This window comes from Corythoichthys intestinalis, chromosome 2, assembly GCF_030265065.1.
Source record: "Corythoichthys intestinalis isolate RoL2023-P3 chromosome 2, ASM3026506v1, whole genome shotgun sequence".
NCBI classification, from domain to species: Eukaryota; Metazoa; Chordata; class Actinopteri; order Syngnathiformes; family Syngnathidae; genus Corythoichthys; species Corythoichthys intestinalis.
The window spans coordinates 73,850,568-74,062,542 of record NC_080396.1 but is presented as its reverse complement, the minus strand read 5'-3'; the positions used below and the strand labels follow the sequence as shown (position 1 = coordinate 74,062,542).

At 40.7% G+C, this 211,975-nt stretch overlaps 6 protein-coding genes across 13 annotated transcripts; 3 read left to right on the top strand and 3 right to left on the bottom strand.

Moving 5' to 3' along the window:
- Nucleotides 1–4,407: 4,407 nt before the first annotated feature.
- On the bottom strand, nucleotides 4,408–32,335 carry traf3ip3 (TRAF3 interacting protein 3). 3 transcript variants are annotated; one of them, XM_057828230.1, is made up of 14 exons: nucleotides 32,188–32,335; nucleotides 25,932–26,267; nucleotides 18,677–18,767; nucleotides 18,537–18,585; nucleotides 17,891–17,918; nucleotides 17,786–17,815; nucleotides 13,683–13,820; nucleotides 10,250–10,321; nucleotides 10,003–10,149; nucleotides 9,152–9,289; nucleotides 8,828–8,963; nucleotides 7,740–7,873; nucleotides 4,813–4,914; nucleotides 4,408–4,727 (listed from the first exon to the last, which is right to left on the bottom strand). In XM_057828230.1, exons 2-14 carry the CDS (start codon nucleotides 26,241–26,243, stop codon nucleotides 4,524–4,526), a joined length of 1,581 nt encoding a protein of 526 aa, XP_057684213.1. In that variant the 5' UTR covers nucleotides 26,244–26,267; nucleotides 32,188–32,335; the 3' UTR covers nucleotides 4,408–4,523. The 3 variants fall into 3 exon arrangements, with proteins under 3 accessions (XP_057684213.1, XP_057684222.1, XP_057684229.1); XM_057828239.1 differs by having other exon boundaries at nucleotides 13,683–13,778; XM_057828246.1 differs by lacking the exon at nucleotides 25,932–26,267 and having other exon boundaries at nucleotides 32,188–32,334.
- A 2,408-nt stretch (nucleotides 32,336–34,743) lies between these two features.
- LOC130910926 (solute carrier family 17 member 9-like) lies at nucleotides 34,744–84,932 on the bottom strand. The gene is made up of 13 exons (XM_057828582.1): nucleotides 84,543–84,932; nucleotides 57,998–58,270; nucleotides 52,499–52,696; nucleotides 50,001–50,140; nucleotides 45,715–45,814; nucleotides 45,525–45,649; nucleotides 45,370–45,460; nucleotides 44,924–45,020; nucleotides 44,734–44,856; nucleotides 39,394–39,509; nucleotides 39,259–39,314; nucleotides 35,690–35,719; nucleotides 34,744–35,577 (listed from the first exon to the last, which is right to left on the bottom strand). Exons 2-13 carry the CDS (start codon nucleotides 58,084–58,086, stop codon nucleotides 35,381–35,383), a joined length of 1,362 nt encoding a protein of 453 aa, XP_057684565.1. The 5' UTR covers nucleotides 58,087–58,270; nucleotides 84,543–84,932; the 3' UTR covers nucleotides 34,744–35,380.
- On the top strand, nucleotides 39,702–75,430 carry LOC130910933 (dnaJ homolog subfamily C member 5-like). 2 transcript variants are annotated; one of them, XM_057828595.1, is made up of 5 exons: nucleotides 39,702–39,834; nucleotides 67,825–67,950; nucleotides 70,121–70,334; nucleotides 70,412–70,583; nucleotides 73,177–75,430. In XM_057828595.1, exons 2-5 carry the CDS (start codon nucleotides 67,841–67,843, stop codon nucleotides 73,284–73,286), a joined length of 606 nt encoding a protein of 201 aa, XP_057684578.1. In that variant the 5' UTR covers nucleotides 39,702–39,834; nucleotides 67,825–67,840; the 3' UTR covers nucleotides 73,287–75,430. The 2 variants fall into 2 exon arrangements, with proteins under 2 accessions (XP_057684578.1, XP_057684570.1); XM_057828587.1 differs by lacking the exon at nucleotides 39,702–39,834 and adding an exon at nucleotides 62,251–62,416.
- A 2,305-nt stretch (nucleotides 84,933–87,237) lies between the features above and the next one.
- LOC130912566 (tumor protein D54-like) lies at nucleotides 87,238–105,238 on the top strand. 5 transcript variants are annotated; one of them, XM_057830736.1, is made up of 11 exons: nucleotides 87,238–87,437; nucleotides 89,220–89,296; nucleotides 89,370–89,518; nucleotides 94,294–94,341; nucleotides 96,800–96,825; nucleotides 97,210–97,252; nucleotides 98,703–98,804; nucleotides 104,302–104,328; nucleotides 104,516–104,542; nucleotides 104,618–104,666; nucleotides 104,723–105,231. In XM_057830736.1, the coding sequence occupies exons 1-11, from the start codon at nucleotides 87,419–87,421 to the stop codon at nucleotides 104,729–104,731; spliced, it is 576 nt and encodes a 191-aa protein (XP_057686719.1). In that variant the 5' UTR covers nucleotides 87,238–87,418; the 3' UTR covers nucleotides 104,732–105,231. The 5 variants fall into 5 exon arrangements, with proteins under 5 accessions (XP_057686719.1, XP_057686716.1, XP_057686715.1 ...); XM_057830732.1 differs by lacking the exon at nucleotides 87,238–87,437 and having other exon boundaries at nucleotides 88,817–89,296; nucleotides 104,723–105,238; XM_057830733.1 differs by lacking the exons at nucleotides 87,238–87,437; nucleotides 104,516–104,542; nucleotides 104,618–104,666 and having other exon boundaries at nucleotides 88,815–89,296; nucleotides 104,723–105,236.
- A 31,765-nt stretch (nucleotides 105,239–137,003) lies between these two features.
- LOC130912495 (pancreatic progenitor cell differentiation and proliferation factor A-like) lies at nucleotides 137,004–144,077 on the bottom strand. The gene is made up of 5 exons (XM_057830620.1): nucleotides 143,886–144,077; nucleotides 141,713–141,819; nucleotides 140,535–140,612; nucleotides 140,392–140,464; nucleotides 137,004–137,355 (listed from the first exon to the last, which is right to left on the bottom strand). Exons 2-5 carry the CDS (start codon nucleotides 141,765–141,767, stop codon nucleotides 137,214–137,216), a joined length of 348 nt encoding a protein of 115 aa, XP_057686603.1. The 5' UTR covers nucleotides 141,768–141,819; nucleotides 143,886–144,077; the 3' UTR covers nucleotides 137,004–137,213.
- A 2,149-nt stretch (nucleotides 144,078–146,226) lies between these two features.
- Nucleotides 146,227–209,904, top strand: LOC130906057 (voltage-dependent L-type calcium channel subunit alpha-1D-like). The gene is made up of 46 exons (XM_057819972.1): nucleotides 146,227–146,624; nucleotides 147,804–147,993; nucleotides 148,063–148,168; nucleotides 150,656–150,795; nucleotides 150,944–151,089; nucleotides 154,719–154,871; nucleotides 156,770–156,966; nucleotides 160,606–160,709; nucleotides 160,786–160,928; nucleotides 161,249–161,378; nucleotides 161,459–161,485; nucleotides 161,553–161,713; nucleotides 163,503–163,728; nucleotides 166,350–166,557; nucleotides 167,432–167,552; nucleotides 167,622–167,694; nucleotides 167,826–167,889; nucleotides 167,949–168,006; nucleotides 168,069–168,165; nucleotides 172,912–173,041; nucleotides 173,102–173,161; nucleotides 173,996–174,102; nucleotides 174,195–174,282; nucleotides 176,265–176,372; nucleotides 176,438–176,490; nucleotides 176,577–176,723; nucleotides 176,794–176,995; nucleotides 179,127–179,285; nucleotides 179,351–179,461; nucleotides 179,538–179,621; nucleotides 183,748–183,768; nucleotides 183,841–183,969; nucleotides 184,044–184,109; nucleotides 184,178–184,269; nucleotides 187,335–187,494; nucleotides 190,576–190,703; nucleotides 190,778–190,874; nucleotides 191,009–191,111; nucleotides 196,946–197,047; nucleotides 197,115–197,239; nucleotides 199,993–200,270; nucleotides 200,936–201,070; nucleotides 203,781–204,052; nucleotides 207,576–207,688; nucleotides 207,908–208,237; nucleotides 209,629–209,904. Exons 1-46 carry the CDS (start codon nucleotides 146,606–146,608, stop codon nucleotides 209,818–209,820), a joined length of 5,955 nt encoding a protein of 1,984 aa, XP_057675955.1. The 5' UTR covers nucleotides 146,227–146,605; the 3' UTR covers nucleotides 209,821–209,904.
- The last annotated feature ends 2,071 nt before the right edge of the window (nucleotides 209,905–211,975 follow it).

Genomic DNA, 211,975 nt, shown 5'->3' with positions numbered 1-211,975 from the left:
TCCCTCCAAACATTTTCTATTGGATTGAGATCTGGAGACTGAAGCCACTCCTTTGTTGCCCTGGCTGTGTGTTTGGGATGATTGTCATGCTGAAAGACCCAGCCACGTCTCATCTTCAATGCCCTTGCTGAAGGAAGGAGATTTTCACTCAAAATCTCTCCATACATGGCCCCATTCATTCTTTCCTTTACGCAGATCAGTCGTCCTGGTCCCTTTGCAGAAAAATATCCCCAAAGCATGATGTTTCCACCCCCATGCTTAAAGGTGGGTATGGTGTTCTTCGGATGCAATTCAGTATTCTTTCTCCTCCAAACACAAGAACCTGTGTTTCTACCGAAAAGTTCGATTTTGGTTTTATCTGACCATAACACATTCTTCCAGTCCTCTTCTGGATCATCCAAATGCTCTCTAGCGAACCGCAGTCGGGCCTGGATGTGTACTGGCTTCAGCAGGGGGACACGTCTGGCAGTGCAGGATTTGAGTCCCTGGCGGCGCATTGTGTTACTGATAGCAGCCTTTGTTACTGTGGTCCCAGCTCTCTGTAGGTCATTCATTAGGTCCCCCCGTGTGGTTCTGGGATTTTTGCTCACTGTTCTTGTTATTATTTTGACACCACGGGGTGAGATCTTGCATGGAGCCTCAGATAGAGGGAGATTATCAGTGGTCTTGTATGTCTTCCATTTTCAAATAATTGCTACCACAGTTGATTTCTTTACACCAAGCGTTTTACCTATTGCAGATTCAGTCTTCCCAGCCTGGTGCAAGTCTACAATTTTGTCTCTGGTGTCCTTCGACAGCTCTTTGGTCTTGGCCATAGTGAAGTTTGGAGTGTGACTGACTGAGGTTGTGGACAGGTGTTTATACGGATAATGAGTTAAAACAGGTGCCATTAATACAGGTAACGAGTGGAGCCTCATTAGACCCCGTTAGAAGAAGTTAGACCTCTTTGACAGCCATAAATCATGCTTGTTTTTATGTGACCAAATACTTATTTTCCACTATAATTTGGAAAAAAATTCTTTAAAAATCAAACAATGTGATTTTCTGTTTTTTTTCCACATTCTGTCTCTCATGGTTGAGGTTTACCCATGTTGACAATTACAGGCCTCGCTAATCTTTTCAAGTAGGAGAACTTGCACAATTGGTGGTTGACTAAATACTTATTTGCCCCACTGTATGTTTTTGATATTAGAAATGAATGAAATAGGACAAATGGATTACTATTGTTCTCAAATTGTTATTCATGCTAGCTTCGCATGTAGCGCCCAAACCATTTGACTCAACAACTTCGTTCATACACAAAGATGACTTGAACTCTCACGCCATACGGGCTCTTTTGTTTGACACCTCAAAAATGATTGTTATTTGGACAAAAAAAAAAAAGACATTTCAAAACGCGACTTTTAGATTTTTAGACCATGACGTCACCATCGTAACGCAGAAGTGGATCATTGTAGACAATCCATGTTATTTCTGCTTGTTTTCTCCTGTAAACTTTCAAAAAAGAACATGCCAATCAAACACTGCTGCTATGGAACTTGTAGAAACAACTCTAGACATTATGACATATTGTCTCTTGGTCCAACAGAGGACGAAGAGGTAAGCCATTCTGATATTTTTACTTAGCGTGCCGTTTTGCCGTGCTGCTTCTTTCTGACAATGAATGACCTGAAAAAAGTAAAATGTTATCTGACTGCCACTGTTACCTTTTCTGTTGTAAAAAAAAACAACTTTCATAAGGGGGAAGTGTAAATAAATTATAGAATTAAGATTTATTATTCATGAAAAAAATAAAAAGTGTTCATTGTTTGTCACCAGTGTTGTTAATCTTACTGTTAAAAAAGTAATTAAATACAGTTACAAATTACTTCTCCCAAAAAGTAACTGCGTTAGTAACTCAGTTACCTGCATGTAAGAGTACTTGGCAAAGTAACTGGTGTTACCTTTCATGTTTTTCTTTTGTTTTTTGTTTTTTATTCCAAAACAAAAAAAAAACATAGTAACCTTTGCTATGGTTGGAAGTTATTTATTGTTTTGAATCAACCGTTAAAGCTGTTAAAATTGCTCCCGCTATTGCATTAGTTCCCTTCAGTCTACTTTCGACATGTGAAAGTTTTAAAATGATTTCATCATTTAAAGATAGATTCAAGTCAAGATTTTGCCGACGGCCTCCCCACTCCTGCTCTGCGCTCTCGTCTCCGTGAGTCTGTGTCTCTCAGACTTTCCTCGCGTCATTCAACCAACATAGTAACGCATAGTAATGCAAGCCTTTACATCCTCAGTAACGGTAACGGCGTTGCCAAGATGAGAAAAGTATACTCACAACTGAAAAAATTAACACCGTTATACTCTAACGCTGTTATTAACAACACTGGCTGTCACTGAGTAGAATTTGGGAGCGCTACACAAAAGTAGTAATGTAAATTGCCCCCAAGAACGGTAGAAGACGTAAGAGAGCTAGAGGATATAATATATAAGAAAAATGGTGGTAAAGGATAGATTGTTGAAACAGGAGAATGTCATTGTCAGTGACATAAGGCAATGCACACAAGAAAAAGGTGTCGATAAAAAATCTAACTCTGGATCAGGTCGGCTCGTCTTTTTCAGCCCTCGGCACTCAAGCCATCTCTTTAACTGAACATTTGTATGTTCTTCCACATCTTTACCAGTGAATTTGGTACCAGGGACATCATTTTCGGAGAGAATTGGTAGGTTTAGATCAGTAAACATCTCGTTCGTACACTATTTCCATGCATTCACTATTAGGGATAAACGGGAAGTAGACCCGCCAAGCAACAATTGCTAACGTCATGAATATTAATGAGCAAAAGTGACGTGTTGCTTGTGGTACGCCATTGCCAAATGATTCCATTCATTTCAGTGGCACAAAAACTTTCATTCCACCAATCATTCCTATTGATTTTCAGCTCAGGTGACCCGATAACAGGAAGGGACCCTTGAATGCCTCAAAATCAAGAGGAAGTGACCCGATATGAACAGGGAGTGACCCAGAAATGCTCTCAAATCAACAGGAAGTGACCCAATATCTACAGGAAGTGACAATGGAATGCCTAAAAATAAACATGGACGTGACTCTTAAATGCCTCAAAATCAACAGAAAGTGACCCAACATGGGAAGTGAACCCAAAAAGCCCCTAAATCAACAGGGAGTTACCCAACATGAACTAGAAGTGACCCTGAAGTGCCTCAAAATCAACAGGAAGTGGCCCTTAAATCTCTCAAAATCAATAAGAAGTGACATTGGAATGCTCTGAAATCAACAGGAAGTGACCAGATATGAACAGGAAGTGACCCTGAAATGGCCCCAAATCAACAGGAAAGAAGATGACCCAATACGCACGGGAAGATAACCCACAATACCCCCAAAACAACAGGAAGAGACCCTGAAAGTCTCCCAAATAAACAGGAAGTGATCCGATATGAATAGGAAGTGACCCCGAAAGGCCTAATGAAGGAATCTGACCTTTTAGCCAGACTGCCGGAATCGCGCCGGCCGAACCGCCGGGCCAGCGACCCGGGCCGGCGGGACCCCGACTTCCCGTCAAAAAGGCCAACTCCGCATGTTCACCGTAGTCTTAACCCTTTGTACTGACTCTATTTTGAAAGCTGGAAAGAGGCTTCGAAGCAGGAGTTGACAATTTATTCAGGTCGACAGCGATCGGCAGGGCGAAACAGACTCAGGCGGGGAGGCAAGGTCACCCTATCACATGTCAACAAAAGGTTCCCGAGAAAAAATGACAACGCTTACTTAAACATTCAGTCTTTTGAAGACTCTAGCTGAGTGGGCCCTGGGCAGGAAGAAGGGTGTATTTGGGCGTTGTTTAAGATGATTGTCTGTTTGTGGATTGGACAGGAGGATTCGGGAGTTACTGTTGTCAGGACAAAGAGGGTTGTGGATTTTGCCACCTCAGTGTCAAAGGGGCTCTTGGAGTCTTGTCAGTCGTGTTATCAGTTGGATATCGGGCGTTCTCCGGTGTTCCTTGTGTTGGGACAGGGCATCCCGCCATTTATTCTGGGCTGTCCGGGAGAACTGAGAGTTGGTGGTGGAGACGTGGGCTTGTCACCGTCAATCATACGCATACGTTGGGCTTCCGTGATAAGAAGGCGTTGTTTATCTATTATGCCCTATATTCTGCTTGTTTTCCTTAAACTATGGTATAAGTGCTATTTATTTTATATTGGGTGTGTTAGAATCGAGTTAACATTAAAGTCTATCGGTAAATACGAGAAAAGATACTATTCCCTGATTGATGATATTGTGTTAGAATAATGCAAACACTTAGATGGTGCCCACAAGAAAGGTACTCTCTCCTTCAATTCTTAACTGCCATTTATAGTTTTAAATTTTTTTAAATTGTTATATAGTGATATAAAATAAACAATTAATGAAACAAAAAATGGAATTTATTAAATGATAAACATTTTTGACAGACTTTGTATTAAAAAAATATACCAATAATGAACACTAAAAATCAAAACATTTGAAAACGATACATGACACATCAAATTGGCCTAAAACAGCCCGAGTTTTGCATTTGCATAAAATAATTCTCCATCCGTCTTTCCATGTCAAGGTAGAAGTCTTCCACTTTCTCTCCAAAAAGGGGAAGCCAAGGCCTCAACGCGGCAATGGCGGCAACAGCCAGGAGCGTCAGAAAAAGAAGAACGAGGAACACGCGCAAACTCCGTCGGGTGACATTCCGCGTCTGAAAACGAGGAAGAAATCATTCTCAGGTCTCTTCTACACATGGACGCCGATTGATGCTGTCGATGAGTTGAAAAAACGCTTACCGGTTTGCTGTGGAGGAGTTCTTCCCTGCATTGTGATAGTCGAGTCTGGCTGGACTGCAAGGTTTCTTCCATGGTGTGCAACGCAGTCTTGAGAGACTCGCACTGTGAAATAAATCACAATCATTGGAAATACAGCGGGAGAACGGACTTGGTTTCGCACAATTTGTACTCTTTCATGAATAGTTTCCTATCAATAGCTTCAGTAGTTACAGGGAAGCTAAAAATCTGTTTTTATTTTCCATTTGATATGTATTTATGTATACATATACATATCTATATATATATACATATATTTATACTGTATATGTGTTCACATGTATACAGTATGTATACAGACTGTATGTATACACTGAATATATGTGTGCCTGCAACACCTCTCCAGGGAGGCGTCCAGGAGGCATCCAAACCAGATGCCCGAGCCACCTCAGCTGGCTCCTCTCAACACGGAACAGTAGCGGCTCGACCCTCAGTCCCTCCAGAAAGACCAAGCTTCTCACCCTATCTCTAAGGGAGAGTCTGGACACCCTGCAGAGAAAACTCATTTCGGCCGGCGGTATCTGGGATCTTGTTCTTTCGGTCACGAATCACAGCTCGTGACCAAAGGTGAAGGTAGGAACGTAGATCGACTGGTAAATCGAGAGCTTCGCCTTTTGGCTCAGTACCTACTTTACCACAACGGACCGGTGCAGAGTTCACATCAATGCAGATGCCGCACCGATCCGCCAGTCGATCTCCCGCTCTCTCTTACCCTCACTTGTGAACAGGACCCATCCATTTGAAGCAGGATCTCATCCCGGACCCGGAGAGGGCATGCCACCCTTTTCCGACTGAGGACCATGGTCTCAGATTTGGAGGTGCTCATCTTCATCATAGCCGCTTCACACTCGGCTGCGAACCGCTCCAGTGAGAGTTGGAGATCACAGCTCGATGAAGCCAACAGCACCACATCATCTGCAAAAAGCAGAGGTGCAATGCTGAGGCCACCAAACCTCAATGTTGGGCTGCGCCTAGAAATTCTGGCCATAAAGGTTATGAACAGAATCTGTGATAAAAGGGCAACCCTGGCAGAGTTCAACCCTCACTGGGAATGAATCCAATATACTACTGCCAGCAACGCGGACCAAACTCTGGTACCTGTCGTACAGGGACCGAACAGCCCTTACCAGACGGCTCGATATCCCATACTCCCGAAGGTCCCCCCAAAGGACTCCCCAAGGAACACGGTCAAACACCTTTTCAAAATCAACAAAACACATGTAGAACGGTTAGACGAACTCCTACGCACACTCAAGGACCCTGCAGAGGGTATAGAACTGGAGCCTTTAAGAACTCCGGGCGGATCTCATCGACCCACGGGGCCTTGCCACCAAGGTGCTTTCCAACCACCTCAGTGACTTCGACCCCACTGATAGGAGAGCCCACCTTGAGGGACACAGACTCTGCTTCCTCAAAGGAAGGCGTGTCAGTGGAATTGAGGAGCTCGTCGAAGTATTCTCTCCACCACCTCACGACGTCCCAAGTCGAGGACAGCAGTACCCCAGCTCCACTATACACAGTGTTAATGGTGCATTGCTTTCCTCTCCTGCTGCATCGCTGGATGGTGAACCAGAATTTCCTCAAAGCCGTCCGGAAGTAGTTTTCCATGGTGTCGAACTCCTCCCATGTCCGAGTTTTTTCCTCGCATCTTCGCCCGCCATCAGAGCCAACACACCACCAGGTGGTAATCAGTTGACAGCTCCGCCCCTGCCTTCACTCGAGGGTCCAAAACATGCGGCCGCAAATCCGATGACTCAAATACAAAATCGATCATCAAACAGCGGCCTAGGGTGTCCTTATGGCAAGTGCACATATAGACACCTCTATTGTTTTAACATGGTGTTCATTATGGACAAACCGTAACAAGCACAGAATTCCAATAACAGAACACCGCTTGTGTTCTGATCGGGGGGTTCCTCCCAATCTTGGCCCTCCAGGTGTCACTGTCATTGCCCACGTGAGCGTTGAGGTCTCCCAGCAGATCGAGGGAGCCCCCAGAAGGAGCACTCTCTAGCACCAAGGACTCCAAAAAGAGAGGGTACTCTGAGCTGCTGTTCGGTGCAAAAGCACAAACAACAGTCAGGAGCCATCCCCTCACCCGAAGGCGGAGGGAAGCTATCCACTCGTCAACCGGGGTAAACCACAACGTAAAGGCGCCAAGCCGGGAGGCAATAAGTATGCCCACACCTGCTAGGCGCCTATCACCGTGGGCAACTCCAGGGTGGAAAAGAGTCTAACCTCTTACGAGAGGATTGGTACCAGAACCTGAACTGTTTATGGAGGCGAGTCCGACTATATCTGTCGGAAATTCTCTGCCTTACACACCAGCTCGGTTCCTTCCCTAGCAGAGAGGTTACATTCCATGTCCCAAGAGTTAGCTTCTCCAGCTGGGGGTTGGACCGCCAAAGCCCCCGCCTTTGGCTGCCGCCGAAGTCCCTATGCACCCGACCCCATTGGCCCCTCCCAAAAGTGGTGAGCCCATGGGAAGAGGGACCCATGTTCCCTTTTCAGGCTGTGCCGACCACGCCACATGGATACAGGCCCGGCCACCAGATGCTCACCTTCGAGCCCCACCTCCAGGCCTGGCTCCAGAGGGGAGCTCTGGTAATCCACGTCCGGGCAAGGGATACCTAAGTCCATTTGTATTTCTCATCATAAGGGGTCTTTTGAGCCATAGTTTGTCTGATCCCTCACCTAGGACCTGTTTGCCATGGGCAAGCCTACTAGGGGCATAAAGCAGACAACATAGCTCCTAGGATCATTCGGACATACAAACCCCTCCACCACGATAAGGTGATGGCTCACAGAGGAGAGATTTGGAATCGACAGATCATAAAGCTTCTCGATACGTGGCGCGACATGAAAAGAGACAGTGTTCTTATCCTAGTGACCTCTATTTCCTTAAAGCGAAGCTGGTCCCGAACGTGAAGAAACTTCTCCCCTACGATGCAGTCCCCCTTTGCGAATGCGTTTTCCTCCTCAGGTGTACTCTGAACGCTCACGTCCCGTCTCACAATGTCGCCGTCTGGTAGAAATTGGAAGCATTTTCAGGAACAAAGTACAAATAGTCACCATGTGGGAAACCCATTACCGGAAACTATTTGGCAAACATTAGCATTATACAGCATTTAAGCTACGCAAGTTAGCCAATTGCAACAATGCAACATGTGGCTAATTAGCCAACTGTTGCAATTGCTATATAATTCTAATGTTTACAACAATTTGCTAACTTGCATAGCAAAGGTCCGCTTGCTTAAATGTTACATAATGCTAATGTTTACAACAATTGGCTAACTTGCATAGCTAATGTCCACTAACAAAAATGCTCTATAATGCCACAAGAAATTAACTGGTGCGGACCAGATTGCTATGCAAGTTAGCCAATTGCATCAATGCAACAGTTGGCTAACTTGCAAAGCAAAAGTCCGCTAGCTTAAATGCTATATAATGCTAATGTTTACAAAAATTGGCTGACTTGCATGGCCAAAGTCTGCTCGCTTAATTGCTATATAATGTTAATGTTTATAACAATTGGCTAACTTGCGTAGCAAAACTCCGCTCACTTAAATGCTATATAATGCTAATGTTTACAGAAATTTGGCTAACTGGCATAGTAAAAGTCCGTTAGCTTAAATGCTATATATAATGCTAATGTTTACAACAATTAGCTAACTTGCATAGCCAAAGTCTGCTCGCTTAATTGCTATATAATGCTCATGTTTACAACAATTGCCCAACTTGCATAGCAAAACTCCGCTTGCTTAAATGCTTGGCTATATAATACTAATGTTAACCAACTTGCTCAAATGCTAGGCTATATAATACTAATTTTTACCAACTTGCATAGCAAAGGTCCGCTAGCTTAAATGCTATACAATGTTATGTTTACTTGATAGTTTCTGATAGTTGCTTGAATTAATTTTATTTCTGTCAATGTCCCTTTAGGGGCTCAGCACCTAAGCGTATATTAAACTCTTACCGCTACAATTTTGCATTTGATCCCTTTCACGTTGCTGGTATTCCTCGAGCAGGCTCATTTTCAACCGCAGCTCATTCTTCTCTCGCCGCAACGACACCAGCTCCTCGGTCAGCGTTGCTTCTCTCGTCCTGGAAAACTGCGCACCGTTTCGCACCGGCTCAGTACTTGGACTATAGTTCTGGTGATAAACTATCGCAAATCGTATCGTGAGGTACCCACCGCTAATGTACAGTATGAATAAGCTATAAGATGCCTGACAGTGTGAACAAGCACGTACATTTGACTCCCCTGCTCTAGTTCATGTGTCACTGTGTGCGTACTAACCTCAATTTGTACTTCATGCTCTCGCGCTCGTCTGTAGCTAACGTCCAGCTCCTGCCGAAGTTTTCGACTGGTGAGCTTCAGCTCCTCATAAAGGCTCTGCATTCTCAGGACGTCCGTTTTTGCACTAATCAGTGCTTCCTGAAGATTTAGAAAAGCTATTACAACCCTAAAATGCTCACTAGTAGTTTTGTCTGACTCATTAAAAATAGGGTGACAAAACGTCTTCTTTTGCCCGGACATGTCTACATTTTGCATCGTGTCCGGGGCATCTGGCAGGGTAAAACATACCTTAAGTTGGTCTTAACAGGGAATAGATGGATTCAGCCACCTTAGATGAGTTATGTCATATTCACTGTTGCCACTAGAGGGCAGTGTATTCCACCCAAATCAATAAGACGAAATGCAAACACTTTCACAACAAACCATGACAAAGACACTAACTAAACGAATCCGCGAAGCAGCAAAATTTGATTTGAAGCTTTTATCTAATCAAATTACTCGAGTTAATTGATTAATCTTTGCAGCACTAATTTATAGTCGAACGTAGTTGTGGTGTTAGGCATTATAACGCCATTACCCAGCATGCAATGGGCCACTGTACATTAAATACAAGGAAGTGTACTCTACACTGCGCGAAAACGAAACTGTTTTTTAAACATTTGATTTTCACGCCTCGTCTATTTACTAGAATAATACGATACACATTTTTGCATCGTTTCTGCAAGCGGGAATGATCTATTACAGTACATAATATTTTTCGTACAAGGAAGCGGAAGAGCTTCGAAAAACCTTTTGTAATATGATTTTTTTTGTACCGCTGTACAAAGTACTTTGACTAGCGGACGTCCGACCTTCAACGCAACAGTTTTGTTGAGTTCTTCGTTTTTCTCTTGGGTGATCATCTGACTCTTCTCTTCAAATGTCATTTTCTGCTTCTTCGTTTGTTTTCTCGATACATCCTTTGGAAGCCTCTGTGAGGAAACGGACGATTTGTCAACCTTTACGAGACACACAAAAAACAGAGTGGTACATTTGGGATGTTTTGTTTTCAAAGTTGACCACAAACATTGCTTCAACTGCAGTTTTTTTCCCCCTTACCTGTAGACAAGCTTGCAGCTGCGTCTCCAGAACCTTGATCTTGTTTCTCAGCGCATCTTCACTGCAGCGAGTCTGCGGGTTTGAAAGGAAATGACTTGCTGTCATGCTGCAATGTGCGTTGAAATGAATTATTTGTGAACTGAGGATCCATGTTTTTTGGGATGGGAAATTAGGGATTCATTTGGGGATGTTATGAGTTCTAGGCTTAGTTGGGGCTTTTAGAAACTTTTTCTTTGGTGTTTGTTTATTTTGGTGTTGGTGTGCTCTGTGTCCCATGCCAAAAGTTTTGTTGTTTTAAAAAAATAATAATAATAAAAAAACTTCTGACGAGACGAGGTTCAATGTTTTTTTAGGCTAGAGAGAATATGCAATGTTGCTCTAGCCTTTAAAGGTCTGAGCTGAGTGATCATCACACGCTAAATGTAACTCATGGTGTTAGCATAGCATTCGCATTAACATTAGGCTAATGCTAACAGCGAGTTTCCTCTAAACTCTCAGACTTTTTTTTTTTTTTTTTTTACATACAGTTAGTGCCAACCAGGTGGCAATAATTAATTGAAAATAATGTAGTTTTCCTGCTGCTTTTTCCTGCTAATCACCAAGTTGCCGTTGTCCTTGTAGACGCTACAATTTGTGCTTCGAAAAATTCAAAAAAATTGCAAACCTTTATTTATTTTTGCAGTAATTGTTTTTTCAATTTTACAAATGAAAACATTTTGAGTAAACGTCAACTAAAACTAGACGAAATTAGTCTTGAGTTTTCGTCAATAAAAATACATCTTGAGATTATAAAATATGTCGTCCAAAAGACTAAGACGAAAATTAAAAGGGCTGCCAAAAACAACACTGGTGGTGGCAGAGGACGTGGCAGGATACAAGATGAACTTGATGACTTTTTATACACAGAGTGACAGGTGGATACAATCAGCAAGCAAGATTGGAAAACATAAGGGCAGGAAATAAAGGTGAAACAAGGAGGAACATAGCTACTCGAGCTGTCCCGACTAGTCAATGTTGTCAACAACGTAAATGTGTCGACAAGGACAACATCCTGTCGATGGTTAAAGGCGAGTTGAAAAAAAGTATATACCCATGGACTTCATAATGATATTGACAGGTCACATCTGTCATACACTGCACAACGCCTTGACGTAGGGGGCAGTCCTACAGTCCGCTTCAGATATTCGCAGTCGGTCGCAGTTAGTCAGCACATGCAGGGATCTAAAGCTGGATTTAGGTTGAAAAAGTACGAAAGCTATACCGCATACATACAGGAAAGATTGTCTCAGTAGTGGTTTGTTCAAGGATACAGGGCAATTATTATATTTTTCGTACCATGCGTGCATTTTGAAACATTGTGAAATAAAACAACGGGAGAAATTAGCCGCCACAGCGTCGGCATTACATTTCGCCATATTTACGTAAAATAAATGCTGTACTGCCCATTTTTTTGCTCTTTTAACAAAGAATTGAGACTGTTTTACATCCATATCTATAAAGAATTCAGGGATTTAAGCATTTATTCTCAAGAATTTTCAACGGAAAAAAATTGTTTGTTTACATATGGCGGCCACTAATTTCCTTACTGACTAGCCTCATAGTTCGCAATATTTAGGTGAAATAAATGCTACCCGCACCTTTTTTTTTTGTCTTTAACCAAGAATCGAGACTGGTTTACGTCCATATCTTAGGGGTTTAAGCATTTATTCACAAGAATTTGCACCGGAAAAGCTCTGTTTACATATGGCGGCCGCCACAATGACTGACAGACTAGCATCGTACTTCGACATATTTACGTAAAATAAATGCTAACTGTAGTTTTTTTTTTTTTCTTTTAACCAAGAATCGAGACTATTTCACATCCATATCTCAGGGATTTAAGCATTTATTCACAAGAATTTTCACTGGAAAAGCTCTGTTTACATATGGCGGCCGCCAAATTGACTGACAGACTAGCATCGTACTTGGACTTGGACATAGTTACATAAAATAAATGCTAATTGCACGTTTTTTTTTGCTTTTAACCAAGATTCGAGACTGTTTTACGTCCATATCTATAAAGAATTCAGGGATTTAAGCATTTATTCACAAGAATTTTCACCGCACAAGCTCTGTTTACATATGGCGGCCGCCACATTGACTGACAGACAAGCATCGTACTTGGACATATTTACGTAAAATAAATGCTAACTGTACGTTTTTTTTTTTTGTTTTTTTTGCGTTTAACCAAAAATCGAGACTGTTTTACGTCCATTGCTATAATGAATTCAGGGATTTAATCATTTATTCACAAGAATTTTCAACAGAAAAAGCTCTTTGTCTGTGTTTCCACTCGGTCAGCTTTGACGGAGATAGGTCCCCTATGAATCGGCACTGCGCCCCGTGTCCCGTCAATACATTATGAAGTCTGTTATATTAGTATACTGTAATTTTCATACAATAAGGCACACCTGAGCCACCACCACCCACCAAATTTGACACAAAATCAGCATTTTTTTAATAGTATTATGTATTATGTGATATTTACACCAAAAGATATTAAGCGGTATCACTTTATTTGACAGCGGCATCATAAAACCAAATGAACCACCATGAAGCTTAAAACCAATTAACTGCAAAGCTTCATTGCTTTAATAAGCTTCATTTGGCCATCACTGCTCCACCTGCTGTCAACACTGTTATTGTCCAACAAGCCTCCTAGCATGCATTGCAGCGCTACAGATGTAAATAACAATGAAAATTCGGGTTCTGTGCTAATACTTTCTTCAGTTACTGTTCCAGTCGTTTCAATAATTGCTAGTTATGGTATTTGGTGACACTTTGACAGTGGTCCCATTAGACCATCATAATTATGACATGACACTGCCATGAGCATTAATGAATGCTTATGGCAGATGTCATTTTGTGTCATCTGCCAAATGATCTCACTTTTAAAGAGATGTAATAGATCCGAGCTGGACATAAATGGAGTTTGTGACATTAATTGTCCAGGTGACACTTAATGACATGTCTTATGGCAGTCTTATGATGCCACTGTCAAATAAAGTATTACCTATTAACCCAAATAAATCAACAAATAAGCCGCACTGGACTATAAACCGCAGGATTCAAAATGAAAATTATGGTATCTTTTCCATATGGGTAAAGATGAAAATTAGCTTGCAACATTTGTCTGGTCAATTGCGCAATATCCATAGTAAATAAATAATTGAAATTAAAAATAAAGTGCAAATGGAATCAACTAAAAGCACCTTTTAGTACATAACTCACTATTTGTTCCCATAAAAAAGCTACCCGTAAGACTGACAACTGCTGCTCATGGGTGGAGACGAGCAGAGGCAGGAAACCGCAGAGCTGATTGGCCTTCCTGAGCTAGCAACTGCCATTTTTCCTGCCACTTACACGACTGTGACGACAAAGAATACGCACTTACTTTCCACAATGAACTTAAGGCCTTCTGCAGCTGTAGAAAACACTCCTGCAGCGCTGCTACTTTCTTGGTGATGGCCTCCTCCCGCCACAAGCTCTCCTTGATAGAGGAAGGGTGTCTGACTGGGTTAGAGTTGTGATTCTAGTCCAAAAGAGGTTATGAAATAAAAAGTGGAGGTAAAAAGTCGACATACCCCTGTTCAAATTTTTTGGACCAATCCATTTTTCTGGGAGCCTTCCAGTCAAAATTGATCTATTGTAACATGATTATTTACTGCCAGTTCAAATGGACTGGACAGCTATCATCAACAATCAGTTAATGGTAACAAGGTTTTATCAAAATTTTTTTTTTTTATACAGGTAGTCCCCGGTTAAGAGCGAGTTATGTTCGTACGCTGGCGACGTAACCTGAATTTCCGCGTAAGTCGGAATTAACCCTTTAAAAATGCAAAATAACTGTAAAAAAGTCGAAAGGTATTGTATTTTTTGTTTAACTCATTTGCTCCCATAAATGTATAAATACATTCTATTTTTAATTGTTTCAGTGTCCCAAAGGCGTATTTATGTCTTTTTCGTTTTTTTTTTTTTTTTTTTTTTCTCAAAAAAGACATTCAAATTAGCTCCAAAGCACAAAGCTGAAAATCCATTTTAAAGCAATAAAGCTGGCCACTGGAGGACAGTAGCGCATTTGGTAAGATGCGCAACCCGATTCAACTGCAACGAACGGCCAAGCTGCACGGCCAGGTGCCGGCGGAAGAAGACCGAGCAGAACAACCGAGCAGAACAACCGGTAGGACGCCCGGGATGCCAGGCCCTGGACTACCGAGCAGAACGTCCAGGACCACTACTGCAGCGGACGATGTCTTTGAGTCTGTGCTGCCCGCAGAAACTCAAAAAAATTCATCTTTATGAGACAGACGGCGATGAGGGAACAGTTTAACCGGCTGTCGCGGCCAGAACAGCGTCATCATTCAGTTAGTTATGTGTAAATAAATTGTTACTTTGCTATCAATAGCTCTATTTGTCTTGTTGTTTATCTTATTTTGTAAAAGGAAAACCTTATTCAGATGTTTGTGATGTAACTAAAGCCAAAAAATAGCTGTGTAAAAGTCATAGTTATGTTTGAAATGTATGCTTTCACAAAAAGCTCAATTTCTTCGTTTTTTCATCAGAAATTGGAAAATTGTTCAAACTAAGCTATTTTATAATGCTGATTTCTAAAGAATGGAAAATGATATTAACTAGGATTACTTTTTTTCCTGCTGAAAGAAGAGAGTCTAATGTTTCTTGGTGAGTCGGTGGGTTCCATGTTTATATAGCAATAGAACAGAATTTTCTGTGGGCCTTACAAAATCAGCCAAAATCCAGTAAAACGGCCGGGAACGACGGGCCTTGCTACGGTGAAAATGGCTGGGAGTGAATGAGTTAATGGTGGAGTATACACTGCCCTCTGGTGGCAGCATTGGGTCTGGCTGGACTGTCGCCTCGTATGACTAAGGTGCAGACTCGGACGTCTGACATGGATAAAGGATAGCTGCGCATTGGTTTGGCCCACATAAGGCTGAAAGTTTTTTCAGCTAATATATGGTTATGTATGCATTTGTAATTAATTTTACAGCTACAGTTTGTGGAGTTACTGTACGTGTCAGCGATTTGCTGTGAAAATTTTAAATACTGTATGTTCGTAGCATTTAAGCTAGCGGAATTTTGCAAGGCAAATTAAATCTACTAAATCTACATATTGATCAGACTAGATGGACATTTGAACACCAATCGTTTTGTGTCGAATGTTTTATTGTTGAAATGCGTGTCGTTTTGAACATAAGCTTACATGTGTGTTACAGCTTTACAAATTGTCAAAGGTGAGGGAAGTCAGAAGCTTCAAAAAGTACAATTACTTTGTTTCCTGTCTGTCAAGCTGAACAAATTCACGTTTAGTGAGGACAGAGTAGGTCATGCTAATAAAGTGAAGTAGAAAATAAGATACTGTAAGGTACAATTAGGTACTGTTTGTGCGACTAGGAAAAAAAAAAGATGGCGGTAGAGACTCCGGTGTCTTCAAACCGAAATCAGGTAAGTCAAGTACGTTGTAACCCTCGGACTACCTGTATCACAAAAACCTTGAATTTGAAAAGGGGTGTGTAGACTTTTTCTTCGTGTTGCACCATTACGGCATTAAAATGTAGGCATCGTTATTGGCTAAGAAATGGCAATTTTGTATGGTTTTTTTGGTTTTTTTTTTTTTTTTTAAATGTGGTATCGGACCCCAAAAAAAAGATATCAGTGCAACACTACTTTTTCATTTTTTTTATCCACACTAAGTCAATTGTATTTATTGTATTTATTTTTTTGCACCTTCGGAAAAAAATACAAAACTACTGGTAATAACTAATAATTAATACTATCCAGTGAACCCTTTCATATTTTAATGATCAATAAAGATTTTGTGCAAGCAATGGGGACTGCTGATTAGGGTTGGGCATCGTTCGAATTTGAACGATTCCAGTTCTGATTCGATTCCAGTTTCAAACGATTCTCGATTCCGATTCTTTTAATAGACAGGGTAAAACTAAATTGCATACCGTACAGTCCCTGACAAAAGTCTTGTCGCTTATCCATTTTCTAGAAACAACTGCTAATAACTTGACTTTTAATTATTCAATTGGTTTCAGAAATGGCTCATATGAAAGCTAAGACCCTCCTAAATGATATTGAATGTACAAAAATATATTTGTTTCACTGAAAAAAGATTTAATGAATTTAATGAAGACATAAAGGTCAAATTTTGGCAAGACAAAAGTTTTGTCGCCTACAGAAATTAGTGTGAAAATTGAACAAAATATGGACTTTAAATACAAAAATATGTTACATAACATAAGCGAATTAAGTAGTGGTGCTGTGAGATCCAAATTTAATATTTTGTATGACTTCCATGGGCTTGAAGAACTGCATCTATGCGGTTCGGCAAGGATTCATACAATTTATTGATGAAGTCATCAGGAACATCAAAGAAAGCAGTCTTGCATGGACTGTAGTTTATATTAATTTCTTAACTTCTCGATTATTTTTTTAATTATATGAACTTTCAATTAAGCTATTTTTAACTTGTATATAAAAGTCTTTGAATTTGAATATGATGAAGTTTCTTTCCACAGGAGTGCACTTTCACAAAGACGTTTGTTTTTCAAGAGCTCACGGAGAAAACATTTACATATATTCTTTTGCCTATGTTTTAGAGTGTCTTATGCTGCAGGCGTTTATTGTATTGCATCGTTTGTTTTAGGTGGTATTTCTACAAGTTAGTTAAGCTGGAAATGTTCTGTCCCTTGATCTTAAGTTGACTACTACTTTTTAAATTTGATTTCTTTCTAAACTGATGTATTGTTCATAAGTCCACCAGATGTCACTATTGTAACTACGGACTCTACACTTTTTCTTTGGTTTCGCTATGTGCCCTTGGCTTCCCCTAATGGTGAACCACTGGAAGCAACAGGCAAAAACAACATCACATTAGTTGGAAAAAATCCTTGCGCTACACATACAGTGGGGAGAATAAGTATTTGATACGCTGCCAATGGGAAAACCCATTGGCAGCGTATCAAATACTTGCTCTCCCCACTGTAGTTGGGAACCCTTGATAAAGCAAAATCTGTAAGTTTGCACATTTTAACGGAGGGTCTGATATCAATTTGGTGTGGTTATTCTGTTACTTTGTTGTTATTTATGTGAAGCAAAGCAACACGTTTTTGTGCTATGCTAAATTAGCCACTTCATATGATTTGCTCATAACGGAGCTAGTCTTCAGGTGGCTTCTTCTTCGTGGTGTTCGGTAGCCATTTTATCCAGTCGGCGGTCAGGGCATCGAAACTTGGAATCGAAATAAAAAATTTTCAACAGTTCCGGGAGAACCGGAGTGTTAGTCCCGGTTCCCAGGATGCTCGTGCCCAACCCTAATGCTGATCTACACCACAACAACACTGGAATCTATTTAGGCCAAAAGTGTCAAACTCGAGGCTAGTAAGCATAATAAACATGATAGAAATAGCAACTTATGTAAAAGTACTATCTGTTAACAACAAAATATAATGGAGGAAGAACGTCATTCACCTGCATGTAGTCCTGTAACTGCAGAATATCCTGGGAAATACAAAGTGAGATAATGATTGTACTTGTCACGTTTGTATGAAAAATAAGAAAACATTGTTAACTCACGGATTCTTCGACTGTCAAAAGGCCTGACCTGCAAAAGTCAAACAACAAATAAATTTCAATTCATAATAAATTAACGTTCTAGACCAGTGATTGTCAAAGTTACTGATGGAAGTCAACTTTTATATCGACAAACAATGCATGATTTTAAAATGGCAAGGACAGTTGTCAAGAAGAGAATGAGAGACAACAAACTCTGGATATTCCAATTTTAACTAACTCCGTTTATGTCCAGCTTGGATCTTTTACTTTCGTTTAAAAGTGAGATCATTTGCCGGATGACACAAAATGACATCTGTCATAAGCATTTATTAATCTTCATGGCAGTGTCATGTCTTAATTATGATGGTCTTGTGACAGTCTTATGGCGCCACTCTCAAATAAAGTCTTAACACATAGCATAACTAGCAATAAATGAAACAACTAGAACAGTAACTGAAGAAATAATTAGCAAAGAACATGAATTTTGAGTGTTATTTACATCGGTAGCGCTGCAGATGATGGAAACGATGTCGCATTTTTGTCCCGGTATATTTTTATTGCTATTTAGAGGTAAGCATGTTTGTATTTTAAAGTGTGAAAAATATGCAATAAAGAAAATCAGGAAAGGGGGAAAAAATCAATTAGCTCAGGTTGTATAGACACTCACTCTGTCTGGACACTGACTTCTCTCATCTTTTGTTGGGGTGCGTGGGCATCTTTGTAAAAAAAGAAAACAAAAATATGATTTAGTACTTTACAAATAGTTGTATTCGAATACAAATATTTTAATTTCACTCAACCACTAACCATGGTCGACACTGTCCATTTGGTGTGTGCTGTTTTCAATCTTCATCTCTTCCATCCAGGTGTCCTCCTTTGCCATCATCTTCATCATCACCTGGGGACACATGGATCACGTGACAGTTAAGTCAGAAAGCTGTGATAAAATATTATTTTTAAAAGGAAATAATCATCCATTTTGTCTTCATTGTTAATACTAACAACATGCCTAAAACAACTTCAAGGTAAATTGTGATGGACATCGAAAAACATGACATTTATCCAATTATAAGTATAACACCATTTACCATTTAATCGTTTAATTAATCAAACAATTACGTGATTATAAAAATAATTGTTAGTCGCAGCCCTATCGCTAACATACTAAAACAAACCTCCAAAAATGCCACCCAAACAAAAAAAAGTGTCTGTATGTGTCTACTGGGTTTGGGCTGGTTGGGACATGGGGGAGTGGGGGCGCCGTTTTCATTTCGCATACCCAAACAAGAATGGGTATTTGCCCCCAGCCTGTTATTGCTCTATGTAAGCTATTGGTCAACTTCTGCACAATAAAAAAAAATTTTGTGGGTAGTAATTATGATCCATAGAAGTTGTATACATTTAACTAAAAGTATTTAGGTAAGCAAGTGAACTGTATTAAAGTGGTTAAAATTAACTCTTTTTACCCAGTTTTAATCAGTATAAACTTGAACAATATAATATCGACCCAAAAATATTAGGTGTGTGCTAAAGGCTGTGCATGCGCAAACGACTTATATGAAACTGAAAGGAGGACCAGCGGCACGGTGGCTGAGTGGTGAGCACGTCTGCCTCACAGTTCTGAGATCAAGAGTTCAATCCCGGGCTTCGGCCTTCCTGTGTGCAGTTTGCATGTTCTCCCCGTGCCTGCGTGGGTTTCCTCCAGGAACTCTGGTTTCCTCCCACATCCCAAAAACATGCATGGTAGGCTGATTGAACACTCTAAATTGTCCGTAGGTAAGCGTGTGTGCGTGAATGGTTGTATGTCTCCTTGTGCCCTGCGATTGGCTGGCAACCAGTTCAGGGTGTCCCCTGCCTACTGCCCGTAGTTAGCTGGGATAGGCTCCAGCACCTCCGCGACCTTCGTGAGGAAAAGCGGTATGGAAAATGAATGAATAAAAGGAGGACCATTTAATTTGGCGGGACACACCAACTTGGATGGCATCGTACAGTAGCAGGTATGTTTTAACTTACTCTTTCATGTTAAATTGACAATGCGAAAACATTAACAAGCCTTGTATGCTGCGTGTTAAATTAAGAAGCCCCTATAGTCCAAATATTTGGATATTTTATTCCTAGCTTTCGACAACCATTCATGATAGCTAGCTAACAATGTTCTTGAGAGCATAGCAACATGAGTTGTTGGTAATAATGTGGCTTAAATTGAACCATTAACCGTATTTTGTAATGGACTTTTCAGGTACGGCTTACAGTATTGTCAAATGTTTCACCGTTCGGAATAATTGAGTGGTACGTCACCTCCAGTCCCAGACTGGAAGTACCCCGTGTGCCATTTGCTGAGGTGTGCCGCCTGCAGCACAACTCATGTTGTTCGCATATTACCTATTTTGGACTGATGCCTTCGTTATACGCGGAGTTTAAGGGGGGGGCACCAGTGGCCGAAAAGTGTCATTGCATGTAATTGACTTTTCTATATTTTGATTTTAAAATTACCGTATTGGCCCGGATATAAGACGGTGTTTTTTGCATTGAAATACCACTGAAAAAGAGGGGGTCGTCTTATGTTCGCGGTCTAGACATTATACCCATTCACGACGCTAGATGGCGCCAGATATCATTGAAGTGATGTTCTGTCATGACAGATCTCAGCTACTCTTTTTAGTTTAACCAGTTTGCATTATTTTATTGCAATTTTCCTTATTCAGATTGGTTTCAAGACTACAGTTACGGTTAGACTTCCCTTTGATGGTTAATGCGGTTATTGCAATTTTGTTGTTTTATCACAATAGATTGGTTTATTTACATTTCAAAAACTAGAAGCCATTCAATTACGAATGTGAATGCACTTTAGTTTTCATATTTAAATGTTCAGATATTAGGGTTTGAATGAGGCAAAATAAAATGCTTTTTCTCTCAAATATATTGTTATAATCATTTGTTTCGGATGTACTGTAATTATTTTCTGTATAAAACGTAATTTGGTGTTTAAAAAGTCCAAACTTGAGTCTGGAAAAAGAGGGGGGTCGTCTTATAATCAGGGCCGTCTTATATTCGGGCCAATACGGTAGTTTTCAGGTAAAATATTGTCTATAAAAGTTGTAAAGCAATAAAACAAACAACAAAAATGGATGAAAGGAACAAAAAAAGATAATTTTATAATGGGTCAAAATTATTTTTCGAACATATCATGTGACTAGCACCTCAGAGGGTAATTTGATTTGCTTAGCCAAAACCACCTGAGGAGCAAAGAGGCAAGATGGATATGCGTAATTTTTTCAAACCTAAGCTTTTAAAAGCGACAACTACTGAGCAAGAACCAAAGATTGAAATTGGGGACCATGAAACGCCAGAGACCACCGTTAAAATGGTGAGCGGAGTTTCAATTTGCCCCAGTAAAGACGCTAATTGTACAGCAGCGCCACCACCGGTGTTTGCCAATGTAGTTACTACCCCCGTCAAAAATTGTATCCCCTGGCCGCAGGAACGCACACACACAAATTAGTTATGAGTCATGTCGACCTAAACAATTAATTGAAGCCAGAAAAGAGCCACAGTTATATATTTTGGACATCGACGTACAGTAATAGCAGTTATAGGTCATCCTACGTGTAAAACAGTAAAACATTGCCTTTCTTTACATTCTTTACGTATGTTACATGAAACAATAGCAAAAAAATATTATTTTTTTTTTATGGTTGGGCCATGTTTTAAAATCTGGTAGATAACTACATCACCAAAACACGGAAATCAAGCAAATTAGTGCAGCGCAGTGGCTCCGCCCAGGGGATTCAATTTTTGACGGGGGAAACCACATTGGCAGGCAGGCATACCATATTCAATGGACGACGATCTCGGCGAAAAGTATAGCTCTCCTAAGCAGCCTGATTTAGAATTCCCCTGAAGAATGATGGGAAACAAACAATGCTCATTTTCAACTTAGTACTATAAATATTCTTGTAAGTTAATTTTATTGTTGGCACTGCGTTTTGGGGTCATCAATATGTTGTTTCCCCCCTGCTCCAAAAGTCAAACTCCGCCTATGGCCTTCATGTTCTTTATTCATTAGTTAATATAGTACTGTACTTGAACTCATACTATGAGGAAAAATGTTTGCATGCAATTTATACTGGGCAGACAATTTGTTAAAAATTTTAAAAGCAAATTGGCAATAAAAAACAGTTGTCGAGCATATGTTTCTTTTGGGTGCAATGACTTTAGGCTTAGGGCCAAACAAACCTGATCCACAATAGTAATAATTAAATTGATATTTAAATTAATATTGTTAAAAAATATTCAATAAAATATAAAATACAAATAGGCTACAATCATGAGTAAATACCTCAATTTTAATGGCTACTAAGTGATATAATCTGTTTCAAAAGGTTCAATAAACCAAGGGCGTAGGTTTGCATAGGGAGGTAGGGACATGACACTACCAACTTTTCAGGACGCTCAAATTGTCCCCACCAACCTTTAAGCGAACCTATTTGCATTATATAATGACTTCAGTTATATAGATAACTTAAATTGTCATCCCATGTTGTAAGGATAGAATTAACCCTACCATTATTAAGTGAATTACTTTCATTATGTTGATTTACATTGACCTCTTTTCACTTGCTGAATGTGCCAGTCCATTTTTCTCCTCAAACGCACGTTTAATTTACTGATGACTTCAATCCCCCCCTTTTAAAAACACAAACAGACGCGCAATCACAGCCCCGACACAAATACAACATGCCTCCGCTCCCTTCGAGGACGAGGAGTATAAGTTTTTTCCCGCCAACAGCAGCCACTGTAAGTAATGTAAAAAGACATCAATGTTGGTGGAAGTGGGGAACACACCACTGATTTTGCTACTGAAAGTCGAACCTGCATCAGAGTCAGCATTACATTAATCTGTGTGAATTTCCCGAACTCGAGTAGGAAGCTGCTTTAATAGAAATATCCTCCTGGATGTGTTTTCCACTGTTAACGTTAATTAAACTGTGAGAAATGTAGTGAATTAAGGTTTACCCCCTTCACCACAATTTTCCTTTTCATTTTATTTAAGTGGTTTTAAAGCAGCCCAGAGGAGCTTTCATTTTTTTGTTGAGTTCGTCTGTGCTTGTGGACAAAAGCAATACTATAAAGGAAGGCTCCATTTTTATTTATTTTTGTTATTCCCTGACTAAGAGGTTTTTTCAGTTATATTTAATTTCTTTATTTGAAGAATGTTGTGTGGTCCTAAGACAAATGTTTATTTTTTGCATTCCTGGATAGTTAAGAGATTATTAACAAGTTTGTATTTATTGTGTATGTCAATATTAATTTGAGTTATGTTCAAATATTGCAATTTAAATTTGCTAATAAAATCCAGACATATATATTGGAAATTTTCAAAATGGTTCTTTAGCAGTTTTTGAAAACAAAGGTTTGAATCAAACATTGTACTGTATCACCTGAACTAGTACTTATGAAAGTTAGTATAAGTCAATACAAATGTATTTAGAATTGATCATTTAGCCTATCAATTAATTAGGTTCATATTTGTGAGAAATGTAGCCCTGAACCCCGTTCATCAAATCTGTTTGGTCTTATTAATGTCCCGTCCCCAGCAAAAAGTGTAAATGCAGCAAGGGCGTAGGTTTGCATAGGGACGGTAGGGACATATCACCACCAACTTTTCAGGATGCTTAAATTGTCCGCACCAACTTTTACGCAACCTTATTTGCATTATATCATGACTTCAATTATATAGATAATTTAAATTGTCATCCCATGTTGTAAGGATAGAATTAACCCTATTATTATTAAGTGAATTAACGTATTTTCAATATGTTGAGACTTGCATTTACCCCTCTTCACTTGCTGAATGTGCTAGTCCATTTTTCCCCCTCAAACGCAAGTTTGATTGGCTGATGACTTGACATTTACGCACGTTCACAGCCGGTGTTCTGTCAAATTTTTCACCCTGATACTATTTTGCTCCTGAAGCTTTTGTGGTGGTGAATAAACACTCTTTTACATTCAGTTGGACTCTCAAAGTTATCCAAAGGTGCTAAATAAACAAGAGAATACTGGATTATTTTTTTTGCAAGAAAGTAGCTCTACCGATTTCACCAATGAGGTGTCGCAAAAATAATCACGTGACTCCATTATACCAATCAGACGCAAGCTTGCCGTTAATACTTCACGCCAGCCTGCTGAATCATGTGGTGGCTTTAGCACCGTAAAAAATGAAGTATTTGATATTGAGCGCTGCTCTCAACATGACTCGAAAGTGCGGATTTCAACCTCTCTCCCAGTTTTTATTTGGCATGACTGACCAAGGAAAACCGGATATATGCTCATTTTAATTTAATTATCAAAGAACTCTTCACTATTCAAACTAGGAATTATTTTCTCCACCAGAGGGCGTCAATGCTCTTTGGGCGAATAATGCCTCATTTATGTTTGTTTTTTTCTCTATGGAATTCAATGTATTTTTTATTTTATTTCTTTGGCTTAATGTGGTTATGTAATGTGTTATTGTCCAGTATCATTATAACAACGGTTCATATACCATTGTTTAAAAAAAATCAAACAAAAAAAAGCAGTTACTCAAAATAATACTCTTACTTGAGTATTCTTTTCACTGTATATTTTTTTTACTTGTACTTGAGTACATTTTGTGTATGACTACTTTTACTCTTACTTGAGTAATATTATTTTGAAGTAACGCTACTCTTACTTGAGTAAAATTTTTGGCTAAATTTAAATTTGCTTATAAAATCCAGACACCTATTCTGGAAGTTTTCAAAATGTTTCTTTAGTAGTTTTTTTAAAACAAAGGTTTGAATCGAACTGGTTATCTCCTGAACAAACCAATACATATGCACTGCAAAACTTCACCTTCTTAAAACGGAGGGGAAAAAAGCTTAACTTCCTTTGTTTTCAGTGTAAATCTACTAGAAATAAGTGAAATTATCTGCTAGTGCTTCAAGTAAATTTTACTCAGATTTCTTGAAATAAGAAAAATACGCAGCTGAAAATAAGCTTATCAGACTTATTTTAAGCAAAACGTTTGTATATTTAATTTAAAAAAAAAAAAAAACTTGTTTGTCAGAAATGTTCTTGATTCAAGAATAGATATTGTTCAAAACATTATATGAAAGCATTTTTTTCTTGATTTAGGTGAAAAATGAACAACTTGTAGTTGTATGGCCTTAATAAGAACAAATACTGTAGTAATATTTACTTAAAGTAAGTGGAAGAATCTGACGCATTAATCTGTTAACCAGCCTTTAACACTCAGAACAAGATGGAGAAAATTATTCGACTAGATTTTAAAAATATATATCAGATTAAGACGTTATAAATTTGCAGTGCGGATGTTAAATAAATTTGTATTGATTTCTGTGCATTGATAATTTCACCTATCAATTAATTTGGTTTACATTTGTGAGAAGTGTAGCCGTGACCGCCGTTCATCTGCTTGGTCTTATTAATGTCCCGTCTCAAGCAAAAAGTCTACATGGACCAAACCTATACGCCCTTGCAATAAACCTTACGCAAATTATTTATTGTTGACACATTTAGGTCATATTTGCTAAGTAAGATTGGTTAAATTTTACACTATCAAACTGAGAGTAAATTGCTACCTCAATTTCATTGAGTAAATTCTATAGGCTTTTACAGTGTGTGCTAACAGGTGCATTTAAACGTTCAAATAGGGAATCATTTTTGCATTTAAAAAAAAATGAAAACAATATATGTACTGTGGCACTAACTATGGACTGATTCATCTTTTAATCGCTTGACGGCACTCGTATTAAAATTTGATAAAATAATGGGGCAGGGGGAAAAATCAAGGAATTTCAACCACAAATTAACTATGAAAAAATGCTATTAAAATTTGGGATCGCTTGGCAGCACTAATTCTAATCATAAATAAGGGAATGATTTGTGTGAAAGTGCAAATGACGGCAAAAGACGTCCAATCCATTTCGCCCGGTAGGAACTGTACGTCAGTCACTGACAACCAATGAGTGAACTACTTTTTTTCCCACCTGCGAAGTGATGAAAGGAGCACGACACTCACGTTTTCCCGTCCGCCAACGTCACCGAAGCCGCCGTGTAGGCTAAAAAAGGACGCCGAGTCGCAGGTGGAGAAACGAGAGCTTCCGCGGTCCTCCTCGGGCGTGCGAGGCAGCGACCTCCTCTTCCTGAACTCTTCTTGTCTTTTGTTGCTGAGTGTGTGTTTTAGCAGCGCCGTGTCGTAATCTTTAGCGGGGCTCCGGCATGACGTCACGTTCGTGCGTCGTCGTAGCTGCTCATGTTTCTCTGCTCGGAGCTCCGATATGCGATCAAAGTCTCTCACGGGGGACGCTTGGAGACCGCGGCGCAAGTCCATCGCCCGGGCTAACAAACCCACCGCCTATCCATACACACACAAACATAAAAAATACATATTTTTAAAATTGATTTATATGTTTATTTATGTTTGTTTGTTATTGTTATTGTTGTTTATTTGTATTTTATGTCATGTTTACTCAGGGCAAATGAAAATGGCCAATTTGGAGGCCATAAAGCAACACTAGGTAACTTTTCAGGTTTGGTCGATTTTAGCAACGCCAGTGGACAAAAGTTGTTGTTTTGCCCACGAGGACCAGCACACACGCACACAGTGTCATAAAATCACGATCTCCCTGTCGCCTGCAGATGGAATAAACAACATTTCTGTTTCCAGTGGGTGTATGAAGGATGAATGGTAATAAGGTAATGAATTTAGTTGTGTTTAAACAATAGCATACACTAGTGGCCGAAAGTATTGGCACCCCTGCAATTCTGTCAGATAATGCTGAATTTCTCCCAGAAAATGATTGCAATTACAAATGTTTGGGAGCAATAACTTCATTTATTTTGCTTGCAATGAAGAAACACAAAAGAGAATGGGGGGGGGGGGATTAAATCATTATCATTTTACACAAAACTCCAAAAATGGGCCGGATAAAAGTATTGGCACCCTTTGAAAAATCATGTGATGCTTCTCTAATTTGTGTAATTAACAGCACCGGTTACTTACCTGTGGCACATAACAGGTGGTGGCAATAACGAAATCACACTTGCAGCCAGTTAAAATGGATTAAAGTTGACCCAACATCTGTCTTGTGTCCTTGTGTGTACCACACTGAGCATGGAGAAATGAAAGAAGACCAAAAACATGCCTGAAGACTTGAGAAGCAAAATTGTGAGGAAGCATGGGCAATCTCAAGGCTACAAGTCCATCTTCAAAGACCTGAATGTTCCTGTGTCTACCGTGCGCAGTGTCATCAATAAGTGTAAAGCCCACGGCACTGTGACTAACCTCCCTAGATGTTATGACGTTAAAGAAGAATTGACGAGAGATTTCAACGAAAGAGCGTGCTGATAGTGGATAAAGAACCTTGACTGACATCCAAACAAGTTCAAGCAGTCCCGTGGTCCGAGGGTACAACAGTGTCAACCCGTACTATCCGTTGGCGTCTGAATGAAAAGAGACTCTAGACCCAGGAAGACCCCACTTCTGACCCAGAGACATAAAAAAGCTAGGTTGGAGTTCGCCAAAACTTACCTGAGAAAGCCAAAAACATTTTGGCTCTGGTCAGATGAGACAAAAGTAGAGCTTTTTGGGAAAAGGCATCAACATAGAGTTTACAGGGGAAAAAATGAGGCTTTCAAAGAAAAGAACACGGTCTCCACAGTTAAACATGGCGGAGGTTCTCCATATGTTTTGGGGTTGCTTTTCTGGCACTGGACTGCTTGACCGTGTGCAATTCATTATGAAGTCTGAAGACGACCAACACGTTTTGCGGCATAATGTAAGGCCCAGTGTGAGAAAGCTGGGTCTCCCTCAGAGGTTGAGGGTCTTCCAGCAGGACAATGGGCTGACTTGTCCTGGCTCGCAGGGTTTCGTTGGAGATTTGCTGGGGCCACCTGATGTTCCCGATGGTTCTGAGAGCCCTGCTGTCAAAGCCATCTATTCTTGAGGCCAGTGTCTTCTTTAAGGACCATGTTTCAGAGCCATAGAGTAGAATAGAGAGTACGGCGGTGTTGTAAATTCGGAGCTTCATCTTTCGTGAGATGGTTTGGTGCCGCCAGAGTGGTTTCTAGAGCGACTGCAGGGCAGAGGATGCCAGGGCTCTCCGGCGGAGAACCTTTGATTTAAGATCCGTTATCGTTCACCATGGACCCCAGATAAACAAAGCTTTTTACAGGCTCTATGGTGTCATCACCAAGCAAGATGAGGGATGGATCAGGTCCTGACATGCATGAATTTGGTCTTGGTCCAGCTCACGTGGAGACCAAGCTTTTCTGCCTCTTCACTCTATATACGTACTCAGAGCGTCCCTCAGCTGGTTGTAGGAGGAGCTGAGCAAGATGGTGTTGTCAGCGCACTCCAGGTCAGTCAGTTGGTAGTTTCCAAGGGACGCTCAGGGTACTGGCTTACAGACCCTGCACATCAGGTGGTCGATGACAAAATTAAACAGGTCTGGAGCAGCTACGCAGCCTTGGCGGACACCACTGGAGATGGGAAACTAGTCAGTGTCACGGCCTTTGACACGGACACAACTCTGCGTTTCAATAAAGTAGTCTAAAGAGGGTGGTGATTTTCGGGGGTGCGCCAAGGGCTTGTAGGATACTCCACAGTGATAAGTGGTGGACTGTATCAAATGCGGCCTTGAGGTCTAGGAATCCAATGTAAAGATGCTGGTCTTTCCGGAATTCATAGACTTTCTGAATGAGCAGATGGACGGCGGAGATAGGATCTGATGTGGAGCGGTTTTGCATGAAGCCACCTTACTGGGGCGGCGGCTACTTCTAATCACTGGGAGAGCACGGGTCAGCAAGATCGCTGTGAAGAGCTTACCAGGAATGGAATGTAGAGTGATGCCTCTGTGGTTCAGCGCAAGTAAAGTGAACTGTGTTGTACAGTGTTGTTTTCATCAACGATGACTATAATGGAAACATTTCGTTGACAAAAACATTTTTCATGACGATGACGAGACGATAAAAAGCTAAAAACGTATCTTGGGAGACAAAAACTTAACGACAGGAATGCAAGTTTTTGTCTGACGAGACGAGAACAAGACGAAAATGCGCCATAGTTTTCGTCACATGTTCACAACGTGTGACATTTTATGTGTAGTTAGCTTGCCTGGTTGTGTCACTCATGTGACGTGCTGCAACCCCCCAACTAGTCTAGTGTCCTCTCCAGTCTTCCCATTGCTTTTTTTTTTAGACACACACGGTAAGATTTGTCTTTTTATCCCGGCAAGAGAGAATATGTAATGTTGTTTAGCCTTTACAGGTCTGTGCTGTGTGCTAAATGTAACTCACAGCATTAGCATAGCATTCACGTTCACATTAGCATTTGGCTATTGCTAACGGTAAGCGTCCTCCTAAACTGTCGGACAATTCAATTTTTTTTTTTTTTTTACATACAATTCATGGCGTCCGGGTATAACTAATTGAAAATAATTTAGCCTACTGTTTTCTTGCTAATTTTTTAATTTTACAGACAAAAATATTGAGTTAACGTTAACGAAAACTAGACGAAGACAAACACATTTTGAAATGACTAAAATATGACTAAGACTAATACGTTTTATCGTCCAAAAGATGAAAACTAAGACGAAAATTAAAATGGCTGCCAAAAACAACACTGGTGTTGTATTATTGGCTAGACACCTGTTGCGCATTGAATTACGTTGCAAAATAGTGCAGAAAACAATTTTGTTGGTCTAATTAACAACATTATATCAGTTCTAAAATTAGATATTAATTAATAATGTAGCGCTTGCAAAGATTGGCAACGGAATGTTGCTTCACTAAATCAGCACAGGAGTCAAACTCACTTTTCACCACCAATGGGAGCGTTGCGTTGCCGTATTGAACGCACCAATAGGAGTGTCTCATTGCTGTATCAAACGCACCAATAGGAGTGTCGCGCTGACACATCACTGCGGCGCTAACAGACAGAAGTCCTATTGACACTACAATATGTTTCTGTTGAATTTTATTTTGTGCACTGCACAGACCCGGCTGCAGAGAGAATTTAAATTAAACAAATTTTAGATTTGTTTAAAAACAACAACAACAAAAAAAACATAGTAACCTTTGCTATGTTTGGAAATCGTTTAATGTTGTGAATCAACTGTTAAAGTTGTTAAAATTGCTCCCGTTTTTGCATTAGTTCCCTTCTGTCTACTTTTGACATGTTAAAGTTTTAAAACTGTTTCATCATTTAAAGATAAAGCCAAGATATTGCCGATTTAGGAGTATTTAGGATAAAAAGTTACTTAAATTTGCTAGGAAGGTTCACTACAACAGAGCCTTTCTGAGAAGTCTACTGCTTCAAAATGGCGACTGTTTATTAACGCCGCCGTCTGTCATTTCACATGTAGTTCTATAAGCGTTTGATATCTAGGCGTAGATTGTAGGCTGTCGGCTACAGTCAGGAAATATTGGAGACACCTAGCCTAGCATCGCGTTTGCAACAGCGTCACAACTCTTCTCTCTCGTTGTCTCTGACTTTTCTCGCGTCATTCAACCAATGTAGTAACGCACATTGTCTCGTAGCCGAAACAGTGACAAAATCCAAACGGAGAAAAAAAAACGTAATGCACGAAAAACGTACAGATGTTGAACATACGGCGTACACATTTTAAAAATCAATGCTCACTTGTACAAATTACACCGAAACCGTACAACTTGACAGCTATGGAAAAACAATGGTGCAGTTCTGTGCGCATTTATTCAACTAAAGTGCTTCAGCGTAAACATAACATATGCACTGATAAACTACTCGGCCCGCCCTCCTTATCTGTGATTGGCTAGAAATTGCCTTCATTCGCTGCTCAGATTGGTTGAATTGAATGACGACAGATCAATATAATAGAGCGTTCGTCCTCTATGTGTGTGTTTTTGTGGAATATTTAAAAAAAAAAAAATTACACAATACAGTCTAATAGAGCTAGGGCGGGCACACCAGTCTCTCAGGGCGGGCCCGGCCCCCTAAAGCTCACCCATGCCGCCGGGTCTGGTGCTGCATAGGTTTTCTTGTGCGCTGAGTATGTGCGAACATTGGTCATTGCGAGGGAACAATGGTCACAATACAGTCACGAGACCACAAACAAGCTTGCAGTTGGAAGTCCTGCGATCACGCCGGCATGTTTGATCACTGCGGCGTGTTCAATCACGCGTCGTCTTTAAAGCACAGTAAAAATTCAACTGTTTAAATTTCACGGTAGGAAATGTTTTCTCCACTAGAGGGCAGCTATGCTCTTTAGACAGGGGATGTTTCATTTTTCTAGTCTGAATTCAATAGTTTTTGTGAATTTTTTTTGGCCTAATATAGTCATGTAATGGGTTATAGTACCGTATGATAAAAATAATTATCACTGCCCTGTACTGTAAGACGTTACTCACAATGTTACTCATGACTTGAGAATTCTTTTCACAGGATACTTTTTTACTTGTACTTAAGTTAATTTTTAGGTGAGAAATATTATTTTGAAGTGCCGATAAGACTGTGTTTTTTGCATTGAAATAAGACTGAAAAATTGAGGGTCGTCCTATATTCGGGCGCTAGATGGCGGCAGATATCATTGAAGCGATGTTCTGTCATGACAAATCCCAGCTACTCTCACGTTTACCCAGTTTGCATTATTTTATTGCAATGTTTTTCCTTATTCAGATTTGTTTCAGGACTACAGTTAGCTAGACTTCACTTTGATGATTAATGCAGTTATAGCAATTTTGTTGTTTTATCACAATAGATTGGTTTGTTTACATTTCAAAAACCAGAAGCCATTCATTTACGAATGTGATTGCACTTTAGTTTACATATTTAAATGTTCAGATATTAAGATTTGAATGACGCAAAATAACATGCTTTTTCTCTCAAATATATTGTTATAATCATTTGTTTCGTGTGTACTGTATTTATTTTCTGTATAAAAATTAATTTGGTGTTCAAAAAGTCTTTTTTCAAACTTGAGTTTTGGAAAAGAGGGGGTCGTCTTATAACCAGGGCCGTCCTATATTCGGGCCAATACGGTAATGCTACTCGTGTCATACTGTATTTTTTGACAACCCTAACCACCTCAGATACACAAATGCAGTGTTGCAAAATTATTTGAGTCTGTAAATATGACCGCGCCACCAGCGGGTTGCATGTTAAACACAACCAAGTGTCTAATCTTGTCACTTGATGATGTACGTGGAATGGTGAACTGTGCAAAAAAAGTCAAATGAAAAGCTTTCTTAGTAAAAAAAAAAAAAAAAAAATGAAATGAAATGAAAAGACGACCTACCCCACCATTTTATCCAGAATGGGAGACTCTGCATGCGACTATTCAGAAGTCATCAACATCTAAAAGGAAGTCATTTGTTTCTCGTCTTACGCGTTCTGCTGCGCATGATTTTTCAGGAAGTGAAGAGGACGACGTCATTTGTTCCCCTATCTCAACAACCACTCGTGCCAAACTGATATTTTACCAAGGTGGGTACAAAGATTACAGATTACGGGTCAACCCCCTCGTATGCGTGCCACAGCATTTGTATATTTTCTTGAGTAAAGATCTTTACATTTACTTCCGTCATTTTTTTTGTTTGTTTTCTTACTTCTGTTTTTTGATGGTAGCTTTTGCATGTAATGCAAAACCTCCCGTCTATAACATTCTTTTTTTTGTTTTTCAGTGGCCAAGTTCCCAGCCAAAACTGTTTAACCCACTGACAAAGTTCATAGACCAAAACGTCCAAAATTATCATGCTCTTCTGTTTGACACAAAAGACCATTTTTGGAAAGAAAGTGAGATTTCAAAATGTTACTTGTAATACAGTTTTTTGTCCAAAACACATAGTTTATCCATTTAAAACAATACGGTGCACAAAAGTCTTTGCTAAAAATGTACGGTTCGGCCAAAATTTGCCCAAAACATATCCATTCATTTCTAGTTAGCAAAATTTTCTATTGATTTCCAATGGCCCTATTCGCTGTTTAGTTCAATGGCACCAAAACTTCCATTCACTCCTATTGATTTGCAATCCAAGTGACTCAATATCAACAGGAAGTTTCAGCTAAATGCCCCAAAATCAACAGGAAGTGACCAAAAAATGACCCCAGATCAATAAGAAGTGACCCGATAACAACAGTAAGTGAGCCCAAAATTCCCCCAAATAAACAGGAAGTGACCCGATATTACCCCAAATCAATAGGAAGTGACCACATATCAACAAGAAGTGACCGAGATATGACCCCAGACAAGTGATCCGATAACAAAAGGAAGTGACCCCAAAATGCCCCTAAATCAACAGGCAGTGACCACAAAATGACCCCAGATCAGCAGGAAGTGACCAGATATAAACAGGAAGTGACTCCAAAATTCCCCCAAATCAATCAAGTGACTAGATAACTACAGGAAGTGACCTCAAAATGACCACAAATCAACAGGAAATGACCGAGATATGGCCCCGGACAAGTGACACTATATAAACAGGAAGTGACCTCGAAATTTCCCGAAATCAAGAGGAAGTGACCCCGACATTTCCCTAAATGAACGGGAAGTGACCATATATCAAAAGGAAGTGAATGAGATATGACCCCAGATCAAAAAGTGACCAGATAACAACTGGGTATGGAAGTGACCCAAAATTCCCCCAAATCAACAGGAAGTGACCACAAAATGACCACAAATCAACAGGAAGTGACCAGATATCAACAGGAGGGGAACAAAATATGACCCCAGATCAGTAAAAGTGACCCGATAACAAAAAGAAGTGACCCCAAAATGCCCCCAAATCAACAGGAAGTGACCTCAAAATGACTCTAAAGCAATAGGAAGTGACCAGATATCAACAGGGAGTGACCGAAATATGACCCAAGATCAATAAGTGACCTGATAACAGCAGGAAGTGACACCCGAAATGCCTCATAATCAACAGGAAGTGATGACCCAATATAAACAGGGAGTCACCCTGAAATGCCACCAAATCAGCAGGAAGTGACCCCAAAATGCCCCCAAATCAAGAGGAAGTAATGAATGAACAGGAGGTGACCCAGAAATGCCCTCAAATTGACAGGAAGTGACCTAATGACAACAGGAAGTGATCACAAAATGACCACAAATCAACAGAAAGTGACCCGATATAAATAAGATGCGACCAAGAAATTCCCCAAAATCAACAGGAAGTGACCTCAAAATGAACACAAATCAACAGAAAGTGACCCGATATAGATAAGATGCGACCAAAAAATTCCCCGAAATCAACAGGAAGTGACCTCAAAATGACCACAAATCAACAGGAAGTGACCAGATATCAACAGGAGGGGAACAAAATATGACCCCAGATCAGTAAAAAGTGACCAGAAAACAAAAAGAAGTGACCCAAAAATGCCCCCAAATCAACAGGAAGTGACCTCAAAATGACTATAAACCAATAGGAAGTGACCAGATAGCAACAGGAAGTCACCGAAATATGACCCAAGATCAATAAGTGACCTGATAACAGCAGGAAGTGACACCCGAAATGCCTCATAATCAACAGGAAGTGATGACCCAATATAAACAGGGAGTCACCCTGAAATGCCACCAAATTAACAGGAAGTGACCCCAAAATGCCCCCAAATCAACAGGAAGTGACCTGATAATAACAGGAAGTGACCCCAAAATGCCCCCAAATCAACAGGCAGTGACCAGATATAAACAGCAAGTCATTCTCCCAAATCAATAAGTGACCAGATAACTACAGGAAGTGACCTCAAAATGACCACAAATCAACAGGAAATGACCGAGATATGATAGGTGACACAATATAAACAGGAAGTGACCTCGAAATTTCCTGAAATCAACAGGAAGTGACCCCGACATTTCCTCAAATAAACAGGAAGTGACCATATATCAAAAGGAAGTGAATGAGATATGACCCCAGATCCAAAAGGGACCAGATAACAACAGGAATGACCCAAAATTCCCCAAAAGCAACAGGAAGTGACCGCAAAATGACCACAAATAAACAGGAAGTGACCTGATATAAACAAGATGTGACCAAGAAATTCCCAAAAATCAACCGGAAGTGACCTCAAAATGACCACAAATCAACAGGAAGTGACCAGATATCAACAGGAGAACAAAATATGAACCCAGATCAGTAAAAGTGACGCGATGACAAATCAACAGGAAGTGACCCTAAAATGCCCCATAATCAACGGGAAGTGACCAATGAACAGGAAGTGACCCTGAAATCAAATGCCTCATAATCAACAGGAAGTGACCCGATAACAGGAGGTGACCCCAAAATAACCCCCCAAATTAACAGGACGTGACCAGTTATAAACAGGAAATGAGCTCAAAATGCCCCATAATCAACATGAACAAAAACAACCAATTATATGGCAAGATTTATTATTATTACATATACATACAGTACTTAATTTCTGACCCAACCAAGTACATTAAAGAGTTGTCCATCCCTTTTAGGGAACAGTAAGTCGAAAATGTCCAAATTTTAGTGTCCTTGCACTTTTTCAAATGACAGGAGAGGTGAGGAGTCCGACTCCTGGACCACGTCCACGGGTCGAGCATCTCCAAAGTAGACGAAGACGGCCAGTCCCGCCGTGTGGACCGAGACCACCAGGGTGAAGACAGACGCCCACGACCGGGTCACCTCGACGGCGTAGCCGGACAGCGACACCATTAGCAGACCTGCGGCAACGCACAAGTCATTGGCTGCCATTGATGTCCATTCCCTTTTGAGTGGGAGGGGCCAAACGAAAGACGTCCTCCCAGTTTGATGGAGAAAATGAAGGATACGTACCAGTGAAAGCGCCTAGCGTATTCATCACACCTGAAGCGGGTAAAGCAAAGGAATGATTATTCATACATATTTGTTTCTTTGAATCTTTATTATTGTCGACATGCGACTGGACTGTTAGAATAAATGAAAAAATGCTGGTGAAATGGTGATGGCCGCTTTGTTGTGGTAGGGATTCACTTCCTGTGGATTTAAGGACATTCTGAGTCATTTCCTGTTGATAGCAGTTTACTTCCTATTGATTTTGGGGCATTTTAAGGTCACTTCCTGTTTATACGGTTCACTTCCTGTTGATTTGGGGGCAATGTGGGTCACTTCCTGTTGAGACCAGGTCACTTCCTGTTGATATCCAGTCACTTCCTGTCGATTTCGGGGCATTTTAAAGTCACTTCCTATTCATATAGTTAATTTCCTATTGAGGGCATTGTGGGCCACTTCCTGTTAATATCAGTTCACTTCCTGTTGAATTTGGGGCATTTTGAGGTCACTTCCTGTTGATACGGTTAACCCTTTAACACCTAAGCCTATTTAGGCCGAATTTGCATGCATTTGATGTTGCCTTTATATTTCAAAGAAAAAATTGTTTACAATGGCCACGTTGGGTCCCTTTTTTCAGGACACCTTGAACTTCATGTCCAAACTGTTGTTTTCTTCACTGACCAATTATAGTCCACATTTTGGACCCAAAAAGACAAAAAAATTCCAAAATCTTTTTTCAAAATTTGTAATGTTGATGTCCCATTGACAACCAAACATGCTCGACCAACCGTTTTGAAGCTTGATAATATTTATTCAACTTGTTAAGATGAACATTCAATAGAAAAAAATAAGATTGAATTGTTTTATGTTTGACAATTCAACACAAACAGCAGGTATGCTCATAGGCCTTTACACATACTATGGTCAAACAGATTATATACAGTGCAAAATAGTGAGATTAACAAAAAAAAAAAATATATATATATATATATCACCTAACACAAAAAGGGTTTGGAGGATATCTCTTTGTGAAGTTAGGTGTTGTACCCATCACCTTATCAAAAGTATATACGTACATGCAATCAAGCTTCTCGAGCACACATCTACATAAAAATTGAAAAGATTATAGAGAAGAAAAAATATATATAACATTGAAAAAAAGTATTTTAAAAAATATTGACAAGTAGTTCAGTTCAATTCCAATTTTTCAGGCATGCGACCCAATAAAGATTTTTTTTTTTTTTTTTGCGCACTCAATAAAGCTTATTCTTGAACAGGTCACGGAGCTGTGTCACACACAACGTCACACAGCCTACTCTTTCGCCGTTCGCGCTACTGTCACTTCTACTCGCCGAGACGCCGACCGATCCAAAGAAAACAACGTCATATACGGCTCATCTTTTTCCTTGAGTTAATGAAATAATGCATTAGCTTGCGCTAAATGTAGTTTTAGATTCATTCTGCACGTTTCAAAGTCGATCGCTCAAACCAACCGGCCGTTGCTTGCTTCGAATGCCTCCCTTTCATTAGTTGGCGCCTCGCTCGAAAATTTATTAAAAATGATCGCATTCGGTACGTACTTCTTGACATCAGAACGGCTCTTGGGATATGTATTCTTTTGTGCTGCTTTTGGTTTCGAAAAACGACAAGAAATGATGGATATATGAAGATAGATACATGGTCCGTGCAGCGTTTTAATGCATATTTATGAGTGCAAGAAAACTATAAAACTCAAATGACATTATCTCCCGTTTTTCTTGGTCGATTGACTTCAAATAAAAAATGGTGTGGACATCAACTTCTGCACTTTCAAATGAGACCAACCACAGGCACATGAGTGACGTAATTACAGCATGACGAAGCTTCAAAGACGATATGCGTAAACGCGTCGCTGCCGACACGTTCGGTGTTAAAGGGTTCATTTCCTTTTGATTTGAGGGCATTCTGGGCCATTTCCTACTGATATCAGGTCACTTCCTGTTGGTTTGATGTATTCTGGGTCACTTCCTGTTGATATTAGTTTACTGTTGATTTTGGGGCATTTTAAGGTCACTTCCTGTTAATACAGTTAACTTCCTGTTGATTTGAGGGCATTCTGGGTCACTTCCTGTTGGTATCAGTTCACTTCCTATTGATTTGAGGGCATTATGGGTCACTTTCTGTTGATATCAGTTTACTTCCTGTTGATTTTGGGACCTTTCAAGGTCACTTCCTGTTGATATCAGTTCACTTCCTGTTGATTTGAGGGCATTATGGATCACCTCCTATTGATATCAGTTCACTTCATATTGAATTTGGGGCATTTCAGGTCACTTCCTGTTCATCCTTTTGATTTCAGGGCATTCTGGGTCACTTCCTGTTGATATTGGGTCACTTCCTATTGGTTTGAGGGCATTCTGGGTCACTGCCTGTTGATGTCAGTTAACTTCATGTTGATTTTGGGGCATTTTGAGGTCACTTCCTGTTGATACGGTTGACTTCCTGTTGATTTGGGGCCATTTTGAGGTCACTTCCTATTGATAACTGTTCACGTCCTGTGGATTTGGTGACATTTTGGTGGCACTTTCTTTTCGTATTAGGTCACTTCCCGTTAATTTTTGAGCAGGTCACTTCCTGTTGATCTGGGAGCATTTCAGGGTTACTTCATGTTGATTTTGGGGCATTTTAATGTCACTTCTTGTAAATATCAGTTCATATCCTGTTGATTTTGGGGTGTTTTGGAGGCACTTCCTGTTGGTTTGGGGGCATTCCGGGTCACTTTCATTTGTATGGGATCACTTCCTATTGATTTGAGGTCATTCTGGGTCACTTCCTGTTGATATCAGGTCACTTCCAACTGATTTGTGGGCATTTTTAGGTCACTTCCTGTTGATATCAGTTCACATCCTGTTGATTTTGGGCTGTTTTGGAGTCCCTTCCCGTTGACTTGGGGGCATTGCAGGGTCACTTTCCATTGTTTGGGGTCACTTCCTGTTGATTTGGGGTCATTCTGGGTCACTACTCGTTGACATCAGGTCACTTCCTACTGATTTTGGAGCATTTTGAGGTCACCTCCTGTTTATTATGGGGTGTTTTGGAGTCACTCCATGTTGATTTGGGGGCATTTCGGGGTCACTTCCCGTAAATATTAAGTCATTTCCTGTATATTTTGGGCGCATTTTGAGGTCACGCCCTGTTTTGCTAGGGTTGGGAATCAATGGGAGTGAATGGAAATGTTTTTGTGCTACTGAAAATGAATGGGAAGTTGTTGCCATTAAAAATGAATGGGTATATTTTGAATACATTTTGGCGGAAATATATGTTTTTGGAAAAAACTATGAAACTATTTTTTTTGTATACAGCTTGGTGACCTGGATTTTTGGATCTGTGAATGATCTGATTTGGGGGGAAAAAAGTACAGTTTAGAGAAAAAGAGAGAAAAATATTATACATGATAGCTTTTGCATAACATGCAAAGTTACCATTTTTATCAATCTTAATTCATTTTATTATATTTATTTTAATTAAGGTTTGCTTTTATTATAATTTATTCCAGTTTCATGCTTTGCTAACTTGATTTGCGTTCAATTTATCTTTCTTTTGATCTAACTCACCATAGAGGGCTCCGGCACTTGTAGGCGCGAGATCCTGCACATTGACGGAGACGCCGCTAGAGGGAAGCAGAGGGACACGTAGGAAAGACATGAAAGTTGCACGAGAGTAAAGCGAGCGAGCTGTTCGTCACTCACCAGGTGGTGAAGGAGAGCGCGACCATGGCGGCGGAAATACAGGCGACGGCCATAGGAAAAGACACCTCGGTGGACAGCGGCAGGACAAAAGCGCTGGACACGCCCATTGCGATGAACTTAAACAAGACAAACAAACAAAAACCTGTTTTTGTTCTGTAACAAGGTGGAAAGTCAGGGTGCCTAATTTTCCCATTGTGATGAACGCCTCTCACTGCCATCAATTAGCTCATGCACAACACCTGTGCAGCTGCCTTTTGTCGCCAGTGAATATACTAGAGACCTGTAAAGGGAAAGTGGCCCCAGCGACAGGCTTTTAAGCGTTTTTTAAAAATATTTTTAATCGCAAAGTATATTATTTCATTCACAGTAGTAGAGATAGACGGATTATCTCGCTTTTATGAGGAAAACAGATTAAAATCGTCCCCAGTTTTGCCTGCTTTGGTAAGTGGAGTTATAGTTGTATAGCACCTTTCCACCTTCAAGCAGGCCCGGATCTAGGTTTACCCACCAGAGTGGGCACTAAGAAATCTTGAGGGGGCACCCCCAATGCAGGCTTTTTTTTACCCTCTGCATTTCTTTAATTTTTCTTCAATCTAGTCGAATAATTTTCTCCATCTTGTTCTGAATGTTAACGGCTGGTTAACAGATTAATGCATCAGATTCTTCCACTTACTTTAAGTAAATATTACTATTGCTACAGTATTTGTTCTTATTAAGGCCATACAACTACAAGTTGGTCATTTTTCACCTAAGTCAAGAGAAAAATGCTTTTAAATAATGTTTTGAACAATATCTATTCTTGAATTTAAGAACATTTCTGACAGATTTTTAAGCTTATTTTCAGCTAGGTATTTTTCTTATTTCAAGAAATCTAAGTGAGTAAATTTAATTGAAGCTCTCGCAGATAATTTCACTTATTTCTAGTATATTTACACTGAAAACAAGGGAAGCTTTTCTTTTTTTTTTGGTTTGGGTTTTGCAGTGCATATGTAATGGTTTCATTGGTACACCGTTTGATTAAACCTTTGTTTTTAAAAACTACTTAAGAAACATTCTGAAAACTTCCAGAATAAGTGTCTGGATTTTATAATATATATTATATAATATTTAAACGCAGAGGTGGGTAGAGCAGCCAACATTTTTACTCAACTAAGAGTAGTGTTACTTCAAACTAATATTACTCAAGTAAGAGTAAAAGTAGTCATCCAAAAAATGTACTCAAGTACAAATAAAAAAGTATGCAGTGAAAAGAATACTCAATTAAGAGTGACATTTTGAGTAACTGCTTATTTTTGTTTAATTTTTTTTTTTTTTTTTTTTTTTTTACAATGGTATATGAACCGTTGTTATAATGATACTGGACAATAACACATTACATAACCGCATAAAGCCAAAGAAATACCAAAAAAAAATGTATTCAATGAGAGAAAAAAAAACATAAACGAGGCATTCTTCGTCCAAAGAGCATGAGTGCCCTCTGGTGGAAAAAATAGTTCCTAGTTTGAACAGTGAAGAGTTTCTTCATTATTACTATTTAGAAATTAAAAGGAGCATATATCCGGTTTTCCTTGGTCAATCAATGCCAAATAAAAACTGGTAGAGGTTGAAATCCGCACTTTTGAGTCCTGTTGAGAGCAGCGCTCAATATAAAATACTTCATTTTTTTACGGTACTAAACACCACATAATTGAGCAGGCTGGCGTGAAGCTCGGACGGCAAGCTTGCGTCTGATTTGTATAATGGAGTCATGTGATTATTTTTGCGACGTCTCATTGGTGAAATCCTGCTATAAAAAAGTAGGTGAGACCAACTCTCCGTGCGTTCTCTATATCCAGTGCGACGCTACAATAGATATTCCCGACATTTTGATTGGGTGGGCACGACTCACGTCTGGGTGGGCCGTGCCCACCCCGGCCCACCCATACATCCGGCCCCGCCTTCAAGGCCCTCAAAGTGCTTCACACTTCAGTGGTATAAAAAAGAATCTGTACAGTTTGGAATTTCCCACATTTCTGAATAAAATAACCATCAAATGTGATCTGATCTTTGTAAAAATCACAGAGATGTAAATACAGTGTCTGCTTTAACTAAAACCACCCAAACATTTATAGGTTTTGATATTTTAATGAGGATAGCATGCAACAATGACCAAAGGGGGAAAAATAAGTAAGTGAACCCTCTGCCTACGGAGACTTAAAGAGCAATTGAAACCATTTTTTTACCAAACAATTTAAGTCAGATGTGTTCCCAATCACTGATGAGTGGTTTAGAAGCTGCCTTACCCACTATAAAACACACACCCGGTAAGAATTGTCTTGATGCGAAGCATTGTCTGATGTGCATCAGGGCTCAAAGACTGAAGAGCTGACTGAAGACCTGGGATCAAGGATTGTTGATTTGTATAAAGCAGGGAAAAGATACAAAACCATCCCTAAAAGTCTGGATATTCATCAATCGACAGTCAGAGGAGTTGCCTATGAATGGAGACTGTTGCTTCTCTCCCAAGGAGTGGCCGTCCACCAAAGATGACGCCAAGAGTTGAGCGCAGAATACTCCGAGTGGTAAAAAGAACCCTAGAGCGTCTGCTAAAGACTTGCAGAAATCACTGGCACAGTCCAATATCTCTGTGCACACATCAACTATATGTAAAACTATGGCCAAGAATGGTGTTCATGGGAGGACTCCACAGAGGAAGCCATTGCTGTCTAAAAAACATTGTTGCTCGTTTAATGTTCGCAAAAAGGCACATGGACACTCCACAGAAGTTTTGGCAAAATATTTTGTGGACTGATGAAACAAATAGTTGAATTATTTGAGCGTAACATACAACGTCATGTGTGGAGGAAAAATGGAACACCTCATCCCCACCGTGAAGCATGGTGGAAGGAGCATCATTATTTGGGGCTGTTTTGCTGCTTCAGGGCCTGGACAACTTGCAATCATTATTGGAAGAATGAATTCAAAAGGCAGGAAAACCTGAGGCCGTCTGTCAGACAGTTGAAGCTAAAAGAGGATGGATGCTGCAACAAGATAATGATGCAAAACACAAAAGTAAATCAACTTCAGAATGGGTTTTAGAAGAACAAAATACACGTTTTGGAGTAGCCAAGTCAAAGTCTAGACTTGAACCCCATTGAGATGCTGTGGCATGACCTAAAGTCAGCAATTCATGCCAGACATCCCAGGAATCTGACTGAACGGCAGCAGTTTTGTCGAAAATACTCGTGGGGTTGGTAGTGCTCCCCCTCTTCCAGATCAATTGATGGGGGCACGGGTGGCCCCTGGATCCTGGGGGGGTGACGATGGCCCCTTTGCTGGGCTGCGGAATGACGGATGGGGTGCGCTGGCTCCCCCTGACCGCCCTCCCTCCCCGGGCTGGCCTGGTGGAGGCCATGGCCCTGGGGTGGCGCCCACGCAGCGTCTCCGCTCGTCTGCGTGGCTGTCGCGTGTTTGGTAGGGCTCGCGCGCGGCTGGATGTGATTGGGCGCGCTCGGGTGTGGGGACCCAGTGCCGGGATTGGCGATGGGGCGGCGTAGGGTCTGTTGCCGACGGGCTTACACTCACAAGGGGTTCACATGATTACTGGTTTCTAGATCACAGAGCTGATTTATGTACACTCGACTCCTCCCAATCACTTATCTTCTAGACCCCCCTCCTTCTTTCCCTGGTGAACAGGCCCGCCACATGGTGTCAACCGGAAATACATCTAGCTGACGATAGCACCAACATATTCATAGTTAGTGTAGGTGTTCAATGTATTTCTTGTTGTTTGTTTGTGTTTATTTTCTTTCTTCTGTTGTGTTTCTTTTGTCCTTTTGTCTTTTGTCCATAACCCCTTCCTGTTTGCTACTTTGTCATAATAAACGAGGTATGTTGAATGATCTCAATGGGAGTATGTCATACTCTCAGTGTGAAACATTAAAACTGTTCAGACCAAATGGACACTTAGACTTCCATTCTCCATGTCAAACAGCTGAACAGGACAAGTTAAAAAAAATAAAAATAAGAAAGAAAAAAATAAAGTCACTGTTTATTTTGTGTCATTTCTGGGTGAGTTACTATTTATCCGGTCACTTCCTGTTAATTTTGCGACACTTTTGGTTAATTATGCGGCACTTCCTGTTGATATTAGGTCCCTTCCTGTTGAATTGGTGGCGTTTCAGAATTACTTTGTATTGAAATTGGGCCACTTCTTGTTGAGATCAGGTCACTTCCATTGGTTTTTGGACATTTCAGGGTCACTTCCTGTTAAAGGGAATGGTATCTTTTCTCGTATTTACTGTTTGTTTTGTGTTACTCTAACACACCTAAAATAAAATAAATAGCATTTATATCGTTTATGAAAAAACATGCAGAATATATTTATATTATAAACAGTTGGTCTTGAAATGATTAGAATTTGCAGCGCCAAGACAACGGGCAGATAAGGATAGAACAGATACAGGATGCCTTCTGACCACGGAAGCCCAACGCGCGTGTTATGCAACTGACTGAGCAAGATTGACGCTAAGCAGGTGATAGGTAAGACATCTACAAACCCACGTCAATCAGCTCTTCTGGACAGTCCAGAACAAATGGACATCTTCTCTTGCCACAAGCAACATCTGATAACGAGGAACCCGCGACTGAGAAGTTGACACTCAGCACTCACGTGACGCTGAGGTGGCAAAATCCTTAACTCTTGTTGCCCTCATAACGAAACAACGCCCAAACATACCTTTCTTCTGGACAACAGCCCGCCTCACCAGAGCCTTTAACGAATCGTTGTCATTGACATGCTATATGGTGGCCCTGGATCCGGTTTGCCTCCTCACCTGGGTCTCTCTGTGCTGTATGATTGCTGCAGACTTGGAATAAATTGTAACCTTGTGTTCCGAAGCCTTTTTCCAGCTTTTAAAAGGGAGTCAGTACAAGTGGTTAAGACTAAGGTGAACGCCTTTTGGCCAGTTTGTCCGGCTTCCGCCGGCCCGGGTCGTTGGAATTGCGCTAGCGCAGTTCCGGTGGTTCGGCTGGCGTGATTCTGGCAATCTGGCTAAAAGGTCAGAGTCCTTCACTGTTTCTTAGTGGGCATTTCTAGGTCACGTCCTGTTGATATCAGGTCACTTCCTGTAGATATTAGATGACTTCCTGTTGAATTGGGGACATTTCGGAGTTACTTCGTAACGCTATCAGGTCACTTTCTGTTGCTTTGGAGGCGTTTCGGAGTCACTACCTATTGATATCGATATCTTTTATAAGTAAGGAGGGCTGGCAGCGAATGAATGAACGTCAAGAAGCGGATTTTGAGGTCCAACAATGTCTCTTTCGACGATCAAAATGGAAAGTTGATGACGGACTCACCTGCATGGACTTTCTGACAAAGGCCACGCCGAAGCCTCGGCCGATGAGCCAATCGGAAAGACGTCCGCTGCAGAGAGCGACCGGAATGGCGGCCGCCCAAGGGAAGACGTTGTACTGCCACGTCTGCCGGTGGAGAGAAGACAGCGTCAAAAGGCACCGGACGGAGACGAAGGGGCAAGAAGATGGCTACCGTGGCATGGGGGTATTCTTGGCTGAAGTAGGTGGGCATCCACGACAGTAGTGTGAAGGAGGTGCCGCACGTGCACATGTGAGCAAACACCGCAGCACTGGGAAATCAAAGACCACAAGCCTTTTTATTGACACTCTCGGGGGATTTGACGTTCCTGAGGCAAAAATCTGCCAAAGGTTTAAAATCACGCAAGTGTTTTTATTGATTTTCATTACCAATCATCCCATCGAAGACAACACAAATAAGAAAATAAAGTGACACCAACGTCAAACTTCCCAAATTCAACAGGAAGTGACCAGTGAAAAGGAAATTCCCTGAAAGTCAACAAGAGGTGACCCATAAGTACCCTGAAACGAACAAGGAAGTGACCCAAAAGGACCTCATCGATTATGGTAGACATCCAATTCCTTTGAATGCTAATGCTAGACATTTTTTGATTGGCCTACCAGACACAGGGTTTCCTTAGGAGGTTCAACAGACGCGTGCAGGAGAAACTCTCGGACCTGGAGTCCTGTCTTCTTTCGCAAAGAAGCCTGCCTAAAAAGATCGCAGCGTTTAACTCATCGGAAGATGAGTTGGAGCGTTAAGACCTCAATGTCACCTTTGAGGAAACGGCGCCAGACGAGCAGCGCCCAGAGCGCGGACAGCGAGGCCACGGCATAGAAGACGCTTTCCCAACCGTAGCGCTCCAACATGATGGAGCCCAGCACGCCCGCAAGCAAGATTCTGGAAGTGCAGAGCAAAGGCCGACTTGAGCCACGGACGTGATGGCGGCAATGGCGGCGGCTTACCCCAAAGAGCTCCCGCTTTGTGAGATGCTAGTCAAGAAGCTCTTTTGCCCTTCCGGTGAACGTCGGGCTACCAGACTAACCAAGGATGGGAAGAAGACGCCTAGAAAATATTGGTGTACCATCCCACCACCCAAACATGAGCAACTTCATGAAAAAATATATATTAGAAAATGCAATTTCTGGAGAAATGTCCATGGTAGCTTTAATGTGACAGATAACAGGTCACTTCCTGTTGATATGGGGTCACTTCCCGTTGATATCAGGTCATGTCCAATTCATACTGAGTCACTTCCTGTTGACATTGGGTCACTTCTTTTTGATATTGGGTGACTTCCTGTTGATATTTGTCACTTCCTGTTGATATGGGGTCACTTCCTGTTGATATCGAGTCATTTCCTGTTGACATTGGGTTACTTCTGTGTGATATTGGGTGACTCCCTTTTAATATGGGGTCACTTCCTGTCGATATTTGTCACTTCCTGTTAATATGGGTTCACTTCCGGTTGATATCAGGTCACATCCTGTTGATATCGAGTCTTTTTCTGTTGATATCGAGTCATTTCTTGTTGACATTGCGTCACTTCTGTTTGATTTCGGGTGATTTCCTGTTAATATGGAGTCACTTCCTGTTGATATTTGTCATCTCCTGTTAATATGGGTCACTTCCTGTCTATATTGTGTCACTTCCTGTTGATACTGAGTCACTTCCGGTTGATATTGGGCCATTTTGGGTTCACTTTCTTTTGATATAGGGTCATTTCCTGTTGATATTGGGTCACTTCTTGTTGATATTGGTTCACTTCCTGTTAATGTGGGGTCACTTCCTGTTGATATGGGGTAATTTCCTGTTGTTATCGGGTCACTTCCTGTTGTTATCGGGTCACTTCCTGTTAATATTGAGTCACTACTGGTTGATATCGGGTCACTTCATGTTGATATCGGGTCACTTCATGTTGATATCGGGTCACTTTCTGTTGATATCGACGTACTACCGGTTGATAACGGTTCACGTCCTGTTGATGTCCAGTCACTTCCTATTTCTATCGGGCCATTTTGGGTTCACTTTCTGTTGATTTGACAGCATTTCGAGATCACTTCCTGTTGATATCACGTCACTTCTTTTTGATATCGAGTCAGTTCCTGTTGATGTCGGGTCACTTCTTGTTGATATTGTGTCACATCCTATTGATATTTGTCACATACTGTGGATATCGGGTCACTTCTTTTTGTATATTGGGTGACTTCCTGTTAATATGGGTTCACTTCCTGTTGATATTTGTCACTTCCTGTTAATATGGGGTCACTTACTGTTGATATCGGGTCACTTATTGTTGATACTTAGTCCCCTTCTGTTGATATGGAGTCACTTCCTGTTGATATCGGGTCACTTATTGTTGACACTTAGTCACTTTCTGTTGATATGGAGTCACTTCCTGTTGATATCGGGTCACATCCTGTTGCTGTTAGGTCACTTCCTATTGATATTGGGCCATTTTGGGTTCACTTCCTGTTGATATCAGGTCACTTTCTGTTGATATCGATTTACTTTATGTTGATATCGAGTCACTTTCTGTTGATATCGAGTCACTTCTTGTTGATGTCGAGTCATTTCCTATTGACATTGGGTCACTTCTTGTTGATGTCGAGTCATTTCCTATTGACATTGGGTCACTTCTTTTTGATATTGGGTGACTTCTTGTTGATATGGGGTCACTTTCTGTTGATATTGGGCCATTTTGGGTTTACTTTCTGTTGATATTGGGTCACTTCTTGTTGATATTGGCTCACTTCCTGTTAATGTGGGGTCACTTCCTGTTGATATGGGGTAATTTCCTGTTGATATCAAGTCACTACCGGTTGATATCTGGTCACGTCCTGTTGATGTCAGGTCACTTTCTATTTATATCGGGCCATTTTGGGTTCACTTTCTGTTGATTTGACAGCATTTCAAGATCACTTCCTGTCAATATGTGGTCACTACCTGTTGATATTTGTCACTTTCTGCATATATGGGGTCACTTCCTGTTGATATCAGGTCACATCCTATTCATACTGAGTGACTTCCTGTTGATATCAAGTCATTTCCTGTTGACATTGGGTCACTTCTTTTTGATATTGGGTGACTTCCTGTTAATATGGGGTCACTTCCTGTTGATATCGAGTCACTTTTTGTTGATATGGGGTCACTTCTTGTCGATATTTGTCACTTCCTGTTTATATGGGGTCACTTCCTGTTGATATCGAGTCACTTCCTGTTGATATCAAGTCACTTCCTGTTGATGTGGTGTCATTTCGGGGTCATTTTCTGTTGATATCAGTTTACTCCCTGTTGATTTGACGGCATTTCAGGAACACTTTTTGTTGATATTGGGTCACTTCTTGTTGATATCGGGTCACTTCCTGTTGATATTTGTCTCTTACTGTTTATATCGGATCACTTTTTATTGATACTGAGTCACTTCCGTTTGATATCGAGTCACTACCAGTTGATATCGGGTTACGTCCTGTTGATGTCAGGTCACTTTCTATTGATACCGGGCCATTTTGGGTTCACTTTCTGTTGATTTGACAACATTTCAGGATCACTTCCTGTTGATATCGGGTCACTTCTTTATGATATAGGGTCACTTCTTGTTGATATGGGGTCGCTTCCTGTTGATATTGTGTCACTTCCCGTTGATACCGAGTCACTTCCTGTTGATATTGTGTCACTTTATTGTGTCACTACCGGTCGATATTTGGCCACGTCCTGTTGATGTCAAGTCACCTCCTATTGATATCGGGCCCTTTTGGGTTTACTTTCTGTTGATTTGACAGCATTTCAGGATCAATTCCTGTTAATATCGGGTCACCTCTTTCGATATGTGTCACTTCCATAATATATCGGGTCACTTCCTGTTGATATTTGTCACTTTCTGTGGATATTGGGTTACTTCCTATTGCTATTGTGTCACATCCTGTTGATAACGTGTCACTTCCTGTTGATATCGTGTCATTTCGGGCTCCCTTTCTGTTTGTATCGGGTCACTTCCTGTATATTTGATGGCATTTCAGGATCACTTTCTGTTGATATCGGGTCACTTCCTATTGATATTGAGGCACATCCTATTGATAACGGGTCACTTCCTGTTGATGGCGTGTCATTTCGGGGTCACTTCCTGTTGATTTGATGACATTTCAGGATCACTTTCTGTTGATATGGGGTCACCTCCTGTTGATATGGGGTCACTTCCCATTGATATCGGGTCACTTCATTTCGATATCAGGTCACTTCCTGTTGATATTTGTCACTTTCTGTGGATATTGGGTCACCTTCTTTTGATAATGTGTCACATTCTGTTGATAACGGGTAATTTCCTCTTGATGTCGTGTCATTTCAGGGTCACTTTCTGTTGATATCAGGTCACTTGTTATTTGGCGGCATTTCAGAATCACTTTCTGTTGATATCGGGTCATTTCTTGTTGATATCAGGTCACTTCCTGTTGATAAGTCACCTTCTGTTGATATTGTGTCACATCCTGTTGATTTCGGGTCCTTTCCTGTTTATATCGAGTCATTTCTTGTTAATATCGGGTCATTTCTTGTTGCTCACGTTTCACTTCGTGTCATTTCGGGGTCACTTCCTGTTGATTTGATGACATTTTAGGATCACTTTCTGTTGATATGGGGTCACCTCCTGTTGATATGGGGTCACTTCCAATTGATATCGGGTCACTTCCTGTTGATATTTGTCACTTTCTGTGGATATTGGGTCACCTTCTATTAATATTGTCACATCCTGTTGGTAACGGGTAATTTCCTGTTCACGTCGTGTCATTTCAGGGTCGCTTTCTGTTGGTATCAGGTCACTTCTTGTTGATATCGGGTCACTTCCTGTTGATATCAGGTCACTTCCTGTTTATCGGTTTTCGGGGTCTTTTTTTTGTTGATATCGGGTCACTTCCTGTTGTTTTGGGTGAATTTCTGGATGACTTACTGCTTATTTTGGTCACTTCCTGTTGATATTTGTTATGTCCTGTTAATATCGGGTCACTTCCTGTTGATTTGGGGGCATCTCAGGGTCACTTCCTGTTTATTTTGGTCTCTTCCTGTTGATTATAGGTCTCTTCCTGTTTATTTTGGGGCGTTTTGGGGTCACTTATTGTTGATTTTGGGTCATTCATAGGTGACTTACTCTTCTAAAATCCATTTTCAGGTTTGTTCCTGTTAATTTAGGTGCATTTACAGGTTACCCTGTTGGTTTTGGGGCATTTACGGTTACGATCAATTACTAAAAAAAAGTCACCTTGCAGCATTCCCATGAGGACTCTGGCCATGGTCATGAGAGCCAAGGTGTGCGAGCCAAGGCGGGCCAGAAGGGGCGTGGCCGCCGTCACTAACGCCCACGACGCGGCTGACAGGAATATCATTCGTTCGCCTCCAATTCTACAAAATAAAACACAGTTCGTCAATCTGACCCCAAACTGCTTGCATTTCTTCCCGTTAACTCATTGGCTGCCACTGAGGGCGCTAGTCGTCCAATTCATTTGAAGTGGGAAGGGCGGCAACAGGCTAAACTAAATTAGCTAAACTAAAGTTAGCATGTTGCGACTTCCTGTTGATTGAATCTTGTGGCATTTACAAGCCACTTCCTGTTAATTTGGGGGTGTTTACAGGTTACTTCCAGTTGAATTTGTGTCATTTTGGGACTTCATTTTTATTTAGGTTGAATTCTACATCACTTCCTGTTGTCTTTGGATCACTTCCTGCCATTTCCTGTGGAATTCGGGTCATTTTTGGGTGACTAATTTTAGATTCAATCACAAGTCACATCCTGCTGCTTTTGAAAAATTCCGGGTCATTTCCTGGTAATTTTGGGTAATTTCCGGGTCACTCCCTGTTGATTTTGGATCACTTCCTGTTAATTTCAAAGGACACTTTGTGTTAAATTCGTGTCATTTTGGGGTGCCATAATTTAGGTTCAATTCCAAATCACTTCCTGCTAATTTTGACACACTGCCGTGTCATTTCCTGTTAATTATGGGTAATTTACAAGTCAGTTCCTGTTGATTTTGGATCACTTCCTGATAATTTTAGGGGACACTTTGTGTTGAATTTGGGTGATTTAGGGTCAACTTCATTCAGTTTAAATTCAAAGTCACTTCCTGCTGATTTAGAGAAATTCCCGGGCCATTTCCTGTTTATTTTGGGCCATTTCTGGGTCACTTCCTGTTGATTTTGGATCACTTCCTGTTAATTTTTATGGGACACTTTGTGTTATATTTGGGTCATTTTGGGTCGACTTCATATAGTTTTAATTCCAAGTCACTTCCTGCTGATTTTGAGAAATTCCCGGGTAATTTCCTGTTAATTTTGGGTCACTTCCTGTTGATTTAGGATCACTTCCTGTTAATTTCACAGGACACTTTGTGTTGAATTCGTATCATTTTGGGGTGCCATCATTTAGGTTCAATTCCAAGTCACTTCCTGCAAATTTTTGGACATTCCCGGGTCATTTCCTGTTAGTTTTGGGTCACTTCCTGTTGTTTTTGGGGCATTTATGGGTCACTATCTGTTGACTTTGGATCACTTCCTATTAATTTCACAGGACACTTTGTGTTGAATTCAGGTCATTTTGTGGTAACTTTATTTAGGTTCAATTTCAAGTCGCTTCCTCGTTACTTTTGGACATTTCCGGGACATTTCCTGCTAATTTGGGGTCATTTCCAGGTCTCTACCTATTGATTTTGGATCTCTTTCTGTTTATTTCACAGCACACTCAGTGTTGAATTCAGGTCATTTTGAGCGGACTTTATTTGGGGTCAATTCCAAGTCACATCCTACGAATTTTGAGACATTCCCCTGTAAATTCCTGTTAATATTGAGATTATTTCCAGGTCACTTCCTGTTGGTTTTGGATCACTTCCTGTTAATTTTACAGGACACATTGTGTTGAATTTGGGTCATTTCAGGTCGACTTGATTTAGTTTCAATTCCAAGTCACGTCCTGCTGATTTTGAGAAATTCCCGGGTCATTTCCTGTTAATTTTGGGTCACCTCCTGTTTATTTTGGGGCATTTATGGGTCACTATCTGCTAATTTTACAGGACACTTTGTGTTGAATTCAGGGCACTTTGGGGTAACTTCATGTAAGGTTCAATTCCAAGTCACTTCCTGCTGATTCTGGGACATTCCCGGGTCATTTCCTGTTCATTTAGGATCTCTTCCTTTTAATTTCACAGCGGACTCGGTGTTGAATTCGGGTTATTTTGAGGTGACTTTATTTGGGTTCAATTCCAAGTCACTTCCTTCTGATTTTGAGACATTATCAGGGCACTTCCTGTTGATTTTGGATCACTTCCTGTTAATTTTAAAGGACACTTTGTGTTGAATTAGGTCATTTTGGGTGACTTCATTCAGGTTCAATTCCAAGTCACTTCCTGTTTATTTTGAGACACTCCCGGCTCATTTCCTGTTAATTTTAGCACATTTATGGATCAATTCCTGATAATTTTATAAGTCACTTTGTGTTAAATTCTGGTCTTTTCTGGGTGACTTCATTTAAGTTCAAGTCACTTGCTGAGTTTGAGTCATTTCCAGGTCACTTCCTGTTGATTTTTGATCACTTCCTGGACATTTTGTGTTGACTTCGAGTAGTTTTGGACCGACTTCATTTAGGTTCAGTTCCAAGTCACTTCCTAATGATTTTGAGACATTCCCAAGTCATTTACGGGTCACCTCCTCTGTCTTCCAACCGTCAACGGCAGGCAATGAGTTACGCACATGTAGGTAGCGGTGGCTTACATGTCACTGGCGTGACCTCCCAAGATCTGCGTGCAGGAGTATCCCCAAAAGAAGGCGCCCAGCGCTACGCCCGTGTGGATCTTGTTCCAGCCGAAGTCGGCCGCCATGGCCACCGCGCACACAGGCATGGTCATGCGGGCGCAGTACACCAGGCACGAGCCCGCAAACAACACTGGCATCCATCGGCGGGCTGCGTCTCTGTTCAGGAATGGGTAGAGTAGTCAAACATTTGACTCAAGTATGAGTAGCGTTACATCAAAATTATGTCTTAAAGTGCGTACGACAGGAGGAAAAAAAGTCTTAAATAGGATTACTATGTGAATTAGAATAATATTTTGAGACGATTCCACAGTATACAACAATTTAGCAAAGCGCAGATGACGAGAAAGTCTTTTAATCTGCCCGTGTTGTGCCGAAAAATGTCACCCCTACGTGAAATGTCCCCCCTGACGGTAGCGCTTATTTATGAGGCTTTATTGAGGTGAAAACGTCAAATGTTTTCATGGACACCTTACAGTAATGGATTTACGACTGCAAAATCAGTTTTAAATAAATAAATTACACAAAATACTAGTAATGTATTTTGGTAACAAATCGTGGACTGGGCCACATAACCATCTTTGAACAGAAATGTATTAGTCTACAGGTTTTCACGACCATATCCCGATGACAATCATACAGGTATGACATTTATTAGTTCAAGCAGAGCAAAATAATACATATTCACAGTACAAGATTCATTAGTTCAAGCAGAGTAAAATAATACATATTCACGGTAAAAGAGTCGTTTCCGTGTCCATCGATTGGTAAGAAAAAGCTGTTTGTACGAGTGACGTGTGGGCGCGTCCGTCAGGGGGACACTTCACGCGGGGCGGCTATTTTTCGGCACAACAGGTTAGCCATGCCTACCATTATAGGGCTCTAGCGCCCCCAAAAGGTGGATGATGTCAGCGGAGTCACGATGTCATCTGATTTAGTATGCAGCCCATTGAGGGAGAATTATTCAGAACGAGGAAAACGCAACGAAGAGAGCTGCAAAATGTCATTGTTTCAGTCACTCTCCTCCAATATTTTTTACAGGATATTCTTTTTATCCAAGTATTTTTTCCTCAATGGCTAAATAAATGGCTTGAGAAGGACCAGTCAGCCCGTTGAGGGGAATTATTCAGAACGAGGAAAACGTGACGAAGAGAGCCGCAAAATGTCATTGTTTCAGTCTCTCTACGCCAATATTTTTACAGAATATTATTTTCATCCAAGTATTTTTCCCCAATAGCTAAATAAATGGCATGGCCATGACAAATAAGTCTTGTGCTAAATGGAATATGAAATGATAAAAATGCATTTATTTAGGACGACATTGCAAAATTATTCCATAGTGGTCAAAACTGTCGACTTCACCTTTACTGTCGCACCTCCCGAACGATATTTTATGCCACCTAAATCGGGCTTATGTCATTTCCCTTCCCTGGCTTCGGAGAATGTAAACAAACCAAGAGGCATGACAGCTAGCTGATACGCTAACCCGAACCGCGTGATGTTTCAAAGTCTTCGAAGCGGAAAATCACACATAACTAGCCCGGATCATTTCACATGACGACTGGGTTGTTGATTGTCTTCGCCAATCAGCAAACCGCCCGGCGGAGAGCAATTTACAGCTCGTTCCCCTGCTACTACGGACAGGAGAGCTCGCCGGGGAAGCAGCTGGACAATGACCGCCGAACAAACCGGCCGACGTCGGAGGAGCGTGTAGCTGCCAAATGGTCAACACGAATATGGCAAAATAATGCTTTACTACGCGGCGAAGACGTAAACAGCGAGAGTCATATGAGAGCGGCTGCAGTTGTTGTGCAGCTAACATGTGCAGCTAATGTGTATGAGGAGAGCTTTTTACATGCCCATCCATGATCAAATGTAAGTAGTCCATTATTTAAAGAAAGTTTGTAGTGTTTACTTTGTAACCGCTGTATCCGCGGCTATTTTAAACACAAAGTTAAAAGAAAATTTGACAGAAAACCGGGCACATGAAGAGGGCAAGTATAGAGCTCTCCCGGCGGGGGGATGTGCAACAAGCCGCCGGTCGTCGGCCAAGGGGACAAGGAGCATGTCAGCCACAAAATGCAAGCCACCTACATATTAAAATGATCCCAGTATTTGACATAATACAAAACACGATGTTTACTCACTTCCTCGTAAGTCCCATGGTCCCACAGTAGTAGGCCTTGTTTTGGCCAATATGCACCGGTGAATGGGAACCTTTTGAAACCCCAAAAAGGCGCACACGCCTCTCCCTAGTACAGCAAGATTTTTCTGCAGCCGTTTGGCTGGCGTGATGCGAGAAATAAACATATTAATCCGCAAAATCAGCTGAATCCATAGTCCTTCTCATACAACAGTACGGCTGTATAGTGAAGACGACTCCTTCCTCCGTACACGTCACAGCGCCCTCTTTCTCAACTCGAGACTGTTGCCGGAAGTCACTCATTTTCATGGCGTGGGATTAAAAAAACTAAATGAATATAGCGATCGCTTCCACACACATCCAAGCGGTCCATTTCATTCATGAGCATAAAATACCGCGTGTTTATGAAATAAACATGCTTTTTGGTGTCACAGGCACTTTATGTCACCAAACACCCCAAAAAATATTCACAAAAAACCAATTTCTCCAATTTATTGACGTCAAGATTCATGACCAACCGCTTGTGATTTATGTATGGTAGGCCAAGAACTGACTCCGCCTACCAGCAACTAATGCGCAGCAACGAATAAGCCAACGGCGACCCGACTAGCGTGCGCCGACCATGCCCATGAGTTCTTTCTTCCACAAGGGGTTGTCCCAGGCCTGGAACTGTCATTGCCCTGTCCGATGATGCTGATGGAGATGCCCAGGCAACCAGAAGGGTCCGACTTTAAATATTCCTCCGCTCTGGATTTCTCCATCTGGTTGACGTCTTCCCTGATCCAAACGTAGATAGAGAGGCAAGTGTCCAGAATCATAGCATCATTAGTCGCCAGGGCCAGCTGATCAGATTCTCCAGGGACTTCCTCTCCGATCAAGCGCCCACTGTGCAAAAAAAAGACCCAAATCACACCGGTCTCTGGTGCAAAAAAGGTTGGGGACCCCTGTTCTATAGGATTCAGGTCTGGACTCATTGCTGGCCACTTTAGAAGTCTCCAAGCTTTCTCTCAAACCATTTTCTAGTGCTTTTTGAAGTGTCTTTTGAAGTGTAAAAAAGAACTCTAGAGTGTCTGCTAAAGACTTACAGAAATCACTGGCACAGTGCAATATCTCTGTGCACATATCAACTATATGTAAAACTATGGCCAAGAATGGTGTTCGTGGGAGGACTCCTCGGAGGAAGCCATTGATGTCCAAAAAACATTGTTGCTCATTTAATGTTTGCAAAAAGGCACTTGGACACTCCACAGAGGTTTTTTGCAAAATATTTTGTGGACTGATGAAACCAGAGCTGAATTGTTTGGGAGTAACACACAACGTCATGTGTGGAGGAAAAATGGAACCCCTCACCAACATCAACACCCACCCTCAACCCCACCGTGAAGCATGGTGGAGGGGGCATCATGATTTGGGGCTGTTTTGCTGCCTCAGGGCCTGGACAACTTGCAATCATTAATGGAAGAATGAATTCAAACATTTATCTGGATGTTTTGCAGGAAAACCTGAGGCCGGCTGTCAGACATTCGAAGCTAAAAAGAGGATGGATGCTACAACAAGACAATAATCCAAAACACAGAAGTAAATCAACTTCAGAATGGTTTCAGAAGAACAAAATTCCGGCTTGGCCAAGTCAAAGTCCAGACTTGAACCCCATTGAGATGCTGTGGCATGACCTAAAGACAGCGATTCATGTCCGACATCCCAGGAATCTGACTGAAGTACAGCAGTTTTGTCAAGAAGAATGTGCCAAGATTAGTCCTGTTTGATGTGCCAGACTGATCTGCAGCTAAAGGAAGCGTCTGGTTGAAGTTATTGCTGCCAAAGAGGAGGAGGGCACAAAATACTGTGACCCCCCCTTGTGCATGGCACTATGAAGTCTGAAGGCTACCAAGCCCCGAGCACCCAAGCACCAAGACCCAGCTTTCTCACACTGGGCCCTACATTATGTTGCAAAATTTGTTGGTAGTTTTCAGACTTCACAAGGTCAAGTAGTCCAGTGCCAGAGGTAGCAAAGCAACCCCAAAACATCAGGGAACCTCCGCCATGTTTGACTATGGGGACAGTGTTCTATTCTTTGAAGGCCTTGTTTTTTTCCCATGTAAACTCTATGTTGATGCCTTTTCCCAAAAAGCTCTACTTTTGTCTCACCTGACCAGAGAACATTCTTCCAAAATGTTTATGACTTTCTTAGGTAAGTTTTGGCAAACTCCAGCCTGGCTTTTTTATGTCTTTGAGTCGAAAGTGGGGTCTTCCTGGGTATCCTACCATAGAGTCCCTTTTCATTCAGACGTCGACAGGTCGTAAGGGTTGACACTGTTGTACCCTCAGACTGCAGGACAGCTTGAACTCGTTTGGATGTTAGTCGAGGTTCTTTGTCCATCATCCGCACAATCTTTCGTTGAAATCTTTCGGTATTTTTTCTTTTCTGTCCACATCTAGGGAGGTTAGCCACAGTGCCATGGGCTTTACACTTATTGATGACACTGCGCATGGTAGACACAGGACATTACAGGTCTTTGGAGATGGACTTGTAGCCTGGAGATTGCCCATGCTTCCTCACAATTTTGCTTCTCAAGTCCTCAGACATTTATTTAGTCTTCACTGTTTTCTCCATCCTCAATGTGGTACACCCAAGGACAAGGACAGAGGTTGAGTCAACTTTAATCCATTTTAACTGGCTGCACGTGCGATTTAGTTATTCCCACCACCTGTTATGTGGCACAGGTAAGTAACAGGTGCTGATAATCACACAAATTAGAGAAGCATCACATGATTTTTCAAAGGGTGCCAAGACTTTTGGCCAGCAGTGTATTATCATTCCGATTTTTAGTCATGATTTATTTGTTTTGCTATGTGTAATTGCTATTTGCAATAGTACCAGCAGTATTTATTAAGGATTTAGTGTAGGTTTTCGGGCTGTGGAACAAATTCATGGAATTATAATGTATTCTTATGGGAAAATCCTGCTCGACATATGACCATTTCGACTTACAAACAAGGTCCTGGAACGAATTAACTGCGTATGTAGAGTACTACTGCACTGTATCAGGAAACACTTTGTTGTCAATAGCGGAAAACTTTTAGTTTTATTCTTTATAGGGAACTTATTGACGTGATCTCAATGTTATCCAACGAGTTATCAAGGAATTGAGCTAAAAAATGTCTGGGAGTATGAACAAAAATCTACAGGAAGTGACTCATGTCACTCAAAGAGCACCCAGCAAAGGAACACGACACTATTCTCAGCTCACCTTGGCTCAGAATGGGAATTAGCTGAATTAGTCGTTCGATACGACATTAGCAAACATTTATCTCACCTGTGCCAGACGCGTCGGTCCAGCAGCTGGCTCGAGGCCTGGCAATCTTCCGGTTGAGGCGCGGGAAGGTCCTTCCCGCCGTCGGCCATTCAGGGAGCGTCGTGTTGCGCGGCTCGCCGCCGCCTACCCAACGGGATCAACGGGTAAAACGTGTCCAAACAATCTCCAGAAAGTTGCCACGGGGCGTCAATCCAGTGTGAAATTGGATTCTCTTCACTGAGAGACGTCATTCGCAGGGCGTGTTTGGAAAACTTGTTGTGCAAAGCGTTTCTCCTGTGGGGAAGAAAAAAAAAGCATAACTGAAATACTTTTTTTGTAGTTGATGGTCGCGTTTCATGGCATGCAAAAGCTGCCAAAGATATACTTGATGGACACTGGGTCACTGATGGTAGTTTTGCATGATAGGACATGCGATTATATCAACAGGAGGTGAACCCAAAATGTCCCCAAATAAGCAGGAAGTGAACTTGTATTCATCGGATGTGACCCCGAAATGTCGCCAAGTCAAAAGGGAGTGACCCAAAATTAACAGGAAATGAAAAGTGTCCTGAAATCATCAGGAAGTGACCCCAAATCAACAAAAAATGACCTAAAATGAACCCAAAGTCTACAGGAAGTGTCGGAGAGTCCCCCAAATTGATAGGAAGTGAGATAAAAAGCCTTAATGCCCTTAAAACTGACAGTAAGTGTACCAAATTGCCTTTGAATCTACAGTAAGTGCCCCAAAATGAACAGGAAATGATCTTAAAAAAAAAAAGCCTCAAAGGCTAAAGGAAGTGACCCAAAATACCTTAAATTTGACAGTAAGGGTCTCAAAATGCCTTAAAATCAACAGAAAGTGTCCCCAAATGATTAGGAAGTGTCCCAAAATGCCCTACAGTGACAGCAAGTGACCCAAAATCAACAGGAAGTGACCACAAAAAGCCTAAAAGTGTAGATGAAGTGACCTGAAATACCCTAAAATCGACAGGAAGTCTCCGGAAATGCCGTACAAATCAATGGAAAAGGTCCCAAAATGAACAGGGAGTGTCTTAAAGTGCCTTACACTCAACACGTATTGTCCCAGAATCAACAGGAAGTAACCCAAAATTAACAGGATGTGACCTAAAAAAGCCTCATTGTTTAAAGGAAGTGACCCATAACACCCGAAAATTGACAGGAAGTGTCCCAAAATGCCCTAAAATAAAGAGAGTGTCCCAAAATCAACAGAAAGTGACCCAACATCAACAGGAAGTGACCCAAAGCCTACAGGAAGTGGCCTGAAATACCTTAAAATTGACAGGAAGTGTCCTAATATCAATAGGAATTGACTCCGATATCAATAGGAAGTGACCCAAAATCAACAGGAAGTAACCTAAAAAGCCTCGAAATCTACAGGTGTCCCAAAATCAACAGGAAGTGTCCCAAAATGTCTAAAATCAAAGGAAAGTGTCCCAAAATGAACTACAAGTGCCTTGAAATGCCCCACATTCAACAGGAAGTGTTCCAAACTCAACAGGAAGTGACCCAAAATTAACAGGAAGTGACCTTAAAAGCCTCAGTGCCCATAGGAAGTTACCCGAAATACCGTAAAATCAACAGGAAGTGTCCCAAAATGCCTTAAAATCAACAAAAAGTGTCCCCAAATTAACAAGAAGTGTCTGGAAATGCCCTATATTCAACAGAAAGTGTTCCAAAACCAACAGAAAGTGACTCAAAATCAACAGGAAATGACCTTTAAAAAAGCCTCAAGACTGTAAAGGAAATGACCTAGAGATCCCTAAAATCAACACAAAGTGTCACAAAATGCCCTACATTCAACAGGAAATGTCCCAAAATCAACAATAAGCAACCCAAAATCAACAGGAGGTGAACTAAAGAAGCCTCAACGTTGATAGGAAGTGACCAGAAATACCCTAAAACTGACAGGAAGTATTCGGATATTGATAGAAATTGAGTCCACTTTCAACAGGAAATGACCAAAAAAGCCTCAAAATTTACAGGACGTGTCCCAAAATACACCGCAAGTGACCCAAAATAAACAGGAAGTGACATAAAAAGCCTCAAAATCTATATGAAGTGACCTGAAATACCCTAAACTCGACAGGAAGTGTCTCAAAATGCCTTAAGATCAAAGGAAAGTGTCCCAAAATGAACAGGAAGTGACCCAAAATCACCAGGAAGTGACCCGCAATGCCCTAAATCGACAGGAAGTTTCCTAAAATGCCTTAAAATTAATGGAAAGTGTCCCTCAACAAATAGGAAGTGTCTTAAAATGCCCTAAAACCGACAGGAAGTGTCCCAAAATGCCTTAAAATAAATGGAAATTGTTCCAAAATGAACAGGAAGTGTCCTGAAATGCCCTACATCATGGGTGCCCAAGTCTGGACCTTGAGAGCCCCTATCCAGTTTGTTTTCCATGTCTCCCTCCTTTAACACACCTGAATCAAATTATCAGCTCATCGGCAAGCACTGCAGGAGCCTGATAATGATCCTGATTATTTGATTCAGGTGTGTTGGCGGAGGAAGACATGTAAAACAAGCTGGATCGGGTTTCTCGAGCACCAGATTTGGGCACCCCTGCCCTACATTCAACAGGAAGTGTCCCCAAATCAACTGGAAGTGAACTAAAAAAGCCTCAAAGTCTACAGGAAGTGACCCAAAATCAACTAGAAGTAAACCAAAAAGCCTCCAAATCTATAGGAAAGGACCCAAAATAACCTAAAAGCGTCCCAAAATACCTTAAAAATGTGTCCCAGGAAATGACTTTAAAAAAAAACTCAGTCCACAGGAAGTGACCCAAAATACCCTAAAATCAACAAGAGGTGTCCCAAAATATCCAGGAAGTGACTTAAAATAAACACTAAAAATAAAAGGCCCAAACTCTAAATGAAATGACCCAGAGATGCCCTAAAATCAATAGAAAGGGACCCAAAATCAACAGGAAGTGTCCCAAAATCAAATGGAAGTGACCTAAAGAAGCCTCCAAGTCTACAGGAAATTAACCAAAATCAAATGGAAGTAAACAAAAAAAACCTCAACGTCTACAGGAACTGATCCAAAATACCCTAAAATCAACAGAAAGTGTCCCAAAATGCCTTGAAATCAACAGAAAGTGTCCGAAAATCAACAGCAAGTGACCCAAAATACCTTACTTTGAACAGGAAGTGTCTGAAATCCAACAGAAAATAACCCAAAAAAACAAAGTCTACAGGAAGTGTCCCGAAATTTCCAAAAATGAATAGGAAGTGCCCCCGAAATAAACAGGAATTGACTTAAAATCAACAGGAAGTGACCAAAGAAAACCAGTCTACAGGAAGTGACCCAAAATCAACTGGAAGTGAACCAAAAAAGCCTCGTAGTCCGCAGGAAGTGACCTGAAGTACCCTAAAATCAACAGGAAGTGTCCCAAAATTCCTTAAAAACAACAGAAATGTCCCCAAATGAACCGGAAGTCTTTTGAAATGCCCTACATTCAACAGGAAGTGTCCCAAAACCAACAGGAAGTGATTTAAAATCAACAGAAAGTGACCTATAAAAGCACCAAAATCAACAGGAAGTGTCCAGAAATCAACAGGAAGTGTCCCGAAATGCCCTAAAATCAATAGGAAGTTACCCAAAATCAACAGGAAGTGTCCCAAAATGCCCTAAAATCAACAGGAAGTGACCCTAAATCAACAGTAAGTGACCCAAGAAAATCAGTCTACAGGAAGTGACCCCCTCATAAAAAATAAATAAATAAAATTGACAGGAATTGTCCCAAAATGCCCTACACTCAACAGAAAGCGTCACAAAACCAACAGGAAGTAACCTATAAAAGCCCTAAAATCAACAGGAAGTGTCCCAAAATGCCCTAAAATCAACAGGAAGTGTCCCAAAACCGACAGGAAGTGACTTAAAATCAACAGGAAGTGACCTATAAAAGCCCCAAAATCAACAGGAAGTGTCCCGAAATCAACAGGAAGTGTCCCAAAATGCCCCAAAATCAATAGGAAATCTCCCATAATTACCCTAAAATGAATAGAGAAGTGACCCAAAATGAACTCGTTGCCCGCCATGGACGTCCAATTCATTAACTGGGAAGCATGGCTATGATTGCCATTGATCATTTATGTGTTCTTATATGCATCTTGCACGTCTACCACCGTCAATGGCATCAAAACAGCGCCGCATCCATTCTAATGTATCTTGGCGATTGAGTCACGTTTCTCTGCGCGGGCGCGCTCTCGCCCTCCCTCGCGAGCGCGCACGCCGGCTGGTGTGGGCGGGGCCTCCGTCTTGCTGCAGCCGTCCACGGTTGGTCGGCGCGCACTGAGGCTTCGCGCTCGCAGCGATGCAGCAGCCATAGTCAGGCGACGTCTTCCGCTCGTCCGTCCGTCCCTCGTCGCTTCCCGCCCGGCCTCCGCTCGTCTTTCGCGCCGCTCTTCGCTTCCTTCCAAGGTGGGTCTCGTCCGCTTCCACGTCTCTTCCTTCCTTTTCTCTTCCTTCGTGCCCTTCGTGCGAGCATCCTCAGCAGGCAGGCAGGCAGGCAGGCCGTGCAACATGGATGCTGCAGCGGAGGATGAGGATGATGATGATGACGATGATGGTGATGATGATGATGATGACGACGCGCGGAGATTATTGCTCCTTGCCGTTGTTTTCTCTAATCCACGAGGATGGAAATCTGGCGAGGTCGTTTTGTCGTCGGTCTTGAACGCGGCCTTTTACGTTTAAACCCACTGCTAGGCCCGTCGCTAGACGTTAGTTGGAACTCATTGGCTGCCATTGACGGCAATACACGTCCAATCTATTTGAAGTGGGAGACTGGCAGCGAATGAGCGAACCATTCTCAGCCAGGATTGAACGTGTACACGTGATAAACTAATTACAATTGATGGCAGAAGCATGAAAAGAGCTTTCGTTGCCCCTACCAAGATGGCCTCAGGCTGGCAGCCATGTTGGTAGGGGCAAGGTGTCCCATCCAAGTCAACGCGCTGACTTCAAAATTAAAAGTCATAACTATTTTATTTATTTCAAATATTATTTGATCAATGTCAAAGCGTCTGTTATTTATGCATTGCCAGCCAGTGACGGCGATAAACGTCCAATTCATTTTAAGTGGGTGGCCGGCAGCGAGTGAACGTTAAGTTGCCCCCAAATCAGCAGGAAATGACTTGACATCAACAGGAAGTCACCCCGAAATTCCCTCAAATCAACAGGAAGTGGCCCGAAATCAACGGGGAGTCACCCATAAAAGCCCGGAAATTAACAGGAGGTGACATGGAAATGTCCCAAAATTAATTGGAAGTGAGCCAGTGTCAATAGGAAGTGACCCATGAATGCCTCCAAATAAACAGGAAGTGACCCAAAATTGATTGGGAGTGACCCATGAATGCTTCCAAATAATCATGAAGTAACCCAAAATATATACAAAGTGACCCATAAATGCCTGCAAATACACAGGAAGTGAGCCAAAATCAATATAAACTGGGAATGACCAATAAATGCCTCCAAATGAGCAGGGAGTGACCCAAAATCAACTGGCAGTCACCCCCAAATTAACAGGGAGTGACCCAAAATAAATAGGAAGTGACCCATAAATGCCCCAAAAATTAACAGGAAGTGACCAAAAATCAAATGGGAGTGACCCATAAATCCCTCCAAATTATCAGGAAGTCACCCAAAATAATTAGGAAGTGACCCATAAATGCCTCAAAATTAACAGGAAGTGAACCAAAATCAAATGGGAGTGACCAATAAATGCCTCCAAATGATCAGGAAGTGAACCAAAATAAACAGGAAGTGACCCATAAATGCCCCAAAATCAACAGGAAGTGACCCAAAATAAATAGGAAGTGACCCAAAATCAACTGGTAGTGACCCATGAATGCCTCCAAATGACCAGGAAGTGACCCAAAATAAATAGAACGTAACCCAAAAATGCCCCAAAATTTAACAGGGAATGGCATGGAAATGTCACAAAATTAATAGGAAACGAGCCAGTGTTAATAGGAAGTGACCCAAAATCAACTGGGAGTGACCCATAAATGTACAAAAATTACAGGAAAAAGCCTTTAAATGTCCCAAAATTAACAGGAAGTGAGCCAGTGTGAATAGGAAGTAACCCAAAATAAGCAGGAAGAGACATGCCTACAAATTATCAGGAAGTGACCCAAAATAAATAGGACGTGACCCATAAATGCACAAAAATTAACAGGAACTGTCCCAAAATCAAGAGGAAGTAACCCATAAATAATGAAAATTAACAGGAAATGACCCAAAATCAACTGGGAGTGACCCATTAATGGCTCCAAATTATCAGGAAATGACCCATAAATGCCTCAAAATTAATAAGCAGTTACTCAAACTCTACTGGTAGTGCACCATAAATGCCCCTAAATGAACTGGAAGCCACTCAAAATCAACAGGAAGTGATCCAAAATCAAATTGGAGTGACCCATAAATGCTTCCAAATTATGGGGAAGTGACCCAAAATATATAGGAAGTGACCTATAAATACCAAAAATGAACTGGAAATGACCTGGAAATGTCCCAAAACCAACAGGAAGTGATCCTGTATCAACAGGAAATGACCAAAAATAAACATGCAGGGACACATAAATGCAACAGGAAATCAACAGGAAGTCAAATCAACGGGAAGTGACCCAAAATAAATAGGAAGCGACCCATAAATTCCCCAAAATAAACAGAAAGTGACACAAAATCAGCAGAAAGTGGCCCGTAAATGCGCAAAAATTAACATGGAGTGACCCATAAAGGCTTCTAAATTATCAGGACGTGACCCAAAATAAATAGGAAGTAACCCCGTAAATGCCCAAACCAAATACCAGGAAATTACCAAGAAATGTCACAAAACTAACAGGAAGTGATCCAGTATCAACAGGAAATGACCCAAAATCAACACGCAGTGAACCATAAATGCTTGAAAGTTAACAGGAAGTGACTTAGATTATGTCCCAGAATCAACAGGAAGTGAACTAGTATCTACAGGAAGTGACTTATAAATGCCTCCAAATCAACAGGACGTTACCCATAAATGCCTGGAAATTAACAGGAAGTGACACTAACGCTGGCCAGTGTGTTTTGTTTTCTTTCTTGAATGCATCTGACCAGGCCAATACCCAGACATGAGTCTAAACACATTGGCTGCCATTGACGGCAATAGATGTCCAATCCATTTAAAGTAGAATGGTTCATCGCGGATGAACTACAGTGACAGGGCCGCCCCCTCCAGCCATATTCATCAATCAGGATTCCGTTGGAATAAATCAAGTGTGTTCCGAGTGGGTCGTAAATCCACAGCCCAGCTTTGCCCTGCGGTCCATTCAATTCCATCCTCTTTGGCTGCCATTGAACGAATTTTCATTCGGTCCAAATGGATTCGGATGTCTAGCGTCAGAGCCAGTAATGCCCTAAAGTAACAGGAAATGATCCAAAATGTACTGGAAGTGACCCCGAAATACCTCAAAATGTTCAAGGATGAACCAAAAATCAACAAGAAGTCACCTGATACCAACAGGAAGTGACCTTAAATGGCCCAAAAAACTACAGGAAGTGAGCCCGGAATGCCTTAAATCAACAGGAAATGATGCAAATTGCACAAGAAGTGAACCCGGAATGTCCCAAAATGTAGAAGAAGTGACCCAAAATCAACAGGAAATCATGCTAATTGTACAGGAAGTGACCCAGAATGCGCTGAATCAACAGGATATAATGCAAAATGCATAGGAAGTGACTAGAAGTGACCCAAAATCAACAGGAAATGATGGAAAATGCATAGGAAGTTACCCAGGAATGCCCCAAAATGTGGAAGAAGTGCCGCGGAGTCAACAGGAAATGATGCAAATTGCACAGGAAGTGAACAGAAATGCCCTGATATTAACAGGAAATGATGCAAAATGCACAGGAAGTGACCCTGGAATGCAGCAAAATGTGTTAGAAGTAAGCCAAAATCAGCAGGAAATGAACCAAAATTCACGGGAAGTTACCGGAAATGCCTTATAATCAACAGGAAATGATGCTAAATGGACAGGAAGTGGCCCCGGAATACATTCAATCAACAGGAAGTGATGCAAATTGCACAGGAAGTGAACAGAAATGCCCTAAAACCAACAGGAAATGATGTAAAATGCACAGGAAGTGACACTGGAATGCCCCAAAATGTGTAAGAAGTGAGCCAAAATCAGCAGGAAATGAACCAAAATTCACAGGAAGTTACCGGAAAGGCCTTATAATCAACAGAAATGATGCTAAATGGACAGGAAGTGGCCCCGGAATGCCTTATAATCAACAGGAAATGGTTACAAATGCACAGGAAGTGATTAGAAATGCCCTAAAAACAACAGGAAATGGTAAAAAATGCATAGGAAGTAACCTCAGAATGCCCCAAAATGTGAAAAAAGTGACCCAAAATCAACAGGAAATGATGCAAATGCACAGGAAGTGATTCCGGGATGCCTTAAATCAACATGATATGATGCAAATTGCACAGGAGGTGACCAGAAATGCCCTGAAATCAACAGCAAATGATGCTAAATGCGCAGGAAGTGACTGCGGAATGTGTTCAATCAACAGGAAATAATGCAAAATGCACAGGAAGTGACCAGAAATGCCCTGAAATCAACAGAAAATGATGCTAAATGCATAGGAAGTGACCCTGAAACGCCTTAAATCAACAAGAAATGATGCAAAATGCACAGGAAGTGACCCAGGAATGCATTCAATCAACAGAAAATGATGCAAAATGTACAGGAAGTGACTCTGGAATTTCTTAAATCAACAGGAAATTGTCCAAAATGCACAGGAATCGACCAGAAATGCCCCAAAATCAACAGGAAATAATGTAAAATGAACAGGTAGTGACTAAAATGCCCTAAAAGCAAGAGGAAATTGTGCAAAATGCCCAGGAAGTGACCTCAGAATGCCCCGAAATGTGTAAGAAGGACCTAGAGGAATCTGACCTTTTAGCCAGACCGCCGGAATCGCGGCAGCCGAACCGCCGGACCCGCGAGGGCGCAGCTCCAACGACCCTTGCCGGCGAGAGTCCGACATCCCGGCCAAAAGGCCAAACTTCGCGCGGTCACCTTAGTCTTAACCCTTTGTATTGACTCCATTTTGAAAATTGTTCAACTTGTTTTCACTGAAAACAAGTTGACAATTTATTCAGGTCGATAGCGATCAAACAGCAAGGCGAAACAGAAGCAGACTCAGGCGGGGAGGCAAGGTCACCCTATCACACGCCAACAAAAGGTTCCCGAGAAAAATGACCACGATTAGTTAAACATTCAGTCTTTTGAAGGCTCCCGCGGGGTGGGCAGTGGGCAGGAAGAAGGCTGTGTTTAGGATTATTGTCTGTTTGTGGATTGGACAGGAGAATTCCGGAGTTACTGTTGTCAGGGCAACGAGGGTTTTGGATTTTGCCAACCCAGCGTCAAAGGGGCTCTTGGAGTCTTATCGGTCGTTTTATCAGTTGGATATCGGGTGTTCTCCAGTGTTTCTTGTGTTGGGACAGGGCGTCCCGCCATTTGTTCTGGACTGTCAGAGAGAACTGATTGCCAGAGTTGGTGGTGAAAACTCTCAGGAAGTTACCAGAAATGCCTTATAATCAACAGGAAATAATGCTAAATGACCCCGGAAGGCATTCAATCAACAGGAAATGTTGCTAAATGCACAGGAAGTGACCCTTGAATGCCCCGAAATGTGCAAGAAGTGACCCAAAAGCAGCAGGAAATGCTGCAAATGCACAAGAAGTGACCCCGGACTGCCTTAAACCTCCTAAAAAATGTCCAGGAAGTGACCCGCTAGGCATTTCCTGGTTGTAAATGGTGACGTGTGCTCGTGCGCAGCCAGCGGACGTCCGTCATGGCCGAGCATCAGAGACAGCGCTCCCTGTCCACCGCCGGCGAGTCTCTCTACCACGTGCTGGGAGTGGAAAAGCTGGCCACCAACGATGACATCAAGCGCTCCTACAGGTTAGCGTCGCTTTCAAAGGACAAATCACTTTTGGCGTTAAGTCAAGCCAGCCAAAATAAATCACGATTTTCTATTTCACTAAAATAAATTGATGTCAAATTTCCGTTGAACAGAAATTGGAGAATATTAACTGTCCCTTAACCTAAACTAAGCAAAAATAACGAGTTAAGTTTTTTATCCCTCTTATTTATTTTTAATTACTGTATTCCGCACTACAGGGGGAACCTCAAAACCTTCCATTTTCTCAATGCACCTTATACATGGATTAATATTGGTTCATTAACATTGTCTTTAGCGCAGCTCCATCTAGCGGATGCTTAATGCAACCCCAACAACTAGGACTGCATCTCAGTGTGAAAATTATGGTAAATCCAAAAATGAAATTGTAAAATATTTACAGTTTTCTCCCTCCTTTTAACTAAGTGAATAAGATCTAAACCTTTAAAAAATGAAAAGAATATTTATCTGTTTTTTCAGTTTATTTTTAGATTATATTTTAAACTAAATAAATTTAAAAATTTAAATAAAGAAAATAATTACTTTTTTTATTGAATCCAAAATTAAAATAGAATATTTACTGTTTCCCACATTTTCCATATTAATAAATTGTTGAACAAAAACTTAAATAAAGCGTATTTTCTGCTAATTTTATGTTAATTTTATTTTGTAAATTAAAAAAAAAAAGAATTTTTCATTTAAAATGATTTTTTTTAATTGTATTTATTTTTAAATTATTATTTATTTTCATTTTATCATTTCTTAGCATTCTTATTTATTTCATTTAATATTCTTCATTTAAATTTTATTTTATTTGTTTTAGAATTATTTAATTTTTTAATTGTATTTTTTGTTATTTATTTTCTAATTTATTTGTATTTTTAAAATTATTATTATTGTTTTATCAATTATTTTATTGACTTAATAGTAATAATTTAAAAAATATTTTTTTTAAATTTTCTATTTTCTATTCATTTTCTAATTTATTTTTAAATTTTAATTTTAATTTACCTATTTTTAAAATTATTACCATTACAAGACTGATATATATACATTCAACATACTGTACATGAGTACTGTATTTGTTTAAATCAACAAGATGGCATTAATATTCTGTTAAAGCGATCCATGGAAAGAAAGACTTTTAGTTCTTAAAAGATAAATGTTAGTCCAAGTTATAGAAATTTTATATTCAAACCCCTCTTAATGTTTTCGTTTTAATAAAATTTGTAAAACTTTTCAATCAAAAAAATAAACTAGTAGCCCGCCATTGTTGATGTCAATAATTACACAATGCTCATGGGTGCCGAAGCCCATAAAATCAGTCGCACCCAAGCACCAGCAGAGGGTGACAAAACTCCAAAAAACACAAGTAACAAGTGGACATTGCACTGTGCTGTCATTTTAATCTGTTTGAGCGGGGCATGTGCGTTAATTGCGTCAAATATTTTAACGTGATTAATTTAAAAAATTAATTACCGCCCGCTGACGCGATAAATTTTGACAGCCCTAATATTAATGTTTTTTTTTTTCAAATTTTAACTTTTTACAATTAACTATACATTTATAATTATATATTATATTTATTATATAAGTTTTTTTAATTTTAAATTAAATTCATTTTTTAATTTTTTAATTTTTTAAATTTTATTTTTTTGATTATTTAGTTTCTACTTTATTTTTATTTGTTATCATTATGATTATTTAACTGATAATTGTGTTTTTTAGATTTTTAAAAATTAATTTGAATTATTGTTATTATTTAAATTTAATTCATCTATTTTTATTATTTCGTTTTTTTCTCAATTAAATCCACACATGAAAAAAAAAAACCAGTATGGTCCCGCCCATTTTTTTTTTTTTTTAATTTAAAAAAAAATAAAGATAAAAATGAAAAATAAAGCAATTCATCCTTTTTTATATAACTGAACCAAACATTTTTTTTTTTTTTTTTTTTTTGGGAGAAAAAAGGAAAAATGCAAATGAAAAAAGAACAAAAATCTTATTTAAAGCAGTGGTGTCAAAGCGGCGGTCCGTTTTCCATATCCGGACCGCTGCGTCATTTTGTGCGGCCCGAAAGTGAATCATGTCGCTTAAATAAAATGAACAATTGGCAAATAATTTTTCAACTAATTAAATGAATAACCGTTGTTGTGTGTTGGCACAAATCAGGAAACTAGCTCTGAAGTTCCACCCGGACAAGAATCCGGACAATCCGGAAGCGGCGGACAAGTTCAAGGAGATCAACAATGCCCACGCCATCCTCAACGACCCCACCAAGCGCAACATTTACGACAAATACGGCTCGTTGGGGCTCTACGTGGCCGAGCAGTTCGGAGAGGAGAACGTCAACACTTACTTTGTGCTCTCCAGCTGGTGGGCAAAGGTCAGCTTTTTTGTTTTTTTATTTTGATCTTTCTGGTCTTGGTTCCGGTTCGAGCGCGTCGGTCTTTTTTTACGCAGGCGCTTTTCGTCTTCTGCGGCTTGGCCACCGGCTGCTACTTCTGTTGCTGCCTGTGCTGCTGCTGCAACTGCTGCTGCGGGAGGTGTAAACCCAGACCTCGCGAGGGCCAGGAGCAGGACTTTTACGTCTCCCCGGAGGACCTGGAAGCTCAGCTGCAATCCGACGAGAGGGGTACGTCGCGTCGCCGCTTTTTCTTGATTTTTGGGGCACTTGCTGTTGATTTCAGGGCGATTTCAATGCCCCCAAAATCAACAGGAAGTGACCCACAATCTAGTCAGTTTCTGTTGATTTGGGCAATTCGGGGTTGCTTGCAACAGACCCGGCGGCAAGGGCGGGCATTAAGGGGCCGGGCCCGCCCTGAGAGACTGCTGTGCCTGCCCTAGCTTGATTAGATTGTACTGTGTATTTTTTTTTTTTTTTAATCTTCCACAAAAACACACACACACACGGAGTGGACAAACCTTCTATTCCTCCTATCTTGATCTGTCGTCATTCTTTGCAATTTCTTGCCAATCACAGATAAGGGGGGAGGGCCGAGTAGACGGCCATTGGGTGCTCATGTTTATCAGTGCATATATTATGTTTACGCTGAAGCACTTTAGTTAAATAAATGCACACAGAACTGCACCATTGTTTTTCGCATACCTGTCAAGTTGTACGGTTTCAACGTAATTTGTACAAGTGAGCACTGATTTTTAAATGTATATGCCGTACATTCAAAATCTGTACGTTTTTTGCATTACGTTTTTTTTTCTCCGTTCGGTTTTGTCACCGTTTCGGCAATGAGAAAATGTGCGTTACGACGTTGGTTGAATGACGCGAGAAAAGACAGAGACACTGAGAGAGAAGAGTGTTGTGACGCTGTAGCAAACGCGATGCTAGGCTAGGTGGCTCCAATATTTCCCGACTGTAGCCGACAGCTTCTATAGCCGGGGGTCGGACCGCCAAGGCCCCAGCCTTTGGCTGCCGCCCAAATTGCTCCGCACCCGACCCCTTTGGCCCTTCCCACAGGTGGTGAGCCCATGGGAAGGCGGATCCACGTTGCCTTTTCGGGCTGTGCCCGGCCGGACCCCATGGGAAAAGGGCCGGCCACCAGACGCTTGCCTTCGAGCCCCACCCCCAGGCCTGGCTCCAGAGGGGGGCCCCGGTAACCCGCGTCTGGGCAAGGGAAACTTGGATCCGGGCCAGTTGAGGTGGCTCGGGCATCTGGTTCGGATACCTCCTGGACGCCTCCCTGGAGAGGTGTTCCGGGCATGTCCCACCGGTGGGAGGCCCCGGGGTCGACCCAGGACACGCTGGAGAGACTATGTCGCTCGGCTAGCCTGGGAACGCCTTGGAATCCCGCCGGAGGAGCTGGCTGAAGTGGCTGGGGAGAGGGAAGTCTGGGCTTCCCTGCTAAAGCTGCTGCCCCCGCGACCCGGCCCGGAATAAGCGGAAGATAATAGATGGATGTAGCCGACAGCCTAAAATCTACGCCTAGATATCAAATGCTTATAGAACTAGATGCGAAACGACAGACTCGGCGGTGTTAATAAACAGACGCCATTTTGAAGCAGTAGACTTCTCAGAAAGGCTCTGTTGTAGTGAACCTTCCTAGCGAACTTAAGTAACTTTTGATCTAAAATACTCCTAAATCGGCAAAATCTTGACTTGAATCTATCTTTAAATGATGAAACAGTTTTAAAACTTGTCAAAAGTAGACAGAAGGGAACTAAAGCAAAAACGGTAGAAATTTTAAAAACTTTAACGGTTGATTCACAACATTAAACGATTTCCAAACATAGCAAAGGTTACTATGTTTTTTTGTTTTTATGGGGAAAAAAAAAAAAAACATGAAAGGTAACACCAGTTACTTTGCCAAATAACTAATTACTCTTACCTTCAGGTGACTGAGTTACTAACTTTTTGGGAGAAGTAATTTGTAACTAATTAATTACTTTTTTAAAGTAAGATTAACAACATTGGTCATAAAGATGAAGTCTGCAGAATGAAAAGTGACAAAAGCGGAGATTTCATTCTGCCAATTTGTTGCCGAACACAATTTGCCCGCGACTATTGCTGATCACTTCTCAGAATTAGCCAAAGAAATGTTCCCTGACTCAAAGATTGCATCATTAAGTTCATTTTATCAATTGACCTTTTTAATTTATAATTGGACACACTAACGAACTACCTTCAAGTCTAACTGAATCGCGAGCTGAAGTGCAGCAATCAAAAGACTTGATAGAAATTGCCAAAATTGCTACATACAATTATAGTCACTGTTAAATTTTAGTAATCCTGATGTAGCTGAAGATATTGATTGTTCTTTGATTGCACTAGGTTACATGTGACAATATTACCAATAAATTCATATTATTTTAAAAATTGAGTTTTATTTTGGTTTCATATTGCACGCTATATACAACGTTTTAAGATCAGTCACCAATTTGTAAGGGCATACGTCACTATTTGTAAGATTGCCAACGGCCTCGGCAGGTATGTTTTCGTTTGTCTTATAGATTTTACGATGAACTACCACTTGTGACTTCAGTGACAGAAAATATTTCAGTGCACTGATGTAGTAATGTACAGGTAATAACGCCACTGTTGTGTGCCCCTCCCCCCCAAAAAAATGTAATGCCCCCCCTGTAATTTCTTTCTGCAGCCGGATCTGGCTTGCCAATGAAGCGTTAATTTGATACCTGATATAAGCCCAAATCCCTCACACTGAAAAATTGACGACCATGACTGTCAATGAGTTACCAACATGTTTTCCTCGCAGAGGCGGCGGGTGAGCCAATCATGCTTCAGCCCACGGCGGGGGCCACAGAGACCACCCAGCTGACATCGGACGGCCACTACTCCTACCGCACCGACACCGCTTTCAACTAAAGCGTCTGTCCGTTTCGTCTTTCAACAGCAGGAGGGACCGAGCGGCCGGGAACTTGTCCTTATTTTTTTCTTTCCCACGCAGACAAGAAAAGAAAATCCTTAACTTTTTTTTTTCTATTGGCCCCTCGTGGTGTCGCATGCGCCCCCTATCTTTCCTCTCTCTCGCCGCGTCCATTTCGACGTCGCTCGGCTCGGCGGGCAGGCGCTTGGGATTCTCGTCATATCGGCGGGCGCGTCTCTCGTCGTTTTTGTTTTGTTTGTTTATTGAACGTGACACTCTTCACGCGGAGCGTTGTTTTCGGGACGGACACCGCACGGTTTGCATGTCTTGCCACGCATCTTCAAATCTCAAAACGCGGCGCGGCGTGCACGCCCGTGCGTCCACCGTACGACTTTGGCCGCCGTCGACGGCGATAGACGAACTAATTACTGATACTAATTACTGATACATTTATGAATATATTCCTCCTTTTTATTTATTTTTCATATTTTCCCCCAAATATTTTCTCGTTTTAATTTATTTTGTTTTAATTTTATGGTAATTTTGTTTATTAATATTTTTGCATTGGTCCCTCTTTTTTTTTAATTTTTCCATGATAATTTAAATAATTAACAATATAATATGTCTTTTTTTTTTTTATTATTTATTTATTTTTTTTCATGTTTTCCCCAAAATATTTTCTCTCATTTTAATTTATTCATTTATTTATTTTTCTATATTCTATATATTCTTTATAAATTTATAAAGTATCATTTTCTTCTTTTTTTTAAATCCTTTTTTGTATTTTTCCCATTTTTGTTGATTTTTTCAATATTTATTTTTTAAATGTAATAATATATAATTTATATAAAATACATGAGAAATATAGAATATAGAAAACTTATTTTTTATTTTTTGTATGGAATTTTCCAATTTGTTTTATTTTCCATGTAATTTATTCATTTTAATTAATTTTATATATTCTATATTTTCTTTTTATTTTTTTGTATAATGTGTATATATATATATATATATATATATATATATATATATCGTTAATTATATATATTACATTTATTAATTTTATTTATTTTAATGTATTTTCCAGTCTATTTTTTATTTTTATTTTTTTTTTATTTTGCGTTTTTCCAATTTTTGTTGAATTTTTCAATATCAATTTAAATAATTTTGAGTATAATAATGTGTAATTTATATAAAAACTAAGTTAGAAAATATAGAATATATAAAATTATTTTTTATCACAAATTGTATTATTACACTGTTAACGTTATATATACCATATATAAACATGTACATGTGAATTTAAACATTCAACAAAAATTGGAAAAATACAAAATATTTCCTCATATTTTACCTGTTTAGAATTATTTTGTATTTTTCCATTTTGTTGTTGAATTTTTTTCTAATATATATAATTACATTATAACATTGTAATAATATATAATTTTCTTCCATTTTTTAAAAAATCTTTTTTGTTTGTTTAGAATGCTCCCATTTTTTGTTGTATGTTTCCCCAATCAAATAAAAAATATATAAAATGTATTATTTATTTTAAATGTTTAATGTTAAATGTAAATTCAGTCGTCAAGAGGTTAACGTTATATCATAAATTAATATGTCACTGGCTGCCATTGAAGGCCATCGTACGATCGCCGCCAGCCCTCCCTATTCTGAACGGATTGGACGTCTTTCGCCGTCAATGGCGGCTCAAGTAGTGCCCGTCGCTGACATGTAGCTCCCTTTTTAAAAAAAAAAAAATTTGATCTCAGTCCAAACAGATCAAACGTCTATCTCTGTCAATGGCAGCGAAGGAATTAAGCGCTCGGACGTTTCCTCGGATATACGTCGTCAACCCCCCCGCTGTGTGTCCCGTGGCTTTTTCATGGAGAAGACGCGACCGAGAAAAAAAATGGTTTACTTAGGTCATATGTTGTGGTGGGAATCATTTCAAGTGGTCAAGTGTTGTATATCGTAACCATTGACTTGTGCTAGCCTACAGAGGCTAGCGCAGTACAGGCAGAGTATCAGAAAACATGATGTTGTAGCATGGTTATTTGTGTGGGTGTGGGTGTGCGTGTGCGTGCGTGTCTGGAAGAAAACTTGGATCTCAATTTACTGTTGGTGAATAAATGTTCCGAAACAGTCCCGTGAATGGTGTGCCTTTTATTGACCAAAAATATTGCACATGAGTCCCGAAAATTAACAGGGTGTCAAATTGAACCGATTGTGTCTGGGTCTGGCCATCTTACGCTATCTAAATTGCGCTATTTTAGGCTTATGCTATCTAACACTTGTTAATGCTATCTGACACTAGCTAATGCTATCTTGTGCTAGTTTACACTACGCTGTTTTACAGTATTTTACGCAACGTTACGCTATGTTACTCTGGTTAATGCTATCTTACTCTAGTTAATGCTTTCTTTCATTAACTTGCACAATTTTATGATACTAGTTAACGTCATCTTTCGCTAGTTTAAACTACCTTACACTTGTTTACACTACTTTAACTCACGCTAGTTTACACAACGTTACTCTGGTTAATGCTATCTTATGCTAGTTTATGCTATCTTACACTATCTAACGCTATCTTGCGCTATTTTAAGATAGCTTACACTAGCTTAGGCTATCTTATGCTAGTTTACGCTACCTTACGCTAGTTTACGCTTCCTCATCCTATATCACTCTGGTGAATGCTATCTTATAGCTAATGCTATCTTACTCTGGTTAACACTATCTCATACTAGTTTATGCTATCTTACACTAGCTAATAGGCTTGCCACCAGTCCCTTGAAATACGGAATTGTTCCGTAATTGGGAATTAAAAGTTGTGCTCCGTATTGAACCAATACGGAACGCAGTTTATTCCGTATTTCACAATTGTCCCATGGGGAGGCGATCCCGCGCGACCCGCGGCTCTGGCGGCACGCCCAGCCCATGCACGTCTGGCACAGACAAACACACACCTGCACTCACGAGTGAACACTGAGCCAACAATAAAGAACAAAAACGGCAGGAGATATTAAAGACAGCAAGATAGTTATCTGTCTGCCCTGCACTGCGCTCCACTTCCGGGTTCGTTGCCTAGTTACATCGCTCACTCTGCTCAGTGCACCGCCCCGCGCGTTTTCAAAACAAAGATGTCTTCAACACCAGACGCTAAGGACACCCCACCTCATCCTCAAAAGAGGAAACGTCTGCAAAAAATAGACTGGGGTGGGAAGACTCGGGTAACCCGTGGCTCGATAGAGTCACTGATGATGATTATAAAGCGAACTGCAAGGAAGGTAGGAAAGTTTTTGCACAGTCTCACGGAGGTGTAAAACAGCATGCTGCAGGGGACCTCCACAAACGGAATTTAAGATCCCAGAAGAGCCTTCGTCACAATTCTTTGTACCTGAAACATCCCCTGAGCTTGATTTGGTATGTTATTATGCTCTTGTATATAGATAACATATAGGCTATATTTATATTTACCTTCATATATTTTGCATTGATGGGAGCATAGCTAGGCTATTTCAGTTGCTACTATGGTTGATTATTTTCAGGAAGGATTTTTTTTTTTTTGAAACATGCATTTCTTATCAATCAATATGGAATGAATTTATGTACTCATAAAGAACATCTTATTTTGTTATGCTAACTAATGATCCTCATTTGGAATTATTCCTAATAGATTAACAGCAAATAAACACTAAATAAATAGTCCTTCTGCGAATATATACTATCTATTGATTGATTAATAGTGAGACCAAAATTAAAGCAATAATTTGGCATCATCCCACTCCTACCCTCTAAATTACTGCAGCTGAGGTGACATAGGTATAGCACACAGTAAAACGTGGCCAGAGCTACAATAGTGCTGACTGTGGACACAGGCTCAATCAGATGATTTTATGTGATTCCAAAATGGTGAAGAAAATGACTTTGGGTAGAACAAAGCAAGAGGCACTGTTGAAGCAAGTCCTGGGTCCAAAGGCAGTGGGTGGTGTGCTCAAGATCTTAACATCACCCATCCCCTTCTCCATACAGACTAATGCCTCGAATAGATTGAGCAGGAAGATGTTTCCCCTTGCTCTCCAGTACTTCAGTCCAGAGTCTGGGGTCATCAACAAAATGCTGGACTTCATAGAGAATGCAGACGAGTCAGCTGCTGGAAGTTAGCTTTCCTGGAAAAATTTGGCTTGTCAATGGGTCACGTGACCGGATTCAGTGGCGACAACACAAATGTGAATTACGATATTCTTAACTTCGTTTTCACTAAGCTGCAGAAAGAAAGAAAAAAAAACAGTCTGCTGCAAGGAAACTGCCATGCCCACATAGTGCACAATACAGTTTTCTTATCTAAAAATAGATACATTTCTATGCATTTTAGGAGTTTTGGGGAGGCCTCTTTCTTTTTCGCCCGTAAGGCTTTGGGCACATGGGGGTCGTCCCTTATTTCTATTTCTAAAAGGTGGCAACCCTACTAGCTAACGCTATCTTGCGCTATTTTACAATAGCTTACACTAGTTTACGCTAACTTGTTTACGTTAAATTTACATCATCATTCGCTTGTTTACACTACCTTACACTTGTTTATACTACTTTATCTCACGCTAGTTTACACTACCTTACACTATATTACACTGGTAAATGCTATCTTACACTAGCTAACGCTATCTTGCACCATTTAATGATAGTTTATGCTAGTTTACCCTATTTCACACTAGTTTACCTTATGCTAGCAGCCTATAGACCACGCTAGTTTACGCTCCTTACACTATGTTACCTTGGTTAATGCTATCCTATGATAGTTTATGCTATCTTACACTAGCTAACGCTATCTTGCGCTATTTTACGATAGCTTACACTAGTTTACGTTATCTTATGCTAGTTTACGCTACCTTATCCTATATTACTCCGGTTTATATACTCCGGCATTTTTTGCTGCTTCGCTACTGTGCAGACGTCTCTCTGCTTTGCTCCTGCTTCTCAAGCTTCAATCATCTTTTTAATCATTTTTAATTACCTCGAAATTACTCAGTAAGTCTTGGAATTATCTTTTAATCATGTTTATATTCAAACAAAGGCTTTTTGAGCATTTTTGAGCCTTTTAAAGTGCTTTTTTGTCATTACTTGGACACAAGTCTGCCTTATCGGAGCTGAGGAATTCGGCTAACGAAAGCTAAGTAGCAGCAACATGCCTCCCCTGTCAATGGATGATTACCACAAACTGCTCCAGAAGATAGCAGTACTGGAAACAAAAATCTACTGGCTTGAAGTGAATATGGAGGTAAACGGACAGCTCGGGAATGAAACCACTCTGCCGATCTCCCAAAACAGCGGGTGGGAGCGGACCCACAGAATGCAAACAAACACCATCGAGACTCAACGGGACCCTGGCAGAACCCAGCACTGGCAGATTTACGATGAAAAGGAATGGCCACCTCTGCAGAAGAATGCGTCATCTACTCCGGCACCAGAAAGAAAATTATCACAGATCAAGGCAACAACAAAGGCTCAAAGCAAAGTGCCTCAAGCTGCTGGAATTCTACTGGAAAATAGATTTACGCCACTCTCCGAGACTCCTGACCCAGGGAAAGTTGGAACACCCAGCTCGAAAGAGAGGTACGATGCTAATGCATGTGCTAGCAGGCTACAGAGAAAGCGACCCAATGGGCCCCGCACTCTGATAGTGGGCGACTTTGCTGTGAATGGGATGAAACACTTTTGTAGCAACAATACCAGAGTATGTTGTTTTAACAAAGCTACGGTTTCTGTTATCTCAGAGAATATCCTGAGCATTGCTGCTCAGCATCCAACAGCCACTACTCTGATAATACACACAGGAGCCCTCGATATTGCGAAGCAAAAATCTGAGCTTTTAAAGCAAGACTTCACTGAACTGATAAACAAAGTCGGAACTTTAAATACTGAGGTGTTTTTCAGTGGACCCATACCCGCGCCCAGGCTGGGGGATGAAAGTTTCAGCAGAGTGATGATGCTTAACAAATGGCTCAAAGCAACATGCGCTGGACAATCGATGTACTTCATTGACAATTTCAACATATTTTCAGGGCGCAGGCATCTCTTTAAGAACGATGGCCTTCACCTAAATAAGTCAGGAGTGCGGTTACTAAGCAGCAGCATGTTTTATCTCTTGAGGCACAGACAGTCTGCTTATCTCGAGGAAAGGAGGCAAGCTGTCCCAAAACATCGGATAAACATGGTGGCTGGGATGAGTGCTGAATCAGACAGTGTGCACGCAGGATCAATCTCTCCTCCAAAAATGGAGCCGATAGTCGCTGAAGGGGAAGTGACTAAGCCAGCCCTGCCAGGCTGTGACCAACCCTCCTCTGCTGAGGCTCCACTGCCTCAACGGGAGGAGACCCTGGTAGCAGGTGATCGACCCCCTTCAGACGAGACTCAAGAAGTGGCTCCATCAGCTCAACAGGAGGAGAACGACCCGACCGTGCAATCCTCTGCTGTCGAGGCCCCATCCAGCCCCAAATCCTCGCACTCCAAGACGCCACCACGCCGCCGACTCCAGGCTAAGGCCCCATCCAGCCCCAAATCCTCACACTCCAAGACGCCACCACGCCGCCGACTCCAGGATAAGGCCCCATCTAGCACCAAATCCTCACACTCCAAGACGCCACCACTCCGCCGACTCAGTCAGGCTAAGGCCTCATCAAGGCCTAAATCCCCACAGTCCCGGAAGCCACCCCGCCGACGACTTAGTTTGGATGGAATAATGAGTCAACCTGATTGGGACTCCATGGATCTAGATAGCAAGGTTAACCAGTCTCTTGATCTCCTCAAGTTCATGTCTTCGCTTCCACCCTGTACCTGCCACACCCGACAGGTGCCAGGGGAAGATGGCAACAAACCAACCAGCTTCCCCTGGAATTCTCTCGGGGCAAAGCCAAAGCACTACAACTCTGGAACTACACGGTATTATCCTTCTATGGAGGAAGCCATGTTTGCGACACCAATATGATGTGCACCGGGTCCAGGCTGTGACAACATTACAAAGACTGTTCTGTCCCAGCAAAAGCCGGGGCCTTATGGAGTACAGTATGTATGCTCAACAATCCCAGTGGTGATAAACAACAAAAAAAGGGCTAGACTGGTGAGAAATAAAAAACGTTCAATCAACTCTGCCAACCTGTTAAGCATAGTATGTCATTCCCAAAACTCACCAGTGAATCCAGTCTGGCATCTCCAATTGGCTCTGCTAAATATTAGATCTTTAGCTGGCAAATCTTTCTTAATTAATGATTTTATCAGCAAACATAACCTTGACATGTTGTTCCTAACAGAAACTTGGTTAGATCAAGATAAGAGTTCGACAGTTCTGATTGAGGCAACCCCCACAAACTTCCATTTCTTTAGTGCGCTAAGAACCCATAAGAAAGGAGGTGGGGTTGCCAGTCTGATCAGGGACAGTTTTCAATGCACGAATATTTCATGTGGTCAGTTTGATTCCTTTGAGTATATTGTCATTCAGCTAAAAAGCCCTTGCAGAGCTGCCTTGGTAACAATTTACAGACCACCGAAGTATAACACAATGTTTTTTGATGAGTTTACCAAAATACTGTCTTCCGTCTGCATGGACTTTGATTGTGTTGTTTTAGTGGGTGACTTTAACATTCATGTTGATAATCCTGAAGAAGGATGTGCTAGAGAGCTTTTAAATATTTTGGATACATTTGTTTTATCTCAGCATGTCACAGTTCCAACACATAACAGAGGGCACATACTGGACTTAATAATATCCAAAGGTCTTAACATCTCTGAGGTCACAGTGAATGATGTTGCTCTGTCTGATCACTACTGCATTATGTTTAAAATGACCACCCCGTCCATCCTCTGAAAAGGGAAACAGAGGTGATTAGGAAGCGTTACATAAGTGATAACACATGTGCATTATTCACATAGGCCTATGCCTCATCATTAACCCCTACAATAGCTCCAGTGGAAGAACTTGTAAATAGTTTCAGTTCCAGTGTGATGACTGTAATGGACACTATTGCCCCGATTAAGACAAAAACTTTGTCAAGAAAGAAGTCACCCTGGAGAAATGCCATACTAGCTATAAAACAAAAGCAAGTTTGTAGACGAGCAGAACGCAGATGGCAAAAATACAAACTCCTAGTTTTTTATGATATCTACAAAGACAGTCTTCGCAAATACAACCAGGAACTGAAAAATGCTAGACAATCATATTTTTCAGAGATCCTTAGTAGAAACACCAACAATACTCGCACACTATTTTCTGTTGTTGACAAACTGACAAACCCACAAGCATCAATACCTCAGGAATTGGCATCTGAGGTGTCCTGTAATAATTTAGCAGCATTCTTTACACACAAAGTACTAAAGATTAGACAGACTGTGTGCAACTCCGGATTAACAAATGTTACACTAAATGCCTCCCAAAATGTCCCCCACGTCAATCTTAGACAGTTTAGCCTCTTGGACTATGCCACTTTAACAGAAATTGTGTCGAAATTAAAGCCCACAGCATGCTGCCTTGACATCCTTCCTTCAAACTTTTTCAAAACTGTTTTTCATTGCATAGCCCCAGACATACTTCAGATTATAAATACTTCCCTCCAAACAGGAGAGTTTCCTCAGACTTTAAAAACTGCAGTAATAAAACCTCTCCTAAAAAAACCTAATCTGGATGCCTCAACCATTAGTAATTACAGGCCAATATCAAATCTGACATTCCTGGGGAAAATTATCGAAAGGGTTGTGTTTGAACAGATCCAGACTTTTATGATCCAAAACAATCTTTTTAACTCATTTCAGTCTGGATTTCGGCCACAACACAGCACCGAGACCGTGCTTATCAAAGTCCTAAATTATATTCGTCGGAATACCGATGCAGGCAAATCATCTGTTCTGCTACTATTGGATCTCAGCGCCGCATTTGACACGGTTTATCACAGCATACTACTCAGCAGATTGGAACAGTGGGTAGGGCTTACTGACACTATTCTTCAGTGGTTCACATCCTATTTACATGATAGGGATTTCTTTGTGTCAATTGGAAACTATCAGTCAGAACGAACCAAATTCACGTGTGGAGTCCCTCAAGGGTCAATTCTTGGACCACTCTTATTTAACATCTTTATGGTTCCGTTAGCTCAGATAATGGAACAGTATGACATCTCCTATCACGCCTATGCAGATGACACACAACTGTACATTTCTGTGTCCCCACATGATTATAGTCCCTTAGTCTCCCTGAGTAAATGCATTCATCAAATCAATGAATGGATGTGCCAGAATTTTCTCCAGTTAAATGTGGAGAAGACAGAGGTGATCATTTTTGGGCCAAAAAAGGAAAGGTCAAAGATAAGCAGCCAACTTAGCACAATGTCACTTACAGCTACAAATCAAGTCAGAAACCTTGGCGTAATTATTGACTCAGACCTAAAATTTGATAGCCATCTAAAGTCCGTCACTAAATCCGCTTATTACCACCTAAAAAATATAACCAGAATTAAGGGGCTTCTGACTCAACAAGACATGGAAAAACTTATGCATGCATTCATTTTCAGCAGATTGGACTACTGCAATGGTATATTTACAGGTCTTGATAAAAAATCAGTCAGGAAGCTGCAGCTAGTACAGAATGCTGCAGCCAGAGTCCTCACAAATACAAGGAAGCTGGACCACATTACACCGGTTTTGAAATCGCTACACTGGCTTCCAGTGAGTCAAAGGATAGACTATAAAATACTACTGCTCGTCTACAAAACACTTAATGGCCTTGGACCAAAATACATGCTTGATTTGTTAGATTCCTATGAGACATCTAGACCCCTAAGGTCGTCTGGAACGGGTCTTCTGCATGTTCCAAGAACAAGAACCAAGCAGGGTGAGGCAGCATTTAGTTATTATGCTCCTCACCTCTGGAACAAGTTACCCGAACGTCTGAAGTATGCTCAAACTGTTAGCTCCTTTAAATCAGGGCTAAAAACGCTTTTGTATAGCACTGCATATCCATAACTGTCTATATATTTCAATCTACCTGCCTTCTATTCCTCTTGTGCTTATCTCTATTGCTGATTTCAATGATTATTAGTAGTAGTAGTTTTTGCTTTATTTTTATTTTTGTTTTATTTTTATTTATTTACTTTTAATCTGTGATTAAATGCAATCTTTTGTCTTGGTTTTTACGTTGTGTTGATTTAAATGTGATTTTTATGGTCTTCATGTGATGTAAAGCACTTTGAATTGCCTTGTGTTGAATTGTGCTATATAAATAAATTTGCCTTGCCTTGCCTTGCCTAATGCTATCTTATAGCAAATGCTATCTTTCTCTGGTCTACACTATCTTATACTAGTTTATGCTATCTTACACTAGCTAACTGTTGAGGTGGTTGCAGCTAAGCGTTGCATTCGTAGGAGTAATTGACAGAGAATACGTTGTCTTTTAGCCAAAACTCGGTGTGTTTAATTTAGGGTGACCATATTTTGATTTCCAAAAAAGAGGACACTCGGCCTGAACTCGAGATACTTGAATTTTACTCGAAGATCATTCAAAGATGCCTATATCACCCACTTTTTTTTTTTTTACTCAACAGGCTTTATTCTTCCCTAAAAAAAAATACTCAAACAATTAAAAAAAAACGAATAATGATTAAAAAATATATGTATAATGCAGACCCATGGAAATGTAGTCCAGTCAATACACACACACAGTAGGCTATGTGCCAACTCAACAATTTTTTAAATTACTATCACGACAATTGTCGTTGACAAATTGTTATTCCCACTCAATTTTTATTCTCATTCAATGTTCTAGATTGTACGCAAACAATAACCGAAATAAACTGACAAGCTATTCAACCAGCATGTTTCCAAACGCAGCAGTTCAAAACTACATTGCCCATAATGCCTAGCGCGGCTGAGTTCACTGATTGCTACCCTGTTTGCGAGTACGGGAGTCGAGGCAAAAACAGACTTTGCTACAAAAGTTTGCAATCATCGGCAGCGCAAAGATGCGACACCAAACGGGATTTTACAGATTACACCAGTATAAATCTCCAACAGAAGTCAACAGTTGCCATTATATACGTATTTATCGTAAAAAAACTCATAAGAAACACTGCTATTTAGAATGTAATACTAGCATTCAACCAAATAAACTAACGCAGAACAATTACGAGACTCATAGAATATACTGCATCTCTGTGTACACATATAACCCTATATACAACAGAAGGCACGTGATCGACATTAACAGTAGATAAACTCACAGAAAGGTGTATGGCGCCACGTCTTTTAGAACTCCTTATTGAACTCCGTACTGTAGTCTGATCTCTCGCCAAACCGTCAGTAGATGGTGGTAATTCCCCATCAAACAAAGGGTAAACTGCCAACAAAAAAGAAGAAGAAGATCTACTCCTTCTCCCGCCCCTTCTAGTAAGAGCCTTGTCAACGCAGGGAGGCGCTGCCCCCTAGCGGCCGGAGGGATTCTCTTCAAATTGGTCCCGTGAAAAATCATAAAAAACGAACATTTTCATGAATTTATGAAACACGGCCGGACCCTCCGGAGGGCACGTAATAAGAGGACATGTCCGGGCAAAAGAGGACGTTTGGTCACCCTAGTTTAATTTCCACTGACATGCGGATGCGGATACATCCTCTCTCATTGCTGTCTTCACAGGCAATCCCACAAATCAAAGTATCAAAGTCAAACAAAAAATGAAGTAATAAAAGTAGCACTTTAGACAATTAAGTCCCATCCTGCCATCTTGTGGCGAAAAGATAATATGTCAATAATAACAAGCAATAGGAACATTATTTCAACATCAACTGAGGACACATTTATGAATACAAAATATTTTTCACAACATTTCTCTCAACACCAGGGGTGAAAGTGGCTAGAATTTCTTGCCGGAACTCCCAGACGTGAAGGTCGCCACAGAGCCAGAAATGTTATTTATTTATTTCTCTTTTTGGGGGGTGACTGTGGGGTTTTGGGCAAACCTCCTAAAACTACTGAAATGCAAAGAAAACTGTTTTGGCACAGTTATTTCTATAACACATACAGAAACAGATTTTCATTCAAAATTGTATTTTTTCGATGATTTGTAAAATAGTAAAATTTAATAAAAACAGCAATAACCCCAACCTCTATCTCCTAATTTTTATTTTACTTCATTTCTTCACATACTAAATGACAAATCTCAATTTTAACTACTTAAGAACATAGGATGTATATTAAAATTGAAGTTAATGTAAACATTTACTTTTTTAAAAAAAATGAGATATAAGTAACATACATTCAGAAAAATAAATACAAATGACTTATATAATGCAGAGTGAAATGGAATATATTTTGAAGATCGCGCAAGCATTGACTTTTTTTAAATCATAAGGAAATTAATAAGTAGCCTAACATAAATGAACAAACATAAGTCCAAAGTGTACATTGACAGCTAAGATGTTCTGAACCTCCCCATCAGAGCAAATAAAACTAAATATGATGAATAAGCCTCCTCAACTATTTCCTTGCTTTTAAAGATTTGATCCATCTTATGTTGCATTGCCCTTTTTTTGTTGCATAAATTCAACAACAATTTTTTTTTTTTTTTTTTTTTTTGCTGTTCCGGAAAACATGCACATTTGAACAAATCAGAGCTAACTATCTCTGCTGATCACATGTCAGTATGTGAGCCAATTGAATGGATAAATGAGTCCAGCCGTTTTGCTTTGCTGCGTGCATTCGCACATAGACGTGACTCATTATCGTCAGACTCAGATAACTGCAGCAGCTGGGGAAACCTCCATGCCATCCGTGGAATAAAATAAATGATAAATATTGGTGGAAACGGATTACGCTACACAAGCACTTTATTATGCTTGTTGTTAACACTTGTGTATGTAAACCTGATGTTGGTAGATTAAATGCATGTGTGGCAGCTTCACATTTTTTTTTTTAAAATAGCGTTTTGACAGTTGCCGTCATATTTTCGGAATCAAAGCACCGTGTACCGGAACACCATTCCGGCCCTGAATCTTATACGGGAACTGAGTTCCTGACCGTTCTGGCCCACTTTCACCCCTGCTCAACACTAACGCTACCTTGCGCGATTTTACCATAGTTCATGCTATCTTATGCTAGTTTACACAACCTTACACTAGTTTACGCAAATTTATCTGATATTACACTGGTTAATGCTATCTTATATTAGCTAACGCTATCTTGCACTATTTAACGATAGTTTACGCTACCTTATCCTATATTACTCTGGTTAATGCCACTAGATAATGCTATCTTGCACTATGTAACAATATCTTACGCTAGTTTACGGTATTTTACACTACACCACTTTATACTACCTGAAGCAAACTTACGTTGGTTACCGTAATTCTATCTTACACTAGCGAACGCGAACACTACCTTGCGCTATTTTATGATAGCTTACGCTAGTTTAAGCTGCCTTACACCACTTTACACTACATTATGCTGTCATGCGCTATTTTACAATAGCTTACGCTCGTTTATGCTATTTTATGCTAGTATAAACCACCTTAGCTTGGCTTACGCTACCTTGTGCTATCTTGGTTAATGCTAGCTCACACTAGCTAATAATATGTTGCGTCATTTCACGATAGTTCAAGCTAGTTTACACTACCTTACACTATTTTACACTACCTTTCAATGGTTTATGTTCTAGTTTACACTAATTTACAACAGCTTACACTATTCTCTGTCAACAGCAATCAAATTAGTTAAAAAGGTAGCTAAAAATTATTTCGATGGTTTGTCCAAAATAATGTCTCTTTGAATGAAACCTAAAATTCCCCTGCTACAAAGGGTTAAATCCAGAAAATGATGGCGTCCCTTTTTTCTACACTCTGTGTCATAAGTGTTGAGACTTGTCACCATTCAGTTAAGTGAGAAAGAGTCCTACAAGTTTTGACCGAGGATGAAAAATCGACGGCTCCATCTGCCGCATGTTTGATCGCGTGTGTGGGAGATCTATTGCCATGAATAGCCTGCGTGAGTGAATGCGTGCGTGCGTGCGTGCCCCTTAGCTCCGCCCCCTGCTGCTAAGATAATCGGACGTAAACAAGCGTTATTTAGACCTTCTCACTCCGTCCCAAGCACAAACAAGAAGCCGTCATGAGCCGAGCGGGACCGGGTAAGAAATAGAACTTTTTTTTCTCTCTTTATTGGACCTGCAAAAAGCACGGCATCAAATGAAAAATCGACATTAATGTACAATGGTGGTACATTTGGCGGCGTGATGCTGGTTTGTGTGTGCGCAACAGGTAGCTTGAGCCACATGTAGCTCCCGCTTTTTTTTTTTTTTATTTTTTTTTATCCGACGTCGCTAAAATACAATTCATGTCACATTCCAAAGTCCAGAAATCAGACATATTAATTTTTTATTTCATTATCATTTATATATTGATATACATATTTTTATTAAATACATTTATTTTCCGTTTTGAATTAAATAAATAGAAATTCAAAAACACATTAAAAATATTTTTTCTTTGTCTTCTTTTTTCCTTTTATTTAAATAAAGAGAATGCTTACAGTTGCCCTCATTTTTAAAATCAAAATATTTCTAAATATATACTAACAGATGAGAAAATAGAAAAATAAACGTTGTTTTTTCACTAAAAGGAACCCAAAAATTTAATAAAATAATCGAATCAAATAATTATGCTTGGATGAATGAATAAATTAAATAATAAAATATTTTTATATAACATAAATAAACAATAAAATACTAAAAATACATAATAATTTAATCAGAAAATAGTGTTTTAAGAAAAAAGTAACAAATATAACAAATAATAGTATACAAGTAATAATAAGGGTCATTAAAAAAATTAACTTTTTGAAAAAATATCAAGATATTTAATGTATGTTCATGTTGTTGTTTTTTAAAATCAAATTAAAATTTGGAAAAAATATTATTTACCAATTCCCCCCACTTTTTTGTTTATTAAATAGTGCAAATAAATATAAGATGAAAAGAAAAAAATGAATATATAAAAAGATATTTATTATATATATTTTTTATTTCATTTTTCATTATCATTTATAAAATTATTTATTTTTAGATGTCTTTTTCCCCACAGTATTTTTTCCTTAGATATTGCAACAACCCAAAAAAAAAAAAGATAGAAAATAAATACTGTATATCTCATTTACATTTTCCTTTTAAAAAAAAAAAAAAAATTGAAAATATTTTAAATAAACCAAAAAAAAAAAAAAAAAAAACGAGAATTCTTACTCTTGGCCACTTTTTAAATGAATTTAAAATTTTTTTTTTTTTAATGAAAACACAGAAATACAACTTTTAAATAAAAGAATATTCTACGGTTGTACTGTTATTGTTTATATATATATATATATATGTGTGTGTGTGTGAAATTCCAAATTAAAATAAGATTAGAATAATATTAAGATAAGATGTTATCCCCCAAAAACTGAAAAATACATGTATGACAACATTTAAATATTTTCCAGTTTTTTTTTTTTTTTTTTTTTAAAAACTACATTGTTATTACTATTTTAACTCCTGTCCACTTTTTATTTTTCTAAGGGGGAAAAAAATTGTTAAGAGCCCACGCCACCCCCTCCACACCCCCATGAAAAAAAAATTTGGAAACACATTAAAAATAGATGACTATTATTCACTTAATTAATATTTACTCATAATCAATGAGTTATCACAGCTGCCCCAGTTTACCTGCCATTGACGATGCGAGACGTCCAATCCGTTTGGATGAAGAGGGACGGATGAGCCCACTTGGTCCAAATGAACTCGACGTCTTGAGCCGCCAATGGCAGGCTGAGTTTACAAGGAAATTTATCACACGAGTTAAATTGACTACATTCTTCGTTGGACGTATATTAACAGTCAATGAGCAATTGATTGAAAATGCGCTTCGATTGACGCGGCAAGGTTTTGCGGGGACGCCGTCTGATGGATTCTCACCCGGCGACGACGACACGGACCACCTGAGGTTCCGGCTGGCTAAGGTGAGAGCTAGCAAACGAGCTTGCGCCGCCGGACGGACGGAGCTGACGGCGCGTCCATTCCGCTGACTTCCAGACGGAGGAGGAGATCGAGACTCTCAGGCAGGCGCTGCTGAGCAAAGAGAAGTCGGCCGCCGATCTCCGCCGGCAGCTGGGTTTGGGCCCGTTGGAGAATCTTAAGCACAACCTGTCCAAAGGCTGGCAAGACGTACGGACGTCGTCCCCGTAAGTGCTCGCTCAATGATGAAACTTCCAGGAAGTTGCCAGAAATGTAAGATTTAAAGGAAGCAGAACTTAAATGTTCAGGGTTTCCATACTTATTTTGAGTTAACAACTAGAAAGAGAAGTGTTTACAGGTCACTTCCTGTTGATTTTAAGGAGTTTACAGGTCACTTCCTGTTCCTTAATATTGGTTTTGGTTACCTTCCTGTTAGTTTTGGTGCACTTCCTGTTATTTTGGGTCACTTCCTGTTGAAATTAGGGTATTTGGAGATCACTTTCTAATGCTTTTGGGTCATTTCCTATTGATTTGGGGGAATTTACAATTCACTTCCTGTTGATTTTGGGTCACTTCGTGATGATATTGGGTCACTTTCTGTTGGTTTTAGGGCCTATACAGGTCACTTCCTGTTCATTGGTTACTTCCTGTTAGTTTTGGGGCATTTACAGGTCACTTCCTGTTGAGTTTGGGTCACTTCCTGTTGAGTTTAGGTCACTTGCTATTCATTTTGGTTCACTCCCTGTTGATTTTGGTTCCGTTTAGTTGGTTTTAGGGCATTTATAGGTCACTTCCTGTTCATTGGTTACTTCCTTTTAGTTTGGGGGCATCTACAGTTCACTTCCTGTTTATTTTGGTTCACTTGCTTTTGATTTTGGGTCACTTCCTGTTGATTATGTGTCACTTTAGTTGGTTTTAGGGCATATATAGGTCACTTCCAGATAAGTTTAAATCACTTACTATTCATTTTGGGTCACTTCCTGTTGGTTTTAGGGCATTTATAGGTCACTTCCTGTTCATTGGTAACATTCTGTTAGTTTTGGGGCATCTACAGTTCACTTCCTGTTGATGTAGGCTCACTTCCTGTTGATTTTGGGGAATGTACATGTCACTTCCTGTTTATTTTGGTTCACTTGCTTTTGATTTTGGGTCACTTCCTGTTGATTTTGGGTCACTTTAGTTGGTTTTAGGGCATATATAGGTCACTTCCAGATGAGTTTAGGTCACTTGCTATTCATTTTGGGTCACTTCCTGTTGGTTTAGGGCATTTATAGGTCATTTCCTGTTCATTGGTAACATTCTGTTAGTTTTGGGGCATTTACAGGTCACTTCCTGTTAATGTTGGGTCACTTCCTATTGATTTTGGGGAATTTCCTGCAGATTTTGGGGAATTTACCGGTCACTTCCTATTGATTTGGGGTTACTTCTTGTCATTTTGGGTCACTTCCTGTTGAATTTAGAGCATTCCTAGGTCGCTTCCTGTTCATTGGTTACTTCCTGTTAGTTTTGGGGCATTTACAGGTCACTTCCTATTGGTTTTGGTTAACTCCCTGTTGATTTTGGGTTACTTCCTATTATTTTGGGGCACTTCCAGTTGAAATTTGGGAATTTACAGGTCACTTCCTGTTGCTGTTGGGTCACTTCCTGTTGATTTTGGGGAATTCACAGGTCACTTCCTGTCAGGGGCGGACTGGTAATCTGTGGGTTCTGGAGGATCACAGAACGGCCGGTGCCCTGGACGGCCGGCGGCCGCCATTAATTATGCATCACTGTTTTTATCCCCCCTATCCTCTGATTATCTACAGTTCGCATCCAATCCGACAGGTGGCAGCAATGCGCCTGGCTTTTCACCGCCAATCTGATAGACTACGAACGACGAAAGCACAGAGAAGCCTTCATTGGCTCCTTGTGGAAGCAAAATAGCGACGAGTGTTAATGCACAATATGGATGGTGGTGGCAAAAAAACTGAAAAGAGCAGGGTGGCGCGGAGAAGGTTAGAGAGAAAAAATTAAAGAAACTGAAGAGTGACGCATTAAAATGTCATAAGTCGACAAATATTTTTGCAAGCAGCAGTCTGGCTGCAACGGCCACGTCGGGTAACAACAGCTCAGCTCCCGGCGATGGTGAGAGGGAGCTGCAGCCGCTCTGACGTGCAGACGGTGCAGGGAGAGAGAAAAGAAGAGGGAGGGGGCAACGATAAGCTGTTGGAAGTTCCCCAGACAAGCGCAGGGCAAGTAAATTGAGATGAAGAGGGTTACTTGCTATGTAAACTGGCAATTGTTATCCACCAGGTAGCTACATTTTAAATGAAATAAATGACAATTTAAGGGTTAGTGCCAGCTAGTCGATGTACCCTTTTGCAATCGTGTCAAGTTACAGTATGCTAGTCCAACTATCCCTCTCCTAAGAAAAAATATTTTAGCCGTAAAACAATGTATGCACACGCAGCATAGCAATATTAATTCAGAAAAAATATAACAAAATATTAATAAATTGAATGGTTTTACTTTAAAGTTTAGGTAGTTAAATTGATGTTATATACATTATTAATCATTTATATATCGTTTTGTTTTCTGGTTAATACTTTCCAATGAAGGTTATGTATACCGGATTTGTCTTGAAATGTGTATTGTATTTTCATCGAAATTTATTATTTGTATGGCAAGATTAATTATGGCAGGGGTCTCCAAACCGGTCCGCAAGGGCCGCTGTGGGGCCTGGTTTTTGTTTTAACCGATCGAGTACCGACAGTTTAACCAATGAAGTTTCTGCTAAAACAAGCAGCACCTGACTGCAATCAACTGATTACACTTGTAAGACACCAGATTGGCGCAGAGGTTTTGTCTTGTTTTGTTGAAATGAAATCCTGCGCCCGCCACAGCCCTATGTGGAATAGTTTGGAGACCACTGAATTATGGCATAAACAATGAAGTCATTTTATACACAGAGATATATAGAGATATATTATAATCAATTGGATAGGTAAAACTTGCTTTGAAAAATAAATTCTTTCATTTGTTTATTCAGGTTGATCATAGAGCTAGTACAGAAAATGAATCCAACTCCAGTTCAGCCTTGCAGTACTTTGAGCGCCCCAAGTCAGACAGTCACAGTCTAGACACATTTTCTTCATTTTTCTCTCAAAGTGCACGAAATTGGTGCATTTTACAATAAAATGTAAAAAAAAAAAAAAAAAATTCTCCCCGGAGGGGCATGCTCCCGGACCCCCCTATGGGGTCTGTGTTTCCCTTCGTATAGTGATTCTTGTGGGCTGGGCTGAGTCAAAGTCCAGGGCTGCTTTTTAGTCCCAGTCCGCCCCTGCTTCCTGTTGATTTGGGGGTATTTACTGGTCCAGTCAAGTCACATTGAGTCAGTTAGTCAGAGTTAGGCAAGGCAAGGCAAGGCAAATTTATTTATATAGCACAATTCAACACAAGGCAATTCAAAGTGCTTTACATCACATGAAAACCATAAAAATCACATTTAAATCAACACAACGTAAAAACCAAGACAAAAGATCGCATTTAATCACAGAATAAAAATAAATAAATAAAAATAAAACAAAAATAGAAATAAAGCAAAAACTACTACTAATAATCATTGAAATCAGCAATGGAGATAAGCACAAGAGGAATAGAAGGCAGGTAGATTGAAATATATAGACAGTTATGGATATGCAGTGCTAAACAAAAGCGTTTTTAGCCCTGATTTAAAGGAGCTAACGGTTTGAGCATACTTCAGACGTTCAGGTAACTTGTTCCAGAGGTGAGGAGCATAATAACTAAATGCTGCCTCACCCTGCTTGGTTCTTGTTCTTGGAACATGCAGAAGACCCGTTCCAGACGACCTTAGGGGTCTAGATGTCTCATAGGAATCTAACAAGTCAAGCATGTATTTTGGTCCAAGGCCATTAAGTGTTTTGTAGACGAGCAGTAGTATTTTATAGTCTATCCTTTGACTCACTGGAAGCCAGTGTAGCGATTTCAAAACCGGTGTAATGTGGTCCAGCTTCCTTGTATTTGTGAGGACTCTGGCTGCAGCATTCTGTACTAGCTGCAGCTTCCTGACTGATTTTTTATCAAGACCTGTAAATATACCGTTGCAGTAGTCCAATCTGCTGAAAACGAATGCATGCATAAGTTTTTCCATGTCTTGTTGAGTCAGAAGCCCCTTAATTCTGGTTATATTTTTTAGGTGGTAATAAGCGGATTTAGTGACGGACTTTAGATGGCTATCAAATTTTAGGTCTGAGTCAATAATTACGCCAAGGTATGCCAAGTTAGTTAGTTCGTGGCCCGTATGTTGATTTTTGGGTCACTTCCTGTTGATTTTAGGGCACTTATAGGTCACTTCGTATTCATTGGTTACTTCCTGTTAGTTTGGCGGCATTTACAGGTCATTTCCTATTGGATTTGGGTCCCTTCCTGTTATTTTGGGTTACTTACTATAGTTTTGGGGCACTTCCTGTTGATTTTAGGGCATTCCTTGGGCAATTCTTGTTCATTGTTTACTTCCTGTTAGTTCTAGGGCATTTACAGGTTACTTCCTTTTGGTTTCGGTTCATTTTCTGTTATTTTGGTGACTTCATGTTGATTTCTGGTCACTTTCTCTTGATAATGGGTCACCTTATGTTGGGTCATCACCTATTGGTTTGTGCCATTTACAGGTCCCTTTCTGTTGTTTTTGGTTGACTTCCTGTTATTTTGGGCCTTTTGATTTTCAGGTATTTCCAGATTACTTCCTGCACATTTTGGATCAGTTCCTGTTGATTATGGGGCACTCATTTGTGACGCCTGTTGATTTAATGACATTTCCTGTCAGTTTTGGGGCATTTACAGGTCACTTCCTGTTGATTTTGGGTCTCTTGACTTGTTAAGTTGTGCTTACTTAATATATGTTCGGCTTCCTTCAAATTTTTTCTTTTGGGCTCTCGCTTGCATTTACCATTTTTCCATCAACTTGACTGTTCAAGTTGTGCTTGACGTTTCTTTGTTTTTGCAGATATCTGACGGCCTCAGCGGTCCTGGAAGACATCGGCAACACGGAAGCGTGAGTCTGCTTTCCTTCTCCTCCCGTCCTCAGAAAACCGGAAGTTTTACGGAGCGGGTCACACCATTGGGCCGGTCCAATAGGATTGCGGCGCTCTTAATAGCCTTACGGCCTGAATTAGCACGCGGTATTAACGGTGAGCGTCGCTAACGCCGCACACTTTGATTGAGGGTGCCGTGTCGCTCGGACGTCATACACATGAAGAACAGAATACACACACACATGACTATAAACAAAAGAATTAGACATTTAGCACCGTCATTGGCACTTCCTCACTAACCCTCCCTGTTTAAATGAATTGGGCGTCTATTGTTGTCGCTGGCAGGGAATGAGTTCATTTTGGGTCACTTCTTGTTAGCTTCAAGGTACTTACTGGTCACTTCCTGTTGATTTTGGGTCATTGTCTGTTGATATTGGAGCATTTCCGGGTAACTTCCTGTTGATTTTGGGTAACTTCCTGTTGATTTGAAGGCATTTCTGGGTCACTTCCTGTTAATTTTGGGGCATTTCCGGGTAATTTCCTGTTGATTTTGAGTAACTTTCTGTAGATTTGAGGGCATTTCTGGGTCACTTCCTGTTGATTTTGGGCAACTTCCTGTTGATTTGAGGGCATTTCTGGGTCACTTTTTGTTAATTTTGGGGCATTTCCGGGTAATTTCCTGTTGATTTTGGGTAACTTTCTGTTGATTTGAGGGCATTTCTGGGTCACTTCCTGTTGATTTTGGGGCATTTCCCGCATCACTTCCTGTTGTTTTTGGGGCATTTGTTGGACGCTTCCGAATGATTTTGGGTCATTTCCTGTTGATTTTGGGGCATTTCCGGGTCAATTCCTGTTGATTTTTAGTCGTTTTCTATTTAATTTGGTGCATTTCTGGTTTACTTCCTGTAGATTTTGGAGTATTCACAGGTCACTTCCAGTTGATTTTGGGGAATTTCCAGGTCACTTCCTGTTTATTTAGAGCATTTCCTGTTGCTCATAGGGCATTTCAGGGTCACTTCCTGTTGATTTTGAGGCATTTCTGGGTCACTTCCTGTTAATTTTGGGGCATTTCCGGGTAATTTCCTGTTGATTTTGGGTAACTTTCTGTTGATTTGAGGGCATTTCTGGGTCACTTCCTGTTGATTTTGGGTAACTTCCTGTTGATTTGAGGGCATTTCTGGGTCACTTTCTGTTAATTTTGGGGCATTTCCGGGTAATTTCCTGTTGATTTTGGGTAACTTTCTGTTGATTTGAGGGCATTTCTGGGTCACTTCCTGTTGATTTTGGAGCATTTCCCGCATCACTTCCTGTTGTTTTTGGGGCATTTTTTTGGACGCTTCCAAATGATTTTGGGGCATTTCCGGGTCAATTCTTGTTGATTTTTAGTCGTTTTCTATTTAATTTGGTGCATTTCTGGGTTACTTCCTGTAGATTTTGGAGTATTCACAGGTCACTTCCAGTTGATTTTGGGGAATTTCCAGGTCACTTCCTGTTTATTTAGAGCATTTCCTGTTGCTCATAGGGCATTTCAGGGTCACTTCCTGTTGCTCATAGGGCATTTCCGGGTCACTTCCTGTTGATTTGTAAGCATTTCTGGGTTGCTTCCTAATGACTACGGGTCATTTCCTGTTGATTTGGGGGGATTTCCGGGTCACTTCCTGTTTATTTTGTGGCATTTCCTGGTCACCTCCTGTTTATTTAGGGCATTTCCAATTGCTCATAGGGCATTTCCGGGTCACTTCCTGTTGTTTTTGGGGCATTATCTGGTTGCTTCCTAATGACTTTGGGCCATTTCCTGCGGATTTTGGGGGATGTTTGGGTCACTTCCTGTTGATTTTGGGGCATTTCTGGGTCACTTCCTGTTGATTATAAGGCATTTTTAGGTCACTTCCTGCTGATTTTGAGGGCATTTCTGGGTCATTTCCTGTTGATTTTGGAGCATTTGCAGGTGACTTCCTGTAAATTCTGGAGTATTCAAGGGTCACTTCCTGTTGATTATAGGGTGTCCTTGGTCACTTTCTGGTCATTTCCTGTTGATTTTGGGGTGTTTCCGGGTCACTTTCTGTTGATTTTTGGTTGTTATCTGTTGATTTGGGAGCATTTCTAGGTCATTTCCTGTCAATTTTTTGCACATGTAAGTATGCAAGGGTCACTTCCTGTTGATTTTGGTTCATTTGCTGTTGATTTTTGGGGCATTTCCGGGTCATTTCCTATAATTTTGGGTCATTTCCTGTTGATATATGGCATGTCTTCTCCATTTTCTCTTGATTTTGGGGTATTTCCTGGGTCACTTTCTGTAAATTTCGGAGTATTCGCGGGTCACTTCCTACTGATTTGGAGTCATTTCCTGTTGATTATAGGGCTTTTCTGCGTCACTTCCTGTTTAATTTTGGGCACTTCCTGGTCATTTCCTGTTGATTTTGGTGTGTTTCTGGTTCGCTTTTTGTTGATTTTTGGTCATTTTCTGTTGATTTATAGGTCACTTCCTGTCAATTTTGGCACAGGTAAGGGTCATTTCCTGTTGATTTTGGGGCATTTCCATTTATTTATTTATATAGCACAATTCAACACAAGGCAATTCCATGTCACTTCCTGTAAATTTGGGGGTATTTAGGGGTTGCTTCCTGTTTATTTGGGGCTAGTTTCTGTTGATTATGGGTCATTTTCTATTAATTATATTCTAGATGAATGATTATAGGGCATTTCCGCGTCAGTTCCTCTTGATTTTGGGCCACTTCCTGGTCACTTCCTTTTGATTTTGGGACATTTCCTGTTTTTATAGGGCAATTCTGTATCAGGTCCTGTTGATTTTGGGTCACTTCCTATTGATTTTGGGTCATTTCCTGTTGATTTTGTGGCATGTTTGGGTAACTTTCTGTTGATTTTAGGGCAATTCCAGGTCATTTCCTGTAAATTTTGGGACATTCAAAGGTATGTTTATATGGGGTAATTCTCTGTGTGGCATTTCCGCATCACTTCCTGTTGATTTTGGGGCACTTCCTGGTTACTTCCTTTTGATTTTGGGACATTTCCTGTTTTCTTACTGCAATTCTGGATCAGGTCCTGTTGTTTTTGGGTCACTTCCTGTTGATTTTGGGGCATGTTTGGGTCACTTCCTGCTGATTTGGAGTCATTTCCTGTTGGATTATTGGGCATTTTCGTGTCACTTCCTGTTGAATTTGGGGCACTTCCTGGTCACATCCTTTTGCATTTCCTGTTTGTTAAAGGGCAATTCTGGACCAATTCCTGTTGATTTTGGGGCATTTCCAGGTGATTTCTTGTGAATTTTGGGGTATTCATGGTTCACTCCCGGTTAATTTGGAGTCATATCCTGTTTATTTTAAAGCATTTCTGAGTTACTTCCTGTTTATTCTGGGTCATTTTCTGTTGATTATAGGGCAATCCTGGGTCACCTCCTGTTGATTTTGGGGCATTTCTGGTGTTCTGCCAAAAGATCCTCCACCGGTGAATTGTGAAAAGTGGCGAATTTGTCACCCATAGTACTACCGTAGCATAGTACTCTTTCAGCTCTTTTTATTTAGATTTAGGTCACTTCCTGTTGATTTTGGGTCATTTCAGGGTCACTTCCTATTGATTTCGGGTAATTTCCTGTTGATTTAAGGGCATTTCCGGGTCACTTCCTCTTGATTTTGAGTCATTTCTTATTGATTTTGGGGCATTTCCGGGTCACTTCCTCTTGATTTTGGATACTTTTCTAGTCGCTTCCTGATGATTTGAGGTCATTTCCCGTGTATTATAGGGCATTTACGGGTTGATTCCTATTGATTTTTGGGCATTTACGGGTCACTTCCTGTAAATTTTTTGGTATCATTGGTCACTTCCGGTTGATTTAAGGGCATTTCCAGGTCACTTCCTGTTGATTTTAGGTCATTTCCCGGTCAAATCCTGCTGATTATGGATAATTTCCTTGTCACTTCCTGATGATTTGAGGTAATTTCTTGTTGATTCTAGGGTATTTCCGGGTCACGTCCTGTTGATTTTGGGTCATTTCCTATTGATTATAGGACATTTGGTTGTCATTTCCTGTTCATTTTTGGGCATTTACGGGTCACTTTCTGTAAATTTTGTTGTATCGTGGGTCACTTCCTGTTGATTATCAGACAATTCTGGGTCACTTCGTGTTGATTTGAGGTCATTTCCTTTGGTTTTGTGACACTTCTCGTACATTTTGGGCAATTCAGGAGTCACTTCCTGCTGATTGGTCACGCCCTGTTGATTTTGAGTCACAATCTATATATTTTTGGGTCAGTTCCTGTTCATTTTAGGACAATCCATGGACTTTTTTGTTTGCCACTGCAAGTTTTTTTTTTTTTTCTCGCAGTGAAAATACTGGGGGGGGGGGGTTTTGTCTTTCTGGCAGGTGCGTGAGGACCAAGGAAGGTTTGGCTCATGCAGGCCGTGTCACATCTTCTGCATTGTCCAACGTGGGCGTTGCTATCACCAGAAGGTTGGCGGAGATGAGGTATAGTGCTAACCCTCATTTATGGGCTCTATTAATACCTGTGTTAATGAGTGAATCCAGTCACGTGACCTGTACTCGACCCATACCGGCGTGAAATGAATGCTACGCTATTGTATTAATGGGTCAAGCCTAATACAGTCACATGATCTTGACTTTATAGCTATGGAGGACCAGGAGTGCAAAAATGACATAAATAAATACGCAATTAAATAAGTTATTAAATGTGTCACTGAGATCCTTCTATTTCAATATTTATTTATTTCAACCTTTATTTATTTATTTCTCTTTTTTTTTTCACTTTTCATTCATTTATTTCAATTTATATTTCAATATTTATTTTTGGGGACCTTTATTTATTTGAATTTTTATTTAATTATTTTAACATTTATTTCCATTTTTATTATTTATTTCAACATTTATTTATTATTCCTATATTATTACGAATAAATCAATTAATAAAACAATTTATATGTATTCATTTATTATTATAAATACAAATTGAAAAAATGTGAATGTGACTATTTTAAATAATGTTGATTTTTTTTCACTTTTTATTTTTTTCCAATTTATGTTTATTTCAATTTTTTACTTATTTATTTCAATTTTTATTTATGTATTTCAACATTTATTTCCATATTTATTTATTTTTTTATTTATTCCAATATATATTTATTATTATGAAGAAATAAAAAATGAATATATATATATTTATTTATTTATACATATAAATAAAAATTGAAAAAATATATAAATGTTGAAATAATAATGTTGTATAAATAATGTTTCCATATATATTATTATTATTATTATAAATAAAAATTGTATATATATATATATATATATATATTTATTTATTTATTTATTATGAATAAATAAAAGTTGAATATATATATATTAGGGGTGTCAAACGGTTAAAATTTTCAATCAAGTTAATTACAGCTTAAAAATTAATTAATCGTAATTAATCGCAATTCAAACCATCTCTAAAGTATGCCATATTTTTCTGGAAATTATTGTTGGAATGGAAAGATAAGACACAAGACGGATATGTTCATACAACATACTGTACATAAGTGCTGTATTTGTTTATTATAACAATAAATCCACAAATGGCATTATTAACATTCTTTCTGTTTAAGTGATCCATGGATAGTAAGACTTGTAGTTCATAAAAGATTAATGTTATAGTTACAAGTTATAGTAATTTTATATTAAAACCCCTCTTCATATTTTTGTTTTAATAAAATGTGTACAATTTTCAGTCAAAAGTAGAGTTAATATAATATTAAGAAGAATAAAAATAACAATAATAAGAACTGAGTGACCAAACTCTGAGTAATGCCAGTTCACTTTGCATTGTTGTTTAGCTGTGTGAGAATAGGGCCTCATTACTACAGACTGAAGTGCTTTTCTTTTTGTGAACATTGTTTTTTTTGAGAGATAGCAATATTATTTTTGTTGTGCTTTCACTAAATGATACTTCTATTTGTTGTGAAGGAGTTGCAGAAGCGTATGCCAATAAATGGCACAGCCCAAAGAACGCCTGTGTCCATTCGCCTTTATAACAGATATATTTCTGAGCATATCTTACCCAAAATACAACAAGAGACACATAATTGCCACTAAAAGAAAGCAAACTTACCGAAATATGTGTGGAGCACAAAGCAACAGCATAAACGTCTCACAACTACTAATTCTCCCACTAATAGAAGGAATAACATTAGTATGGAACGGCGCTGCGCTGCCCCCAAGCGGCCGGTGGCATTCTCTTCACTCTTAATGTCCATAAATGGCGTCATTGAAATCTGTTTGAGGCAATGCGAGAGCGGCTCATTCAGTGCATGCGTTAATTGCGTCAAATATTTTAACGTGATTAATTTTAAAAATTAATTAACGCCCGTTAACGCAATCATTTTGACAGCCCTAATATATATTTATTCATTCTTATAAATAAAAATAGAAAAAATATATAAATGTTGAAATAATAATATTGAAAATGTTTTTCAGTTATTTATTTCAATTTATATTTATTTCAATATATTTTTAACTTTTTATTTATTTAAATTTTTATTTTATTATTTCAACATTTACAGTGCCTTGCAAAAGTATTCGGCCCCCTTGAACCTTGCAACCTTTCGCTAGTGGTGGGTCCAGTGATATTAATGCGTCGGCGCGCGCGCCGAGCTCATGGAGCAACCCCTGCGTCGGTGCGCGTATCGCTACAAGAAAATCACGTGACCGATGCATGAACTCATTGAACTGTGTCGACACAGTCATGACGCAGCAAACTGCTTCAAAAGGAAGCGCGTCTGTCAACGCGATGGAGCTGCTGAAACAATCCACATCTCACGGTTACTTCCTCGTTGTCTACATGCTGTGGAAATGGACGTAAGACAGGGAAAATGCCCTTGTCATCTTCCATTCAAAATACAATTAATTTTAATGTAAATCTTAGTTTATTAGTGTGACAGGTACGCGCGGGTCCGTCGTTTGTGGAGCCTTGCCTTCATGTCTGCCTACATTTGACCTGCTAGCTTAGTGGTCTGAGCAAACGTCACTCAGTCCCCAACGCGTAGTGGGCGCGGGTTCGAGTCCTGGTCAGAACGTATTGCGGCGCAAGACCAAAATTTTCGGTTTTACTGTTAAAGTTATTTTTTTTTGCAGGTGAAATGTCGCATGTGTACTTTGTATATGACTAACCTGCCATATACAAACAGTTGCCACCTCCTCAATGCTGAAGCATTACTGGCCCAAGCATGAGAATGAAGTTTCTGATAATCCCAAAATAAACACAGGTATAGAGCCATTCCTTTACTTTCCCACAGTCACTTTTTTGGTAATTTATTAGAAATCTGTAATTAAGCTAAAATTATTTTTTTTGTCCACTTCAATTTCTTTCTGGTGGGCTATGGTAGCACTTAGATGACGAAGTGGGGAGTCAAGAAGGCAATGCAACTGTAGATGAAATTGCAAAAGTGCAACGATGCATGGCTGAGCCGAACATGAACCAAAGCCGAACTGAGCCAATGGACATCTTATCCAAACCTCTTTCAACTGGAAATTCTTGTGCATGCTGGCATCATTGGTTCCATGCGCGTGTGTTGTCCACAGCAGGCTTGTTTAATTAAAAAAAAAAAAAAAAAAAAAAAAGGTAACCAACTAAATTTTAAACAAAAAAAAAACAACTATGTTTTTGAATAAAATTTTATCAGAACAAAAAGTCCACAGGCATTCCTCATTCACACATTCATTATTACTTACATTTTCACATTATAATATATGTTCACATAATTTAAAGATATGGAATAATGCAATATGAATGCAAAGACTTAAATTATTTGATTTTACATGCTATGTCATCAATTCAGTGTCAGTCTGTCAAGTGGGTTGCCTGTAGGGATTTTTTATGTCCAGCAGGTGTCAGTATTCAATGACACAGTATCCACACTGTGTCAACACAGTGTGTCACTGTGTCGACACGCTTCATGAGGTCTCACGGACCCATCACTACCTTTCGCCACATTTCAGGCTTTAAACATAAAGATATAAAATTTTAATTTTTTGTCAAGAATCAACAACAAGTGGGACACAATCGTGAAGTGGAACAAAATGTATTGGATAATTTAAACTTTTTTAACAAAAAACTGAAAAGTGGGGCGTGCAATATTATTCGGCCCCCTTGCGTTAATACTTTGTAGCGCCACCTTTTGCTCCAATTACAGCTGCAAGTCGCTTGGGGTATGTTTCTATCAGTTTTGCACATCGAGAGACTGACATTCTTGCCCATTCTTCCTTGCAAAACAGCTCGAGCTCAGTGAGGTTGGATGGAGAGTGTTTGTGAACAGCAGTCTTCAGCTCTTTCCACAGATTCTCGATTGGATTCAGGTCTGGACTTTGACTTGGCCATTCCAACACCTGGATACGTTTATTTTTGAACCATTCCATTGTAGATTTGACTTGATGTTTTGGATCATTGTCCTGTTGGAAGATAAATCTCCGTCCCAGTCTCAGGTCTTGTGCAGATACCAACAGGTTTTCTTCCAGAATGTTCCTGTATTTGGCTGCATCCATCTTCCCGTCAATTTTAACCATCTTCCCTGTCCCTGCTGAAGAAAAGCAGGCCCAAACCATGATGCTGCCACCACCATGTTTGACAGTGGGGATGGTGTGTTCAGGGTGATGAGCTGTGTTGCTTTCACGCCACACATATCGTTTTGCATTGTGGCCAAAAAGTTCAATTTTGGTTTCATCTGACCAGAGCACCTTCTTCCACATGTTTGGTGTGTCTCCCAGGTGGCTTGTGGCAAACTTTAAACGAGACTTTTTATGGATATCTTTGAGAAATGGCTTTCTTCTTGCCACTCTTCCATAAAGGCCAGATTTGTGCAGTGTACGACTGATTGTTGTCCTATGGACAGACTCTCCCACCTCAGCTGTAGATCTCTGCAGTTCATCCAGAGTGATCATGGGCCTCTTGGCTGCATCTCTGATCAGTTTTCTCCTTGTTTGAGAATTAAGTTTGGAAGGACGGCCGGGTCTTGGTAGATTTGCAGTGGTCTGATGCTCCTTCCATTTCAATATGATGGCTTGCACAGTGCTCCTTGAGATGTTTAAAGCTTGGGAAATCTTTTTGTATCCAAATCCGGCTTTAAACTTCTCCACAACAGTATCTCGGACCTGCCTGGTGTGTTCCTTGGTTTTCATGATGCTCTCTGCACTTTAAACAGAACCCTGAGACTATCACAGAGCAGGTGCATTTATACGGAGACTTGATTACACACAGGTGGATTCTATTTATCATCATCGGTCATTTAGGACAACATTGGATCATTCAGAGATCCTCACTGAACTTCTGGAGTGAGTTTGTTGCACTGAAAGTAAAGGGGCCGAATAATATTGCACGCCCCACTTTTCAGTTTTTTATTTGTTAAAACAGTTTAAATTATCCAATAAATGTTGTTCCACTTCACGATTGTGAAGTGGAACAACTTCACTTGTTGTTGATTCTTGACAAAAAAATTAAATTTCATATCTTTATGTTTGAAGCCTGAAATGTGGCGAAAGGTTGCAAGATTCAAGGGGGCCGAATACTTTTGCAAGGCACTGTATATGTGTGTGTGTGTTATTATTATTATTATTATTATTATTATTATTATAAATAAAAATGGAATATATTTAGACATTTTAAAAATTTTATTTAATATCTATTTTTATAAATAAATACAAAATAAATAATATTTATATACATATGTTGAAATTAATAAATATATATATTGGAATAAATAAATTAATGTTAAAATATGTTGAAATAAATAAATATTGAAATAGAAGCATTTATTGACACATTTAATAATTTATTGTGTATTTATTTATTTTTTTGCACCCCTGTTCCTCCATACATGGTTAGTTCCTCTGTCAGTTATGGTGTTTTTTTTTGTGTGTGTGTGTGTGTGTTTGTGTGTGTGCGCGTTTTTATGCTGTCGACTTGCCTCGCCAGAGCTCTACCGCTTCCAGGTCCGCCGCGGTAAGCTAACACACATCAATTTTTTGCAGGTCTGTGTTGAAAATCATTAGGTGTGAATGAAATGTTTTTGTGGGAGTTGAATTTGCAATTGGAAGTGAATGGATAGCATACGTTTTAGTCAACAACAACAAAAATGTCGATATAATGAGACAGAAAATATAAATGCAGCACTCTTTTTTCATGCAAGCCACCACGTGAGCGTACCATCCATGAGGTATGCACGTTTTTGCTAATCTTGCTAACGCTAGCTACTGTAATTACCACCACAAACTTTTTTTCTTCTTCTTAGACACTCTTCCACATTCAAGTCTTTTGAAGAAATGCTTGGCAACGTCAAGGTAATTTGCGCTTTCAGTGCCATTGACTCTTATAAATTTTAATCTTTGCTTTCCAGAGGAGATGACGGCCAAAGAAGAGGAGAAACGAGCACTGGTGATGACGAATCTACGTTTGAATAGCTTTCAGGAAAAAGGGAAATGTTTTGTTCAAAACTGTCCACAAGAGGGCGGCAGAATGACAGAAATTCAAGGACGCTTCGCTGCCGTATTTTGGACTCAAATTGGGTGAAGGAAATAAATCTCCAGTTAAATATTTGGAGACATGCTAAATGATTCCTGGGTCCTCGGAAGGGTGTTACTCTTTGGCTGCCGTTGACGGAAGTAGACGTCTAACCTGTTTTGATTGGGAGGGGACTGAAAGCAGAGGTGGCTTGTAATATTGACTCTGTTACTTTTACTTGTGTTAACTTTTTGAGAATAATGTACTTATAAGAGTAGTTTTACCACACCATACTTTTGACTATACTTGAATAAATGTGTGAAGAAGAAACTCGACTCTTACTTTCTTAGCTGTCTTTGCCAAAACGATGTAGTACTTCATAAAATAAGGAATTATATCATGAAAACAACCATTGACGACAGAAGACGTCCAATCCAATTATTTATCTAGATTTTTTTTTTTTTTTTTTTTTTTTTTTTTTTTGAACAGCAGTATTTAACTTTAGGGATTGAATGTATATGTTGAAAAAGTTTTTTTTTTTTGTTCATAATTTGGTAACCACCTGACACCTTTTTTGCTACCAGGTCACGTTCAATAATGTGCTAAAACTAATAATAATAAAAATAGCGCCTTATTGATCGTGACCTAGTAACAAAAAAGGTGTCAGGTGGTGATTTATGGGGGAAAAAAATATATATATATATATATATATATATATTTATATATCAAACTTTTTTTTGTCCCCAACACTGGGGGGTGCTACAACACCCCACTTCCTGCGCCAGTGATAACTGTTGACAGAGGTGGCGTTAAACCGGGGGTCAGCAACCCGTTGCTCTGCCTAAGTGGCTCACATTTCTGCATAAAATCACCATCAAATGTGATATGATCTTTGTCAAAATCACACAGATGAAAAAACAGTGTTTGCGTTTACTAAAACCACCCAAACATTTATAGGTTTTCATATTTAAAGGAGGATAGTATGCACACAATGAAAGAAGGGGGAAAAATAAATAAGTGAACCATCACATTTGATATTTTGTGCCCCCCCCCCCCCCCCCCCCCCCCCCCACACACGCCCCTTTGTCAGCAATAACTTCAACCAGACGCTTCCTGTAGTTGCAGATCAGTCTGGTACATCGATCAGGACTAATCTTGGCCCATTCCTCTCTACAAAACTGCTGTAGTGCAGTCAGATTCCTGGGAAGTCTGGCATGAATGGCTGTCTTTAGGTCATGCCACAGCATCTCGATGGGGTTCAAGCCTCTTTTTAGCTTCAGCTGTTTGACAGACGGCCTCAGGTTTTCCTGTAAAACATCCTGATAAACTTTTGAATTTATTCTTCCATTAATGATTGCAATTTGTCCAGGCCCTGAGGTAGCAAAACAGCCCCAAATCATGATGTTCCCTCCACCATGCTTCACGGTGGGGATGAGGTGTTGATGTTGGTAAGCGGTTCCATTTTTCCTGCACACATGACATTGTGTGTTACTTCCAAACAATTCAACTTTAGTTTCATCAGTCCACAATATATTTTGCCAAAACTTCTGTGGAGTGTCCAACTGCCTTTTTGCGAACATTCAACGAGAATTTTTTTTTAAAGCAGCGTTTTTTTAGGCAGCAGTGACTTCCTCCGTGGAGTCCTCCCATGAACGCCGTAGTTCACGGCCATAGTTTTACATATAGATGATGTGTGCACAGAGATATTGGACTGTTCCAGTGATTTTATTCTATTGTATTCTGCGCTGAAGTCTTGGCGTCTTCTTTGGTGGACGGCCACACCTTGGGAGAGAAGCTACAGTTGCCAAACTCTCTCCATTTGTAGACAACTTCTCTGCCGGTCGATTGATGGACATTCAGACTTTTAGAGATGGTTTTGTATCGTTTCCCAACTTGATACAAATCAACAATCCTTGATCGCAGGTCTTTAGACAGCTCTTTTAACCGAGCCATGATGCACATTGGACAATGCTTGTCATCAACACATTTCTTACCAGGTGTGTTCTATAGTGGGCAGGGCGGCTTTAAACAACTCATCAGTGATTGGGCACACACCTGACTTAAATTGTTTGGTAAAATTGGTTTCAATTGCTCTTTAGGTCTCCTTAGGCAGAGAGTTCACTTATTTATTCATCCCCTTTGTCATTGTTTGCATACTATCCTCATTAAAAAATGAAAACCTATAAATGTTTGGGTGGTTTCAGTAAAGGCAAAGACTGCTTTTTCATCTGTGTGATTTTGACAAAGATCAGATCACATTTGATAGTGATTTTATGCGTGAGAAATTCCAAAAGGTTCACATAACTTTTTCATACCACTGTATATTTTGTTTTATTATGGTTTTGTTGGACAAATATGACACAAACATTCTTCTAATTCATTAATATTGTAATGAAGTTAAACTTGAGGCAGCATCGTACAACAGAGTAGTCACATGGTGTGTCATTCTCTATTGGATGCACTGCAGAGAAAATAAACATTTACTGTATTTTCTGCTGTGCCGTGATCAGGAAAAGCAGAGGACCCAGTTGCAGAGGCGGTTTAGTTTTTATTAACAAAAGTTGCATAGAAAAATTTCCCATAAGGGCAGAAAAACACACTAAAAATGGAATACTCAAGGAGCTTGGCCTTCTCAGGAGTGAGGCTACTCGGTGGTAGTGTTGGAATCTTCTGGCAACTCGTTTGTGTTTGGCCTGCGCTTAAAAAGGCTCAGTCAATAAGCCACAGGTGTTGCCTGTTAGCCTCGCCACTGAGGAGACCGGTCCCTCTCGCACCCGTGCAGCCTGCAGACAAGAAGGAAGGCATAAATGCTGAACATGGCACAGGATCATAACTTTTTCCGCACTATAAGGCACATCAGAGTATAATGCACATCCAGAGGCGTTGCGTCCCATTAGGCATACGCAGGCAATTGCCTAGGGCCCCCAGCCAGCAGGGGCCCCCAGAGGGCCAACAGATTTGGCACACACAGATTTAGCACACTCAGCTTCACCGCACTGTCGTAGTTATAAGTATTCAATACCATGGGATCATTTGCATATTATCTAACAATTCTGTTATCAGTTCCAATTAGCATACTAGTTTAAGCACATCCAATCAGTTTTAAGACAGCATGTATGTGCAAAGAGTGATTCACCAAGAACTTTATGAAAATTCCTTGCAGTAATAAATTTTGTTGTTTTTTTACAGGGCACCTCATTATTCATGTGACTACTTAAAGAAGTGGTGATTGCCTGGGGCTCCCGGAGACCCTTGCTACGCCTCTGTGCACATCTTCAATGAATGGCCCATTTTAAAGCAGTTTTCATGTACAGTCCCAGACAAAAGTCTTATCGCTTATCCATTTTGTAGAAACAATTGCTAATAACCTGACTTTTAATGATTCAATTGGTTTCAGAATTGGCTCATATGAAAGCTAAGAACCTTCCAAATGATGTTGAATGTACAAAACTATATTTGTTTCACTGAAAAAAGATTGATTTAATGAAGACATAAAGGTCAAATTTTGGCAAGACAAAAGTTTTGTCACCAACAGAAAGTAGTGAGAAAATTGAACAGAAAATTTACTACAAATACAAAAATATGTTACATAACATAAGGGAATTAAGTAATGGTGCTGTGAGATCCAAATTTAATATTTTGTATGACTTCCATGCAGTTCGGCAAGGATTCATACAATTTATTGATGAAGTCATCAGGAACATCAAAGAAAGCAGTCTTGCGTGCCTCCCAGAGTTCATCACTATTCTTGGGTTTCGTCTTCCATGCTTCCTTTTTCATCCTGTTCATGTCTGATGACTGGACTGACTGTTTTATGAGTGAATCTCGGATCCATGCGAGCTCCAGTAGGTCTCCTGCAATATTTGTGGTGACTGTGGTGTAATTCAATGGAAGATCCATCTGAAAAATACACCTTTTGCCACAAAACTGTGAAGTTTGGTGGTGGCAAAATCATGGTCTGGGGTTACATCCAGTATGGGGGTGTGCAAGAGATCTGCAGGGTTGAAGGCAACATAAATAGTCTGACATATCAAGTAATCTTAGCTGCTTCTTACATTCCTAACCATAAAAAGGGACCAATTCTGCAGCAGAATGGTGCTCCATCGCATACTTCAATCTCTACCTCAAAGTTCCTCAAGGCAAAGATCAAGATCCTCCAGGACTGCCCAGCCCAGTCAGCAGAAATGAACAGGATGAAAGAGGAAGCATGGAAGACGAAACCCAAGAATGTTGATGAACTCTGGGAGGCATGCAAGACTGCTTTCTTTGAAGTTCCAGATGACTTCATCAATAAATTGTATGCATCCTTGCCGAACTGTATGGATGCAGTCCTTCAAGCCCATGGAAGTCATACAAAATATTACATTTGGATCTCACAGCTCCACTACTTAATTCGCTTATGTTATGTAACATAATTTTGTATTTGAAGTGCATTTTTTGTACAATTTTCACACTACTTTCTGTAGGCGACAAAACTTTTGTCTTGCCAAAATTTGAGCTTAATGTCTTCATTAAATGATAAATCTTTTTTCAGTTAAACAAATATATTTTTGTTTTGTTTTGACATCCTGGCCAAAAGGCCAAACTCCGCGTGTTCACCTTAGTCTTAACCTCTTGTACTGACTCCATTTTGAAAGGTAGAAATAGGCTTCGAAACACAAGTTGACAATATATTCTGAGTCCACAGCAATCATACAGCACAGAGGGACCCAGGCGAGGATTCGGGGTCACCATATCAAAGGTCAACAAAAGGTTCCTGAGGAAAAACGACAATGCTAAGTTAAACATTCAGTCTTTATTAAGGCTCTCGCGGGGAGGGGAGGGGTGGACCGTGGGCAGGAAGAAGGATGTGTTTAGGATAACCTTCTATCGCAGTTTGGGCTCTTTAGTTCGTGTGTCACCGTTTCTGGGTTATGGTTAATGAGGCAATTGAGGTGGAGGTTGGGCCTACCTTGAGGTATCAAAGTTAGTTCATCTTGTTCATGGGTGTTGCTTTAGTAGGTCGGGGTGTCTTGGCTCCACCGAAGAGATGATGGCGTCTTTTCCTTTGCTTATCAGGCGAGGGCTGATAAACCAGTCCGCTTCACTGTGTCAAACGGCATGGAGTATTGTCTGCTTGTCCTTAAACTATGGCTAAATGCTTTATTATAACAAATGTATTGGAATAATGCAAACAGTTATACGGTGCCTACGAGAAAAGGTACTATCTCCTTCAGTAATGAAACCATTTGTGGCTAAACTATAGCATATGATGGTTAGCAACTATGTGTCTTAGTGTGACCAGGGCCATATAAAGAGGGTTGCGACACTCCCATAGGGATCCATTATACGATTTTACTTCCGGGTTTTCCGGGAAGTGGAGTCACGGGTAGTTCCAAACATGGCTTCTGTGAGAGAATTTTATTCATGCTTAATGCACAACCATTATACATTATATTTTGTATGCTTTTGATGACTTGCATGAGAACATTGAGCATCATTGTTACATTAATCTGTTGAGTGTAGCCTTGACTGTATCACACTATGCCCAAATATGGACTGTTATTTTCCTGTTGTTTTCCAATATGCCCTGAATGAATACAATGTGGCAACTGTGGCTTATCAAACTTCATCCTGGCCATAGCTGGTGATTCAAGGTTATAGCTTAAGGTGGTTTTCCCCTATGAGAGATGTTTTTCTGTAACTTGAGATGTTTTTACTTTTTAAGTTTTTTTAAGTTTTCGGTTTCGTTTCTATGGTGTCAACCCATAAATAGAGGCATGCCCTGTATTTCTCTTTTGTCCACATGCGGAGAGGCGCTTTGTGCGTTACTCCGCGTCTGTACCCGAGAGCTCTTACACATAAAGAAAATCAATCCATGGCTGGGGTCGTATTTATTTCTCTAATCTAGCTATCGAGCTAACACTTGTCTTGGAGTTCAAACTTGAGCTTCCCTGACAGCTTCGATGAGGGCGGACCGCATTCATACGAATGGCTGGCTGTCAAGTATATTAGGAGGTAAGTTGATGATAAAAACGGTCCCTTTTGAATTTCAACAGTCTGTATTCTATCAGAGGCGCTTTATGATACATATGTTGACCTTTATTTGTATGTGCGTGGCGTAATTATACATATATTTTATCTTGGTGACAAGCGATTTTCTCCTGCTTTTTAAGCTGAGTCTGCTAACTAATAATGTATCACCAGGAATAAATTCATTAGGTCGCTACCTCTTTTAAATTGTCAACTCTTTCAGAGGCCCTTTGTGACGTTCACACTCATCTGTATTTGTGAGTATCGGTTGACGACTGGCTTTCACGTGCTTATTAGCTCGATTTTGTAAGCTTTGAACTAAGGTATCACCCTCATGGAAAAGTACCAAGTCAATGCATGACAACCTGTATTCTTTACACCAAAATGTTTGACACTATTATATTTTAGAGATGCGTATAGATTGAAAAGTGATGTCAACAAATAATAAACACAAATCTATAATAGAAAACTAATTTAATGGGGTTTTTTTAGGTCACATTTTCATGATGCGCTTCTGCTGGGGACTGCTGCTGGTGCCTGCTGGCTGTGGGCACAAAGCCCATTTTTCAAATAGCAATAAACATATTAAAAAAGCCTTTTATTTCATGTTTTGACGGCTGTTGTTCTTTGGGGAAACCCTGCTGCACAACCAACCATCACAGGCTATAAAATGTTAGGTGTAAACAATGAACCATGACACCACTTTCACCAATTGCAATTGTTCAATAAAAAATATGATTTTCTTTATCAAAGGGTAATAAGTTGTTAATGTTATACATTACACCATGTTACAGAAAATAATACAATTTTGTTCCTGTCTTGTGATCATTTTATTTGTGTTGCTTGGGTCCAAACTAAATGAAAAATGCGAAAATGCCTCTAAAAAGGTACAGGTTGGTTTTGCTAAAATTAGAGGCTATATTCAAAATTTGAGTTAAGCGAGAATTATTTGTTAAATGTAATTTCTTTGTGTTTCAGGTCAAACAGTCTATAAGATAAGAAGGCATATGTACACACACACACACACACACACATATATATATATATACATATATATATATATACAGTGGGGCAAATAAGTATTTAGTCAACCACTAATTGTGCAAGTTCTCCCACTTGAAAATATTAGAGAGGCCTGTAATTGTCAACATGGGTAAACCTCAACCTTGAGAGACAGAATGAGGAAAAAAAAAACAAAAAATCACATTGTTTAATTTTTTAAAAAGAATTTATTGTCAAATCATGGTGGAAAACAAGTCTTTGGTCAATACCAAAAGTTCATCTCAATACTTTGTTATGTACCCTTTGGTGGCAATAACGGAGGCCAAACGTTTTCTGTAACTCTTCACAAGCTTTTCACACACTGTTGCTGGTATTTTGGCCCATTCCTCCATGTAGATCTCCTGTAGAGCAGTGATGTTTTGGGGCTGTCGTTGGGCAACACGGACTTTCAACTCCCACCACAGATTTTCTATGGGGTTGAGATGTGGAGACTGGCTAGGCCACTCCAGGACCTTGAAATGCTTCTTACGAAGCCACTCCTTTGTTGCCCTGGCTGTGTGTTTGGGATCATTGTCATGCTGAAAGACCCAGCTACGTCTCATCTTCAATGCCCTTGCTGATGGAAGGAGATTTTCACTCAAAATCTCTCGATACACGGCCCCATTCATTCTTTCCTTTATACAGATCAGTCGTCCTGGTCACTTTGCAGAAAAACAGCCCCAAAGCATGATGTTTCCACCCCCATACTTCACAGTGGGTATGGTGTTCTACGGATGCAATTCAGTATTCTTTCTCCTCCAAACACGAGAACCTGTGTGTCTACCAAAAAGTTCTATTTTGGTTTCGTCTGACCATAACACATTCTCCCAGTCCTCTTCTGGATCATCCAAATGCTGTCTGGCGAACCGCAGACGGGCCTGGACGTGTACTGGCTTCAGCAGGGGGACACGTCTCGCAGTGCAGGATTTGAGTCCCTGGTGGCGCATTGTGTTACTGATAGTAGCCTTTGTTACTGTGGTCCCAGCTCTCTGTAGGTCATGTCTAGGTCCCCCCGTGTGGTTGTGGGATTTTTGCTCACCGTTCTTGTTACCATATTGATGCCACAGGGTGAGATCTTGCATGGAGCCCTTGATCGAGGGAGATTATCAGTGGTCTTGGATGTCTTCCTTTTTCTAATAATTGCTCCCACAGTTGATTTCTTTACACCAAGCGTTTTACCTATTGCAGATTCAGTCTTCCCAGCCTGGTGCAGGTCTATAATTTTGTCTCTGGTGTCCTTCGACAGCTCTTTGGTCTTGGCAATAGTGGAGTTTGGAGTGTGACCAACTGAGGTTGTGGACAGGTGTCTTTTATACCGATAATGAGTTAAAACAGGTGCCATTAATACAGGTAACGAGTGGAGCCTCGTTAGACCTCGTTAGAAAAAGTTAGACCTCTTTGACAGCCAGAAATCTTGCTTGTTTGTAGGTGACCAAATACTTATTTTCCACTCTAATTTGGAAATAAATTCTTTAAAAATCAAACAATGTGATTTTCTTTTTTTTTTTTTTCACATTCTGTCTCACATGGTTGAGGTTTACCCATGTTGACAATTACAGGCTTCTCTAATCTTTTCAAGTAGGAGAACTTGCACAATTGGTAGTTGACTAAATATTTATTTGCCCCACTGTATATCAGCATTAGAAATTAAAACGAAAAAGAAAAGTGGAAAATAGAATTTATAAGTCGTGACCTCAAACTTTTTGGGAAACAAAAGTGTCTTTATATGTCATTGCGACGAAACAAACTAGGATGTGCCATTTAGAACTTGGGAACAAAATATGTTACACATGGTGTTATCTTTAATATATTACCACAGGTAGGTGAATCAAGGAAATCTAGACATTCTCTGGAAAAACAGTATTCTTGTTGTGAAAAAAGAAAAACCTAAATCATCTTGCATTTCAATGTAAAAGTCGACTTCCCGTGCTAATGCTAACACAAACATGAAACTTTCACTCAACATGGGAAAGTTCCCTTCTGCGTAGCAGTTTACATTGTTTTTAATGGTCGCCTTACCACTCCAAATGTAAAACTAGAATTTAAATATATGTTATAATGCAATGACATAATCAAACTAGTACTTAGATACGTGATTTTATCAATTTTCCCGTAAATGTCGCAATTACCGCTGTCAGTTCCATTAAAAACCACTACAGCGCTGCTTGTGCTTGGAACAACCCACACCCTACAGGAACCACGTGACCACCTGCGGCGACATCAAAGAGTGTCGCAACTCTCTTTATATGGCTCTGAGTGTTACTAACTCCCCCACCCCACCTGATCTCGTCAGCGCTAACGAGTTCGGTTGTGTTGGGGCGTGTCATGCCAGCGAGTGAAAGCCGGGCCAATATTTATTATGTATATCCTGGTAGCCTTCCTTTTTTCCTCCTCAGGCAAAAACTTTTTGCCTCTTTTGTTGCTCTGCCATCTTTACAGAATTTGCACGGAAGCGTTCGCATCGACTTCCATCTATATAATGAATGGGGAAAGGAGGGATTTAAGAATGCCATAATGCAGTCAGCACATTTGTAGTTTTTTTTTTTTGTTTGTTCCTGCCACCCTCCTCAAAGTGAAAGCGATACAGACCACCTCAAGATAAGTGTTGGACGTCTAGCGCTGTCATTGGCAGCTAAAGTATGACAGTCTCTTTTGCTAACACGTTATAAAAGCCGTGGTCTCTTACCACTCATCTTTATACTAACTATGATTAGCAAGCGAGCTAGCAGATTTATTGATGGCCCACCTGTTAGCTAAAAAGTAGAGCATCGGTTATTGGTCGCAACGGGTCAGGGTCGAGCTAATTTTGACCGAGGTGTTCAACGGGTTCAACCTGTACGAGACACGCGTGAGTGAGCCGTGGACACGCATGAGGCGGACGGCTAAAAAAAGGATAACCCTGAGTGGACAAACATAGCTCAGTCACTCAATAACTTGGCGATAAGCACGTCCTGGGAATGTGTTTTCCCAGATGCGTGCCGTCTCGGCCTTTGGCCCATATTGTTTAGAGGCCCCGTGCTGTACATTTTGGGACATCGTAAAGTGCCTGCGACACAAAAAAAACATTTTTATTTCATGTTACACTGTTATACTCCTGAATGAAAAAGACTGCTTGGATGTGTGTGGAAGTGATCGATATATTTATTATAGGGCTGTCAAACGATTAAAATTTTTAATCGAGTTAATCACAGCTTAAAAATTAATTAATCGTAGTTAATTGCAATTCAGACGTCTCTAAAATATGCCTTATTTTTCTGTAAATTATTGTTGGAATGGAAAGATAAGACACAAGACGGATATATACATTCAACATACTGTACATGAGTACTGTATTTGTTTATATATATATATATATATATATATATATATATATATATATATATAACAATAAATCAACAAGATGGCATTAAAATTAACATTCTATTAAAGCAATCCATGGATAGAAAGACTTGTAGTTCGTAAAAGATAAATTTTAGTACAAGTTATAGAAATTTTATATTAAAACCCCTGTTAATGTTTTGGTTTTAATCAAATTTGTAAAATTTTCAATAAAAAAAATAAACTAGGAGCTCGCCATTGTTGATGTCAATAATTACACAATGCTCATGGTGCATAAAATCAGTCGCACCCAAGCGCCAGCAGAGGGAGACAAAAAACACAAGTAACAAGTGGACATGACACTCTGCTGTTATTTTAATCTGTTTGAGCGGGGCATGTGCGTTAATTGCGTCAAATATTTTAACGTGATTAATGAAAAAAATTAATTACCACCCGTTAACACGATAACTTTGACAGCCCTAAATATAATATAATATAATATAATATAATATAATATAATATACAGTGCCTTGCAAAAGTATTCGGCCCCCTTGAACCTTGCAACCTTTCGCCACATTTCAGGCTTCAAACATAAAGATATAAAATTTTAATTTTTTGTCAAGAATCAACAACAAGTGGGACACAATCGTGAAGTGGAACAAAAGTTATTGGATAATTTAAACTTTTTTAACAAATAAAAAACTGAAAAGTGGGGCATGCAATATTATTCGGCCCCCTTGCGTTAATACTTTGTAGCGCCACCTTTTGCTCCAGTTACAGCTGCAAGTCGCTTGGGGTATGTTTCTATCAGTTTTGCACATCGACAGACTGACATTCTTGCCCATTCTTCCTTGCAAAACAGCTCGAGCTCAGTGAGGTTGGATGGAGAGTGTTTGTGAACAGCAGTCTTCGGCTCTTTCCACAGATTCTCGATTGGATTCAGGTCTGGACTTTGACTTGGCCGTTCTAGCACCTGGATACATTTATTTTTGAACCATTCTATTGTATATTTAGCTTTATGTTTTGGATCATTGTCCTGTTGGAAGATAAATCTCCGTCCCAGTCTCAGGTCTTGTGCAGATACCAACAGGTTTTCTTCCAGAATGTTCCTGTATTTGGCTGCATCCATGTTCCCGTCAATTTTAACCATCTTCCCTGTCCCTGCTGAAGAAAAGCAGGCCCAAACCATGATGCTGCCACCACCATGTTTGACAGTGGGGATGGTGTGTTCAGGGTGATGAGCTGTGTTGCTTTTACGCCAAACATATCGTTTTGCATTGTGGGCAAAAAGTTCAATTTTGGTTTCATCTGACCAGAGCACCTTCTTCCACATGTTTGGTGTGTCTCCCAGGTGGCTTGTGGCAAACTTTAAACGAGACTTTTTATGGATATCTTTGAGAAATGGCTTTCTTCTTGCCACTCTTCCATAAAGGCCAGATTTGTGCAGTGTACGACTGATTGTTGTCCTATGGACAGACTCTCCCACCTCAGCTGTAGATCTCTGCAGTTCATCCAGAGTGATCATGGGCCTCTTGGCTGCATCTCTGATCAGTTTTCTCCTTGTTTGAGAAGAAAGTTTGGAAGGACGGCCGGGTCTTGGTAGATTTGCAGTGGTCTGATGCTCCTTCCATTTCAATATGATGGCTTGCACAGTGCTCCTTGAGATGTTTAAAGCTTGGGAAATCTTTAAACCCCGGCTTTAAACTTCTCCACAACAGTATCTTGGACCTGCCTGGTGTGTTCCTTGGTTTTCATAATGCTCTCTGCACTTTAAACAGAACCCTGAGACTATCACAGAGCAGGTGCATTTATACGGAGACTTGATTACACACAGGTGGATTCTATTTATCATCATCGGTCATTTAGGACAACATTGGATCATTCAGAGATCCTCACTGACCTTCTGGAGTGAGTTTGCTGCACTGAAAGTAAAGGAGCCGAATAATATTGCACGCCCCACTTTTCAGTTTTTTATTTGTTAAAAAAGTTTAAATTATCCAACAAATGTTGTTCCACTTCACGATTGTGTCCCACTTGTTGTTGATTCTTGACAAAAAAATTAAATTTCATATCTGTATGTTTGAAGCCTGAAATGTGGCGAAAGGTTGCAAGATTCAAGGGGGCCGAATACTTTTGCAAGGCACTGTAATTAACTTTTTGAATCCCGCGCCATGAAATTGTGATTTGCGGAGGAAGAAGGCGGATGTGACATCAGAGAATGAGATCATCTACACTACACAGCCATACTATTCTATGCAGAAGAAGTGCAGATTCAGAGCTGATTTTGCGGTATAATTCTCTTATTTTCGCGTCACGCCAGGCCAGTGTGCTGCAGGTTCTTGTTGCCACACCAGGGAAAGTGCTGTGAGCCTTTTTGGTTTTCTAAAAGATCCTGTTCACCTGAAGAACTGGCAAAACAAGTCCGACAATCGAAGGACGAGGAAGTGAGTTAGCTACGTGTTTTATATTATGTCAAATAATGGGATCATGTTTGCTTGTTTTTCAGTTTATTAATTGTTTTGTAGAATGATTTCCTGACCCGTGTATCGATAATTGTTGTTTCACCATATCGTGAGATCGATCCAATGTTCCCTCTAATTTTTCATGTGTCTGAGCAGACACAAAAGCTCCCTGAGCACACTGTGGACCATGGTGAGCAACATCAGATGTGTACACGGTGGCCACATACCAGTATCACGCCTGTTCAAAACCTTGGATCATAGCAAGTTACATGGCTTATTTTCATTAGTTTACTTTCAATATAATTGATTTGGCTCACTTAAAATGAAAAAGACCAAAATCTCATTGTTCATGAGCTGTGTACTATGTTATATGTGAAAGTCCTGCTTTAACCATAGGAAGAGTCCTGCTTTAGCCTTGGTAAGGTCCAGTTGAGGCATGGGTGAGTTAATAAATAAAACATAATGAACAACAACAATGTGTGAGACTGCATCACTCCCACATTAAAACTGTTCAGACAATAAGGACACTCAAAACTCATATTCTCTGTGTCTGAGCAGCTACACTGCAAAAACACACCTCCTTAAAAGTAGTTAAATTCCCTTGTTTATATTGTAAATCTACTAGAAATTAGTGAAATTATCTGCCAGTGCTTCAGGTAAATTTCACTTAGATTTCTTGAAATAAGAAAAATAGTTAGCTGAACATAAATTTAAAAGACAACAATAAATTGTATATGTAATCTGAAGTATGCTCAAACTGTTAGCTCCTTTAAATCAGGGCTAAAAACACTTTTGTTTAGAACAGCATATCCATACCTGTCTATATATTTCAAGCTATTTGCTTTCTATTCCTCTTGTGCTTTATCTCTATTGCCGATTTTAATTATTTCTAAATTATTATTATTTAATTACTATTATTAGTAGTAGTATTTTTATTTTTTATTTCATTTTTTAATTCTATTCGTGATTGAATGCAATTTGTATGTATAATTTTATTTCCTGTTTCGATTTTCTTTGTTTTTACGTTCTATTGATTTAGTGTGATTTTTATGATATTCATGTGATGTAAAGCACTTTGAATTGCCTTGTGTTGAATTGTGCTATATCAATAAATTTGCCTTGCCTTGCCTTCAGTAAATCGGCACAGTCAAGCTCACTTTTCTCCACCATTGGGAGCGTTGCGTTGCCGTTCAGGGGTCCTTAAATACAAATCTTGAAGGTCCACAATTATTTTTTTCATACAAGCATGAGTCCACTTATTCATGTCGGTCAAGTACAAGGCAGGTTGAAGGTGGTAAAGATGGTTTTCTCTTGACCAAACAAAAATACAATGTACATTCTGATTGCATAAAAATTTAATAAAACATTTTTTTGAATTAAAGTGCGTATGACAGGTGAGAGAGAAAAAAAAGTCTTAAAAAGCATTATTATGTGATTTAGAATCATATTTTGAGACGATTCGACTATATACAACAATTTAGCAAAGTGCAAATGATAGAAATTAGTCTTTTAATCTGCCGGTTAGCCACCCCTACCATTATAAGGCTCTAGTGTCAGAGTGTCAACAGGCGGATGACGTCAGCGGAGTCACGATTTCATCTGATTTAGTATGCAGCCCATTGAGGGAGAATTATTCACAACGATTGTTGTTTCAATCTCTCTACTCCAATATTTTATTTATTTATTTATTTATTTTATTTTAAGATATTCTTTTTATCCAAGTATTTTTCCCCAATAGTTAATTAAATGGCATAGTCATGACAAATAACTGTTTTGTGCTAAATGGAATATGAAATAGTAAAAATGCATTTATTCAGGACGACGTGGCAAAATTACTTCATAATGGTTAAAACTGTCGACTTCACCTTTACTGTCGCACCTCCCGAACGATATTTTATGCCACCTAAGTCGGGCTTATGTCATTTCCCTTCCCCAGCTTTGGAGAATGTAAACAAACCAAGAGGCGTGACAGCTAGCCGACACGGTAACCCGAACCGAGTGATGTTTCAAAGTCTTCGAAGCGGAAAATCACACATAACTAGCCCGGAACATTTCACATGACGACTGGGTTGTCGATTGTCTTCGCCGATCGGCGACCCGCCCGGCGGCAAACAAGTTAGAGCTCGTCGTTCCCCTGCTGAAGGCAGAGGGCTCGTTTGCGGGGAAGCAGCTAGACAATGACCACCGGAACGCCGACGTTGTAAGTATTCCTTTATTTAAAGAAAGTTTGTAGTGTTTACTTTGTAATCGCGTCTATTTTTAACACAAAGTTGCAATTTCTAATCGGTTGGAAAATTTGACAGAACACCGAGCACATGAAGAGGGCAATAAGCCAAGTATAGTGCTCTCCCAGCGGGCTGATGTGCGACAAGCCGCCGGTCGTCGGCCAAGGGGACAAGGAGCATGTCAGCCACAAAATGCAAGCCACCAACATATTAAAAATGATCCCAGTATTTGACATAATACAAAACACGATGTTTACTCACTTCCTCGTAAGTCCCTTGGTTCCACAGTAGAAGGGCTTATTTTGGCCAATATCCACCAGTGAATGGGAACCTTTTGAAACCCCAAAAAGGCTCACAGACCTTTCCCTCAAGTGCAGCAAGATTTTTCTGCAGCCGTTTGGCTGGAGTGATGCGAAAAATTAACGTATTAATCCGCTAAATCAGCTGAATCCTTAGTCCTTCTCATACAACAGTACGGCTGTATATGAAGAGGACTCCTTCCTCCGTACAAGTCACAGTGCCCTCTTTCTCAACTCGAGACTTGCCGGAAGTCACTCATTTTCATGGCGCGGGATTCAAAAAACTAAATAAATATAGCGATTGCTTCCACACACATCCAAGCGGTCCATTTCATTCAGGAGCATAAAATACTGCGTGCATTATGAAATAAACATGCTTTTTTTGTGTCACAGGCACTTTATACAAAAAAACAAAACAAAAAAAACATGAAAGTACTAGGGATGTCCCGATCCAGGTTTTTGCACTTCCGATCCGATACCGATATTGTTTTGCACTTCCGATCCGATACCGATACTGGCCGATACTGATACCGACCTATCTGAGCATGTGTTGAAGTTTAAAGTTATTTAGCCTCCTTACTTAGCTGTCAGACTCATGTTGAAAAAGGTTTTAGTACTCTTGATAACAACTAGCCAGCTGAATTAGGTGAGTTTGAATAACACACAACGGTTGGTAACAAGAAACTGACCTGTTTATTCAGTGACAAACACGAAACATTATAAATAACAAACAGAAATGGCATAGTCAGTCAGTAAAACGTGCAAATAATATTGTAAACTGTCTTAAAAAAGCAAAGCACACCAACAACCTCAGTGGAAAATCCCACAAATCCCCCAAGCTATTAGATGCTTTTGATGTTTCGTGCATTAGTTACAAAAATTGTATAAAAAGCCTCTCAGGTTTAAATAAATGACTATTTCAGTATCAAGTTAACATTTTAAAACAGTAAATAAAATACTCAAGTCCCCATTCTGTATCAGCAGCTTTAAACTACATTCAATTCATTTAATTTTGCGAATCAACTGTTAAAGTTGTTAAAATTGCTCCCGTTATTCCATAATTTCCCTTCTGTCTACTTTCGATATGTGAAAGTTTTAAAACTGTTTTGAAGATAGATTCAAGTCAAGATTTTGCCGATTTAGGAGTATTTTAGATAAAAAGTTAATTAGGTTCGCTAGGAAGGTTCACAATAGCCTACGAGGGTCTTCTGCTTTAAGATGGCGGCTGTTTACTAACGCATCTGGTTTTCAATACTTCAATGTTGCTAACGCAGTCGAGTCTGTCGTGTAGCATCTGCTTCTGTATACATATGATATCTTTTATCTCCAGTAAAATGATGTTGACGTAGTTTGTAGCGGCTGTCAGCAGCAGTCAGGTATTCTTGTGTTTTTTATCCAGCGGCATGAGTTGAGCTAAAGCTGTGAGTTGAGCATTGGTATTACCCGGGCTATGACAAGCATTATGTTTACTTTCGGGACGCAATGCGGTCAGTTTCTCATTGCTTCCCGATGACCGCGCTGTGTATTAGTTCCGCTTTACTTGACATATTTCAATAATCGGAATTTGGATGTTTGTGAATCGTTCTTGAATCTTACACGGCCGAATCGCTCAAGAATGTAATGACGGCTGGGCATGTTGTACCGTGGTTCTAAGTGTTGGATGGAGCGTCTTTACTCGCGTGAGATAATGACTCGTCATCCAGAATGAATTCTTCGGCAATACTCTTGTTATTCCCTGGGCTTGGGACTGTCGAGTGCCAGTTTGTCACGTATAGCAAAAGTTTCTGCCGGTGTTAGTTGCGTAGGACCTTTCTTTATGTCTTCGGTTTTCTTAACATACTCATCATATTGTTTGTGGTGGTATTTCGCTAAATGCTTGATTAGGTTGGTTGTATTAAAACTTCTTACAGCTTTACCACCACGCTTGACTTTATTGTAGCATATGTTGCGCTCTGCCTCTTCGTCTTTGTCGTCCTTTAAGGTGAAATGATCCCACACAGCTGACATTTTTACCGATAAAGTCTCTCGGTAAGTTGGGAGACGGTAATGGAAATGTAGTGTGTTGAAGGTGTTGAAGGACCGGACTTTAGGGAAACCGAAGCAAAAACTGGAATGGATTATGAATATCGGTGAGCTGGAAAACCCGGACCGGATTAAAAAAAACTGGATCGGAAGTCTGGATTGGAATTTTTCTGTGTTCCGATCCGATACCGATGCGGACATCTCTAGCAAGTACAACGTTTGCACATGTACACTAAATAATTGACAAGATCTATCATTAAGGTGCAAACAATAACTATTGACAGTACATTTTGTAACTGTAAAACACTGCTGGACAAAAAAGAAAACGTGTAAATAGTACAGTACATGTTTACTTTAGATAGCAGCACGCAGGCTCTCTCAGCCAATCAGCGCATCCATGCAGGCTCTCTCAGCCAATCAGCGCATCCATGCAGGTTCTCTCAGCACATAAGCGCATCAATGTCATAGAAATGACAACAGAAGTGGGAATATGGAAGATATTTGACCAAAAATGAAACAAAATTTAGCAATAGAATAATAGCGCATAGCGATAGATCGGCGATTCATGCAGATGATATATGTTGAAAAAATGTTTTGTTTTGTTTTTTTGTCTGCGGGTCCGAGGGGGGGGTTTGTCGTGATCCGGTTGTGGACCGCGGTCCGCTAATTGAGGACCCCGGCCGTATTGTATGCACCAGTAGAAGTGTCGCGCTGACACATCACTGCGGCGCTGAGACAGTAGTCCTATTGACGCTACAATACGTTTCTGTTGAATTTTTTTTAATGCGCCGAGTATGTGCAAGCAGTGCACGATTGCGCACGCGTGCAGCTTAGAGGGAGCATTGCTTGCAAAGCAAATCGTATTGGGAGGTACCCAGGTTCCCACTCCTAATATCAGGCATAAAAATCTCTCACCTTTTGGCGAAATTCCTCGTTTTGAATTCAAAAAGGGTGACCTACGTGAATTGGGTAGATCGAAGGAGAAAATTTTTACGGGGGGTTTCGGGCGATTTTTTTTTTATGTTGGACGCTTGGTATGGAAGATGGGAAAGCAGCAAAAAGCCGAAAAGGCGCATCAGAGTGGCCAAAACATTGAAGTATTTCAACAAAACAAAAGAGGGTTAATCGTTGTGTCCTGTCTCTTCAATGCCAAGCTTGGCTGCACGTCGGCCGTGAATGAACAATGAAGCGCCGTCACGCAGTTGTAATTTTGGAAGATGACAGGAGACAATTACAAGCTGGCAGATTGTAATTCCATCTAACTAACTAACGACATGTCTTATTGAGCTAAGCCTGTCGTGATATGCAATGAGTCCATGTATCGCACGCTAAATAAAAAAGAGGGCGGTAATTTTCATGGCTACGTATTATCGTCGCGTGCGTGTGTGCATACATTTGTACGCGCGTGTACACGTGCCCTGATGGCATATGGGACACCAGTTCCTTTCACAGATGTTTATTGGTCATCAACACAGCATAGAAGTAAAGTTCAGACATACAAAATAAAGAAACACATCTACAGTGTATCACAAAAGTGAGTGCACCCCTCGCATTTCTGCAGATATTTAAGTACTGACAAAATGACACTTTGACACAATGAAAAGTAGTCTGTGTGCAGCTTATATAATAGAGTTCATTTATTTTCCCCTCAAAATAACTCAAAATATTGCCATTGAGATCTAAACCCCTGGCAACAAAAGTGAGTACACCCCTTAGAAACTACATCCCGAAATGTCCAAATTGAGTACTGCTTGTCATTTTCCCTCCAAAATGTCATGTGACTCGTTAGTGTTACTAGGTCCAGGTTTGCATAGGGAGCCGGTGTGTTCAAATTTGTAGTTCAGCTCTCACACGCTCTCCTGCTGGTCACTGAAAGTTCCAACATGGCACCACATAGCAAAGAACTCTCTGAGGATCTTTAAAAGACGTATTGTTGCGCTACATGAAGATGGCCAAGGCTACAAGAAGATTGCCAACACCATGAAATTGAGCTGCAGTACAGTGACTAAGATCATCCAGCATTTTAAAAGAGCAGGGTCCACTCAGAACAGGCCTCGGGTTGGTCGTCAAAAGAAGCTGAGCGCACGTGCTGAGCGTCACATCCAAGTGCTTTCTTTGAAAGATCGTCGCAGGAGTGCTGTCAGCATTGCTGCAGGGATTGAAGAGGTTTGTGTTAGCCTGTTAGTGCTAAGACCATACGGCGCACTCTACATCAAATTGGTGTGCATGGCTGTCACCGCAGACGGAAGCCTCTTCTGAAGACGGTACACAAGAAAGCCCGCAAACAGTTTGCTGAAGACATATCAACAAAGTACATGGATTACTGGAACCATGTCCTACGGTCTGATGAGACGAAGATTAGTATGTTTGGTTCCGATGGTCTAAAGCATGTGTGGCAGCGACCAGGTGAGGAGTACAAAGATAAGTGTATCATGCCTACAGTCAAGCATGGTAGTGGGAATGTCATGGTCTGGGGCTGCATGAGTGCTGCAGGTGTTGGAGAGTTACATTCCATTGAGGGAAACATGAACTCCAATATGTACTGTGAAATACTGCGGCAGAGCATGATCCCCTCCCTCCAGAAACTGGGTCGCAGGGCAGCGTTCCAGCAAGACAATGAGCCCAAACACACCTCCAAGATGACCACTGCTTTACTGAAGAGGCTGATGGACTGGCCAAGCATGTCTCCAGACTTGAACCCAATAGAACATCTTTGGGGGATCCTCAAGCGGAAGGTGGAGGTGCGCAAAGTCTCAAATATCCGGCAGCTCCGCAACGTCGTCATGGAAGAGTGGAAGAGCATTGCGGTGGCAACCAGTGAAGCTCTGTTCAACTCCATGCCCAGGAAAGTAAAGGCAGTTCTGGATAATAGTGGTGCTCACACAAAATATTGACAGTTGACATGTTTTATGTTAATATTGGCAACTTTCACTAATGGGTGTACTCACTTTTGTTGCCAGGGGTTTAGATATTAATGGCTATATTTTGAGTTATTTTGAAGGGAAAATAAATTTATTATATAAGCTGAACACAGACTACTTTTCATTGTGTCAAAGTGTCATTTTGTCAGTGTTGTCCCATGAAAACATATACTTAAATATCTGCACAAATGCGAGGGGTGTACTCACTTTTGTGATACACTGTAATATTAAACACTGTAAATGTTAGCTTTGCTACATTGTGGCTAATGGGGAAAAAAGACAACCTACTTTAGCCTGCTACAAAACATTGGCAGTCTTTACCAAAACGCAAACTTGGGGTTAAAAGGTGACACTTCAAACATGAAAAATCACTGGTTAACAGCATTTGCAAACGAAAAAAAAGGAAATAAATTTATTACTGACCCCACATGCAATGACAAAAAGAGCTTTTTTAGCAGAGTGTAAAGCGTACAGTTAGCGGTTTAGCGAACGTACTTCCGATGAACATTTCAAAATAAAAGCACGTCATGTTCGTCATATAAATAACGATTTCTGGAGTTAATATTACATACTTCAGAATACAGATTCTACACTATGAATCACTTTAAAATGACACCCTTTTTGAAAAATCTGATTGGCAATGAATGATTATTACACTACTATTACACAGACCTTGACAAGTCTTGTCGCTTATCCATTTTGTAGAAACAATTGCTAATAACCTGACTTTGATTTATTCAGTTGGTTTCAGAAATGGCTCATATGAAAGATACGACCCTCCCTAATGATGTCCAATGTACAAAAATATATTTATCGTTTAATGAAGACATAAAGGTCCAATTTTGGCAAGACAAAAGTTTTGTAACATAAGCGAATTAAGTAGTGGTGCTGTGAGATCCAAATAGAATATTTTGTATGACTTCTATGGGCTTCGGCAAGGATTCATACAATTTATTGATGAAGTCATCAGGAACATCAAAGAAAGTAGTCTTGCATGCCTCCCGGAATTCATCAACATTCTTGGGTTTCGTCTTCCATGCTTCCTCTTTCATCCTACCCCAGGCATGTTCAATGATGTTCATGTCTGGTGACTGGGCTGGCCAATCCTGGAGGATCTTGATCTTCTTTGCCTTGAAGAATTTTGAGGTACAGATTGAAGTATGCGATGGAACACCATCCTGCTGCAGAATTTGTCCCTTTTTATAGTTAGGAATGTAAGAGGCAGCTAAGATTTTTTGATATTTCAGACTATTTATGTTGCCTTCCACCCTGCAGATCTCTCGCACACCCAATACTGGATGTAACCCCAGACCATGATTTTGCTACCACCAAACTTCACTGTTTTCTGAGTGAATCTCAGATCCATGCGGGCTCCAGTAGGTCTCCTGCGATATTTGTGGCGACTGTGGTGTAATTCATCTGAAAAATCCACTTTTTGCCACTTTTCCAGCGTCCCTCCTTTTGACAGAATGTGGGCCTTGGCAAATGCCACACAGTTTTTTAATTGTCTGCACCCTGAGAGATAAATAGTCTGAAATATCAACAAATCTTAGCTGCCTCTTTCATTACTAACCATAAAAAGGGACAAATTCTGCAGCAGGATGGTGCTCCATCACATACTTCAATCTCTACCTCAAAGTTCCTTAAGGCAAAGAAGATCGAGATCCTCCAGGACTGCCCAGCCCAGTCACCAGACATGAACATCATTGGAGCATGTCTGGGGTAGGATGAAAGAGGAAGCATGGAAGACGAAACCCAAGAATGTTGATGAACTCTGGGAGGCATGCAAGACTGCTTTCTTTGAAGTTCTAGATGACTTCATCAATAAATTGTATGCATCCTTGCCAAACTGCATGGATGCAGTCCTTCAAGCCCATGGAAGTCATACAAAATATTACATTTGGATCGCACAGCTCCACTACTTAATTCGCTTATGTTATGTAACATAATTTTGTATTTGAAGTGCATTTTTTTGTTCAATTTTCACACTACTTCTGTAGGCGACAAAACTTTTGTCTTGCCAAAATTTGACCTTAATGTCTTCATTAAATGATAAATCTTTTTTCTGTGAAACAAATATATTTTTGTACATTCAACATCATTTGGGAGGGTCTTAGCTTTCATATGAGCCATTTCTGAAACCAATTGAATAAATAAAAGTCAGGTTATTAGCAATTGTTTCTACATAATGGATAAGCGACAAGACTTTTGTCAGGGACTGTATATAGCAGTATACTATAATATTAATTCTAGATATTTTATTGATGAATTGTTTTGAATCATTTTGGAAAGGCGAAGTCAGTGTTCTGAATCTGTTTACATTCCATTCTTTTGCACTCGTTAATAGTGGTGTCAACAATAATCGATGCGGCGATGCATCCCGATGCGGGGCATGGACGATTCGATTCGATGCGGGCAACAAGCCGAATCGATTCAGCGCATTTTAAAATATATAAGTACGTTCAAAAATCTTCCCTGCGCAATTCCAGGGATGCAACGGATTTGGTTTCCCCATTTGTATTATTATTCTCATGTTTCTTTTTTTACACACCGCATAACTCTGGTCAAGTTTCCCATCAACCTAGTAGAAGCCAAAATGTCGCCAGATGTCTGCTTTCAATGTCTTAGGTGCATCAATAATCTTTTTCTCGCTGCCTCTTTCTCCGCTTCAGCCATTGTTATGTTATGTCCTATCTCTTAGAGGTTAGATCTTGTGCACGAACCCGATTAACATTTTGGGCCCGACCCGACCCAAAATTCAGGTCGGGCCCAAAATGTTAAGCATTCACGTTCAGGTCGGGTCGGGTTGGGCCGCCGCGCCGGACTAATAAATTATTTAAAAAAAAAAAAAAAAAAATTTTAATGGGATAAAACCGAGAGCAGGCTCTCTGTATTGTGCATTTGCTTGTGCACGCACATGAACGCCGTGGCCCGCATGTTTTTTTTTATATTAAACTTTCCCTGCGTTATTTCATTGTGTAAATGCTTTTATAATGATCATAAAAATATGTAGACCATATAAACATTAAGAAAACTTGCGGTTTTTTTCTGCCAGCTGAGAATTCGTTACGAAGGACACTTTTATTTATGCACACAAAGGCAACAGAAATGTGATCCTTTTGAATCTTCCCCTCTGTGTGTCTGCAAAACCCAAGGTTTTTATTCATATTAAACTTTCCCAGTGTTATTTCGTTATGTAAATGCTTTTATAATGATCATAAAAATATGTAGACTATTTAAACATTAAGAAAACTTGCGTTTTTTTCTGCCAAATCGAAGAAATGAAAATAAATTGCTGCTGCTGCGTTTTTTTTTTCACGTCACTCCAAAAAAAAAAAAAAAAATTGGGGGGTTTTCGGGCTGGGCCTGCAAATCTAGTTGATTGATCGGGCTCAGGCCAGGTCGGACTTCAATACCAGCTTGTCACAACAATACTTGTCGGGTCGGGCTGGATTTTTTAGGCCCGATCTAACCTCTATTGCACATATACAGTATAGTGGGCTAGGCCTACATTTTACTTTTGTTCTACATTGCAATTTAGTTGATGTTTTGTTTGCAACTGAACTGATCCCTGGATTGATATTGCGATAAAGATGCTGCTGCACTACAATATTTTTTTTGTCGTTTTCTTTAATATTTACTTGAATATTTTTATTGATGGGTCATTGTGACTAAAATACAGTGACTGTTATTACTGATTTTGCACAGGAGTTCAGATGTTGCACTGTGTGAAATGCTGCTACTGTGTGTAAAAAAAAAGAGAAAGCCCTGGTCTCTTTCAAAGCACTAATTAAATGCTGTGATCCGTTTTTTTTTTTTTTTTAATATATATATCTGAAAGTATTTTCATTTGACTTCAACCAGGAGTGACACAAAAGCCAATGAAAAGTTGTTTAATGTCTGACTGCATGTGCTGCCTCATGATTCACGAAAAATATGCTTTGCTTTTCATTTTTAATGCTTCCCAGGCTTTAATGCATCGCAATGCATTGCCGAATCGAACGACTCGTGACCCTCTGAATCGAATTGTAGCCCTCCGAGTCGTAATTGAATCGAATCGTGAGGGCAGTGCCGATGCACACCTTTACTAGTTAATGCTATCAGCATTTGACCTCATTGTTTATTTATGCTTAATTGTTGTTATTTACATGTTTATTTGTACTTTAATAAAGAATTTAAGTGTTCCAGCAAGTGTTTGTGAATTAATAAGCGTCACCAAAAAATTAGTTGTTAAAATAGTTTAAAAAAAAAAAAAATTTGAAAGGAAAAAATATTTATTATTATTATTATTATTTATTTATTATTATAAAAATGATTAGATTAGTCGACTAATCGGAAAAATAGTCGTTGACTAATCGGGAGAAAATGAGTCTTTTGGGAGGACAGCTGTAGTTGTGCAGTGTTCCGGATAAATTTCCTCGACACTCTTCTCATCTTTTTAACCCGTGACCCATTTTCATGCCTGTAATATATATAACCATATATATTTATATGTGATATCTCTGGGCAGGATGGCTTAGTGAAGACCCACGGGTTTTTCTCCCAAGTTGCATGACATGTTATGTTATGTATGTTATGTTATGTTTTCCTCTGGCCCGGTGAACTTTCCCCTAGAAAAGCAGCACCCCTCCCCCGCGGAGAGTCCCGTCCGACCTCACCGAACCTTCTGTTTTGGGTCGCGCCACCGGGAATAGTGTGGTTTATGAGCAAGGAGCGCGCGCGCTAGACGCTAAATCCAGTGCAAACAAGCAAGCTCCTCCCTCCTATGGTACACTTTGTTCCGTGCGCTTTGTCGACTTTTTTTCACAATGTTTGGCAAGCACGTTTGTCTCGCCGTTTGAGTGTCGGAATCTTGGCTCTGGAGTTCCTTGTTGCAGCTGTTCCAAAAGGCACTTGGGGAAATCTAGGTCAACCTTTAATAGGGCACTCGTTGGCCGACATTGACATTGGAAGGGGAGGACTAGATTAGACGTCCGGCCGGCACTGTCAATGGCACTCAAAGATGACCAGGTCCAGAATTGAATTCCTTTTGAGTCACTTTCAGTTCATAGGTCACTTTAAATTCATTTTTGGGTCACTTTCAGTTGATTTTGGTTCATGTGCTCATGATTTCTAGTGAACTGCCAGTTCATTGGTCACTTCCTGTTCATTTTGGGTCACTTCATGTCGATTTTGGGTCATTTCCGGTTTATTTTGGGTCACTTTCGGTTCATTTTGGGCTTCATGTTTTTTTAGGGCACGTACAGGTCACTTCCAATGGCGTACCGCAAGCAACACGTCACTTCCGCTCATTAATATTCATGACATTAGCTACTGTTGCTAAGCAAGGACAAGCCACCGTTTGTCCCTAATAGGAAATGAATGGAAATCGTGTACGAAGGAGATGTTTGCAGCGCTAAACCTACCAATTCTCTCCGAAAATGAAGTTCCTGGTGCCAAATTGACTGGCATAGATGTGGAAGAACATAAAAATGTTCAGTTAAAGAAATGGCTTTAGTGTCGAAGGCTGAAAAAGACAAAAAAAACGAGCCGACCTAAGCATAGCTTTAGCTTTTTTTCATCGACGCGACTGACATTCTCCGGTTTCAACAAGCTATCCTTTACCATCAGCCCTGTCTTTCTTATATATCCTCTGGTTGTCCTACGTCTCTTACCGTTCTTGGGGGTAATTTAGTTAGCTTTGTGTAGCGATCGCAAATGCTACTCAGTGACAGCCAACGAACACTTTTAATTTTTTCATTGATAACACATCTTAATCCTATAATTTATTTACACTTCCCCCTTACTAAAGTTGTTTATATATATATATATATATATATATATATATATATATATATATATATATATATATATATATATATATATATATATATATATATATATATAACAGAAACGGTAACAGTGGCAGTCAGATACCATTGTAATTTTTTTCAGGTAATTCATTGTCAGACAGAAGCAGTACGGTACAACGTTACGCTAAAAAAATAAAGTAAAAATATAAAAATGGCTTACCTCAGGGGTCCCCAAACTACGGCCCGCGGGCCGGATACGGCCCGCAGCCACATTTGGTCCGGCCCCCTGAACAAAAAAAAAAAAATTGTTAAAAAGAAAAAAAAAAAAAAAAAAAATTTTTTTTTTTTTTAATAGAGTTATTCATGTCCTGGCTTTTTTCTGTGAAGAACTGAGCAATGGTTATTTGGTTATTATCTATTTAATTAATACAGTATTATTATATTATATTATATTATATTATATTATATTATATTATATTATATTATATTATATTATATTATATTATATTATATTATATTATATTATATTATATTATATTCAGGGGTGCACATAAGTGGTCCGTACATGCGTACTGGACGTAGACAAACGCGCTGGCCCTCAACGGCTTCCATACGCTTTTGCGTACCGATGGCTGACCACTCTATTTGCGGCGGACACGAGAAAATAACTTCTCAAAATGTCGATGAGGCAGGCCACACTGAGTAATTACTTCCGTGTTCCCCCACCCCTGTCAAAAGACAGACAGACGAAAGAGACGTCACCGGAGCTACCGAAAAAAAGGACTTTTGCTGAAAAGTGGCTACAGGAGGTACCATGGCTAGAAGCGAATGATGCTCGCACGGAAATGCGGTACAAAATGTGCCGTGAGAATCCCAATGTCGCCGATTAGAGCAACGCATTTTATGTAGGGTCAAATAATTTCAGCCATCCAAACTTTGAAAAGCACGAAAAAAACAGAGAGCATGTGGCAATTAAGCAAACTATCGATGTCAAACAGGACCCCACTCGCCCTATGGACATGTGGCGGAATAGGGCGGAATAAAGGTAATGAACATGCACTGACAAACGTGTTTTTGCTCGCATTTTACAAAGCTAAACATGCACGTTCAATGAGGTCTTATGAGGAGGACATCCCACTTTTAAAAAGGCTTGGAGTTAATGTGGGAGCCGCATAATGCCCTTTATTTTGAATTGGTGCTTTTATGTTTATTTCTTTACATTTCACTTCAAAGTAATGGCAATTTTGTTGTGCCAGTTGATGTTAATCAAGCATTAACTGTTAATATAATTAATCAAAGTTAATTGGCTCTAAGTAAAGCTTGTCATAAATTTATCGCATCAAGTGGGTCGGCTCTCAAGCTCAATGAGGACCAAGTCACATCTCCAGGTCCTCCTCTGAGAACCTGGGCAAAAAAATTATGTGCACCCCTGATTATATTATATTATATTATATTATATTATATTATATTATATTATATTATATTATATTATATTATATTATATTATATTATATTATTTTATATTATATTATATTATATTATATTAAGGGCTGTCAAAGTTATCGCGTTAACGGGCGGTAATTAATTTTTTTCATTAATCACGTTAAAATATTTGACGCAATTAACGCATATGCCCCGCTCAAACAGATTAAAATGACAGCAGTGTCATGTCCACTTGTTACTTGTGTTTTTTGTCTCCCTCTGCTGGCGCTTGGGTGCGACTGATTTTATGCACCATGAGCATTGTGTAATTCTTGACATCAACAATGGTGAGCTACTAGTTAATTTTTTTGATTGAAAATTTTACCAATTTTATTAAAACGAAAACATTAAGAGGGGTTTTAACATAAAATTTCTATAATTTGTACTAAAATCTATCTTTTAAGAACTACAAGTCTTTCTATCCAGGGATTGCTTTGACAGAATATTAATGTTAATGCCATCTTGTTGATTTATTGTTATAATAAACAAATACAGTACTTATGTACAGTATGTTGAATGTATATATCCGTCTTTGTCTTATCTTTCCATTCCAAAAATAATTTACAGAAAAATAAGGCATATTTTAGAGATGTTTGAATTGCGATTAATTATGATTAATTTTTAAGCTGTGATTAACTCGCTTAAAAATTTTAATCGTTTGACAGCCCTAATTATATTATATTATATTATACTATATTATATTATATCATTTTTATTTTATTTACTTTGGTTCCGTGAAGAATCCAGAAAGGGTTATTTGATTGTGGCTTTCTGAAAAACAATACATTTTTACATTTAGGCACTCCTGCAATCGTCACACTTTTTCTGTTACAAACTGACCCCGGGCCCTCATCAGAGAAGAGAAGGGTTATGTGGCCCTCACAGGAAAAAGTTTGGGGACCCCTGGCTTACCTCTTTGTACTCTGAAAGACCATGCCAACTCAACATAATGTTTACTGCATATGAAACGTGAATGGATTCGCCGAGCTGGTGTTAAAGTCCCGCGCAAGTTGATTCGGTCTTCACATTTTTTCCTCCCGAGTTTTTGGTTTCCGGGAACGTATGAAGAAAACATCCTTCATGGTCGTAATGTCTAGAGTCGTTTCTACAAGTTCCAAAAAAGCAATGCGTGATCGGCATGTCCGTTTTTGAAAGATTACCGGCGAAAAGTAGCACTTTTTACGTTGGGTCTATGCGAGGGCGGGTCTATAATGTCCCACTTCGGCTTTACTTCTGCTTTACGATGCGACGTCACGGTCTAAAAACAGCCTGCGTGCGGTACGCCATTCATTTTGGCTCACTGTCGGGTGAGTTTGGCTCACTTCCGGCTGAGCTTGGCACGTACAGGTCACTTTACATGGATTTTGGGTTACTCCCGGTTCATTTTAGGTTACTTCTTGTTGGTTTTGGCTCACCTTCGGTTGGTTTTGGCACACTTTCGGTTGGTTTTGGCTCACTTTCGGTTAATTTTAGCTTCAAGTTGAGTTTGGTACAGTTCTCTATTAATTCTACAGAACCTCCTATTCATTTTGGGCCACTTTTGTTTTTTGTAGGGCAGGTACAGGTCACTTGCCTTTGAGTTAGTTGTTGTTCATTTTAGGTCACTATTGGTTGGTTTTGGCTCACTTACGGTTGATTGTGGGTCACTTCCGGTTGAGTTTAGCTCATTTCCCTATTAATTCTACAGAACCTCCTGTTCATTTTGGGCCGCTTTGTTTTTTGTAGGGCACGTACAGGTCACCTTCCTTTGATTTTGAGTTACTTTTGGTTCATTATAGGTCACTTCTGGTTGGTTTTGGCTCACTTCCTTATTAATTCTAGGGAACTTTCTGCTCATTGTTCACTTCCTGTTGATTTTGGGTCATTTCTGGTTTATTTTGGGTCACTTCCGGTTCATTTTTGGCACATACAGGTCACTTCCAATTAATTCTGGCTCACTTCCGGTTGGTTTTGGCTCACTTCCGGTTGATTTTGGCTCATTTCTGGTTGGATTTGGCACACTTCCAATTGATTTTGGCTCACCTCCGGTTGATTTTGGCTCACTTCCTTATTAATTCTACGGAACTTCCTGTTCATCGGTTACTGCTGTTTGATTTTGGGTCACTTCTGGGTGATTATGGGTCACTTCCTTATTAATTCTAGGGAACTTCCTGTTCATTGGTTACTTCCAGTTTATTTTGGGTCACTTCCAGATGATTCTTGGTGACTTCCAATTGATTTTGTGTCAATTCCTGTTGATTTTGGCTCACTTCCAGTTGATTTTGGCTCACTTCCTTATTAATTTTAATGGTAAATGGTAAATGGTGTTATACTTATATAGCGCTTTTCCACCTTTCAAGGCGCTCAAAGCGCTTTACACTATCTCACCATCCACCTACTGGTGACGCAGCACCAGGAGCAACGTGGGGTTCAGTATCTTGCTCAAGGACACTTAGGCGTGTTCATCAGGGCAGAGAATTGAACCCACAACCTCTGGGTTGGGGGACAACTACTCTACCACTGAGCCACGCCACCCCGCAATTTTAGGGAACTTCCTGTTCATTGGTTGCTGCTGATTGATTTTGGGTCACTTCCGGATGATTCTGGGTCACTTCCAATTGATTCTGGCTCACTTCCAATTGATTTTGGGTCAATTCCGGTTAATTTTGGGTCATTTTCGGTTGATTTTGGGTCACTTCCTCACTAATTCTAGGGAACTTCCTCTTCATTGGTTACTGCTGGTTGATTTTGGGTGACTTCCAGATGATTCTTGGTCACTTCCAATTGATTTTGGGTCAATTCCGGTTGATTTTGGCTCACTTCTTTATTAATTCTCGGGAACATCTTGCTCATTGGTTACTTCCAGTTTATTTTGGGTCACTTCCAGATGATTCTTGGTGACTTCCAATTGATTTTGTTTCAATTCCTGTTGATTTTGGCTCGCTTCCAGTTGATTTTGGCTCACTTCCTTAATAATTTTGGGGAACTTCCTCTTCATTGGTTGCTGCTGGTTGATTTAGGGTGACTTCCGGATGATTCTGGGTCACTTCCAATTGATTTTGGGGAACTTCCTGTTCATTGGTCACTTATTTTTCATTTTGGGTCACTTCTTGTTAATTTTGCATCACTTCCGGTTGATTTTGGGTCACTGCCGGTTCATTTTGGCTCAATTCTTGTTGGTTTTGGCTCACTTTCTTATTATATCTAGTGAACTTCCTGTCCATTCGTCACTTCTTGTTGATTTTAGAGCATTCCTGTTTGTTTTTCATAACTATATACCATATATAAATGCATCACAATTTAAAGTCATTTGATTGTAATTATCTTCATTTGAAAACATGAATTAATCATTTTATTAATTTGTATTAAATACACACGTGTGTGTATAAATACTATATAGTATATGTGTCTGTACGTACTGTATATAAACAATATTTTAGTATTGTAATGAGGGCGAGGAATGGAAGTTGTTTTATCTCGCTTATTGAGACAATAATTAAATCACCTCCATTGATGCAGCTTTGCTTCCATATATGCCAATTTAATGTCCCGAGCTCCTCTTAAAGGGAACCCAGTAATTTTCAGCAAAAAGAGTGGCGCCTCCGACCGCTCAAGAGCGGTCTGGCTGACCTACCTTTGCTCTGTGGCAAGGCAGCGCCTTATGTAATACGCAGACCACATCTGGCGGTTACGCAACCTCGGAGAAAAGGGTTTTGAGGAAAAAAATGTATGTACACTGTTATTTTCAAGCTCAGGGCCTCTAAGCAGAGGCCTTGGGAGTTTGCCCTAGGACTTACACTCTTCTGGCCTGAGGCTTCAGATGTTGTTCCTGGGTCAATTTCTTTATAGGTTGTCAATAGTATCCCCAGTATAAATGAACTTATTTGATATGCTCCCATTGTGGTCGTTCATTCGGTTTTATTTATTCGGAGAAAGCAGCAAGCATGAAGGGATTATGGGGGGACAGAAAGGAAGCAGACAGAAGAAATGAACATACAAGAAATACATTGTTACACGCCTATGCTACCAGTGAACATAGTGGTGCTATTGTTAGGTAATAAAATTAACCTGCAGACACTGTGGGGGGCCTGATAACAGAGGGGAAAGAGGAGTCAAAAGGAGGGTCCATAATGTTGAATATAATTGGCCAGTGAAGAAAACAGTTTGGACATGAAGGTTATGGTGTCCTGAAAAAGGGACCCAACTTATTATTATTGTGAACATTTTTTTTCTTTGAAATATGAAGGAAACAAAAGGCATGCAAATTCAGACAAAATTGGCCAAAGTGTTAAAGAGTCAAATACTTTTGGACTTTTTGGATAGTTATTTTGTGATTTAGGGGTACTCAAAAGGGTTAATAACGAAATTTGGGTTACGTCGCCAGCGTAGGAACGGAGCTCATTCTAGCCCGGGGAGTACATGTATTGTCAATATGCCTCTTTTCACTTCCTGACAGCGTCTACGTGGCTCCCTCCATTTTGTTAGTGTGAAACGACCTTTATAGTTTCACTTATTTCTGTTTTTTAAATTTGGCACTCCTGTGATTCCATAGTAAAGTGCTGCATGAATGAGTTTATTAAAGTGAAAAAAAAAACAAAAACAAAAAAAAAACCAACGGGAGAGCAATGCTGGATTTTTATTTTATTTTATTTGTATCCGCAATGATGAGAAACCACAAAGAAATGGATGAAAAACATGTCGTTTTTTGGTCGTCATACAAATGAAAACTATACAAGAAAAAAAGCAAATGTATTTAGCGTAATAGGTGGTGGTCGTCGGCGCCGCCATCTCCGTCTGGAAGGTGACGGCAAGTCGGCGCCAAGGGGGCGGGGCTTTAGGAAGAGGTGGCGGGCGGCTGGGGGGGAGCGGGGGCGTCTGGCTTAACCGTGTCGCTGCTCTCGCTCACTTGGCGCTTGAGCAGCATTTCCCTGGCCACGCAGGTCACCTGACCATTGCCCACTGTGTAGATCCCGTTTCTGACCAAAGACAAAAAAGTACTTTACAAAAATTGTGGAAAACGTGCAAAAAGCCGGCGGGGACGTCTGGACGAGGAGTTGATGTCAAACATTTTTTATTTTGAACCTCTTGATAAAAAAAAAATTAATAATAATAAATCATTGGCTAAAAACATTTATATAAAAACGTTTTTATAATATACATACACAGGGTGTTCCAAAATGTTTGACCCCATTTCGTCGGCCATTACTTTTGACAATTTTCCTTGGAATGACCTCAAATTCCCCCCCCCCCCCCCCCCCCCCAAAGTTTTTGTGTGTAACGTTTGGCATTTCAGGTTAAAAAATGCCGTTCACCTCAAAAGAAAAGCCATTTTGATTGTTGGAATATGCTCGGACTCAGTTACCGAAGACCGTGCAGCATGCCTTCTTCACAAATTTGGCAAGGGAGGCACCAACTAAACAACAAAACAGAATTACAGCTGCACTGGAAACTTACCGAAGACATGCTACAGCAAGTTTGGCACGAACTCTAATACAGACTCGACATGTGCAAAATCACAGGCGGCGCTCACATTGAACATTTATGAAAATCTGTCATAGAACCAACAAATACAGTGGGGCAAATAAGTATTTAGTCAACCACTAATTGTGCAAGTTCTCCCACTTGAAAATATTAGAGAGGCCTGTAATTGTCAACATGGGTAAACCTCAACCATGAGAGACAGAATGTAGAAGAAAAACACAGAAAATCACGTTTGATTTTTAAAGAGTTTATTTGCAAATCATGGTGGAAAATAAGTATTTGGTCAATACCAAAAGTTCATCTCAATACTTTGTAATGTACCCTTTGCTGGCAATAACGGAGGCCAAACGTTTTCTGTAACTCTTCACAAGCTTGTCACACACTGTTGCTGGTATTTTAATCCATTCCTCCATGCAGATCTCTTCTAGAGCAGTGATTTTTTGGGGCTGTTGTTGGGCAACATGGACTTTTAACTCCCTCCACAGATTTTCTATGTGGTTGAGATCTGGAGATTGGCTAGGCCACTCCAGGACCTTGAAATGCTTTTTACGAAGCCACTCCTTTGTTGCCCTGGCTGTGTGTTTGGGATCATTGTCATGCTGAAAGACCCAGCCACGTCTCATCTTCAATGCCCTTGCTGATGGAAGGAGATTTTCAGTCAAAATCTCTCGATACATGGCCCCATTCATTATTTCCTTTACACAGATCAGTCGTCCTGGTCCCTTTGCAGAAAAACAGCCCCAAAGCATGATGTTTGCCCCCCATGCTTCACAGTGGGTATGGTGTTCTTCGGATGCAATTCAGTATTCTTTCTCCACCAGAACCTGTGTTTCTACCAAAAAGTTCTATTTTGGTTTCATCTGACCATAACAAATTCTCCCAATCCTCTTCTGGATCATCCAAATGCTCTCTAGCGAACCGCAGACGGGCCTGGACGTGTACTGGCTTGAGCAGGGGAACACGTCTGGCAGTGCAGGATTTGAGTCCTTGGCGGCGCATTGTGTTACTGATGGTAGCCTTTTTTACTGTGGTCCCAGCTCTCTGTAAGTCATTCACCCGGTGCCCCCGTGTGGTTCTGGGATTGTTGCTCACCGTTCTTGTTATTTTGACGCCACGTGGTGAGATCTTGCATGGAGCCCCAGATCGAGGGAGATTATCAGTGGTCTTGGATGTCTTCCATTTTCTAATAATTGCTCCCATAGTTGATTTCTTTACACCAAGTGTTTTACCTATTGCAGATTCAGTCTTCCCAGCCTGGTGCAGGTCTACAATTTTGTCTCTGGTGTCCTTTGACAGCTCTTTGGTCTTGGCCATAGTGGAGTTTGGAGTGTCTAAGGTTGTGGACAGGTGTCTTTTATACCGATAATGAGTTAAAACAGGTGCCATTAATACAAGTACCGAGTGGAGCCTTGTTAGAAGAAGTGAGACCTCTTTGACAGCCAGAAATCTTGCTTGTTTGCAGGTGACCAAATACTTATTTCCCCACTCTAATTTGGAAATAAATTATTTAAAAATCAAACAATGTGATTTTGTGTTTTTACCCACATTCTGTCTCTCATGGTTGAGGTTTACCCATATTGACATTTACAGGCCTCTCTAATCTTCTCGAGTAGGAGAACTTGCACAATTGGTGGTTGACTAAATAATTATTTGCCCCACTGTATTTGTACTTTTCTTTGTAAATTTAACCAATAAAACTTATGACCTTTAACAAAGAGTATTTAGTTTCATTAAGATTCATCGAGTATTTTCCGAGATATGGGCATTTACAATGGGGTCAACCATTTTGGAACACCCTGTATTTTTATATAATTATGAATAGTTTAATTTTTTAAATAAATACAGATACAAAAATTTTATAATTTAATTTTTTTAAAAATACGTTTTAAAATTTATATATATTTTTATAATTATGAAATACAGCATACGACTTTTTAATTAGTACATAAATTATACTAGAAATATATATTTTTTTTATAATTTTATGAATACAGATAAATAATGGCAAAATCCTGAAATAAAAATAAAATGCATTTGCCTTTTCTTAAAAATAAGTTTATTTATACAAATATATATTTTTTTAAATTCATATTCCGATAACCAAAGCATTGGAGGTATACACATGCACATTAAAAAAGTTGTCATTTGTCAAAATAAAAAAAAATAAAAAAAAAAAAATATATATATATATATATATACACATTTCTTACTTGCAAAATACATTAAAATCAATAAATATTGCCTTTATTAATCATTTCTTAAATGTACAAAAAAACAGTAAACTAGTTTTACAATCAATTTCAATGTATTAGTTCATAAAGGGAGAAAAAAAGATTTTCAAAAGTAAAAATCAACGTTCCCGTTATTTAAAAAAAAAAAAAATCTATTTTATATACTGTATCTCTTAAAATGTTTTTTTTTTTTTAAAGGAAAAAAAAAAATCAAAATATTCTTGGATCTTTGTAGTCCTCATCATTTTAACGAAAAAAACATGAGGTGGATTTATGTTATTGAGTGAAAAATATGCTTACTTTTGGCTTTCGGGTGTGGGTTTTGCAAAGAAAAAGGAGGTCCACCAGTGGCCCGAGTCTTGCCTGGGAAGTCCTGACAAAGAAAAGCGCGCACTTACAACAAATCAAAGAAGAAGAAGAGGAGGTTGAAGTGCGCCACCTACCAGGGTGGTGCGGTATGACCTCTCCTGAGTATTCCGCGCTGCTACATGAGCTGCTGCTGGAGGTGGACCCGATGCGCCCTGCAAACACATATATTTTTTTAGAGCTACCGGACTGACAGGCTGTCTGGAATTCCAGGCTTGCAGAGCAGACCTTCCTATAGAAAAGGCTAGATGCCTGAAATTCTATTCTGGAGCATTTAAAAGCCACTTTGTCGCTTCTTGTTTCAATTTTCAAGCATTTCTGGGTCACTTCATGTTGATCTGTGGCCATTTCTGGGTGACATGTTTTTGGATCATATCCAGATAACTTCCTGTTGTGATCATTTTTTTTCCCCTCTGGCATTTTCGGGTTAGTTCCTGTTGTTGATTTTTCTTCCAGCATTTCTGGGTCACTTCCTGTTTTTTCCCACGCCTCTGGCATTTCCGGGTCACTTCCTCTTGTTTTTTTTTTTTCTTGCCTGCATTTCTGTGTCACATCCTGCTGTTTTCCACCAGCACTTTTTGTGTCACTTCCTGTTGTTGTGGTTGTTTTTCTTTTCCACCGGCACTTCCGTGTCACTTCCTATTGTTGTTTTGTCCACCGGCACTTCCATATCACTTCCTGTTTTTTTTCCCACAGCCCTTTCAGATCACTTCCTGTTTGTTTTTTTTCGGCATTTCCGGGTCAATTCCTGTCCCCCCCCCAACAAATCCATATCACTTCCTCCTAATCCCCCCCCCCCCCACACACACACACACGCACACAAATCCATATCACTTCCTCCATTTTTTTTCCCATGTTTACTTCCAGGTCCCATTTCTTTCTCAACATATCCAGGTCATTTTCTCTCGGCATATTGAAGTCACTTCCAGTTTTTGGGGAATCTCCTGTTGATTTTTTTTTTTTTTTAGCAAACCCTAACCCATCCACATCACTTCCTGTTGATATAGTCTCCTTTTTAAATATCACATGTATAGCACTAGATGCAAAAATTCCGTTGGTGGCGTCCATAACTGGCGACTCTCTTAAAGCCGTTGATTTTGTTTGCCACTAAGTTAGAAAATTCTCAATGAAAGTCCCAGTCCTTGTTAAGCCAACCAAAGTAAGACTTTTTAAAACCTTTTTTAAAAACTAGCCTAGTCATCTCAAAAAAATGTTTGATGATGACCGCTTTCGGAAAGCCCGAGGTGACACTTACTTCTGTAGTAATCGTGAGTGGCGACGAGGGAACCGCCGGATGGAATGGCTGCCATTTTCTCCGACCTGGGGTGGAAAACCGCTAAACAATGGATGAAATTTGGCGATCTGGGAAAAAACAACACAAAAAAACAAAAACAAATGACACACAAGTCTGGCTTGTACGCGCCTGCCACAATTAGTTTTGAACTCTGCATTGGCCCCTCCCAATCCAAATGGATTGGACATTTAGCCCAGTCAATGGCACGTAAAGACGAGCATTCAAAGCCATAACTCCTAGTTTAGATGATTTGGATGTATATATGTACAAATCAATACAAAACAAGGAGTCCGATTTGGGTCACTTCCTGTTTATTTTTAGAGCATTCTGTCTTCATTAGGATATTTACAGGTTACTTCCTATTGATTTCAGGGCTTTTTCTGAAAATTATAGGAAATTCACAAGTCAGTTTTTTTTTTTTTTTTTTAATTTTAGGTCACTTTCTGTAAGTTTTGGGTCACCGCCAAGTCGATAACTAAATTTTGAATCATGTCCTGTTGATTTTAGGGGCTTTTCTTGTTCACTGGTCACTTCATGTTGATTTTGGGGCATTTCAAGATAACTTTCTTGTTGATTCTGGGTCACGTCCTGTATGTATGAGAGTATAGCAGCTGCTGTAAATTTTGGATCATTTTTAAAATTGATTTTAAGGCGTGTGTGTGTCACTTCCTGTTGATTTTGGGGTAACTTAGGGCACTTAAAGGTCACTTTCCTTTAATTTTGAGTCTCTGTACATCGGGGGGATATTTGAGGTTGGTGCAAATTATGAACATTAGGGGTGAAATTGAAAAAATTAAAAATCATTTTAAAGGTTTTGCTACAAAATACCATTGATTCCACAGATGGGAAATAGATGGAAAGCCTTATTTTTTAGGGTTTTCTGATTTTGTGGACAGGAAAAGGTGAGCAGATGAAGCTTAAACTGATATGACACTCGGCAGATGGCTCAGGTGGGGATTTCAATCAGCGGGTGAGGACACCTTGTACTGCGTGAACAACAACAACAAGAACGGACCTTTCACAATAAAAGCACGCTTTGCCAGAAGCCAGAAAAGGTAGTTTCGGTTTGAAATCTAAACGTGATGGAAGATCTACAAATGTAAAAAAAAAAAAACAACAACAACAAAACTTACACAGTAAAAATGACAATATATACTAATTTAAAAATTGATTCAAACATTTATTTTTAAACTTATTTACCGTTTTTATTACAAAAAGAAGAAATCTGTAAACATTTTTGGATTAACAAGAAAATAAGGGGGGGGGGGGGAGTACATTTTCTCTTTTAATTTTAAGTTAATCAGCCAGAAAAAGACATTTCAGTCTGAAATTTAAATGTAGGGAAGATGTTCAAAAAAGAACTTTGAATCTATTTTTAAATTCAAAGATTTATTATTTATTTTTTTATGATAAGGGGTAAATTAAACATTTTTTCATTTTTGGGTTTACAAAAAATAAGGGGGGGGGGCAAGTAGATTTCTTATTTATTTATACAGCCAGAAAAAAAAGACGTTTCAGTCTGCAAATAAAAAACAATTTAAAAATAGATTTTTAAAAAATGTACTAAGGAATTTACAGATCATACCGTTTTTTTTTTTTTTTTTTTTTTGGAGGAAAAAAATGTTAACAGAGAAAATTTACCGTTTTTCTTCAATGTCTTTTTAGTTGAACGGGAGAAAAACAGTAAATACTCTCCAATTACGACCAGCTGGAGCATTTTTTCATCCCATTTCTATTAAACATAGATTTTTTATTTATTTATTTATTGTCCTTCCTATATATGGTTATTAATATGTATATATGTTATTCACCAAAGCGTTTGTAAATCCGTCGAAAATTGAAGAGAAAAGCGTGGAAAGTCACACTAAAACTCCCCTGACCGCACTAAGATGGCCGCCAGTTCCTTACGCTAGCCTTTTTATGTGATAAATATGCCCGATTTAGCGAGTAATCTACTGAAAAACAAGAGATTTCCTCGACTAACGACGACCTGCCCTCTATTTTTCCTCCCTCCACAAGATTAAAAGTTGTTTTTGTTCCATTTTGGGCTGCTTTCGCTCACGCGTGTGTCTGCGTAAACAAGCTTCGGTCCGGTCTGATCCGGTCGGTCCTGAAGCTGATTAGCTCAACTCACCCTTCGGAAGGCTTTCGCGCTCGAGCGGCTGAGAGGTTCGGATGGCAGAGGAGAAGATGTTCTTCTCAGTGGTACCGAGGACCCATTTGCGGACGGACGTCGACGGGTGTTGACCTTCTCGAGGTCGAAGGATGGATGGCAGGATAAGCTGGGTGTGGAGGACACTGTTTGACGCAGGAAGGAGGGTGGGCTGTTTTTATTCGCTCCGGGGGCGGGGCGAAAGTCGAGAGGCGGGGTCGAGGGAAAGGAACGTGACCTCGATCACGAGTGGGGAAACGAGGCACGACTCCTCCCTCCCCTCCCTGCTTTCAAATTCACGTCCCGGAAGTTCCAGGACTTGTCAATAGAGGGCGTCGCCCTCGTCAGAATAAAAACCAAAAAACTTGGTACATAAAACTACAGTTCTACTAAACATAAAAATTATACATACAAAATTCAATTGAAAAATATCACCCAAAATTTAGGAAATCATAAATAAAATTTAAAACAAAAAGGAAAATTTAAAAATATCACAAATAATTGGAACATCATTTAAGAAAAAAAGAAAATAAAGAAAATTAAATTAAACACATACAAATAAAAATATCCTCAAATAAAAAAAAAATATTCGAAACATTATATACAACATTAAATTGAAAATTATAACAAAAAATTAGAAAATCATTTTGAAAAAAGAAAATACAGAAAATTTTATTTTAAACAATAAAACCAATATCTTAAATTAACAAAAATCGTTTTAAAATATTTTTTAAAATCATTTTAAAATACAACGAAAAATGGGAAAACGGCAAAATATAGACAATTAAAAAAATAAACTAAAAATATCATGAATGAAAAAAATAATTACATCATTTCAGAGAAAAAGAAAATGTAGAAAATTAAATTAAAAATATACAACTAAAAATATCCTCAAATTAAAAAAAAAATACTCCAAAATGTATATACAATATCAAATTGAAAAATGTAACAAAAAATATAAAAATAATTTTAAAAAAAGGAAATATAGAAAATTGAATGTAAAATAAAAAATAAAACAAATATCTCAAATTAACAAAAATATTTTTAAAATATAGCAAATTTAATTTTAAAAATGCAAAAAAATGGGAAAACATCAATATATAGAAAATTTTAAAAATAAAAATATCTTAAATGAAAAAAAATAATATCTTGAAAAAATACAACAAAAATTCGAAATTCTAATTTAAAAAATTATATAAACACGATTTAGAGGTTTTTTTTTTAAAAAGTAAAAAAAAAAAAAAAAAAAGAATGTATTAATCCCTAAAAATCTTTAATATATTTAAAAAATTATTATATTTAATATTTATTTTTTACCTGTACTTATCTTAAAATAAATAGACAAAACAAATTTATTTAAAAAAAAAAAAAAAAATTTAAATACTAAAACTGGAAAATCCTGAATTAACAAAACAGCAAAATATAGAAAAATGAAATTTAAAACTAAAAATATCCGAAATTAACAAATAATAAAAAATAGACAATTACATTGAAACAAAACGACTAAAATTGAAAATCTAATGGAAAGATCATTAAAAAAAAAACAATGTAAGAAATCGAATTAAATAAAAATATTTCCCTTTTTGTTATCAACCTACAACATTTTTAATATATATTTAAATTTTTATATTCAATCTTTAATTTTCTATTGTACTTTTTATTATGTTAAAATGTTTTTTAAATACACAAATTTCAACATGAATAAAAAAATGAGCAATTTATGAATAAATCCCACCCTTTTTATTTTCATAATTTCCTAGTCTGACATTTGTTCCAACAGAAAGTGAATCCAAATTTCCATCTAAACCGAATTTGAAATGCTAAATTTGAATTTGAGAAAGGTACTCCAATACAGTATATCAATAACGTCCTTTGAAACTTCCAGAGGCACTTTAGCGCCCTCTCGCGGTTGTATTTGGTAATAGGGCACCGCCTGGGTTCAACACGCTTCCAGTCTCCCACTTCAAATAGATTGGACTAGTGATGAACTCATTAAAATTCACACTAGCAGAAGCATGAAAACCAACATGGTCTCCGAGGGGCGACATCCCATCAAAGTCAATGCATTGACATTCAAATCAAGTTAAAATTTGCTTATTTGTCAAACGATTGTTTTATCAATGTCAAAGCATCTGCTGTGAAGTCGTTGGCTGCCAGTGACGGCGCTATATAAACGTCCAATCCATTTGAAGTGGCAGGGTTAGCATTGTCAGCGAATTAACAAACAACATTCTCCCGCTTCAAACGGATTGGACGTCTGCTCTAGTTGGTCAAAGTGCACCACCTGCCGTTTGTTCATAGTACTGCACAGCGGTGTAGCCAAAAAGTACCTAGTTCCCAAAGTGGAGGAAAGTGGAAGACGTTCCCAAATTGTCCTCAGTATTAGTTTGTTTTTGTTTTGTTTTTTTGTCTTCAAGCAAATTCCTCCACCTGGAGGAACTTTAGCGCCCCCCCAGAAGATTTTCCCGCTCATCCCTCTAAACGGCTCAACTGCTTTAATCCCAACGCGGGTGTCAGCGCCAGTGCTTCACACTTTGGCCCGATTCGCCGCGAGCGCGGACGAAATTTGCTTCTTCTGCGTTTGTGAGGACGCACGTGTGCGCACGCACGCTGGACGGCTGTGACCCGTGCAGACTTTTAGGGCGCCGGTGGCCTTACGGCGATCCCGGAGCGAACGGACTTGAGGGTGGTAAACTTCAGGCATGGAGGGGGGCAAGAAAGGTAAGGGACCTGCCGGCTCGTTAGCCATTTATAGAGCGCTTGACCATATTTTTTTGGTAATTGTTGTATTTCAAACAAAACTTAACTCCATGAAACTTGGCGTACACATACGTGTACATGACATTTACATTACATTTAGTAATAGTACATGAGCTGAAATGTCATGTCCCCTGATGTGGACGCCAGGTCTCAATTATAAATGTGGGGATGCTTTTGCAAAGCCCAAACTGACCCAAATGGTACAGGAAATGACAGTTGGACAGATAATGGCCTGAAAATGCCATAAAATCGAGAGGGTATGACTTAGAATGTAAAGAAAGTGACATGTCAATACCCCAAAATCTAATGAACAGAGGTGACCCAGAAATGCCCCCAAATCAAGATGAAGTATCTCTAAATGTACAGGAAGTCACATGTAAATGCCCCAAAATCAACAGGAAGTGACTAGTTAAAAGGGCGTGACCTGGAAATGCCTTAAAATCAACAGGAAGTGACCATTGAACTCGAAGTGATTAAAGATGCCCTAAAATCAAGAGGATATGACAATCAAAATGATATATTTCAAAATGTACTGGAAGTGAATCAGGAATGGCCTAAAATCAACAGGAAGTAACCAGTAAACAGGAAGTGACCCAGAAATCAACAGGATATGTTTCAAAATGTAAAGGAAATGAATCAGGAATGCCTCAAAATCATCAGTCCCCCAAAATCAACAGAAAGGGCCTCAGAGTCAACAGGAGGAGAGCTGGAAATACCCCAAAATCAACAGGAAGTAATCAGTGAACAGGAAGTGACTCAGAAATGCCCTAAAATCAACAAGATATGTTTCATAATGTACAGGAAGTGCATCAGAAATGCCCCAAAATCATCATTAAGTGCCCCGAAATTAACAGAAAGTGCCTTGTAATCAACAGAAAGTGACCTTGAAATGCCCCAAAATCAACAGGAAGTGACCGGTGAACAGGAAGTGACCCAGAAATCCATAGAATATGTTTTGAAATGTACACGAAGTGAGTAAGGAATGCCCCAAAATCATCAGCCAATACCCCAAGACCAACAGAATGTGCCAAGGAATCAACAGGAAGTGACCCCAGAGTAACCCAAAATGTGCAGGAAGTGACCTATGAACATCGAGCAGCAAAACTAGCGCTAACCGTGGCTCTCCCCCGCATTTGTCAGATGGCCCTCCGGGGGGCGACGGAGGCAAATCCGACACGCTGGGCTCGACGGGCTCGGCCAAAAAGAGAGGGGGCGGGGCCAAGAAGGCCATGCAGGCCAACAAGTCGGCCCTGCGAGCCCCCCGAGCCCTGTGCTGCCTGACCCTCAGCAACCCCATCCGCATGGCGGCGCTGGCGCTGGTGGAGTGGAAATATCCTTTGACCCAAAACGAAAACTCACCTAATGTTGTCTTTGATGACGCCTTAACCACCATCTTTAGGCCCTTTGACATCTTCATCCTCCTGGCCATCTTTGCCAACTGCGTGGCCATGGGGGTGACTAAGCCGTACCCCGACGACGACTCCAACGCTACCAACCATCAACTGGTGTGTTTCGACAAAAGTTTTCATAGATAGATAGATAGATAGATAGATAGATAGATAGATAGATAGATAGATAGATAGATAGATAGATAGATAGATAGATAGATAGATAGATAGATAGATAGATAGATAGATAGATAGATAGATAGATAGAAGTACAAGCCTTGGACATATCATTTTACAGTAGTACAAGTTCTGGCAAGTACATGTACTTCTAATAGAGCTACATGCAAGTACACATACTTGTAGTACAATAAAAGCAAGGTACACGTACTTGTAATACAAACATGCAAGTTCATGTACTTCTAGTACAAGCACTTGTACTACGAGCGCAAGTCCACGCACGTACATGTTCTACTAGCGCAGGCTCACTGAAGTACATGTACAACTAGTGCAAGTCCACGCACATGTACTTCTAACACTAGTCCATTCAAGTACATGGACTTCTAGCGCTAGTCCACTCAAGTACTTCTGGTGCACATGTACTACTAGCGCAAGTTCATGTACTTCTAGCACAAGTCCACTGAAGTACATGTACTACTAGCGCAAGTACATATACTGCTAGTGCAAGTCCATGCAAATACGTACTTGTACTGCTAGCGTAAGTCCACGCAAATAAACGTACTGCTAGCGCAAGTCCAGGCAAGTACATGTACTTCGAGCTAGCGCAAGTCCTCTCAAGTACATGTACTACTCTAGCGCACATCCACGAAAGTACATGTACTACTAGCGCAAGTCCAAGCAAGTAAATGTACTTCTTGTCCACTGAAGTACATGTACTGTACTGTACTTCTAGCGCAAGTCCCCTCAAGTACATGTATTTCTAGCGCAAGTCCACGCAAGTACATGTACTTCTAGCGCAAGTGTACTCAAGTACATGTAATACTAGCCCAAGTCCACGCAAGTAAATTTACTTCTAGTCCACTGAAGTACATGTACTGTACTGTACTTCCAGCGCAGGTCCACTCAAGTACATGTATTTCTAGCGCAAGTCCACGCAAGTACATGTACTTCTAGCGCAAGTGTACTCAAGTACATGTAATACTAGCCCAAGTCCACGCAAGTAAATTTACTTCTAGTCCACTGAAGTACATGTACTGTACTGTACTTCCAGCGCAGGTCCACTCAAGTACATGTATTTCTAGCGCAAGTCCACGCAAGTACATATACTTCTAGTCCACTCAAGTACATGTACTTCTAGTCCACTCAAGTACATGTACTTCTAGCGCAAGTCCACTCAAGTACATGTACTTTTAATGTCGTCAGTGTACTTCTAGTACAAGTCCTTGTAGTAAAATAAATGCAACTTGTCATGGTTCACACATGTACACGTTTGAAGTGCAAAATCACGTAAGTATGTGTACTTCTAGTCCAATAAATACAAGTACACGTACTTGTAGAATAACAAATCTAAGTACACGTAATTGAAGTACACACAAGTACATGTAGTACAAGTACTTCTAATAGAAGTACATGTATGTAGTTGTACATCTGGTAAAGGTAAACACAAGTACATGTACTTCAAGGAGAAGTACATGTACTTGTAGTACAATAAATGCAAGTACACATACTTGTACTACAATAAATGGGCACTTGTCATGGTCTATGCTAGTACACATACTTTTAGTATACAGTATGTACACTTACTTGCAGTACAAGTACCTGTAAGTACACATACTTCTCATAGAAGAACATGCAAGTACACATACTTGTAGTACAATAAATGCAACTTGTTGTGATTCACACAAGTATGCATACTTGTATAAGTAGTAGTATAGGTTCACGCAAGTACATGTACTTGTAGCACAATAAATGCAAGTACACGTAATAGAAGTACACATACTTGTAGGACACCCAAGTACATGTATTGTAGTACATGCAAGTACTACAAGTACACGTACTTGTAGTACAGTAAATGCAACGTCTTGTGGTACATGTGAGTACACATACTTGTTGTACAGTAAATGCAACTTCTTGTGGTCCACGAAAGTACTCAAACTAGTCGTATAAGTTCACGCAAGTACACGTACTTGTAGAACAATGTATGCAATAAATGCAAAGTGTATATACTTGTAATAGTACAATAAATGCAAGTGTATATACTTGTAATAGAAGAACATGCAAGTATGTGTACTTGTATTACAATTAATGCAAGTACACATACTTGTTATTGAAGAACACACAAGTACGCATACCTGTAGTACAAGCGTCAGCGTAGATGTTCAAACCTACTGACGTGGGAGGGCTGAAACCCAATGAACAAATGTATTGATCAACTCACCAGAAGGGTGATTGGACGTCTAGCGTCATCGATGGCACCGAAGTAGTTAAGCGGCAGGTTTGGCTAAAAGGATTGGCTGACTGACCGGCTTACGCGGTCAGTGGGTTAAAGAGGTTAGCGGGCCAGAAACCGTTATCTGGAGCAGGGGGGTGCTGGAGCCTGTCGTGACTGAAGATGGCGGACTTTTTCTTCTGTTCTTCTGCTCTCAGGAACAAGTGGAATATGTCTTCCTGGTCATCTTCACCATCGAGACTTTTACCAAGATTCTGGCTTACGGTTTGGTCATGCACCCCAGCGCCTACATCCGCAGTGGATGGAACTTGCTGGATTTCATCATCGTCATTGTCGGGTATTCAAAATAAAAGCCGACCAGTTGTGCTCGAGTCCGGTCATCCCGCTAACATTGCCGTTGATGGTGATAGACATCCAGTCAACAGTAAATTCCATAATTCCATGATGGTGGTTTGATGGTGCATTGGCATTGTCCTCCCTCCTAGGCTGTTCAGTGTGATCGCGGAGGCCATGACGGACCACAAGCCGGGGGAGGCCCACCACGCGGCCGGCAAACCCGGAGGACTGGACGTCAAAGCTCTCAGAGCCTTCCGCGTCTTGAGACCGCTCCGACTGGTCTCCGGAGTGCCCAGTGTGTCTCTCTCCTACTTCTCCTCCCTCTCCATCTTCTTCTCCCTAGACAGTTACTGAAGTACTTTTTCTTCATCTCGCTCTCCTTCTCAGCTTAGACAGTTTCTGGAGTGCCCAGTGCATTTTCTTCAACTCCTTCCACTTTTTTCTATTCCTCCTCATTCTCCTTAGTCAGTTTCTGGAGTGCCCACTGAATTTTCTTCTTCTCCTTCGACAGTTTCTGGAGTGCCCAGTGCGTTTTCTTCTTCTCCTTCTTCGTCTTCTCCTCCTTCACCTTCTCTTTGAAAAGTTTCTGGAGTCCCCTGTGTGTTTTCTTCTTCTTCTTCTCCTCCTTCCTCTCTTCTTTCTTCTTCTCCGTCCTTCTCCTTAGACAGTTTTTGGTGTCCCCAGTGCATTTTCTCCCCCCCTTCCTCTCTTCTTTCTTACTTTCCTTCCCTCCTTCTTTTTCTTCTCCTTCTTCTCCTTAGACAGTTTCTGGATTGCCGACCACATTTATTCCTTCTTCTTTTTCTTCTCCTCCTCCTTCACCTTCTCCTTAGACAGTTTCTGGAGTAACCAGTGCATTTTCTTTCTTCTCCTTCGTCTGCTCCTACTTCACCTTCTCTTTCTCCTTGGAAAGTTTCTGGAGTCCCCTGTGTGTTTTCTTCTTCTAGTTGTTCTTCTACTCCTTCTTTTTCTCTGTTCTTTCTTCTTCTCCTTCCTTGTTTTTCTTCTCCTCTTTCTTCTCCTTAGACAGTTTCTGGGGTGCCCACTACATTTATTCCTTAATAATAATAATAATAATAATAATACATCAAACTTGTATAGCGCTTTTTTTGGACACTCAAAGACGCTTTACATAACATAAGACATAAACAGAATTAAGAATTAAGAAGTGGGAAAAGCTAGTTTGAACAGGTGGGTTTTTAGGAGTGATTTGAAGTTTTGTCATGAGTCCGAGTTCCTGATGGGTTTTGGGAGTGAGTTCCAGAGTGAGGGAGCAGCAGCGGCGAAGGCACGGTCCCCCAAGGTTCGGAGCTTAATGCGAGTGATGGGTGTGAGGAGATTGGAATCGGAAGAACGTAGGCGGCGGGAGGGACAGTGCTGTTGTAGAAGGTCAGTGAGGTAGGAAGGGGCCAGGTTATGGAGGGACTTGTAGGGGAAGAGGAGGAGTTTGTACTGAATCCGGTATGAGATTGGAAGCCAGTGAAGCTGTTGGAGGATGGGGGTGATGTGCTCTCTGGAGCGGGTGTGGGTGGGGAGGCGGGCGGCAGAATTCTGGACGTATTGCAGCTTTTGGAGATGAGAAGATGGATGACCATAGAGGAGGCTATTGCAGTAGTCGAGTCTGGATGTGATGAAGGCGTGAATGAGTATTTCAGCTGTGGCTTGGGAGTGGGAGGGACGGATGCGGGCGATTTTGCGGAGATGAAAGAAGGAGGATTTAGTGAGGTGGCTGATGTGTGATTGGTATGACAGTGTTGAGTCCATTATGATGCCAAGATTGCGTACGGAGGTGGAGGGGGTGACAGGGTGACCATCAATGAGGAGAGTGAGGTTCTGTACAGAGGAGAGGAGAGCTTTGGGTCCGGTGATGAGAAGTTCTGTTTTGTTACTGTTGAGTTTGAGAAAGTTATTGTCCATCCAGGTTTTTATGTCGGACATGCAGTTTGAGATTTTAGAGAGAATAACAGGGGTGATGGATTTAGCTGAAATGTACAGTTGAGTGTCGTCTGCATAACAGTGGAAATTGAGTCCATGGTGGCGAATGATTTGACCGAGGGGAAGCATATAGATTATGAAGAGGAGGGGGCCGAGGACCGAACCTTGGGGGACACCATGGGTGACTGGAGAGGTGTGGGATTTATGGTTATTGATGGAGACGAAGTGGTGACGATCGGAGAGAAAGGAGGTGAACCAGAGGAGTGCAGTGCCAGATATCCCTATTGACTGAAGACGGTGGAGGAGGATGTTGTGGTCAATGATGTCAAATGTGGCAGAAAGGTCGAGGAGGAGGAGGATGGAGATGGAACCAGAGTCAGCGGCAAGGAGAAGATCATTGGTTACTTTGATGAGAGCTGTTTCAGTACTATGGTGTGCACGGAATCCGGATTGAAATGTTTCAAACATATGGGAGGAGTGGAGATGGTGCTGAAGTTGGGTTATGACGGATCGTTCCGGAATTTTTGAGAGAAGTGGGAGATTGGAAATGGGTCTGAAATTGTCCAGGTTGTCGGGGTTAAGGCCAGGTTTTTTCAGGAGGGGTGTGATGGTGGCAAGTTTGAGTGGGGAGGGGACTGAGCCAGTAGTGAAAGAGGTGTTTATGATGTTGGTGATAAGAGGAATGAGAGTGGGAATACAGGTTTTAAGAAGAGAAGATGGTATGGGGTCGAGATTGCAGCTGGAGAAATTCATGGTTGAGATGAGTTTGAAGATGTCAGAGGGAGCAAGAGGAGAAAAGGAGGGAAAGCTGTGAGATGTAAGTGGAGGACTGTTAAGATCTGAGGAAAGAGAACTGAAGGAAGTGGATGCAAGTGAACTGTGTATAGTTTGGATTTTTGCATGAAAAGAAGACAGAAAGTTATTGCATTTGTCTGTTGTGAATGTGGCAGTGATATTGTCCTTGGGTTTGGTGAGTTTTGCGAAAGTGGAGAACAAGGTACGGGGGTTGGAAGAATTAGAGTGGATAATTTGAGAATAGAAATTGGAACGGGCTGTTTTGAGTGCAGAGTTGTAAATATTGACTATGTGTTTGTAGGCTTGGACATGAACTGTGAGACCGGTTTTTCTGTAGAGGCGTTCAAGCTGTCTGCGTTGCTTCTTAAGAATGTGGAGATCCGGGGTATACCAAGGGGCAGAGGTGGAGAAGGAGACTGTTGCTGTTTTGAGCAGGGCTAATCGGTTAAGGCAAGAGGAGAGTGTGTGGTTGTGGCTTCTCCTTCTTCTCCTCCTTCACCTTCTCTTTCTGCATAGAAAGTTTCTGGGGTGCCCAGTGCGTTTTATTCTCCTCCTTATTTTTCTCTTTCTTCTTCTCCTTCCTTCTTTTTCTTCTCCACCTCCTTATTCTTCTCCTTTGACAGTTTCTGAAGTGCCCACTACATTTGCTTCTTCTTCTTCTCCTCCTTCACATTCTTCTTAGACAGTTTCTGGAGTGCCCAGTGCGTGTGCTTCTTCTCCTTCTTCATCTTCTCCTCCTTCACCTTCTCTTTCTCCTTGAAATGTTCCTGGAGTCCCCTGAGTGTTTTCCTCTTCTAGTTGTTCTTGTACTACTTCCTCTCTTCTTTCTTCCTCTCCTTCCTTTTTCTTCTCCTCCTTCTTCTCCTTAGACAGTTTCTGGTATGCCCAGTGAATTTTCTCCTCCTCTTCCTTCTTCTCCTTAGAGAGTTTCTGGAGTGCTTGGTGTATTTTTTCTTCTTCTTTTTCTTCTTCTTCCTCTTTCTTTTCCTTCCTCTCTTCTTTTTACTTCTCCTTTCTTCGTCTCCTTAGATGGTTTCTGTTGTAGCCAGGGCGTTTTTTTCCCTCTTCCTTTTTTTCTTCTACTTCCTTCTTTTTCTTCTACTTCCTTCTTCTTCTCCTTAGACAGTTTCTGGAGTGCCCAGTATGTTTCCTCCCCCTTCTTTTTTCTGACGCGCCTTTCCCGACTGCGTGCAGGCCTGCAGATTGTGCTGAATTCCATCATGAAAGCCATGGTGCCACTCCTTCACATCGGCATGCTGGTCATGTTCGTCATCATCATCTACGCCATCATTGGCTTGGAGCTTTTCATCGGCAGGATGCACAAGACCTGCTTCTTCTCCAGCACTGGTGAGAGGGATGCGTGAAAACACAAAATCAAGGCGCCCAAAAGTGATCAGACGTTTTTTGGGGGAGAAAATGCCAAAATTGGACAAAATATTTTATCGACTTTTCCAATTCATTAAGTCATTCCCTCCATTAATTTCCAGTGGTACATACAACACCCACAAAAGCGCTATAAATATTATTATTATTATTATTATTATTTTATTTTATTTTTTTACAAAAATATACTCCAACGAAATAAACCAACCGAAGTGACCCGGAAATCAAAATCCACATACAGACAGTGACCCAAAATCAACTAGAAGTGATGCAAAATCAATAGGAAGTTACCTGTAAATGCCTCAAAACAAACAAATGCCCCCATAAATTAAAAGTATTGACCTCAAAATCAACAGAAAGAAGGTGACCCAAAATTACCCTTAAATGCCCCAAACAAAGTGACCAAAAAATCAAAACTAACAGAAAATTACCTGTAAATGCCCCAAAATAAAGTGACCCAAAATCATCAGAAGATGACCTGTAAATGCCCAAAATAAAACTTATTGAGCTCAAAATCAACAGGGAGTGACCCCAAAAAATAAGAAGTGACCTGTAAATCCCCAAAACCAATAGGAAATGACCTAAAATCAGTTTGAGTTGACCTGATAATGACCCACAATGAACAGGAAGTGACCCAAAATCAACAGGAAGTGACCCGTAAATGTCCCAGAATGAACAGGAAGTGACCCAAAATCACAGAAAATTACCTATTAATGCCTCAAAACAAATAAAGTGGCCCAAATATCAACAGGAAGTGACCTAAAAACAATAGGGATGACCCATATACGCACCAAAAATTAAAAATATTGTCCTCAAAATCAACAGGACGTGACGCAAAACTAACAGAAAATTACCTGTAAATTCCCCAAAATAAAGTGACCCAAAATAAACAGAAGATGACCTGTAAATGCGCAAAATATAAAGTATTAACCCAAAATCAAAAGGAAGTGACCCGTAAATGCCCCAGAATTAACATGAAGTGACCTATAATAAAAAGTAACAGAGGAGAACAGGAAATGACCCGGAAATGCCCCAAAATCAATAGAAAATGACCTAAAATCAACAAGAAGTGACCTGGAAATGCCCAAAAATCAACAGGAAGTGATTAAAATTCAACAGGAAGTGACCTGAACTGCCCCAAAATCCACAGTAAGTGACCCAAAATCAACAAAAAGTGATATAGGAATGCCCCAAAATCATCAGGATGTTACCCAAAATCAACGGGAGTGACCCATAAAATGAACAGGATGTGACCCAAAAATCACAGAAAATTACCTGTAAATGCCTCAAAACGAACGAAGTGGCCCAAAATTAATAGGAAGTGACCCAAAATCAATGGGGATAACCCATAAATGCCCCCCAAAAATGAAATGTATTGACCTCAAAATAAACAGGACGTGACCTCAAAATCAACAGGTAGTGACCCGTAAATGCCCCAGAATTAACAGGAAGTGACCCCCCCAAAAAAATCAAAAGTGACCCGTAAATCCCCAAAACCAATAGGGAAGTGACCTAAAATCAATAACAGTTGACCTGGAAATGCCCCCAAAATCCATAGACTGAAAGTGACCCAAAGTTTACAAGAAGTGAGCCGGGAATGTCCAAGATCAATAGGAAATGACACAAAATCAACAGGAAGTGACTCATAAATGCCCCAAAATCAACTGGAAGTCACCCCAAAACAATAGAATAGAATGTGACCTGTAAATCCCCAAAACCAATAGGAAGAAAAAGCATTTCTCCAAAAAGGTTTTTTTCGAGTTAACTTTGCCTGCATCAAATATGATTTCATTTAATTTATGAATATGTTTTGACATATCCATTTGAATTCATATACAGATGTAATTGTCATCCGTGTTCAGGTTTGATGGTGGAGGACGACCCGTCGCCGTGCGCCTTCGCCGGGAGCGGTCGCTTTTGCACGAGCAACGGGAGCGAGTGCCGGGGCAAGTGGGAGGGCCCCAACGGCGGCATCACCAATTTCGACAACATTTTCTTCGCCATGCTGACCGTCTTCCAGTGCATCACCATGGAAGGTTGGACCGATGTCCTCTACTGGGTGGGTAAACCAGCTTTTATTTTACGTATGCGCCCAAAATTCAGCAGCTGAAATGTGGCTAAAAATGCAAACAAAATGATTTTGGGTCACTTCTTATTCATATTGGGCCATTCCTGGGTCACTTCTTGTTGATTTTAGGGCATTTCCTGGTCACACATTGCGTATTATAAGCCTCTTCCTGGCTTGTTCATTCTGCACATTCTTACTGCTCTGTCATACAGTATTCAATATCCCAGATATTATATACTGTATATACAGTACATACAGTATATTGTTCATTATACACTTGTATAATGACAATTATTTATATATATATATACAGTGGGGAGAACAAGTATTTGGTACACTGCCAATGGGAAAACCCATTAGCAGTGTATCAAATACTTGTTCTCCCCACTGTGTGTGTATATATATATATATATATATATATATATATATATATATATAATGACAAGGTCTACCAAATTACTTACCTAATTATGTATAGATTGTATACCTACCTACCTGCCTATCTACCATCTACCAACCATCTACTTATGTATGTCTACTCACCCACCACCTATCTACCCATTTACCTTGGTAGCTAGGTGATCCAAGTCTAAGTAAGTAATTATGTAGGTAATCTGTAGATAGGGAGGTAGGTAATCCATGCATAGGTAGGTAGGTAGAAAAGTCGGTAGGTCCAATCCATGCGTTGGGAGGTAGGTGCATGGGTGGATGGATTGGTTGATAGGTAGGTAGGTAATCCATGCGTAAGTAATCATGTAAATAGGTAGGTTCCATGCGTGAATATGTAATTTTAGTAAGGTACCCATACATAACTAACTACCTCTGTACCCACCCACTTAGGTAGCGGGTGGGTAGGTTGGTAGGTAGGTGATCCATGTGTAAGTAAGTAATTAAGTAGGTAATCCGTAAGTAGGTAGGTAGGTAGGTAGGTAGGTAGGTGATCGATGCGTAAGTAAGTATGTAGGTAATATGTAAGGAAGTAGGTAGGTACAGTGCCTTGCAAAAGTATTCGGCCCCCTTGAACATTGCAACCTTTCGCCACATTTCAGGCTTCAAACACAAAGATATAAAATTTTAATTTTTTGTCAAGAATCAACAACAAGTGGGACACAGTCGTGAAGTGGAACAAAATTTATTGGATAATTTAAACTTTTTTAACAAATAAAAAACTGAAAAGTGGGGCGTGCAATATTATTCGGCCCCTTTGCGTTAATACTTTGTAGCGCCACCTTTTGCTCCAATTAAAGCTGCAAGTCGCTTGGGGTATGTTTCTATCAGTTTTGCACATGGAGAGACTCACATTCTTGCCCATTCTTCCTTGCAAAACAGCTCGAGCTCAGTGAGGTTGGATGGAGAGTGTTTGTGAACAGCAGTCTTCAGCTCTTTCCACAGATTCTCGATTGGATTCAGGTCTGGACTTTGACTTGGCCATTCTACCACCTGGATACGTTTATTTTTGAACCATTCCATTGTAGATTTGGCTTTATGTTTTGGATCATTGTCATGTTGGAAGATAAATCTCCGTCCCAGTCTCAGGTCTTGTGCAGAAACCAACAGGTTTTCTTCCAGAATGTTCCTGTATTTGGCTACATCCATCTTCCCGTCACTTTTAACCATCTTCCCTGTCCCTGCTGAAGAAAAGCAGGCCCAAACCATGATGGTGCCACTACCATGTTTGACAGTGGGGATGGTGTGTTCAGGGTGATGAGCTCTGTTGCTTTTATGCCAAACATATCGTTTTGCATTGTGGGCAAAAAGTTCAATTTTTGTTTCATCTGACCAGAGCACCTTCTTCCACATGTTTGGTGTGTCTCCCAGGTGGCTTGTGGCAAACTTTAAACGAGACTTTTTATGGATATCTTTGAGAAATGGCTTTCTTCTTGCCACTCTTCCATAAAGGCCAGATTTGTGCAGTGTACGACTGATTGTTGTCCTATGGACAGACTCTCCCACCTCAGCTGTAGATCTCTGCAGTTCATCCAGAGTGATCATGGGCCTCTTGGCTGCATCTCTGATCAGTTTTCTCCTTGTTTGAGAAGAAAGTTTGGAAGGACGGCCGGGTCTTGGTAGATTTGCAGTGGTCTGATGCTCCTTCCATTTCAATATGATGGCTTGCACAGTGCTCCTTGAGATGTTGAAAGCTTGGGAAATCTTTTTGTATCCAAATCCGGCTTTAAACTTCTCCACAACAGTATCTCGGACCTGCCTGGTGTGTTCCTTGGTTTTCATGATGCTCTCTGCACTTTAAACAGAACCCTGAGACTATCACAGAGCAGGCGCATTTATACGGAGACACAGGTGGATTCTATTTATCATCATCGGTCATTTAGGACAACATTGGATCATTCAGAGATCCTCACTGAACTTCTGGAGTGAGTTTGCTGCACTGAAAGTAAAGGGGCCGAATAATATTGCATGCCCCACTTTTCAGTTTTTTATTTGTTAAAAAAGATTAAATTATCCAATAAATGTTGTTCCACTTCACGATTGTGTCCCACTTGTTGTTGATTCTTGACAAAAAAATTAAATTTCATATCTTTATGTTTGAAGCCTGAAATGTGGCGAAAGGTTGCAAGATTCAAGGGGGCCGAATACTTTTGCAAGGCACTGTAGGTAATCCATGCATAAGTAGGTAATTATGTTAGTAAGTAGGTAGGTAATTGATTATTTCATTAGTTAAGTAAGTAGGTATTCGGTACTAGGTACTAAATTATTACCTACCTACCACGTAGGTAGGTAGGTAGGTAGGTAGGTAATGTAGGTGATCAATGCGTAAATAATAATAATAGTAAGTAGTAAGTAAGTAGGTAAGTAGGTAGTTAACCATGCATAGCTACCTACTGTATGTTACTATGTAGGTAGGTAGGTAGGTGATCCATTAGTAAGTAAGTACATAGGTAAATAGGTAAACCATGCATAAGTACTGTAAGTAGGTATGTAATCCGTGAGTGAGTGAGTGAGTAAGTAGGTAGGTAGGTTTACATAATGTCACACTTGGACGGAATGGAGCGGACTTACGTGCAGAATTCAGTCTTTTATTGAACACAAATAATCAGAGGCAGTAACAAACTGAGGGCGCTCCAGAAGGAGGAAATGACGAGCTACAAAAATAAAATGGTACAAATTGGAAACAAGAGAGCCAGGCAAAATGCACTGGAGTAGAATACTATAACAAAGGACTTGGCACTCGGCGTAAAAGAACAAAACTGTAGAATACTATGAATTAACTCACAGCGTAGAGTATCTTGGACTATGAATGCGGGCTGTAGTGACGACGAAGGACGAAGACACTTTGGCACGAGACTAGGGAGTGACAAACAATTTAAGCACTTGAAGAATGGGTCACAGGTGGGAACAATAGGTAATCATAATCAGTGACAGGTGAGACGGCAGGAAGGGTGAGTGGTGGAAACAGGAGGGTGAGGCTTCAAAATAAAGCAGGAATAGAATATACTAAGACATGACAACCCTCACCCAGGCGTGACACATAACTAGTACCCTACCTACTTATGTACCCACCCACACACACTATGTATACCTTTCCACCTATCTATCTGTCATGACTTCTTCAATGATTGAAAGTGGTCGCGTATCTTTGACGGCCTTTCTCCTCTCTTTTGCTTACCAAAGATGAACGACGCCATCGGCTTCGAGATCCCGTGGGTCTACTTTGTTTCTTTGGTCATTTTTGGTTCCTTTTTCATCATCAACCTGGTATTGGGAGTCCTGAGCGGGTAGGTAGAGCAGAGCGGAGCAGAGCTTTATGGTCCGGCCCGGCACCTTCCGATCTTTCGCCACTTTTGTCCTCAGAGAGTTCTCCAAGGAGAGGGAGAAGGCGGTGGCTCGTGGAGAGCTGCAGAAGGCGCAAGAGAGCAAACAGATGGAGGAAGACATGATTGGCTACATGGACTGGCTCATCGAAGCCGAGGATGTGGACGAGGAAGGGAATAAACGTCAGTGGTCGCCAACGTCCAGGCGGGGGCGCCAAAAAAAAACTTTTCTTGACTGTAAAATGTTTGACCAGTTTCAAAAATGTAATACATGCATTGCCATTGATGGTGATAGACGTCAAATTTCCTTTCCTATTGCTGTTTTGTCACTAGTAGACGTCCAATCCGTTTGACCCTTCAAACGGATGGACTGGACATCTGTCATCGTCAATGGCAGACTGAGTCAAGATAAGAAGAAATAGAAAAAAGAAAAGCAGAAAATTCTCTGAATTTCCAGATTTTCCATATTTCCAGAAATCTGACGTGTTTGTCGCCCGCTAAAGGAGCCGCCATCGCCAAGAAGAAGATGATGAAGAAGTTCGGCTGGTACAAACACAGCGAGGACGGAGAATCCGACTCGGACGACGACATCGCCTACCTGGACGACGACAGCGGGTTCTGCGCGTCTCTCATGTCAGTTTCAGATGGAAAACATAGAACGGCCACTGCTTTAAAGATGGACATCCGTTTCATTTGTTGTCTATGTTTTGCAGGGCCAAGATGATGGCCAACAGCTTCTGGTAAGAAGTTCTCCACGCAAGTTATCTTTTTCCACCTGGAAAAAATCCTCTTTTGCTGTACTTCCAGCGACCAGCTGTGCCAGTTGAATCACACGTTCAGAAAGAACTGCCGTGTGGCGGTCAAGACCACCAACTTCTACTGGCTGGTTCTTCTTCTGGTCTTCCTCAACACGGTGGCCAGCGCCTCCGAACATTACGGACAGCCGAAGTGGTTGACGGAAATGCAAGGTAATCCGGCGTAAATCAAAGCATTGACGCATTGAAGCTGGTAGCCCCCAAAACAAGACTTCAATCAAAAACTTGATTTCTAGGAAAGAAAACATTTTTAATCAAGGGGAAAAAATAGTGTTAAAATGAATATGTTGGAGTGTCAACTGTATTTTTGCATTCAAACACTTTTCTATACTGTAAATTAAAAAATAAACATCAACTATAGTCTTATTGGGGTCATAACCAGAGTTTATTTCTCATTAAATTGCCCCAAAATCTACAGGAAGTGACCCCAAATCAACAGGAAATGACCTGCAAATGCTCCAAAACAAATAAAGTGACCCAAAATCAACAAGAAGTATCCTGTACATGGCCCCAAATTTGCAGGAAGTGACCCATAAATGCCCCACAATTAACAGGAAGGGACCCAAAAATCAACAGGGTGTGACCTGCAAACGCCCTAAAACAAACCGAAAGCGACCCAGAATCAAGAGGAAGTGACCTGTAACTGGCCCAAATTAAAAGAATTGACTCTAAATCAACGGAAAGTGACTCATAAATGCCCCAAAATTAACAGGAAGTGACCAAAAATCAACAAAAAATGACCTGTAAATGCCCAAAACAAACTGAAAATGACCCCAAATCAACAGGAGGTGACCGACAATGCCCGAAAACAAAGATTTCTGACTCATAATCAACAGAAAATTACCTGTATATGGCCCAAAAAATACCCGAAAGGCACCCAAAATCAAAAGGAAGTGACCTGTATATGGCCCAAAATTAAAAGAATTGACCCAAAATCAACAGGATGTGACCTGTAAATGCCTCAGATTAAAAGATTTGACCTAAAATCAAAAGGAAGTGACCCGTATATGCACGAAAACAAAGACCTCTGACCCAAATTCAACCAGAAGTGACCCATATATGGCCCAAAATTAGCAGAATGTGACACAAAATCAAGAGGAAGTGACCTGTAAATGCCCAAAATTAAAATAATTGACCCAAAATCAATGGGAAGTGACCAGTAAATGCCTCAAAATAATGGGAAGTGACCCAAACTAAACAGGAAGTGGCCCGTAAATGCCCAAAATCAACAGAAAGTGACCCAAAACCAACAGGAAATTACCTGTAAATGCCCGAAAACATACAGTAACCGCAAATGCACCCTAATTAACAGGAATTGACACAAAATCAACAAGAAATAATCTGGAAACGCCTTAAAACAAACCGAAAGTGACCCAAAGTCAACAAGAAGTGACCTGTAATTGTCCCAAATTAAATGAATTGACTCAAAATCAACAGAAAGTGACTCGCAAATGCCCCATAATTAACAGGAAGTGACCCAAAATCAACAGAAAATGACTTGTAAACGCCCTTAAAAAAACAAAAATCACCCAAAATCAAAAGGAAATAATCTATGAATGGCTCAAAACAAAAAAGTGACCCAAAATCAAGAGGAAGTGACCTGTAAATGCTCCAAATTAAAAGAATAGACCCAAAACCAACCGGAAGTGACCTGTAAATGCCCCAAAATGAACAGGAATTGACCCAAAAATCAAAAGGAAGTGACCTGTAAATGCCCCAAAATTAACAGGAAGTGAACTAGACTAAACAGGAAGTGACCCGTAAATGCCCCAAAATGGACAGGAAGTGACCCCAGTCCACAGTAAATGACCTGTAAATGCCCCAAAATAAACAGAAAGTGACCTAAAATCAGTAGTAAGTGACCTAAATTAAAAGTTTTAAAGGTGAACCAAAAAAGTGACCGGTGGGCGGAGTCAATATTTTGGATCGCGTGCATCCTCAGAGCGAGCCAACAAGATCCTGCTGCTGCTCTTCACCCTGGAGATGCTGATGAAGATGTACGCCTTCGGCCTGCAGATCTACTTCATGGCCCTCTTCAATCGCTTCGACTGCTTCGTGGTGTGCGGCGGCATCCTGGAGACGTTGCTGGTGGAGTTCGATGTCCTCCCACCCATCGGCATCTCTGTGCTCCGCTGCATTCGCCTGCTCAGGATTTTCAAGATGACTCGGTAACTCTCGGTGTTCTTATAATTGCCTCCTTCCTAGTCCTGGAGATTGACCAGAGTTGCTTTAAAAATCTGCAGTTTTTACTTTAACACACCGTAGCGTCGCCATATTACCACTTATAAGGCTGAAACTCAGGAAACACATCAACAACTTTGCTACCGTTCAATCAGCTATCATGGTTTTACATGAATTAACATTGGCTGCCATTGACGGTGATAGACGTCCCATCCATTTGAACCTGAGTGTATTAAGTGTTAAATTGGCTAATTTCCCAATGGAGTTTGGTCAGGCTGCCATTGATGGTAATAGACAAATTGGCTCTTTTTAGTTTACACCGCACTAATGTCTCATATTACCCACTTATTTATTATTTTTTGGTGTATGGCAAAATGGCTTTTGGCATTTTTTTTGTATAAGGCAAAATGGCTTTTGGTATATGTTTTTTTTTTTTTTTTTTTTTTTTTTGTATATGTCAAAATGGCTTTTGCCTTATGGCATTTTTTGTATATGGATTTTATTGGGTGTATGGGTTTTTTGTATATAGCAAAATGGCTTTTGACACAAGGTAGTTATTTTGGTATATGGCAAAATGGCTTGGGATGCGAAATGGGAACTTTGTAAGTGCATGGCCGTCAGTGGCATGGCCTTACTTGGGTGCCAGTTGAATGTCAATGCACATTAATTGGTAAGTGTATGGTCAAAAATCACAACTACATGCTTATATGACATTTAAAATGAATGGGAAATGTGGATGTGCATGGCCGTCAATAGCATAGACGTGCATGGCCTGCAAAAAAATAACATAAGCAAAAAAACAAAACAAAAAAACCTGTCATATACCAAAACCCATTTTGCCATATATCAAAGAAATGCCATATGCCAAAAGCCACTTTCCTATATACCAAAAAAATGCCATATACCAAAACCTATTTTGCCATGTACAAAAAATCCATATACAAAAAGCCATTCTGCCCTATACCAAAAAATGCCATATGCCAAAAAAATGTCATATGCCAAGAGCCATTTTGCTATATACCAGAAAATGCTGTTAACCTTTGCCATATACAAAAAACATGTCAAATACAGAAAAAAGCCATATGCCAAAAGCCATTTTGTCATACACCCAAAGAAATGCCATATGCCAAAAGCAATTATGCCATATACCAAAAGTATGCCAAATACAAAAAAAAGCCATTTGTCAAAAGCCATTTTGTCATATACCCCAAAAAAATGCCATATGCCAAAAGCCATTTTGCCATATACAAAAATATGCCATATACAAAAAGCCATTTTGCCATAACTCAAAAAAATTGCCATATGCCAAAAGCCATATACCAAAAGCCATTTTTCCATATGCCCAAAAAAAAGCCATATGCTAAAAGCCATTTTGCTATATACAAAAATGCCAAATCCAAAAAATGCCATATGCCAAAAGCCATTTTGCCATATACCAAAAGCCTTTGGCCATATACCCAAAACCGCCATACACTAAAAGCCATATACCAAAAAAGTGCCATATGCCAAAAAATGCAATATACCAAAAACCCTATTGCCATATACAAAAAAAAGCCATATGCCAAGAGCCATTTTGTCATATACCCAAAAAATGCCATATGCCAAAAGCCATTTTGCCAAAAATGCCATATACCAAAAGCTATTTTGCCATATACCCAAAAATGCCATATACCAAAAGCCATTTTGCAATATACCAAAAATATGCCATATACAAAAAGCCATTTTGCCATAACCCAAAAAAGCCATATACCAAAAGCCATATACCAAAAGCCATTTTTCCATATGCCAAAAAGCATGCCATATGCTAAAAGCCATTTTGCTGTATACCAAAATGCCAAATACAAAAAAAGCCCTATGCCAAAAGACATTTTGTCATATACCCAAAAAATGCCATATGCCAAAAGCCATTCGCCATATACCCAAAAATGCCATATACCAAAAGCCATTTTGCAATATACCAAAAATATGCCATATACAAAAAGCCATCTTGCCATATACCAAAAATATGCCATATAGAAAAAGCTATTTTGCCATAACAAAAAAAAAGCCATATGCCAAAAGCCACATACCAAAAGCCGTTTTTCCATATGCCAAAAAAATGCCATATGCTAAAAGCCATTTTGCTATATACCAAAATGCCAAATACAAAAAAAGCCATATGCTAAAAGCCATTTTGCTATATGCCAAAAAGCCATTTTTCCATATGCCAAAAAATGCAATATACCAAAAACCATTTTTCCATATACCAAAAAAATGCCGTATGCCAAGAGCCATTTTGCCATTTATCAAAAATATGCCATATAGCAAAAGCCATTTGCCATATACCAAAAAATGCCATATGCGAAAAGCCATTTTGCTATATACCAAAATGCCAAATACAAAAACAAATGCTAAATGCCAAAAGCCATTTTGCCATATATCAAATACTTTTCATTCTTGCAGTCTCTCACCATTCAATCAGCTTTCATGATATTTGATGAATTAGCCTTGGCTGCCATTGACGGCGATAGATGCCCAATCCATTTGGACCTGCATGTATTGGGATCAAGTCTTAAATTGGCTTATTTTACAATTGAGTTTGATTTTGCTGCATGGTTGATGTTTTCAGGCACTGGGCCGCCTTGTCCGACTTGGTCAACTCTCTGCTGAACTCCATGAAAGCCATCTGCTCGCTTCTGCTGCTGCTCTTCCTCTTCCTCATCATCTTCGCCCTGCTGGGCATGCAACTGTTCGGAGGCAAATTCAACTTTGACGAGACGCAGATGAAGAGGAGCACCTTTGACTCCTTCCCTCAAGCGCTGCTCACTTGCTTCCAGGTACGGTACATATCTCTTATATAGAGAGACTCTGCGCGATGCGTGCCGTGAGCCAACGTCGAAGGCTGTTATCGTTTGTCGGCCATTTTATGTCAGAGATGCATGGTTAATAATAACTAGAAAACGCAATTTTGGGAGAAATTTGCTCTCCCATGAGTCACTTCCTGTAGATTTTGAGTCACTTTCTATTCATTTGGGGGCATTTCCATGTCACTTCCTGTTTATTGCGGCATTGTTGGGTTACTTCCTGTAGATTCCTGGGCACTTCCTGTTGGTTTTGGTGCACTTACAGGCCACTTTGTGTTTCTTTTGGGTCACTTTTGTTGATCTTGGGTCACATGATGGTCACTTCCTCTTGGTTATTAGGTACTTTCTGTTTGTTTTGAAGCACTTATGGGTCACTTTGTGTTTCTTTTGGGGCACTTATGGGCCACTTCCTGTTGATTTTGGGTCATTTCCAGTACATTGATCACTCCATGTTTATCTTGGGTCACATGATGGTTTTTCCTCTTGAGTCCCGGGTACTTCCTTTTGGTTTTGAGGCACTTATGGTTCACTTTATGTTGATCTTTGGTCACTTCCTGACGATTCCTATGTGACTTTCTGTACATTTTGGGTAACTTTGGCCTTTGTAAGCATCCACACAACTATAAGTATTTTTTAGAACATCTAGGCTGACTCATAGCCACGTCATTATGGTTTGTTATAAACCTAGACATTGGAAAATCTGTCGAGGTTACGCCGAGTCAAGTGTATTTTACTGGTGAAAATCACTCATTCAACAACTACTTTAAAATGGCCGCCATGTACGAAAGCTGTGTGGTATCTACAGTGCTCACCTCCGTTTTATTTTTATTTTTTATTTTTTTTACAGATTCTGACCGGAGAGGATTGGAATGCCGTCATGTACGATGGCATCATGGCCTACGGCGGACCAGTCTTCCCCAACATGGTGGTGTGCATCTACTTCGTCATTCTCTTCGTCTGCGGCAACTGTATCCTTTTTACCAGTGGAGGCGCTCTCGTGTTCTAGAAGCAGATGACTTAACGCCAGGCGTCCTCAGACATCCTGCTCAACGTCTTCTTGGCTATCGCCGTGGACAACTTGGCCGGAGGCGGCGGGCAGAAGAAAGTTGAGTAAGTTCTGCCGTACCGAGACGTCCTCGCTAGCGTCTCTACTTCACTTAAAGCCGATACTGTATTGATACTACATGTAGACGTCCGATCCGTCTAATTAATAGCAAATGAGCAAAGCTGGATGTTTTCAGGGAGAAAAAAGACGACGAAGAAGAGTGGGACGATGAGGACGAGAAAGAGGACGAAGACGGAGGGGTAGGTCTTTCCGCGTTCAGATTGCAGACGATCGATAACCGCGGGTTGTCGCCACGCAGAACGAGGACGACGACTGGCAGGAGAACGAGGAGCTGAGGGCCATCGAGGGTCTGGAGGGTAATTACCCGCTGCGTTCCGGAAAAGCGAACGCAGCTAAGTCCCGTTTTCCGGTCTCGCAGGAGTTGCTCCGTTAAAGCCAGAGTTTTCCGGTCCCAAAGAAAAGATCGTGCCCATCCCTGACGGGAGCTCCTTCTTCATTCTCGGCAAGAAGAACTGGTGAGTGTCGCACGTTAGTAATGAGGAAGTGACCCCACATCGACAGGAAGTGACCTGGGAATGCCCCAAAAGGTGACCAGGGAATGAATGCCCGGGAAGTGAACCAAAGTCAACAGGAAATGACCTGTAAACATCCCAAAATTGACAGGAAATGCCCCGGAAACGAATGCCCCTAAATTAACAAAAAAATGACCTGGGAATGCTCCAAAATTCACAAGTAGCGACTGAAGGAAGCTGACCTTTCAGCCAGATTGCCAGAATCACGCCAGCTGAGCCGCCCGAACTGTGCTAGCCCAATTCCAATGACCCAGGCCAGCGCAACCCCGACAACCCAGCCAAAAGGCCAAACTCCGGGCGTTCACCTTAGTTTTAACCCCTTGTACTGACTCCATTCTAAAAGATAGAAAAAGGCTTCAAAACACAAGCTGACAATTTATTCCAAGTCGACAGCAATCATACACCACAGAGAGACCCAGGCGAGGAGGCAAACTGGATCCAGAGTCACCATATCACAAGTCAACAAAAGACTCCCGAGAAAAATGACCACGATTAGTTAAACATTCAGTCTTTTAAAGGCTCTGGTAAGGCTGGCTGTGGTCCGGAAGGAGGCCATGTTTGGGCGTTGTTTAGAGTTATTGTCTGTTGTAAATTGGACAGGAGAATTCAATTTCAATTTTCGACGTTACTGTTATCAGGGCAATGAGAGTTAAGGATTTTGGCATCCTCTGCGCCACGTGAGAGCTGAGTGTTAATTTAAATGCCACTAATTGAACAGGAAATGACCCAAAATCAACAGGAAGTGACCTGGGAATGAATGCCCTTAAAGAACAAATGTGAAGTAATTTCATAACATGCCAAATAGGGTCACAATTAAAGTAATTAAACATTGTCCAACAAATAAAGCATGAAAAAAAAATATTTATATGTTGTTTATTTGACAAAATAATCGCGTTTCCAAAGTTCGAGCCTGAAAGGGGACGAACCAGGAAGTGATACATCACACCGGGAACAGCGATGGCAGCTCCATACATATGGCCGCCATACAAATCCCTTCAAACAATGATTCAAACAGTGATATTAGTGATAGATCGAGCGCAAGGGAGGAGATCCAAGTTTTTGAAGAGTTGGAGGAAGAAGAGGAGGGTGGAATTTTATGTTGGACCTAACATGTAATAGCCAGACACTGATCAGGATGCAAACAATGTGCCTAGACTACCTGACATGGAATGGAGACAAGACCCATCGAGATTACAAGATTGGTAAGATATAGGCTGTTATTATTTTCATGATTTGAAGATGCAGGCATTTGCACATACTGTAATTTTATGTTTTTGTCTATCTGATGACATTGTTTAAAAAAAAATAATCATCAGACTTCATGTTCATTTTGGCAGATCCGGCACCTCTTGTGCATATAAAATAATAATATAAAAACGTTGGGGGGAAAGAAGGAGATGAGTCGTTGATGGCTTTCTCCACTTTATTGTGGCAACAATGAGAAAACAAAATAATAGCGGACTGCCGCCCCATTCAACCGCGAAGTTTTGCTTCTCGCTCATCTCCCCTTCGCTTCCTACTACCCACAGCTCTCCAGTCCCAGCGTCTCTTAAACGGATCGTGCATAGTGTCTTGTTATGAGCGTTTTGTTGACAAAGGTATCGAACACACGATGCGCTGACAACTTTGTTTCTTTATTAACACATGGAGCTAACAGTACGAACACAGCTTGGGGCTCTCGGCAGACTGTGCAGAGCGATAGATAGAGCCTGTGCCTCTCTATCACACTCCCGCGTCACGTGACCAAAACAAGAGTAATGTTGCGTGCACTTCAGGGTCCCTCGAAAAAGATATCAGAATACCACACGCAGTTAGGACATTACAGTATAAAATAATATTATGCATAAATTAATTTACACAACAAATACCAAGAATTGCATGTAGTTTATGAAAATTAATGTCATATGAAAGAGTCAGAGATTTGTTGGTGCACTGAGAAGCTGGACCAACAAATCACACCCCTGACATTTAAAAAAAAAATAATAAATTCGCATCTTGGGAGCAAGCAGCCAGGATCAAACGGTATTTCAACATGTCAAAAAGACAGTCTTTTTTCAAAAAGAAGGAAGATGGTTCAAAACGACTCAGAAAAGCACATAGAAAAGAAAAAAAGGAAAGTCCCAGAGCATGACAAGTGGGCATTTGTGTTTTGTTTTCAGCACCATTTTCTGCATAATGTAATGTCCGTAACTGTGTGCGAGCCCGTGAAGGGGCCATCAGACAGCAGAGTGGTGACGTAGCGGGATGTGAGGAGAAGAGTGCGGCGTGAGAGCGAAGTTGGCGGTCGCATGTTGCAGCCGTCCGCTGTTATTTTTGTTATTTGTTATTTAACTGTTGCCACAATAAAGTGAAGGAAGCCATCATTCACTCCTCTCTTTTCTATTTCCCTATTCGGGCTATTACAATATGTTCCGGGACCTGTCCACGTGCCGTCATCCCATATGTACTTTGCGTTCCGGCACCTTATGATTTACAAATTAAGCACTGTTCCACAACAGTTGGCAGCTCTGCTTTGACAAACTCATCAGTCATCTATCCAGAAATCACACTTACTATTTTTCCAAATCCTTGGTCATAAGCAGACCGGTTGAGGAAGCAGGCATCTTCGAAGTCCTTGTAGCAGAGAATACGACTCGATGATGGCGTGAAATTCAATCGCTTAGTGCGAACAAAAGATGTCCATTTACGTGCCCTGCTATCCTTCAGCCACTCATACAACTTTTCTTTAGATTGAGAGCAATACATCGCCACACACCGCCGTGGAATCTTACGAGAAGCAATGCAACAATACTGTGTGAATGGCGGACTTCCCTCGCAGTTCTCTGTATGACGTCAATTCCGAAGATTGTCGAAGAAAAGCATTTTCGTTGTCAAGGCCGTTGCTATGGGTTAAACAAAGATTCTGGAAGGGTTGCGTTTAAAAAAAAAAAAAAAAACGAAAATATGCTTACAATTGTTTAGTCATTGATATTATTCAAAAACATGGTTGGCCAACCTTACTTCACATTTGGCCTTTAAGTCAACAGGAAGTGACATTGAAATGCTACAAAATCAACAGGAAGTGACTCTGGAACGCTCTAAAATGAACAGAGGGTGAATGCTCCAAAACCAACAAAAAGTGACCCAAATTTAACAGGAGGTGATGTTGGAATGCCGCAAATTGAACAAGAAGTGACCCAAAATCAACTGGATGTGACCACGGAATTTCCTGAAATCAACAGGAAGTGAAACAAAGTCAACAGGAAATGACCTGTAAACGTCCCAAGTTAAACAGGACAAGGAAAAGAAGTGACCTTGGGAATGCCCAAACATCAACATGAAGTGACCAGGAAATGTACACCCACAAATGAACAGGAAATGGGAATGCTCTAAAATCAACAGAAAGTCACCCAAATTCAAAAGGAAGTGATGTTGGAATGCCCCAAAATTAACAGGAAGTGACCTAAAATAAAGAGGAAGTGACCCTGGAATTCCTGTTAATTTTGGGGCATACCCGGATCCCTTCCTGTTGATTATGGGGCATTCCCACGTCACTTTCTATTAATTTTGGGTCACTTCCTCTTGACTTTGGTTCATTCATTCCCAGATCCCTTCTTGTTGATTTTGGGACGTTTCCAGATCCCTTCCTGTTAATTTTGGGGCATTGCCGGGTCACTTCCTGTTCAATTATGGGGATTTTTGGTCACTTCCTCTTGGATTTTCAGCACCTTCTCTTTGTTTTGGGGCATTTAAAGGGTCATTTTCCGTTGACTTGGGTCACTTCTTGTTATTTTTGGAGCATACCCGGGTCACTTCCTGTTGATTATGGGTTATTCATTCCCAGATCCCTTCCTGTTGATTTTGGGGCATTAATTGCCGGGTCACTCCCTTTTGATTTTCAGGCATTCCCAGATCCCTTCTTGTTGATTTTGGGACGTTTCCAGAACCCTTCCTGTTAATTTTGGGGCATTCTCGGGTCACTTCCTGTTGATTTTGGGCCACTTCTTGTTCAATTATGGGCATTTCTGGTCACTTCCTCTTGGATTTGCGGCACCTTCTCTTTGTTTTGGGGCATTTAAAGGGTCATTTTCCGTTGACTTGGGTGACTTCCTGTTATTTTTAGAGCATACTCGGGTCACTTCCTGTTGATTATGGGTCATTCATTCCCAGATCCCTGTTGATTATGGGACATTAATTCCCGGGTCACTCCTTTTTGATTTTGGGGCATTCCCAGGACACTTCCTGTTGATTTTGGGTCACTTACTGTTGATTTTGGGGCATTAATTGCCGGGTCACTCCCTTTTGATTTTCGGGCATGCCCAGGTCACTTCCTGTTGATTTTGGGCCATTCATTCCCAGATCCCTTCCTTTTAATTTTGGGGCATTCCCAGGTCACGTCGTGTTGATTTTGGGTCATTTCCTGTTCAATTATGGGCATTTCTGGTCACTTCCTGTGCAATTTGCGGCACCTTGTGTTTGTTTTGGGGCATATAAACGGTCATTTTCCATTGAATTGGGTCACTTCCTGTCAATTTTGGCGCATAACCGGGTCACTTCCTGTTGATTTTAGGTCATTTATTCCCAGATCCGTTCCTATTCATTTTGGGGGCAGTTATTCCCGGGTCACCTCTTGTTCATTTTGGGGCATTCATATTGTGTGACTTTCTATTGATTGTTGAGTGATGAATATTGAATGTTTGCTGTTGTCAGCTTGAGGGTAGCCTGCCACAACCTCATCCATCACGCCTACTTCACCAACTTCATCCTCATCTTCATCATCCTGAGCAGCATCTCTCTGGCCGCCGAGGACCCCATCAAATCGCACTCCTTTCGAAACATTGTAAGTGAAACCCCGCCTCCCGTCTAACGCGACTTGACGCCGCTCCTCCTCCTTCCCCAGGTGCTGGGATACGCCGACTACGTCTTCACGTCGGTGTTCACGGTGGAGATCGTGCTGAAGGTAAAGCCTTTTTTTGGTTTTCCTTGACCTCCTTGAAAATGAGAAATCCATTTCAGTTTTGCTTTTAACGTCATTAAACTATGTCCATCCAATAATTTTCAAACATTGCATATCATTACATAGATGGATTAAAAAAATTGAATAAAATTTTAAAAATAAGGGAATCTTTTTTTTTTTTTTTTTTTTGATGAAGAAAATACATTTTTAAATATATATATTTTATTAGAAAATTTAGTGAATTTTTATTTAAATGAAATACAGTAAAAAGTAATAGATTTTTTTTTGTTTTATAATGAGAAAAATACATTTAAATAAAAAAATACAATAAAGCAGTTTAAATACTTTTTAGAACAATATTTCTCCCTTTTGTTTTTCAATTAATTAATGTATAAATTGATTATTTCTATAGAACAAAATGAAAAATAAGGGATTTTTTTACTATATGGTCAAGTACTTTATACTTTACTTTTTTATTCTTTATATAAGAATTTTTAAAATAAAAAATACAAAAATAATATCAATATAAGTATAATAAAATATAATTAAACATTTTAAAAATAGGGGACATTTTTTAAAAACTTTTTAAATAAAAATAAATGAATAAAAACATAAAAAAATAATTTATATATAGCATATATATATACTGGATATACACATATATACAGTATATATATATATATATATATATATATATATATATATATATATATATATATATATATATATATATATATATATATATATACACTTTTTTTTTTTTTTTTTTTTTTTCATTTTATATTTGGTGCATTTTGAGGTCTCTAAACTATATCAAACGAGTTGTCAATTTTTCAGATGACGGTGTATGGCGCTTTCCTGCACACGGGCTCCTTTTGCAGAAATGCCTTCAACCTTCTGGACTTGCTGGTGGTCAGCGTGTCGCTCACCTCCTTTTTTCTTCAGTAAGCGCCTGCCTACTTGCCTCCCTCCGTCGCTCGCTTCTCATTCCTTTTATCCTTTACCAAAACGCCACCCCCCCTCCCAAATCGTGCAGCTCCAGTGCCATCTCCGTGGTGAAGATTCTACGAGTGCTCCGGGTACTCCGACCTCTCCGCGCCATCAACAGAGCCAAAGGACTCAAAGTAGGTGGCTTCTTCCAAAGTTTAGGAAAAATAAAAAATAAAGAAATAAGCTGGTTTGGACTTCATTTTCAAATCAATGCATTGAGTTGAATGGAAGCTTGCCCCTACCAACATGGCTGCCCTGAGGCCATTTTGGAAAGGTCACATGTAAATTTCAACATTTTTGAGCTTTTATTCATTTTATTTGGTCATCATTTGGTCAAGACCAAAGATCTTGAGAGCGTCCAAGACTGTGAGAGTATGTGAGAGGGAGAGAGAGCGAGAGGTTGAGAGCGTACGAGAGGGAGAGCGCATGAAAGAGTGCGTGCGGGCGAGAGTGTGCGAGAGTGAGAGCAAGTGGGAAAGGGCAAGAGTGTGTGAGAGCATGTGAGAGGGAGAGCGCATGCGGGAGAACGTGTGCCAGAGAAAGCATGTATAAGAGGGCGAAAGCGTGCGAAGAGCATGCGAGAGTGAGAGCGGGTGTGGGCGAGAATATGCAAGAAAGCGAGAGTTTGAGAGCGAGCACATGAGTATGAGAGAATATGAGAGGGAGAGAGCGTGTGAGAGACCATGTGCAAGAGGGTGAGATTGGCAAGAGAGAGCGAAAGCGTGCAAGAGAGTGTGTGCGAGAGTGAGAGCGAGTGCAGGCGAGAGCGTGCGAGAGAGTTTGTGCTTGAGTGAGAGAGTGCGTGCGAGAGTGTGAGAGCATGTGATAAGGGAGGACGCTTATTAATGCGAGAGAGCATGTGAAAGAGAGCGTGCGATAGTGACAGAGTGACCAAGGTCAAGAGTGTGCCACAGTGTGTGAGAGCAAGCGTGTGAGAGCTGCGAGAGAGCAAGAATGTTAGAGTGTGTGAGAGGAAGAGTGCATGAGAGACAGCGTGTTTGGGCGGGAGGGTGCGAGAGTGGGTGAGAGAGCGTGTGTAAGAGCGAGAGGGTGATAGCATGCAGGAGAGTGCTTGCGAGAGTGTGCTAGAGTGTGAGAGCGACCGTGTGCAAGGATAAGAGTGCAAGAGGGAGAGTACAAGAGACCATGCGAGAGAGAGCGGTTGTGTGAAAGAGCGTGCATGGGCGAGAGAATGAGAGTGAGAGAGCATGTGAGAGGGAGAGCACTTGCGAGTAAGCGTGTGTGAGAGAGAGCATTGTGAGAGGGCAAATGCGCAAGTACACGTGCGAGTGGGCGAGAGCGTGAGAGAGTGCATGAGAGACCGTGTGCGAGAGTGTGATAGCATGTGAGAGGGAGAGCGCTTGGGAGAGCGCATGCACAAGTGTGCAGGAGGGAGAGCGAGAGAGTGAGCGATGGCGAGAGCATGCGTTCCTGAGAGAGCAATGCGTGAGAGCTTGTGCGGGACTGTGTGCAGTGTTAGAGTGTGTGAGAGGGTGAGCGCATGAGAGAGTGCGTGCGGGCGAGAGTGTGCAAGAGTGGGTGAGAAAGAGCATGTGCGAGAGAGAGTGTGCTAGAGTGCGAGAGCAAGCGTGCGCAAGGGTGAGAGCATGCGAGAGGGAGAGTGTATGAGAGAGAGCGCTTGTGAGAAACAGCATGTGCGAGAGGGCGAGAGCGTTTGTGAGAGTGAAAGCAAGCGCGAGTGCGTGACAGAATGTGTGAGAGCGAGAGTGTGAGAGAGAGAGAGAGAAAGGGACAACTTTCTTTAAGTGATAATCCCATTTCAGCCATTTGAGACAGCCAGGATGCAAATACATGTTTATATAATAAGTGTTGTATGAAATATGTAGCTTTCACAAATCAACTCAAGGTAAAATTGTTTCTTGAATGTGCTGTAGAAGGACACCATATGCCCGAAAAAAATAGGCCACACCCCCACTTTAATGCTTCAGCCATCAATTGAAACAAGTTAATCAATAGTAGACGTGCGATCCATTTGAAGCGGGAACGTGGCAGCCATCCCTCCCGCTTCAAATGGATTGAACATGTAGCACCGTCAACGCAGCCCGTTCTTTAAATGTGCATTTTTTAAAGGGTCTATGACATGTTTTGTGTGCAGAATGTGGTTCAGTGCGTGTTTGTGGCCATCCGCACCATCGGCAACATCTTGATCGTGACCACGCTGCTCCAGTTCATGTTCGCCTGCATCGGCGTGCAGCTCTTCAAGGTGCGTCCGGACGAGGCGGCGCTCTCGGCGGCGTTGCGTTCACGCGCCTTCGTCTGATCTTTCAGGGCAGGTTCTACAGCTGCACGGATGAAGCCAAACATACACCTGATGAGTGCAAGTCAGTCTTCATGGCCTTTATGGATTCTTAGTTAGTAAGGTGAGTCCAATTTTCGGCTACTCTAAACAGCTCTGCCTGTGTCGCAGGGGAACTTTTGTGGTGTACAAAGACGGCGATATGAACCACCCCATGGTGAAAGAGCGCATCTGGCAAAATAGCGACTTCAACTTCGACAACGTGCTGATGGGCATGCTGGCGCTCTTCACCGTCTCCACCTTCGAAGGCTGGCCGCAGTAAGTCGCCGTCCCGACTCGCCGAAGCGGTTCGTCCGAACGCCACGGTAACCACGACCCCCGTACGAAGGCTCCTGTACCGCGCCGTGGACGCCAACGCCATCAACCACGGGCCCATTTACAACTACCGGGTGGAAATTTCCGTCTTTTTCATCATCTACATCATCATCATCGCCTTCTTCATGATGAACATTTTCGTGGGCTTCGTTATCATCACCTTCCGGGAGCAAGGGGAGGCCGAGTTCAAAAACTGCGAGCTCAACAAAAATCAGGTTGCAAATGCATTATCTGTACTTGCTTGTTTTTAACTGAAATGCTACAGATACAATACTCCCATGCACAGTACAAAAATTCATACGCTATAACATTATGGCATACAGGCTTATAACGTCCACTTCCTGTTGATTTTGGGGCATTCCCAGGTTACTTCAGGTGGATTTTGGGTCGCTTCCTGTTGGTTTTTGGGACATTTTTGGGTCACTTCTTATTGATTTTTGGGAATTCATTCCTGGGTCACCTCCTGTTGATTTTGGATCACTTTCTGTTCATTTTGGAACTTGCTCAGCTTACTTACAGTGGATTTTGGGTCACTTCCTCTTGCTTTTTGGGGTATTTTTGGATCACTTCCTATGGTTTTTTTGGGGCAATCATTCCCGGGACACCTTTTGTTGATTTTGGATCACTTCCTGTTGTTGATTTTGGGGCATTCCCAGGGTACTTTTGGTGGATTTTGAGTCATTTCCTGTTGGTTTTTGGGGCATTTTGGGTCACTTCCTTTTGATTTGGGGGGCATTCGTTCCTGAGTCACCTCCTGTTGATTTTGGATCACTTTCTGTTGATTTTGGAACTTGCCCAGATTACTTTCAGTGGATTTTTTTGGGTCACTTCCTGTTTATTTTGGGGCAATCATTCCCGGGACACCTCTTGTTGAATTTGGATCACTTCCTGTTGATTTTGGATCATTTTCTATTGATTTTGGACCTTGCACAGTTTACTTTCAGTGGATTTTGGGTCACTTTTTCTTGGTTGTTGGGGAATTTTTTGATCAAGTCCTCTTGGTTTTTGGGGCATTTTTGGGTCACTTCTTGTTGATTTTGGGGCAATCATTCTCGGGACACCTGTTGTTGATTTTGGATCACTTCCTGTTGATTTTGGATCATTTTCTGTTGATTTAGGAGCTTGCACAGGTTACTTCCAGTGGATTTTTAGTCAATTCTTCTTGGTTGTTGGGGCATTTTTTGATCAAGTCCTCTTGGTTTTTGGGGCATTTTTGGGTCACATCCTGTTGATTTTGGGGCAATCATTCCTGGGACACCTCTTGTTGATTTTGGATCACTTCCTGTTGATTTTGGGTCACTTTCTGTTGATTTTGAGGCAATCCCAGGTTACTTCTGGTGGATATTGGGTCACTTCGAGTTGTTTTTTTTAGGAGATTTTTTGGGCCACTTCCTCTTGATTTTGGGGCAGTCATTCACGGGACACCTCTTGTTGATTTTGGATCTCTTCCTGTTAATATTGGGTCCCTTTCTGTTGATTTTGGGGCATTCCCAGGTTACTTCCGGCGGATTTTAGGTCACTTCCTGTTGGTTTTTGGGGCATTTTTGGTTCACTTCCTATTGATTTGGGGGGATTCATTCCCGGGTCACCTCCTGTTGGTTTTGGATCACTTTCTGTTAATTTTGGGGCATTTCCTAGTCACTTCCTGTTGCTTTTGAGTCAATTTCTGTTGATTTTGGAGCATTTCCTGTTGATATTGGGTCACTTTCTGTGTAAATTGTGGCATTCCCAGGTTACTTCCAGTGGATTTTGGGTCCCTTCCTTTTGGTTTTGGGGGCATTTTTGGGTCACTTCCTATTGATTTTGGGGCAATCATTCCTGGGACATCTTTTGCTGATTTTGGATCACCTCCTGTTGATAATGGGTCAGTTTCTGTTGATTTTGGCACATTCACAGGTTACTTCCAGTGGATTTTAGGTCACTTGTTGTTTTTGGGGGGAATTTTTGGGCCACTTCCTCTTGATTTTAGGGCATTCTTTCTCGGGCCACCTCCTGTTGATATTGGATCACTTCCTGTTAATTTTGGGGCATTGACTGGTCTCTTCCTAATGATTTTGGGTCACTTCTTTGTTTATCCATTGGCTGCAAACAACAGCGCTAGACGCCGAATACTTTTTGACTGGGAGGAGGCGAATGAAGGGATGTGGCTGCGGACACTAAAGTGAGCCAAGTGCAGAGTTGCACGAATCCCTGGTTTTACAGTGTCAAAATAAAAGCTTGTGATTCTGTATGAACAATATGAATGCGCTACAACGTGCCTGTCTGGCTGAACAACCCCTGGCAGGACGTTTCTTTGACCAAAACACCTGCCCATATGGTAAGATTCTTTTTGTGCTTGTTCCCCAGCGCCAGTGCGTGTACTACGCGCTCAAAGCGCAACCTATCAAGATTTACATCCCCAAAAACCCATCGCAGCTGAAATTCTGGAAGATCATCAACTCAAGCCAATTTGAGTACGTCATGTTCGTCCTGATTCTGGGAAACACGCTCACGCTTGCCGTGCAGGTACTCTCAAACCTCTCAAACAGTGACCGCCGGACGCGATCCTCAGCTTCTTTCTGCTTCCGCAGCACTATGAGCAGTCCAAACTCTTCACGTCGGTGATGGACATCCTCAACATGATCTTCACGGTGGTGTTCACCATCGAGATGATCATCAAGTTGCTGGCTCTCCGGGCGCACGTGAGATTTCGCCGCTCGATCCCGATACCGCTCGCGTCGGAGCTCACCCGGACACACATTTTTTTTAACCCCGCAGCATTATTTCATCGACCCATGGAATTCCTTCGACGCCTTGATCGTGGTGGGAAGCGTGTTGGACATAGCCGTCTCGGAGTTTAGCGTGAGTTGAGATTGTGGACTTGGACATCACGCACGTGCTCTTGTTTCCCGACACGTAGAAAACGATCGATTTTGATATTTTAGGTCGCGAAATTATCGCATCGATTCAAAATGCATTTGTATCGCTCCTTACACGTGTTTTGGCTGGAAATAAACAATTCAGTGGCTGCACTTCTACTCCCGTCCAATAGTTGGCAGTGAACGGCAGCATTGCCTTGCAGTCTGCTGAAGTAACAACAACATTAGACTAATGCAAGTACAGAAATCTCTGAATCTGAATTTGAATCATCCAGCCAGCAACACAGAGAGGTCCACTCCTAATATTCACTAACTAGGCCAGAACTGATTCAGAAGTGTGGAATCAAAGTTCCACGAAAATGAGAACTGTAACCTGAGCAAAGTATACATGTAGGACTTTAAAAAAAAATTCTTTAAATAGTACTTTATAAAACCTCCTCAATTCCACCGACACGCTTTCCTTTGAGGAAGCAGAGTCTGGGGACTCCGAGCTGGGCTCTCCTATCTCTGGGGTCGAAGTCACTGAGGTGGTTGGAAAGCTCCTCGGTGGCAAGGCCCCGGGGTTGATGAGATCAGCCCGGAGTTCCTAAAGGCTCTGGATGTTGTGGGGCTGTGGTGGCTGACACGCCTCTACAACGTCGCGTGGACATCCGGGACAGTGCCTCTGGATTGGCAGACCAGGGTGGTGGTCCCCCTTTTTAAGGAGGACCGGAGAGTGTGTTCCACACTTCCAATTATTTAGTCCCTGACAAAAGTCTTGTCGCTTATCCATTTTGTAGAAACAATTGCTAATAACCTGACTTTTAATTATTCAATTGGTTTCAGAAATGGCTCATATGAAAGCTAAGACCCTCCCAAATGATGTTGAATGTATAAAAATATATTTGTTTCACTGAAAAAAAGATTTATCATTTAATGAAGACATAAAGGTCAAATTTAGGCAAGACAAAAGTTTTGTCGCCTACAGAAGATAGTGTGAAAATTGAACAAAATATGTACTTCAAATACAAAAAAATGTTACATAACAAAAGCGAATTTAGTGGTGGTCCTGTGAAATCCAAATTTAATATTTTGTATGACTTCCATGGGCTTGAAGGACTGCGTCCATGCGGTTTGACAAGGATTCATACAATTTATTGATAAAGTCATCAGGAACATCAAAGAAAGCAGTCTTGCATGTCTCCCAGAGTTCATCTACATTCTTGGGTTTCGTCTTCCATGCTTCCCCTTTCATCCTAACCCAGACATGCTCAATGATGTTCATGTCTGGTGACTGGGCTGGCCAGTTCTGGAGGATCTTGATCTTCTTTGCCTTGAGGAACTTTGAGGTAGAGATTGAAGTATGCGATGGAGCACCATCCTGCTGCAGAATTTGTCCCTTTTTATGGTTAGTAATGTAAGAGGCAGCTAAGATTTGTTGATATTTCAGACGTTGTTGCCTTCCACCCTTCAGATCTCTCGCACACCCTGTTTGCACCCTGAGAGATAAATAGTCAGACTATTTATCTCTCAGGGTGCAGACAATTAAAAAACAGTGTGGCATTTGCCAAAGCCCACAGTCTGTCAAAAGGATGGACGCTGGAAAAGTGGCAAACGGTGGATTTTTCAGATGAATCTTCCATTGAATTACACCACAGTCACCGCAAATATTGCAGGAGACCTATTGGAGACCGCATGGATCCGAGATTCACTCAGAAAACAGTAAAGTTTGGTGGTGGCAAAATCATGGTCTGGGGTTACATCCAGTATGGGGTTGTGCGAGAGATCTGCAGGTTGCAAGGCAACATAAATAGTCTGAAATATCAACAAATCTTAGCTGCCTCTTACATTCCTAACCATAAAAAGGGACAAATTCTATAGCAGGATGCTGCTCCATTGCATACTTCAATCTCTACCTCAAAGTTCCTCAATGCAAAGAAGATGAAGATCCTCCAGGACTGGCCAGCCCAGTCACCAGACATGAACATCATTGAGCATGTCTGAGGTAGGATGAAAGAGGAAGCATGGAAGACAAAACCCAAGAATGTTGATGAACTCTGGGAGGCATGCAAGACTGCTTTCTTTGATGTTCCTGAAGACTTCATCAATAAATTGTATGAATACTTGCCGAAGTCAATGGAAGTCATACAAAATATTCAATTTGGATCTCACAGCACCACTACTTAATTTGCTTATGTTATGTAACATATTTTTGTATTTGAAGTACATTTTTTTTCAATTTTCACACTACTTTCTGTAGGCAACAAAACTTTTTTCTTGCCAAAATTTGACCTTTATGTCTTCATTAAATGATAAATCTTTTTTCAGTGAAACAAATATATTTTTGTACATTCAACGTCGTTTGGGGGGGGTCTTTGCTTTCATTTCTGAAACCAATTGAATAAGTAAAAGTCAGGTTATTAGCAATTGTTTCTACAAAATGGATAAGCGACAACTTTTGTCAGGGACTGTAGAGGGATCACACTCCTCAGCCTCACCGGTAAAGTCTATTCAGGGGTGCTGGAGAAGAGGGTCCATCGGGAAGTCAAATCTCAGATTCAGGAGGAGCAGTGTGGTTTTCATCCCGGCCGAGGAACAGTGGACGAGATCTACACCCTCGGCAGGATCCTCGAGGGTGCACGGGAGTTCGCTCAACCAGTCTACTTGTGTTTTGCGGATTTGGAGAAGGCGTTCGCCCGTGTCCATCAGGGAGTCCTGTGAGGTGTGCTCCGGGAGTACGGGGTACCAAGCCCCTTGGTAAGGACTGTTCGTTCCCTGTACGACAGGTGTCAGAGTTTGGTCGGCATTGCTGGCGTAAGTCGAATTTGTTTCCCAGTGAGGGTTGGACTCTGCCAAGGCTACCCTTTGTCACCGATTCTGAATTTCTAGGCACAGCTGAAGCATTGAGGGTGTCCGGTTTGGTGGCCTCAGCATTGTATTTCTGCTTTTTGCAGATGATGTGGTGCTGTTGGCTTCGTCAAGCCGTGACTTCCGACTCTCACTGGAGCGGTTCACAGCAGAGTGTTATGCGGCTGGGATGAAAACAAGCACCTCCAAATTCGAAACCATGGTCCTCAGCCGGAAAAGGGTTGTATGCCCTCTCCGGGTCGGGGATGAGATACTGCCCCAAGTGGAGGAGTTCAAGTATCTTGGGGTCTTGTTCACGAGTGAGGGTAGGAGGGAGCAGGAGATCGACAGGAGGATCGGTGCAGCGTCTGCAGTGATGAGGACTCTGCACGGTCCGTAGTGGTGAAGAAGGAGCTGAGCCAAAAGGCGAAGCTCTCGATTTACCAATTGATCTACGTTCCTACCCCACCTATGATCAGGAGCTGTGGGTCGTGACCGAAATAACAAGATCCCGGATACCAGCGGCTGAAATGAGTTTCCTCCGCAGGGTGTCCGGGTTCTCCCTTGGAGATAGGGTGAGAAGCTCGGTCAACCGGAAGGGACTCGGTGTCGAGCCGCTACTCCTGCGTTGAGAGGAGCCAGTTGAGGTGGCTCGGGCATCTGATACGGATGCCTCCTGGACGCCTCCCTGGAGAGGTGTTCCGGGCATGTCCCACCGGTGTGAGGCCCCGGGGACGACCCAGGACACGCTGGAGAGACCATTTCTCTCGGCTGGCCTGGGAACACCTTGGGATCCCGCCGGGGGAGCTGGTTGAAGCGACTTTGGAGAGGGAAGTCTGGGCTTCCTTGCTGAAGCTGCAGCCCCCGTGACGCGACCACGGATTAAGTGGCAGATGATGGATGGATGGCTGGATGGATGGATGGATGCTGGATGGATGGATGGATGGATGGATGGATGGATGGATGGATGGATGGATGGATGGATGGATGGATGGATGGATGGATGGATGGATGGATGGATGGATGGATGGATGGATGGATGGAGTACAGTAATAATCAGTAGTTTTGAATATTGGAATAGTCAGAGACCTCCACTATTAATATTCATCGACCTTAGCCAGTACTTATTCAGATTTGTGGATTTACAGTGCCACAAAAATGAGAACTGTAACCTACTATCTACTAAAACGACTTGTTGCTCAGGGAATCACATAATGTTGAATGATGATGTTTCACCAAACCCTTGATGACTGATTTATCTCTCCCTGAATTTTGTCTTTCAGGGCGGAGGAGGTCACGGCGAGGTAAGCTCCCAGAAGAACTCCATGTTCTCCCTACAGCACATCGTTTGACCTTCTCCTCTCTCTGGTCTCCAGGGCAAAGGCGAAAGCGGCAAAGTTTCCATCACCTTCTTCCGTCTGTTCCGAGTGCTGCGATTGGTCAAACTTCTCAGTAAAGGAGAAGGCATTCGAACCCTCCTCTGGACTTTCGTCAAGTCTCTCCAGGTCAGGACAAAGGTCAAGTCCAATAAAAGTGGAGCGCGTGGTGATTTTCCTCTCTGGTTTTCCCAATCCTTCAGGCTCTGCCTTACGTCGGTCTGCTCATCGCCATGATCTTCTTCATCTACGCCGTCATTGGCATGCAGGTGAGTTGTCTGCCGGCCTTCGAATCGGCGCTTTTAAGCTGAGAAGGTTGCCGGTTCTCCGCACGCAGACTTTCGGGAAAGTGGCCGTAGATGACAACACGCACATCAACCGAAACTGCAACTTTCAGACCTTCTTCATGGCCGTCTTGGTCTTATTCAGGTCAGTCGCCGTTTATTTTCAGTCACGTCACACCGATACGGCACTAAAATGACGGTATCTGTATCAGCGAATGCTAAGAAAAAAATGCCACGATCCTGTGCGTTTTGTACTCTTTGAGATTTTGTTTTCAAATGCTGGTTGACCTACCCAAGATGGCCGCCAGCTACACACATTGCAGATGGGGCGATGAAGGGTCTATTCATGCTTCTGCTAAAGCTTGAATTGAGTTCAATCCATTTAAAGCGAACGAGTATTCGTTCGCTGCCAGGCCTCCCACCTCATAGTGATTTGACCTCTAGTGCCACCAATGGCAGCCACTGAGTAAATAGTAGAGGCTTTCACATTAATTATCTTTTTTAAATGTGTTTAAGAAAGTTATGGCTTTATTTTAAAGTCAATTAATTGACTTTGATCGGAATGTTGCCCCTACCAAAATGGCTGCCCTGACGCCATTTTAGTAGTGGCAACGAAAGGTCAAATATCTACATTAGCACAGCCAAAAATCAACAGGAAGTGAAGCATTGTCAACTGGAAGTTATCCTGAAATGCCCGCAAATCAACAGGAAGTGACCCGAAATCAACAGGAAGTGACCCGATATCAATAGGAAATGACCCGAAATCAACAGGAAGTGACCCGATAACATTAGGAAGTGACCCCGAAATGCCTAAAAATCAACAGGAAGTGACCCATTGTCAACAGGAAGTGACACTGAAATGCCCGCAAATCAAGAGGAAGTGACCCAAAATCAACAGGAAGTGACACCACAATGACGCCAGATGAACAGGAAGTGACTCTAAAAGTCCCGCAAATCAACAGGAAGTGGCTCAACATAACCAGGAACTGACCCCAATATGCCTAAAAATCAATAGAAAGTGACACGATATCAATTGGAAATGACCCGAAATCAACACGAAGTGACCCGATAGCAATAGGAAGTGACCCCGAAATGCCTAAAAATCAACAGAAAGTGTCCCATTGTCATCAGGAAGTGACACTGAAATGCCCGCAAATCAATAGGTAGTGACCCGAAATCAGCAGGAAGTGACCTGTTTTTATAGGAAGTGACCCCAAATTGCCTACAAATCAACAGGAAGTGACTCTATATCAACAGGAAGTGACACCAAAATGACGCCAGTTGAACTGGAAGTGACCCTGAAATGCCCACAAATCAACTCGAAGTGGCCCAATATGTCCAGGAACTGACCCCGAAATGCCTAAAAATCAATAGGAAGGTACCCAATATGAACAGGAAGTGACCCTGAATTGTCTGGAAATCAACAGAAAGTGGCCCAATATGAACAGGAAGTGTACCTGGATTCCTGCAAATCAACAGGGAGTGACCTGATATCAACAGGAAGTGACCCCGAAATGCATAAGAATCAACAGGAAGTGACACCAAAATGACACCAGATGAATAGGAAGTGACCCTGAAATGCCCGCAACTCCAAAGGAAGTGACCCAATGTGAACAGAAAGTGACCCTGAATTCCCGCAAATCAACAGGGAGTGACCCGATATCAACAGGAACTGACCTCTGAATGCCTGAAAATCAACAGGAAGTGACTTGATAACAACAGGAAGTGACACCAAAATGACGCCAGATAGACAGTATGTGATCCTGAAGTGCCCGCAAATCAACAGGAAGTGGCCCAACATAAACAGGAACTGACCCCAAAATGCCTAAAAATCAATGGCAAGTAACCCAATATGAACAGGAAGTGACCCTGAAATGCCCGCAAATCCACAGTACGTGACCTGATATCAAAAGGAACTGACCTCGAAATGCCTAAAAACAATAGGAAGTGGTCCAATATGAACAAGAAGTGACCCTGAAATGCCCATAAATCAACAGGAAATGACCTAATATGAAAAGCAACTGACCCTGAATTCCAGCTTGGCAACAGGAAGTGACCCAATGTGAACAGGAAGTGACCCTGAAATGCCCCACAATCAACAGTAAGTGATGTGATATCAACAGGACATTCCCTGAAATGTGTGAAAATCATCAGGAAGTGGCCCAACAGGAACAGGAAATGACCCAATGTGAACAGGAATGCATAACTGGCTTAAACACATTTTAAAAAGATAATGAATATGAAATGCCCCAAAATCAACAGTAAGTGATGTGATATCAACAGGAAGTTCCCTGAAATCAACAGGAAGTGACCCAATATCAACAGACAGTGACCCCGAAATGCCTGAAAATCAACAGGAAGTGACACCAAAATGATGCCAGATGAACAGGAAGTGACCCTGAAGTGCCCGCAAATCAATAGGAAGTGACCCGATATCAACAGAAAGTGACCCCAAAATGCCTAAAAATCAACAGGAAGTGACTCTGAAATGCTTGCAAAGCAACAGAAAGTGACCCTGAAATGCCAGAAAATCAACAGGAAGGGACACCCAAATGATGCCAGATGAACAGGAAGTGACCCTGAAATGCGCACAAATCAACAGGAAGTGGCCCAATATGAACAGGAAGTGACCCCTAATTCCCGCATATGAACAGAAAGTGGCCCAATATGAACAGGAATTGACTCCGAAATGCCTACAAATCAAGAGGAAGTGACCCAATATGAACAGGAAGTAATCATAAATTCCCGCAAATCATCAGGAAGGTACCTGATATAAACAAGAACTGACCCCGGAATGCTGGAAAATGAAAAGGAGGTGACTTGATAGCAACAGGAAGCGACACTGAAATGTCCCTAAATGAACAGGAAGTGAACCTACAAGGCCCCAAAACCAACAGTAAGTGACGCGATATCAACAGGAAGTGACCCTGAAATGCCTAAAAATCAATAGGAAGTCGCACAGTAACAACAGAAAGTGACCCTGAAATGCTCCTAAATGAACAGGAAGTGACCACAAAATGCTTCAAAGTCAACAGGAAGTGACGCGACATCAACAGGAAGTGACCCCGAAATGCCTGAAAATCAACAGGAAGTGACCATGAAATTATTGCATTTCTGAGTGTTAGTTGTGTATTACTATTAAAATGAGTTTATCACTAGTAGACTTTCAATCCATTTGTCCCTCCCACTCAAAAACTTCATATGTGGCAGGTGCGCCACCGGAGAGCAGTGGCAGGAGATCATGCTGGCGGCGCTGCCGGGCCGTCGCTGCGACCCGGAGTCGGACACCGAGCCCGGGGAAGAGTACTCTTGCGGTAGCAACTTGTCCTACATCTACTTCATCAGCTTCTTCATGCTCTGCGCTTACCTGGTCAGTCAGCATTAACTCTTTATAGGCCAAGTGACTATTGCCTCAGATATTTCACATATGCTACATGTCCTCCAGTTTTTGTCAAATTCACATCATTCACGCTTCAAAACATGCACGAAATCAAGACACACAAAACCGCATCAACCACTTTGCATTGTCCAATCTATTCATTTCCAATGACACATTCAGCCCCCACAAAAACGTCATTGATTTTAATCTTCGACCTGCAAAAAATATATATATCTCCATTGGTGGTGATCATTGTTTTTGACCCCCCGCCCCCTCCAAAAAAAACTTTTGCTCCAAAATTAACATAGAGCCATGCAAAATGTACCGGAAGTGACCCAAAAATCATCAGAAATACCCCAAAACCAACAAGAAATGACCAGTGAACAGTAAGTGACACGGAAATGCCCTAAAATCAACAGGAACTGACCAATGTACATGAAGCGACCTGGAAATGCCCTAAAAACAACAGGAAGTGACCCGAGAATGACTCAAAACCAACAGAAAGTGACTTGAAAATGCCCTTAAACTAACAGGAAGTGACCTGGAAAATGCCTAAAACAAAAAGGAATTAACTAATGAACCGGAAGTGACCCGGGATATGCCCCAAAATCAACCCAAAGTAACCTTAAAATGCCCTAAAATCAACAGGAAGTCGCCTGAAAATTGCCTAAAACAAATAAGAAGTAACTAATGAACCAGAAGTGACCCGGGATATCCCCTTAAGTGACCCAGAATTGCCCAAAATGCCCTAAAATCAACCCAAAGTAACCTTGAAATGCCCTAAAACCAACAGGAAGTGATTTAGAAATGCCAGAAGGTCTACACGAAGCTACCAATGAATAGTTAATGAGCCGGAAATGCCCAAAGATCAACAGGAAGTTACATAGAAATGCACCAAAATCAACAGGAACTGACCAATGTACAGGAAGTGACCAGGAAATGCCCTAAAGTCAACAGGAAATGACCTGAAAATTGCCTAAAACAAAAAGGAAGTAACTAATGAACCGGAAGTGATCCGGGATATCCCCTTAAATCAATAGGAAGTGACCCAGAAATGCCCAAAATGCCCTAAAATCAACCCAAAGTAACCTTGAAATGCCCTAAAACCAACAGAAATTGTTCTAGAAATGCTAGATCTACACGAAGCTACCAATGAATAGTTAGTGACCTGGAAATGCCCAAAGATCAACAGGAAGACTTGTAAATGCCACAAAATTAACAGAAAATGACCAGTGAACAGGAAGTGACCTGAAAATGCTCCAACACCAAAAGGAAGTGACATGGAAATGCCCCAACATCCACAGGAAGTGACAAATCAATAGAAAATGACCCGGAAATGCCCAATGATGAACAGGAAGTGACCCAGAAATGCTCCAAAATATACAGGAAGTGACCAATAAACACGAAGTGACCTGGAAATGCCCTAAAACCAACAGAAAGTGACCCAGAAATAACCCAAGATCTACAGGAAGAGACCAATGAATAGGAAGTGACCCGGAAATGCCCAAAGATCAACAGGAAGTGACCCAGAAATGCCACAAAATTAACAGTAAGTGACCAATAAACAGGAAGTGACCTCGAAAAGATCAACAGGAAGTGACCCAGAAACGCCACAAAATTAACAGAAAGTGACCAATAAACAGGAAGTGACCTGGAAATGTCCTAAAACCAACATAAGCTGACCCAGAAATGCCAAAAGATTCACTGGAAGTGCCCTGGAAATGCCCTAAAACCAACAGGAAGTGACTTAGAAATGCCCTAAGAGCTACAGGAAGTGACCAATGAATAGGAAGTGACCGGGAAATGCCAAAGATCAACAAGAAGTGACCTGGAAATACCCTAAAACCAACAGAAAGTGACCCAGAAATATCCCAAGAGCGACAGGAAGTGACCAATGAATAGGAAGTGAGCCGGAAATGCCCAAAGGTCATAGGAAGTGACCCAGAAATGCCACAAAATTAACAGAACGTGACCAATGAACAAGAAGTGACCTGGAAATATCCTAAAACCAACATAAACTGACCCAGAAATGTGAAAAGATCAACAGGAAGTGCCCTGGAAATGCCCCAAGATCTTCAGGAAGTGACCAATGAATAGGAAGTGACCCGGAAATGCCAAAGATCAATAGGAAGCGACTTGGAAATACCCTAAAACCAACAGAAGGTGACCCAGACATGCCCCAAAATCAACAGGAAGTTACATATGAATAGGAAGTGACCTAGAAATTCCAAAAAATCATCAGGAAGTGACCAGTAACTGCGCCAAAATCTACTGGAACTGACCAATGAACAGGAAGTGACCAGGAAAGCCCTAAAATCAACAGGAAGTGACCTGAAAATTGCCTAAAACAAAAAGGAAGTAACTAATGAATAGGAAATGGCCTGGAAATGCCCAAAGATAAACAGGAAGTGACCCAGAAATGCCACAAAATATACAGGAAGTGACCTGGAAATGCCACAAAATTAACAGAAAGTGACCAGTGAACAGGAAGTGACCCGGAAATACCCTAAACCATCATAAACTGACCCAGAAATCCCAAAAGATCAATAGGAAGTGCCCTGGAAATGCCCTAAAACCAACAGGAAGTGACTTAGAAATGCCCCAAGATCTACAGGAAGTGACCAATGAATAGGAAGTGACCCGGAAATTGCAAAGATCAACAGGAAGTGACCTGGAAATGCCCTTAAAGCAACAGAAAGTGACCCAGAAATGCCCCAAAATCAACAGGATGTGACATATGAACAGGAAGTGACCTGGAAATTCCCAAAAATCAACAGGAAGTGACCCGTAACTGCCTCAAAATGTACAGGAAGTGACCAATAAACAGGAAGTGACCTGGAAAACGCCCTAAAACCAACAGGATGTGACCCAGAAATGCCCCAAGATCTACAGGAAGTGACCAATCAACAGGAAGTGCGCTGGAAATGCCCCAAAATCCTCAGGAAATGACCCAAAAATGACTACTTTGGCACTTGCAATAGCAATAGAGATTCTATTTCATTCCATTCTAAGTGCCATATAGCGTCTGGCAGAAATGTAAAAAGACCTGTCCTTGTTTTGTCTCCTGTCCAGATTATCAATTTGTTCATTGCCGTCATCATGGACAACTTTGAGTACCTGACACGAGACTGGACCGTCTTGGGAACCCACCACCTGGATGAGTTTAAGAGAGTTTGGTCTGACTACGATCCGGAAGCCACGTAAAGACACTACAACCGTGTCCGGGCCGCACCGTCGTGATTCTCACCCGTCTGTTTCTCTGCATTCGTCGCAGCGGCCGCATAAAGCACATTGATGTCATCACCATGCTGCGGCGGATCCAGCCACCCCTCGGTTTTGGAAAACTTTGTCCTCACCGGGTCGCATGCAAGGTAACGTTTCACATCACTGCCCGGAATGAATCACACACTTTAACCATTCTAGTGATTTTCCATTGTTTTTCTCATGCCATGGCTGGCAGGCTGGCCGGCACTAACTGTTGTGTCTTCTCTTGTGTCCCACCCAGAGGCTGGTTTCTATGAACGTGCCTCTGCACCCCGACGGGACGGTCACTTTCAATGCGACTCTCTTTGCTCTGGTGCGCACATCGCTCAAGATCAAGACCGAAGGTTCTGACATGTTTATGATTTATCCATCCGGTCGCTAGATTTATGGACATACACGTCACGATTCGCATCGAGTTCAGAAAAATCTGATCCTAATATATAGACTAGATGCACTGCTACATGACTTTAGCCCATCAATATTTCAGTCAAATCTCAGCAGCTATACCAAAAGTAACCACTGACAATTAAATGGCGCTCATGAGGCCCAAACCAATGGGAAATGAGTCCAGAATGGCCCCAAATCAACAGGAAGTGACCCAATATCAATAGGAAGTGACCTCAACATGCCCCAAATCAACAGGAAGTGACCCCAAAACACCCCGAAATCAACAGCAAGTGACCTGATATTAACAAGAAGTAACTTTAAAATGCCCCAAATCAACAGGAAGTGACCCAAAATCAACAGGAAGTGGTCACGAGTTGTCCCCAAACCAACAGGAAGCGACCAAATATCAACAGAAGTGACCCTTGCATGCCCTTAAATCAATAGGAAGTGACCCAATATCAACAGGAAGTGACCCCAAAACAGGAAGTGACCGTGACATGCCCCTAAATCAACAGGAAGTGACCCCAAAACACCCCGAATTCAACAGGAAGTGACCGTGACATGCCCCTAAATCAACAGGAAGTGACCCGATATCAACAAGAAGTAACTTCAAAATGCCCCAAATCAATAGGAGGTGATATCAACAGGATGTGATCCAACATCAACAGGAAATAGCCACAAAAACCACTGAAAGTACCCAACGACAATTAATTGGCACTAATGAGGCCCAAACCACCAGGAAGCGACCCTGGAATGTCCCCAAATCAACAGGAAGTGACATAATATTAACAGAAAGTGGCTGTGACATGCCCCCAAATCAATATGAAGTGACCCAATATCAATAGGAAGTGACCTTCAAAATGCTCCTAAATCAATAGGAAGTGACCAGATATCAGCAGGAAGTGACCCGTTAACCAAAAGAAGTAACCTCACAATGCCCTAAATCAACAGGAAGTAACCCCGAACACCCCCGAAATCAACAGGACGTGACCTGATATTAACAGGAAGTGACCCAAGAATGCCCCCAAATCAACAGGGAGTGACCCAATATCAACAAGTAGTAACTTCAAAATGCCCCAAATTACTTGAGGTGATATCAACAGGAAGTGATCGAACATCAACAGGAAGGGGCCACGAAACGTAATGCCCCCTAACCAACAGGAAGCCGACCACAGAATATCTACAAATCAACAGGAAGTGACCAAATATGAACAGGAAGTGATCTCAAAATGCTACTAAATTAATAGGAAGTCACATCATATCAGTAGAAAGTGACCCGATATCCACAAGTAACCTGCCAAGTAAAATGCCCAAATCAACAGGAAGTGACCCAAAATCAACGGGAAGTGGTCACGAATCCCCCCCCAAACCAACAGGAAGTGACCCAATATCAACCGAAGTGAACCTGGCATGCCCTTAAATCAATAGGAAGTGACCCAGTATCAATAGGAAGTGATCTCAACATGCCCCAAATGAACAGGAAGTTACCCCAAAACACCCCGAAATCAACAGGAAGTGATCCTGACATGCCTCCAAATCAACAAGGAAATGACCTGTATCAACAGGAAGCGACCCAAAATGCCCCCAAATCAATAGGAAGTGATCCCAAGATGTCACCAAATCAACAGGAAGTGAACCAATGTCAACAGGATCAACAAGAGTAACCTCCAAAAGGACGTGGGCCCTGAAAGTCCACAAATCAACTGGAAGTGACCCAATATCAACAGAAAATGACTTCAAAATGTCCCAAATAAACAGGAGGTGACCTGATGTCATCAGGAAGTGACCCAACATCAACAGGAAATGATTCCGAAATGCCCACAAACCAACAGGTAGCGACCCTAGAATGTCCCCAAATCAACAGGAAATCACCCAATATCAACAGGACGTGACCCTGGCATGCCCTCAAATCAACATGAAGTGACCCAATAAATATCAACAGGAAGTGACCCTGAAACGCCCCTAAATCAACTGGAAGTGACCCCAGAATCTCACCAAATTCACAGGAAGTGACCCTGACATGCACCCAAATCAACAGGAAGTGACCTGATATCGACAAGAAGTAACTTTAAAATGCCCAAATCAACAGGAGGGGATATCAGCAGGAAGTGACCCAACATCAACAGGAAGTGGCCACGAAATAGGATGCGACACTTAAAATGTCCCCAAAATTAACTGGAAGTGACCCAATATCAACAAGAAGTAATCCTAGCATGCCCCCTAATCAACAGGAACTGACCTCAAAATGCTCCAAAATCAGTAGAAAGTGACCTGATATCAGCAGGAAGTAACCTCAAAAGGCTCCAAATCAACAGGCGATGATATCAATAGGAAGGGACCCAACATCAGCGGGAAGTGGTCATGAAACGCCCCCAAAAAAACAGGAAGCTGCTTAATATCAATAGGAAGCCATCCCGGCATGCCCTCAAATCATCAGGAAGTGACCCAATATCAATAGGAAGTGACATTAAAATGCCCCTAATCAAGAGGACGTGACCTGCTATCAATAGGAAGTGACCCAAGAATGTCCGCAAATCAACAGGAAGTGACCCTGACATACCCCAAATCAACAGGAATTGACCCAATAGCAACAGGAAATGACCTCAAAATACCCCAAATCAACAGGAGGCGACCTGATATCAACATGAAATGACCCTAAAATGTCCCCAAATTAACTGGAAGCGACCCCAGAATGTCACTAAATGAACATGAAGTGACCCGATATCAACAGGAAGTGACCTCAAAATGTTCCTAAATGTGATCTGTGAAGGGATCTGATATCTGCAGGAAGTGACCCCCGAAATGCTCCCAAACCAACAGGAAATGACCAGATATTAACAGGAAGTGACCCCCGAAATGCTCCCAAACCAACAGGAAATGACCAGATATTAACAGGAAGTGACCTCAAAATGCCCCACATCAACACGAAGTGACCCCGAAACACCCCCAAATCAACGGGAAGTGACCCAAGAATGTGCCCAAATCAACAGGAAGTGACCCAGACATGCCCCCAAATCAACAAGAGTAACCTGATATCAACATGAAGTGATGCCGAAATGCTCCCAAATCAACAGTAAGTTACCCTATATCAATAGGTATTGACCCTGGCATGCCCCCAAAGCGACAGGAAGTGACCCGATCTCAATAGGAAGTAACCTCATCTCAACAGGAAGTGAGCCTGAAATGCCCCAAATCAACAGTTAGTGACCCTGGCATGCCACCAAATCAACAAGAAATGCCGATCTCAACAGGAAGTGACCTCAAATTACCCCAAATCAACAGAAGTGACCCTGAAACGCCCCTAAATCAACAGGAAGTGACCCTTGCATGCCCCCAAATCAACAGGAAGTGACCCGAAGTCCACAGGAAGTGACCTCAAATTGCCCCAAATATACAGGAAGTGACCTGTTTAACAGGAAATGACCCTTGCATGCCCCCAAATCAACAGGAAATGATCCGAAATCAACAGGGGTGACCTCAAATTGCTCCAAATCCACAGGAAGTGACCTGATTCAACAGGACGTGACCCTGGAACGCCCCCAAAATCAACAGGAAGTGACCCTGAAATGCTTCAAATCAACAGGAAGTGACCTCAAATTGCCCCAAATCAACAGGAAGTGACCTGGAAATGCCCCAAATCGATAGGAAGTGACCCCTGCATGCCCCCAAATCAACAGGAAGTGACCCGATCTCAACAGGAAGTGACCTCAAATTGCCCCAAATCCACAGGAAGTGACCTGATTCAACCAGACGTGACGCTGAAATGCCTCTTAATCAACAGGAAGTGACCCTGGCATGCCCCAAATCAACAGGAACTGACCCGTAAATGCTCCAAATAGATAGGAAGTGACCCTGATATGCCCCCAAATCAACAGGAAATGACCCAATCTCAACAGGAAGTGACCCCATAATGCCCCAAATCAACAGGAAGTGACCCTGAAATGCCCCAAATCAAAAGGAAGGGATCCTTGCAAGCCCCCAAATCAACAGGAAGTGACCCGAACTCCACAGGAAGTGACCTCAAATTGCCCCAAATATACAGGAAGTGACCTGTTTAACAGGAAGTGACCCTTGCATGCCCCCAAATCAACAGGAAATGATCCGAAATCAACAGGAGTGACCTCAAATTGCCCCAAATCCACAGGAAGTGACCTGATTCAACAGGACGTGACCCTGGAACGCCCCCTAAATCAACAGGAAGTGACCCTGAAATGGTTCAAATCAACAGGAAGTGACCTCAAATTGCCCCAAATCTACAGGAAGTGACCTGGAAATGCCCCAAATCAATAGGAAGTGACCCTTGCATGCCCCCAAATCAACAGGAAGTGACCCGATCTCAACAGGAAGTGACCTCAAATTGCCCCAGATCCACAGGAAGTGACCTGATTCAACCGGATGTGACCCTGAAATGCCTCTTAATCAACAGGAAGTGACCCTGGCATGCCCCAAATCAACAGGAAGTGACCCATAAATGCCCCAAATAAACAGGAAATGACCAGAACTCAACAGGAAGTGATCTCAAATTCCCCCAAATCAACAGGAAGTGACCTGATTAAATGGGACGTGACTCTGAAATCCCTCAAATAAACAGGAAATGACCCGAACTCAACAGGAAGTGATCTCAAATTCCCCCAAATCAACAGGAAGTGACCTGACTAAATGGGACGTGACCCTGAAATGCCTCTAAATAAACAGGAAGTGACCCCAAAATGCCCCAAATCAACAGGAATTCACCCGACCTCAAACTGCCCCAATTCAACAGGACGTGACCCTGAAACACCCCGAAATCAACAGGACGTGACCCTGGAACGCCTCAAATCAACAGGAAGTGACCTCAAATTGCCCCAAATCAACAGGAAGTGACCTGGAAGTGCCCCAAATCAATAGAAAATGACCCTTGCATGCCCCCAAATCAACAGGAAGGGACCCGATCTCAACAGGAAGTGACCTCAAATTGCCCCAAATCCACAGGGAGTGACCTGATTCAACCGGTCGTGACCCTGAAATGCCTCTTAATCAACAGGAAGTGACCCTGGCATGCCCCAAATCAACAGGAACTGACCTGTAAATGCCCCAAATAAACAGGAAGTGACCTCAAATTGCCCCAAATCAACAGGAAGTGACCTGATTCAACCGGACGTGACCCTGAAATGCCCCTAGATCAACAGGAATGACTCCGAAATGCCCCAAATCAACAGGAAGTGACCCTAAAATGCCCCAAATCAACAGGAAAAGACCCGAACTCAACAGGAAGTGATCTCAAATTCCCCCAAATCAACAGGAAGTGACCTGATTAAATGGGACGTGACCCTGAAATGCCTCTAAATCACCAGGAATTTACCCCGAAATGCCCAAAATCAACAGGAATTCACCTGACCTCAAATTGCCCCAATTCAACAGGACGTGACCCTGAAACACCCCGAAATCAACCGGAAGTGACCCTGAAATGCCCCCCAAACAACAGGAAGTGACCTTGATTTAACCGGACCTAAGCCTGAAACGTCCCTAAATCAACAGGAAGTGGCCTGACTCATCAGGACATGACCCCTGAAATGCCCCCAGATCAACAGGAAGTGACCTCATATCAACAGGAAGTGACCCAGAAATGCCCCCAAATCAACAAGAGTTGTCTTAACAAAGCTACCAGTACAATTTCTCCACAAATTGTAGTTACTTTTTACAAATATTTTTTGATATGGTATCGTGACATATCGTATCGTGATTTGGCATATCGAGATGCATCGTGTCGTGAGTGGTTAGGGTTAGTAACCCATTGTCCCCGTCACTTTAGGACCCATCGATCAGCAGAACGAAGAGCTGAAACTGATCATCAAGAAACTCTGGAAGCGGACCAAGCCTAAACTCATCGACGAAATCATTCCTCCCCCTAGAGGTAGACTCTTCTGCCTGGTTTCTCCCAGGCGCGGGCAGAAAATTCCAACCTGTCCTTTGCTTCCCAGGGGACGAGGTGACGTGCGGGAAGTTTTATGCCAGCTTCTTGATTCAAGACTATTTTAAAAAATACCGCAAAAGAAAAGAAAGGGAGCGAAAATCCAAGAAAAAAGACAAGGCCGCCTCTCTTCAGGTAACCAATAATTGGACGTCTATCCTTGTCAAAGGCATGTGTTAGATTTGAAGCTAGGTTTATGTACACCTAGCTTGGCTAAAAAGAACACGCAGGAAGTCTAGCTTTTGTGGAGGTTGATAGCTTCTCCCCCCAGCTGGTGTGATAGCAACCTTCTTTATTCAGGGGCAAACAATTGGATGGGAGGGGTCAGGAGGCAACATAGAACATTGAATAGAATACACAGACTAAATGGGGGCCACATGGTCCAGAGCAAACGAAAGGCTAACTAGACAGAAGTTATCCGATCCGGTAACTAACTAGTAACAAGTAAATCACTTCTTTTTTATTTTTTTGCATTTGCAGGCCATTTCATGTTGGTTTTGGGGTATCTACAGGTCATTTCCTGTTGATTTTGTGGCACTTCTTGTACATTTTGCGGTTGTTCGGGGTCACTTCCTGTTCATTTTGGGGCACCTACGGGTCACCTCCTGTTGATTTTGGGGTACTTCCTGTACATTTTCGGGTGGTGCAGGGTCACTTCCTATTTGCTGGTAACATACAGTTCACTTTGGGCCACCTATGGGTCACGTCCTGTTGATTTTGGGGCTCTTGTGGTATATTTTGGCATAGCGGAGGGTCACTTCTTGTTCATTGGTCACTTCCTGTTGAGTTTGGGGCATTTCCCGTACTTTTTGGAGTGGTTTTGGGTCACTTCCTGTTGTTTTTGGTGACACTTCCTGTACAATTTGGGGTGATGCAGGGTCCCTTCCTCTTCATTTTTGTGCATTTCCAGGCCACTTCCTGTTGGTTTTGAGGTATCCGTGGGTTTTTATGTTGATTTTGGTACACTTGTACATTTTGGGGTGGTTTGGGGTCACTTCCTGTTGATTTTTTGGGGGCATTTCCAGGTCACGTCCTGTTGGTTTTGGGGCACTTCCAGTACAATTTGGGGTGGTTGGAGGTCACTTCCTATTCATTGGTAACATAAGTTCCCTTCGGGGCACTGCGGGTCACTTCCTGTTGATTTTTGGACACCACCTTTGCATTTTGGGGTGGTGTAGGGTCACTTCCTGTTCATTGGGCACTTTTTGTTCATTTTGGGGCACCTAAGGGTCACTTGCTGTTGGTTTTTGGGCACCTACGTGTCACTTCTTGTTGATTTTGGGGTTCTTCTTGTATATTTTGGCGTAGTTGAGGGTCACTTCCTGTTGACTGGTCACTCCCTGTTGATTTTCGGGCATTTCCAGGTCACTTGATGTTGGTTTTGGGGTATCTACAGGTCATTTCTTATTGATATGGGGGCATTTCCTGTACTTTTTGGGGTGGTTCTGGGTCACTTCCTGTTCATTGGTCACTTCCTGTTGATTTTGGGACACTTCCTGTACAATTTTGGGGTGATACAGTGTCACTTCCTGTTGATTTTTGGGCATTTCCAGGTTACTTGCTGTTGGTTTTGTGGTATCTACGGGTAATTTCCTATTGATTTTGGGGCATTTCCTGTTCTTTTTGGGGTGGTCCTGGGGCACCTCCTGTTCATTGGTCACTTCCTGTTGATTTTGGGACTCTTCCTGTACAATTTTGGGGTGATTCAAGTTCACTTCCTATTGATTTTGGGGCATTTCCAGTTCACTTGCTGTTGGTTTTGGGATATCTCCAGGTAATTATCTATTGATTTTGGGGCATTTCCTGTACTTTTTGGGGTGGTTCTGGGTCACATCCTGTTCATTGGGCACTTCCTGTAGATTTTGCGACACTTCCTGTACAATTTTGGGGTGATGCAGGTTCACTTCCTGTTGATTTTGGGGCATTTCCTGTTCCTTTTGGGGTGTTGCAGGGTTACTTCCTGTTACTTGGTCACTTCCTGTTGATTTTTGCACATTTCCACGTCACTTAATGTTAGTTTTAGAGCACCTACGTGTCACTTCCTGTTGATTTTGGGGCACATCCTGTATATTTTGGGGTATTTTAGCGTCACTTCCGGTTCATTTATTCATTTTGGGCATTTCCAGGTCTCTTCCTGTTCATTTTGGGGCACCTTCTTTACATTTGTGGTGGCGCAGGGTCACTTTGGTCACTCCTTGGTTGAGTTTTGCACACTTCCAGGACACTTACTGTTGATTTTGGGGCACCTACAGGTCATTGCCTGTTGATTTTGGGGCACTTACTTTACATTTTGGGGTAGTGTAGTTTCACTTCATGTTCATTGGGCATTTACTGTTCATTTTGGGGCATTTTGCTGTTGATTGTGGGGCACCAACGGGTCACTTCCTGTTGATTTTGGGGCACTTCCTATACATTTTTGGGTACTGCAGGGTCACGTTCTGTTCATTGTTGATTTGGGGGTATTTCCAGGTTACTTCTTGTTGGTTTTGGGGTATCTATGGTTCATTTCCTGTTGGTTTTGGAGCACTTAATGTACATTTTGGGGTGGTGCATGGTCACTTCCTATTGATTTTTCACATTTCCTTTGTCACGTGATAATGGTTTTGGGGCACCTACGTGTTATTTCTGTTTATTTCGGGCCACTTCCTGTCCATCTGGGGTTACTGCAGGGCCACTTCCTGTTCATTGATTGATTTTGGGCACATCCAGTTCACTTCTTGTTCAAATTGTAGTGCAAGCTTACGTTGTAGTGTGTCTTGAGTTCCTGAATTTCTTTTATGACTAAATTATTTGAATCGGATAAAAAAAATGGCATACGAGATACATTTTGAAAAGTGAGGTTTTCCATGTTTTTGCCATGGAAAATGAATACAGTTTATTGTTCTCAGCAAGGACTGCGGACGCTGCAGGATCTGGCTCCGGAGATGCGCCTGGCCATGGCTTGTGACCTGGAGGATGAAGAGGGCGCCGACGAGATATTCGAAAGCGAGCAGGGAACGTCGGCGGCAAACACGCCCCTTCCGCCCGTCGAAACACTCGTGCGGCAGACGGCCGTCGTCGCCGAAGCGGAGGCGGACGTTGTGGTAGTGCCGCCCACACCGAGCTTACCGATGGGAGAGACCGTGGTCACGGAACAACCGGTCAGATCGGACATTCTTCCTAGCAGGTGGGTTTCAGCGTGATTGGTCATTAAAAAACAGGAAAAACAAGCCTTTGTAGGCTTAAAAAAACTAACTTTAAAATTTTTTATGAATAATTCATGAAATTTCTGGAGAAATTGTGCAGGGATGTTAGCGTGATGGTTGGTTAACTCCCATAAATCACTTCCTGTAGATTCTGGGTCACTTCCTCTTCATAGCACCTGTTAATTGTAGGGTCACTTACACAAGATTTTTAGGCATTTCTAGGTCACTTCCTGTTGACATTGGTTCACTTCCTGTTAATTTGGGACATATTAACTTCACTTCCTATAGATTTCGGGTCACTTCTTGTTGATATCAGGTGACTTTCTGTTCATTTTAGAGCATTTACTGATATTGGGTCACTTACACAGGATTTTTAGGCATTTCTAGATCACTTCCTGTTGATATTGACTCACTTCCCGTTAATTTGGGACATTTTAAGGTCACTTCCTATTGATTTTGGGACATTTCTAGGTCACTTCCAGTGGATTTTGGCTCTCTTCATATTGATTTTTGGAGCTTCCTGTTAATATCGGGGCACTTCCTGTTGATTTTGGGTCACTGACAGTTTTGACATCACTGATCTACACGTTTTGATGCAATTCTTGGTCTTGTAAAGTCTCGTTCTTTTCTCCGATGTTGTTAACAGGGCGGACTCCATAAGCGACCTTCCCCCCCCTCCGGATGCGTTGGAGTTGTTGGCTCAGGAGGCCACATTACCCGCAGAGGCTGAACAAGTAGCCAACAGTGAAAGAGAGCCTGCAAATCTTACCTTTGAAAACTCGTAAGGAAGTAAACATTGCTCAGTTTAGCCACTCTGTTTTATTTTCTTGTATTACAATAGTGCCGTCACCTTCAAATTTAATTTCGTTTGACAGTCTCATTTAAATTCAAATCAAATACTAGTTAACTTATTGGTGTTCGTTGACGTCTACCAGTGATAAGCTCATTTCAATTGAAGGTAAATGCACAAAAAGACAAAAAGGTTCATCGCCCCTACCAACATGGCCGCCCTGAAGCGACATTCCCATCAAAGCACTACATTAAAATCAGATCTTAAACCAATTTTTAAAAGATTATTTTATCAATATCCCCCGCTTCAAACGGATTGGACGTTTACGAGTGATTAACTCAATGAAATCAAAATGGCTTCCGGTCAGCCATGTTAGTAGGGGCAGCATTCCCATTAAATTCAATGCATTGAAAAGAAAAACAAGTTACCACTAGCTTATTTATATAAGATTATATCGATGTCAAAGCATCTGCTACTTATTCTTTGTCGCTCGTTCGCTGCTTAAATGGATTTTGCCATGTGGCATTTTTTTGCCCTGTGGCAAAATGGATTTTGCCATGTGGTATTTTATTTTGCCATGTGGCAAACTTTTTTTGCCATGTGGCATTTTATTTTGCCATGTGGCAAACTTTTTTTGCCATGTGGCAAAATGGATTTTGTCATGTCGCAATTTTTTGCCATGTGGTAAAATAGATTTTGCCATGTGGCATTTTTATTTGCTATGTGGCATTTTTTTGCCAGGTGGCAAAATGTATTTTGCCATGTGGCATTTTATTTTGCCACGTGGCAAACTTTTTTTGCCATGTGGCAAAATGGACTTTGTCATGTGGCAATTTTTTGCCATGTGGTAAAATAGATTTTGCCTTGTGGCATTTTTATTTGCCATGTGGCATTTTTATTTGCCATGTGGCATTTTTTTTGCCATGTGGCAAAAGGGATTTGGCCATGTGGCATTTTTTTGCCATGTGGCATTTTTTTGCCATTTGGCGAAATTGATCTTGCCATGTGGCAGTTTTTATGCCATGTGGCAAGATGGAGTTTGCCATGTGGCTTTTTTTTTTTTTGCCATGTGGCATTTTTTTTGCCATTTGGCAATTTTTTTGCAAAGTGGCAAAATGGATTTTGCCATGTGGCATTTTTTTGCCATGTGGCAAAATGGAGTTTCCTATGTGGCATTTTTTTGCAATGTGGCAAAATGGATTTTGCCATGTCGCATTTTTTTGCCATGTGGCATTTTTTTGCCATGAGACAAAATTGATTTTGCCATGTGGCATTTGTTTTGCAATGTGGCAAAAAAAAATTCATGTGGCAAAATGGATTTTGCCATGTGGCATTTTTTTTTTACATGTGGCAAAATGGTTTTTGCCAAGTGGCATTTTTTTGCCATGTGGCATTTTTTTTTGCCATGTGGCATATTTTTTGCAATATGTCAAAATTGATTTTGACATGTGACATTTCTTTTTTGCCATGTGGCTAAATGCATTTTGGTTTGTGGCATTTTTTGGGGGGGTTGTAGCTTTTTTGGGGGTATATGGCAGTTTTGCAGGCAATGCATGTTCATGCCATTGACGGCTATGCATGTCCAAATTTTCCGTTCATTTTAAATGGGAGAAAAACACGTGTGGCTGTGATTTTTTACCCTACACTTTACATTATAGCGCATTGACATTCACCTGGCAGCCAAGTAAGGCAATTCCAGTGACGGCTGTGCACCTCCAATTTTCCATTCATTTTAAATGACAGAAAAACATGTGTGGCTGCGATTTTTTAACCATACACTTTACAGTAAAGCACATTGACATTCAACTGGCACCCAAGTAAGGCTATGCCACGTGGCAAAATCCATTTTGCCACATGGCAAAAAGAATGCAACATGGCAAAATTTTGGCACATGACAAATGCCACTTTTGGTTTGTTGGGGGCCCTGTTCCCATCATTGACAGCGCTAGACGTCCAATCCTTTTGATGTGGGAGGGCAGGCGGCGTACAAATGACAATAAATAAATAGCAGATGCTTTGACATTGATATAATTTTTAAAAAGTAAGCTAGTGGTAACTTGATTTTCATGTCAATGCATTGACTTTAATGTGAAGTTTGCCCCTACTAACATGGCTGCCTTGAAGCCAATTTGATGGGGCGATATAAGGTTTTTTCATGCTTTGACAACGTCCCATTTGAAATGGATCGGACATTTACTAGTGACCAACTTATTTCAATTGAAAGGAGAAGCATGAAAATACGTTTCGTCGCCTGTGTCAATAAGCCTCATGGCGGCCATGTTGGTAGGGGCAACATTCCAATCAAAGTCAATGCTTTGACATTGATATAATCTTTAAAAGTAAGCTAGTGAGAACTTGATTTTTATGTCAATGCATTGACTTTAATGGGAATGTTGCCCCTACTAACATGGCTGCCCTGAAGCAATTTTGGCGGGGCGATATAAGGTGTTTTCATGCTTTGACAACGTCCCATTTGAAATGGATCGGACATTTACTAGTGACCAACTTATTTCAATTGAATGGAAGAGCATGAAAACAGCTTTTAGCCTCATGGCGACCATGTTGGTAGGGGTAACATTCCCATCAAAGTCAATGCAATGACATTCTAACGAACATGACTCAAGACAAAATTACTCAAATGTATTTTTCACATATGCAAGTGGCACGGTTCGCTTTCCTTCTAATTGTCGCTATCCATTAGCTACGTGTATCCCGAGCCCGCTTCGCCCCTTCCGCCCGAGCTGGACTACAACGGGCGGAGCTCGGAAGGCGCGGTCAGTGCGGGCGGAGACGACGGAGGACGGGGTGTCTACCCCAACGTCAACGGGTACTCAACGTACGAGGAAAACGGCGGCAGTGTCGTCAGCGTAGACGTGAGCAACGGAGGCTACGCCAGCAACGGCTACAACGGCAGCGATAGCGGCAATGGCGCCAAGTTTGTCAGGAGGAGGCTGCTGCCCTCAATTCCCAAAGGTCAAGGATACTAGTTACCACTTATATGTAGAGCTAGATGCTTGACGCCAAAGGGGATGGCCGTTATCGCTTGTCAGCCATTTTGTGTCAGTGCCACTGAATAAGCAGAACATTGGAGAAATTGCATGGGGATGCTTTGCTCTCCATTCCTGTAGCTTTCGGGTCACTTCCTGTTCATTTGTGGGTTACTTTCTTCTCACTGGCTGCCACTGACGGCACTGGACGTCCAATCTTCCATTCGAAATGGATTGGATGTCTTGCGCCATCAATCGCGCTAAAGAATTAGCATTCAATCATCCTAGTCAGTTCCTGGTGATTTGAGAGTACCTATGGGTCACTTCCTGTACATTTTGGGGCGGTCCAGGATCACTTCCTGTTGACTTTTTTGCATTTCTGGGCATAGGCGGAGATTGACTTTTGGGGCAGGGGGCACAACATGTTGATGATCCCGAAATGCAGTGTCAGCAATAAAATCAACTTACAAGAATATTTAGAATAATAAGTTGACAATGAGCGTTTTTTGTTTCCCATCATTCTTGAGGGGAATTCTAAATCAGGCTGCTAAAGGCAATACTTTTCGCCAAGATCGTCATCCATTGAATATGGTACGCCCACCGGTGTCGTGCCAATGTAGTTACCCCAGTCAAAAATTGTATCCCTTGGGCAGAGCCATATGGAGGTAGATTTGTGTCTTTGTTATTAAAAAACAAAAAGTTGCTTCAATCAAAAAAATTGTTTTGCTTAAATTAAAATATATATTTTTAACCAAAAAAATGTCGCTTCAATAAAAAAAAAATGTGTTTGAATGCGAAATTAAATTTGAAACTAAAAAAATACATGTGAAAGCTATTTTTCTTTGAATATTTTTTTTTAAATTGAAGTCAAGTTTTTTTGATTGAAGCAACTTTTTGGATTAAAGTCATGTTGTTTTGTGTTTGGGCCACATTGTGGCTAGGACATTTTTGTCTTTATTATTCAATCAAAACAAAGTTGCTTCAAAAAAGATTTTCAAAAAGAAAATCACTTCAATCAAAACAAATTTTTTTTTTAAATCATAGAAAAAGTTTTTGAATGCGAAAAAATATTTGCGATTGAAAAATTTGCATTTGAACACTTGATTTCATTGAAAAAGTTTTCTTTGATTGAAGCAATGCTTTTTGTGTTTGGGTCATATTATGATTAGGACATTTGTGTCTAAATCATTCAATCCCCCAAAAAGTTGCTTCAATCAAAAAAAAAATTTTCAATCAAAGAAAAAAATCATTTTAAATATAATATGTATGTATGTATATATGTATGTATATATATATATATATGTATTTATATATATATGTGTGTGTGTGTATGTATATATATATGTGTGTGTGTATGTATATATATATATGTGTGTGTATGTGTATATATATATATATATATATATATATATAATATTAATATATAATTATTTATATATATTTAATAATAAAAAATGATACCTTTTTTTTTTTTGTTTGTTTGTTTTTTTGAAAATTATATGCAAAGCAAATGACTGTCCAAGGTGCTCAAAAAATAATTTTGACCCATTATAAAAATAATATTATTTTGTTCATTTCATTTGTTTTTGTTGGATTTATTGCTTTACAACTTTTACAGTGGGGCAAATAAGTATTTAGTCAACCACTAATTGTGCAAATTCTCCCACTTGAAAATATTAGAGAGGCCTGTAATTGTCAACATGGCTAAACCTCAACCATGAGCGACAGAATGTGGAAAAAAAAACAGAAAATCACATTGTTTGATTTTTAAAGAATTTATTTGCAAATCATGGTGGAAAATAAGTATTTGGTCTATATCAAAAGTTCATCTCAATACTTTGTTATGTACCCTTTGTTGGTAATAATGGAGGCCAAACGTTTTCTGTAACTCTTCACAAGCTTTTCACACACTGTTGCTGGTATTTTGGCCCATTCCTCCATGCAGATTTTCTCTAGAGCAGGGATTTTTTGGGGCTGTCGTTGGGCAACACGGACTTTCAACTCCCTCCTCACCCCGTGGCATCAAAATGATAACAAGAACAGTGAGCAAAAATCCCAGAACCACACAGGGGGACCTAGTGAATGACCTACAGAGAGCTGGGATCACAGTAACAAAGGCTACTATCAGTAACACAATGTGCCGTCAGGGACTCAAATCCTGCACTGCCAGACGTGACCCCTGCTGAAGAAAGAACACGTCCAGGTCCGTCTGCGGTTCGCTAGAGAGCATTTGGATGATCCAGAAGAGGACTGAGAGAATGTGTAACGGTCAGATGAAACCAAAATAGAACTTTTTGGTAGAAACACAGGTTCTCTTGTTTGTAGGAGAAAGAATACTGAATTGCACCATACCCACTGTGAAGCATGGGGGTGGAAACATCATGGTTTGGGGCTGTTTTTCTGCAAAGGGACCAGGCAACTGATCTGTGTAAAGGAAATAATTAATGGGGCCATGTATTGAGATATTTTGAGTGAAAATCTCCTTCCATCAGCAAGGGCATTGAAGATGAGACGTGGCTGGGTCTTTCAGCAGGACAATGATCCCAAACACACAGCCAGGGCAAAAAAGGAGTGGCATAATAAGAAGCATTTCAAGGTCCTGGAGTGGCCTAGCCAGTCTTTAGGTCTCAACCCCATAGAAAATCTGCGGAGGGAGTTGAAAGTCCGTGTTGCCCAATAACAGCCCCAAAACATCACTGCTCTAGAGGAGATCTGCATGGAGGAATGGGCCAAAATACCAGCAACAGTGTGTGAAAAGCTTGTGAAGAGTTACAGAAAACGTTTGACCTTCGTTATTGCCAACAAAGGGTACATAACAAAGTATTGAGATGAACTTTTGGTATTGACCAAATACTTATTTTCCACCGTGATTTGCAAATAAATTCTTTAAAAATCAAACAATGTGATTTTCCGTTTTTTTTCCCCACATTCTGTCTCTCATGGTTGAGGTTTAACCATGTTAACAATTACAGGCATCTCTAATATTTTCAAGTGGGAGAACTTGCACAATTAGTGGTTGACTAAATACTTATTTGCCCCACTGTATATATATAGGAAAGTCAATTGCATGCAATGACACTTTTTGGCCACCGGGGGGGGCAAGCCCCCCCCCCCTTAAAATCCGCTTATGTTTCTGGGTCACTTCCTTTTTGGTTTTGCGATACCTATGGGTCACTTCCTGTTGGTTTAGGGGTACCACTTCCTGTTTATTTTTGGACACTTCCTGTTCATGGTCCAGTGTCACTTCCTGTTCATTGGTCACTTCCTGTTTATTCTTTTTGCATTTCCAGGGCACTTCCTGTTGGTTTTGCGGTACCTATGGGTCTCTTATTGTTGATTTTGGGGCACTTCCTGTTCATTATGGGCTGGTCCTAATTTCATATTAATTTTTGCATTTCCAGGTCACTTCATTTTGGTTTTCCATAAATAAAAAAAAATAATAATAATAATTTTGTGATTTAAATACAAAACGGTAATTAATATCGTTATTTTGTCGTTTGTCTTTTCAGGCCATAAACCAGCCTTTAACTTCAAGTGTCTGAGGCCGCAGAGCAGTGTGGACGAAATGTCCGTGCCGGGAAATTACCGTAGCAACGCCCCCCAGTCCAGGTCCCGCCTCCAGGTAAAGCCCAGGGGTGTCACCGGAACTCCCGCCAAGTATAAAACATGTCAATGTAAAATCCCTTTTCTGACCTATGTGACCTCTGACCTCACAACCCAAAAATGTGATCACCCCCTCCGTTTTATATGACAAACACATCCTGCAAAATTAATGATAATCCCTTGATTTATTCTTAACTATCATCATCTGTGACCTTTCACCCTAACGGTGTCCCCACAGACTCAGCACAGCCTGGACTCCCGGCCCAGCAGCGCCTCGTCCTCATCGTCAGTTTCGTGGGCTAACAATGTAGCAGCCGGCAGCACGCCTGCCCCGGGCTTCGTTGCCCCTTCGGGGCGCAGGGGCAAACTGATCTATACCCCCGTGGTCCTGCTAGACGAAGCCACGGGGCAGAGCCGGCCCCTGTGGGGAGACGGTTCGGCCAGCCTTCCCGCCGGGGGCCGTCGTGGACGCTACGTGGATCGGACCGCGACCTATGGCGGCCTAAGGGTCCCGCCCGCCGACCGGGGCTTTGTGGACAAAGGCAGCGCCGACAGTCTGGTTGAGTCGGTAAGTGTCTCTGTATTTGATAGTCGGCACTCGGTGTAAGTATGAGCAACTGACCTCTTTGGCCTTATAACCTCAAAATGTTATCACCTCTTCCAATTCGTATTACAACTTTGATAATAACCCTTTTATTCATTCTTGGGTTATGGCGAAATTCCTTCACTGAACTCTGAACTTTTACCTCATGACCCTAAAATCTAATCACGTCTTCTGGTTCATATTACAAACATTTCCTGCACATTTTTTTTCTAAAATGCCTTCATATGGTTGTTTAGTTATCATGCAATTCCTTTTCAGACCTCTGTGACCTTTGAGCTCACTTATTCACATTTGATATTATTACAAACATATCCTGTTTATGATAACCCGGACGGAACGGATAAAGGGATTATCATGAACACAAACATATTTCTCACCTCTGTGACCTTTACCTTCTCACCTTGTGACCCCAAAATGTAATCATTTCTTCATACCCTTCCAGTTTATTAATAATCCGTTTGTATGTCCTTATCCTGAACTTCCTTTTTTGACATCTTTGACCTTTGACCCCACTACCACAAAATGTTATAGCATTTTCATTGTTGAGTTATAAGAGATTACTATGAATACCAACATATTTTTAGCCTCTGTGACCTTTACCCTTTGACCTTCTGACCCCCAAATTTTTAATATGATAAAGGTGTCCTACAACTTTTATAAAAAGGCCTTTGTTTGTTTAGTTATCGTGAAGTTCCTTCTCTGACCTCTGTGACCTTTGATCTCATAACCCTAAAATGTGACCACCCCTTTTGTGTATTACAAACATTTTGTGCAAGTTTGATGATGTCCCTTTTATCCGTAAAGTTATATTGTACACATATTTCTAACCTGTGACCTGTGACCTCAAAATGTAATAATACCTTACATTTTAATAGAACAAATATATAAACATTTGACAATAATCCCTTGATTTGTTCTTAAATTATTGTGATTCATTTTCTGACTTCTGTGACCTATGACCTCTTGACCCCAAAATCTAATGATATCTTCAGTTTTAACAGAACAAATACATAAACATTTAATAATAATCCCTCGATTTGTTGTTAAATTATTGTGAGGATTTGTTCTTAAATTATTTTGAAATTCATTTTCTGACTTCTGTGACCTATGACCCTAAAATGTAGTCATCTCTTCCATTTTATAGAACAAACATATCCTGAAAGTTTAATAGTAATCCCTTGATTTGTTCGAGTTATAGTAAAATTGCTTTTCTGACCTCTGTGACTTTTGACCTCAAGATTCCGAAATGTGTCATTTATGTGTATTTTACTTTTTTTCCACATAAAATTCTGGCGCTGCAATTGAACAAGTATTTTACTATACAGTTTTACAGCGTATTTCTTCTTCTCTGGTAGATCCTGATCTCAGAGGGACTGGGCATCTACGCCAAGGACCCCAAGTTTGTGAATTTTGCCAAGCGGGAAATCGCTGAGGCGTGTCACATGAGCCTGGACGAGATGGAGAGTGCCGCCGCCGACCTGCTCGCCCGAAATGGCGGCTTGGAGGACCAGTTGGCAGACGAAATGAGCTGCGTCATTTCCTACTGACGAATAATATCTAGCCTCCTTTTAGCCCGGAAAAATAGCCACTTCACATCTATTTCATATTTTTTGTATATGTTTATGTACATTATTAATAAATGGATTTATTGTAAATATTGACATGAACCTTGATTGTCAAGCACCACAGCAGAAAAACAAAATATCCCCCATTCATTTCCAAAGGCAAAAACGTCAAATTATGATAAAAATGCTATTGTCAGACAAATTTTGTTCAATTCATATAATTAACACATTCACAAAATCAAGGTGCACAAGATTAGTAAGCAGTGTTTAACAAAAAACATTCAATCCCATCCAAATTTGACAAAAACTTACATTCTCAATGGCGCTATTCATTTCCATTGACGCATTCAACCCCCACAAAAACGTTTCCATTCACTATTGTTGATCTTCGACTGTGACCTGCAAAAAAAAAAAAAAAATCATTAGTGCTCATTCTTTTTGCCCAAAAAAAAAAAAAAAAAACCTTCTTCAAATTGCACTAAAATTGAGAGCAAATGACCAAAATGAACAAAAATTGACCTCGTCAGTGACCCAAACTCAGTGGGAAGTGACCCAAAATGCACAAAAAAAAATCAAAGGATGTGACCCAAAATGCACACAAATCAACAGGAAGTCACCCTGGACCACCTCAATACGTATAGGAAGTGCCTCAAAATCATCAGGAAGTAACCTGTAGGTACCCGAAAACCAATAGGAAGTGACCTGAAATGCACAAAAATCAACAGCTAGTGACCCGTAGATACCCCGAAACCAACAGGAAGTGACCTGAAATGCACAAAAATCTACAGGAAGTGACCAGTGAAAAGGAAGTGACCCTGCACCACTCCTAGATGTACAGGAAGTGATCAAAAATCAACTGGAAGAGACCCAAAATGCACAAAAATCAACTGGAAGTGGCCCGTAGGTACACCAAAACCAACAGGACCTGACCTGACATGCACAAATATCGACAAGAAAAGACCAATAAACAAGATTTGACTTTGGAGCACCCCAAATTGTACAAGAAGTGCTCCAGAATCAATACGAAGTGACCCAAAATGCACAAAAATCAATAGTAAGCGAATGGACAACCCCAAAAGCAACAGGTAGTGAGTTACCCCCACAACAACAAAAAGTGGCCTGAAATGCACAAAAATCAATAGGAAGTGACCTAATATCAACAAGAAGTGACTGGACAACCCCAAAACCAGCAGAAAGTGACCCAAATAATGCCCCCAAATCAACAGGAAGTGACCTAGAATCACTAGAAAGTGACCTGAAATGCACAAAAATCAACAGGAGGTGACTTATAATCGACACGAATTGACCCAAAATGCACGAAAATCAAGAAGAAGCGACTGGGCAACCCCAAAAGCAACTGGAAGTCACTTGAAAATTCCCCAAAATCAACAGGAAGTAACCCACAGTTACCCCCACATCAAAAGGATGTGACCTAAAATTAACAAGAAGTGATCTTAAATGCACAAAAATCAATAGGAAGTGACTGGACAACCACAAAAGCAATAGGAAGTGACCTGAAATAACCCCATATCAACAGGAAGTGACCCACAGTTACCCTAAAACAAACAGAAAGTGACCTGAATTATGCCCCCAAATCAACAGGAAGTGACCTAAAATCAGCAGGAAGTGACCCGGGATGCACAAAAATCACCTTGAAGTGACTGGACAACCCCTAAAGCAACTGACAGTGACCTAATATCTACAGAAAGTGACCTGTGGATGCACTCAGATCAACAGAAAATGACCTGAAAACCCCCCAAACTCAACAGGAAATGACCTGAAAATGCACTAATATCAACCCATATATGTCCCAACCCCAACAGGAAGTGATCAATGAACAGACAGTGCCCCAAAATTAAAAGGAAATCATTTGAAATGCACAGGAAGTGACCCAATATCAACAGGAAATGCCCTCTATATGCCCCAAACCCAACAGGAAGTGGCCAATGAACAGAAAGTGATTCCAAATTAAAAGGAAATAATCCAAAATGTTTCGGAAGTGACCTGAATGATGCCCCCAAATCAACAGGAAGTGACATAAAATCAACAGGAAGAGATCTGAAATGCACATAAATCAACACGAAGTGACCCGAAATCAACAGGAAGTGACTCATTTTCCTAGTTTTAAAATCAAATT

Excerpts from the sequence above, each read along its gene's own strand:
- traf3ip3 (XM_057828230.1), bottom strand. The coding sequence starts at position 26,243 with ATGGACTTGCGCCGCGGTCTCCAAGCGTCCCCCGTGAGAGACTTTGAT. Across the intron at positions 17,919-18,536 it reads GAAGTCAGTGTCCAGACAGA|GTCAGGCCTTTTGACAGTCG; the intron begins GTGAGTGTCTAT and ends TGACTTTTGCAG. Across the intron at positions 9,290-10,002 it reads ACAAAACTGTTGCGTTGAAG|GAAGCACTGATTAGTGCAAA; the intron begins GTCGGACGTCCG and ends CTAAATCTTCAG.
- LOC130910926 (XM_057828582.1), bottom strand. The coding sequence starts at position 58,086 with ATGGCCGACGGCGGGAAGGACCTTCCCGCGCCTCAACCGGAAGATTGC. Across the intron at positions 52,697-57,997 it reads GACCGACGCGTCTGGCACAG|AGACGCAGCCCGCCGATGGA; the intron begins GTGAGATAAATG and ends ATTCCTGAACAG. Across the intron at positions 35,720-39,258 it reads AAGTGCCGGAGCCCTCTATG|GTGTGATGAATACGCTAGGC; the intron begins GTGAGTTAGATC and ends TACCCGCTTCAG.
- LOC130910933 (XM_057828595.1), top strand. The coding sequence starts at position 67,841 with ATGGCCGAGCATCAGAGACAGCGCTCCCTGTCCACCGCCGGCGAGTCT. Across the intron at positions 67,951-70,120 it reads GACATCAAGCGCTCCTACAG|GAAACTAGCTCTGAAGTTCC; the intron begins GTTAGCGTCGCT and ends GGCACAAATCAG. Across the intron at positions 70,335-70,411 it reads TCTCCAGCTGGTGGGCAAAG|GCGCTTTTCGTCTTCTGCGG; the intron begins GTCAGCTTTTTT and ends TTTTTTACGCAG.
- LOC130912566 (XM_057830732.1), top strand. The coding sequence starts at position 88,976 with ATGAGTTATCACAGCTGCCCCAGTTTACCTGCCATTGACGATGCGAGA. Across the intron at positions 89,297-89,369 it reads TGAGGTTCCGGCTGGCTAAG|ACGGAGGAGGAGATCGAGAC; the intron begins GTGAGAGCTAGC and ends GCTGACTTCCAG. Across the intron at positions 98,805-104,301 it reads AGAAGGTTGGCGGAGATGAG|AGCTCTACCGCTTCCAGGTC; the intron begins GTATAGTGCTAA and ends TTGCCTCGCCAG.
- LOC130912495 (XM_057830620.1), bottom strand. The coding sequence starts at position 141,767 with ATGGCAGCCATTCCATCCGGCGGTTCCCTCGTCGCCACTCACGATTAC. Across the intron at positions 140,465-140,534 it reads GGTCATACCGCACCACCCTG|GACTTCCCAGGCAAGACTCG; the intron begins GTAGGTGGCGCA and ends TTTCTTTGTCAG. Across the intron at positions 137,356-140,391 it reads CCCACACCCGAAAGCCAAAA|AAACGGGATCTACACAGTGG; the intron begins GTAAGCATATTT and ends GTCTTTGGTCAG.
- LOC130906057 (XM_057819972.1), top strand. Across the intron at positions 168,007-168,068 it reads GGCCATCGAGGGTCTGGAGG|GAGTTGCTCCGTTAAAGCCA; the intron begins GTAATTACCCGC and ends CCGGTCTCGCAG. Across the intron at positions 179,286-179,350 it reads CGCTCACGCTTGCCGTGCAG|CACTATGAGCAGTCCAAACT; the intron begins GTACTCTCAAAC and ends CTGCTTCCGCAG.